Below are 288,358 nucleotides of genomic sequence, written 5' to 3'. Positions count from 1 at the left end.
GGTGAAACTGCCCTGGCTTGCCAGGGGAGACACCAGGAGCACCGAGGTGATCTTTCCAGCCCGTCTGGATCTCAAGTGAGACCTAGCCACCAGCCCCGAGGCCTGTGAGGGCCCTGAACGTGTGGCCAGGGATGACCACGCTGCCAAGAAGCGGGGACTGCTGGAGAATGGAGACGGAAATCGCAACAGACGAAGAAGGGAAATGGCGAGAGTCAAGGACCACGAGGGCCACCCGACTTGCTGAAGGAGACTGGGATGACCGAGCCGCCCAGCTTATGCTTGCAGCAGATGAAAAGGAAGCAGGGAGTGCGTCAAGAGAAATGAACGCCACCTGCACTGCTGAGGGAGCCTGGGACGACAGAGTCGGCCAGACGGTGACTGCAGGAGACAAGAAGAAGACGCGGCGAAAGCAGAGGGCCACCGACACCACCTGTGCTGCCGGAGGGGACTGGGGTAACCAGACCGACCCGCCGACAGCAGAGGGATGCGTGGAGGAGGCACGGAGATGGATGGAGAGGAATGCGGCGGAGACACGGCAGAAGGAGAGGATGGAGGAAATGGATAGGAGGGTGGGAGCTGATGGAGTGGGTGAGGGAGGCCGAGGAGAAGGTATGGCGTTCGGAAGCAGAGAGGAGGGTGCCCCCGAGTGGAGGGTGGGGAACGAAGCCAGGGAGACGCCAGCAACCCTGGGGCAGGGGGAGGCCCGGAGGGAGAACGCGACAGTGGACGCTGGACCGGTGGGAGCTGGGAGGCCCCGGGAACGAGCCGGGAAATGGAGAGGCAGGGCAGGGGTGAGTCTGACACCACCTCATGTCAAGCGATATAATTGCGTCCGGGTAGTGATGAAGGATGAAGTAGCAGAAGAAGTGACCATCGACCGTGCGTCCTTTGTACGGTCTATAATGATGGGCTTGCTACAAATAGAGCCGACAGACTTGTACTGTTTGATAACGCTGCCGGGAGGGAGGGCGTTTGATGTAAGCTTTAACTCAAGCTCCCTGCTACTAAGATTTATGACCCGCTTTGAGGAAAAAGCGGAGGAGAAGCCATTGACATCAATGAAGCTACAACTGTTATCAGAGCTAGACACGAAGGTAGTGACTATTTTCCTATACAATGAAGCCCTACATGACCACGACGTGGAGGTCTGGCTAAGACAGCACTGCTCGGTACTGTCGGGCTGTAAAAAGGTGAGGGACTCAATGGGGATATGGACAGGGGCAAGACGATGGAGGGTGCAGTTGAAAACAGAGGGAGGGGCCTTGAGACACATCCCGAGTGCCCTGAACATAGGAGGCAACCGAGGATATGTTGTGTATGCCGGACAACCTAAACTGTGTAGGAGGTGTGGGAGAAGTGGTCACCTGGCCGCAGCGTGCAAGACAAAAGTCTGCTATAGATGCAAGGCACTGGACCACGAGGTAGAAGAATGCAGTGTTCCGGCACGATGTAACCTCTGCGGTAGCCGAGAACATCTGTACAAAAATTGTCCGGAGTCGTACACCAACAAGGTTAGGGCGTACAGGGCAGGAGGAGTGGGGGATGAGGAAGGGGATGGGACCAAACTGGACCCGGATAAGGAACCGGTGAGGGAAGAACGAGGGGAGGTGGCCGAGCAGCAGCTACCAGCGACGGACGGAGGGGGAGAAGGGGAGAGGCATGCAGAAAGAGCAGAATCAACATCGAGCGAGCAGGAAGCTGGGCTGACGGGGGAGGGGAGCGACGGCATGGAAAGCATCACCAAGAAGACCGTGGAAGACTGGGCGGAGGTAGTGGAGGAGGATGAAGAAAAAGGGGAACGACAACAGGAGGAAGACGATAACGATAGCGAGAAATGGGAGGGACCAATTGGAAGAAAACGGAGGATACAGAGAGCACTAAAAAGAATCGCCCCTTCAGACAGCTTGGGACCCTCGGACTGCTCGCTGGACACGGAGGCCTCGAGGGAGGGGATGAAGGAAATGGTGGGGAGCCGGCGCAGGGGGAAACCCTTGAGAGCAAGGGGCAAAATTAAATTACGGGAACTGGTGAATGAAGACTGCTACGGAGGGCGAGCGGAGAAGGCCGTTTCGGACTGAGACGCATCCCAACATGGATCTTTCCGTGGCGTCCGTAAATGTGAGAGGCTTGAAGGGAAAGCGAAGGAGAGGAGCAATAATACAACTACTACAGGCTTCCAAGTGGGAGGTGGTCTTCCTCCAGGAATGCCACCTACCATACACCCTGGGCCGGGAGGAGCTGTTGGAGAGCTGAGATGGCTACTACTTTTGGTCCGGGAGTAATGAAAATCGATGCACGGGGGTGGTTACCCTCCTAGGCAGGTAGTCGGGTCCCAAGAGGTGATACCGGGCCGCCTCCATTATGTGGACGTGTCTTATGGAAAGGCAGACCTGAGACTAATAAATGTGAACGCCCCCACGACGTGCACAGAAAGAGTGGACCTATGGAATAATGTAGCGACCCTGCTCATGACGAGACGGCAAGTCATAATGGGGGGTGATTTTAACTGCCCGTTGTGCCTGGCAGACCTATTATCGGTGGCTGGGAGGAGGAGGCTCGACCCTTCCTCTAGGAAGTTGAAGGAGCTGATAGAGGATTTTAAAATGACTGACACCTTCAGAAAGGTACACCCGGCGAGACCGGGATACACGTGGTCGGATAAAGGCGGTAGAACACAATCACGAATAGATTTCATCTTTGTGTCTGCCAATGTGAAGGTGGATGGAGCAGACCTGGAACCCTTCCCCTTGTCAGATCACAATTTGGTGAAGGCAAGGCTCGGTATTCCAGGTGGCCTGAAGATGGGGAAGGGAACCTGGAAAATGAATGTAAGCCTGTTGGAAGACAGAAGGGTCGTGGAAGACTTTGTAAGGAAGTACGAAGACTGGATGACCCTGCAGGAATGTTTCGCCATGAGGGTGGAGTGGTGGAGCATGGTGAAGGGCCGGATAAAGGCCCTCTTCCAGACACATAGTAGAAGGAGGAGTGTAAACAGGGAACTGCAGCTGTGGAACGCTAGAATCGAGAAGAAGCACAGTTTACTTGAGCTGGGATTCCCGGTGGGTGAGGATATACGGAGATTAAAGGGAAGGTTATCCTCGGTATTGGAGAAAAGAGTCAAACAAATGGCATACAGGGCAAGGGTCAGGGCAACGGAACAGGGAGAGAAATGTACGAGCTTCTTCTTTAAGAAATGCAAGGCAGGAGACAACACACTTAGGGAATTGGTGAGTCCGGTCAGAGGCAGGCAGGCAACGACAGAGGGTATGATAGAGATAGCAGAGGAGTACTATGGGGAGTTGTATGGGAGGAAGGGAACGGATAAGGGAATAAGGGAGGCACTACTAGGGGAGCTAAGACATGAGGTTAAGGACCCAGAGGTACTGGGAGGGAGGATCCAGATGGAGGAAGTGGAGGAGGCAGTGACGAGGCAGAATAGGAATAGGACCCCAGGACTGGATGGAATTCCAGCAGAATTCTATATTACATTCTGGGATTTAATGAAAGGGGACATGCTGCAGATGAATAGGGAAATGCTGGAGGGTGGACTGGTGCCAGAAGAAATGTGCGAGGGGCTCATCACGCTGATGTATAAGAAGAAGGGGGACCGGAGAGAGTTGGGAAACTGGCGTCCAGTTACGCTCCTGAACTCGGATTACAAGATCATGGCAAAAATAGCTGCGACGCGCCTGGGGAAGGTGGTGGAGGGAGTAGTCGAACCCGACCAGACGTGTGCGGTGCCAGGAAGGAGGATTTCGGACTCCCTGATTTTATTAAGGGAGTCAATAGAGGTAGAAGGAGAGAGGGGATGTCCCCTAGGGCTTCTTAGCCTGGATCTTGAGAAGGCTTTCGACCGCCTCTCGCACGAGTACATGTTCGCAGTGTTGTAAAAAATAGGAGTGAGGGGACCCTTGGTCGATTGGGTGAGGCGTCTTTACCAAGGGCTCAAGACCAGACTACTGATAAATGGGGAGCTCTCGGGAACAATTCCAGTAGAGTCAGGGGTGAGACAGGGGTGCCCGATGTCCACGGTTCTATTTGTAATGTGTAGGGAACCCCTTGCACAGGCAATGAGAAACAATGAGGAAATTAAAGGAGTGACCATCCCCGGGAATAAGGAACAGGGGAAGGTGGCGCTATATATGGATGACGTAGTCGTGCTCTGTAGGGACGTGGCATCAGTGTGGGGGGCCATGAAGGAGACAAACCGATTCGGCCTGGCCTCCGGCTTGAAGGTGAACGCGAAAAATAGCAAATTGATGGTCTTCGGGGACCCGAGACTATTTGAGGGCCGGCCACCTAAGTTGGGGATAAAGACGGAGGAAGTCAAGGTCTTGGGAGTGTCCTTTTGCCGAGAGAGGTCGGCGGAACGAAACTGGGACGGTAGGATAAAGCAGGTAATGGGAGAGTTAGGCAAGTGGGCCGGGAGACGGCTCACGATGGAAGGGAGGATTCTGGTAGTGAGGGTGGTGGTTTTACCAACACTCAACTACCTCGCATATGTGTACCCGCCAGGTAGGAGGGAGGCAAGAATCCTGGAATCTCTGTTGTTTAGATTCATTTGGGGAGGCGGGATGGATAGAGTGAAGAGGGTGGTGATGTGTAAACGCGTCGAGAACGGGGGGAAGGGCGCCCCAAATATTGCACGTGTGCTGTCCTCAATTTTTGTGTGCAACACCTTGAGGTTATTCTTTTCCGAAGAGCCCCGGGGGAAGGCCGCTTGTTATTTAAGGTATCGCCTGACGTGGCTCCTGAGGGGGCTTGGGATGACCCAATTACCGGCGGGCATGCCCTTGGCCTGGCCACAAGGATGGCTGAATGCGGCGGTGGGTGACTACATAAAAGAGTACAATTTGAGTCAGAGAGGGGGACCGTGGAACTCCAAGGAGGTACTGGCCGAAATAAACGAAGGGGAGGCTTGCGAGGGGGTGATGGGCGCAAAGAGGACTATGTACTGCCAAGTGTGGAAGAACATCTCTTCAACGGCACTCACAAAAGAACAGAGAGATCTGTCCTGGTTGGCGGTATGGGATAGATTAGCGACGAAGGGCTTCATGTTTTCCCGCCGAATGGCACATTCGCCCAAATGCCCGAGGGGCTGCAGCACAGACGAGGACGCGGTGCACGTCATGGTGAAGTGTCCCTTCGCACAGGAGGTGTGGAGACTGAGCAGTCTGCTGTTGTCCTGGTTTTACCCGTCGCAGGTGACAAGTCGGGACATTATGTGGGGAGTCTTAAGGGAGGTGCAGGGAGATAACAGAGACCGAACGTGGGCCATAATAGGCGCGACAAAGGAAGCCTTATGGGGAGCCCGCAGAAAAGAGTTGGATGGGTCCCCTATATCACTTTTGGGGGTGTGCTACTGGGCGAGGAGGTTGCTAGAAAGAGTGATGGAAGTAGATCGGGTTAGGCTGGGATACAAAGCTGCAAGTGTGAAGTGGAAATGGCCCCTACCCGGCGTAGAGTAGCGAGGGGACCGGCAGGTATAGGGAAGGGATAGAGAAAGAGGGCTATGCACATGTTAACCGGTCTGCTAAATCATTTGGGAGAGGAATATACGTGTTCGATCCGGGGAAGGTGATGCGATGGAACAGCGCACGGGTTTATGGTGGTAATGAATGTATATAAGGGGCATGGGACGGTGTGCGTTATGGCGGCGAGCTTTTTCTGCTGAATTGTATGTTAGTGGAGCCCGCGGATGTGATGGAGACTCGAAGGGGTCGATCGAGGCGCCCGGGAAGGAGTGTTTTTCAGTACTCTTTTTGTTTTTTTTGTACCTGCTGAGAAGTTTAATAAAACTTTTAAATCGCAATTACCAGCGAAACGTCGTACTCAAATTGTAAATGTTGTGGTTTCACGCTTCAACACACCGGTGGGCTAAAGCAGTGAACTATTTGTCTTTTGTCAACGTGACACTTTTTTACTGATTGGCCGTGTCGGGTGGTGGAGGGTTACGACACATTTATAAATAACGCGATCTAAACCCAAAAACGCTGATTATGAATAATATTGGTCGCGAAAGCCTACGTGTTAAAGTGGTAGCATAGCCCAAGAAATCGCACCAGTGCTCCAAATGGGGCCGTGTAAATGCTAAACAGAATGGGACCAAGCACCGATCCTTGAGGAACCCCAGACTGCACTGAACTGACCGAGGGCTTAAAGCCGTCCATATTGACATACTGCTTTCGCTTTTGCAGGTAAGAGCGTAACCACTCCAGAGCAGAATCTGTTACCCCCATAATATTTTCCAACCGTTCAAATTAAATGTCATAGTGAATTGTATCAAAAGCTGCGCTGAGTTCTAGAAGAACCAGAGCACTTGGTGTACCGTGGTCTGCAGCAACTAACAGATCGTTAACCACCCTAACCAGAGCGGTCTCTGTGCTGTGTTATACTCATTCATTTAAAATCAGATGCTGCCAGAGCCGATTTGCTACAGCGCGCTCAAGGACCTTAGAAATAAAAGGAAGATTGGGAATAGGTCGGTAATTAATAAAGCACTCCGGATCAAGACCTGACTTTTAAGCAGAGTAGTGACAACGGCCACCGTGAATGAACAATACCTGTTTTTAGAGATCTGTTGAATAGATCCAATGCAAATGATTCCAATGGGGCAAAACTTTATTTGAGGATTTTAGAAGGAAATTGGTGTAGAGGACAATATGTCGGCCGGGAATTGGCAATCAGGGCGGAAAGCTCAGTGGGAAAAATAACTCGGAGCATAGTTAGTGGTGTACCATTGAATTGAGGCTGGAAATCCAGAGGAAGAAAATTAGCTGGAGAAGAACACAGCCGTCAGCTAATGGTAGTTAATTCTAGATTTGAAGCTTTCGTGACTGCAAGGATTCATATTCTTAGGATTTTTCGGTAAAGTCACGTAGGTAAAAATTTTAAATTTAAATTAATAAAAGTAAAATAAAAATAACAAGAAAATAAAAATAAAAATCACGACGTTTCGGAGGCAACACAAGCTTCCGTCTTCAGGTGGAACCGTCACAGCACGACAGCTGTATCAAGTAAATGAGAGATTTCAAGAGATACCACTCCGTATATATAATGGTTGAGGGGGGGGGAAGGGCCAGGAACGGCCCACTTTTTATTATTATGGTAAGGTGCGGCTTGAGACTACGGCTAGATTACATAACAAATGACTGAGCCTTTATTATGGAGAGGTGCGGTTTGTGACTACGTCTAGCCTACATAACAAAATGCTGCAAATGAGACCGAGCCTTTGCCATGTAGATGGTAAAAGTACAAAAGCAGGTCAGGAAGAAACAGCCTCTTGCTATGTTGTTTGGTGGGTAACACTTATAGCATGAAACTAGTGTGTGAAAAAAGGAAGCTAAACCTGGTAAAACAAAACTGGCTGTCTATCAGTAACCTGTACAGTAACTCAAGAATAGTTGTCTGTCAAATAAGATGGTCCAAATAAGTGTAGTTAAATCTTTTTTGCATGGTTAATCACATCTTTCCAATGATTACTCAGTTTGTAACCATCATCACGGTTGAAATTATGTCTGTGTTTGTATATTTGTATGGCTTTGTGTACAAACCTTTGATGGTAGCCAGGAGGTTTGCAGAGCACCTTGGTCTCGGAAAAGACAATTTCATGAGAGCCCACAGAGTTGTAGCAATGATCGGCAACGGCCGAAGAATCAGTTCTGCCGTGTTTCAGATCTGACTTGTGCTCGCGGGCACGATCAGAGACATGACGTTTCGTTTCTCCAATATAGCAATCACCACAACTGCAACTCAGTTTGTAGACTCCAGGATACTAGTTATTTTATTGATGACATTTTTTGACAAAGACTTACACCAGTCAGCTGAAGCCGAAAAATTGCTACAGGGAACTGGCTTTAGTAGTTGATGGATGGTTGAAAAAGAGTCCGTGTTTTACTTTTACTGGCTGCAATAACGCTGGCAATATATTTTGATTTAATCCACTCTCTTTATAAGTAAGGAGAGATTGTTAACAAAATTAGACGTTGAATGGTGAGGCTTGATTTCCTCCAAATCCGTTCAGATTGACGAGCTTTGGTTTTAAGGGGGCGTGGCTGGCTGAAATTAACTGGTACTCAAGTGGAGCCATGGAATGGAGAATGTCGGATAATGTATTGTTATACTGGAGTGCATCCTCATTAATACGGAGTAAACTTCGTTCTGATAAAACCGAGATAGATAAAGCATCAGAAAGTGCAGTTGGACTAAGGGATTTGAAATTATGAAACGAGATCCGGCTGTATGAACGAGCAGGGCGAAATAAGGACATTTCAAAGAACACTGCAGAGTGGTCAGATAGACCAATGTCTAACACAGATATATTATGCAGATGAAGAGCAGTGGAGCAAACCAAAACCAGATCCAGAGTATGTCGGAAGTTCACTGGCAGGAGGACATGAGAGAGACCCAGGTGCTATGGGTTGACTAACTGAGATGACTGGCTGATGCACCACTTGTGCCTCCTACTGTGCCAACTTGCTGTGTTTTACCCGCCCGGCGCTCCACTCAATGTTGTGAGCATCATTCCTCTGCCCTCCGCTGTTGTTGGAGGGCGACTGCCTCTCACTGCTCAGTAGCATCCTTCATCCCCCTCCACAGAGGCCGATCTTGACACTGCTGGTACGAGTTATCGGGCAAGTCTACTCAGCTCCACAATTGTTGGTCTTCCAAGTTATTGCATGTGTAATAAAAGACTTGACCACGATATCTGGCTCAGTGTCCTTTATTCGGTCCGTACTGCGTTCCCACACGGCTGTCTCTCTTATTCTCTCAGTGCTGGTTCCGATGTCACTCCAGTCACCATCAGCAGCCCCGCTGCTGTTCTTGTCGCTCTTGCAGCCCCACAGCAGCTCCGCTGCTGTACTCTCACACAGCTCCCTTGGCTGTTCCTGCTGCAGCTCTGACAGCCTCGTGCTGTCTCGCCTTCTCGACGCTCCTGCGACTCTTGGCAGCCACCCCGCTGACCCTCACACACAGCCTTACTGCCTATCTCTATCTGCAGCTTTACACCTCCCAGTAGCTCCCTACTGTTCCCGGGGTTGGCCCCCGCTTCGACGGTGCCCCCTCGGCTCGTACGCCCGCGTGGCCCCACACCTTTCCATTCACACCCCGACTGCCTTCTCTTTCCGGTTTACCCGCTTAAGGACCCCAACCTTTCACCCACGTCACCTGGCTCCGCCTCCTCGTGACGTCACATCCGGAAGGTCGCTTTCGCCCGCATTACACCACCCTCCCCCATAGAAAAAAACCCAGCCGACCTCGGCTGAACAATACCAAAGCGTAATGCGGTGAACCGACCTTCCCCCTTAAAGGACACTAAGCATGCAATATAACAACAAGAACAACAACACAAGTAACATCGACGAACGTACGAAAGCATGCGATAAATACGACGGCAAGAACAAGAACAATAACAACATACAATCAACGAAACGTAAGCGATTTGGAACGAGTGCGGGTCGCCGGCCCGTCCCGGATGGTCGGCGGCCCACTTGTAGAACGGGGACGCGATGGAACACGAGGAATGACAGGGGGTAATTCCCCTGCTGCGATTGGAAGTCCACCGACGTCTCGTGTCCCTGACGAATCAGTCTTGGTCGTATTCCGCGAATGCGCCTGCAGCGGGGTCGGAAGGGTCGCCGGGCTTGAAGGTCCCGCAGCCCTGGCAGGCGCCCTCCGAACAGGCCCACTCCTCCCCCGCGGTGTCACGGTCGGCCTGTCTGGAACAGGTACGACAGGCGCTCTAGCAAGATCAATGGGCGCAGGCGGGGAAGAGTCAGAGTCAGCAGCAACAGACCCCGGCAAGGCAACATTGGGAGATGACGCATCACGTAGGGGAGCAACATATGGCTTTAACCGCGACGTATGAACAAACCAACGGCGAGACCCAATCTGAACGCGCGCCGACTGTGGATTGGGAACCTCAATGAGGCGCACAGGACCATGCCAAGGTTTGTGCAATTTAGGAGAGGTCCCCGGCCGCACCTGCGGGCAATGGAGCCAGGCCAGGTCTCCCACTTTCCAGGGGCACTCCCCCTCAGACCGCCGAGCATACCGCTCGTTCCGGGCCTGGGCTTTGGCCGTAGCCACGCGGGCGTTTTCCCGCGCCTCCGTAACCCGGCGAACCGTGTCCTGAATGTATTCAGGGAGTGGTTTACGAGGTCCCTTCACCCCAGTACCCAATTGCACATCCACCGGAGGCACGTTTTCCCGACCATACATAAGGTAAAACGGCGAATACCCTGTAGCCGCATGGGGCGTCATCCTGTACGCCGAAAGCACTCCGGGGATGTGCAGATCCTAATCTGATTGCTGTTCACTCACAGTATGGCAAAGCATGGCAGACAATGTCCTGTTCAGCCGCTCAACCATACCATCCGTCTGCGGATGGTATGGAGATGTCCGTATTTTCTTAGTCCCAAGGCCTGCGCACACTTCAGCCAATAATTTAGAAGAGAAATTTCGGCCCTGGTCCGTGAGGAGTCTCTCAGGCGCCCCCTTGTCCATAATGTACCCAAACAAAAAGGCGTCGGTGATGGCCGCGGCCGACTGATTGGGCAACGGCCAGGCCATCGGCCAACGGGAGAGATACTCAACCCCTACCAGCAAATATTTATTTCCCCTCGCCGATGGTGGGAAGGGTCCCAATATGTCCAGTGCCACCAATTCATTGACTCGAGACACCTGAATCGACTGGAGAGGCGGCACGTAAGGATGTTTAGGCGGCTTACGCCGGGCGCATTCAGGGCACGCGCGCACGTGCCCTACGACATCTGTCGCCATGCCGTGCCAAAAATAATGACGTTGTAACGTCAACAAAGTCTTCTGAACCCCTAAATGCAATAGTGTGTCACAATGGAGAGTTCTAATCAACTCAAATCGCAAAGACGTTGGTACCACCACACGCCAGCTTTCCTGGAACCTTTCTTGGCACATAAGCAGACCATCTCGGAGAGCGGTTCGCGGCCCCACAGCCGAACTCGGACTCCCATTGTCCCTCATAGCCCGCTTCCGCATGGACAACAACGACTCGTCCATCATCTGTTCCCGAATCCAGACAGACCGCGGCAGATTCAAAACCCCATCAGTCGGTCCCGGTTCCATCGGAGTATCCGACTTCCCGACGGCCAACGTAAGCGGCTGAGGGGGGTTCAGAATCGGCGAACACCTATGCGTCCCCGACGCACATTTACAAGGGGCGCGCCCTGGTAATCTGGAAAGTGCGTCAGCGTTCGCATGGCGCACTCCCTTCCGATGTTGAATTTGGAAGGAAAATTCCTGCAGCGTGTCCAACCAACGTGCCCACTGTCCCGATGGCTGGTCCATTTTGAGTGCATATTGCAAGGCCGCATGATCCGTACGCACAATAAACGAACGACCGTAAAGGTACGGTCGAAATTGGCGTAGGAAAAAAACAACCGCCAAAAGTTCTCTACGAGTGACACAGTAGCGTGTTTCCGCAGGCGACAAGACTCGGCTACCATACGCCACGACGCGCTCTACGCCCCCTTTAGACTGTGATAATACCGCCCCAATACCTGTGTCACTCGCGTCCGTATCAAGAATGAAAGGGCGATCAAAATCGGGATAATCCAATGTCGGGGCCGTAGCCAATAGATCACGCAGACTCCGAAAGGCCGCCTCTTCCGGCTCTCCCCAAACAAATTTCCGTCCTTTACCCGTAAGGAGATGCAAGGGCCTCGCAATCGTCGCAAACCCCGGCACAAATCTTCGGTAATACGAGGCAAATCCCAAAAACCGCCGAACATCCCCCACGGAGGCCGGAGTCGGCCAATCCCGGACGCACGCCGTCTTTTCCGGATCCGTGGACACCCCCTCTGCACTCACAATGTGCCCCAAATAACGGACGGACCGTTGCAGTAGGTGGCATTTCTTTGGTTTGAATTTCAAATTGGCAGAGCGCATCCTCGTGAACACTGTCTCCAGCCGCGTTAAATGTTCCTCGAATGTGCGGCTGAACACAATAATATCGTCCAAATATATAAGACACGTCTCCCACTGCAACCCCGTCAAAACGAGCTCCATCAACCTTTGAAACGTAGCAGGGGCCGCATTCAATCCCATCGGGAGGCAGTTGAATTGAAATAACCCCTGCGGCGTACGGAATGCGGTTTTCTCCCGTGAGGACTCGTCAAGGGGAAGCTGCCAAAATCCCGAAGAGAGGTCCAGTGTGGAAAAGAACTTAGCCCCCGACAATGCGTCAAGGGAGTCGTCCATATGCGGCAGGGGGTACGCATCTGCCACCGATATCTTATTCAATTTCCGGAAATCAACACAAAATCGCAAGTTGCCATCCTTTTTATTAACCAAGACCACAGGAGCGCCCCATGGGCTGTTAGATGGCGATATAATGTCCGCAGCCAACATGTCTTCCACCGCCCCCCGAACGTGTTCTCGCTCCGCTGGACTCATCCGATGCGAATTTAACCGAATAGGGGCAGCGTCGCCCGTCTCAATGTGATGGGAAAGCAACGATGTGCGTCCCAAATCCAAATCGTCGGAGCTGAACACATCCGAATACGTCAGCAACAATTTACGCAGCGCATCACGTTGCCCCACGGACAGGGAAGAATTTTCGTCACATAAGGTAGCGATCCAACGATTATCCGAACCCCTTGGCTCGGAAACACCAGCGACCACTCCCCGGCGATGCGGACAATCGTGCGTCGCAAACGCCGTAGTGGCATGTGCCACAACCGTACCGGCCGGAACACGGATGTTTTCCACCCCCGCATTAAGCACCTGTAAAACCGGTAATTGATCCGGCCGGACGATGGTCTGTGCCCCAACTAACGCCAATCCTGTTGTTATCGTGGCGGATGGCGACAACAAGACCCCTACTGCTCCTAGCCGATTGGGCAGGGGCTTCCGATACCGCAAGGGTATAAGCATCTGTGAACCAGGTGGGATGTCCACAGATGCGACGGACAGCGCCTGCACCTGTACGGCCGAAGCAGGTCGCCCCCAGGGCGACGGCAGAAACGAGATTCGACGGCCCCCCGGCAATTCAATACAATTCTCATTGATTTTAATCAAAATGGGCATCTTAGCCAAAAAATCCGTGCCTAGTAAGCAAGGAACCGCCAAAGATCTAGATATTAACACAACGCCCGAAGCCGACACATCCCCTATAGATATCTTAGCATCCACCTGGCCCACGATACCCATACTACCCCCGTTCGCAGCGACGCAAGACCCATAAACCGGACGCACAGCCCCCGGCGGAATGCCCAACAGATGGAAAATGACATCCGATATAATAGTCGCAGACGCTCCCGAGTCGACCAAAATGCGCACGTCCACACCTTGTATAGACCCCGGTACAGTGGACGAACCCGTAGCGGCCGCGACAACTCTCCGTGCCAATTTGCGCCACTGCGTAACTGAATGACAAGGCCCCGTCGATGGCCTTTCTTTAACAACAACAATAGGATCGCGCAACAAAGGTGGTGGGTGAGGTATAAAGCCTTGCCGAGTGTCTGGTGCGTGCCGACATGCCTGTTTCGGAGGTTCCTTGGTCGGCTTGTCCGGTGTTGTGGGCTCCTGCTGCGGCGGACCCGGGAAGCGGGCCCAGCAATCCTTGGCGTAATGGCCCCTACGGCCGCAGCGGAAGCAATCGGCCTCGTTGCGCCGAAGCGCAGGTCTTGCATCCCGGCGGCCCCGTCCCGATGGCGTAGCGCGCGGCCCCGGCCTTCCGCGTCCCGACCATGGAGAGGAGGCGGCCGTCAGCTCCCGAGGACCCCGCTCATCCGGCACATAGATCGCCCTTGTGGGGTCCCACCCCATCGCGCCTCCTTCCTTGACGGGCCCACCCGTCCATGCCGCCACTTGCTTCCAGCGACGGAGATTAAACTGCGCATCCAGACACTTTGCTGCCGCCCGGGACGTGAGCTTCTCATGCCCACACACAGGCATGGGGATCCCCAGATCCCGAGACAGCTCCAGCATTTTTCCCAATATGAGAGGCTCGAGCAGATCCTGTGGCGTGTCAGGATATGCTGCCATGGCCAGCTCCAACACCGCACCCCTGAACGCCACGGGCGATTCTTCGGGTGCTCGTTGTCGTTGAGCGAATCGCCGATGCGCGTCGTCAGGTGGCTCATAGGCGTCGGCCATTTCCTCAAAAACTCCACATAAAGTCTTCTTCTTATCGGCCATTATGGAACGGAAAAATCGAACAGATTCGTCGTCCAGTAGAGTCGGCAACACTTCCAAAGCCTCCGCATCGGTCCATCTTGCTGAACGAACCGCCGCCAAAAATCGGCAGGCGAAAGCGCTCCAATCGCCCCCGATAGAGAATTCCTTAACTGTAGTAAGGTGGCGACTCCGACTCCTCTTTACGCCGTCTTCCAATGATGGTTGTTCTGGAGGCAAATTCAAAATGGCGTCGGCCCGCGGCGTGGCCAAGATGGCGGTTTGGCGCCGCGGAGCGCGCAAGATGGCGTCTTCTTGCCGCGTGGCCAATGGCGGCGGCAGGGCAGGCAACGTGGCGGCCCGTGGAGCACCTTCTCGTTCCGTCGTCGTCCTTGGCGTAACGAGGTGACATAGATGCGCCAGGACGTCCTTGAGTGTCTCCAGTTGTTCTGCCACCTGTTGCTATCTTTGCTCAGCGTCCGATGTTGTTGACGGACCCGCCATCGCGCCGACATCTTCCACGCCCGTCCCCGTGCTCGCCTCAGCAGGGCTCTCCTCCACCACCCCAGCAGAATCCGTGGTCGGAGGGAACTCGTCGTCGTCGGACGAAGAAGCCGATGCTGGCGCCGGGGGAATTTTTTTCCTTACTTGCTTAGACATGCCGTTTCACTTCTGACCCCAGTGTAATAAAAGACTTGACCACGATATCTGGCTCAGTGTCCTTTATTCGGTCCGTACTGCGTTCCCACACGGCTGTCTCTCTTATTCTCTCAGTGCTGGTTCCGATGTCACTCCAGTCACCATCAGCAGCCCCGCTGCTGTTCTTGTCGCTCTTGCAGCCCCACAGCAGCTCCGCTGCTGTACTCTCACACAGCTCCCTTGGCTGTTCCTGCTGCAGCTCTGACAGCCTCGTGCTGTCTCGCCTTCTCGACGCTCCTGCGACTCTTGGCAGCCACCCCGCTGCCCCTCACACACAGCCTTACTGCCTATCTCTATCTGCAGCTTTACACCTCCCAGTAGCTCCCTACTGTTCCCGGGGTTGGCCCCCGCTTCGACGGTGCCCCCTCGGCTCGTACGCCCGCGTGGCCCCACACCTTTCCATTCACACCCCGACTGCCTTCTCTTTCCGGTTTACCCGCTTAAGGACCCCAACCTTTCACCCACGTCACCTGGCTCCGCCTCCTCGTGACGTCACATCCGGAAGGTCGCTTTCGCCCGCATTACACATGTATTGGTTTTGAGCAGGCAGGTTTCACACTATCAGTTATCGTTTGGCATAGGATACTTGACAGCGGTTTCTCGAAATCACATATCATGAATTAACAAAATAAGAATAGATACTGTTAATGAGTCTTCCTCCGTTTGAATGTCCTTCTGTTCGTCACTCGCTTAGCAACAGTGACCATCATTGTTTCCTCCACAAACTGCATCAGCTTAGAAAAAAAGATGCAGCTGTGACTCATCATCACAGAGCCGATTTAATTCTTAATTATAGCAAAATGGGTAACGTTCACACCTTTTGAAATCTCTCGTGACACCAGGTCCATAGTGGCTAAAGCAATGCATGTCTGCATCAAATGTAGGTGGGGCTTTTAGTGTTTCCGTTTAATTGGAAGAATAAAAGTGATAAGGACATGCTAAAACGCTGATCAACCTCAAAGGAGGTTCAGTATTCTCCAGGGGAGGCGCTTTGTCACGAAATTTTGCCATGACTCTGCAGCCAGTGAGATATAAAGACACCGAACGCGATGCAATCGCACTCTAGAGCCGCAATCTAGAGGATCTGGGAGACCTAGTTCACACTTCAACGCTGCAGGTAAGTCCCTCACATATTAAACCATTAATGTGCGCAGAATACATCGTGCTAAGTTTCCATGACAAATACATGTGGCTTGATACATACACTGCTATTCTGTGATGTCTTCGGCAATTAACGTGGGTAATTTATCATTTATATGATTTATGAGTGCTCTATTACTATCGCTCTAATAATAACTAACGTAAGGGTATGAGTAATATAGTCGAGATGGTGTAATGTATAAGTGAAAATTGTTAAGTTTCATTCACGACTCTGATCCTTACCACAACTGTACCTCAAATTAACACGGTTGGCTACGTACGGTGTGAAATACGTTCAACATACACACAACTGTAGTAGTAATCATCAACCATAACACTAATATAAATTTTATCTCAATCACCAATCCTGGTGTAATCATAAACCCCTTGCACTAACCATAAAAGCGCATTACACCAACCCGTCAACCCATCCCGAGCCCCGAATCCCACCTTAAACTTGGCAACTACTCTTCAACTATCAATAGACTCTGAATATAAACCAACCCCTGCACTAATATAAACAATACATGGAAGACTATTCATAAACCCCTGAGCTAGCACTAATTACACTAATTACATTAGCTATAACCATAAACCCTTACTATTGCTTTGGCCGTAACCTCTCATACTAGCTCTAACCATAACCCCTTACACGAGCTTTAATCATAAACCCTTTAACTATAACCATAAACTCTTACTCTATAACTAACCTTAAACCTTTATACTAGCTCTCACTATAAACATTTATATTTACGTGATCTATCCCAAAAAACACTCTATTATTAATAATATTGGTCGCAAAAGCCTAAGGGTTAAACTGACTAACCTCTATTGAGAGGATACTTTTCTTCAAACCAAAAAATTGTAGAAACTCCACATCAAGCGGATGAAACTGATGTCTTCACTAGCGTTCCTAAAAAAAATCAAAGATAAAACCAAACGCAGTTAAACTAACTCATCACGTTTAATTATTGAAAGCCAATCAAATACTACATAAAGCTAGTGAAGCATTGATAAAAGAGCGAATATAGCATAATCCGAGTGAACTAATTCACATTTCTAAATCACTAATGTACTTATACTGACAAATTAGTAAGTGTCTTTACAGATTAATGGAATATAATTGACACAATAACAAAGCAATCGGCTGACAACGTATTTTAGAAAACTAACTATGCATATTAACAAATTTGCTATACTGACTGACAAAGAACTCTCAACTTAAAATAAACAATTGAAAAACAAAACGGTTATCAACAGGACTCACGTTGAATTAACCAACGATATGATATTAGTCCTATCTAAAGGTCTTAACTTTGCTGTTGCCCCACGTACAATCCCTGTTCATGACATAAATGCTTAAGTGGGATCAGCAGTTAGACATCTCCCACATAATCAAGCTGAGATGACTAGGCATTAGGTTGCCAAAAATAATTGAGAACAGTAAATTGTGAAAAATAAATATTAGTCTTAGTGAGGAAAAAGCCTCAAGAGATTTGAGAGCAAATAAAGATATCCAAGTTCTTGCTGCTGATGAGGGCTGATCATCTGTTGTGATGCCCATTGAGGATCATGATATTAAAATTAAAAATTTACTTCAAAGTAAACGAGACCCAACCAATGCCTTGGAACGCAGGATGACTGCAATTATTGCCAAGTCATTAATTCCCAAGGAAGAGCAATACCTGATCAAATAAAGGGCATCAAAACCACCAAGACTTTATGGGTTGCCAAAGATGCACAAACCTAATGTCCCATTAAGACCATACAAATTACTACAATACATAACAAATAAAGCCCTACATCGGCAGGACCAACTTTGTTCATTAGCAACTCAGAAAGTATTGTAAATATAATTATAGATATTAAGCTTAACCCTAATGATGTTCTGGTAAGATTTGATGTGACTTATCTGTTCACGACGGTTCCGGTGAACGAGTCAATAAAATCACTCGATAATTCTAGAATTGAAGCTTTCGTGACTGCAAGGATTCATACTTTTTGTTTTTTTCGGTAAAGTCACGTAGGTAAAAAATAAAATAAAATTGTATATTAGTGTATTGTGTAGTGTATTCTATAGTATATAGTGTAGTGCATTGTGGAGTGTATACCAGTGCATAGTGTAGTGTATTATAGTATAGTGGATAGGAGTTTATAGTAGTGTTTCGGATATAGTTGTGTATTGTGTAGTGTTCAGTATTGTGTAGCAAAGTTTATCATAGTGTATTGCGTAGTATATAGCAGTGTATAGTGTAGTGTTTAATAGTATAGCGTAGAATAGTGTAGTGTATAGTAGTGTATAGCAGTGTATGGTGTACTGTTTAATAGTGTAGTGTAAAGTAGTCTATAGTATCGTAGTATATAGTGTAGTGTAGAGTATAGTAATGGTGTATTGTGGAGTATATTAGTGTAATGTATATCAGTCTATAGTAGTGTAGTTTATTGTACAGTGTAGTGTAGAGTATAGTAGTGTAGTGTATTGGTAATTTAATTTAGCTGTTTCATTTCTTAATATCTTTCCTTTTTCGATTTAAGGCTTTCGTGACTGCAGGGATTCATCTTCTTGGTTCTTTCGGTAAAGTCACGTACAAGGGAAATTATAAAATAATAAAAATGAAACATAATAAAAGGCCGCAGGATTTCAGACAAAAAACGAGCCAGTCTGTAGGTGGGGGAGTTGATAGTAGAGACAATGTCTGAAATCATGCGGCCTTTCACTGGAAAAACCACCTCTGCGGTACTAAACTCTACTCACCTGGTATCGACAATCAAGGGCATTTCCCTGTCCCCAGACGACCTGCTTGTCAGTTTTGATGTGGTTTCCTTATTCACCAAAGTTCCTGTACCTGACACCATCGCAATCATTGAAGACTTGGTTCATCAAGGACTGAATACTGAGGTACCCCCCCTGGTGAGACACTGCTTAACCAATACATACTTCACCTGGAATGGAACTTTCTACAAACAAATTGAGGGCACCCCAATAGGCTCCCCCCCTATCTCCGGTTGTAGCCAACTTTTCATGGAGAAATTTGATTCTGACGCCATCCAAACTGCCACTCTACGCCCGACCTTATGGAAGAGGTACGTAGATGAGTTATGGTTAGTGCTAGAGTAATGGTTTTTGTTTCGATTTAAAGCATTCGTGACTGCAAGGATTAATCTTCTTAGTTCTTTCGGTAAAGTCACGTACAATGGAAATAATAAAATAATAAAAATAAAACATAATAAAATACAATTCTCATGACGTGTCGGCCACAACGCAAGCAGCCGTCCTCAGGTGAAGAACATGTCTGTCGGAAAGACAGCGTCTGAATGAGCACCACCAAGCTTGGCAGCGTATATTTAAGCTGGGTTAGAGGGGGAAGGGCGCCTTGACAAAGGAATTTGCATATCAAGATAAAGTTTGCATATTCATGGCAAATGCAAATATGGGATTAGTCACTACTTGTGGAATGCGTAGGAGGTGGGGGGGGTCTCAAAGTCATATTATGCCCGTGCATTATGTAGGATTAGCAGCATCAAAGGGAGGGAGTAGGGTTAGCAGTAATAAAGGGAATGAATTTTAATAGTAAGGAGCTGCAGCAGCTAAACCACCACGTAAAAAACTAAAATATAAAATATGCCTCCAGCTAAACTTTTTTCTTAAACCCAACATTAAATTATATACTGCATTACTATACACCACGCTATACCTTAGACTATACATTGTAATATTACACTATGTATTATTCTACCCACCCTACTGTATACCACACTGCTGTATATTGACTATACAATTACGATACTAATATATATATTACCTTATACATTATATAAGATAGATTCCAAGAACACAGGATGAGATGTTACTATCCTTTGTGCAAGCACTTCCAAGAGTTCATGAACAGTGAGCCTGGTGAAATTTGGGGAGCGCATCGTCAGTAGTGAACCTTTGGTTCCTAGGGTGTTTCGGCCTTTCATACTATACACCCTCCCCAAAGGCGGCCAGCGACAGGGTGATCAATCCTACGCTTGCGTCCCATTCCCAATTAGTCATAGGAGTTGCCTTGTTGTTGATAGCCATGGGACTATGCATGGCAGGGGCGTCCTCCTCCCTGAGTCAAGCATTGTTGACTGCATACCTCCTGGCCCTCTCACTTTGGGGCCCAGCTGGGGTCTTTCCTCTTCATCCAGAGCCACTGACTGCTGCCTTCTGCCGCCTCTGATACAGTTCTGATTGCCGAACGCTGGCTCTGGCCCTTAATTCCCAGGTCTCTAAGCAGTCTGGTTGTAGATGTTGCCACAAAACCTCTGCAGCCCACCTCCACTGGTCGGACATCTGTGTTCCAGCCATGATGCCGTGCTTCGGCAGCTAGATCGGCATAGCGCAGATGTTTTCGCTCATAAGCCTCATCTACTGAGTCCTGCCAGGGTACTGTGAGATCAATGATGAAGACCATCTTGAGCGAACGGGACCAGAGCACCATGTCAGGTCTTAGGGTGGTGGTTGCGATCTCCGGAGGAAACACAAGTTGCCGGCCAATGTCAGCTAGCATTTTCCAGTCGCGGGCCAAGCGCAGCTGGTCTCGCTCTAATGGTGTAGAGCCGTTCTTCGGTGGTTTAGCCCCTTCGTGGACAAAGGTCGTCCGTAAGGGGTGTGATGCTGCTGGGGGTGGTAGGGAGTTGGTGGCAGCTTGCTTGTCCTCCAGGGCGGACGCAAGGTTTTTAAGGACTTGGTTGTGACGCCAAGTGTAACGTCCTTGGGTGAGGCTTGTTTTACACCCTGTGAGAATGTGCCTGAGGTTGGCTGGCATGGAACAGAGGGCACTGTCCGGATCTTCACCATACCATTGGTGAAGATTAACTGGTGTTGGAAGGACGTCATATGTTGCTCTGATGGAAAAGCCCAACCGCCTCGCTTCCATGGCCCACAGATCCTTCCAGCTGATCTTCCTCTTCTCCACACTGTCCCATCGAGTCCACTGTCCCTGTTTGGCAAGAGAGACTGCCTTGGCCCACCTTGCAGCCTCCTCCTGATGGCGTACTTCCTGCACTACCACATTCCGCCGCTCTGGTGCAGTGGCCTTACTCCAAGCAGCACGGCTAGTTAGCCCAAGGCCTCCTCTCCCTTGCTGAACATGGCCCACAATGTCAGCATGTCTGAGGGCTGCTGTTGCCTCCTGGACTGCTTTTCCTGGCCTCCATTTGCACCCAGTTGCCAAGGTCGGCGCGTTGTTGCTCACCACTGGGTCTCGAGATTCATTCAGTGTCATCGGGAGCCTGGTTTTTGCACACTTGAATTCCTCGATTAGACTGGTGAGGGGCAGCTTGAGGACACCATCTCCATAGAGGCCTATGGTGGTAAGGCATCGTGGAACTCCGAGCCACTTCTTTAAGTAGCTCGTGACTCCTCTTTCCATCTTCTCCACTGTTGAGATTGGAACCTCATACACTGCTAGGGGCCACAACACCCGGGGTAGGAGACCAAACTGCATACACCAGGCCTTTAACTTTCCAGGTAGCTGGGTGTTGTCGATGGACTGTAGGCTACTACTGATGTCTTTGCGCAGCTGTTGCACTTGGTCTTTGTTCTTCAGGCTTGCATCATACCACCTTCCAAGGCTTTTTACCGGCTGCTCAGACACTGTTGGGATTTGGTCATCTCCGATGAAGAATTTCAGGTCACAGAGTACTCCCTTCACAATCGAGATGCTGCGTGACTTGGATGGTTTAATCTTCATACGGGCCCAGCTGATGTTCTCCTCGAGTTTTCTGAGCAGTCTCCTGGTGCATGGGACTGTGGTGGTCAATGTTGTAATGTCGTCCATGTAGGCTCTGAGTGGAGGGAGGCGAAAACCAGAGTCGACTCGCTGTCCACCAGCAACCCATTTTGAGGATCTGATGATAACCTCCATTGCCATTATGAATGCCAATGGAGAAATGGTACATCCCGCCATTATACCTACATTCAGGCATTGCCATGATGTGGTGAACTCTGAGGTGGTGAAGCAGAGCTGCAGATCCTGAAAGTACGACTTCACCAGGGTTGTGATGGTGTCCGGTATGTGGAAAAATCTGAGGGCAGACCACAGGAGTTCATGGGGCACAGAGCCAAATGCATTGGCGAGGTCGAGGAAGACTACATGGAGGTCCCTTTTCTCCACCTTGGCCATTTAGATCTGGTGCCAGATCATGCTGGAATGTTCCAAGCAGCCAGAGAACCCTGATATTCCTGCCTTCTGTACAGATGTATCGACGTACGCATTGCTTTGCAGGTACTCGGCCATCCTCTGGGCAATGACCCTAAAGAAGATTTTACCCTCGACATTCAGTAAGGAGATTGGGCGGAATTGGCTGATGTTCACTGCATCCTTCTCCTTAGGGATCAGGACCCCGCCTGCCCTACGCCACACTTTGGGTATTATCTTCTTTTGCCAAGCTGTTCTCATAAGCCTCCAGAGGAACCTCAGGACGTCTGGTGCGTTCTTATACACTTTGTACGGGACTCCATTTGGCCCCGGAGCTGATGCTGTTCTTGCCCTTCGAACTGTGTTTTCCACCTCTTTCCATGTCGGAAGGCTGGTCTCAATATGATGTTCCGGGGGTTCAATGGGTGGGATATCTGATGGGATGGCCAGATGTTCATGTCGCTTTGAGTCAAAGTTTGTTGTTCTCAGGTGCTCTTCTAGGTCTTTCTATGTTGTTTTTAGAACTCCACTTTTTTCCTTCGTGAAGAGACTTTTATGGAACTTGCGGGGATCTTTATAGAATAGAGTTCTAGTTTGTTCTTTCTTCCTTCTGCGTTTCCGTAGGTTCTCTGCTCTACGGAGGGATGCCAACCGGGTTTTGATGTCAGCCTGAAGTGCCTCTATGCCCTCCTTTTCCACTTCCGAGGCTTTCTTCCACTGTTTCTTAAGCTGTCTCCTTTCTTGAACGAGGCGCTTGATTTCTTGTTGCCTCCTGGAAACTGGTGGGGTTGGAACCTTTCTCCCGCCTTTTGCCTCTTGCACTCAAAAGCTTTCTGCCCCGTACTTATAGATGATGTCCCCCATCCTCTCCAACTTCTTCTCCACTGTGCCTCGAAGTTTCTCGAGGGTCAAGGTAAGGTCAGTATTCACTGTTTCCCACAACTTCTTGTCACTGGCGCCAGGCCACTTCACATACGGTCTGTGCCTTGGTAATCTCCTCTCGACTGCAGGTCTGGGAGGCTGGGTGAGTTCCACTCCTGTTGTTGGTTCCACCTCAGTTGTTACTTCGGTGCTTGAGTTTACGTCCTCCATGACAGTGGTACTGATGCACTGCAAACTATGGTTTGCGTCCAGTTGCTGTACTTCATTCGACTGATTTGATCGCTTTCGCAGAAAGTAATCAATGCGAGGCCTCTTACTCTCTTTACCCAAACACCCCTTCTTCCCCTGGTGGATCCTCAACCCATGGTGTGATGTAACTTTCCTCCAACCACAAACACATACCTGCATCTGTTTGTGGCCCGCTGTTGCAGCGGAACTTGTGACAGTTGCTGTGGTGTTCTCTTGTGCTGTGCTCTCATTACTCGTAGTCGTTTCCGGTCCAGTCGTTACCATGTTGTCAGCCGATGAGTCATCTTCCGCCCCCGCTCTCGCAGACTCGAGGGGTATTCTCGTATGTTGACTTTCTGTAGCTAAAGCGGGTGTTTCCAACATACTGCGAAGCATGGGAAACTACAGAAATGGGAAGCTAACCCATGACTGTCCCAGTGGGGTCTATTCCCTCCTGTCAGCCGTCTCTCCGTGCCGCCACAAGGACTTTCCCCTGTTGTCAGCTGATCTTTCTCAGCAGTCACTGGACAAGTCCAGATATTCAGATTCCAAGAACACAGGATGAGATGTTACTATCCTTTGTGCAAGCACTTCCAAGAGTTCATGAACAGTGAGCCTGGTGAAATTTGGGGAGCGCATCGTCAGTAGCATTACACTTTTATACTATTTATTATTATACAACCTGCTATACACTATACCATTGACCGTCGCATGAAAGGTACTAAGAGGAGACTTGCAGCAGAGCAAAGACTCCATTCCCTGCGGAGAATACAAAAGATATATAGTCAATGCCAGTGAGTGGACTGCGGTCTGAAAGTCACCGTAAACGTGAACACAATCAGTTAAAATCCGAAATGCTTTATGTTCAAGGATGCAGTCCGAAACATGTCGTTTGGTTTCTCCAATGTAACTGCTACCACAGAGGCAACTTAGTTTGTAGATGGCAGGGTACTGTATGTCTGGAACCACATCTTTTACAGACGGAACCAGATCACGGATTTATGTACTGTGTTGAATCGGACCTGGATTTTGTGTTTAATCAGGATTTTGGAGATCTTTTTTGTGACCCCAGCAATGTAGGGTAAGGTGATGGTTTTGAATGGCTCCTCAACAGGATCCTTCTTGATGGTTGGAGTGACGGCTTTGCGGATTGTATAGTCGGAGTAACCATTAGCCTTAAGAGCTTGGCATACGTGCTTGAGTTCACTGGCAATGTGTTCCTGGTCGGAGATGCATTGGGCTCTATGGTGTAGAGTCTTGATGAGGGAATTATTCTGGGATGGATGGTGGTGGGAATCCGGTTTTAGGTAAGCATCCGTATGGGTGGCTTTCCTGTAGACAGAGTGGCGCATTGAACCATCAGGTCTCCTTTTAATTAGGACATCCAAAATGGGTAGCTTGCCATCTTTTTCGACTTCCATGGTGAATCTGATGGCTGGGTGTATGGAATTGATGTGGTCGAGGAATTGGTCTAGAGCAGGACGGCCATGTGGCCAGATGACAAAAGTGTCATCTACATACCTCTTCCATAAGGTCGGGCGTAGAGTGGCAGTCTGGATGGCGTCAGTCTCAAATTTCTTCATGAAAACGTTGGCTACAACCAGAGATAGGGGGAGCCCATTGGGGTGCCCTCAGTTTGTTTGTAGAAAGTGCCATTCCAGGTGAAGTATGTATTGGTTAAGCAGTGTCTCACCAGCGGGGGTACCCCAGTATTCAGTCCTTGATGAACCGAGTCTTCAATGATTGCGATGGTGTCAGGTACAGGAACTTTGGTGAATAAGGAAACCACATCAAAACTGACAAGCAGGTCGTCTGGGGACAGGGAAATTCCCTTGATTGTCGATACCAGGTCAGTAGAGTTTAGTACCGCAGAGGTGGTTTTTCCAGTGAAAGGCCGCAGAATTTCAGACAAAAAACGAGCCAGTTTGTAGGTGGGGGAGTTGATAGTAGAGACAATGGGACGAAGTGGTGTATCTTCTTTATGTATCTTTGGCAAGCCATATAATCTTGGTGGCCTGGCTGCAGAAGGTTTCAACGAGAACTGTTTGGTTTGATCAATTAATGCGGTTGAATCAGAAATGATTTTGTTGGTTTTAATGACGAGGCTGTTGGTGGGGTCTCTTTTTAGTTCTTGAATTGTGTTGTTGTATTCTATTTTGGCCATGATGTCAGTGGCATTACCTTTGTCGGCTGAGAGGATGGCAATGTCATCCCTCTTTTTTAATTGAGCTAATTCAAAACGCTCACCTTTGCTGATGTTGCTAGCTGGCATCTTAGCGTTTTTGAGGGTTGCAGCGATTTCAGATCTTGCTACGTCTGCAGCGATGTGACCCATGCCCTTGACAGCCACATCTACTTGGGCAATGATATCATTAACTGGTATGTGTCTAGGTGTGACTGCAAAGTTTAGCCCTTTTAGCTTAAACGGATTTCAGACCATCAGGAATACCATAGAGCCCAATGCATCTCCGACCATGAACACATTGCCAGTAAACTCAAGCACGTACGCCAAGCTCTAAAGGCTAATGGTTACTCCGACTACACAATCCGCAAAGCCATTACTCCAACCATCAAGAAGGATCCTGTTGAGGAGCCATTCAAAACCATCACCTTACCCTACATTGCTGGGGTCACAAAAAAGATCTCCAAAATCCTGATTAAACACAATATCCAGGTCCGATTCAATACAGTACATAAAATCCGTGATCTGGTCCCGTCTGTAAAATATGTGGTTCCAGACATACAGTACCCTGGCGTCTACAAACTAAGTTGCCTCTGTGGTAGCAGTTACATTGGAGAAACCAAACGACATGTCTCGGACCGCACCCGTGAACATAAAGCATACCTGAAACACGGCAAGACAAACACCTCAGCCGTGGCAGATCACTGTTACAATTCAGTGGGCTCACATGACATTGACTTCTCCAAGACAGAGGTTCTCTGCAAGCCATCTGGCAACCATGAGAGATTCGTTCATGAGGCGATCCACATATACAAACACAGAGACAATTTCAACCGAGAAGATGGATTCTGGCTCAGCAATCAATTGAAGGACGTAATAAACCATTTCGGATCTTAACTGATTGTGTTCACATTTACGGTGACTCACTGGCATTGACTATATATCTTTAGTATTCTCCGCAGGGAATGGAGTCTTTGCTCCGCTGCAAGTCTCCAACCACCACTCTTCCATTGACATATTTCGTTGCTTCCTCTTAGTACCTTTCACGCGACGGTCAATTGTATAGTGTATAGCAGATTGTATAATAATAAATAGTATAAAGTGTCATGTTTAATATAATGTATAAGGTAATATATAGTATCGTAATTGTATAGTGAATATACAGCAGTGTGGTATACAGTAGGGTGGGTAGAATAATACATAGTGTAATATTACAATGTATAGTAATGCAGTATATAATTTAATGTTGGGTTTAAGAAAAAAGTTTAGCTGGAGGCATATTTTATATTTTAGTTTTTTACGTGGTGGTTTAGCTGCTGCAGCTCCTTACTATTAAAATTCCTTCCCTTTATTACTGCTAACCCTACTCCCTCCCTTTGATGCTGCTAATCCTACATAATGCACGGGCATAATATGACTTTGAGAACCCCCCCACCTCCTACGCATTCCACAAGTAGTGACTAATCCCATATCTGCATTTGCCATAAATATGCTAAATTCCTCTGTTGATATGCAAATCCCTTTGTCAAGGCGCCCTTCCCCCTCTAACCCAGCTTAAATATACGCTGCCAAGCTTGGTGGTGTTCATTCAGACGCTGTCTTTCCGACAGACTTGTTCTTCACCTGAGGACGGCTGCTTGCGTTGTGGCCGAAACGTCGTGAGAATTGTTTTTTATCATGTTTTATTTTTATTATTTTATTATTTCCCTTCTACGTGACTTTACCGAAAGAACTAAGAAGATTAATCCCTGCAATCACGAAAGCTTTAAATCGAAACAGAAACCATTACTCTATCACTAACCATAAATCCTTACACTAGCTATAACCACAAACCTTACACTAGCTCTAACTATAAACCCTTACTCTAGTTCGAATCATAAACCCTACCTCTGGCTCTAACCTTAAACCCTTGCTAAAGCTGTAACCATAAATCCTTACTCTCGCTCTAACAACACAGTGATACCTTTCCCAACTCTGCCGTATCGAAAGTGTGTGTTCAGCCTCACACGGTCCACGTAGTGAGTTACGTATCCGGAACACGGGGCAATATTTCATGCTCTACACGGTTTCATGCTGCAGTACAATGATGGTGTGGATGAATATCTCGCTACCATCCTTCCCTCCCCAACACTCCCATGTGTTATCACTCGACGCGTTACCAGCCACACTCCAAACACCACCTCCATCATCTTCTTCTTCTTCACCACCATCATCACCATCAGGCTGTATGTGGTTGCGTTATGCGACGCATAGGGGCCCAGTTGGCCACAAGGAGGGCCCCCGAATCAACAGATAAACAAGTAACAAGATGGGAAGAATGTATTTGAAAAAAATATGGCAAGAATTAACCATAAATGCCTAAAACATTGTTACAAATGAAAGCATTATACTTCCGAAAAATACCTGAACACCAGGATTTTTTGGTAATTGATGTGCGCATAAAAGCAAGATGCACGACAGCTTAAATGTTAGCATTATACCTTTACATATTTGTATTAATACCGTCACTGTGAGACTGTCTTCCTCTAACCCAATACACGGTGCAACTAAAATAATATATATTTATAGCCTACATATTATTGTTTACGGGTTAAAAACCATCCGTAACTATTTCAGTAAAAGTGAGTCGGGAGAAAGGAGGGAGGCCACAGTTGTATCTTGTATAGCCCCCCATTGTAATGGGAAGCTGAAATAGGTAGTTGAGCCCCTGATCACCATCATCATTCATTGTGAGTAAAATTGTAATAAAGGACTCGTTCACTGGGTCTGTCTCCGTTGTCCTTTATTTGGGTTTTTTACACTTGTCCCACACGGCCCTCGCTCAGAGCCTCCCCGCTTGGCAGCTCCACAGCTGCCTTCGCTCCCGTAGCCTTTCTCGCTCCTGCAGCTCCGCTGCAGGTCCCCTGTGCAGTCCTCCGGCTGCTCTCACTGCAGCTCCACCGCTGCTCCCCGTTCCTCCGTGCTCGGTCACCGCTGGCCAACGGTGCCGAGTCTTACTGTGTGTGTGGCGATTTCGCCACTCTCCAACCTCCGCCCTTTCTTCTCCTGCCACGCCCAAGATGGCGTCTTCGTGCCGCGTGGCCGATGGTGCCGACAGCGGAGGCAAGGCGGCGACCTGCGGACCTCCATCGGCTCTCCCCAACGCCGTCCTCGGCGTGACGAGCTCGCACAATTGCGCGAGCACGATTTTCAGTGTCTCCAGCTGCGCCGCCATCTGTCTCCATCGCAAGTCCGCGTCCTCCGGCGCAGACGGGTCCACCGACGCGGCGACGTCTTGGACTCCCGGACCCGTACTCGTTCCCGCACGGATCTCCTCCTCTATCGCAGGCAGGTCCCCCACCTGAGGAAGGTCGTCGTCGTCGGATGATGTAGCAGATGATGGCGTAGGAATATTCTTTCTTCTGAGCTGTTTTGACATGCCGTTTCACTTCTGACACCAGTGTAATAAAGGACTCATTCACTGGGTCTGTCTCCGTTGTCCTTTATTTGGGTTCTTTACACTTGTCCCACACGGCCCTCGCTCAGAGCCTCCCCGCTTGGCAGCTCCACAGCTGCCTTCGCTCCCGTAGCCTTTCTCGCTCCTGCAGCTCCGCTGCAGGTCCCCTGTGCAGTCCTCCGGCTGCTCTCACTGCAGCTCCACCGCTGCTCCCCGTTCCTCCGTGCTCGATCACCGCTGGCCAACGGTGCCGAGTCTTACTGTGTGTGTGGCGATTTCGCCACTCTCCAACCTCCGCCCTGCGTGGCCTCACTCTGTCTCTATCCCCAACACTCTCTCGTCTCTTCCGGTATCTCTCCCTTAAGACCTCACCCCTCTCTCTCACGTGACCTAACTCCTCCCCCCCATGACGTCATATCTGCCAGGCCGTTTACGCCCGCATTACACCACCCTCCCCCGTAGAGAAAATCCAGCCGACCTCGGCTGAACAATAACGACAACAAGTAATGCGAGCGAACACAACCATCACACATGCAAGGACAACGAAGCATACAATAAATATAACAATAACAATAAGAACACAACAGTAAAATTCAATGAAATGTAAGGGACTTCGACCGCGTGCGGGTCGCCGGTCCGTCCCGGACGGGCGGCGGCCCTCCTGCAGACCGGGAACGTGACGGGGTTTTAGGAGCGACAGGATGAAGTCCTCCTGTCGCTATTGGAGGCCCGTGAACGTCCCGGTCCCGTATCCCTGAAGGCCCAGCGTCGGGGGTGTCCCGCGATCGTGTCTGCGGCGGGGTCGGAAGGGCGGCGGGGCTCGGAGTCCCCGCAGCCATGGTAGGCACACCCCGAGCAGAGTCCCCTGTCTCCTGTAGTGTCACGGCCGACTTGTCTGTAAAAGGCACGACAGGCGCTCTTGCAAGGTCAATAGGCACAGGCAAGGATGAGTCGGCAGCAACAGACCCCGGCAAGGCAACATCAGGAGATGACGCATCAGTTCGAGGGGCCACATATGGTTTCAAGCGCGACGTGTGAACGAACCAACGCCGAGATCCAAACCGAACACGCGCAGACTGTGGGTTGGGAACCTCGATGAGGCGAACCGGCCCTTGCCATGGTTTATGTAATTTAGGAGAGGTACCTGGCCGCACCTGCGGGCAATGGAGCCAGGCCATGTCCCCCACCTTCCAGGGGCACTCCCCCTTGGAGCGTCCAGCACACCGCTCGTTCCGGGCCTGGGCCTTGGCCGTAGCCATACGGGCCCCTTCCCGCGCCTCAGTAACACGGCGAACGGTATCCTGAATGTAATCAGGAAGAGACTTAGCAGGTCCCCTCACTCCAGTTCCCAACTGCACATCCATCGGCGGCACGTTTTCACGACCGTACATAAGGAAAAACGGCGAATATCCTGTAGCCGCATGCGGCGTCATCCGGTATGCCGAAAGTACCCCAGGGATATGCAAATCCCAATCTGATTGTTTTTCACTCACCGTGTGACACAACATGGCGGACAAAGTCCGATTTAGCCGTTCGACCATACCATCCGTTTGTGGGTGGTAGGGAGATGTCCGTATCTTTTTAGTTCCAAGAGCCGCACACACTTCCCCCAACAATTTAGAAGAAAAATTCCGGCCTTGGTCTGTGAGGAGCCTCTCTGGCGCCCCCTTGTCCATAACGTACCCAAATAGAAAGGCGTCTGTGATAGATGCCGCTGACTGGTCAGGCAACGGCCAGGCCATCGGCCAGTGGGAGAGGTACTTCACCCCAACCAGCAAGTATTTATTACCTTTAGCGGATGGCGGGAAGGGTCCCAAAATATCCAACGCCACCAATTCATTAACTCGAGACACCTGAATAGACTGTATCGGCGGCACATATGGTTGTTTAGGTGGCTTTCGCCGGGCACAATCGGGACACTGCAACCCCGTTAACACCAGCTCCATCAACCTTTGAAATGTGGCAGGGGCAGCATTTAACCCCATCGGAAGACAATTAAATTGGAATAACCCCTGCGGCGTACGGAAAGCAGTCTTCTCCCGCGAGGGCTCGTCAAGGGGAAGCTGCCAGAATCCCGAAGAGAGATCTAGCGTTGAAAAGAACTTCGCCCCCGACAAGGCATCGAGGGAGTCGTCCATACGCGGCAGGGGGTACGCATCTGCCACAGACACTTTATTTAATTTCCGAAAATCCACACAAAATCGCAATTTGCCGTCCTTCTTTTTAACCAAAACAACAGGCGCACCCCATGGGCTGTTACATGGAGATATTATGTCCGCAGCCAACATGTCATCCACTGCCCTCGAACCTGATCTCGCTCCGCCGGACTCATCCGATGTGAGTTTAACCGAATAGGGGCAGCGTCCCCTGTGTCAATATGATGGTAAAGCAACGAGGTGCGTCCCAAGTCCAAATGGTCGGAGCTAAACACATCAGAATAACTCAATAATAATTTATGAAGCGCGCAACGTTGTTCCCCGGAAAGGGAAGGATTTTCCCCACACAATTCGGCGATCCAGCGATTATCTGCGGCCCCAGGGCCTGAAACACCACCAACCATGACCAGGCTGCCCAGATAATCCTGTGCCGTAAACGCCGTAGTGGCATGTGCCACAACCGTACCAGCCGGCACACACACATTTTCGGTACTTGCATTAAGCACCTGCAGAAACGGCTGCTGGTCCGGCCGGACAATAGTTTGCGCCCCAACGAGCGCCGATCCGCCCGTTATGGTGGCGGACGGCGACAACAAAACCCCAATTGCACCTTGACGACCAGGCACAGGCTTCCGATATCGCAAAGGGATAAGCATCTGTAAGGCAGGTGGAATATCAACAGATACCTCGGACAGCGCCTGCACCTGGGCGACTGGAGCAGGTCGCCCCCAGGGCGACGGTAGAAATGTAATTTTTCGCCCACCCGGTAATTCAATGCAGTTTTCATTAATTCTGATTAGAATGGGCATCTTGGCCAGAAAGTCAGTTCCCAACAAACAAGGAACCGCAAGGGACCTCGAAATTAACACAATTCCCGAGGCCGACACTCCCCCGATAGATATTTTAGCGTCCACCTGGCCCACAATGCCCATGCTACCCCCATTCGCAGCGACGCAGGAATCGTAAACCGGACGCACGGCCTCTGGTGGGATGCCCAACAGATGGAAGATTACTTCCGATATAATGGTCGCGGACGCTCCGGAATCCACTAAAATACGCACGTCCACCCCTTGTATAGAACCAGGTACAGTGGACGAACCCATAGCGGCCGCGACGACCCGCCGTGCCAATTTACGCCACTGCGTTACCGAGCGACGTGGCCCAGTCGATGGCCTCCCCCCGTTATTAACAACACCCGGATCGCACGACAACGGTGATGAGTGAGGTGTCAAGCCTTGCCGGGTGTCTGGTGCGCACCGACTTGCCTGTCCTGGAGGATCCTTCCGCGGCACGTCCGCTGTCGAGGCCTCCTGCTGGGGCGGACCTGGGACACGGGCCCAGCAGTCCCTGGCGTAATGGCCCTTACGGCCGCAGCGGAAGCAGTCGATGTCGTTGCGCCGCGCCGCAGGCCCCCCGTCCTGACGCTCCCGTGTCGGCAGCGCAGATCGCGGCCCCGGCCTACTGCGGGCCGACCACTGAGCAGAGGCGGCTGTCAGCTCCTGCGGGCCCCCCCCGTCAGGAACGTACACCGCCTTCTTGGGATCCCAACCCACGGCACCTCCTTCGACGATGGGCCCCCCCGTCCACACCGTGACTTGCTTCCAACGGCGCAGGTTGAAGTGGGCATCAAGACATTTAGCGGCCGCCCGGGATGTCAGCTTTTCGTGGCCACACACCGGCATAGGAATCCCCAAATCCCGGGACAGCTCGAGCATCTTACCCAAGATGAGAGGTTCGAGCAGGTCAGGCTCCGTCTCCGGGTATGCGGCCATGGCCAACTCCAATACCGCACCCCTGTATGCCACCGGCAACTCCTCGGGTGCTCGCTGGCGTTGAACAAACCGGTGATGAGCATCATCCGGTGGCTCGTATGCATCTGCCATCTCGTCGAAAACTCCTCTCAATGTTTTCTTCTTCTCGGCCTTTATAGAACGGAAGAATCTCACCGACTCGTCATCGAGAAGAGTCAGTAAAACCTCCAATGCCTCAGCGTCCGTCCACCTCGCTGAGCGTACCGCCGCCAAAAATCTGCAGGCGAAAGCACTCCAATCGCCACCGATGGAGAATTCTTTAACGGTCGTGAGATGACGACTGCGACTCCTTGTTGCGCCGTCCTCAGCCGATGACTCATCAGGCGGCATATTCAAAATGGCGTCGCATCGCAACGTGTTTAAGATGGCGGCCTCCCACCGCGGAGAGCGCAAGATGGCGGCTTCCCGCCGTTCTTCTCCTGCCACGCCCAAGATGGCGTCTTCGTGCCGCGTGGCCGATGGTGCCGACAGCGGAGGCAAGGCGGCGACCTGCGGACCTCCATCGGCTCTCCCCAACGCCGTCCTCGGCGTGACGAGCTCGCACAATTGCGCGAGCACGATTTTCAGTGTCTCCAGCTGCGCCGCCATCTGTCTCCATCGCAAGTCCGCGTCCTCCGGCGCAGACGGGTCCACCGACGCGGCGACGTCTTGGACTCCCGGACCCGTACTCGTTCCCGCACGGATCTCCTCCTCCATCGCAGGCAGGTCCCCCGCCTGAGGAAGGTCGTCGTCGTCGGATGATGTAGCAGATGATGGCGTAGGAATATTCTTCTGAGCTGTTTTGACATGCCGTTTCACTTCTGACACCAGTGTAATAAAGGACTCGTTCACTGGGTCTGTCTCCGTTGTCCTTTATTTGGGTTCTTTACACTTGTCCCACACGGCCCTCGCTCAGAGCCTCCCCGCTTGGCAGCTCCACAGCTGCCTTCGCTCCCGTAGCCTTTCTCGCTCCTGCAGCTCCGCTGCAGGTCCCCTGTGCAGTCCTCCGGCTGCTCTCACTGCAGCTCCACCGCTGCTCCCCGTTCCTCCGTGCTCGGTCACCGCTGGCCGACGGTGCCGAGTCTTACTGTGTGTGTGGCGATCTCGCCACTCTCCAACCTCCGCCCTGCGTGGCCTCACTCTGTCTCTATCCCCAACACTCTCTCGTCTCTTCCGGTATCTCTCCCTTAAGACCTCACCCCTCTCTCACGTGACCTAACTCCTCCCCCCCGTGACGTCATATCCGCCAGGCCGTTTACGCCCGCATTACAAAATTAACAATTTTCAGTTTAACTTTTTATAATAAAATGTTATGCCACTGTTTAAGTCACCATGTATGTTACACGCATGTGTTCTTGGTGTGTGATGATGGGGGAAATTGTGTAGAATTATAAGTGAAACAAAGTGGGGGGGGGGGGGGTTCATAATCATTACCATTTATTGTAATTTTTATGTATTTCAGATTTTTATTTCCCGCACATTCAATTCGCGTCATTGGCTATGTACGGTGCGAAAGAGGTTGAACATCCATACATACATTTCATTCTATGTTAAAACATTTTTTATTTCATTCTATTTACATGAATTATGTGTCTGTTCTCTTTGGTTCTTTCAAATCTCGATTATGTGTCTGTTTTTTATGTTTACGTGATACCAAGTCGGGAAAAATCATGTAGAATTTGTTCAACAAATATGGAGGGGAGTGAAAATTTTGGACCCAGGAACACAATTCCATTTTCCCATAAGGTCTGTTATTTGTCAAACGCAGTATTGCCCAAAATAGAAATTTCCAGAAACACAACCCCTGTGTTGGGCGAGGTATTGCTGTAAATAATTACTCTTACTAACCATAACCCCTTAATCTATCACTAACCGTAACCCCACAATCTATCTCTAACCATAACCCCTTATTCTAGAGCTACCCATAAACCCTTAATCAAATGTTATCCCATTTTTAAATCCTTCATATTAAGTTCACTTGCTTGCTTGCTTGCGCACTTACGACCGTGCAAATCTTTCGGTCGTTTTTTAACCCACTTCCCGTGATCCAATCGAGCTGACATTTTGCACACAGACTCGTTGTGCGTGACAATTTATTTTCGTGAAATTTTTTTTTCAAAATGTAACACTTTTTAGGAATTTTTTTTTTATATTTAATTACCATTTGCTTAATGGTGGCAGGCAATCATCTGACCCATAAGTGGCAGCCATCTCAAGCCAGAGGACGAGAGGACTCTAGCCGCCACGCATATAAAGGATTTAGAGTGAAAAACTTTGTTTTTACGGGTTAATTTTTGTAGCTGCTCACTTCGAGCTATAAATGCCCTGATAGTGCATTTTCTTTGTACTGTTCGCCTTTTGGCATTCTCTAGTCTGAGACTGGTGAGACTAGGCCCTAAGGATGGCTGCTGTCTCGGATGTAGGCCAATCAGTTTCAAAGACAATGCATATATTATCAGAGCATGTTTGTTTGCATGTTCACCCAAGTACGTGTGGTTAATGCAGACTTGATTCCTTGCAAAAGGTTTATATTTTGTGTTAGAACATCTTAACACCTGACTTAAAACTTTCGTAACTGCAGGAATTCATATTCTTGGTTCCTTCGGTAAAGTCATGTAGATAGAAAATTTAAATACAAATTAATTTTTAAAAAGCAAAAAACCACGACACAAGCAGTCTTCATCAGGCGGAGAGAAAAGAGGGGGCAAGCCTCCAAATGCAACTGCTTATGAGGGCTTTCAAAGTGAGCAAAGTTGTGCGCGTAAACAGCATGGGCGGGGCAGCCAGTGCCAATGTAGGAGCAAAGCACCACAAGTACAAGTAAAGCGAGTGCGTTAGACAATGGGGGGAGGGAGGGGACAGGGACAGAGGGAGAGGGGGGGGGTAGAGATTGAGGTGGAGCTGAAGGTGAGGGCGCAGTCCAAGTGTGTTAGACAATGAGGGGAGGAAGAGGTTAGAGATAGGGTGGAGAGAGATGGGGGGTAGAGATAGGGGGAGAGAGGGGGTAGAGATGGGGGGGGGCATTGCACCTCGCTACACGCATCCACACTGCTGACGGTAGAGGTTGACAAGAAAACACAAATCAAGTCATGACCCAAAGTGGTTGATGACATCTTTCCAATGATTGCTGAGTTTAAAACTGTCGTCTCGGTTTAAATTGTGTCTGTATCTGTATATATGTGAAGTGGTGTTATTTCACGCGGACAACTACTTCTTTTTCTCCTCTGTCACTTTATTTGTACAGAACTCCTCGCGTTCAACACCACATATCTCCGTCGCAACTCTACCGCTTTTACTGCTCGTCTGCCACGCTCCGCTCGCTCACTCTCACTCCGCTAGCCTCTCCGCTGATAGCCTGTCACAGTATACTCTGCTAGCTTTTCCACTGCTAGCCTCTTTGCAAGTCTTCCACTTGTACTGCTCGTCTGTTACGCTCCACTCGCTCTCTCGCGCTCCGCTAGCCTCTATGTTGTACTCTGCCAGCTTCTCCACTGCTATCCTCCCACTATGCACTCCGCTAGCTTCTCCACTACTAGCCTCTCACTATATCCTCTGCTAGCTTCTCTACTGCTAGCCTCTCACTATATCCTCCGCTAGCTTCTCTACTGCTAGCCTCTCACAATATACTCCATTAACTTCTCTACTGCTAGCCTTATCACACTCACACTTAGGATTCCGCTAGCCTCTCTAGTGCTAGCCTGTCTACCCTCACTCCTCCAACCTCGCCCTTGCATCCAGCGGGGGATCAGCCAACACCGCTGGAGAGGACGAGGTGTGGAGAGTGGCATCTTGGACTTCTCTTTTGTTCACTCTTGTCTTCACTCCCACCAACTCAACTCCTCTGCCTCACACGTTCCCGTTTTATCCTGCTCCTCATTAAATGCCCTAATTAAGCTGGCGTCTTCCCATCGCCTCTCGCCCATGGCTTCCACTGCTATTGCCTCAATCTCTCGCCAACCTGGCGATAGTTCCGCGCCTGCATTTTCAGCCAGCCAATCACTGCTATGCATCTTAATTGGTCGTCTCTCTCGTTGCTTTCTCTCGCAGCACCTGTTCGCCCTGATGTGACCTCACTGTCCACAGCTCACACATGCGTGCATACTGTTTGCAAACCCCCCACGCGCGCGTTACTCCACTACATATGGATGGCTTCGTGAACGAATCTTTGTTGATAGCCAGTCGGCTTGCAAAGTACCATTGTCTTAGAGAAATCAATTGCACGTGAGCCAGCCGCATTAAAATAATGATCAGCCACGGCAGAGGTGTTGGTCCTGCCGTGTTTCAGATCTGCCTTATGTTCACGAACACGGTCTGAGACATGTCGTTTGGTGTCCCCAATGTAACTGCTGCCGCAGATACAGCGTAGTTTGTAGACGCTGGGATATTGCATGTCAGGAATCTTGTCCTTCATAGATGAGATCAGGTCAAAAATTGTATGCACTGTGTTAAATCGGACCTGAATCTTGTGTTTGTTCAAGATTTTGGAAATCTTTTTGCAAGGTGATGGCTTTGATTGGATCTTCAGATAGCTCCTTGGGGTGATGGCTTTGCGGATTGTGTAGTCAGAATATCCATTTGCCTTGAGAGTTTGGTGTACGTGTTTGAGTTCACTGTTTAGGTGTTTATGGTCGGAGATACATTGAGCTCCATGGTGTAGCGTTTTGATGAGGGAATTCCTCTGGGATGGATGGTGGTGGGAATCAAGTTTTAGGTAGGCGTCAGTATGGGTTACTTTCCTGTAGACAGAATGGCTCATTGAGCCATCTGGTCTCTTTTTGATTAAGACATCCAAGAAAGGTAGCATGCCATCCTTTTCTACTTCCATGGTGAATTTGATTGCTGGGTGTATGGAATTGATGTGGTTGAGGAATTGTTTTAGAGCCGGTTGGTCATGTGGCCAGATGACAAACGTGTCATCCACGTACCTCTTCCACAAGTACGGGCATACAGTGGATGCCTAGATGGCGTCCGTCTCAAATTGTTCCGTGAAAATGTTGGCCACAACCGGAGATAAGGGAGAACCCATTGGGTGCCACCGTTTGTTTGTAGAATGTTCCACCCCAGGTGAAATATGTATTGGTGAGACAGTGTCTCGCCAGGGCTGGTACATCAGCATTCATTCTTTGTTGGACCAAATCTTCAATAATTACAATGGTTTCGGGCACAGGAACTTTGGTGAACAAAGAAACTACATCGAAACTAACGAGCAAATCACCTGGGGACAGTGAGATGTCTTTAATTGACGATACCAGTTGAGCTGACTTAAGAAAAGAAGAGGTGATCTTACCAGTGAATGGCTGCAAGGTCTCAGACAGCTATTGGGCCAGTTTGTAGGTGGGTAAGCCAATGGTGCAGACGATAGGACAAAGGGGTGTACCTTCTTCATGGATTTTTGGTAAGCCATATAATCTGGGTGATCGTAGCAGCAGACGATTTTAAGGAAACCCGTTAGGTTTGTTCAATTAATGAAGCTGAACCAGTGATGATACTGTTCGTTTTTGTAACGAGGCAATTGGTGGGATCTGTTTTAATTTTAGTGTAGCTACAATCATTAAGTAGGTCCTGAATTTTGTTATAGTACACGTTTTTATCCATGATGACCGTGGCATTGCCTTTGTAGACTGAGAGGATGATGATATCTTCCCTCATTTTTAATTGAGATAACTCAAAACGCTCCTCCTTACTGATGTTGCTGACTGGTATCTTAGCACTTTTGAGGGTTGCAACGATTTCAGAGCTTGTCACGTCTGCAGCGATATGTCCCAAACCCTTAAGAGCTGCATCGACCTGAACAATAATGTCATCCACTGGTATGTGTTTGAGGGTGACTGCGAAGTTCAATCCTATAGCCAAAACCGACTTTAAACCATCGGAAGCGGTCATGTTATCTACATGTTCCCGATCAGATGTAGAAATTTCGTCTGTCAATATCCCGGCGTCTACAAACTAAGCTGTATCTGCGGCAACAGTTACATTGGTGAAACTAAACAACATGTCTTGGACCGTATTTGTGAACATAAGGCAGATCTGAAACACGGCAGGACCAACACTTCTGCCGTGGCTGATCATTACTTTAATGCGGCTGGCTCACGTGAAATTTATTTCTCTAAGACGATGGTACTTAGCAAGCCAACTTGCTATCAACAAAGATTCGTTCACGAAGCCATCCATATATACAGACACAGACACAATTTCAAACGAGACGATGGTTTTAAACTCAGCAATCATTGTAAAGATGCCATCAACCACTTTGGGTCATGACTTGATTTGTGTTTTCTTGTCAAACTCTATCGTCAGCAGTGTGGATGGGTGTAGTGAGGTGCAATGCCCCCCCCCATCTCTACCCCCCTCCCTCCCCCTATCCCTACTCCCCCTCTCTCTCTCCCCCCTATCTTTACCCTATTCCTCCCCCCATTGTCTAACGCACTGCTTTAGTTGTACTTTGGTGCTTTGCTCCTACATTGGTGCTGGCTGCCCAGCCCATACTGTTTACATGCACAGCTTTGCTCACTTTGAAAGCCTTTATAAGCAGTTGCATTTGGAGGCTTGCCGCCTCTTTTCTCTCCACCTGATGAAGACCGCTTGTGTTGTGGTTTAAACATCGTAGTTTTTGGCTTTTACTTTTTAATTAATTTTTAATTTTAATTGTACTTTTTTTTTATCTACGTCACTTTACCGAAATAAGCAAGAATATCTTAACACCTGTTTTATTTTTTCAAACCACTATCCCCATCGCTAACCATAATCCCAATAATTACCTATAAAACCTAACTATATCATTGACCATGAACATCAGGCCAAACTCTAGTACAAACCAGAAGTCCTAACCCAAAAGTAAATCAACGTTTATGTGTGTACACGACTGCATTCATTAAAGAAAGAAAGGCTGTGTTTAATTATCTAGAGTCATGCGTTTAATAGCTGTGCTGTTTGAAATGAACTTTGGCTCATTTATTCCGAAAATTTGATAAGAATATACACAATGAAGAAGTTAAACAACAACAACATCACACAATTTACAAAAGTTCACGAAAATTCAGCATACCACTGTGCCTAGCCTTTGTGGAGTATTAAAAAATATAATACCCAATAAACAATGATGCAGCCAGCTAAGCTCTCACATTTCGAGTCCTAAATTATAAACAAAGATTTAGATATAACAAATAAAGTACCAACATTTGGGGGGGAATCAGAAAAAGTGGGACGCTTCGCCAAAGTTTTTCACAGTGACATTATAATATTTTTTTCTTCCGAAAACGGATATTGAGAAACGAAGGCGTACAAAATGTGGAGAGATCACGAACCATTTCCGATTTGCTGACAACATAATAATTTAACGTCCAATGGATATGAAGTGGAGGAAATATTAGAATAGCTTAATAGGCCTTGTACAACAAGTTCGCTCAACATTTGGATAAATCTGTCACGTGGACAAAACTGGAACACTGAGGAGAGTATATTACATACATAGCACTGCTATTAAAAGTGGACCGAATAAAATACACCTCCCTCCATAGATAAAAAATAAAAGTACATATTTTAAATCACCTACATTTTTCTTTCGGAGTAAATATTCTTCATCAGCGTTGGTTCAATGCAAGCACCAACCCTGACGCCTGCTGTATATATCTGTAGTTTGCATGTCTCTCTCCCCGTGGTGGCGTGGATTTTTTTCCCTCCACATTTAAAATCAACAACATGCGTTTACATTATTTCACTACTATGCATTTCTACATGGATAAGCCACTTCGTTTAGTTATTATTTGTGGCCAGGTCGCTTCTGAAAAATAATTTATAGCTCAGTGGGCCTTACCTGGTAAAAAAGAAAAAAGCTTAGTTTAAGAAAAGGCTGGATCGACTTTGCCATTCACTTTCTCATCAGCAGAGTCAGGTTTGCTAAACATCATCATCATCATTATCATCAACCTGGATCTACCGATTGCTGAATGAATGCCTCTGTAATCCATCGCCAAAATATTATTCTGATGCAAAAATCCATTAAAGCTGATTTCATTGCTCCATGTCCAAAGTGGAGTCCTCTCAGGGGCTATCATCCCATTGCTAGATGAGATTATTTTCTATTCTAGGTTAGGGCTTGTGTAATTAAAAAACTAACTATAAACTATTCGTTTTATATTTTACCAGGATAAGGCCAACTGAGATATCAAACTTTTTTGAGAAGCGACCTGGCCACAAATGATAGCTCAACGAAGTAGCTTATCGTCACGTGGAAATTTAAAGCAGCCATATAATCTAACCGCATGTTGATTCTAAATGTGGAGGAGAAAACCGGAGGACCCGGAGGAAAATCCACGAGATCATAGGGAGAGAGATACGCAAACTTAAAATATACAGGCGTCAGGGTCAGGATCGAACCGACAACCTCCTGTATACCCAGCGAGGTAGTTAACATCTCGCCACCGTGGTGCCTTTGTTTACACAGCAGTATGGTACACTTACAAAGTTCTCTGTTCATATGTACGTACAGGTGTCCTGGGCTGATGGAGCTGAACGTAACAGAGGCCATGCAGATGACTCCTCCAGGAATGATCTTCATGACGGGTCTCCTGCGCGAGCCGGAGAGCACGAGGCCTCTCGTGTTCACATTTATATTTGTGATGTACGCCCTCACTCTTATCGCAAACACATTGCTGGTTCTGGCCACCTTGCGAGAGGAAGAGCTACACAAGCCCATGTACATCTTCATGTGTGCACTTTTCATGAATGGAATTGTTGTGAGCACCAACACGCTGCCAAGAATCATGTATGATCTCGTGTCCACCAATATAATTTCCTTTCCCGGTTGTGTCATACAAATGAGCTTCATCCACACCACGAGTCTATTCGAATGCTTTATATTGGCTGCAATGGCAGCGGATCGGTACGTGGCTATATGTAAACCCCTCCACTATAGTTCCATCCTCACGTCTGTACTCGCTGTTAAAATATGCTTCGTATTAGTTGTGATTTCATCCTTAATGTTATCAGGAGAAATGGTATTGGCAAGCCTTATTCAGCTATGCAGCAAGCCAAGAATTGTATGGATGCCAAGTTGTGATTTTATGTCATTGACAAAAATGAGCTGTGAAGATGTAACCATTAACATCATATATGGGTACGTTATTACAGCTGTAACAGTTTTTGTCTCACTGGGGATCATTGTGTTTTCCTACGTCCGCATTCTCTACGACTGCCACAAGTCCAACCAGCGCAAAAGTCAGCGTAAAGCAGTCAGCACGTGCGTTACTCACTTCCTTGTCCTCATTACCTTCTATGTCTTCTTCCTTTTCATGGTCTTACATCATCGCATTCCGAGCTCTACAGTCATCCCCATCACGATCCGTTCAACCCTCAGCTCACTCTACTACATCTTCCCTCCCGCGCTCAATCCAATTATTTACGGCCTTCGTACGGCTGAGATTCGGCAGAGTTTAGTGAAAATGTTAAAGTATAAAGTTGAGTCCATTTAAAAAAACAAGCATCGAAATTTCGTTGGATGTGCACCAAAGTAGAAACTCGATACGATGCGCCCAAAATATCAAATACCTAATTATTCTATAAGCATAGGTTTTACCCTTTCATAAAAAAAATTCTAAATATAAATGTGAACTGACATTCAATTTCAACCGTTTGAGACATCACGAGAACTGATTTTGACACACCACCACCCCACAAGATTTTCTGACCAGGGTAGCGAATCGCGGGAAAATAAGTAATGCTTGCAAACATTTGTATCTATTTTTTTATATATCGTGCCGATTTATAATTCTCTGTTTCATTTGCTATATAGTACTAACCAAGTGCCAACCATGAGTCCACAGCCGTGCCTCCCCTGTGCTTTCCCGCTTCCCTCTCCCTCATCCGCTCTCAATTCCCTCCCTCTCACATCACCCACTCTCAGCTATCACCACCCGACCTAATTAACTTCCCTTTATCTAATAACTCTCTGTCCTCTCCCACGCGACTCACTCTCTCTCATTGGCCTATCTTGCCTAACTCAACTGTGTGTGTGCTCACTCCGATCTATAAATGTCCTGACAGTGGCATTGTCTTTATGCTGTTCGTCTTTTGGCGTCTAACACTGTTTGAGACTGGGCTCTAAAGAAAGCTGTCTCTGGTGTGAACCAATCAGTTTCAAAAACAACGCATATACTTCCAGAGTATATTTTTGTTTGCATGTTCACCACAAGTATGTGTGGTTAATGCAGACATGATTCCTTGAATAAAGTTTCTATTTGGTGTTTTAACATTTTAACACCAGTTTTATTGCTAGAAAGGGTAAAATCAATTCTTGTATTTTGAAACTGGCATGAAAGTTCCCATGATGTAATACACGTGCTATGTTCTGGTTTTGTCAGGGATTGCGATTAGTAGCTGTGAAGGATGCAATTGTGTTAATAATTTAAATAAACGAGTTATTTTTTTTCAATGCATATATTTAGGCCGAATTAGAATAGCCAGTGTCTATGAATATAAGGCTATAGTTCTGTACTTTAGTCATATGGCCATATTGCTAATCATTGTTTACTAATCACATGTCATTCGTGTGTTGTTAATTAAATATAGCATTGAAAAACACATTGTATATCAATAGCATTATATAGGTGACGGAAAGGCTATGGAACTAATCTGCGGGCGATACCTTTTATTGGGACTATTTTTGGGTAAACATTCATCCGCAACTCAGATGTGAAGGAAATGATTCGGGTTGAAATGTAATAATTATTTTAGAACGAGTCTTGATGTCGGAGCTAAATACAATGTATGAAAACACTAAAAACTAAACTCTTTTCTTTTACCAGGTAAGGCACCACTGAGCGATGTAGCTCACTTTCAGAAGCGATCTGGCCACGAATGATAGCTCAACGAAATGGCTTATCATGTGGAAATGTATAGCAGCCAAATACTCTAAATTTAACATATCGCCAATTATCGACATTATACATAACTTATGTAATACCTCCTTAATTGTCGACAACATGTGAAATAATTTGTAGGAATTAAACTATTACGTTTGTTGCACGCATTAATATAACAAATAAAATTATACATTTCATAATCGAGGACACATTCAATCAACAGGTGTTAAACATATGAAATAATACAAAATACATTTGTAAAAAGAATTCGTCGATTAAATTTAGTCGATTATCAATTGCGTATGCCTACTCAATCGACAGCGAAGAGAATACGCGGTCACATGTTACCTCCGTTCAACTCGGCTCGCAGAGGGTCTGCGATGTATTTCTCTGGTCTGGTGGTCACAGAGCCCTTCACAAATCATGAGACCATCTTCGTGAAGGCAATATCCCGTGTGTGTGTGTGGGAAACAACATGGGGGAGCGGTAGTGCCGTGGTTAGCGTGCTGCGCTACGAACCCGGCCACCCGGGTTCGATTCCCAATCACGTCCAATACCGGTGACAATTATCTCAAGCAGTCCTGTGCCTCCTCGAGGTCGACTCAGTCGCAAATGAGTACATGATACGGTGTGTAAACATCGCCAATGGAGAGACAAAGGCGGCCAGGCGTGGTAGTGGCCACCAACCCCCTCGTGTGCCGTGCCGGCCTTCATAGGTGCTCGCTAACAACACTTGCCCCAACAGTCTGGTAAGGCTACACAACGGATCTTTGTCTTTGTTTGGGAAACAACATCCTTAAATATAGACACATTCACCCGTGTTAATGGTGCAACAAATGTAAAATTAACTCTCCAGCAGTCGTGTGCGACTGTGGTTATCCAGAATAGACCATACAACATATAACGCGCAATGCCCCGATCCACACATACGAAAGAGACATCACAGCGACGATGCACTCTGCTGCTCCTGACGCGGTTGTCTGGGCTTGATCACCTGAATGTGACATTGGAGTTGTTGCTCTGTATCTACACCATCAGCCCCATACGAAATAAGAAGAATGGTGAAACATCGTTAATTTCGTGAAATAAACCAAAATCAAATGACAGCTGCTTGCTTGGGATTGCTTCCTGATTTAACGCAGCTGGTAGTAATAATGTATTTTGTATTATACTGTACAGGGTGTTTAGTTTTGTTTACCTGGGATTGGAGTGGCTTGCTCGGCTGTCTGCAATATCTTGCGCCCTCCTCTGACTCAGTGGGCGTCACGATGGCTAGGAGATGTTAACTACCTCGCCTGGTATACAGGAGGTTGTGTGTTCGATCCCGACCCTGCCACCTGCTGTATATTTGGAGTTTGCATGTCTCTCCCCGTGGTGGCATTAATTTTTCTCCGGGTCCTCCGATTTTTCCCTCCACATTTAGAAACATGCATTTAGAGTATTTGGCTGCTTTAAATGTATCACGTGATAAGCCATTTCATTGGGCTATTATTTGTGGCCACGTCGCTTCTGAAAAAGAGCAATATAGCTCAATGGGCCTTACCTTGTAAAATAAAAATAGAAGATAGAAATAGTATATTTGGAGTCTGCGTGTCTCTCTCCCCATGGTCGCGTGGAATTTTTCTCTGGGTCCTCTGGTTTGATTCTCTCCACGTTTAAAATCAACGTCACGCGTTCAAAATATTTGACTGATATAAATTCATACGTGATGATAAGCCACTTCGCTGAACTATCATTTGTGATAGCCAAGTCATATAAAAAAAAAAGCTATACAGCTCAGTGGGCCTTACCTGGTCAAATAAAAAATAGTTTAAGTTAAATAGACTCACTATCCACGTGCATAATGAGCCAGATGGGGAGGCAGGCGCCATGAAGGGTTGAGGGAAGGTGGATCTGTGGCCACCTATAGCACAGAAATGTATCTGAAGGAGAGGTTACGTCCAAAGGATGTGCGCGCTGCTGGTAATATACAACAAAACATACAGCAATATAAAAAAAACTTTACAAAAAGTGATCAATTACACTTGCCAATTTTTATCGTTGTCAAATCATAGTTGCAAGTTACAATGCGAGAAAGGCAATGCGAGAAAGGCGACGAGAGTTGTCCCTCATTGTGGCATGCGATGTGTCGCCATGCGCTTTGAGTGTTTCCTCCGTTTGTTTTGCCAAAAAAGGCGACTTCAAGGGGATTCGCGTAGTTGTTTGGGTTACAAATAAATACTTTGCTCAGGAAAGTATATTACGCAATGATATATCTCTAAAACTGTTTCAGTGGCCACGACTAAACATATCGCACCTCCGATTAGCACGGTTGACGACGTATCGTGCGAGACTTTCAACATACATGAACCTCCGATGAGCAAAATTGGCTACGTACGGTGCGAAAGAAGGTCAACATATATATATCTCCGATTAGCACGATGGACTACGTACCATCTGAAAGACGTTCAACATACATATATCTGAACTGATTTTTTTTAATGGACTTGCATTGGCAGACTGCTGTGCTGTGGACCAGCATGGGGCAGGGTCAGTAATGTAGCGCGACTGCCCCCTAATGACTGCGCGTCGCACACAGCAGGGTGCTCTGTCCGGTGCTGCACGAAAGACAACGGCTCTGCACAAATGTCGCGGCCAGGGGCGAAACTATGGTTGGGGGGTTGTGGCAGCGTTATGTGACGCATAGGGACCCAGTCGGCCACAAGGGGGCCCCTAATCAACAGATAAACAAGTAACAAAATGTAAAGAAAAATATTTTAACAAAAATATATATTTTTAATTACTATAAATGCGTAAAAACATTGTCACGAATGAAAACATTATACTTCCGAAAAAACCTCGCGTGAAATCTAGTAGCGCTACTGCTGGTGTTTGTTACTGAACACCAGGATTTTTTGCTAACTGACATGCACATCAAAGCAAGACGTACGACTACTTAATTGTGAGCATTGTACCTTGACATCTTTTAATACTGTCACTGTGAGACTGTTCCGCTGAACCCAATACACGGTGCAACTATATATAGTTATAGCCTACATATGATTGTATACGTGTTAAAATATCCGTAGCTATTTCAGTAAAAGTGAGTCGGGAGAAAGGAGAGGGGCCCACAGTCGCATCTTGCATAGCCCACCCCCCGTTGTAAGAGGTAGCTGCGCCCCTGGTAATCTGCGTGCATTGATGATGCGTTGATGACGAAGAGTTCGCAATGACGCATTTTCAGATGAGTTGCACACTCGCCCAGATGCGCTGCTGTTCAGAAGATGAATCACTGGTCTGAGGGGGAACTCGGTGGGGGGCGAGGTATGAAGTTCGGCCCAACCCTGTCATTACAGGAATAGAAGTCTCTACTGCCTTGTGCAGCGCTTTGTGGCTGTAACTTGTTGCATGGTCAAGCGCTGTGCAACTCTGGGAGCGTGCTTTGTGTTTCGTTCTGATCTAATTACAAACTGCAAGAGGTCTGTCCAGTGAAGGAGGCTGTGCTCAGTCTGCCAAGTAAAATATCCTTTGGCTGTGGACTTTCTGTTCGTTGCAGAACACGTCTAAATTGAAAGCTAATTTATTTAGAACTGCTTTTTGCACGGTTGGCGACGTACGATGCAAAAGAGGATCTACACACATGCTGTACACACTTAGAGGCCCGCAGACTCACACAGAGACCCACATACTCACACAGACACTCAAAGACTCATAGAGATCTATAGACTCATACAGATATCCATGGACTCACATAGAGACCCAAAGACTCACATTGATTGGAAATAATTTCTTTCGAACTTATTTTTGTGTTTAGTTTGTTGTCCTTCCCCCGCACCCCAGATTATCGCGATTGGCAGCATACGGTTCGAAATAAGTTCAACACACACATACATCACAGGGCCCGGGGCCAATCTGTCTCTAGGAATTTATCCAATGGGGGGATGAAGGTGGGAGCAAACACGCAAGGATAATGTGGAATGCGCGTGGAAAGTGCTACTCGTTCTCTATGTGTTGCCTGCCCATCCCTGTCCGTGAAGCACGGACATGGCTCGCGTGATGAGGTGCTGATGAGGTGGTGAGAATCTCTTTCTCGAGCGTACATGGGGCAATGGAATTTGGTGTAGCCGAAAACAAGTTTCCGTGATTTAGACTACCATGCATCCATTCCCATTGCAGTTACTGTGTCGCATGATGCTGCCACATAGCAGCGTTACGCGACGCATAATTGCGCCCCTGCTGATCCACATCACAATGTACTGCGCCTACCCATCCTGATAGTGGCCCTGTGTCACAAATATGGAGCGGCCCCCGCGTTTACGACGTAATGCGTCCTGGAAGCCCTGCCGTAAATCCGACCCTATTTTCCTCTAGACCAGTGGTCGGCAACCTGCGGCTCCGGAGCCGCGTGCTGACTCTTTTTCTGCCCCTTTGCGGCTCTTTTGCTGCCCCCTTGCGGCTATTTGGCTGCCCCCTTGCGGCTCTTTTGCTGCCCCCTTGCGGCTCTTTGGCTGACCTCTTGCGACTCTTTGGCTGACCTCTTGTGGCTCTTTGGCTGACTTCTTGCGGGCAGCCGTTTTTTTTAAAGAAAAAAACCGTTAACCTCAAACATAATTCAACACAAATATAATAAGCAAATTATTAAATATAGCAGAGAATGGTTCACTATGGAATGCCTTGGTGACAACAAAATGTACAACAGTCAAACTGTATTGTTGAAGAATAACTAAGTGAAGAATATAGCTAAATAGACGCGGTTTATTCCATCACCTATTTTGTTTATTTAAATCAGAACGTGTTTGTCATCGGCCGTTTACCTGCTGCTGTGTTTGTGTGCAGGTACCTCTGTGCGTGTGATGCGGCTTCTGGAACTATTTTGATCAAAGACAAAAACAAAAAGAACAACGGCTCTTCTTCTTATCTTACCTTTGAACATTTGCCGAACCCCTGCTATAGAGAGTAGAAACACAGAAACATCACTTGCCGAAGTGTTTGTCCTTTTATCAGCCATATTTAACAGGGGGTTTAGTAGGTGGAATTCCGCACACAAAAAACACTTGATAACAAGAGCCCCACGCCAAGTCACATCGCAAACCAGACTTGGCTCCGTTCAAACGCGTTCAGAGTCGTGTTGGAAGGTGCCTCTTAAATCAAGTCTCTGCGGTGTAAATCGATGCACGACGGCAATGCATGAACGTCGTAAAGGTGGATCGTTGTAAATCGGACCACCGTACACCAGATACCCCTTGAATAGTAAATTTTGTTGTGGGTTTACTTTCCAACACAACCGGTTAGTGCTGAAATAGTAACTTACGTGACAAACCTTACTAATTGGCTGTGTCGGGTGGTGGCGGGTTTAACGATACATTTATATTTACGCGATCTAACCCAAACATATTTTATTAAGGATACTGGATCCGAGTTATTGTAAAGGTGTCAAAGTGGGAGTGTGCTGGGAGAAGAGGGGAGAGAATGTAGAGGAGAGTGAAGAGGGGGGAAGGACTGTATCATGAATGAGGTTGTAATTCTCGTCGTTAGTGTCGCGAGTGTCGCATTCAAGGAAGGTGACCTCTGTTATGGATAATATTGGTCGCGAAAGCCTACGCGCTAAACGGATACCTCGGTAAATTTCAGTAATCAAAATATAAATATTATTTTTTTACATTTCCACACGAAGGCATTGCAAATTCCAAGAGTTTATCTGGAGGGAGTTACATGAATCTCCCCCGCGGATGACGACCGAAAGTGCAGTTCCGCCATTTAAAATAATCAGAGACACCCCCCCCACACCCAATCAAATCACGCGCGGGGAGCACGAATTGTACATGCCGCCTTTGTGTTTGGTCAGGCTCTAAGAAGCCCGTGCGTAAACACTGAACTGCGTTACATGTTAAACTTCTATCACACCGTACGTAGCCAACTGCGCTAATCGGAAGCGTGGGGAAATGACAACAAACTAAACACAAAAAGCAGTTCTAAAGAAATGAGTTTGTCAATCTCGATGATGATTTAAAAGTGCGTAGCTCCAGTGGATTCTTAATGTCGGAAGAAAGAGCGTTCCAGACGGGTACAGAAGCACATCCGACAGTGCCATGCAGTTACCGTCTCTGTTCGATGGCTAGCCAAAAGCCGCGTGATGGTTAATTTACCTTGACGAGATCAGCAAGGTGTCGTGGTTCATTTGTAGAAAGCACTTTGTTTGTAATGAGTGCGACCTTAGAATGTATTTGTTCAGCAACCAGAAGCCAATGCAGCTCAGCGAGCACCGGACGGACATGGTTAGGATGATCTTGCAGTACCCATCACGACGCGTGTCAAAGATAGTTGTACACGGCTACACGCTGCAGCTTGGTGATTAATGTTTTGGCAGACGCCCCGTAGAGTAGTGAGTTGCAATAATCGAGTCTTGTCGATACTATGCTGCAGGCCACCATAGCCATGAGAGTCTCTTCGTCTGGCTCTCCGAGCCTCTTGCATTGAAACTCACGTGTGCTATTCTGACTCGGGAATTAAGACGGATCATTCGATGACCACTCTGACATCAGTGACGATGAAGAAGTGTTCGGTGTTTGTTGAACACTCATATCTCTATGTGGTGTACCGTGTTGAGTACTCACTCATGGAACATCAAGGAAGATATTCCTGTCTCTTACTTTCTACTGGTGAAATCCAACGAATGTATCAGAAAGTTATTTTAACAATGGAAGAATGTTTTAATCAAATGGACCCAGACCAAAAAGGAACATACAGTCTGTTCCCCTTTAAGGCTGCGTGTTTTCATAACGCGAATTGGATATAACGCGATCGAGCGAACGGAACTACGTCGCAGCGCGAGCAGGAATAAGCGGTCGTACGGCTGTCTCGGCGTAGCATCACCAAACAAGGCGTTGGGATGCTGCTGGATGTTTCTAGATGCTGCTACCACGCTCAACCTCAGTCTTTGTTCACCCTGCGTACCTCACGTGTTATCGCGGACTGTGGTTTATCCCTATATTATTTATTATAACGCGATCTTCCCATAACGCAGTGTTATTCAGGAATGCAACTACTACCGCTGCGGTAGTTGCTAAGCAATACAGTTGCTGTGCACAGTGAGTGGGTGATTGTGTGAGTGAGTGGGTGAGTCAGTGACTATAGATGAGTGAGTGGGTGAGTGAGTGTGTGAGTGAGTGAGTGGGTGAATTAGTGACTAGATGAGTGAGTGGGTGAGTGTGTTGTTGTGACCTGTCGTGTGGTGAGTAAATGGGAGAGTTAGTGGGTGATTGTGTGAGTGAGTGGGTGAGTCAGTGACTATAGATGAGTGAGTGGGTGAGTGAGTGGGTTAGTGAGTGTGTGAGTGAGTGGGTGAGTGTATTCTTGCAATCTCCATTGTGGTGGTTGACCATAGTATATGCAAGACCGAGGCCTCAACATGGGCGGACAAGTCGATGGTAGTAGCGATAGAAGAGTGATTGGGAGAGACACACGAGCAAGGAAGACTTCGGCCTCAAAGAGACAACCCGGAGGAGTTGCTTTGACCGTGCACTACGGCGGTTGTGGGATAATGTAAGTAGAAAGGAAGGTTCCTTGGTTGGCAGCTTTGATAGCGTGAGGGACAGCGAGTGCTACTGCTGCCATGCTGCTGAACCTGGCTCATTAGAGAACTCCACAGATGCATCATCACCTGTTCACACCTTTGCAATTCCCACGAGTTCGCATGTCCCCCCCCCCCCCCCCAAGTGGTCAAATCAAAAGTTGTTGGACTTCTTGTGAACGTTGAGGATTCACTTTGGGAGGGATCTGCTGTGTTCCCGAGTTAATTGGACGCGAGAGAAGTGGAGCGTAGAGATTCAACTTAGAGACCCCCCCCAGGGAGATGGCTTCGGGTTGAGAGACGACGCCTGCTGATAAACTCAAAAGCGCTGTCCTCACGCCCGCCCTAATCACAACACCCGCCACTCTATCGTGGTGCTTTTATTCGCTCCCAGTAACTTAATCCGAGGTTTAGATAGATATGCGTGCATCCTTGGTTGCCTTAATATAGGCACGCACGTAGGTTTACTTGATTGTGTGATTGTATAATTGATATGACGCATTTAGTTGTTAGCGTTTCGTACTTTGTTGTAAGTTATGGCGTCTTGAGTTGCAGTGGTAGCCACGATATCAGCTGTAATTGAATTTCATTGTTGTATTGTATTCCTTAAAAGGCTATGAAGATCAGGTAGTGGGACAGGTATGAAGGTAAGATATAACATATACGTTTTTTGTACACTCATGCAAACAAAATTACAGTATTTGTAAAATTATCCACGAGTCAATGTATGTTAAACACATGCATACTAATTAGAAACGTGCGCACACTTGTTGACCCGTTCTATAATAAGGTATTGAATAATACTGTGCATTGTATTCAGACTGCTTAAGTAGTAATAATTCTATATCACGCATTGCAAAGTTTCTGCAGCTCATTTCTATCACACGACAGTTTCCTCAAATTAACACGCAGTAGTAGTCGGAGGCTTTCGCGAGCAATATTATCCATACGTTTTATTTGGATTAGATCGCGTAAATATAAATGTGTCGTTAAACCCGCCACCACCAGACACAACCAATTAGTAAGGTTTGTCACGTAAACCAAACATGCCAAATAAGTTACGAGTTCAGCACACCAGTGTGTTGGAGAGTAAACCCCCTCTCCAGCACACAATTGTAAATGTGGGTTTACTCTCAAACACACAACCGGTGTGCTAAACTAGTAACTAAATGGCACGTTTTTGTTTACGTGACAGCCCTTACTAATTGGCTGTGTCGGGTGGTGGCGGATTTAACGACACATCTATATTTACGCGATCTAACCCAAACAAACTTTTGAACAACACGAGTTTAGAACTATTCAATATTATTGCCTTGTTTGTAAACACCACATTTCCTTGATATTATACGGAGTATATATAACGTGTTCGTTAAGCAATTCAATATATCTGCGGGAAAAACACAACTGTAATACGTAAATCTATGGCGATTATTCAAGGCAGAATGGAATAAAAAATGTATCAATTCAAGAGGAGAGGATATATATATTTTTTTCATTTTACCAGGTAAGGCCCACTGAGCTATATAGCTATTTTTCTGAGGCCACCTGGTCACAAATGATAGCTCAACAAAGTGTCTCTAAACACGTGATGTTGATTTTAAATTTAAAGGAAAACCCGGAGGACCCGGAGAAAAATCCACACGACCACGGAGAACACACAAACTCCAAATATACAGCAGGCTAATCAAACTTAACAGTGAAAATCAAAGTCAACTTGTGGCAATGTAACAAGTGTTCAATTATGCGCTGTGACATATGGATCAGAAACATTGCCAAAGATAAAAAAAACTTCAAATATAGATTAAAGATAAATGGAATAAAAGCTGAAAAGTGTGCAGAGAAGCATGGCTACGTGCATCAAAATCAGAATATTTATACTGGAGGAATCCGATGAGCATGCTTGGCAATCCATTGAGACAGACCAATGATGCAAGTTAAGAGACATCACATTGACTTTCGATTTAAAGCTTTCGTGACTGCAGGGATTCATCTTCTTGGTTCTTTCGGTAAAGTCACGTAGAAGGGAAGGAATAAAATGATAAAAATAAAACATAATAAAATCATTCTCACGACGTTTCGGCCACAACGCAAGCAGCCGTCCTCAGGTGAAGACCAGGTCTGTCGGGGAGACAGCGTCTGAATGAAACACCACCACGCTTGGAGTGTATATTTAAGCTGGGTTGTAAGGGGGGAAGGGAGCCTTGACAAAATAATATCAATAGGAATTTAGCATATTTATGGAAAATGCAGGCATGTGATTAGGGTGGTGAATAGTAATAAACCACCCTATACCTATATAGGGTGGTGTATAGTAATACAGTATATAATTTAATGTTGGGTTTGTCTATGGCAGCATATAGTACGGGATAGACCCGTGTGATGTAAGGGAAAAAAGTTTAGCTGGAAGCATATTATATTTTTTGCGACATAGAATTGTAATGTATTACTTATTGTTAGTAGCTCAGCTTATTGGAGAGTATATTTAGTATACTGATGATACTATATAGTTTATACTTTAGTTTTTTACGTGGTTGTTTAGTTACTGCAGCTACATACTATTAACATTCCTTCCCTTTATTAATGCTACCCCTATCCCCTCTCTTTTGATGCTGCTAATCCTGCATAATGCACGGGCATAATATGACTTTGAAACCCCCCGCCCACCTCCTACGCATATCACAAGTAGTACTAATCACATTCCTGCATTTCCCATAAATATGCTTAATTCATATTGATATGCAAATTATTTTGTCAAGGCGCCCTTCCTCCCTTCCAACCCAGCTTAAATATACGCTCCAAGCGTGGTGGTGTTTCATTCAGACGCTGTCTCCCCGACAGACCTGGTCTTCACCTGAGGACGGCTGCTTGCGTTGTGGCCCAAACGTCGTGAGAATTATTTTATTATGTTTTATTTTTATTATTGTATTACTTCCCTTCTACGTGACTTTACCGAAAGAACCAAGAAGATCACATTGACTGTAAAGAAAAGCAAGTGGGTTGGGTACAATCTGGCAGTAGGGGTGGCAGCTGACGTGCATACTGCTGACAGAATGGCAGTCAAAGGAGGAGACGGAGAGACGATGGCATCAGTTTCGGAGGGAGGAGGGTTGTGGATCGGGGCGTCGTTGCCTGGCAGACAACGGTAGGACGCTGTGCGCGAGTCTAAATGTTTGTAGTGTATAGCGTAGTGTGTGTAGTGTATAGCGTAGTGTGTGTATTGTATAGAAGTGTATAGTATAGTATGTTTGTATTTTGAACTTCGCTCGCATCGTACGTAGCCAACCCTGCTATAATGGATGATATTGGTCGCGATAGCCTTCGTGTTAAACCCAACCCTGCTAATCGGAGGTGTGGGGGAAGAACAGTAAACTAAACACAAAAAAGCAGTTCTAAAGATTAGTTTTCAATATAGTTGAGTGGCGTAGTGTGTAGTGTATAGTCGTGTAGTATATAGTGTAGGTTATAGTCGTGTATAGTAATGTATTGTAGTATATAGCGTAGTGTGTGTAGTATAAAGGAGTGTATAGTGTAGTATGTATATCTGTATGTTGAACTTCGTTAGCACCGTACGTAGCCAACCGTGTTTCATTGGAGGTGTGGGTATATCGCAATCATCGTTTGCCACCGGTATCAGGCAGCCTTCCAGCCTTGTGGTTTCCTGCTCTAACGAGAAAGACGGTCCGAATAGCTCCATCTCGCGAGTTAACTTTTCCCAATTATGTCCTGGGTTGTGTTTTTCTTTCTCAGGTGTAAATCGCTCAAATCCACGGTTTTAGTGGCGATTCCAGCCTCCGCAGTCCCGAGTGAAAGGGGGGGGACCAACACCGCGAGTCGTGGCTGAAGGAGCTCACGTCCAGTGTCAGGCTTCAAGTTCGTTTGTTTAGCCAGGTGAGAAGCCAAGAGGCCAGCGTGAGTCTCATTCGCAAAAGTTACCAACATGCCACCACTAGCAAATCGCGTTCAAAGAAGCACAGCAATGAAGCAAATATAAATTGGAGCAAAAACAAGCACGTTCGAGAAGATAAAAAAGCAGTGCTAAAAACCATATTCATTAGATAAATACATTTCCAGCAACGCGCACGTTGGATCGGGACAAATTCATTGTGAAAACCCCGCATCGTACAACACACGTACAGGAGCATTGACGTAGATTCAGGGCGATCGTCGCACTCGTCTGTCCAAGCGACAATGGAGTGTGTCCGATGCGACTGCCAGTGAAGGAATTTCAGAGAATTGTTCAGTTTAAACACACAAACACGTGCATTGCGTGTATAAAAATACTAAAAATCCGTATGCATTATGCAAAGCGACCAAATAAAAAATAACTGCATTTGGGTGATCTTAATTCACCTTTAAAAATTTGCAAATATGACTAACCGGCAGGCCAGCGGTGAGACAGAGAGACATTTGGCCACGTTTGGTCAAGTTGTTGATGTTCATTTAAAACAAGATGACCAACATGCAGTTCCTGAGTTGAATAAAGGCAGAACGTTCCCAGTACATCAATGGTATCTGCATACATTGGGAAAGTAGTTGCTACCAACTCAGTATCCGATCATTGAGTAATGCTGTTCATTATAATATTTTTCCTGCAAGATCCCTGGAGATGGGATATCTCATTTGCAAGGCTGTCCAGGGGTGTTTATTGGCATGTACACAGCAAACACAATGACGTGTTTACACACACACACGTATACACAACAGCCGCCATTCGCCAATAAGTGGCGGTGACGTCACCACAGCACTTGTGCCAGGCTAGGTGCATTTTCAGGCCACGTGGAAGTGTCGAAGGCTCGCTGACAAGAAGTCATGGAACATACCCAGATGCCATGGTGTGATTAACGGTGATGACTGGCAGATGCACCACCTGTGCTCCCAGCTGCGCCAACTTGCTCGATTTTTCCACCCGGCGCTCCGCTTGTTGCGAGCGTCGCTCCTCGGTCCTCCGCTGTTGTTGGAGGGCGACTGCCTCCAGCTGCTCAGAAGCGTCCTTCACCATGCTCCTCCACAGAGGCCAATTTTTACACCACTGATATCAATCTTCAGCAAGTCCACTCAGCTGCATATCCTCATCTCTTATCTAGCCCGTGATGCGCCCGTTTAGCTCCCTCGATCCGGTAAAGCAGAAGCTACTTGGGCATGCAGTGGCTGGGCATGCGGGCTACATGACCCTGCCAACGTAGCCTTGGCTGCCAGAGGAGCTCAATGATGGGACTGTGTCCAGATCTTGCAAGGATATGGATCGTAGGCAGGCCAGTCTGAATGTTTCAAAGCGGCAGAGATGTTCCATTAAAGAGGGACCCACATTTCACAAGCATAGAGAAGCGAGGGCATAACTGTGGAGTGACAGGCCAGGAAGCTTCCACACAGCAGCGTTAGGCAGCTATGAAAAGATGATGCCGCTCGACTGATTCGGAGTGAGACCTCAGCTGCCAAACCAGAGCTGCTCATCAGCACACTGCCCAGGTACGGAAATCTCGCCACTCCGCAAGTCCCATCACCCATGGGGAGTTGAGGGGGCGGAGTGTTTCATGGCACAATATTCCCAGGCAGGCGTCTAATTTTTGTGGTGATGATGGTAAAGTCCCATCTCTTAGTGACACACTCCAGGTGAAGCACGGCGCCTCCATCTCAGAGTGAGCGGCAATCGCCAGATCATCAGAATACATAACATGGTTGAACGTTTCCGGGGTATCAGTTGTATCTGCGTCAGATGGAAAACTTTTCGAACTACGTGATAAAAAAATATGTTAATTAATGTAGGCGCCAGAGGACATCCCTGTCGCACCCCAATGTGAACAGTGGATGGTTCTGACTCCCGGCCCGCAGCTTTACTTGGGTCTGCTCACCATCTCGACGGTCCTTTATGATTGTGAGCAGAGTCAGGAACCCCAAAAACACGAAGAAAAACCCAGAGCCCAGGCCTATTGATGGTATCAAAGACCTTGACCAGGTCACTAAATAAGAGATGTAGGTCCCGTTAAACATCATACACCTCTGTTGTTGCAGACGGACAGAGAATATGGCATATCCGTATTATAACAAAGTCATAGACCCCCCACCCCCATACAGCCTGAACAGACTGTTGGAACAAGTGTTGCGAGTGGGCACCTATGTAGGCCGGCATGGCACACGAGGGGGTAGGTGGCCAACACCAAGCCCGGCTGCCTTTGTCTCCCCAGTGGTGATGTTTAGACACCACACCAGATACTCATTTGAGGCTGAGTCACCCTAGGGAAGGCCCAGGACCGGTTCAGATAATCGTCACTGATGTTGGTGGTCGTAAGCAGGACTCGAACTCAGGTTCAGATCGCAGCGTGCATTACCGCTCCCCACATACCCGTATACATACAGATATACACACACAGATTAATATATACACACACTAATTATACAATCATACATACACACATGCATACAGATATACTATACATACGCGTACATACCCACGATAATATACACGCACACACCCACTCACAAGGAATACATCAACAGATTCGTGGATAGCCAACTCGCACAGTCCCTCATACTCAAACGTACGAAAGGTGGTCCTGGCTGAGGCAACTCTATCGTCCATGCCAACACGAACACTGTGTCGGGCACGAACACGGATCCCACTCCCTCCTCTCTTGTCTCCCCCTTCCCTTTATAGACCCTTCTCTTTCAATTTCCTGCGGGTTTCCCCCCAATCCCATATCCCTAATTTTCCAGACTTTCTTGCCAGCACAATCCTTCCCCCATCTCATTCATGTGCGCGGTCGCCTTGTCCTTTACATCACCCCGCACGCAACCATAATGTGCCCCAATGAACTTTACACACACACATTGTATGTAGCAAAGACGTACACACTTATTCCCTCGTTATTTACGAAATTTGCCATCCGCGAATCACATCTGGAACACGACTGCTGCATCGAGAGAGAGATGAGAATGTGATGACAAAGTGATGAAAAAAAGTAATGGCATGTATTATTTATGTATTTATTTAAGGTAATTTATTTCAAATATAGGTTTTCCTAAGCCAAGATAATTACACGTGTAATATGCTATTCTCTGGAACGTATCCCTTGCGCATAACGAGGGAATACTGTACACACATTCATACACACTTACACACATTCATACACATGCACACTTACACACACATACACACACACAAAGACAAGGGAAAATACTGTATCGCCCTATCTTTGCCCTCCCCCATTGTGCAAGAGCGCAGCTGCGTGGTCACCACATCTACGCCTCTACAGTATATGAGGAACGAAACAGTAAGACTTCTCCACAAATCTGGCTGTCGCCTGATGAAGCTAGTTGTAATTACTGGCGAAACGTCGTACTCAGATTGTAAATATTTTGGCTTGGCTCTCCAACACACCGGTTAGTGCTGTACTAGTGACGAATTGGCACATTCTGTTTACGTGACGACCCTTACGAGTTGGCTGTGTCGAGTGGTGGCGGGTTTTAACGACACATTTATATCTTGATTTGAAGCTTTCGTGACTGCAGTAATCCATACTGTTTGGTTCTTTCGGTAAAGTCACGTAGGTATAAAATAAAATTTATCACGACGTTTCGGGCGCAACACAACAGTCCGTCATCAGGTGGGAAAGCATGGTCTGCTGCTGATGCAAACTGTTTTAAAAGGTTTGAAATGGGTGTAGCCCAAGGGTCATAAAGAAGTGGCTGGGAGATGAGCATGATGTTAAAGTGAGAAATTAGCATGTAACTGGGCACAGAAGTAGCTATGATAATGTGAAAGATTAGCATGATGTTAATGTAAGGAATTCGCATGTAACTGGGCACGAAAGTGGCTATGTTAATGTGAGAGATTAACATGAAATAACAGCTGATATAGGCAGGTATGATGGAACCATCACAGTCAGTTAAGACTTTACCTGGTTAATAACGTCCTTCCAATGATTGCTCAGATTGTACCCATCATCTCGGTTGAAGTTGTGTCTGTGTTTATATATCTGGATGCTTCATGAACAAATCTCTGAAGGTAGCCGCTAGGTTTGCAGAGTATCTCCGTCTTGGAAAATCAATTTCGTGTGAGTCCACAGCGTTAAAACAATGATCGGCAACGGCCGATGTATTGGTCCTACCGTGTTTCAGATCTGCCTTCTGTTCACGAACGCGGTCCGAGATACTGTATTTCGTTTCGTTTCCCCAATGTAACTGCTTCCACAACCACAACTCAGTTTGTAGACACCAGGGTACTGCATGGCAGGAATTACATCCTTTACAGATGGGATTAGATCACGGATTCTGTGTACTGTGTTGAAACGAACCTGGATCCTGTTTGTTCAAGATTTTGGAAATATTTTGGTAACGACTGGTATGTATGGCAAAGTGATAGTTTTGGTTGGCTCCTCAGAAGGTTGTCTCCCCATGGCTGGGGAGGCAGCTTTGCGGATTGTACGGTCCGAGTATCCGTTCATCCTGAGGGCTTGGTGTACGTGCTCCAACTCACTAGCTAGTTGGTGCTGGTCGGAGATGTATTTATATAGTTACGCGATGATATTGTTCGCGAAAGCCTACGTGTTAAACTGACCTCTGCTCTTTATCCCCTCTGCATTGCCCCATCCATCGCTTCCGATTGACGCCAGTCGATCTCCCCGGGCCAGGTTGCGAGTGTTCCGGATGGAGACGAATCTCACGGACGGGGCCCCGAGGGAGGGGCTGATCCTCCCTCCGGGGATGATTCTCATGACGGGTCTCCTGCGCGAGCCGGCCAACACGAGGCCCCTGGTGTTCGCGTTCATCTTGCTCACGTACGCGCTCTCCGTGCTGGGCAGCCTGTGCCTCACGCTGGCCATCGCGCGCGAGGCGCAGCTCCGCAAGCCCATGTACGTGTTCTTATGCGGGCTCGCCCTGAACGGCGTCGTCATGACCACGGCGACGCAGCCGCGGATCCTCTACGACCTCGTGTCCGTCAACGTCATCTCATTCGCCGGCTGCGTCGCGCAAATGTCCGTGCTGCACTTCGCCACCGTCGTCGAGGGCTTCATCCTGGCCGCGATGGCCGTCGATCGCTACCTGGCCATATGCAGGCCTCTCCACTATGGCTCCCTGCTGAACGGCGCGGTCGCGGCTAAGCTCTGCGTGCTGCTGATGGCGCTTGCCGCGCTGTTCGTGTCCGGGGAGGTCATCCTGGGCAGCGTCGTCACATTGTGCACGAAGCCCCGCGTCGTCTCGATGCCGAGCTGCGATTTCATGTCGCTGACGAAGATGAGCTGCGAAGACACCAGCGCCAACGTGGCGTACGGCTACTTCCTCATCGCCGTGCCAGCTGCGGGTTCACTGGGGATAATCGTTCTCTCCTACGTCGGCATTTTGTACGAATGCAAACGGTCCAGCCGTCGAGGTGGGCAGCACAAGGCGATCAGGACCTGCGTCACTCACTTCTGCGTCCTCTGCATCTCCTACGTCTTTGTCATATTCATGGTCTTGCAGCACCGCATAAGCAACTCCGATGCTATTCCCACCGCTGCTCGGTCCATCCTCAGCTCCCTGTATTACATTTTCCCTCCTGCATTGAATCCAATCATTTATGGGCTTCGTACGAGCGAAATCCGACAAAGTTTAAGCAAACTCTTGCATCACAAAGTTATTTCGACTTAGCAAACAATCTGGCACGGCTACAAGGCAGCTGTTATGAATACCTGTTGCATTCGCACTTATCTGGCAGCGCACACAAGTACTAGATTCATTGCGAGGATATTTTAATGATCACAAATTACTTGCCAAAGAGTGAAAGCCGCCTATTACTAATCCCCCCCCCCCGACATAAGTTACAACAACGTATAGTAGGGTTGACGTATTGTAAACTGCACTCATAAGTGGCTGCCACCTATTATTAAGCTCTTGAAATAGACGTAAATATAACGTTCAGGTGTTTGTTTCCGCTTAGGGGCGCCGCGGTGGCGAGATGTTAACTACCTCGCTTGGTATACAAGAGGTTGTGGGTTCGATCCAGACCCCATCGCCTGTGTATTTGGAGTTTGCGTGTCTCTCTCCATGCGGTCGTGTGGATTTTTCTCCGGGCCCTCCGGGTTTCCCCTCCACATTTAGAAACATGCGCCGAGCTGTTTGGATACTGCTATAGATTTCCATGCGTAAACCAACTTCATTGGGCTATTATATTGTGATAGCCAGATCGCTTTTGAAAAAAAGAGGCTATTATAGCTGAGTGGGCCTTACCTGATAAAATAAAAAAGCATTGTATAGTTTAAAATAGTTGAGTTTAATCATGTCATTGAATGGGGACCGCAGAGCTTGGGCAATTGGTGGTGCTGGTGCTGGCTGCCTTCAGTCTGTGGCTTTCCGCACCTCTGACATTAAGGAAACTGCGCAGTGGGCCTTACCTGGTTAAAAAAAAAACTCAAGTCACCCTCTTTGCAATGCCACAACATCTGCGTTAGCTCGGGTGATCCATTCTCTGAATCCACCAATTCCACGCAACATCGGCCACCAGCCCGTGCGCCGCATTCATCCACGCATTCCAGCTTGCTTGATCTCGCAAACACCTCCTCACGAAAAAGGACCCCGACTGACAATGGAGAAAATCCCTGCCTTCGATCTTCCACCATAAAGCTCATGTGGCCCACAACTCTGAACTGCCGTCCACTGCACAAACCATAGGCAGCAGCAGGTGGGAATACCCGATAATGCATATATGGAAAATTAAGATTCTCCAGTGTGCAGAAATTGTCAACTCAGAAGAGAACCATGTAATATTTGTATGTACTGGAGGTACAGGAGTGCGTGGTATAAAAAAAATATATAGAACATTTTTCTCCAATTTATTTACCCGCGATTCGCAACCCCTCGGTCAAAAGCCTTGCGGGGTGGTGCGTCACAAATCAGTTCTCGTGATGTCGAAGCAGTCAGAAAACAAATGTTAATGAGCGGCTGTCCACGAAACTTAAGTCTTGTTGCCGTAGAGCAGGACCCAGCCTGATGACGAATAGCCGCTCCGTGTTCCAAAGGCAGATTTGACTCCTCGTGCCCTAGACTTGGTCGGATGGTTCCTCGATTCATTTCTGGAATCATTTGGCGGGCAGTGGCATCGAAAGGTGACCACTCATGGTGGTGTCACACGCTCGAGTGGGGAAAGCAGCTGCAGAATCTGAAGCAACTTCTGATGGAGAGTCTGCAGCTCACTCAATTTAAGACTGATAAACGGATGTGCTAATAATTTGTTTTAATTTTAGTACTGTTTTATAAGGACCGGTGTGTTATTCTGCATCGGTGTACCGCCACCATGTTCATATAACGGACTCAATGCCCCATTCACAAATACCAAGGAGGAGGCATCATCACAGTGACACACAACTACTCCTGATGCAATTATCTGGCTCAAGCACATCAACGTCAAATTATAGCTACTGCTATACATCAACATTCGCAGACAACCCTGGGCCGATTTTGATGAACAAAATGTGGATTTTGTTGATGCGTTTCTCGATTGTATGTTTTTGTATGCATCGCTATCCCAAGATAAAATGTTATATTTCAATTTGTTAAAGTGTGAAAATGAAGCTCCACTTCAAAGCTCTGTCAACAGGTGGAATGTGTTGCACATCACGAAGCAAAGGCTTTTTTTATACTCGGAAGGTGCGATTGAACGATAAATGGGGGCATCAATCATACACTTTAGACTTTACACAATAGGATGGAATCAGCAGTGCAGGGGCGAGAAGGGAAATCCAGACTATGTACGTTGAACGTCTATGCGCATCGTACATAGCCAACCGTGCTAATCGGAGGTGCGGGGGAAGGACAACAAACTAAACACAAAAATCAGTTCTAAAGAAATCAGTTTTCAATCAAGATTTAAAAGTGCAAAGCTCCCAGTGGCTACCTAATATCGGAAGAGCGTTCCAGATGGCCACTGAAGCACATCCAAAATGGCTGCTATGTGGTACCCGTCTTTGTTTGACGGTTAGCCAAAAGCTGTTGCTGCTGTTGCGACAGGGATTATCGGAGTTTGCGTGATGGTAATTTATGCTCCATGACGAGATCAGTGAGGTATCGTAGTTCATTTTGGGGCAAGCATATTGTGTGTGTAATGAGTGCAAAAAACTAGGGGGCAGCAGCAGCAGAAAAGGAGCGACCCATTCACCAACAGAGCCGAGCAGGGCGTGTGGCAGAGAGCAGGGTGAGATCGTTGATTTTAGGTCAGCATTCAACTTGACTTCTTGCAACCTGTGGAATAAATCCTGCCGAAAGGCAGAATGCTGCTCAAATGTGCTGCCAGAGACAGCATCGCCCCAGGTAGACGAGGCAGAGTCCGCACCGACGTCCAGCCACCAAAACCAATTTCATTAGATGCTGGACGATCGCTCATGGTAGGGACAGTCAAAAGAGCCGTGATCTGCGTAATGCTGCATTTGTAGAGGTCGAATTCACGCCGGCCATTGAAACTGAGTAGCGAGGGCCTAACTACATGGGAGAGTGCAGCAAGGGCAGAATTTAATAAAAAGCGGCTGGCGTAGTTGAAGAAAGGTAACAGGAATTCTCTGTGATGAGCCGACGCCGTGAAATTCAAAGGCAAGATCCACACAAGGGCAGTCAAGGACGAGTAACGGGTCCAAATGCCTGGAAGTTCGAAGAATGTCGGTCCTTAGGAAAATTAAACAAGACCCAAATAGAATTAGCAATGAGATGAGAAATTATGTAGGTAGCAACAGTGATCACCGAGATGACGTGATGGTGGGAGAATGCATCCTGAGGACAGGTCACAAGAGCAGTTTGTTTGAAATATTTTTTGGTTAGATCGCATAAACATAAATGTGTTGTCAAACCCACCACGACCCGACATAGTTACCACACCAGTGTGTTGGAGAGTAAACCCACAACATTTACAATTCGAGTACGAAGTTTCTAGTCATGAATTGGCATGTTTTGTTTACGTGACAAACCTTACTAATTGGCTGTCGGGTGGTGGGGGGTTTAACGACACATTTATATTCACGCACTCGAAACCAAAAAACCTCTATTATGGAAAACTACTGTTTAGTTCCCGACTAATTTGCGAATATTGCAATGACACACGTGGTAATCCCCTCAAAAACCGTTCTAAAATCAAAACTTGAACGGACATTCGTCTTACGACCACTTCGACATCACGAGAACTGATTTTGAAGCACCACAAACCCCACAATATTTTCTGACCCAAGTTTGCGAATAGCGTGAATGTAAATAATTAATACATGCTTTTTTTTTACTACAGGCACCACCGTTGTACCTCCAATACGTTCAATTGCTGAAGCTCTCTGCGGTCCCCGATATATGAAGGTGCGAGGTGGAAACGCTCTATCCCGTACAGACGGGATAGGTAGGAGTCCACATTTTTTGCTGTACCACTGCTCCTCCACCTCGACGCCCACCGGGAAAGGTGTTTGATATCAGTGCAATGATCCACCGAACCTTGCTGCCTCCAGTGCTGTATAAAAACAGGCCACGTGCGTAACCGCCGCCACCACCACCACCCGACACCACCACCACCCGACTGAACAGTTTACATTTCCTAAAACAATTTTTATTTTATTTTACCAGGTAAGAAGGCCTACTGAGATATGTAGCTCTTTTTAAGAAGTGACCTGGCCACAAATGATAGTTCAAAGAAGAGGCTTATCACGTGGAAATTTATGACAGCCAAATACTAGAACATGTACGTTGTTGATTATGAATGAGGGAAAAGCCGGACGACCTGGAGGAAAATCCACACCACCATGTGGAGAGACAAGTAAACTCCAATTGTACAGGTGTCAAGGGTTGGGTCTTGCATTGAACCAACGGTTATATAAAAATATTAACCCCAAAAGCAAAATTGTAGGTGATGTAAAAAAGATACTTCTATTTTTTCTAAGGGAGGTTATTTATTCAGTCCACTTTGATTCGCTGTGCAAGGTATGTAATATACTCTACACACATTGATTGTAAATTTGGAGGGAAAAACCGGAGGACTCGGAGAAAAATCCACGTGACCACGGGAAGAGAGACAAGCAAATTCCAAATATAGAGCAGGGTCGGGATCGAACCCACGACCTCTTGTAAGCAGTCGAGGTAGTTAACATCTCGCCACCATGGCGCCATTTACACAATGGATAAGCACACCTAGTTTGCGCATTGTCACAAACACCACTTGGCCGATTCACATGGCTCGCTTGATACGAGTGTCCAAATCACGAGGAGAAAGGCAATGGTGAAGCACACACGCTGGCGGAAACCACCACCACACCACGGAACAATTTGACAAGCTCCACTTTAATATCAAAATGTAAAGGCAGCATTTAAGAAAAAATGCATTGTTGAACTCAAGTGATAACCGCCTCGGTTTTATGTAAAGAAATGATTTAACATCAATCTGGCTTCAACTATTGATCCTGCCATAAGACGCAGATTCATTTACCCAACAAGTGGCACGATGGTTCGAGAATCTGTGGATTGACGCCTTTCCACGCCCTGCAAAGAGATTCCGCCCCACTGAGAAGTTTCTCGAACTGCAGGCGCTGTCCGTGGCAGGGAGAGTGGAGCCTCCCACGTGAGTGGATCGGGAATCCACGGCTCAGGGCACAGGCAGCGAACCCTCGCCAACAATGGCACGTGCCAGGTTCTGCACGATCGCCATGCGGATGAGATCCTTCTTCTCCTCGTACTCCTCCTGCTCCTGCAAAACAAACCCAGCCCATTATTCTTCCCACCTACTTCCTCCTCTCGTGCATTTGCACGAGGCCTGACGCACTGCACGAGGACTGACGCATTGCACGAGGCTTGACGCATTGCAAGAGGCCTAATGCATTGCACGAGGCCTGACGCGTTGCAAGAGGCCTCACGCATTGCACAAGGCCTGACACATTGCACGAGGCCTCACGCATTGCACCAGGCCTTACGCATTGCACGAGGACTAACACATTGCACGAAGCTTGACGTACTGCACGAGGCCTGATGCATTGCAAGAGCCTTGACGCATTGCAAGAGGCCAAATGCATTGCACGAGGCCTGACGCATTGCACACGATTGATGCATTGCATTAGGTCTGATACATTGTACATGGCCTGATGAATTGCGCAAGGTCGGATGCATTGCACAAGGTCTGACGCATTGCAAAAGATCCGATGGGTTGCATAATGCATCAGGTATGTACTTGAAGACCGATCAGCAACGGGTAATGGTGATATGCATGTTAGACATGTACGTGAGATGCAGTGTCCTCACCTGATCCGTTCCTGCCCATTTTCCCACGGAGCTCCTCTCCACGGCCTCCTCCAAGCAGTCCAGCAGCTGTGAGCTCTGCTCAGCATCAAAAATCACCTGGCGAGAGTGGCGATAAGGACAACAGACAGAGGAGGCCTCAGTATAGAAAGCGCTTGTGAAACCCAAGATCGTCCGCAATCAATCCCACTGCACCAACCAATCAGCTGCCCGGAACCCAACGCCCATGCAAACACAGCCACCATGACGACTTTCTTGCAAGACGAACGCCATTGTCATCGCGCTTTACCTAGTCTGTGGCTGCAGTAAGTATATTCATGTTTTTGTAGAGGAGTATTGTGAGGAACTATGAGGGAGCCAACAGGAGGAGGTGCGAGCGGGCTGACAGCCGAGGGTGACGTCATAGTCACGGGTGCTGTAAGGGGGTAACTTTGAGAACAAAGGCGGGTCCGAGCTACGGGGAGGAGTCGCCAAAGGAGTACTTGAGGGGGACCCCGTGATAAAGATGTGGTCGTTGTGGGGAGCCAGGGCAAGGATCCGCTGCAAGAGGTCTCTCCCTTTTCGTCGCCGGGCGGTGTTGGCTGAACCCCCGTCCCGGGCAGACGAGTGGGAGAGCCAAGGGGATAGCCGAGAGTAGGGCTCCGAGTAATCAGTAAAGATCGGCTGAGAGAAAGGGTTTCTCTCTCCTCGTCGCTGGGCGGTGTTGGATGAACCCCCTCTCCGGCCAGATGAGTGAGAGCCCCAAGGGATAGCCGAGGGTCGGACAACATAGTGTTCGGGAGTCCAGGGTAAGAACCAAGAATAGAGAGCACCTACCCCTGGTGTGAGCTTAAGTGTCAAATGTAATACATTTTATTTTATTTTATACCTACATGACTTTACCAAAACAGCCAAAGAGTATAAATGTAAGTGTTAATAAACGGCAACAGCCCTCATAGTAATTTCCTTCTCCACGTGGTCTTACTTCACAACATTTTAATACTTGTATGTATAATGTTGAGAATCTTTCGCTCCGTACGTAGCCAATGGTGTTAAACGGAGGTGTGGGTGAATAACAAACTAAACGCAAAAAGCTGTTTCAAAGAAATTAATTTCAAATCGTGATTGAAAAATGCATAGCTCCAGTGGCTTCCTAATATCAGAAGGGAAAGCATTCCAGACAGCCGCAGAAGCGCATCCGGAAACCCATGATGTGGTGACTGTCTTTGTTTGACGGCTAGCCAAAAGCTGCTGCGAGGATGAGCGGAGTTTGAGCGATTGTTTATGCTCCTTGACGAAATCAGTAAGGTATTGTGGTTTATTTGTGGCAAGCACTTTGTGTCAAATGAGTGCGACCTTATAATGTATGCATTCAGCAACCAGAAGCAAATACAGCTTAGCGAGCACTGCATGGGCACGGTCGGATTTTAGAGTACCCGTCACGACACGTGCCAAATTATTTTGTACATGCTGCAGCTTGGTAATGTTTTTGCCAAAACGTCCCATGGAGTAGTGAGATGCAATAATCTAGCCTTGTTGACATTATGCTACACACCACCATGTTGGCTATGTCACAACTCAATAGTGGTCGAATATATTGTAGAGCCCTGAAATGAAAAATTGCAGGACCTGACCATATTTAGTTTGTAATGTTCATCACAAATATACAAGTTCAAAGGAGGCACATCAGTATTTAAAAATGCTCCAAACGATGAAATACTGTAGCTAACCAACCTCAAATTGAACTTCAAAAGAAGGAGTATAACCTGCTAGTGAATGCCAAAGTTTAAGCAAATCCGACTGTTAATGAAACACTGAACGGAAAAAACCAGTCCAGAATTTGCTTGTGTTGACCCAACACTTGTTAAATTCCACATTCCCTGCAGATCATGCTGCTTATGAGATGTGTAAAAACTTACTATTTACGTGGAGGGGAAAGCGATGTGATAAAAAATATATAGTGGAGGGAGGGTGATGATGGGGAGGTGGGGTGATGATGGGGAGGTGGGGTGATGAGGGAGGTGGAGGAGGTGGGGGAGGTGGGGGAGGTGGGGAGGAGGGGAGATGAGTGAGGGGGAGGGGAGATGAGGGAGGGGGAGGGCAGATGGGCAGGTGAGGGAGGTGGGGAGGTAGAGGAGTTGGGGATGTGGCTGAGTGCATGGGGGAGGAGCTGAGGGGGTGGGGGTAGTAGGGAGATGGGGTAGGTGGGGAGATGGGGTGGTGGTGAGGTGGAGGAATGGGGGAGGTGGGGTGCTGGGGAGAGGTGGGGGAGATGGGGTGGTGGGGAAGTGGAGGAGATTGGGTAGTGGGGGTGGTGGGTAAGTGGAGGAGATGGGGTCAGCACCCCACCTCCCCACTGGGAGGTAGGGTGCTGGGGGAGATGGAGTGGTGGAGGGGTGGGGGAGGCTGGGTGGTGGGGGAGGTAGAGGAACTGGGGAGGTGGAGGAGCTGGGGAGGTCAGAGATGGGTGAGTGGATGGGGGAGGTGGGGAGCTGGGGGAGGTGGAGAAATGGGGTGGGGGAGTGGTGAGGTCAGGGTGGTGGTGAGGTCGGAGTAATGGTGAGGTGGGGTGCTGGGAGGAGGTCGGGGTGGTGGGGAAGATGGGGTGGGGGAGGTAGTGCTACCTGCTGGTGAGTGAGCAGGGGCACGGCGTCGCCCAGCAGTGTGAGCCAGAAGCCGGTGGGGGCCACTCGAGCGGTCATCAGCGTGAGCAGCAAGCGCGCAGCCTCGGGGAGCCTCCGGTCTCCATAGAGCCGGTGGAACTCACGGTACTTACCTGGGGAAACGTGCACCGGATTTATATTTGGTTGTCTTTGCTCTGATTTCTATTTTAACGTATTGGCGGTACAATGGTGCACGGTATATAGTAAATAAATAATAATAAATCTCAATAATTATTTACTTTCCTTGGGATTTGCAACCCCGTTCAGAAAATCTTAGTGCTGGTGCGTGAAAATCTGTTCTCGTGATGTCAAAGCAGTCGGAAGACAAATGTTTATATGAGTGGCTGAACATGAAGCTTCACAGTCTGTTGCCATAGCGCAGCACCCAGCCTTGATGACAATTGGCTGCTGTGTTCAAAAGGCAGATTTGACTCCTCATGCCCTCGACTTGATCGGCGTTTCCTCGATTAACAGACCGCCGGGTCATTTTTAACGAATAATCTTTTTTTACAATGTTGTTACTTGTTTATCTGTAATTTAGGGCTCCCTTGTGGCCGACTGGACCCCGATGCGTCACATAATGCTGACACATACCCCCCCCCCACCCAGTTGCGCCCCTGAAGCCAGCCTTCACAGGTGCTCACTAACAGCACTTGCCCCAACCGTCTGTTAAAGGCCATATACGGTGGTGGATCTTTGTGTCTTCGGCTTGCGTGTCTGTGCACGTCGCCCACCCAGGAAGGTGAGACGGTCGCTCAGCAGGATAGAGGAGCCCAGGCTGTCTATGAGCTCCAAGTCGCAGAAAGCTCCACGGGCGGCGTAACTGTCCAGGAACCTGCAGCGGCACCAATCGACGATCAACCAACAACGATCGACAAATAACGAGCAGACTGACGGTCTCCTTCTCCCACAACCGTCGAATACTCTGGGAAAAATAATACGTGTTCAAAAACACAACCCATCGGCTGGCCAAGGCCTTCTGGGAGTGCATGATTTTTATAAGTATATTATTATTACTTTTTATTATTTACATGTGTAAAAAATATGATTGTTTTTCAATATTTTTGGGGGAAAAATCCAGTTTCCATTTTTGTTGTCCATGACTTTATTTATTATTTCATTATTACTTCTTATTTTATTTTTTTATTGAGGCAATACGCAGGCCCGTTACATCACGTAGTGTCGCATGTGTAGAGGTGTAATTGTGTATGGGCGCGGATGGCTAACAAACACAGGGGGCGTGGTTAGGGCCGTACACAGAGGAGGTGCTCACACCGACGTCCGCACCTGCATCCCCCACGGGCCCCTCCCGGGGGCCGAGTACTATAAAAGGTGGTGAGCCGGAGGGCTCGAGGTCGGGGTATCAGCTTTAACCAGCGAAGACCGAAGACCAGCTAGCATAGGCCCCGGAGCTCCCCTGGCTCGCTGTCCTTGTCAGGGCCGACCAGGGCAAGTCGGTGGCGTGGCCCCGAGAGCCCAGACTCAGGGTGCCGGGATCCCAGCTTGACCAGGGCTGGGATAGGTAGCCTCCCTTAGCTCCGTAGTGGAAGACTTGGGCTTAGGTTAGCGGGGTTAGATGTTGTGTCTCCCTGTTAGCCGAGTAAAGGGGACATTAACCCCTTAAGTACTGTGTGTACCCGCTACTGTACACAAGTTGGTGTTAATAAATAAGTGTGCCTCCGATCCCGTCGTCAAGCCTCCTGAATACTTCCCACACATGCGTGAATCGTCAACATGAGCTTAAATCCGGTTATGGAAAGCAGCGGGGGGGGGGGGGGGTTAAGAAAGATGGGCAGCAGGCCTCCTGCCCCAAACAAGGTGGTAAGAGGTCTGGGAGTGCATACATTTTCACAGCATTGATTCAGCACGAGCAAAACCCTGGTCCAGTGTCGACATACATTGTCTCATCAGCTAGCTCGAATCAATGCTGGTGAACTGCCAGAATGTGATACAGGGGCAGTTTGCTTGCACTGGAATGAATGCTGCTTGAAAGCACTCCTAGAAGATGGTGAGATCCATGCAAGAATTAATTGTAAACTACTATTTTATTATTGTAGCAGGTAAGGCCCCACTGCGCTATGTAGCTCCTTTTCAGAAGCGACCTATCACAAATGATAGCTCAAAGAAGTGGCTTATCGCATAGAAATTTACAGCAGCCAAATATTCTACACACATGTTGATTCTAAATGTAGAGGGAAAACCCAGAGGACCCGGAGACAAATCCACACGACTATGAGGAGAGATTTTGACTTAAAGCTTTCGTGACTGTAGGAATTCATATTCTATGTCATGTAGATAGAAAATTTAATTAAAACAATAATAAAACTTTTATTATTGTTTATTTTTTTATACGTGACTATACCGAAAAAATCATAGAACATGGGGAGAGACACGCAAACTCCATACATAGAGCAGGCGTCAGGGACGGGATCGAAACCACAACCTCATTTATACCAGGCAAGGTAATTAACATCTTGCCACCGTGGCACCCCACTATTTTTCATGTGGAGGAGACATTGCTGATATAATTTATTATTTATGTTCTCCACGACGAAATTGGAAGATTATTGTGAATGATTAATGATGGGCGGTGACGGGGCCCAGCTGTAGCGCGTTCTCCGCTCGGGGAAGATTCACGGTGTATGTCCAGTGGCCACCCCGGAGCGTGGAGGAGCGTCGTGGAGAGTGGTGGAGAGTGGAAAAGAGAGGTGGAGAGTGGTGGGACATGGTGGAGCATGGTGGAGCATAAAAAAGCTTAGAGGAGTGTAGAAAAGTGGAGGAGCGTGGAGGACTGTGGTGGAGCATGGGTTAGCGTGGAGGAGTATGTAGGAGTGTGGGTCAGTGTGGATGAGTGTGGGTTAGCGTGGAGGAGTGTGGGTTAGCATGGTGGAGTGTGGAGAAGTGTGGGTTAGCGTGGAGGAGTAGTGGGATACTGTGGATGATTGTGGGTTAGCGTGGAGGAGTATGGGTTAGCATGGAGTGTGAGTTAGCGTGGAGGAGTGTGGGTTAGCACGAAGGAGTGTGGGTTAGCATGGAGGAGTGTGGGTTAGCGTGGAGGAGTGTGGGTTCGCATAGAGGAGCGTGGGTTAGCACGAAGGAGTGTGGGTTAGCATGGAGGAGTGTGGGATAGCATGGAGGAGCATGGAGGAGTGTGGGTTAGCGTAGAGGAGCATGGAGGAGTGTGGTGGGGTATGGAGGAGCGTAATGGAGTGTAGATAAGCGTGGTGGAGTGCGGTTGAGCGTGGAGGAGGGGGAGTATTGTGGAGGAGTCTGGATAAGGGTGGTGGAGGAGTACGGTGGAGCACAGAGCAGCTCGGTGGAGCGTGGACGAGCATGGTTGAACATGAGAGAATGTAGTGGAGATTGGTGGAGTGCGGTGGAGTGTACCGGTCGGCCAGTGCCGTGGTGAGTGCGGGATCTTTCGCTCGGAGGCTCCAGTTGAGCGCGAGTCCGAGTCTCCCCGAGCGCACTGCCCTCACCGCCATCTCCTTGCAGATCCCGCGAGCTGGGATACCAACAAAGACAAAAATCCCCCGCAAAGCCTTTCATTTAATCTTGGGGAAAGTGCTGTTAGCGAATAGTAGCACATATGAAGGCCTACCCCCCAGGACATACTCTTGCAAAAGGTAACAGACATTCTCTCATCACAGCATGTTTGTTTGCATGTTTTGAAAAAAGTATGTGTGGTTAATACAGATTTGATGCCTTGCAACATGTATAAATTTGAAGTGTGGGTTAGCGTAGAGGAGTGTGGGTTAACGACACATTAAAATATGTATACGATCTAACCCAAAAATCTTGATTTGAAGCTTTCGTGACTGCAGGAATCCATACTCTCTGGTTCTTTTGGTAAAGTTACGTAGATATAAAAATCAAAGAAAACACGACGTTTCGGTCGCAACACAAGCGTCCGTCATCAGGTGAGAATTAATTATCTGCTGTTGTTAGACAAGACTCTCTTACAATCACATGTAGCATTAACAGACAAAATGTTCACATCTGATTGGGACCATGTAGATAACATGACTATTTTTTCAGCTGCTTCAATGTCAACCAAAAGCAGAGTTAACCTGATTGCCAAATTCAACCTCCTGTCAAAAAAGAAATCCAAACCACACTTGAAAAAGTTAGATGTTAACAAGATTGTTATAAATCACAGTAACAGCCCAATTTCTGACAGCCTAAAATCGGTACTAAGAGGTTGAATTTCGCAGTCACCCCCAAACACATCCCGGTGGATGGCACCATTGCCCAGATCGACGTAGCCCTCAAAGATCTGAGACACATCCCGGTAGACGTTGCAAGATCTGAAATCGCTATCCTCAAGAATGCTAAGAAACCCATTAGCAACATCAGCAAGGACGAGGGTTTGGAAAAAGAGAGTTGATATTGTCATCCTCTCAGCCGACAAGCGCAATGCCACTGTCATCATGGATAAAACCACATACAACAACAAAATTTAGGACCCTCTCAATGATGGCTGCTATACCAAAATTAATAGAGACCCTACCATTAGCCTGGCTACTAAAACCAACAAAATAATCACTAATTCGACTTCCCTAATCGAACCCACCAAACAGCTCTCTCTAAAACCTTCGGCTGCTAGACCACCCAGATTTTACGGCCTACCAAAAATCCATAAAGAGGGTACTCCACTCCGTCCTATCGTCTCCACCATTAACTCACCCACTTACAGACTGGCACGATTGCTGACTGAGACTCTGCTTTTCTTCACGGGCAAGATCGCCTCAGCTGTACTTAATTCGGCCCACTTGGTTTCACTAATCAAGCACATATCACTATCCCCGGAGGATTTGCTCGTCAGTTTCGATGTAGTCTCCCTCTTCACCAAGGTACCCGTACCTGATACTATTGCAACCATTGAAGACCTGGTCCAACAGGGACTGAATCCTGATGTACCTTTGTTGGTAAGGCACTGCCTTACCAACACATACTTCACCTGTGATGGTACTTTCTACAAACAGAATGAAGGTATGGACTCTCCCCTATCACCAGTGGTAGCGAATGTTTTCATGGAGAAATTTGACACAGATGCCATCCAGACATCTACCCGACGTCCTTCCTTGTGGAAGAGATACGTAGATGACACGTTCGTCATCCGGCCACATGGCCTGCCAGCACTGAACCAATTTCTCAACCACATCAATTCCATACACCCATCTATCAAATTCACCATGGAAGTGAAAAATGATGGCAAGCTACCATTCCTGGATGTTTTGATCGAGAAGAGACCTGATGGCTCATTGGGACACTGTCTATAGGTAAGCCACCCACACGGATTCCTATCTAAAGCCTGACTCCATCCACCATCCAGCCCAGAAGAATTCCCTCATCAAAACACTACACCATAGGGCTCGTTGCATCTCCGACCAACACCGCCTAGCCAGTGAGCTTGAGCACGTACGCCAGGCTCTTAGGAGGAATGGATATTCTGACCGCACAATCCGCAAAGCTGCATCTCCAACCATAGGTAGATAACCATCTGAGGACCCAATCAAAACCATCACCTTGCCATACATAGCAGGGGTCACCAAAAGGATTTCCAAAATCTTGAAGAAAAACAAGATCCAAGTTCGGTTCAATACAGTACACAAAATCCGTGATTTGATCCCACCGGTGAAGGATGCGATTCCGGACATGCAATGTCCTGGTGTCTATAAGCTGAGTTGTGTCTGCGGCAGCAGTTACATTATTAAAACGAAGCGACATTTCTCAGCCCGGGTTCGCGAACACAAAGCGGATTTGAAACACGGTAGAACCAACACCTCGGTGGCGGATCATTGTTTCAACGCTATAACATTGTTTTTTCCGAGAACAAGGTGCTCTGCAAACCCTCGGGCTACCATCAGAGATGTGTTGATGTAGCCATCCAGATATTCAAACACAGACAAAACTTTAATCGAGGAGATGGAATCAGATGGAGCAATCATTGGACGGACGTGATAAACCACATCAAGTTTTGACTGCTGTGATTTGCACTCACCCACCTGTGCTGTTTTCATCTACTAATTCATGGACATGCTAATTTCTCCAGCCCCCACCCGTCCCTGCACGCCACAAACCCTCCCCCCTCTCCCCCGTGAACTCCTGCAGCTACGACTCTACAAACCCCACCCCCCTTCCCCCCCCCTCCCGTGCCTATATAAAGCCACAACAGCAGATCAACCTCTTATGTTTAAACATCTTAACACCTCCTGTTTTATTGCCAGAAAGGGTAAAACCTATTCTTATTATTGTTTCATCATTTTGGATACTGGCAAAAAAGGTCCCACAAGGGTTCCGCATACGGAATTTCACTTTGCGGATAACCTCTCAGGACCGGTTCCGTTCCGTATATATCCAGGGTTGCCTATGCAAGGGACGCAAAGAGGTGAACCAAATTCAGAAAATAAATAAATCAATACTCATACGGGCCTGTTGGCTCGTGAGTTTAAATAGCACGCTCGACTCTCATTGGTGAGGAGCTCTCACAGGGGGAAGAGCTGCTGGACGTAGGGTGCTCAATCTGACTGGAGGGTGGAAAACCATCCAAATCGGATTAGTCATCAGGGTCATTGGAAAGAACCTTTAACGTGAAATAAAGAGGATCAGTGAAGAGTCGGGCAAAGTTCCATGTATGTTTGTATGTGTGTTGAACTTCTAACGTACCGTGCATAGCCAACGATGCTAATAAATGTATGTTGAACTTCTTTCGCACCGTACATAGTCAACCGTGCTAATGTATGTATGTTGAACTTCTTTCGCACCATACGTAGCAAACCATGCTAATGTATGCATGTAGAACTTTTCGCACCTTATGTAGTCAACCGTGTTAATGTATGAATGTAGAACTTATTTCGCAATGTATGTATCCAACCGTGCTAATGTATGTAAGTTGAACTTCTTTCGCACCGTGCGTAGCAAACCATGCTAATGTATGCATGTAGAACTTTTCGCACCTTATTTAGTCAACCGTGTTAATGTATGAATGTAGAACTTATTTTGAAATGTATGTATCCAACCGTGCTAATGTATGTATGTTGAACTTCTTTCGCACCGTACATAGCCAACCATGCTAATCAGGATTGTGAGGGTGAAGGACAATAAACTAAACACAACAACATTTCTAAAGAGATTAGTTTCAAACTAGATGATTTAACAGTGCACAGCTCCAGTTGCTTCCTAATATTGGAAGGAAAAGCGTTCCAGAAATGACCAAGGAGGGGATTGAAGGAGCCAATAGAAGGGGTTTGGAGCGCCTCCTCCAACAGAGTAATTCCCTGATGGGTGACGGACGTACTGTGCTGAAGACGGAACGAAGTCTAAATTAAAGACTTCCCTGGGCTGGAACTCCTTTACACCCTGCGTTAAACGAACTACATCCCTGCTTATTGAAGGGCCACTTGCTGCTTAAAGGCCTGTGGGCAGGCAAATACTGTGTACAGAAGAACAAAAAAAAAAGATCTTACCCTGCTCCTGCAAGTTCCTCTCCTGGCAGATCCTGAGCACCTTCTGGGCCTTGCGCTCGCTCTGCAGGGGCAGCCGCACGAGCCACAGCTTCATGACAGCGCGGCCCTCCTCACCGCACGCATCCAGGTACACCGGCGCCAGGCTCCACAAGCTGCGGCACCGCACCAACACAAACAGACCACCACCATCACCGCCGCCACTGCCATTGCCACAATCTCCGCCACCATCTCCGCAACCACCGCCACCATCACCGACATCGCCGCCAGCGCCACCACCATCACCACCACCGCCGCCATCGCCGCCATCACCACCACCACCACCACGGCCAGCGCCACCACGGCCACCACCATCACCACCACCACGGCCACCACCATCACCACCATCACCGCCGCCACTGTCACCACCACCATCACCGCCACTGTCACCACCGTCTTCACCACCACCATCATCACCGCCGCCATCACCACCACCACCGCAGGCACCACCATCACCACCATCACGGCCAGAACCGCCACCACCACCACAGTCTTAAACAATGGACTTTTGGGCAAAGAATTAAAAATAAGTAGAGGTTTTACCCTTTCTGGCAATAAAACAGGAGGAGTTAAGATGTTCAAACACCAAATAGATACCTTTTACAAGGCATCAAGTCTGCATTAACCACACATACTTGTGCCAAAATATGCAAAGAAACATGCTATCTGTGTATGTATATATGGGCAAAAATAACCCATACAGTAGAACCTCTGATCACGAACGCTTCTGACCACGACCAAATCGGGTTCCGACCAAAAAATTCACAATATTTTTTAATCTGGTCACGAACACATACTCGGGTGGCGATCAAACACGGCCGCGGCCGATTTCCCCTTCCGCGCCATTTTTTTTTGTAAGCGCCAAATTTCCTGTCGTGAATTCGGAGAGAACTCGGAGTTAAGTTTTGTTTGTTTTGTTGAATTACACAAGGCGTAACAGTTATGTATATAACTTTTGTTATATAAAATTCCTAGGAAGATATTAATTTTGTGAGTGTAGTCATACCCCTCCCCCCTCATTCAAGCCGTAATTTAGAGAGCGAAAGCGCTGAGTATGTAAATCGATAACATCATTCATACAATGATGCGGTGAAGTAAACGTTCATACGATATTACGGTGAATGCTTCCAAAAACAATACTGTACCAAAATATTACTGTTAACTTACTTTCAATAGAAACATGAATTGCTCATACGAATATTCTCACTCTCTCTCTCGCAGAATCGACCGACTGATGTAGCAGACGAAACAATCATCTTGTTGAACGATTCTAAACCTTGACGCGGCAATGTTAGTTTTCTCTGTTGTTCAAGGTTTTCTCAGTGTTATTCAATGTTTTTACATTTAGTTTACTATTACACTGTGAATTCTATGGCATAATTAACTATTTTTGTGCTTAAAAATCTAAAAAAAACTATATTTATATACAGTTCATAGGAGTTTGGAACGGATTAATCGTATTTACATACAATCCAATGGGGAAATTAGGTTCGAGTCACGACCAAATCGGGTTGCAACCAAAGTTATGGTCGTGACCAGAGGTTCTACTGTACATAGATACTTCAGACCGTCTGTGAAAGCCAGCAGTGCCTTCCTTCGTGAGAATGAAGTGAATGTTCAATGTACTCAATAATTATGTAATTAAATGTAGTTGAGCTTGTTATAAAGAAAACCCACCTGTGATGCGCCATGAGGTTCGTGGCGAATTCCAGGAGGAGGAACTCACGCAGACTGGTGCCCGACCTGCAACACAACCGCTAATTCACAATTACACATGACCCACAACACACAAAGACACAGATCCCCCGTATAGCATTTATAGACTGTTGGGGCAAGTGAAGTTAGCGAGCACCTATGAAGGCCAGCACGGCACATGAGGGGTAGGTAGCCAGCACCAGGCCCGACCGCCTTTGTCTCACCAGTGGCGATGTTTACGCACTGCACCAGGTACTCATTTGAGGCTCACTCAACCTAGGGGAGGAGGCCCAGGACTGGTTCTTGGCTGTGAGTGAGAATCGAACTCGGGTATTCAGGTTTGTAGCGCAGCGCGATAACCACTGTACGACCAAGCACACACTCACACACACTCGTGTAGTGACTGTGCTTGTCACTGTATGGTGCCAGGGCTTACGAAGCCACGGCGGGTAATGTGTTGTTATTACGGGCAGCCCGGGTTACAGGCTGTAGTACCAGCCCTAGTGGGGCTTGGGTGAGCGCTGGTTAGCGCGGAGGCACCGCGAGCAGTGTGCGGTGCGGGCTCCCGGTGAGGGAGCGAGAGGGAGCGTCAGCCAGCCAAGGTTACCTTGGGGCATGATACGCTGCTTGACCTGCTGTCACGTGACCGGACAATATTGGAGGGGGGCCACCGATGGACAAGGGCCATGGGGCGGTCACGTGGTCCAAAGGAGCTCTCGGGAACCTTCGAGAAGGAGCTCTCGGGAACCTTCGAGAAGGTGCTCGAGAGACCTGGAAGGTGGGCGGGGCGAAGGGTGGAGCCAGCCCCAGCCCGGGGGCATATAACGAGGGCCCAATGAGGAGCTCGAGGTTCTTCGTGTGCTGGTATTACGAAGATCCACGTCAGGGAGAAGCCTCTAGCCACGCGGTCTGGGACCCCGTTTGTGGTCCGGACCGGGATAGCGAACCGTGTCTAGTTCTGCTGTAGCGTGGTTATATGGGCATTCCAGACCCAAGTGCAGATCGTGTTGTGTTGCGTGTTAATGTGTAATAAATAGTGTTGCTCCCAAGATAACGTCTGCGACTCAGTTAGACTCACTACACTGGTATACGACGGCACCGATATAGATACTTATATACAACTGCCACCTTGCACCACTAAGTGGCAGCAACATCACCACAGCTCTTGTATGTATGTTAAACTTCTTTCGCACCGTACGTAGCCAACCGTGCTAATGTACGTTGAAATTATTTTTCGCATGTATGTTGAAAATATTTCGCACCGTACGTAGCGAACCGTGCTAATTCATGTTTGTTGAACTTTTTTTTTACCATTCGTAATGTATATATGAAATGTTTAACTTCTTTCGCACTGTACGTAGCCCACTAATCAAGAGTTAAAATTTAATTGGAGTGTTCAAGGCTAGGAGTATTTTAAAGTTGTCATGTGAAGTATTTAAGGCTCTTGCAGGCAGGTCATGGGACAGACCCAAGTGTTATGGGAGAGGCCAATTTTGACACGGCTGGTACCAATTTTTAGCGAGTCCACTCAGCTCGACATCCTCTCATACCTCATCAGTCCATCTCTTCACAAGCACGTGTTGTGCCCGTTTAGACCCCTCTATCCAGTCAAACATAAGTTGCTTGGGCATGCGGTGGGCTGGACATGCGGGCTACATTTCCCAGCGAACACACATTGCCTGCCGGAGGAGCTCATTGATGGGACTGTGTAAAGATTATTTTCAAAATCTGCGAGCGCCTCACGTAATGTTCTGGTTAAACCCAGGCTAGATCGTGGACAGACCAGCCTGAATGTTTACACCATTGGAACATCCTTTGCCAGTAGCAAAATATGATAATAGTTTTTTTACCCTTTTATCTGGCAACAAAACTGACACTTTTTTCTTACAAGGAGTCATGTTTGCATTGACCACAATACCTGCGGTGGGAATGCAAACAAAAAACACAACTCTGATAATGTATACAGTCCTTGAAATTGATTGGTCCACAAAAGGTTCAGTTTTGTTGCCAGATAAAAGGGTAAAAAAACAATTATCATATTTTGCTACTGACAAAAGAGGTTCCAATGGTGTAAATGCTTTCCCCGAGCTCTCATACTCTGATGGTGCATTGTCTTTGAGTTGTGCGCCTTTTGGCGTCATCTGGTCCAACACCATGTGAGACTAGTCTCTAAGAAAAGCTGTCTCGGGTGTGGACCAATCAATTTCAAGGACAGTGTATACATTATCAGAGTTGTGTTTTTTGTTTGCATTCCGACCGCAAGTATTGTGGTCAATGCAAACATGACTCCTTGTAAAAACATGGTGTCAGTTTTGTTGCCAGATAAAAGGGTAAAAAAACAATTATCAGCCTGAATGTTTCAAGCTTGTGCAGTTATTCCTTCAAAGGACTCCACGTTTTGCAAGAATGGAGAAAAGGGGGCATATAAATGTGGCCGAGAAGGCCCGGTGTTTCATACGGACCGACAGGAGCAGGTAGCACCCACACAGCATTATGCAACTGATTAAATATAATGCTGCCTAAACTGATTCAGATTAGTAAGGGTTGTCACGTAAACAACACATGCCAACTCATTACCAATTACTGAACGAGTAACTAATTGGCATGTTTTGTTTACATGACAAACCTTACTAACTGGCTGTGTCGGGTGGTGGTGGGTTTATTGATACATTTATGTTTACGCGATCTAACCCAAAAAAAACCTTTATTATGGATAATATTGGTCGAGGAAACCTTCAACTACTACGTGTTAAACTGATCCAGATTGAGACCTCTGCAGCTGGTCTTAAGCACACTGCTCATGTATGGGAACGCCTCCACTCTCTCCACAACTGCCCCAGTTAATCAAACAGGAGTTGAGGTGGCGGAGGAATTGATGGGATAAAATACCCAGGTAGGCGCTCTGATTTGGTGGCTGATGATAAGGCCCCACCTCTTAGTGGCATACTCCAGGTCCAGCAGTAGATTTCTCCAACTAATTATCAGAGTGAACAGCAATTCCCATGCAACTATATTAGAAAGAAACAAGTTAATAATCATTCCTACATTAACATTAGCCGCCCCGCCCATCTCTAAACCTTTATAAACAGCCTGCCTCAGCAGCTTTCCCCCTCTTTATTCACCTGATGACGATTGCTTGTGTTGCGATTGACACATCGTGATATTGTTATTTTTTTTTCTTTTCTATCTACGTGGCTTTAATGAAAGACTCAAAGAATATGAATTCCCACACCATTAGCATACGCAACAAAGTTGACCAGTTAGGAGCCATCCCTTGACCCCACACATACACACATACAAAATACAAAGATCCCCCACATAGCATTTAACAGACTGTTGGAGCAAGTGCTCTTAGCGAGTAGTTGAAAAGCTATATGGCGGATCTTTGTCTTTTATACGCGTAGCATGAGGCGCTGGCTCTTACTGGAGTTGCTGACAGTGATGCAGCAGGTCACTGAGATGGGCCACGAACCACCAGTTGTTAAGCGCCAAGCTGCAAAGAGATAATAAGAACATTTGGGTGAGTTGGCAATCCACAAAGGCCACCGCACTAAACGTGTCCCACACCAAGCACCCCCCCCCCTTTCAGTCTCAAAATGCAAAAACCACCGTCACCACCACGGAGAGCACATGTGACAATATGCACAACACACGCCTCCTTCCCATCTCAGAACACATGCGTATTCTGTGACTTGTATTTCTATAATGACGCAAATGATTATTAACTTGTTAATTTCTAATATAGTTGCGTCGAATAGAACAGGTTGCCTGTGAGTGCATTCCCTGTGAGTGAGTTCCCTGTCAGTGAGTGAGCTGCCTCTGAGTGATTGAGTGAGTTCCCTGTGAGTGAGTTCCCTGTGAGTGAATGAGTTCCCTGTGAGTGAGTTCCCTGTGAGTGAATGAGAACCCTGTGAGTGAGTTCCCCGTGAGTGAGTTCCCTGTGAATGAGTTCCCCGTGAGTGAGTTCCCTGTGAGTGAGTGAGTGAGTTCCCTGTGAGTGAGTTCCCTGTGAGTGAGTTCCCTGTGAGTGAGTTCCCTGTGAGTGAATGAGTTCCCTGTGAGTGAGTGAGTTCCCTGTGAGTGAGTGAGTTCCCTGTGAGTGAGTTCCCTGTGAGTGAGTGAGTTCAATGTCAATGAGTTCCCTGTGAGTAAGTTCCCTGTGAGTGAGTTCCTGTGAGTGAGTGAGTTCCCTGTGAGTGAGTTCCTGCGAGTGAGTGAGTTCCCTGTCAATGAGTTCCCTGTGAGTGAGTTCCCTGTGAGTGAATGAGTTCCCTGTGAGTGAGTGAGTTCCCTGTGAGTGAGTGAGTTCGCTGTGAGTGAGTTCCCTGTGAGTGAGTGAGTTCCCTGTGAGTGAGTTCCCTGTGAGTGAGTTCCCTGTGAGTGAGTTCCCTCTGAGTGAGTTGCATGTGAGTGAGTTCCCTGTGAGTGAGTTACCTGTGAGTGAGTTTCCTGTGAGTGAGTGAGTTCCCTGTGAGTGAGTTCCCTGTGAGCGAGTTCCCTGTGAGTGAGTTCCCTGTGAGCGAGTTCCCTGTGAGTGAGTGATTTCCCTGTCAATGAGTTCCCTGTGAGTGAGTTCCCTGTGAGTGAGTTCCCTGTGAGTGAGTTCCCTGTGAGTGAGTGAGTTTCCTGTGAGTGAGTGAGTTCCCTGTGAGTGAGTGAGTTCCCTGTGAGTGAGTTCCCTGTGAGTGAGTGAGTTCCCTGTGAGTGAGTGAGTTCCCTGTGAGTGAGTTCCCTGTGAGTGAATGAGTTCCCTGTGAGTGAGTGAGTTCCCCGTGAGTGAGTGAGTTCCCTGTGAGTGAGTGAGTTCCCTATGAATGAGTTCCCTGTGAGTGAGTTCCCTGTGAGTGAGTGAGTTCCCTGTGCGTTCCCTGTGAGTGAGTTCCCTGTCAGTGAGTGAGTTGCCTGTGAGTGAGTGAGTTCGCTGTGAGTGAGAAAGTGAGTTCCCTGTGAGTGAGTGAGTTCCCTGTGAGTGAGTGAGTGAGTTCCCTGTGAGTGAGTGAGTTCCCTGTGAGTGAGTGAGTTCCCTGTGAGTGAGTGAGTTCCCTGTGAGTGAGTGAGTTCCCTGTGAGTGAGTGAGTTCCCTGTGAGTGAGTTCCCTATGAATGAGTTCCCTGTGAGTGAGTTCCCTGTGAGTGAGTTCCCTGTGAGTGAGTTCCCTGTGAGTGAGCTCCCTGTCAATGAGTTCCCTGTGAGTGAGTTCCCTGTGAGTGAGTGAGTTCCCTGTGAGTGAGTTTCCTGTGAGTGAGTTCCCTGTGAGTGAGTTCCCTGTGAGTGAGTTCCCTGTGAGTGGATGAGTTCCCTGTGAGTGAGTTTCCTGTGAGTGAGTTCCCTGTGAGTGAGTTCCCTGTGAGTGAGTGAGTTCCCTGTGAGTGAGTGAGTTCCCTGTGAGTGAATGAGTTCCCTGTGAGTGAATGAGTTCCCTGTGAGTGAGTTCCATGTGAGTGAGTTCCCCATGAGTAAGTGAATTCCCTGTGAGTGAGTTCCCTGTGAGTGAGTTCCCCGTGAGTAAGTAAGTTCCCTGTGAGTGAGTTCCCTGTGAGCGAGTTCCCTGTGAATGAGTTCCCTGTGAGTGAGTTTCCTGTGAGTGAGTTCCCTGTGAGTGAGTGAGTTCCCTGTGAGTGAGTTCCCTGTGAGCGAGTTCCCTGTGAGTGAGTGATTTCCCTGTCAATGAGTTCCCTGTGAGTGAGTTCCCTGTGAGTGAATGAGTTCCCTGTGAGTGAGTTCCATGTGAGTGAGTTCCCTGTGAGTGAGTGATTTCCCTGTCAATGAGTTCCCTGTGAGTGAGTTCCCTGTGAGTGAATGAGTTCCCTGTGAGTGAGTTCCCTGTGAGTGAGTTCCCTGTGAGTGAGTGAGTTTCCTGTGAGTGAGTTCCATGTGAGTGAGTGAGTTCCCTGTGAGTGAGTGAGTTCCCTGTGAGTGAGTTCCCTGTGAGTGAGTGAGTTCCCTGTGAGTGAGTGAGTTCCCTGTGAGTGAGTGAGTGAGTTCCCGATGAATGAGTTCCCGTGAGTGAGTTCCCTGTGAGTGAGCGAGTTGCCTGTGAGTGAGTGAGTTCCCTGTGAGTGAGTTCCTTGTGAGTAAGTGAGTTCCCTGTGAGTGAGTGAGTTCCATGTGAGTGAGTTCCCTGTGAGTGAATGAGTTCCCTGTGAGTGAGTGAGTTCCCTGTGAATGAGTTCCCTGTGAGTGAATGAGTTCCCTGTGAGTGAGTTCCCTGTGAGTGAGTTCCCTGTGAGTGAGTTCCCTCTGAGTGAGTTGCATGTGAGTGAGTTCCCTGTGAGTGAGTTACCTGTGAGTGAGTTTCCTGTGAGTGAGTGAGTTCCCTGTGAGTGAGTTCCCTGTGAGCGAGTTCCCTGTGAGTGAGTGATTTCCCTGTCAATGAGTTCCCTGTGAGTGAGTTCCCTGTGAGTGAGTTCCCTGTGAGTGAATGAGTTCCCTGTGAGTGAATTAGTTCCCTGTGAGTGAGTTCCCTGTGAGTGAGTTCCCTGTGAGTGAGTTCCCTGTGAGTGAGTGAGTTTCCTGTGAGTGAGTGAGTTCCCTGTGAGTGAGTTCCCTGTGAGTGAGTGAGTTCCCTGTGAGTGAGTGAGTTCCCTGTGAGTGAGTTCCCTGTGAGTGAATGAGTTCCCTGTGAGTGAGTTCCCTGTGAGTGAGAGAGTTCCCTGTGAGTGAGTGAGTTCCCTGTGAGTGAGTGAGCTCCCTGTGAGCGAGTTCCCTGTGAGTGAGTGATTTCCCTGTCAATGAGGTCCCTGTGAGTGAGTTCCCTGTGAGTGAATGAGTTCCCTGTGAGTGAGTTCCCTGTGAGTGAGTTCCCTGTGAGTGAGTTCCCTGGGAGTGAGTTCCCTGTGAGTGAGTGAGTTTCCTGTGAGTGAGTGAGTTCACTGTGAGTGAGTGAGTTCCCTGTGAGTGAGTTCCCTGTGAGTGAGTGATTTCCCTGTCAATGAGTTCCCTGTGAGTGAGTGAGTTCCCTGTGAGTGAATGAGTTCCCTGTGAGTGAGTTCCCTGTGAGTGAGTTCCCTGTGAGTGAGTTCCCTGTGAGTGAGTTCCCTGTGAGTGAGTTCACTGTGAGTGAGTGAGTTAGTTCCCTGTGAGTGAGTGAGTTCCCTGTGAGTGAGTTCCCTGTGAGTGAGTGAGTTCCCTATGAATGAGTTCCCTGTGAGTGAGTGATTTCCCTGTCAATGAGGTCCCTGTGAGTGAGTTCCCTGTGAGTGAATGAGTTCCCTGTGAGTGAGTTCCCTGTGAGTGAGTGAGTTCCCTGTCAATGAGTTCCCTGTGAGTGAGTTCCCTGTGAGTGAGTTCCCTGTGAGTGAGTTCCCTGTGAGTGAATGAGTTCCCTGTGAGTGAGTTCCCTGTGAGTGAGTTCCCTGTGAGTGAGTTTCCTGTGAGTGAGTTCCCTGTGAGTGAGTGAGTTCCCTGTGAGTGAGTGAGTTCCCTGTGAGTGAGTTCCCTGTGAGTGAGTGAGTTCCCTGTGAGTGAGTGAGTTCCCTGTGAGTGAGTGAGTGAGTTCCCGATGAATGAGTTCCCGTGAGTGAGTTCCCTGTGAGTGAGCGAGTTGCCTGTGAGTGAGTGAGTTCCCTGTGAGTGAGTTCCTTGTGAGTAAGTGAGTTCCCTGTGAGTGAGTGAGTTCCATGTGAGTGAGTTCCCTGTGAGTGAATGAGTTCCCTGTGAGTGAGTGAGTTCCCTGTGAATGAGTTCCCTGTGAGTGAATGAGTTCCCTGTGAGTGAGTTCCCTGTGAGTGAGTTCCCTGTGAGTGAGTTCCCTCTGAGTGAGTTGCATGTGAGTGAGTTCCCTGTGAGTGAGTTACCTGTGAGTGAGTTTCCTGTGAGTGAGTGAGTTCCCTGTGAGTGAGTTCCCTGTGAGCGAGTTCCCTGTGAGTGAGTGATTTCCCTGTCAATGAGTTCCCTGTGAGTGAGTTCCCTGTGAGTGAGTTCCCTGTGAGTGAGTTCCCTGTGAGTGAATGAGTTCCCTGTGAGTGAATTAGTTCCCTGTGAGTGAGTTCCCTGTGAGTGAGTTCCCTGTGAGTGAGTTCCCTGTGAGTGAGTGAGTTTCCTGTGAGTGAGTGAGTTCCCTGTGAGTGAGTTCCCTGTGAGTGAGTGAGTTCCCTGTGAGTGAGTGAGTTCCCTGTGAGTGAGTTCCCTGTGAGTGAATGAGTTCCCTGTGAGTGAGTTCCCTGTGAGTGAGAGAGTTCCCTGTGAGTGAGTGAGTTCCCTGTGAGTGAGTGAGCTCCCTGTGAGCGAGTTCCCTGTGAGTGAGTGATTTCCCTGTCAATGAGGTCCCTGTGAGTGAGTTCCCTGTGAGTGAATGAGTTCCCTGTGAGTGAGTTCCCTGTGAGTGAGTTCCCTGTGAGTGAGTTCCCTGGGAGTGAGTTCCCTGTGAGTGAGTGAGTTTCCTGTGAGTGAGTTCACTGTGAGTGAGTGAGTTCCCTGTGAGTGAGTTCCCTGTGAGTGAGTGATTTCCCTGTCAATGAGTTCCCTGTGAGTGAGTGAGTTCCCTGTGAGTGAATGAGTTCCCTGTGAGTGAGTTCCCTGTGAGTGAGTTCCCTGTGAGTGAGTTCCCTGTGAGTGAGTTCCCTGTGAGTGAGTTCACTGTGAGTGAGTGAGTTAGTTCCCTGTGAGTGAGTGAGTTCCCTGTGAGTGAGTTCCCTGTGAGTGAGTGAGTTCCCTATGAATGAGTTCCCTGTGAGTGAGTGATTTCCCTGTCAATGAGGTCCCTGTGAGTGAGTTCCCTGTGAGTGAATGAGTTCCCTGTGAGTGAGTTCCCTGTGAGTGAGTGAGTTCCCTGTCAATGAGTTCCCTGTGAGTGAGTTCCCTGTGAGTGAGTTCCCTGTGAGTGAGTTCCCTGTGAGTGAATGAGTTCCCTGTGAGTGAGTTCCCTGTGAGTGAGTTCCCTGTGAGTGAGTTTCCTGTGAGTGAGTTCCCTGTGAGTGAGTTCCCTGTGAGTGAGTGAGTTCCCTGTGAGTGAGTGAGTTCCCTGTGAGTGAGTGAGTTCCCTGTCAATGAGTTCCCTGTGAGTGAGTTCCCTGTGAGTGAATGAGTTCCCTGTGAGTGAGTTCCCTGTGAGTGAGTTTCCTGTGAGTGAGTTCCCTGTGAGTGAGTTACCTGTGAGTGAGTTTCCTGTGAGTGAGTGAGTGAGTTCCCTGTGAGTGAGTTCCCTGTGAGCGAGTTCCCTGTGAGTGAGTGATTTCCCTGTCAATGAGTTCCCTGTGAGTGAGTTCCCTGTGAGTGAATGAGTTCCCTGTGAGTGAGTTCCCTGTGAGTGAGTTCCCTGTGAGTGAGTTCCCTGTGAGTGAGTTCCCTGTGAGTGAGTGAGTTTCCTGTGAGTGAGTGAGTTCCCTGTGAGTGAGTTCCCTGTGAGTGAGTTCCCTATGAGTGAGTGAGTGAGTTAGTTCCCTGTGAGTGAGTGAGTTCCCTGTGAGTGAGTTCCCTGTGAGTGAGTGAGTTCCCTGTGAGTGAGTGAGTTCCCTGTGAGTGAGTGAGTTCCCTATGAATGAGTTCCCTGTGAGTGAGTTCCCTGTGAGTGAGTTCCCTGTGAGTGAGTTCCCTGTGAGTAAGTTCCCCATGAGTAAGTGAATTCCCTGTGAGTGAGTTCCCTGTGAGTGAGTTCCCCGTGAGTAAGTAAGTTCCCTGTGAGTGAGTTCCCTGTGAGTGAGTTCCCTGTGAGCGAGTTCCCTGTGAGCGAGTTCCCTGTGAATGAGTTCCCTGTGAGTGAGTTTCCTGTGAGTGAGTTCCCTGTGAGTGAGTGAGTTCCCTGTGAGTGAGTTCCCTGTGAGCGAGTTCCCTGTGAGTGAGTGATTTCCCTGTCAATGAGTTCCCTGTGAGTGAGTTCCCTGTGAGTGAATGAGTTCCCTGTGAGTGAGTTCCATGTGAGTGAGTTCCCTGTGAGTGAGTGATTTCCCTGTCAATGAGTTCCCTGTGAGTGAGTTCCCTGTGAGTGAATGAGTTCCCTGTGAGTGAGTTCCCTGTGAGTGAGTTCCCTGTGAGTGAGTGAGTTTCCTGTGAGTGAGTTCCATGTGAGTGAGTGAGTTCCCTGTGAGTGAGTGATTTCCCTGTCAATGAGGTCCCTGTGAGTGAGTTCCCTGTGAGTGAATGAGTTCCCTGTGAGTGAGTTCCCTGTGAGTGAGTGAGTTCCCTGTCAATGAGTTCCCTGTGAGTGAGTTCCCTGTGAGTGAGTTCCCTGTGAGTGAGTTCCCTGTGAGTGAATGAGTTCCCTGTGAGTGAATGAGTTCCCTGTGAGTGAGTTCCCTGTGAGTGAGTTCCCGATGAATGAGTTCCCGTGAGTGAGTTCCCTGTGAGTGAGCGAGTTGCCTGTGAGTGAGTGAGTTCCCTGTGAGTGAGTTCCTTGTGAGTAAGTGAGTTCCCTGTGAGTGAGTGAGTTCCATGTGAGTGAGTTCCCTGTGAGTGAATGAGTTCCCTGTGAGTGAGTGAGTTCCCTGTGAATGAGTTCCCTGTGAGTGAATGAGTTCCCTGTGAGTGAGTTCCCTGTGAGTGAGTTCCCTGTGAGTGAGTTCCCTGTGAGTGAGTTCCCTCTGAGTGAGTTGCATGTGAGTGAGTTCCCTGTGAGTGAGTTACCTGTGAGTGAGTTTCCTGTGAGTGAGTGAGTTCCCTGTGAGTGAGTTGCCTGTGAGCGAGTTCCCTGTGAGTGAGTGATTTCCCTGTCAATGAGTTCCCTGTGAGTGAGTTCCCTGTGAGTGAGTTCCCTGTGAGTGAATGAGTTCCCTGTGAGTGAATTAGTTCCCTGTGAGTGAGTTCCCTGTGAGTGAGTTCCCTGTGAGTGAGTTCCCTGTGAGTGAGTGAGTTCCCTGTGAGTGAGTGAGTTCCCTGTGAGTGAGTTCCCTGTGAGTGAGTGAGTTCCCTGTGAGTGAGTGAGTTCCCTGTGAGTGAGTTCCCTGTGAGTGAATGAGTTCCCTGTGAGTGAGTTCCCTGTGAGTGAGAGAGTTCCCTGTGAGTGAGTGAGTTCCCTGTGAGTGAGTGATTTCCCTGTCAATGAGGTCCCTGTGAGTGAGTTCCCTGTGAGTGAATGAGTTCCCTGTGAGTGAGTTCCCTGTGAGTGAGTTCCCTGTGAGTGAGTTCCCTGGGAGTGAGTTCCCTGTGAGTGAGTGAGTTTCCTGTGAGTGAGTGAGTTCACTGTGAGTGAGTGAGTTCCCTGTGAGTGAGTTCCCTGTGAGTGAGTGATTTCCCTGTCAATGAGTTCCCTGTAAGTGAGTGAGTTCCCTGTGAGTGAATGAGTTCCCTGTGAGTGAGTTCCCTGTGAGTGAGTTCCCTGTGAGTGAGTTCACTGTGAGTGAGTGAGTTAGTTCCCTGTGAGTGAGTGAGTTCCCTGTGAGTGAGTTCCCTGTGAGTGAGTGAGTTCCCTGTGAGTGAGTGAGTTCCCTGTGAGTGAGTTCCCTGGGAGTGAGTTCCCTGTGAGTGAGTGAGTTTCCTGTGAGTGAGTGAGTTCACTGTGAGTGAGTGAGTTCCCTGTGAGTGAGTTCCCTGTGAGTGAGTGATTTCCCTGTCAATGAGTTCCCTGTGAGTGAGTGAGTTCCCTGTGAGTGAATGAGTTCCCTGTGAGTGAGTTCCCTGTGAGTGAGTTCCCTGTGAGTGAGTTCCCTGTGAGTGAGTTCCCTGTGAGTGAGTTCACTGTGAGTGAGTGAGTTAGTTCCCTGTGAGTGAGTGAGTTCCCTGTGAGTGAGTTCCCTGTGAGTGAGTGAGTTCCCTATGAATGAGTTCCCTGTGAGTGAGTGATTTCCCTGTCAATGAGGTCCCTGTGAGTGAGTTCCCTGTGAGTGAATGAGTTCCCTGTGAGTGAGTTCCCTGTGAGTGAGTGAGTTCCCTGTCAATGAGTTCCCTGTGAGTGAGTTCCCTGTGAGTGAGTTCCCTGTGAGTGAGTTCCCTGTGAGTGAATGAGTTCCCTGTGAGTGAGTTCCCTGTGAGTGAGTTCCCTGTGAGTGAGTTTCCTGTGAGTGAGTTCCCTGTGAGTGAGTTCCCTGTGAGTGAGTGAGTTCCCTGTGAGTGAGTGAGTTCCCTGTGAGTGAGTGAGTTCCCTGTCAATGAGTTCCCTGTGAGTGAGTTCCCTGTGAGTGAATGAGTTCCCTGTGAGTGAGTTCCCTGTGAGTGAGTTCCCTGTGAGTGAGTTTCCTGTGAGTGAGTTCCCTGTGAGTGAGTTACCTGTGAGTGAGTTTCCTGTGAGTGAGTGAGTGAGTTCCCTGTGAGTGAGTTCCCTGTGAGCGAGTTCCCTGTGAGTGAGTGATTTCCCTGTCAATGAGTTCCCTGTGAGTGAGTTCCCTGTGAGTGAATGAGTTCCCTGTGAGTGAGTTCCCTGTGAGTGAGTTCCCTGTGAGTGAGTTCCCTGTGAGTGAGTGAGTTTCCTGTGAGTGAGTGAGTTCCCTGTGAGTGAGTTCCCTGTGAGTGAGTTCCCTATGAGTGAGTGAGTGAGTTAGTTCCCTGTGAGTGAGTGAGTTCCCTGTGAGTGAGTTCCCTGTGAGTGAGTGAGTTCCCTGTGAGTGAGTGAGTTCCCTGTGAGTGAGTGAGTTCCCTATGAATGAGTTCCCTGTGAGTGAGTTCCCTGTGAGTGAGTTCCCTGTGAGTGAGTTCCCTGTGAGTAAGTTCCCCATGAGTAAGTGAATTCCCTGTGAGTGAGTTCCCTGTGAGTGAGTTCCCCGTGAGTAAGTAAGTTCCCTGTGAGTGAGTTCCCTGTGAGTGAGTTCCCTGTGAGCGAGTTCCCTGTGAGCGAGTTCCCTGTGAATGAGTTCCCTGTGAGTGAGTTTCCTGTGAGTGAGTTCCCTGTGAGTGAGTGAGTTCCCTGTGAGTGAGTTCCCTGTGAGCGAGTTCCCTGTGAGTGAGTGATTTCCCTGTCAATGAGTTCCCTGTGAGTGAGTTCCCTGTGAGTGAATGAGTTCCCTGTGAGTGAGTTCCATGTGAGTGAGTTCCCTGTGAGTGAGTGATTTCCCTGTCAATGAGTTCCCTGTGAGTGAGTTCCCTGTGAGTGAATGAGTTCCCTGTGAGTGAGTTCCCTGTGAGTGAGTTCCCTGTGAGTGAGTGAGTTTCCTGTGAGTGAGTTCCATGTGAGTGAGTGAGTTCCCTGTGAGTGAGTGATTTCCCTGTCAATGAGGTCCCTGTGAGTGAGTTCCCTGTGAGTGAATGAGTTCCCTGTGAGTGAGTTCCCTGTGAGTGAGTGAGTTCCCTGTCAATGAGTTCCCTGTGAGTGAGTTCCCTGTGAGTGAGTTCCCTGTGAGTGAGTTCCCTGTGAGTGAATGAGTTCCCTGTGAGTGAATGAGTTCCCTGTGAGTGAGTTCCCTGTGAGTGAGTTCCCGATGAATGAGTTCCCGTGAGTGAGTTCCCTGTGAGTGAGCGAGTTGCCTGTGAGTGAGTGAGTTCCCTGTGAGTGAGTTCCTTGTGAGTAAGTGAGTTCCCTGTGAGTGAGTGAGTTCCATGTGAGTGAGTTCCCTGTGAGTGAATGAGTTCCCTGTGAGTGAGTGAGTTCCCTGTGAATGAGTTCCCTGTGAGTGAATGAGTTCCCTGTGAGTGAGTTCCCTGTGAGTGAGTTCCCTGTGAGTGAGTTCCCTGTGAGTGAGTTCCCTCTGAGTGAGTTGCATGTGAGTGAGTTCCCTGTGAGTGAGTTACCTGTGAGTGAGTTTCCTGTGAGTGAGTGAGTTCCCTGTGAGTGAGTTGCCTGTGAGCGAGTTCCCTGTGAGTGAGTGATTTCCCTGTCAATGAGTTCCCTGTGAGTGAGTTCCCTGTGAGTGAGTTCCCTGTGAGTGAATGAGTTCCCTGTGAGTGAATTAGTTCCCTGTGAGTGAGTTCCCTGTGAGTGAGTTCCCTGTGAGTGAGTTCCCTGTGAGTGAGTGAGTTCCCTGTGAGTGAGTGAGTTCCCTGTGAGTGAGTTCCCTGTGAGTGAGTGAGTTCCCTGTGAGTGAGTGAGTTCCCTGTGAGTGAGTTCCCTGTGAGTGAATGAGTTCCCTGTGAGTGAGTTCCCTGTGAGTGAGAGAGTTCCCTGTGAGTGAGTGAGTTCCCTGTGAGTGAGTGATTTCCCTGTCAATGAGGTCCCTGTGAGTGAGTTCCCTGTGAGTGAATGAGTTCCCTGTGAGTGAGTTCCCTGTGAGTGAGTTCCCTGTGAGTGAGTTCCCTGGGAGTGAGTTCCCTGTGAGTGAGTGAGTTTCCTGTGAGTGAGTGAGTTCACTGTGAGTGAGTGAGTTCCCTGTGAGTGAGTTCCCTGTGAGTGAGTGATTTCCCTGTCAATGAGTTCCCTGTAAGTGAGTGAGTTCCCTGTGAGTGAATGAGTTCCCTGTGAGTGAGTTCCCTGTGAGTGAGTTCCCTGTGAGTGAGTTCACTGTGAGTGAGTGAGTTAGTTCCCTGTGAGTGAGTGAGTTCCCTGTGAGTGAGTTCCCTGTGAGTGAGTGAGTTCCCTGTGAGTGAGTGAGTTCCCTGTGAGTGAGTGAGTTCCCTATGAATGAGTTCCCTGTGAGTGAGTGATTTCCCTGTCAATGAGGTCCCTGTGAGTGAGTTCCCTGTGAGTGAATGAGTTCCCTGTGAGTGAGTTCCCTGTGAGTGAGTGAGTTCCCTGTCAATGAGTTCCCTGTGAGTGAGTTCCCTGTGAGTGAGTTCCCTGTGAGTGAGTTCCCTGTGAGTGAATGAGTTCCCTGTGAGTGAGTTCCCTGTGAGTGAGTTTCCTGTGAGTGAGTTCCCTGTGAGTGAGTTCCCTGTGAGTGAGTTCCTTGTGAGTAAGTGAGTTCCCTGTGAGTGAGTGAGTTCCATGTGAGTGAGTTCCCTGTGAGTGAGTGAGTTCCCTGTGAGTGAGTTCCCTGTGAGTGAGTGATTTCCCTGTCAATGAGGTCCCTGTGAGTGAGTTCCCTGTGAGTGAATGAGTTCCCTGTGAGTGAGTTCCCTGTGAGTGAGTTCCCTGTCAATGAGTTCCCTGTGAGTGAGTTCCCTGTGAGTGAGTTCCCTGTGAGTGAGTTCCCTGTGAGTGAATGAGTTCCCTGTGAGTGAGTTCCCTGTGAGTGAGTTCCCTGTGAGTGAGTTTCCTGTGAGTGAGTTCCCTGTGAGTGAGTTCCCTGTGAGTGAGTGAGTTCCCTGTGAGTGAGTGAGTTCCCTGTGAGTGAGTTAGTTCCCTGTCAATGAGTTCCCTGTGAGTGAGTTCCCTGTGAGTGAATGAGTTCCCTGTGAGTGAGTTCCCTGTGAGTGAGTTCCCTGTGAGTGAGTTTCCTGTGAGTGAGTTCCCTGTGAGTGAGTTACCTGTGAGTGAGTTTCCTGTGAGTGAGTGAGTGAGTTCCCTGTGAGTGAGTTCCCTGTGAGCGAGTTCCCTGTGAGTGAGTGATTTCCCTGTCAATGAGTTCCCTGTGAGTGAGTTCCCTGTGAGTGAGTTCCCTGTGAGTGAGTTCCCTGTGAGTGAGTTCCCTGTGAGTGAGTTCCCTGTGAGTGAGTGAGTTTCCTGTGAGTGAGTGAGTTCCCTGTGAGTGAGTGAGTTCCCTGTGAGTGAGTTCCCTATGAGTGAGTGAGTGAGTTAGTTCCCTGTGAGTGAGTGAGTTCCCTGTGAGTGAGTTCCCTGTGAGTGAGTGAGTTCCCTGTGAGTGAGTGAGTTCCCTGTGAGTGAGTGAGTTCCCTGTGAGTGAGTGAGTTCCCTATGAATGAGTTCCCTGTGAGTGAGTTCCCTGTGAGTGAGTTCCCTGTGAGCGAGTTCCCTGTGAGTGAGTGATTTCCCTGTCAATGAGGTCCCTGTGAGTGAGTTCCCTGTGAGTGAATGAGGTCCCTGTGAGTGAGTTCCCTGTGAGTGAATGAGTTCCCTGTGAGTGAGTTCCCTGTGAGTGAGTTCCCTGTGAGTGAGTTCCCTGGGAGTGAGTTCCCTGTGAGTGAGTGAGTTTCCTGTGAGTGAGTGAGTTCACTGTGAGTGAGTGAGTTCCCTGTGAGTGAGTTCCCTGTGAGTGAGTGATTTCCCTGTCAATGAGTTCCCTGTAAGTGAGTGAGTTCCCTGTGAGTGAATGAGTTCCCTGTGAGTGAGTTCCCTGTGAGTGAGTTCCCTGTGAGTGAGTTCACTGTGAGTGAGTGAGTTAGTTCCCTGTGAGTGAGTGAGTTCCCTGTGAGTGAGTTCCCTGTGAGTGAGTGAGTTCCCTGTGAGTGAGTGAGTTCCCTGTGAGTGAGTGAGTTCCCTATGAATGAGTTCCCTGTGAGTGAGTGATTTCCCTGTCAATGAGGTCCCTGTGAGTGAGTTCCCTGTGAGTGAATGAGTTCCCTGTGAGTGAGTTCCCTGTGAGTGAGTGAGTTCCCTGTCAATGAGTTCCCTGTGAGTGAGTTCCCTGTGAGTGAGTTCCCTGTGAGTGAGTTCCCTGTGAGTGAATGAGTTCCCTGTGAGTGAGTTCCCTGTGAGTGAGTTCCCTGTGAGTGAGTTCCCTGTGAGTGAGTGAGTTCCCTATGAATGAGTTCCCTGTGAGTGAGTGATTTCCCTGTCAATGAGGTCCCTGTGAGTGAGTTCCCTGTGAGTGAATGAGTTCCCTGTGAGTGAGTTCCCTGTGAGTGAGTGAGTTCCCTGTCAATGAGTTCCCTGTGAGTGAGTTCCCTGTGAGTGAGTTCCCTGTGAGTGAGTTCCCTGTGAGTGAATGAGTTCCCTGTGAGTGAGTTCCCTGTGAGTGAGTTTCCTGTGAGTGAGTTCCCTGTGAGTGAGTTCCCTGTGAGTGAGTTCCTTGTGAGTAAGTGAGTTCCCTGTGAGTGAGTGAGTTCCATGTGAGTGAGTTCCCTGTGAGTGAGTGAGTTCCCTGTGAGTGAGTTCCCTGTGAGTGAGTGATTTCCCTGTCAATGAGGTCCCTGTGAGTGAGTTCCCTGTGAGTGAATGAGTTCCCTGTGAGTGAGTTCCCTGTGAGTGAGTTCCCTGTCAATGAGTTCCCTGTGAGTGAGTTCCCTGTGAGTGAGTTCCCTGTGAGTGAGTTCCCTGTGAGTGAATGAGTTCCCTGTGAGTGAGTTCCCTGTGAGTGAGTTCCCTGTGAGTGAGTTTCCTGTGAGTGAGTTCCCTGTGAGTGAGTTCCCTGTGAGTGAGTGAGTTAGTTCCCTGTGAGTGAGTGAGTTCCCTGTGAGTGAGTTAGTTCCCTGTCAATGAGTTCCCTGTGAGTGAGTTCCCTGTGAGTGAATGAGTTCCCTGTGAGTGAGTTCCCTGTGAGTGAGTTCCCTGTGAGTGAGTTTCCTGTGAGTGAGTTCCCTGTGAGTGAGTTACCTGTGAGTGAGTTTCCTGTGAGTGAGTGAGTGAGTTCCCTGTGAGTGAGTTCCCTGTGAGCGAGTTCCCTGTGAGTGAGTGATTTCCCTGTCAATGAGTTCCCTGTGAGTGAGTTCCCTGTGAGTGAGTTCCCTGTGAGTGAGTTCCCTGTGAGTGAGTTCCCTGTGAGTGAGTTCCCTGTGAGTGAGTGAGTTTCCTGTGAGTGAGTGAGTTCCCTGTGAGTGAGTGAGTTCCCTGTGAGTGAGTTCCCTATGAGTGAGTGAGTGAGTTAGTTCCCTGTGAGTGAGTGAGTTCCCTGTGAGTGAGTTCCCTGTGAGTGAGTGAGTTCCCTGTGAGTGAGTGAGTTCCCTGTGAGTGAGTGAGTTCCCTGTGAGTGAGTGAGTTCCCTATGAATGAGTTCCCTGTGAGTGAGTTCCCTGTGAGTGAGTTCCCTGTGAGCGAGTTCCCTGTGAGTGAGTGATTTCCCTGTCAATGAGGTCCCTGTGAGTGAGTTCCCTGTGAGTGAATGAGGTCCCTGTGAGTGAGTTCCCTGTGAGTGAATGAGTTCCCTGTGAGTGAGTTCCCTGTGAGTGAGTTCCCTGTGAGTGAGTTCCCTGGGAGTGAGTTCCCTGTGAGTGAGTGAGTTTCCTGTGAGTGAGTGAGTTCACTGTGAGTGAGTGAGTTCCCTGTGAGTGAGTTCCCTGTGAGTGAGTGATTTCCCTGTCAATGAGTTCCCTGTAAGTGAGTGAGTTCCCTGTGAGTGAATGAGTTCCCTGTGAGTGAGTTCCCTGTGAGTGAGTTCCCTGTGAGTGAGTTCCCTGTGAGTGAGTTCACTGTGAGTGAGTGAGTTAGTTCCCTGTGAGTGAGTGAGTTCCCTGTGAGTGAGTTCCCTGTGAGTGAGTGAGTTCCCTGTGAGTGAGTGAGTTCCCTATGAATGAGTTCCCTGTGAGTGAGTGATTTCCCTGTCAATGAGGTCCCTGTGAGTGAGTTCCCTGTGAGTGAATGAGTTCCCTGTGAGTGAGTTCCCTGTGAGTGAGTGAGTTCCCTGTCAATGAGTTCCCTGTGAGTGAGTTCCCTGTGAGTGAGTTCCCTGTGAGTGAGTTCCCTGTGAGTGAATGAGTTCCCTGTGAGTGAGTTCCCTGTGAGTGAGTTCCCTGTGAGTGAGTTTCCTGTGAGTGAGTTCCCTGTGAGTGAGTTCCCTGTGAGTGAGTTCCTTGTGAGTAAGTGAGTTCCCTGTGAGTGAGTGAGTTCCATGTGAGTGAGTTCCCTGTGAGTGAGTGAGTTCCCTGTGAGTGAGTTCCCTGTGAGTGAGTGATTTCCCTGTCAATGAGGTCCCTGTGAGTGAGTTCCCTGTGAGTGAATGAGTTCCCTGTGAGTGAGTTCCCTGTGAGTGAGTGAGTTAGTTCCCTGTCAATGAGTTCCCTGTGAGTGAGTTCCCTGTGAGTGAGTTCCCTGTGAGTGAGTTCCCTGTGAGTGAATGAGTTCCCTGTGAGTGAGTTCCCTGTGAGTGAGTTCCCTGTGAGTGAGTTTCCTGTGAGTGAGTTCCCTGTGAGTGAGTTCCCTGTGAGTGAGTGAGTTCCCTGTGAGTGAGTGAGTTCCCTGTGAGTGAGTGAGTTCCCTGTCAATGAGTTCCCTGTGAGTGAGTTCCCTGTGAGTGAATGAGTTCCCTGTGAGTGAGTTCCCTGTGAGTGAGTTCCCTGTGAGTGAGTTTCCTGTGAGTGAGTTCCCTGTGAGTGAGTTACCTGTGAGTGAGTTTCCTGTGAGTGAGTGAGTGAGTTCCCTGTGAGTGAGTTCCCTGTGAGCGAGTTCCCTGTGAGTGAGTGATTTCCCTGTCAATGAGTTCCCTGTGAGTGAGTTCCCTGTGAGTGAATGAGTTCCCTGTGAGTGAGTTCCCTGTGAGTGAGTTCCCTGTGAGTGAGTTCCCTGTGAGTGAGTGAGTTTCCTGTGAGTGAGTGAGTTCCCTGTGAGTGAGTGAGTTCCCTGTGAGTGAGTTCCCTATGAGTGAGTGAGTGAGTTAGTTCCCTGTGAGTGAGTGAGTTCCCTGTGAGTGAGTTCCCTGTGAGTGAGTGAGTTCCCTGTGAGTGAGTGAGTTCCCTGTGAGTGAGTGAGTTCCCTATGAATGAGTTCCCTGTGAGTGAGTTCCCTGTGAGTGAGTTCCCTGTGAGTGAGTTCCCTGTGAGTGAGTTCCCCATGAGTAAGTGAATTCCCTGTGAGTGAGTTCCCTGTGAGTGAGTTCCCCGTGAGTAAGTAAGTTCCCTGTGAGTGAGTTCCCTGTGAGTAAGTAAGTTCCCTGTGAGTGAGTTCCCTGTGAGCGAGTTCCCTGTGAGCGAGTTCCCTGTGAATGAGTTCCCTGTGAGTGAGTTTCCTGTGAGTGAGTTCCCTGTGAGTGAGTGAGTTCCCTGTGAGTGAGTTCCCTGTGAGCGAGTTCCCTGTGAGTGAGTGATTTCCCTGTCAATGAGTTCCCTGTGAGTGAGTTCCCTGTGAGTGAATGAGTTCCCTGTGAGTGAGTTCCATGTGAGTGAGTTCCCTGTGAGTGAGTGATTTCCCTGTCAATGAGTTCCCTGTGAGTGAGTTCCCTGTGAGTGAATGAGTTCCCTGTGAGTGAGCTCCCTGTGAGTGAGTTCCCTGTGAGTGAGTGAGTTTCCTGTGAGTGAGTTCCATGTGAGTGAGTGAGTTCCCTGTGAGTGAGTGAGTTCCCTGTGAGTGAGTGAGTTCCCTGTGAGTGAGTTCCCTGTGAGTGAGTGAGTTCCCTGTGAGTGAGTGAGTTCCCTGTGAGTGAGTGAGTGAGTGAGTTCCCGATGAATGAGTTCCCGTGAGTGAGTTCCCTGTGAGTGAGCGAGTTGCCTGTGAGTGAGTGAGTTCCCTGTGAGTGAGATCCTTGTGAGTAAGTGAGTTCCCTGTGAGTGAGTGAGTTCCATGTGAGTGAGTTCCCTGTGAGTGAATGAGTTCCCTGTGAGTGAGTGAGTTCCCTGTGAATGAGTTCCCTGTGAGTGAATGAGTTCCCTGTGAGTGAGTTCCCTGTGAGTGAGTTCCCTGTGAGTGAGTTACCTGTGAGTGAGTTTCCTGTGAGTGAGTGAGTTCCCTGTGAGTGAGTTCCCTGTGAGCGAGTTCCCTGTGAGTGAGTGATTTCCCTGTCAATGAGTTCCCTGTGAGTGAGTTCCCTGTGAGTGAGTTCCCTGTGAGTGAATGAGTTCCCTGTGAGTGAATTAGTTCCCTGTGAGTGAGTTCCCTGTGAGTGAGTTCCCTGTGAGTGAGTTCCCTGTGAGTGAGTTCCCTGTGAGTGAGTGAGTTTCCTGTGAGTGAGTGAGTTCCCTGTGAGTGAGTTCCCTGTGAGTGAGTGAGTTCCCTGTGAGTGAGTGAGTTCCCTGTGAGTGAGTTCCCTGTGAGTGAATGAGTTCCCTGTGAGTGAGTTCCCTGTGAGTGAGAGAGTTCCCTGTGAGTGAGTGAGTTCCCTGTGAGTGAGTGAGCTCCCTGTGAGCGAGTTCCCTGTGAGTGAGTGATTTCCCTGTCAATGAGGTCCCTGTGAGTGAGTTCCCTGTGAGTGAATGAGTTCCCTGTGAGTGAGTTCCCTGTGAGTGAGTTCCCTGTGAGTGAGTTCCCTGGGAGTGAGTTCCCTGTGAGTGAGTGAGTTTCCTGTGAGTGAGTGAGTTCACTGTGAGTGAGTGAGTTCCCTGTGAGTGAGTTCCCTGTGAGTGAGTGATTTCCCTGTCAATGAGTTCCCTGTAAGTGAGTGAGTTCCCTGTGAGTGAATGAGTTCCCTGTGAGTGAGTTCCCTGTGAGTGAGTGAGTTCCCTGTGAGTGAGTGAGTTCCCTGTGAGTGAGTGAGTTCCCTATGAATGAGTTCCCTGTGAGTGAGTGATTTCCCTGTCAATGAGGTCCCTGTGAGTGAGTTCCCTGTGAGTGAATGAGTTCCCTGTGAGTGAGTTCCCTGTGAGTGAGTGAGTTCCCTGTCAATGAGTTCCCTGTGAGTGAGTTCCCTGTGAGTGAGTTCCCTGTGAGTGAGTTCCCTGTGAGTGAATGAGTTCCCTGTGAGTGAGTTCCCTGTGAGTGAGTTCCCTGTGAGTGAGTTTCCTGTGAGTGAGTTCCCTGTGAGTGAGTTCCCTGTGAGTGAGTTCCTTGTGAGTAAGTGAGTTCCCTGTGAGTGAGTTCCATGTGAGTGAGTTCCCTGTGAGTGAATGAGTTCCCTGTGAGTGAGTGAGTTCCCTGTGAATGAGTTCCCTGTGAGTGAATGAGTTCCCTGTGAGTGAGTTCCCTGTGAGTGAGTTCCCTGTGAGTGAGTTCCCTGTGAGTGAGTTCCCTCTGAGTGAGTTGCATGTGAGTGAGTTCCCTGTGAGTGAGTTACCTGTGAGTGAGTTTCCTGTGAGTGAGTGAGTTCCCTGTGAGTGAGTTCCCTGTGAGCGAGTTCCCTGTGAGTGAGTGATTTCCCTGTCAATGAGTTCCCTGTGAGTGAGTTCCCTGTGAGTGAGTTCCCTGTGAGTGAATGAGTTCCCTGTGAGTGAATGAGTTCCCTGTGAGTGAATTAGTTCCCTGTGAGTGAGTTCCCTGTGAGTGAGTTCCCTGTGAGTGAGTGAGTTTCCTGTGAGTGAGTGAGTTCCCTGTGAGTGAGTTCCCTGTGAGTGAGTGAGTTCCCTGTGAGTGAGTGAGTTCCCTGTGAGTGAGTTCCCTGTGAGTGAATGAGTTCCCTGTGAGTGAGTTCCCTGTGAGTGAGAGAGTTCCCTGTGAGTGAGTGAGTTCGCTGTGAGTGAGTGAGCTCCCTGTGAGCGAGTTCCCTGTGAGTGAGTGATTTCCCTGTCAATGAGGTCCCTGTGAGTGAGTTCCCTGTGAGTGAATGAGTTCCCTGTGAGTGAGTTCCCTGTGAGTGAGTTCCCTGTGAGTGAGTTCCCTGGGAGTGAGTTCCCTGTGAGTGAGTGAGTTTCCTGTGAGTGAGTGAGTTCACTGTGAGTGAGTGAGTTCCCTGTGAGTGAGTTCCCTGTGAGTGAGTGATTTCCCTGTCAATGAGTTCCCTGTGAGTGAGTGAGTTCCCTGTGAGTGAATGAGATCCCTGTGAGTGAGTTCCCTGTGAGTGAGTTCCCTGTGAGTGAGTTCACTGTGAGTGAGTGAGTTAGTTCCCTGTGAGTGAGTGAGTTCCCTGTGAGTGAGTTCCCTGTGAGTGAGTGAGTTCCCTGTGAGTGAGTGAGTTCCCTGTGAGTGAGTGAGTTCCCTATGAATGAGTTCCCTGTGAGTGAGTGATTTCCCTGTCAATGAGGTCCCTGTGAGTGAGTTCCCTGTGAGTGAATGAGTTCCCTGTGAGTGAGTTCCCTGTGAGTGAGTGAGTTCCCTGTCAATGAGTTCCCTGTGAGTGAGTTCCCTGTGAGTGAGTTCCCTGTGAGTGAGTTCCCTGTGAGTGAATGAGTTCCCTGTGAGTGAGTTCCCTGTGAGTGAGTTCCCTGTGAGTGAGTTTCCTGTGAGTGAGTTCCCTGTGAGTGAGTTCCCTGTGAGTGAGTTCCCTGTGAGTGAGTGAGTTCCCTGTGAGTGAGTGAGTTCCCTGTCAATGAGTTCCCTGTGAGTGAGTTCCCTGTGAGTGAATGAGTTCCCTGTGAGTGAGTTCCCTGTGAGTGAGTTCCCTGTGAGTGAGTTTCCTGTGAGTGAGTTCCCTGTGAGTGAGTTACCTGTGAGTGAGTTTCCTGTGAGTGAGTGAGTTCCCTGTGAGTGAGTTCCCTGTGAGCGAGTTCCCTGTGAGTGAGTGATTTCCCTGTCAATGAGTTCCCTGTGAGTGAGTTCCCTGTGAGTGAATGAGTTCCCTGTGAGTGAGTTGCCTGTGAGTGAGTTCCCTGTGAGTGAGTTCCCTGTGAGTGAGTTCCCTGTGAGTGAGTGAGTTTCCTGTGAGTGAGTAAGTTCCCTGTGAGTGAGTGAGTTCCCTGTGAGTGAGTTCCCTGTGAGTGAGTGAGTGAGTGAGTTAGTTCCCTGTGAGTGAGTGAGTTCCCTGTGAGTGAGTTCCCTGTGAGTGAGTGAGTGAGTGAGTTCCCTGTGAGTGAGTGAGTTCCCTGTGAGTGAGTGAGTTCCCTATGAATGAGTTCCCTGTGAGTGAGTTCCCTGTGAGTGAGTTCCCTGTGAGTGAGTTCCCTGTGAGTGAGTTTCCTGTGAGTGAGTTCCCTGTCAGTGAGTTACCTGTGAGTGAGTTTCCTGTGAGTGAGTGAGTTCCCTGTGAGTGAGTTCCCTGTGAGCGAGTTCCCTGTGAGTGAGTGAGTTCCCTGTGAGTGAGTTCCCTGTGAGTGAGTTCCCTGTGAGTGAGTTCCCTGTGAGTGAGTTCCCTGTGAGTGAGTGAGTTAGTTCCCTGTGAGTGAGTGAGTTAGTTCCCTGTGAGTGAGTTCCCTCTGAGTGAGTGAGTTCCCTGTGAGTGAGTGAGTTCCCTGTGAGTGAGTGAGTTCCCTATGAATGAGTTCCCTGTGAGTGAGTGATTTCCCTGTCAATGAGGTCCCTGTGAGTGAGTTCCCTGTGAGTGAATGAGTTCCCTGTGAGTGAGTTCCCTGTGAGTGAGTGAGTTCCCTGTGAGTGAGTGAGTTCCCTGTGAGTGAGTGAGCTCCCTGTGAGCGAGTTCCCTGTGAGTGAGTGATTTCCCTGTCAATGAGGTCCCTGTGATTGAGTTCCCTGTGAGTGAATGAGTTCCCTGTGAGTGAGTTCCCTGTGAGTGAGTTCCCTGTGAGTGAGTTTCCTGTGAGTGAGTTCCCTGTGAGTGAGTTACCTGTGAGTGAGTTTCCTGTGAGTGAGTGAGTTCCCTGTGAGTGAGTTCCCTGTGAGCGAGTTCCCTGTGAGTGAGTGATTTCCCTGTCAATGAGTTCCCTGTGAGTGAGTTCCCTGTGAGTGAATGAGTTCCCTGTGAGTGAGTTGCCTGTGAGTGAGTTCCCTGTGAGTGAGTTCCCTGTGAGTGAGTTCCCTGTGAGTGAGTGAGTTTCCTGTGAGTGAGTAAGTTCCCTGTGAGTGAGTGAGTTCCCTGTGAGTGAGTTCCCTGTGAGTGAGTGAGTGAGTGAGTTAGTTCCCTGTGAGTGAGTGAGTTCCCTGTGAGTGAGTTCCCTGTGAGTGAGTGAGTGAGTGAGTGAGTTCCCTGTGAGTGAGTGAGTTCCCTGTGAGTGAGTGAGTTCCCTATGAATGAGTTCCCTGTGAGTGAGTTCCCTGTGAGTGAGTTCCCTGTGAGTGAGTTCCCTGTGAGTGAGTTTCCTGTGAGTGAGTTCCCTGTCAGTGAGTTACCTGTGAGTGAGTTTCCTGTGAGTGAGTGAGTTCCCTGTGAGTGAGTTCCCTGTGAGCGAGTTCCCTGTGAGTGAGTGAGTTCCCTGTGAGTGAGTTCCCTGTGAGTGAGTTCCCTGTGAGTGAGTTCCCTGTGAGTGAGTTCCCTGTGAGTGAGTGAGTTAGTTCCCTGTGAGTGAGTGAGTTAGTTCCCTGTGAGTGAGTTCCCTCTGAGTGAGTGAGTTCCCTGTGAGTGAGTGAGTTCCCTGTGAGTGAGTGAGTTCCCTATGAATGAGTTCCCTGTGAGTGAGTGATTTCCCTGTCAATGAGGTCCCTGTGAGTGAGTTCCCTGTGAGTGAATGAGTTCCCTGTGAGTGAGTTCCCTGTGAGTGAGTGAGTTCCCTGTGAGTGAGTGAGTTCCCTGTGAGTGAGTGAGCTCCCTGTGAGCGAGTTCCCTGTGAGTGAGTGATTTCCCTGTCAATGAGGTCCCTGTGATTGAGTTCCCTGTGAGTGAATGAGTTCCCTGTGAGTGAGTTCCCTGTGAGTGAGTTCCCTGTGAGTGAGTTCCCTGGGAGTGAGTTCCCTGTGAGTGAGTGAGTTTCCTGTGAGTGAGTGAGTTCACTGTGAGTGAGTGAGTTCCCTGTGAGTGAGTTCCCTGTGAGTGAGTGATTTCCCTGTCAATGAGTTCCCTGTGAGTGAGTTCCCTGTGAGTGAATGAGTTCCCTGTGAGTGAGTTCCCTGTGAGTGAGTTCCCTGTGAGTGAGTTCCCTGTGAGTGAGTTCCCTGTGAGTGAGTGAGTGAGTTAGTTCCCTGTGAGTGAGTGAGTTCCCTGTGAGTGAATGAGTTCCCTGTGAGTGAGTGAGTTCCCTGTGAGTGAGTGAGTTCCCTATGAATGAGTTCCCTGTGAGTGAGTGATTTCCCTGTCAATGAGGTCCCTGTGAGTGAGTTCCCTGTGAGTGAATGAGTTCCCTGTGAGTGAGTTCCCTGTGAGTGAGTGAGTTGCCTGTGAGTGAGTGAGTTCCCTGTGAGTGAGTTCCCTGTGAGTGAGTGAGTTCCCTGTGAGTGAGTGAGTTCCCTGTGAGTGAGTTCCCTGTGAGTGAGTGAGTTCCCTGTGAGCGAGTTCCCTGTGAGTGAGTGATTTCCCTGTCAATGAGGTCCCTGTGAGTGAGTTCCCTGTGAGTGAATGAGTTCCCTGTGAGTGAGTTCCCTGTGAGTGAGTTCCCTGTGAGTGAGTTCCCTGGGAGTGAGTTCCCTGTGAGTGAGTGAGTTTCCTGTGAGTGAGTGAGTTCACTGTGAGTGAGTGAGTTCCCTGTGAGTGAGTGAGTTCCCTGTGAGTGAGTGAGTTCCCTGTGAGTGAGTTCCCTGTGAGTGAGTGAGTTCCCTGTGAGTGAGTGAGTTCCCTGTGAGTGAGTTCCCTGTGAGTGAGTGAGTTCCCTGTGAGTGAGTGAGCTCCCTGTGAGTGAGTTCCCTGTGAGTGAGTGAGTTCCCTGTGAGTGAGTGAGTTCCCTGTGAGTGAGTGAGTTCCCTGTGAGCGAGTTCCCTGTGAGTGAGTGATTTCCCTGTCAATGAGGTCCCTGTGAGTGAGTTCCCTGTGAGTGAGTTCCCTGTGAGTGAGTTCCCTGGGAGTGAGTTCCCTGTGAGTGAGTGAGTTTCCTGTGAGTGAGTGAGTTCACTGTGAGTAAGTGAGTTCCCTGTGAGTGAGTGAGTTCACTGTGAGTGAGTGAGTTCCCTGTGAGTGAGTGAGTTCCCTGTGAGTGAGTTCCCTGTGAGTGAGTGAGTTCCCTGTGAGTGAGTGAGTTCCCTGTGAGTGAGTGAGTTCCCTGTGAGTGAGTGAGTTCCCTGTGAGTGAGTTCCCTGTGAGTGAGTTCCCTGTGAGTGAGTGAGTTCCCTGTGAGTGAGTGAGTTCACTATGAATGAGTTCCCTGTGAGTGAGTTCCCTGTGAGTGAGTTCCCTGTGAGTGAGTTCCCCATGAGTAAGTGAGTTCCCTGTGAGTGAGTTCCCTGTGAGCGAGTTCCCTGTGAGCGAGTTCCCTGTGAATGAGTTCCATGTGAGTGAGTTCCCTGTGAGTGAGTTCCCTGTGAGTGAGTGAGTTCCCTGTGAGTGAGTGAGTTCCCTGTCAATGAGTTCCCTGTGAGTGAGTTCCCTGTCAATGAGTTCCCTGTGAGTGAGTTCCCTGTGAGTGAATGAGTTCCCTGTGAGTGAGTTCCCTGTGAGTGAGTTCCCTGTGAGTGAGTTCCCTGTGAGTGAGTTACCTGTGAGTGAGTGAATTCCCTGTGAGTGAGTGAATTCCCTGTGAGTGAGTTCCCTGTGAGCGAGTGATTTCCCTGTCAATGAGTTCCCTGTGAGTGAGTTCCCTGTGAGTGAATGAGTTCCCTGTGAGTGAGTTCCCTGTGAGTGAGTGAGTTTCCTGTGAGTGAGTGAGTTCCCTGTGAGTGAGTTCCCTGTGAGTGAGTGAGTTCCCTGTGAGTGAGTGAGTTCCCTGTGAGTGAGTTCCCTGTGAGTGAGTTCGCTGTGAGTGAGTGAGTGAGTTCCCTGTGAGTGAGTGAGTTCCCTGTGAGTGAGTTTCCTGTGAGCGAAATCACTGTGAATGAGTTCCCTGTGAGTGAATGAGTTCCCTGTGAGTGAGTTCCCTGTGAGCAAGTTCCCTGTGAGTGAATGAGTTCCCTGTGAGTGAGTTCCCTGTGAGTGAGTTCCCTGTGAGTGAGTTCCCTGTGAGTGAGTTCTCAGTAAGTGAATGAGTTCCCTGTGAGTGGATGAGTTCCCTGTGAGTGAGTTTCCTGTGAGTGAGTTCCCTGTGAGTGAGTTCCCTGTGAGTGAATGAGTTCCCTGTGAGTGAATGAGTTCCCTGTGAGTGAGTTCCCTGTGAGTGAGTTCCCCATGAGTAAGTGAGTTCCTTGTGAGTGAGTTCCCTGTGAGTGAGTTCCCTGTGAGTGAGTTTCCCGTGAGTAAGTAAGTTCCCTGTGAGTGAGTTCCCTGTGAGCGAGTTCCCTGTGAGCGAGTTCCCTGTGAATGAGTTCCCTGTGAGTGAGTTCCCTGTGAGTGAGTGAGTTCCTGTGAGTGAGTTCCCTGTGAGTGAGTGAGTTCCCCGTCAATGAGTTCCCTGTGAGTGAGTGAGTTCCCTGTGAGTGAGTTCCCTGTGAGTGAATGAGTTCCCTGTGAGTGAGTGAGTTCCCTGTGAGTGAGTGAGTTCCCTGTGAGTGAGTTCCCTGTGAGTGAATGAGTTCCCTGTGAGTGAGTGAGTTCCCTGTGAGTGAGTGAGTTCCCTGTGAGTGAGTGAGTTCCCTGTGAGTGAGTTCCCTGTGAGTGAGTGAGTTCCCCGTCAATGAGTTCCCTGTGAGTGAATGAGTTCCCTGTGAGTGAGTTCCCTGTGAGCGAGTTCCCTGTGAGTGAGTTCCCTGTCAATGAGTTCCCTGTGAGTTCCCTGTGAGTGAGTTCCCTGTGAGTGAGTGAGTTCCCTGTGAGTGAGTTCTCTGTAAGTGAATGAGTTCCCTGTGAGTGGATGAGTTCCCTGTGAGTGAGTTTCCTGTGAGTGAGTTCCCTGTGAGTGAGTTCCCTTGTGAGTGAGTGATTTCCCTGTGAGTAAGTTCCCTATGAGTGAGTTCCCTGTGAGTGAATGAGTTCCCTGTGAGTGAATGAGTTCCCTGTGAGTGAGTTCCCTGTGAGTGAGTTCCCCATGAGTAAGTGCATTCCCTGTGAGTGAGTTCCCCGTGAGTAAGTAAGTTCCCTGTGAGTGAGTTCCCCGTGAGTAAGTAAGTTCCCTGTGAGTGAGTTCCCTGTGAGCGAGTTCCCTGTGAATGAGTTCCCTGTGAGTGAGTTCCCTGTGAGTGAGTTCCCTGTGAGTGAGTTCCCTGTGAGTGAGTGAGTTCACTGTCAATGAGTTCCCTGTGAGTGAGTTCCCTGTGAGTGAGTTCCCTGTGAGTGAGTTTCCTGTGAGTGAGTTCCCTGTGAGTGAGTTACCTGTGAGTGAGTGAGTTCCCTGTGAGTGAGTTCCCTGTGAGCGAGTTCCCTGTGAGTGAGTGATTTCCCTGTCAATGAGTCCCCTGTGAGTGAGTTCCCTGTGAGTGAATGAGTTCCCTGTAAGTGAGTTCCCTGTGAGTGAGTTCCCTGTGAGTGAGTTCCCTGTGAGTGAGTTCCCTGTGAGTGAGTTCCCTGTGAGTGAATGAGTTCCCTGTGAGTGAGTTCCCTGTGAGTGAGTTCCCTGTGAGTGAGTTCCCTGTGAGTGAGTTCCCTGTGAGTGAGTTTCCTGTGAGTGAGTTCCCTGTCAGTGAGTTACCTGTGAGTGAGTTTCCTGTGAGTGAGTGAGTTCCCTGTGAGTGAGTTCCCTGTGAGCGAGTTCCCTGTGAGTGAGTGAGTTCCCTGTGAGTGAGTTCCCTGTGAGTGAGTTCCCTGTGAGTGAGTTTCCTGTGAGTGAGTTCCCTGTCAGTGAGTTACCTGTGAGTGAGTTTCCTGTGAGTGAGTGAGTTCCCTGTGAGTGAGTTCCCTGTGAGCGAGTTCCCTGTGAGTGAGTGAGTTCCCTGTGAGTGAGTTCCCTGTGAGTGAGTTCCCTGTGAGTGAGTTCCCTGTGAGTGAGTTCCCTGTGAGTGAGTGAGTTAGTTCCCTGTGAGTGAGTGAGTTAGTTCCCTGTGAGTGAGTTCCCTCTGAGTGAGTGAGTTCCCTGTGAGTGAGTGAGTTCCCTGTGAGTGAGTGAGTTCCCTATGAATGAGTTCCCTGTGAGTGAGTGATTTCCCTGTCAATGAGGTCCCTGTGAGTGAGTTCCCTGTGAGTGAATGAGTTCCCTGTGAGTGAGTTCCCTGTGAGTGAGTGAGTTCCCTGTGAGTGAGTGAGTTCCCTGTGAGTGAGTGAGCTCCCTGTGAGCGAGTTCCCTGTGAGTGAGTGATTTCCCTGTCAATGAGGTCCCTGTGAGTGAGTTCCCTGTGAGTGAATGAGTTCCCTGTGAGTGAGTTCCCTGTGAGTGAGTTCCCTGTGAGTGAGTTCCCTGGGAGTGAGTTCCCTGTGAGTGAGTGAGTTTCCTGTGAGTGAGTGAGTTCACTGTGAGTGAGTGAGTTCCCTGTGAGTGAGTTCCCTGTGAGTGAGTGATTTCCCTGTCAATGAGTTCCCTGTGAGTGAGTTCCCTGTGAGTGAATGAGTTCCCTGTGAGTGAGTTCCCTGTGAGTGAGTTCCCTGTGAGTGAGTTCCCTGTGAGTGAGTTCCCTGTGAGTGAGTGAGTGAGTTAGTTCCCTGTGAGTGAGTGAGTTCCCTGTGAGTGAATGAGTTCCCTGTGAGTGAGTGAGTTCCCTGTGAGTGAGTGAGTTCCCTATGAATGAGTTCCCTGTGAGTGAGTGATTTCCCTGTCAATGAGGTCCCTGTGAGTGAGTTCCCTGTGAGTGAATGAGTTCCCTGTGAGTGAGTTCCCTGTGAGTGAGTGAGTTGCCTGTGAGTGAGTGAGTTCCCTGTGAGTGAGTTCCCTGTGAGTGAGTGAGTTCCCTGTGAGTGAGTGAGTTCCCTGTGAGTGAGTTCCCTGTGAGTGAGTGAGTTCCCTGTGAGCGAGTTCCCTGTGAGTGAGTGATTTCCCTGTCAATGAGGTCCCTGTGAGTGAGTTCCCTGTGAGTGAATGAGTTCCCTGTGAGTGAGTTCCCTGTGAGTGAGTTCCCTGTGAGTGAGTTCCCTGGGAGTGAGTTCCCTGTGAGTGAGTGAGTTTCCTGTGAGTGAGTGAGTTCACTGTGAGTGAGTGAGTTCCCTGTGAGTGAGTGAGTTCCCTGTGAGTGAGTGAGTTCCCTGTGAGTGAGTTCCCTGTGAGTGAGTGAGTTCCCTGTGAGTGAGTGAGTTCCCTGTGAGTGAGTTCCCTGTGAGTGAGTGAGTTCCCTGTGAGTGAGTGAGCTCCCTGTGAGTGAGTTCCCTGTGAGTGAGTGAGTTCCCTGTGAGTGAGTGAGTTCCCTGTGAGTGAGTGAGTTCCCTGTGAGCGAGTTCCCTGTGAGTGAGTGATTTCCCTGTCAATGAGGTCCCTGTGAGTGAGTTCCCTGTGAGTGAGTTCCCTGTGAGTGAGTTCCCTGGGAGTGAGTTCCCTGTGAGTGAGTGAGTTTCCTGTGAGTGAGTGAGTTCACTGTGAGTAAGTGAGTTCCCTGTGAGTGAGTGAGTTCACTGTGAGTGAGTGAGTTCCCTGTGAGTGAGTGAGTTCCCTGTGAGTGAGTTCCCTGTGAGTGAGTTCCCTGTGAGTGAGTGAGTTCCCTGTGAGTGAGTGAGTTCCCTGTGAGTGAGTGAGTTCCCTGTGAGTGAGTGAGTTCCCTGTGAGTGAGTTCCCTGTGAGTGAGTTCCCTGTGAGTGAGTGAGTTCCCTGTGAGTGAGTGAGTTCACTATGAATGAGTTCCCTGTGAGTGAGTTCCCTGTGAGTGAGTTCCCTGTGAGTGAGTTCCCCATGAGTAAGTGAGTTCCCTGTGAGTGAGTTCCCTGTGAGCGAGTTCCCTGTGAGCGAGTTCCCTGTGAATGAGTTCCATGTGAGTGAGTTCCCTGTGAGTGAGTTCCCTGTGAGTGAGTGAGTTCCCTGTGAGTGAGTGAGTTCCCTGTCAATGAGTTCCCTGTGAGTGAGTTCCCTGTGAGTGAATGAGTTCCCTGTGAGTGAGTTCCCTGTGAGTGAGTTCCCTGTGAGTGAGTTCCCTGTGAGTGAGTTACCTGTGAGTGAGTGAATTCCCTGTGAGTGAGTGAATTCCCTGTGAGTGAGTTCCCTGTGAGCGAGTGATTTCCCTGTCAATGAGTTCCCTGTGAGTGAGTTCCCTGTGAGTGAATGAGTTCCCTGTGAGTGAGTTCCCTGTGAGTGAGTGAGTTTCCTGTGAGTGAGTGAGTTCCCTGTGAGTGAGTTCCCTGTGAGTGAGTGAGTTCCCTGTGAGTGAGTGAGTTCCCTGTGAGTGAGTTTCCTGTGAGCGAATTCACTGTGAATGAGTTCCCTGTGAGTGAATGAGTTCCCTGTGAGTGAGTTCCCTGTGAGCAAGTTCCCTGTGAGTGAATGAGTTCCCTGTGAGTGAGTTCCCTGTGAGTGAGTTCCCTGTGAGTGAGTGAGTTCCCTGTGAGTGAGTTCTCAGTAAGTGAATGAGTTCCCTGTGAGTGGATGAGTTCCCTGTGAGTGAGTTTCCTGTGAGTGAGTTCCCTGTGAGTGAGTTCCCTGTGAGTGAATGAGTTCCCTGTGAGTGAATGAGTTCCCTGTGAGTGAGTTCCCTGTGAGTGAGTTCCCCATGAGTAAGTGAGTTCCTTGTGAGTGAGTTCCCTGTGAGTGAGTTCCATGTGAGTGAGTTTCCCGTGAGTAAGTAAGTTCCCTGTGAGTGAGTTCCCTGTGAGCGAGTTCCCTGTGAGCGAGTTCCCTGTGAATGAGTTCCCTGTGAGTGAGTTCCCTGTGAGTGAGTGAGTTCCTGTGAGTGAGTTCCCTGTGAGTGAGTGAGTTCCCCGTCAATGAGTTCCCTGTGAGTGAGTGAGTTCCCTGTGAGTGAGTTCCCTGTGAGTGAATGAGTTCCCTGTGAGTGAGTGAGTTCCCTGTGAGTGAGTGAGTTCCCTGTGAGTGAGTTCCCTGTGAGTGAATGAGTTCCCTGTGAGTGAGTGAGTTCCCTGTGAGTGAGTGAGTTCCCTGTGAGTGAGTGAGTTCCCTGTGAGTGAGTTCCCTGTGAGTGAGTGAGTTCCCCGTCAATGAGTTCCCTGTGAGTGAATAAGTTCCCTGTGAGTGAGTTCCCTGTGAGCGAGTTCCCTGTGAGTGAGTTCCCTGTCAATGAGTTCCCTGTGAGTTCCCTGTGAGTGAGTTCCCTGTGAGTGAGTGAGTTCCCTGTGAGTGAGTTCTCTGTAAGTGAATGAGTTCCCTGTGAGTGGATGAGTTCCCTGTGAGTGAGTTTCCTGTGAGTGAGTTCCCTGTGAGTGAGTTCCCTTGTGAGTGAGTGATTTCCCTGTGAGTGAGTTCCCTATGAGTGAGTTCCCTGTGAGTGAATGAGTTCCCTGTGAGTGAATGAGTTCCCTGTGAGTGAGTTCCCTGTGAGTGAGTTCCCCATGAGTAAGTGCATTCCCTGTGAGTGAGTTCCCCGTGAGTAAGTAAGTTCCCTGTGAGTGAGTTCCCCGTGAGTAAGTAAGTTCCCTGTGAGTGAGTTCCCTGTGAGCGAGTTCCCTGTGAATGAGTTCCCTGTGAGTGAGTTCCCTGTGAGTGAGTTCCCTGTGAGTGAGTTCCCTGTGAGTGAGTGAGTTCACTGTCAATGAGTTCCCTGTGAGTGAGTTCCCTGTGAGTGAGTTCCCTGTGAGTGAGTTTCCTGTGAGTGAGTTCCCTGTGAGTGAGTTACCTGTGAGTGAGTTTCCTGTGAGTGAGTGAGTTCCCTGTGAGTGAGTTCCCTGTGAGCGAGTTCCCTGTGAGTGAGTGATTTCCCTGTCAATGAGTCCCCTGTGAGTGAGTTCCCTGTGAGTGAATGAGTTCCCTGTGAGTGAGTTCCCTGTGAGTGAGTTCCCTGTGAGTGAGTTCCCTGTGAGTGAGTTCCCTGTGAGTGAGTGAGTTTCCTGTGAGTGAGTGAGTTCCCTGTGAGTGAGTGAGTTCCCTGTGAGTGAGTTCCCTGTGAGTGAGTGAGTTAGTTCCCTGTGAGTGAGTGAGTTCCCTGTGAGTGAGTTCCCTGTGAGTGAGTGAGTTCCCTGTGAGTGAGTGAGTTCCCTATGAATGAGTTCCCTGTGAGTGAGTTCCCTGTGAGTGAGTTCCCTGTGAGTGAGTTCCCTGTGAGTGAGTTTCCTGTGAGTGAGTTCCCTGTGAGTGAGTTACCTGTCAATGAGTTCCCTGTGAGTGAGTTCCCTGTGAGTGAATGAGTTCCCTGTGAGTGAGTTCCCTGTGAGTGAGTTCCCTGTGAGTGAGTTCCCTGTGAGTGAGTTCCCTGTGAGTGAGTTCCCTGTGAGTGAGTGAGTTCCCTGTGAGTGAGTGAGTTCCCTGTGAATGAGTTCCCTGTGAGTGAGTTCCCTGTGAGTGAGTTCCCTGTGAGTGAGTTTCCTGTGAGTGAGTTCCCTGTGAGTGAGTTACCTGTGAGTGAGTTTCCTGTGAGTGAGTGAGTTCCCTGTGAGTGAGTTCCCTGTGAGCGAGTTCCCTGTGAGTGAGTGATTTCCCTGTCAATGAGTTCCCTGTGAGTGAGTTCCCTGTGAGTGAATGAGTTCCCTGTGAGTGAGTTCCCTGTGAGTGAGTTCCCTGTGAGTGAGTTCCCTGTGAGTGAGTGAGTTTCCTGTGAGTGAGTGAGTTCCCTGTGAGTGAGTGAGTTCCCTGTGAGTGAGTTCCCTGTGAGTGAGTGAGTTCCCTGTGAGTGAGTGAGTGAGTTCCCTGTGAGTGAGTTCCCTGTGAGTGAGTGAGTTCCCTGTGAGTGAGTGAGTTCCCTGTGAGTGAGTGAGTTCCCTATGAATGAGTTCCCTGTGAGTGAGTTCCCTGTGAGTGAGTGAGTTCCCTGTCAGTGAGCGAGTTGCCTGTGAGTGAGTGAGTTCCCTGTGAGTGAGTTCCTTGTGAGTAAGTGAGTTCCCTGTGAGTGAGTGAGTTCTATGTGAGTGAGTTCCCTGTGAGTGAATGAGTTCCCTGTGAGTGAGTTCCCTGTGAGTGAGTTTCCTGTGAGGGAGTTCCCTGTGAGTGAGTTCCCTGTGAGTGAGTTCCCTGTGAGTGAATGAGTTCCCTGTGAGTGAGTGAGTTCCCTGTGAGTGAGTGAGTTCCCTGTGAGTGAGTGAGTTCCCTGTGAGTGAGTTCCCTGTGAGTGAATGAGTTCCCTGTGAGTGAATGAGTTCCCTGTGAGTGAGTTCCCTGTGAGTGAGTTCCCCATGAGTGAGTTCCTTGTGAGTGAGTTCCCTGAGTGAGTTCCCTGTGAGTGAGTTTCCCGTGAGTAAGTAAGTTCCCTGTGAGTGAGTTCCCTGTGAGCGAGTTCCCTGTGAGCGAGTTCCCTGTGAATGAGTTCCCTGTGAGTGAGTTCCCTGTGATTGAGTTCCCTGTGAGTGAGTGAGTTCCCTGTGAGTGAGTTCCCTGTGAGTGAGTGAGTTCCCTGTCAATGAGTTCCCTGTGAGTGAGTTCCCTGTGAGTGAATGAGTTCCCTGTGAGTGAGTTCCCTGTGAGTGAGTTCCCTGTGAGTGAGTTCCCTGTGAGTGAGTTCCCTGTGAGTGAGTTTCCTGTGAGTGAGTTCCCTGTGAGTGAGTTCCCTGTGAGTGAGTTCCCTGTGAGTGAGTTCCCTGTGAGTGAGTGAGTTCCCTGTCAATGAGTTCCCTGTGAGTGAGTTCCCTGTGAGTGAATGAGTTCCCTGTGAGTGAGTTCCCTGTGAGTGAGTTCCCTGTGAGTGAGTTTCCTGTGAGTGAGTTCCCTGTGAGTGAGTTACCTGTGAGTGAGTTTCCTGTGAGTGAGTTCCCTGTGAGCGAGTTCCCTGTGAGTGAGTGATTTCCCTGTCAATGAGTTCCCTGTGAGTGAGTTCCCTGTGAGTGAATGAGTTCCCTGTGAGTGAGTTCCCTGTGAGTGAGTTCCCTGTGAGTGAGTTCCCTGTGAGTGAGTGAGTTTCCTGTGAGTGAGTTCCATGTGAGTGAGTGAGTTCCCTGTGAGTGAGTGAGTTCCCTGTGAGTGAGTGAGTTCCCTGTGAGTGAGTGAGTTCCCTGTGAGTGAGTGAGTTCCCTGTGAGTGAGTGAGTGAGTTCCCTATGAATGAGTTCCCTGTGAGTGAGTTCCCTGTGAGTGAGTGAGTTCCCTGTGCTTTCCCTGTGAGTGAGTTCCCTGTCAGTGAGCGAGTTGCCTGTGAGTGAGTGAGTTCCCTGTGAGTGAGTTCCTTGTGAGTAAGTGAGTCCCCTGTGAGTGAGTGAGTTCCATGTGAGTGAGTTCCCTGTGAGTGAATGAGTTCCCTGTGAGTGAGTTCCCTGTGAATGAGTTCCCTGTGAGTGAATGAGTTCCCTGTGAGTGAGTTCCCTGTGAGTGAGTTCCCTGTGAGTGAGTTCCCTGTGAGTGAGTTGCCTGTGAGTGAGTTCCCTGTGAGTGAGTTACCTGTGAGTGAGTTCCCTGTGAGTGAGTGAGTTCCCTGTGAGTGAGTTCCCTGTGAGTGAGTGATTTCCCTGTCAATGAGTTCCCTGTGAGTGAGTTCCCTGTGAGTGAGTTCCCTGTGAGTGAATGAGTTCCCTGTGAGTGAGTTCCCTGTGCGTGAGTTCCCTGTGAGTGAGTTCCCTGTGAGTGAGTTCCCTGTGAGTGAGTGAGTTTCCTGTGAGTGAGTGAGTTCCCTGTGAGTGAGTGAGTTCCCTGTGAGTGAGTTCCCTGTGAGTGAGTTCCCTGTGAGTGAGTGAGTTCCCTGTGAGTGAGTGCGTTCCCTGTGAGTGAGTTCCCTGTGAGTGAGTGAGTTCCCTGTGAGTGAGTGAGTTCCCTGTGAGTGAGTGAGTGAGTTCCCTATGAATGAGTTCCCTGTGAGTGAGTTCCCTGTGAGTGAGTGAGTTCCCTGTGCGTTCCCTGTGAGTGAGTTCCCTGTCAGTGAGTGAGTTGCCTGTGAGTGAGTGAGTTCCCTGTGAGTAAGTGAGTTCCCTGTGAGTGAGTGAGTTCCCTGTGAGTGAGTTCCCTGTGAGTGAATGAGTTCCCTGTGAGTGAGTGAGTTCCCTGTGAGTGAGTTCCCTGTGAGTGAGTTCCCTGTGAGTGAGTGAGTTCCCTGTGAGTGAGTTCCCTGTGAGTGAGTGAGTTCCGTGTGAGTGAGTGAGTTCCCTGTGAGTGAGTGAGTTCCCTATGAATGAGTTCCCTGTGAGTGAGTTCCCTGTGAGTGAGTTCCCTGTGAGTGAGTGAGTTCCCTGTGCGTTCCCTGTGAGTGAGTTCCCTGTCAGTGAGTGAGTGAGTTCCCTGTGAGTGAGTAAGTGAGTTCCCTGTGAGTGAGTGAGTTCCCTGTGAGTGAGTTCCCTGTGAGTGAATGAGTTCCCTGTGAGTGAGTGAGTGAGTTCCCTGTGAATGAGTTCCCTGTGAGTGAATGAGTTCCCTGTGAGTGAGTTCCCTGTGAGTAAATGAGTTCCCTGTAAGTGAGTGAGTTCCCTGTGAGTGAGTGAGTTCCCTGTGAATGAGTTCCCTGTGAGTGAATGAGTTCCCTATGAGTGAGTTCCCTGTGAGTGAGTTCCCTGTGAATGAGTTCCCTGTGAGTGAATGAGTTCCCTGTGAGTGAATGAGTTCCCTGTGAGTGAGTTCCCTGTGAGTGAATGAGTTCCCTCTGAGTGAGTTGCCTGTGAGTGAGTTCCGTATGAGTTCCCTGTGAGTGAGTTCCCTGTGAGTGAGTTCCCTGTGAATGAGTTCCCTGTGAGTGAATGAGTTCCCTATGAGTGAGTTCCCTGTGAGTGAGTTCCCTGTGAATGAGTTCCCTGTGAGTGAATGAGTTCCCTGTGAGTGAATGAGTTCCCTGTGAGTGAGTTCCCTGTGAGTGAATGAGTTCCCTGTGAGTGAGTTGCCTGTGAGCGAGTTCCCTGTGAGTGAGTTCCCTATGATTGAGTTCCCTGTGAGGGTGAGAGTTTCCTGTGAGTGAGTTCCTGTCAGTGAGTGAGTTCACTGCAAATGAGTGAGTTCCCTGTGAGTGAGATCCCTGTGAATGAGTTCCCTGTGAGTGAGTTGCCTGTCAGTGAATGAGTTCCCTGTGAGTGAGTTGCCTGTGAGTGAGTGAGTTCCCTGTGAGTGAATGAGTTCCCTGTGAGTGAGTTGCCTGTGAGCGAGTTCCCTGTGAGTGAGTTCCCTATGATTGAGTTCCCTGTGAGGGTGAGAGTTTCCTGTGAGTGAGTTCTTGTCAGTGAGTGAGTTCACTGCAAATGAGTGAGTTCCCTGTGAGTTTGTGAGCGAGTTCCCTGTAAGGTGAGTGAGTGAGCGAGCGAGTGAGAGTAAGGTTCCTCGCCTGCAATCCTTGAGCAGCTGGTGTAGGTTCATGTCGAACACGACCTGCAGGAGCTGGTCGAGCGGGGAGGAGGCCGCGTCGTTCCCATACACACAGCAGGCCGCCTGCGCCAGGCCGCACCGTCAAAACCCTGATCTCCCGGCGCATGCCCTCTATTCCTCAGCATCACCATTACAGCCAGAATTTTGGAGATAATCCTCCTCTATGGACACTTGTCGATTGACTAAATCAGATTCTCCCCGTAAACGAAATTTCACTACGCCACAAGTCGTGAGATCATCAAACAAGAGGCCACCCGGGAGGGCTGCGTCATCTATCCGTAACAGTGTCACGGTGTCCCTATCCAGTCCAGCAGTAATGCGTACACATCGCATCGCCAGTCACTCCAACATGCAGGAGATCTTTTGGTGAGTACCCTAAAAAGGGTAGTTATTTCTGTTATATTAAATTAATTAGTTTCCCCAATGTAACTGCTGCTGCAGATACAACTTAGTTTGTCGACGCCGGGATATTGCATGTCGGAAATCTTGTCCTTCACAGATGGGATCAGATCACAAATTTTATGTACTGTGTTAAATCGGACCTGGATCTTGTGTTTGTTCATGATTTTGGAAATCTTTTTGGTTGGGGAAACTAACTCTATGGACAGTTTTCGATTGATTAAATCGGATTCTCCCCGTAAACAAAATTTCACTACGCCACAAGTCGTGAGATCATCAAATAAGAGGCCACCCGGGAGGGCTGCGTCATCTATCCGTCTTTCATTGACATGCTAATTTGTCTGCTCCAACAGCTGCTCCAGCAGACCCACCTCTCTCTCTGTCCCCCCCTCTCTCTCTATTTAAGGCCTCGACACAGAGGCATTGTGTCTCTGTGTGTCTATGTTGTGTCTCTCTCTGTGTGTCTCTGTGTTGTCTATCTCTGCTTATGTGTCTGTCTGTGTGTCTCCGTGTCTGTGTTTTGTTTCTCTCTCAAATTTAGTTCTACCTGATGACGGTTGCTTGTGTTACAATCAAAACGTCGTATTCTAATATTAAATTTATTTTCTTTCTATGTGACTTTACCGACTGAACCAAAGAATATGAATTCCTGCAGTCACGAAAGTTTTAAGTCAAAATGTATTATGTTCTTTATTATTATTTTTGTATTGTGAGGTTAGCAGAGTTGGAATTACTGCTCGAAACAATACCTACTTTTTGTATTTAATTAATAGGAAAAGCCGTTCCGACTTAAAAAAAATCATTTAACTGTGTGTATTTTTGAAGAACACACCCCTTTCATATATCAAAGGAAACCTGTATTAGTAATGTGACAAAACCTCCCTCAATTCCACACAGGATTCGCTCGTTATTCCAAACCTGCTATGCGCTAATCGCATCTGCAACTCTGCGCGACTTCTCCATCGAGAGAGAAAGAGAGTTAAAGTAATGAGATGAAGTTTTAAGAGATAAAGTGATGAGAGATAAAGTGATGAGAAGATCAAATGATGAGATAGAGAGAGATAACTTCTCGAAGCTTTAGAAGCATCTGCAGACGTCGCGCATACGGCAATATCATTATCCATGAAATTTACTCTTCACGAGCATCTCCAGAACGTATCCCTTTGCGAATAATGAGGGAATACCCAGCAACATAGCAAAGATCGCCTCCGACTGTGAACAATTGGCAGGACTCCCTCCAAAACAAAGAGTCATCACTCAGAGAGACTCTCCTGGTTAAAAACCAAAGGCAATAATAGTCATATAATCATCATTGTCGTGAAATCATCTCTGAGTTGGACCGCCATTGGGCGAAAGGCTCGGAGCGCTGCGTGGGATGGTCAATGTGTGTGTGCGCACTTGTGTATAAATTATAAACTATACTACACACTACAATACCCACTACATCTATAATGCGCACTACAATATACGCACTCACTTTTGCCTTAAATCTGTGTGTATATCTCAGTTTGTGTCTCTGTGTCTGTGTGTTTATGTCTATGTGTGTGTATGTATCTCTGTGTGTCTGTGACTTTGTGCATCTCTGTACGTCTTTGTATCTGTGTCTATGTGTGTCTGTATTTGTGAGGGGTACTGTAGCAGTTAATGTGCCGTGCTACGAACCCGGTGACCTGAGTTCAATTCCCACTCACGGCCACCGGTGATAGCGATTATATAAACCGGTCCTGGGCCTCCCCTAGGTCGACTCAACCTCAAATGAGTACCCGGTGCAGTGTGTAGTAAACATTGCCACTGGGGAGAGAAAAGCGGCCGGGCTTGGTGCTGGCCACCCACCACCGCTAACAGCAATTGGCCCCTACAATCTGTTAAGGATACACGGTGGGGGGGGAGGGGGGAATCTTTGTCTTTGTAGGATGAACGGAGGTGCTGCAGCAAGCGCACCTGTACGTAGTGCTGCAGCTCAGAAGGCTTGGCCGTGGGGTGGCTGTAGAGCAGGCGAGCCACCATGTAGCCATACCACCGCACGAGGCCCCTGCTCTCCATCAGCGCCTCCTCCTCCCCGGCCAGGATCTGCACAACCGCACGAGGGAATCGTTCCGCCGGCACCTCGTCAGGCAACAGCCAGAACTGTGGAAAAATCCTCCTTTTTCGGTCTTAAATAGAGGGGGATAAATGTGATGTCGTCACACTTGTGACCCTATTACTCCATTGTAATTTATATGAATACATGAATGACCCCCCACCTCTGGTCTTCACACCTGATTGGCCAAAACCGGAGGAGGATTTCTTCAAAATTCTGGCTCTCGCCTGATGCTAGTTGTTGTAATTACCGGTGAAACATCATGGTATTTGAATTGTAAATGTGGGTTGACTCTCTTAACATACAAATTAGTGCTGTAATAGTACCTAATTCGCATTTATTGTTTACATGGCAAACCTTACTTATTGGCTGTGTTGGGTGGTGGAGGTTTTAGCAACACATTTATATTTCAGTGATCTAACCCAAAGAAAACCTCTTATGGATCATGTTGGTAGCGAAAGCCTCCTACTACTATGTGTTAAACTGAGGGGACATCACTATCAGTTTAAGTCATCAGTTTAACATCATCAACAAAATCGTCTACTACCACTTGTAAGTCACTCGCTACTAAGTTGCGTTTGTGTGCTGAGCGCGCTTGCTCGTGTGGCGGAGGGACTACTTTAAGCGGTGCAGAGGTACAATGCTCCTTTATTTGTTGTTGTCATTCGCCCATATTACCGCACGTATAACTCCACCGCTCGCCTCTCTCCATCTTGACTCGCTCTTGAGCCACATCGCCCCCCATGTAAACATGAGCAAATATACCCCATACAAATATTTATGTATCTGTAATGTAGTAACTCGGCGGGAGACGACTTCACGGGTAACACACTCTTTATTTTATCAAACTCGTTTACAGGTGACTAACACCTACTTTGTATCTCGGGTGACAAACACCCACTTAGCTATCTCGGGTGACAAACACCCACTTAGCTACTTGGCGACTAACGCCCACTGAGCTACTCGGATGACCAACATCCACTTAGTATCTCGGGTGACAAACACCCACTTAGCTACTCGGCGACTAACGCCCACTGAGCTACTCGGATGACCAACATCCACTTGGCTACTCGGCGACTAACGCCACTGAGCTACTCGGGACACTCCCTGCCCGGGGTATCCGTCTCGACTGTGGGTCCCCAGCCCGACCCACGGGGCGTCGGACCCCGGGTCCCACAGCCTCGCCTCCGAGCCACACAGGGCCCCGGTCCCCACAAGGACGGCGGGACTAGGGGTCTCGGGGCACTAGGTCTTCAGCTCCGTCTTCGGGTCTTCAACTGGGTAACTCTCCCCGAGTGCTCTCGCGCGTCCCCCTTTATACCCCACCTGCGGACGTCGCTGCGAGCACCCACTTATTCGACCAATCGCCGGGCGCTGGCTACGATCCTCTTTTCCCACATCTCATCGTGCCTCACCACCCACGCCGCGCCGCCCCGTCATCTGTCACTCCCGGCGCGCGCGTCCACACCACGCCCACAACGCGTGCCCAACCCCGCACCCCGCGCCGCCCCGTGATCCATCACTGTCACAGTCGGCGCACGTCAATACCACCACTACATATCTATTAAAACTATAAGTACCTATGACATATGATATTTTATTGTTTTATGTAATATATATTTTTTATATATGTTGTACTTACTTTGCTCTATGATTTAGTATTATTCTTCCTCATTGAATTATAAAATTTGTGAGTTATTAAGACTTTACATATGGACAATTGGAGTGCTGGAATGTATCTCCTGTATCTTAGTAAATTCTTAAGGGACATAGCTGATCAGTTAACATTACATCAGTTGAAGTCGTGTTCGAAACTTATCATTCCCAGAATATTCAAACTTAGTTTTGCTGGCCAGCTGGCTTGGCAGGACGTCACGTCTAGAAGGACGGACTGACTGTCACGTCCAAAGGACGTGTGAGCTGCTACTGCATAGTTTTTATGTGTATGTACGTATGTTTAACTTCTTTCACACCGTACATAGCCAAACGTCTAATCGGAGGTGAGGGGGAAGGACAACAAACTAAGCACAAAAATAAGTTAGAAAAAAATAAGTTTTCAATATTGATGATTTAAAAGTGCATAGCTCTAGCGGCTTTCGAATAGCAGAAAGAAGAGCGATCCAGACGGCCACTGAAGCGCATCTGAAAGAGGGCAATGCGGTGACCGTCTTTGTTCGATGGCAAGCCAAAAGCCACTGTTGCGAGGATGAACGGAGTTTGCGTGATGATCGTTTATGCTCCTTGACGAGATCAGCGAGGTATTGTGCGACAGGCGTGGGAGGAAAGCCAATTTTATTGTATGCTCATTTACTTGAAAGGTGCGATTGGTAGTAAGATTTTCTTCAAGTTAGTTAGAAACTAGTATATGTGCACAGTTTCCTTAGATGTCAAAGGCGCAGGATGCAAATTCAGATTCCAAAGAACACAGGATGAGATGTTACTATCCTTTGTGCAAGCACTTCCAAGAGTTCATGAACAGTGAGCCTGGTGAAATTTGGGGAGCGCATCGTCAGTAGTGACCCTTTGGTTCCTAGGGTGTTTCGGCCTTTCATACTATACACCCTCCCCAAAGGCAGCCAGCGACAGGGTGATCAATCCTACGCTTGCGTCCCATTCCCAATCAGTCATAGGAGTTGCCTTGTTGTTGATAGCCAACATCCCATGGGACTATGCATGGCAGGGGCGTCCTCCTCCCTGAGTCAAGCATTGTTGACTGCATACCTCCTGGCCCTCTCACTTTGGGGCCCAGCTGGGGTTTTCCTCTTCATCCAGAGCCACTGACTGCTGCCTTTTGCCGCCTCCGATACAGCTCTGATTGCCGAACGCTGGCTCTGGCCCTTAATTCCCAGGTCTCTAAGCAGTCTGGTTGTAGATGTTGCCACAAAACCTCTGCAGCCCACCTCCACTGGTCGGACTTCTGTGTTCCAGCCATGATGCCGTGCTTCGGCAGCTAGATCGGCATAGCGCAGATGTTTTCGCTCATAAGCCTCATCTACTGAGTCCTCCCAGGGTACTGTGAGCTCAATGATGAAGACCTTCTTGAGCGAACGGGACCAGAGCACCATGTCAGGTCTTAGGGTGGTGGTTGCGATCTCCGGAGGAAACACAAGTTGCCGGCCAATGTCAGCTAGCATTTTCCAGTCGCGGGCCAAGCGCAGCTGGTCTCGCTCTAATGGTGTAGAGCCGTTCTTCGGTGGTTTAGCCCCTTCGCGGACAAAGGACACCATCTCCATAGAGGCCTATGGTGGTAAGGCATCGTGGAACTCCGAGCCACTTCTTTAAGTAGCTCGTGGCTCCTCTTTCCATCTTCTCCACTGTTGAGATTGGAACCTCATACACTGCTAGGGGCCACAACACCTGGGGTAGGAGACCAAACTGCAGACACCAGGCCTTTAACTTTCCAGGTAGCTGGGTGTTGTCGATGGACTGTAGGCTACTACTGATGTCTTTGCGCAGCTGTTGCACCTGGTCTTTGTCCTTCAGGCTTGCATCATACCACCTTCCAAGGCTTTTTATCGGCTGCTCAGACACTGTTGGGATTTGGTCATCTCCGATGAAGAATTTCAGGTCACAGAGTACTCCCTTCACAATCGAGATGCTGCGTGACTTGGATGGTTTAATCTTCATACGGGCCCAGCTGATGTTCTCCTCGAGTTTTCTGAGCAGTCTCCTGGTGCATGGGACAGTGGTGGTCAATGTTGTAATGTCGTCCATGTAGGCTCTGAGTGGAGGGAGGCGAAAACCAGAGTCGACTCGCTGTCCACCAGCAACCCATTTTGAGGATCTGATGATAACCTCCATTGCCATTATGAATGCCAATTTCCCAATCTCTGCGGTCCTATATTGGGACGTCTGGACAAATCCCATTCAATCACCTACTTATTAAACTATTTAAAACTAAACTTTCTTTTTTTTTACCTGGTATATAGCTCTTTTTCAGAAACAGCCTGGTCACAAATGATAGCGCAAAGAGTCGCTTATCATGTGGAAACTTATAGCAGCCAAATACTCGAAACGTATGTTTCTAAATGTGGAGAAAAAAAACAGATGACCTGGCGAAAAATCCACACGACCACGGGGAAAACACGCAAACTCCAGAATATACATGCATCAGGGTCGGGATCGTACCGACGACCTCCTGTATACCAGCCGAGGTAGTTAACATTTCGCCACAGCGGCGAGGCGGGCATCGCTCAATTCCTGTTCCAATGGAAATTAATCCAGCTGCTGTATCGCCATCCCACCCAGGGGCGACGCATTGAGACGGTGACCTCGGGTGAAAACCAGCGGAGAGAATTTCCCCTCTCACCTTGCACAGGAGCTCCAGGTGCTGGTGAGAAGCAAAGGCTCCCTCCCGAAGCACACTCTGGCATTCCTCCTGCCAGTGTCTCCACCTCAAGTCGAACTCGGCCAGGGACTGCGAGGCCTGGTCACGCACCACCACACATTCCAACGCACCACCACCACACATTCCTACACACCGCCACCAACACCGCCGCTAACACATTCTATAGAAAAATTTTGGGTTAGATCGCGTAAATATCAAGGTGTCGTTAAACCCACCACCACCCAACACCGCCAATAAGTAAGGTTTGTCATGTAAACAAAACATGCCAATTCATTACGAGTTCAGCACACCGGTGTTGAAGAGTAAACCCAAAACGTATGTTGAGGCTATAAGGGGGCTCTTTGTCTTTGTCTTGTAAACTAAACATTTTTTATTTATTTTACCAGGATAAGGCCCACTGAGCTATATCGCTCTTTTTCAGAGGCAACCTGGCCACAAATGATAGCTCAACGAAGTGGCTTATCATCATGTGGTAATTTTTAACAGCCAAATATTCTTAAACGCATGTTGATTATATTAATGCGGAGGGAAAAACCGGAGGACTCAGAGAAAAATCCACACGACCAGAGGGAGAGAGAGACACGCAAACTCCAAATATATAGCGGGCATCAAGGTCAGGATCGAACCCACGACCTCTTGTATACCAGGCAAGGGAGATAAAATCATGCACACAGTGTGTACGAGTGTGTGTGTACGCACCGTATAGAAGGGCATCCGTTTGAGCAACGTGTCCATGTGCTTAATCAGACTCCGAGAGCCGGGGGGCACAGAGGAGGCTGTGTGGGATAGCAGTTGTCGCGCCTCTCCTATGCGGCCCTGAAGCACAAAGCCCAGCACCTGCACCCGGCATCAACAACAGGGTTAGACAAAGGTCCCCCACGTAGCCTTAAACAGACTATTGGGGCAAGTGCTGTTAACGAGAATCTATAAAGGTACACAGCATCCGCTGTCGCATGACTCTCTAGTTCAGCAGATATTCTTCCCAAGACCCATTGCGCATCCATGTCACGTGGATGCGCCGATGCCGGAAGAGTGTAATAGTGATTAAAAGCCCATGGGCTGCAAATAAGTCAAGCAGGCTCCTACCAGTGTTGTTGAGCTTCCAGGAGTGTGCTCACCATGTGCTAGTATTGAGCATGCTTCCAGGAGTGTACTCACCGTGTCCTAGTCCTGAGCGTGCTGCCAGGGGCTTTTTCACCGTGTGTCAGTACCGAGCGTGCTGCCAAGGGCGTGTTCACCGTGTCCTAGTAGTGAGCGTGCTGCCAAGGGCGTGCTCACCGTGTCCTCGTAGTGAGCATGCTGCCAGGAGTGTACTCACCATGTCCCAGAACTGAGCGCGCTGCCAGCAGTGTACTCACCATGTCCTAGTAGTGAGCGTGCTGCCAAGGGCGTGCTCACCGTGTCCTCGTAGTGAGCATGCTGCCAGGAGTGTACTCACCATGTCCCAGTACTGAGCGTGCTGCCAGCAGTGTACTCACCATGTCCGAGTACTGAGCATGCTGCCAGGGGTGTGTTCACCGTGTGCCAGTACTGAGCGTGCTGCCAGGGGCGTGCTCACCATGTCCCAGTACTGAGTGTGCTGCCAAGGGCGTGTTCACCGTGTCCCAGTACTGAGCATACTGCCAGGCAGTGCTCACCATGTCCCAGTACTGAGCGTGCTGCCAGGGGCGTGCTCACCATGTCCTAGTACTGAGTGTGCTTCCAAGGGCGTGTTCACCGTGTCCCAGTACTGAGCGTGCTGCCAGGGGCGTGCTCACCGTGTCCCAGTACTGAGGGTGCTGTCCTGGGCTGCTGCTGCTCAGCACGAGCTGCGCCTGTGTCTCCACGTGGCTTCCGTGCAGATGCACCCAGTCCAGCAGCAGGGGCACCAGGAGGCCAGCTACAATGCAGCACACCACAGACGCTCGTGAAACTCCAGGCCTTAACCCTCCTGCAGACATCAAAGTCCGCTGTCTCCCGGTTCGCCAGGGTACAATGACAGTACAGCAAGTGGAATCATTCCCATTTGTTCTCAAATGTTCATTTTCATCCATCTGTACGCTTGCTTGGGGTTTCTCCAGGTACTCTGGTTTTCCTCCCACATATTTAAACACCTGTTAATAGAGTTGGCCAAACATCCAAATGTAGGACAGAGCTTGGGCAATAAAGGAAACTAAACTATTTTATTTTAGCAGGTAAAGCCCAGAGCAGTTGTCCTCGCCACTTGGCTGTGGTTTCCTGCACCTCCACGCATAAAACTGCACGCAGCATTACAAATCCCGCAGCGGCGTTTTGAGACGCGATTTACAATGAATTATCAGAACATTTATTTACACTGATGTAATTCGATAAGCTATGAAGCTCTTTTTGTTCACAGATGTCCTGTAAGGGGTGAGTCAAATGTTATCACAACAAATAATATGTAATGGTTCGAAAGAGGCGCACACACTGAACTTTGGAGGCAACACTATTTATTGTTAATGTAGTGGGTTCGAATTAGGTGCACACACACACAACTTGGAGGCAACACTATTTATTAACGGTAAGTAATATAACACTGTACATGAGGTGGTGACCACCTTCCTCAACTCACTAACACTCTGGAACGTGACACAGACTGGACCAGGCAGGCAACGGCCTGCCTGGCCCAGGACGACGACTCGGGACTTGACGACCGATGATGTCTTCTCTTTGGAGCACAGTACAACAGCCTCGCTCTGCGTTCACACCACGCTTATATCTGCTTTGGCGTGGCTGGCTCCGCCCCGGCGTGGCTGGCTCTCTTCAGGCCACGCCTCCCTTCCCAGGACACGCCTCACTTCCCCCACCTCTGGGAAGGTCCGGATCCCTTCACCACGTGACCCCCCAGGCACCCCCTTGGGGCCCCCAGCCTTCGTACGGGCCGACACAGTAGTGACCGTTCTATGTCACTAAATTAACACAACTGGTAAGTCTAACATAGGGTGGTGACCACCGACCTATCCTCGCTAACACACAGTCACTTGCTAACAGTGACACTCTGATACGGATAGCGTGGCCAATCCAGGAGGGCTACTGGTTGGCCATGCTGACTTGAGGCTTGACTCTTATTCTTCACGAGGCGTCTTCATGAGGCATCTTCATCCCGGACCCAAGCAGCCTTGAACCCGGTGCGAAAGCCACTTATATGCGCCTCGGCGTGTCCGGGCTACACCCCAGCCACCCCCACCTTCGAGAACTCTCGAGAAGGTTTTTCTCCTGTCCACGTGGCCCCCAAGGTGCCCCCGGCCCCCATCTTGATCCGGTCACGTGTCCAGCCGGATTCATCCAGAGTGCTACGGCTTCACACAATCCCTGTGGTACTGACCCACGGCCTCCAGGCACCCCGAACTGGCCGTGACGTCATTCCCGCATCCAGACGTGATGACGTCATGTGTGTGTGTGTGGACCCGCGTGGTAGTGACACTCCCCCGCGTAGTGACATCACGCGTGTGTGCGTGTAGGCCCATACGGTAGTAACGCTACAAGTCACCACAAATACAAAAACATGATAATAGTGCAAAGAACAAGAAAGATAAACAAATCGCCCAAACACATACAAATAAAACTAAACCATCCCCATCCTACTTATCAGAAGGGACCTGATGGGATTACACCAGAGACAGCCTTCTTCATGGCCTTATCCCACCAGTGTTAGACCAGAGATTTCCAAAAGGAAAACAACAGTAAAAAGACAACACAAGTACCAGAACACTTATAGCTCGGGTCGAGCAGTCATATCTACGGGACATTTTTGTCAGGCCACAACAAAACAATGCATATATTATCACAGAATGTTTCTTTGCATGTTTTGCCACAAGTATGTGTGCTTAATGCAGACTTGAGCCTTGCAAAAGTTACCTATTTGGTGTTTGAACATCTTAACACCTCCTGATTTATTGCCAGAAAGGATAAAACCTATTCTTATGTTTTTCATCATTTCCAACACATCTGACACATTTTCCTGCCTGTTCACATACAGAGCACAATAATCACAACTACTGCGATATATCTGTAACTTCATTTTAGCGATAAATCGTTTTCAAGAATAGTTAGTTCACGCCAACTTTTGTTAAACGACATTTACATTGTTAATCTTGATTATGTTTGGCAACTGTTTCAATTACTTCTGTTCCGCAGTAAAGTTTACTCTGATTTCTACTTGGTTGTCTTGCTCTGATTTCTGTTTGGCTGTTTTTTTGCTCCAATTTCGAAATGCTTAATTGTTGAACTTTGCTTTGTCAATGTTATTGGAATTGTGGTGACCCAGGTCACACTTGCAAATAAAGCTATCCTGGCCTTTATAGTTCTCGCCTGGTTACACAAATCAACGTGGGGACTTCAACATTTGGATTATCAGGGACCCCAGTGTTAATAACTTTTCCATAGAGACGTGAGGGGTAAACGGTCACCCACCTTGAGCTGCTTCGACATAAAGAACCTCGCACAGATTCCAGATCAGCTCCAAGTCCAGCAGTGCCTGCACCTAGGAGAAGGAGAGACACAGGGGCATCGTCCTGATGGTTACCCCTGACATCAAACATCTTAATGTGTGAGTGTGGATATGTGCGACAGCTACGAACCCGAGTTCGATTCCCGCTCATGGCCAACACCAGTGACGACCATCTGAACCGGTCCTGGGACTCCGCTAGGTCGATTCTGCCTCAAATTAGTACCTGGCGCGAAGTGTAAACATCACCACTCAGGAGACAAACGTGGCCGTGCTTGTTGCTGGCAACACACCCTTCCGTGTGCCGTGCCAGCCTTCAAAGGATTGTGGGTTTACTCTCCAGCTCACCGGTGTGCTGAACTCGTAATAAATTGTCACGTTTTCTTCACGTGACAAACCTTACTAATTGGCCATGTCGGGTGGTGGCAGGCTTGACGGCACATTTATATTTACGCGATCTAACTCCAAGATCTCTATTATGGTGTTACACTTATCTATTACAACTAGCCGCTTGGTCTTTTGGGCCAATGGGCCCATACTGAGCAGCTCTGTAAAAAATATATATATATACAATAATACCTCGATATATGAAGTAGAGGCGTTCCTGGAGCTAATTTTGTGTATTTAAACTTTGTGTATTGATTCACTTTTTACATTAGCATTATGACGATTCGTTCCCAGACTTCATAAGTTACCATTTGACACTATACACACTTCATAGCTTGATATTATATTTACACTGCACAGTATTAAAAAATATAAACTGACATAAATAAAAAACATAGTGTAGAAGCATAATTTTAGTCATATCATGATAGGCTATCCCTCACAATCGAGGATTGTCTTCCCTAGAAAAGTTGGATTATCTGTGGGTACGAAGATGGCTAAAGAGACCGATCTGGGATTGACAGATTCCGCTGCAGCTCGAGCACATGTGGCCAGAAAGAGTGGGTGGAGCTGGATTAGTAAATCGGGCTGCAGTGTTGCTGATTCCGCCGTTCACGCTTTCCTCTTTCTGAGTCCGCCGTTGTGTTTCAAAATATTTGGATCCTTGAAACAGACTCTGTCTCCATCTGAGGTGATCCTGGGCAAGAGTCTCCCATGAGTTGGTGTCAATGGTGCACTTTTTTATGTTGGCCTTAAGGACATCCTTGAAGCACTTTCTCAGCCCTCCTCTTGAATGCACACCCTAAGCTGGGGAGTAGAAGACTTGCTTCGGGAGTATGGAGTTGGGCATACGGACATGGCCGGCCCAGCGAAGCTGATGTCGAATGATCATGGCCTCAATGCTCGAGGTGTTTGTTTGCGAGAGGATGCTGATATTAGTGTGTCGGTCTTCCCACCTGATTTTAAGGATCTTCCGCAGGCGGCGTTGATGGTACTGTATGTTATCCATGTCTAAGGTCCGTAAAGTAAGGTAGATATTATGTTTGCTTGATAAATAATGATCTTAGTTTTGGACCTGATGTCACGTTCCTCAAACACCCTTTTCCTCAGCCGACCATAAGCTGAACTTGCACATTTCAGGCGATTTTGGATTTATTTATCGACATCAGAATTCTGTGAAACAAGGCTTCGGAGGTATGGCAAATGCTCAATATTTTACAGAGTCTCACCGTGGATGTATAGTCAGAGCTGGAGACTGCTCATTGAGAACTGGTTGATGGAGGACCTTAGTCGTTGCAATATTAAGCGTCAGTCCCATTTTCTCATTCGCCTGAGTAAAAGTTTTGACGATTGCCTGAAGATCCGCTTGAATGGACACACACTACAGCATCGCACAGTATAATGGAACTCTACAACTGCTGTTGGGATGGTCTTAGTTTTACATCGAAGTCGTTTGATGTTGAACAGCTTACCTTCCATTCGGTAGTTTAGCTCCACCCCTGCTCGAAGCTTGCCAATAGTTATCTGTAGCATCATGGCAAGGAATACTGAGAAGAGTGTTAGGGCGATGACAGCCTTGTTTGATTCCAGTCTTAACTTCAAAGTGGTCTGAGATGGATCCATTACTAAAAATCACTGCTTGCATACCACCATGCAGCAGGTGAAAAATTGTGACACATTTGGTTGACATCCATACCTTGGAAGGCTACTCCACATTGCTTCTCGGTAAACAGAATCTAAGGCTTTTCCATAGGTCAAAGAAGGCCATGTAGAGTGGTTTGTGTTGTTACTGACATTTTTTCGGCAGTGAAGATCATGTCAGTTTGCCTCTGGATGGCCTGAACCCACATTGGGATTCTGGGAAGAGTTCATTAGCAAGTGGCAAAACATGGTTCTGCAGAGTTCTTGCAATGATCTTTCCTGCAGTGGACAGCAAGGTGATGCCACTGTAATTTCCACAATCGGATTTATCTAATGTATTAAAGATTTTCACAATCATGGCATCCCTGAGGTCGTTAGGGATCTCCTATTATTTCCAAATCTTAAAGATGAGCACTTGGAACCATGATGTCAGCTCCTCTCCCCTTTTTTTTTTATTTCAGCAGGGATTCCATCAGTTCCAGTTGTAATTGTTCTTCATCTGCTTGATGGCTTTCATAACTTCATCAAGGGAGGGGTAAATTCCAAGTTCGTTTCTGATTGCGTGGTGTGGCAAAAAGTGCGAAAGCTTAGATCGTGGATATTGCCATGATGTTTTGTAGTTGTATTTCTGGCAATACAGGGTGTTGGTGATGATAAATCCATGTTCTGTGCATGTCGTCAAGATGAGAATGCCATTGGAATTGACTTTTCCCACTCCTTCCTTGCCGATGGTTCCATTCCAGAAGCTTAAGTCCCTCCCGACTCTGGCATCAAAATCAGAGAAGAATAAGTTTGTCTCCCGCAGGAATGGTAGAAAGGACCTGATCAAGGTTGGCATACTTTGTTTCACCATAAGTCAAGAGTTGTGGCATATGCGCTGATGACAGTGGCATATTGGCTCCCTACCAGTTCGAGACGAAGAGTCACGAGGTGCTCTCTGATTCCGATAGGTAACTCGTCATAGCTGATTGATTAGTTTGTTCTTGATGGCAAAACCAACTCCGTGCAGCCGCCATTGATCTTCCTGGCTGCCTTTTGAGAAGAGGGAGAAGCCATCTCCTTATTCCTTGAGCTGCCCCTCCCCTGCTCACCGAGTCTCACTAAGGACAGCCACATCAATGTTGTGTCGTCAGAATTCCTTGGTAACGATTACGGTGCGGCGTTCTAGGCGTTCACTTTTAGGGTTGTCCAGGTCCAAAATTGTATTATCCGACTTTTATTTTTGTTTCAACCGCAGTAATGGTGATCCCTCTGGACGTGGTGATCTAGTCGGGAAGGAGTGAGGCTGACTATGGTTAGAGCACCGTTTCTAGCTCTTTCCCCGTGTGGGGTGAGTGGAGTGGATCCTAAAGAAGACTGCTCAGTCGCAATTACAGCTGCCGAAACACACTCCTTTCTCCTCCAAGTGTTTGACGACCTTCTTGTAGCTGCTGCCTTCGTGCCAGTTTGTGACCTCACCCTGGTGGTGCTGTCTCAGGTGAGTGGACATTTCAAGAATGATCCCCCCTCGTTTCTTAACCATATTTCTGCTATGAAGAGAGAGCGCATTGTTCATCACTTTAGAAAGAGCCAGGGTACTAATAAGTCTAGCCCTTCTTCAGAGGACGAGTTTGATCTGGCACTGTAATGGAGCCAAAAGTGCAACCATAATGCACCATGGGCAACGATCAGTGCTATTCTTATATATAGTACTGGAGATCGATTTATTATACATTTAAGGGTTTGAAGTTTTCGTGACTGCAGGAATCCATACTCTTTGGTTCTTTCGGTAAAGTCACGTAGGTAGAAAAAATAATAGATCACGACGGTTCGATTGCAACACAAGCAATAGTCATCAGGTGGGACAACCACAGCAAGAAAAAACTGCTGAAGTAGGCGAGAGATCTTCCGTGGCACGAGGTTATATAGGCCTCGGCGGTAGGGGGGGGGAGAGAGGGGGCGGGGCAGAAAGTGGACCACCGTGGCAGCACTAGAGAGATCGGCTGCAGGGGGGGAGAGAGAAGGGGGGGGGAGAGAGAAGGGGGGGGAGGCGGGGCAGAAAGTGGACCCCGTGGCAGCACCCGGGGGTAACTTCTCTCTCCCCCCCCTAGCAAGCCGATCTCTCCAGTGCTGACGCAGGATCCACTTTCTGCCCCGCCCCCTCTCTCCCCCCACCTCCTCTCCCCCCCCCTACTGCCGAGGCCTATATAACCTCATGCCACCGCAGATCTCTCGCCTACTTCAGCAGTTTTTCCTTGCTGTGGTTGTCCCACCCGATGACGATTGCTTGTGTTGCGATCGAAACGTCGTGATCTATTATTTTTTCTACCTACGTGACTTTACCGAAAGAACCAAATAGTACATTTAAGGGAATTTATTTACATTATTTTTAGCTTTCTGTTTAAAATAATTATTTAAAAAAATCAAAAGTTTGTTATCCCGAAACTTCATGTATTGACTATACACACATCGAGGCATTACTGTACATGAGACAACCACAGACAACAATTAATTTGTGATATTTCTAAAAAGGGTGTATCTCAGTTTACCTGTTCTTTGCAATAGTCCAACTTAATATGGTCCTCAGTTGACACTGCCACCACCACACAGCACAGAAACACACACGCGAACACAAGTTGAACACGGATGAATCAGACTCCGATGATTTCACACGGATTCAAGGGTTTTACTATGATGAAATTAACCGAGCCAAAGCGGCGTGAAATAATCCCGTTCATTTAACACAGCAGCTTCTCAGCAGGCAATGTACCGATTCACAATGGACTTTGAGGGAGGCCACGTAATGATCCGGCCCAATCACGAGTGACACCCTTTAAGTTAATTTGTTGATTGTACAAGCAGTTTAACACGCAGATCATTAATGCTGCAGTCAGCTCACCGGGTGAGTTGAAGAATCAATGTGATGACGATTGACTGAGTTTCAAGCGCAACACCCCATCTAATTGATACATTTTACCCATGAGAATTGGGTGGAAATGCCACATTCCTGTCGGCGGGGACTTTCTCCATACGATAACCGACGTCCACTTACCCACAATGTGGTACTTATCTATTTGACACATAGGCTTTCGCAATTAACATTATTCATAAGAGGTTTTTTTGGGTTAGATCAATTAGCTACTACTTCAGCCCACTGGTGTGTTGGAGAGTAAATCCACATTTACAATTTAAGTACGACGTTTCGCTGGTAATAACATCCAGCACCATCAGGCGATTTTGCCAGAATTGATTGGCACGTTTTGTTTACGTGACACACATTACTAATTGGCTGCGTCGGGTGGTGGCGGGTTAACGACACATTTATACTTCCACGATCTAACCCAAAAAACCTTTATTTATTAAATGGTACTTATCTATGTAACCTTTTAACCAGTATCCAAAATGAAAAAAATAACAATAGGTTTTACCCTTACTGCCAATGTTAAGATATAAAAAAACAAATAAGATACCTTTTTCAAAGCATCAAGGCTGCATTAGCCACACATACTTGTGGCAAAACATGAAGAAACAAACATGCTGTGGTAATATACACATTGTCTTTGAAAATAATTGGCCTTGTCTCACCAGTGTTAGACCAGAGACTGCCAAAAGATGAACTCCTTGAACGACTAGCCCTCGCCCTGCTAAAACCACACATCACCTCCTCCGCAAAATACTGCTGCTTCCAGTCAGGTTACCATCAAAACTATTCCACAGAAACAGCACTCACTAGAGTGCATGATGACATTTTAACGATCATTGATTCCAAAGAACACAGGATGAGATGTTACTATCCTTTGTGCAAGCACTTCCAAGAGTTCATGAACAGTGAGCCTGGTGAAATTTGGGGAGCGCATCGTCAGTAGTGACCCTTTGGTTCCTAGGGTGTTTCGGCCTTTCATACTATACACCCTCCCCAAAGGCGGCCAGCGACAGGGTGATCAATCCTACGCTTGCGTCCCATTCCCAATTAGTCATAGGAGTTGCCTTGTTGTTGGTAGCCAACATCCCATGGGACTATGCATGGCAGGGGCGTCCTCCTCCCTGAGTCAAGCATTGTTGACTGCATACCTCCTGGCCCTCTCACTTTGGGGCCCAGCTGGGGTCTTTCCTCTTCATCCAGAGCCACTGACGCCTCAACTGTTGCACTTGTAAGTCTGGACATTTCGTCAGCCTTCGACACCATCAACCACTCGCTCCTTACTTCCCTCCTGAAATCCGACTTCGGTATATGTGGCTCAGCACTCAAGTGGATAGTTTCGTACCTTTCTGACCGGCAATCTTCAGTCAGGGTGGGCATGTCCACATCGCCTGAAACAATAGCATTATGCGGGGTTCCCTAGGGCTCTGTACTAGGTCCCCTGCTCTTCACAGCCTACACTTCCCCGATCGGCCGGCTCATCGCAAGCTTCGGTGTTAAGCATCACTCATACGCGGATGACACTATTCTATTCACCGCCATCGATTCCAGCAATGCATCTGGATTCGAGAGGCTCTCGGAATGTACCACCGCCGTGCAACAATGGTTCACTGCACACAACCTAGCCCAGGGGTGGGCAAACTTTTTGACTCGCGGGCCACAATGGGTTCTAAAATTTGACAGAGGGGCCGGGCCAGGAACAGATGGATGGAGTGTTTGTGTGGACTAATATAAATGACATGTAAAAATCATTACATAAAAGGATTTGGCCTTTAACAGGTAGCAAAGCATTTATTTGTAAGGCAATTTAACAAATTGCACGAACATGAACAATACAAAAACATGTCGTAACATGATGAAACATCATGAAAACATCTGAGGCCTGCGCCAAACCAATTACATCACTTGAACTTCTTTATTATCTACATTAACAGGTTAGAGCAGCCACGCAGGCTGTGTGTCGGAGAGTTGGCTCCAACCTCGTTGCAGCAACACATAATCACTTTCAGTTTCAGTGGGAACAGTGTTGTTGATCTCCCATTTTTGCCAGTGCATCCAAGTATGGAGTTATTTTGGTTGTGGCAATTCTCAGGATAGATCTGAGGTACTGATCCGTTAACTTTGATCTGTGACGGGCTTTGTTGGCGTTCATGACACTGATTGTCTGCTCACACACATAAGTCGAGCCAAACAAAGTCAGTATCTTCTGTGCAGTCCTCCGGAGGTTTGGAAACGTGGCTCTGTTAAGTGAAGCATAAAGGTCATTCACTTTAACTTCTCCTTTAGGACGGAGTCAGACTGAAGATCTATCAGTTCCAACTGCAGCTCCTGTGGTGCTGTTTCAGGGTCTTGTGACAGGGGACAGGACACCAGCTGAAGTGACTGTTCAATGTTTTCGAAATCAGAGAACCTACGGCAGAATTCTTCATGCAGGTCCTCAAGTGATTTGCTGTATTTTTTTGCGTTTCGCGGTGCCTCTTCCTGCATGGCAAGTGTGGGGAAATGAGCGAAAGATTTCTTCGCAATTTGTCCGGAGAACAAAGTGAGCTTGGATTTGAAGGCTTTCACATGTTTGTACATGTCGTGAACGAACTGATCTTTCCCCTGCAGTTTGACATTCAGCTCATTCATGTGTGAAAATATGTCCACAGCAAACGCAAAGTCACTAAGCCAGTTCTTGTCACTTAGCTCAGGGAATTCGTCAGATTTCCCCATCAACTCCAAAAATGTGATGTCCTCTTTCAGCTCCCACACTCGTTGTAACTCTTTCCCCAAACTTAACCAGCAGACACGAGAGTGGTACATGAAGTCCTGATGATCCGCATCAGTTTCCTCCAGGAACGTAATAAACTGACGGTGCTGAAGTCCCCTTGCTCGTATAAAGTTCACAAGTTTTACGACTGGATTCACGACATGAGCTGCAATACAGACTTATACAGGGATTCCTGAAAGATGATACAGTGAAGGAAAATAAGATCCTGGACAGGGTTTTCCTCTTTCACTTTATCCTGGATTCTTTTCAGCAGCCCAACATTTTTTCCAGTTAAATTTGGCGATCCATCCGTTGTGACATTGACAAGTTTACTCCGAGGTAGCGTCATTCTTTCGATGACAGCAGATACCTGGTAATACAAGTCCTCTCCCCGTGTTGTTCCTTTCAGGGACTCCATGGTCAAAAATTCCACACGGAGAGTCACAGTCCTGCGTGATAAACTGACTTTTTCAAATTTGCTTTTGATCTCTGGACACAAGATGTCTGCTGTCTGTACAATGTATTCTTTTAAAACCTTGCCTTTGGAGAAAGTGGTAATGAGTGGTAATGTTGGTGAGAAGAAGTTTTTAAAGAAAATTTAAATCGTAGTAAAGAAGGAAATTATAAAAAAAGTTTGTATAATTAATGATTTTTCAAACTTTAATTGTTTTCTGTGCTTAAAACTCTTTAAAAAAAACTGTGGGGTCTAGAACGGACTCGTGAAATTCGGAGAGAACTTGGAGTTAAGTTTTGTTGAATTACACAAAGCGTAACAGTTATGTATATAACTTGTTATATAAAATTCCTAGTAAGATATTAATTTTGTGATGTAGTCATACCCCTCCCCCTCATTCAAGCCGTAATTTAGAGAGCGAAAGCGCCAAGTACGTAAATCGCTAACATAAGAACCCGTTAATCTCTTCTCGCATCATTCATACGATGATGCGGTGAAGTAAACGTTCATACGATATTACAGTGAATGCTTCCAAAAACAATACTGTACCCAAATATTACTGTTAACTTACTTTCAATAGAAACATGAATTGCTCATACGAATATTCTCTCTCTCTCCCGGTCAAAGTGCGCCATCTATTGGGGAAATGGGGGCATTACAGGAGGAAGGTAAAATTTTATTTAATAATATTTGGACAAGTTCGGCGGGCCGGATTAAAAAGCCCAACGGGCCGTATACGGCCCGCGGGCCGTGCTTTGCCCATGTCTGCGCTAGCCTGTCTCCGCGCTCTCAACTGGCTACCCATCGCCAGTAGGTTCACATACAAGATCGCCTGCCTCTGCCACAATGCCTTCATATCCGCCTGCCCGCCGTACCTTTCTTCATTATTGACAACTTGCAGCGCAGCACACGGCAGATGCCTGCGCAGCGCGACTCACGACCTCCTCTTGATACCAAGATCCATGATGGTCATGTCTATGCGCCGCTTCTCGGTGGCAGCCCCAACAGTCTGGAATGCTATCCTCTGCATAATCGCAGCATCACCTCAATCGCTTCTTGCAAGAGAGACTTAAAAACTCACCTCTATAATCATGCTTTCGAGCGACTCTGAGCTCAGCTCCGCGCCTCTGAGTTGCGGCCATTATGTCCGCAAATTTGCGCGCGTTATAAATTGAACTATTATTATTATCATTATTAAGATAATGCAAGTAGCAGAATACGTATAGCTTGGGTCGAGCAGTTATATCTATGGGACCTTTTTTCCAGTATCCAAATTATACAAAAGAACATGTTTTATCCTTTCTGGCAACAATAAAAACACTTTGGTTCTTTTGGTAAAGTCACGTAGGTAGAAAAATAATAGATCACGACGTTTCGATCGCAACACAAGCAATCGTCATCAGGTAGGACAACCACAGCAAGAAAAAACTGCTGAGGCAGGCGAAAGATCTGCCGTGGCACGAGGTTATATCCGGCCTCGGCAGTAGGGGGGGAGAGAGAAGGAGAGGGAGGCGGGGCAGAAAGTGGACCCCACAGCGGGGTCAAAAACAGGTACTACTACACCACGCAGCGCTCGCCTGTCTCTACCCCACACCCCCACCCCTCCCTCTCCCCCCTTGCTCCTCCCCCTTTCTTACCGATAGAACCTCTTACCATGGCAACTCTCTCTCCCACTTCAGAAAAAATTCTTGCTGTAGTTTTCCCATCTGATGATGATTGCTTGTGTTGCAATCGAAACGTCGTGATTTTATTTATTTAAATTTATACCTACCAGTCCCTCCAGAAAAACGCGATTATGCGATCGCATGATTCCACGCAAAATCGGCCAAAGTCCGCATATTTATGCGGGGGGAGCGTTTTTTCAAATACGCCGCACTTTCGCCGCATAAATTGCAGATTTCCGCGCGCAAAATATGCGGGCTTGCATGATTTCATAATCCCCGCATTTTCGTTGCAAAAAGTCACATATATCTTAGCAGAAAGTTGAAAAATGTTGCGTTTACTTCACACAAGCGCAGCCATTTCCCCTGTTGCCATGGGAACGTTATGAAGTAACGTCACTCATTACGCGACATCATTGAAAAGCTGCAAACCCCGCGATGCCAATGAAACCATGATGAAGTCCGCAAATCTTTCTCATTTGCCAACAAACATAAGTGCAAAAGACCGCGCAAAGCAGTTGTAAGATTGCACTTTTTTGTTAGTAGTATGTAAATTTACATTACTGTAAGACTGTACTGTTACTGTATTGCTTACGTTACTGTGCACTGAAAACACTTATTTAAACAGAAGATGTCTGTTTTGTATAGCTACCTCTGTAAAACAGGAAGCACACATTTTATTTTTTAATATTTTATTTATTCATTTTTACAGAAGTTGTAGCATATTCATTTTTCGATTTAAAGCTTTCGTGACTGCAGGGATTCATCTTCTTGGTTCTTTCGGTAAAGTCACGTAGAAGGGAAGTAATAAAATAATAAAAATAAAACATAATTAAACAATTCTCACGACGTTTCGGCCACAACGCAAGCAGCCGTCCTCAGGCGAAGAATGAGAACATTATCAAGCTAGGAGCTTATATAGGTGTAGCGAGGAGGAGCGCCTTAACAAAAGAATGTGCATATGAAGAGGAATTTAGCATACCAATGGACAATGCGTAGGGGGTGGGCGGAGGGGTTTCAAAGTCCCATTATGCCCATGCATTATGCAGGATCAACAGCACCACGGGGGGGCGCAAGGAACAGCGTTAATAAAGGAAAGGAATGTTAGTGATATGTAGCTGCATTTACCAAACAACCACGTAGAAAACCGAAGTGAAAACTACATAAAAAACTAAAATATAAACTGATACTTACTATACTCTACAATAAGCTGAGTTACTAACAACAAATAATAAAATTACAATTCTACGTCGTAAGAAGTATATAATATACTTCCATCTAAACTTTATTCTCTTAGCATATACAGTACTATATACTGCCATAGATAAACCCAAAATTAAATTATATACTGTATTGCTGTAAACCACCCTATACTTTATACATTTTAATATAACACTATGTATTATTCAACTCACCCTAATGTGTATCGAAATGGTTTATTACGTCCTTCCAATGATTGCTAAGCCTGAATCCATCTTCTCGGTTAAAATTGTCTCTGTGTTTGTATATGTGGATCGCCTCATGAACGAATCTCTCATGATAGCCAGATGGCTTGCAGAGAACCTCCGTCTTGGAGAAGTCAATGTCATGTGAGCCCACTGAGTTGTAACAGTGGTCTGCCACGGCTGAGGTGTTTGTCCTACCGTGTTTTAGATCAGCTTTATGTTCACGAATGCGGTCTGAGACGTGTCGTTTGGTTTCCCCAATGTAACTGCTACCACAGAGGCAACTTAGTTTGTAGACGCCAGGGTACTGTATGTCTGGAATCACATCTTTTACAGATGGTACCAGATCACGGATTTTATGTACTGTGTTGAATCGGACCTGGATCTTGTGTTTAATCAGGATTTTGGAGATCTTTTTGTGACCCCAGCAATGTAGGGTAAGGTGATGGTCTTGAAAGGCTCCTCAACAGGATCTTTCTTGATGGGCTCCCCCCTATCTCCGGTTGTAGCCAACATCTTCATGGAAAAATTTGAGACGGACGCCATCCAGACTGCCACTCTACGCCCGACCTTATGGAAGAGGTACGTAGACGACACTTTTGTCATCTGGCCACATGGCCGGCCTGCTCTAGACCAATTTCTCGACCACATCAATTCCATACACCCAGCCATCAGATTCACCATGGAAGTCGAAAATGATGGCAAGCTACCCTTTTTGGATGTCCTAATCAAAAGAAGACCTGATGGTTCAATGAGCCACTCTGTCTACAGGAAAGCCACCCACACGGATGCTTATCTAAAACCGGATTCCCACCACCATCCATCCCAGAAGAATTCCCTCATCAAGACTCTATATCATAGAGCCCAATGCATCTCCGACCATGAACACATTTCCAGTGAACTCAAACACGTACGCCAAGCTCTTAAGGCTAATGGTTACTCCGACTACACAATCCGCAAAGCCATCACTCCAACCATCAAGAAAGATCTTACGACGTAGAATTGTAATTTTATTATTTGTTGTTAGTAACTCAGCTTATTGTAGAGTATAGTAAGTATCAGTTTATATTTTAGTTTTTTATGTAGTTTTCACTTCGGTTTTCTACGTGGTTGTTTGGTAAATGCAGCTACATATCACTAACATTCCTTTCCTTTATTAACGCTGTTCCTTGCGCCCCCCCGTGGTGCTGTTGATCCTGCATAATGCATGGGCATAATGGGACTTTGAAACCCCTCCGCCCACCCCCTACGCATTGTCCATTGGTATGCTAAATTCCTCTTCATATGCACATTCTTTTGTTAAGGCGCTCCTCCTCGCTACACCTATATAAGCTCCTAGCTTGATAATGTTCTCATTCTTCGCCTGAGGACGGCTGCTTGCGTTGTGGCCGAAACGTCGTGAGAATTGTTTAATTATGTTTTATTTTTATTATTTTATTACTTCCCTTCTACGTGACTTTACCGAAAGAACCAAGAAGACATTCATTTTGTAAAGCTACTGAACTTGTTCGACTCAATGTTTTGTAAGTTTGAGCCATCTGTTTATTAAGGTCTGAAATAAAACAAGATGAGAACTTAAATATTCCCAGCACTTTCTGTGATGTAGTATGCTTGCTTATCATAGGAAGTAATAAGAAATTACTCTTTACATTAAAGTAGTAGCCTAGTGAATAGGGTGTTGGGGTAATCACTTTTTTTTCTCTTTTTCATCAAACCGCAGTTTTTGCAAGTTCCCGCAGTTTTTGCAAGTTCCCGCAATTTTTGCAAGTTCCCGCAATTTAATCGCATAAAATTGCATAAATATCCCGCATATTCCATCGCATTTTTTAAGAAAACGTGCCGCATAATCAACGATTTTTGCCCGCAACAATCACCAAAAAACTCCGCGTTTTTCTGGAGGGACTGACCTACATGACTTTACCAAAAGAACCAAAGAGTATGGATCCCTACAGTCACAAAAACTTCAAATCTAGATTAGATTTTTTTTAAGGAGTTTATTATACCTACTATAATCCCCCAGGAATGTCTGTCCTTAACGCTCGTGATGTCACTCCATGTCGACCAGCCCCCCTCATTAATAATCATGACCAGGTGACGTCCTCCAAATGGACACCCCCCCCCTCCATTAGTAATTAGCGGGTGACGTCCCTCCACATGAGGGGGCGAGGCGCCTGCCCCCTCCTCAGCGTCAACTTATAACCCTCACTACAAAGGCAGAACCCCCACGTCACGCGATCTCCGTAACACTTTTGAGACATAGAACTAAAAATGACGTCAGGATGAACAAGGGATTATAACCTTTAAATGAAATTGTCTGTGTCACCACAGCCTTACAAATTGCACACAAAGGGGTGCAATGAATACCACATCGCGGTCTGCTTTTCGCTTGCAAGTTTCAGATTTACTGCAATACACCCGTCTTTGGATGGGCAAAAGGCTAGTGGATAATATTTATCACGAATCAATATTATCCATTAGCCTACGTGTTAAAGCAGAATAATTGGCACCAATGTAAAGGGCATTGGGGTTTTGTTTTTCTCTTGGGAAAGTCGGGAATAGTGATGCAACTCTCGTCTAAAGTTTAACTTAGGTTCCATTATCTTTATGAGAAGTACCAGGACTCCCCCATGACAGACTTACTTGCCATCTTCTGTAAGCCTTCCATGGTTGCTCTCATCACTGAACGGTAGCTGCGGCTAAATTCCACCAACCTGCACAAAGAAACCACACGACATGACCACCACATGACCACTACACACACAACCACCGCAGAAACACACAACCACACCAGAAGTACATTACCACACAACCACACCAGCACCACACAACCACCCTGGCACCATACAAGGATCACAAAACCATACCACCACCACACAATGACACCAAAACCACAAAACTACACTGGTACCACACAAACCAAACCAGCACAACCACACCGGCACCAAACCACAACCACACCGGCACCACACATCATACAACCACACCAGGACCACATCCCAACCACTACACAACCACATCACTATATGATGGGAAAACCAATCACAGCAGAAAAATTAAAGATGTGATGAGTGTTGCCTACAAGCAGTGCGAGTGGTGTCCCCACAGATGACCATGCTGCACTTACGATGCCGCATGGGAATCAAAACCGGCCTAGACTTGTGTCTGTTTCACTGCTACCTGTTGGGATGGCCACATTTGAGCTGGTGATGTGAATAAAAAAATTGCCATGCATTGCAGTTCTTTTGAGCTGGTAGGCTGGACAGCGCTGTCTCCCCGACAGACCTGGTCTTCACCTGAGGACGGCTGCTTGCGCTGTGGCCAAAACGTTGTGAGAATTATTTTATTATGTTTTATTTTTATTATTTTATTACTTCCCTTCTACGCGACTTTACCAGGAAGTAGGCCAAGGCCTCCACTTGGTGCAAAGAGGCCTCCATGGTGATTGGTCGGGAGGGAAGGTTTGAAGGGATTGAAGGAGAGGTTCAAACAGAAAAAGGTGGGAAGTGGAGGTTGAGCGTTGAGGGATGGTTGAGAACCGTTGAGGGAGGACAGGGATTGGCTGAAAGGAATACAGTGAGAGAAGTTTCGCGAGAAGAGACTCGAAAGGGTTAAAAGGGGAGAGCACAAGGGGAGGGGATGTTCGGGGAGCTTCAAGAGTCAAGCCAGAAGCGGGGCCCAGTGTGTCAAATAAAGGCTCCAAGTACAACGTGTGTCGGCGTCATTACACTGGTACCAAACACAGGTGCCTCCACTAGTATGACACACACGTGGCAACTGCTAGAATCACACACACGTAGTTCTTATTGGCACCACACACACATGCCTCATATAACTATCCCACATGTGACTTCAATTGACATCACACACGTACCTCCTCCTAGTATCACACACACACGTGGCCCATACTGGTATCACACACACACGTGGCTACTACTGGTGTCACACACAGGTGCCGACTACTGGAATTACACACAGATGCCTCCTACTGGTACGCATGTGCCCGCCAGAGGCGGCTGCCGTACTGTTTCTTGTCGACAGGGCCGGCACCCTGCTGCTGTTGTAGGGAGGAAAAGATGCTGTACAGTTCGCTGTAGAGGGTGCGCATCACGGGGCAGCTCATACTGGCGTCACGCTCACACTCCACGAGCATCGCGTCGCTGTCTCCCCCTCCCGTCACACCGCCTCCTACAGACAGACACACACACAAGACAAAGATGCCCCGTATAGCCTTAACGGACTGTTGGAGGAAGTGCTGTTAGTAAGTAGCAGCGCCTATGAAGGTCGGCACAGCACACGCAGGGGGTGGTTGGCCAGCATCACGCCCGAACGCCTTTGTCTCCCCAGTGGTGATATTTACACACCGCACGAGGTACTCATTTAAGGCTGAGTCAACCTATAGGTGGCCCAGGACTGGTTCAGATATTCGTCCGTCGTGTTGGCCGTGAGCCGGAATCAAACTTGGGTCGTTGGGTTCATAGTGCAGTGCGCTAACCACTATACTACTGTTTGCGAGCCCACGCACCGTCACACATGTAGCGAGTATGTGTAGTGTGAAAACCCACTACCCGTCACGCATGTAGCGTGTGTGTGGTGCAAACCCACGCACCGTCATGAATGTAGCATGAGTGTGGTGCGAGTCCACGCACTGTCACGCGTGTAGCGTGTGTGTGTGGTGTGAGTCCACGCACCGTCACGTGTGTACTTTGTGTTATAGAGGAGCAATCCCCCAAGATGCCAGTCGAGGCCCAGCAATGCTTGCCCTGAACCCAGGCCACTCACCAGCTGAGAGATGGGGGCAAGAGGTTGCCAAGGTCAAAATCCACCCACGTCCAACATTCTCATTCATTCACACCCTCATACTCCCATCAACACTCACACTCCCATCCCCACTCCCATTCACACTCTCATTCACCCACACTCCTATCCACACTCTCACACTCCCATCAATACTCTCACACTATCATCCATACTCTCACACTCCCTTCCACTCTTACACTCCCACACGCTGGCTTTTCTCACCGTCTCCTGAACACTTTCGTCCCTTTCCTCCATGACGCCGCCGTCTCTCTCCCTCTCCGAATGCAGCTGCGGGAACACAACAGCCAAGTTAGTGGGCGGCAGCAGGAGTAACGCAGTAGTAACACAGCAGTATAATACCTGTGCCTCACTGCAAGAAGCATCTCGGTCCGAATCCAGACTTGTTCCGTGTGCAGTTTGTATGCTGCACCCTTGGTTCTGCTAGTGTGAGTTTGAGTGAGAAAATTTGCTGTATGCTGTCCCACCCTGTTGTCGAGTGTGAGTGTGTGCTTGAATGGAATTTGTATGGGCTCCCGCCCCCCCATTACTATTTTATGGCTTTCATTCGGGTTTCCTGTTTCTTCCCATGATCTTCTTGCCATTAAGCTCATAATTCACAGCCCCTGAACCGCACCCGTACTAATGATAGCAGCAGCAGATGATACACAAATGGGGAATTAAACTCCCCACTGTGCTACTGCGGTCACCTAAAAGAGACCACTGAACATTTCCACGTATTGGCGGTACACCGGAGGTGCACGGTGTACATTTAAAAAAGCATATTTTTTGCAATCATTATTTCTTTTTCCACGATTCGCAACCCCGGTCATAAAATCCTGCGGGGTGATGATGGTGCGTCAAAATTAGTTCTTGTGTCAAAGCGGTCAGAATGTTTATGAGTGGCTGACCACGAAGCTTTAGTCTATTGCCGTAGAGCAGCACCCAGGTTGATGACGATTGGCTGCTGTGTTCCAAAGGCAGATTTGGCTTGTGCCCGAAACTTCGTCGGATGGTTCCTCGATTCAACGGGACACAAATCAATGGTCAATACCGACATTTTTTAGCAAGTCTCAGGAGACTGATTAAACCTTTGAATCGTGTCAAACTTGGCGATAGGGTCAACTAAAAACTGACAAACAGATCTGCTGATTCAAATTGAAATTTTAGAGTATTTTACGAGGACCAGTGTGTTGTGGTGCACCGCCAATATGTCCAAATAACAGACTCAATGCCTCATCACACAAAAACAAAGGAGGCATCCATCACAGGGATATTCCTCAACCACTCCTAACACAATAAATCATCTGGCTCAACCACCTCAAGGTAAATTCAGAACCGTTGCTCTACATCAATGTGAGCCACATGAAGAATGCATTTGTGAACGTTGTCACAGCATTTCGATTTAAAGCTTTCGTGACTGCAGGGATTCATCTTCTTGGTTGTTTCGGTAAAGTCACGTGGAAGGGAAATAATAAAATAATCAAAATAAAACATAATAAAATAATTCTCACGACGTTTCGGCCATAACGCAAGCAGCCGTCCTCTCCTCTGTGGTAGCAGTTACATTGGAGAAATCAAACGACATGTCTCGGACCGCATCCGTGAACATAAAGCAGACCTGAAACATCGTAGGAAAAACACCTCAGCCGTGGCAAATCACTGTTACAATTCAGTGGGCTCACATGACATTGACTTCTCCAAGACAGAGGTTCTCTGCAAGCCATATGGCTACCATGAGAGATTCGTTCATGAGGTGATCCACATATACAAACACAGAGACAATTTCAACCGAGAAGATGGATTCTGGCTCAGCAATCATTGGAAGGACGTAATAAACCATTTCGGATCTTAACTGATTGTGTTCACGTTTACGGTGACTTTCAGACCGCAGTCCACTCACTGGCATTGACTATATATCTTGTATTCTCCGCAGGGAATGGATTCTTTGCTCCGCTGCAAGTTTCCTTTCACCACTCTCCCATTGACATATTTCGTTGCTTCCTCTTAGTTTCTTTCACAAGACGGTCAATGGTATAGTGTATAGCAGATTGTATGATAATAAATAGTATAACATTGTAATGTTTAATACAATGTATAAGTAATATATAGTATCGTAATTGTATAGTGAATATACAGCAGTGTGATATACAGTAGGGTGGGTAGAATAATACATAGTGTAATATTACAATGTATAGTCGAAGGTATAGGGTGGCGTATAGTAATACAGTATATAATTTAATGTTGGGTTTGTCTATGGCAGTATATAGTACGGGGTAGACCCGTGTGATGTAAGAGGAAACAAGTTTAGCTGGAAGCATATTCTTTTATTTGCGACATAGAATTGTAATGTATTACTTCCTGTTAGTTGTTCAGCTTATTGCAGAGTATATTTAGCATACTGATTATACTATGTAGTTTATGCTTTAGTTTTTTACGTGGTGGTTTAGTTACTGCAGCCACATTCTATTAACATTCCTTCCCTTTATTAATGCTACCCCTATCCCCTCCCTTTGATGCTGCTAATCCTGCATAATGCACGGGCATAATGACTTTGAAACCCCCCGCCCACTTCCTACGCATTTCACAAGTAGAACTAATCCCATATCTGCATTTCCCATAAATATGCTAAATTCCTCTTGATATGCAAATTATTTTGTCAAGGCGCTCTTCCCCCTCCAACCCAGCTTAAATATACGCTCCAAGCCTGGGGTGTTTTATTCAGACGCTGTCTTCTCGACAGACCTGTTCTTCACCTGAGGACGGCTGCTTGCGTTGTGGCCGAAACGTCGTGAGAATTATTTTATGTTTATTTTTATTATTTTATTATTTCCCTTCTATGTGACTTTACCGAAAGAACCAAGAAGAGGTTGTCACAGCAGTTAGTACGCGCTCTCACAGGCATCCACGGGGCTGTTCCACGACAACCGCCAAACTGGTAACCGCTTTCAGAACCGATTTCTGCTTTAGAGAGCAAATAACTGGCAATAAATTCCAGGTAGAATGTCAGCCACGCAAGCACCGATTGGCATTGCGCGAAAGAACGATTGGCGCGGCGGCCTAAGTCTCCACGTGGTAATTTCCCCCTGGCTCACTGGTTAAAATGAAAATTTACAGCCTCGGAATTAAAACTATAAACTACTTTTATTTTACCATGTAAAGCCCACTTAGCTATCATCATGTGGAAATGTATCGCTCCCTCACGCTAACTGCTGGTTGGAACTCCACGAAAGAGAGGGAGAGTGCTGGAGGATACTTGGTCTTCTCTTCCACGTCTTTAAAGAGGTGATAGAATACCCACATTTTTTACTCGCCACATGACTCTGCCGATTTGGACTGTGATCAAAATGTGCATTGCTCGACATTCTAGGTGGGTCTTTTGAATATAACCGCTAATGCCATGAACACATTAACCCAGATCTTACATTACATGCTAATTGCTCTCCCATTAACACAGCCACCTCCGTGCGTTCGTCATGGAGGTCGTCCTCGGATCTGACATTAACATGCTAATTTCTTGACTTTAAGCTTTCGTGACTGCAGGAATTCATATTCTTGGGTCTTTCGGTAAAGTCATGAAGATAGGTTTAAAGAAAATAAATAATAACGAAAAACTACGACGTTTTGATCGCAACCAAAGCAATCGTCATTTTTTTTCTCCTGATGACGATTGTTTGTGTTGCGATCGAAACGTGGTAGTTTTTTTGTTTTCTTTTAAACTATCTACGAGACTTTACCGAAAAACCCAAAAATATGTTAATTTCTCTCACGTTAACATAGCCACCTCCGCGCGCTCGTCATGGAGGTCGCCCTCCGATCTTAAATTAACATGCTAATTTCTCACATTAACATCATGAGCCCCGCCCACTTCGTTCATGACCCTTGGGCTAAACCCATTTCAAACCTTGAAAACAGTCTGCCTCAGCAGCTTTCCTCTCTTTTTCAATGGTTTTATTTAACTTGACTTGTGTTTGTCGTGGTCAAATCTTGTAATCAAAAGTAAGTCTACTTCCTGTTGTCCGATCAATTCCAAATTTTGCGCATGTACTCAGATCTAGTGACAATGCATGCCTGTATTAAAATCGGCATCAATTAATTGCCTCCTTTCAAGCAATTACAAATTTTTCATGGACGGCATATTAATTGTATATTTTTGTTACCTGAAAATCGCCGCGGTCCCTAAACTGTGGAATCGGCTCGCAGAAAAAGCAGGTGCCGCGTGTCTCAGGCACGCCTGCTGTGTGAACGAGTTACGGCCAGCATTACTCGACACAAAAAAAGTAGTACATTGAAGATTAATTTATAAAGTTATCAATTAATTGAAGTAAGAGTTGATGTGGGAGCAGACGCCACATCATTGACGTACTTGTCGAGGGCGAGTTAAATGAAGTTGTGGAAAAAACTCCTTAAATTTTTTTTTAAGCAACGTTTCTCTTTAAAAGTTCACTAAAAAGTTCTACATAAAAGTGATACTTCATGCATCTGTTTGTATGTCCTGGTAAAATATTGTAATCAAAATGTTGTCCAGTTCTCCTTGTCCAATCGATCCCAAATCTTGCACAAACAGTCAGATCCAGACACAATGCATGCCTGAATCAAATTCGCCATCAATTAATCAATTACTGGGCTCGTTTAAAGCTATTGATTGTTTGTATGAAAGCCTTATTTGACGAGTGCTTTACAAACAGGTTTTTGTGAAATAAATATATTATTAGCAACGTAGGAGTCGAGAGTTCAAAACTCGGCCGCAACATTGTTTTGGTACTATTTCTTGCATTTCTACTTTTCTCAGGTAAACACTCACGTAAAATCCTTTGGTGTGTTTACAAAAGTTGTGTATATTATGTCGTGCATCCAATGGGACAATGCATGAATAAGGTTAGTGACGTCATTTTTCCACTAACCCTATTCAAAGTAAACTATTACCATTTATATTTATGTTTAATCCATTTACATTTAAAATTAAGCTGCTTGTGGTCGACTAATCGGTTGAGTGTTGGCCTTTCAGTCAAAAGTTATAATCTCAGGAATGAAATTTTAATTTATTTTAAAAGAAAAATGTTGCTACTTTATATAGAGCTGTAAACTCTAGCATATTTAAGAGTGACTTGTCTGTAGTTCATAAGTTGCTTGAGCTTTCGAAATGTCACTTTTATATTCCAATATTCTACTCTCAGGTCATGAGTTCAAGGCCCGACTTATCAAACATTGCCAGCCACTCTTTGACCCAAGGTCATTTGTCCTATACTCGTGCCAACAAAATATGGAAAACTACAAATCAAACAAAAAACAAACAACTACGGTTACATCTTCTTGGTTCTTTCGGCAAAGTCACGTAGAAGGGAAGTAATAAAAATAAAACATAATAATTTATTATGTTTTATTTTATTATTTTATTACTTCCCTTCTTTGTCGTAACCGTAGTTTCGATTTAAAGCTTTCGTGACTGCAGGGATTCATCTTCTTGGTTCTTTCGGTAAAGTCACGTAGAAGGGAAGTAATAAAATAATAAAAATAAAACATAATAAATTATTATTAAAATAAAACATAATAAATTATTATGTTTTAATAAATTATGATGTTTTATTTTTATTATTTCATTACTTCCCTTCTACGTGACTTTACCGAAAGAACCAAGAAGATGAATCCCTGCAGTCACGAAAGCTTTAAATCGAAACAGCGGTTACGACAAATATTCAACAAACAATGGATCATGGCAAGAGAAATCGAAAAGAAACTGCAACGCAACGAAAGCGACGATTAGAAAAGGCTTGGAAAAAGTACGAAGAAAAGCGTGCTAGTGAAGATAAGCAGGCAAAGCACGCCAGACTTGAGAAACGACGTGATCGTTTGCATGATCAAACAACAGAAGCACGTGACGTCCGATTGCAACGAGACCATGACCATCATATACAATCAAGAATTCAAGAAAAAAACCACAAGCTGGTGATGCTCAATTGCAACGTGTGCGTGAACACGTCACAATTCAGAGTTGCACAAAGACTTGAAGCACGTGATGTGATATTACAGCAAAATCGTAAAGATGAATCGCAATGTCTTCATGCACTCAATGCTGACATGACTAAATTTGACAATCCAATCAATATATTCCGCGATCAATTCTGTGAAGTCTGGACCAAACGCTGCTATCCAAGTCAGATTTACAGAGTACGACGTAATGAAAATGCATTCCACTATCTACCAAACAAATTGTCATCAAAGCAAACATTGCAACTGTGTTCACATTGCAAGACACACATCAGCAGTAACAAAAGAGCTGCACCGCCAAAAGCCTAATGGAATTATTTGGATCCTGGTGAAATTTCAGATGTGATTCGAGTCTTAACACAGCCAGAACAACGTCTATTACCAAGAGTTATACCATTTTTGAAGATAATCAAATTCAGTGGAGTCTTCGGTCAATTTGGCTTCCGTGGACAGGCAGTTCTCTTTGCTATGGACATCTTTGAAGTTAGTGACACACTTCCACGGGCAATGGCTAATACTGGAATGGTTGTCATCACAGAAGATCTTGAGAATCTGAACATCACACGTGAATTCTCTATAAATCGTGACCAAGTTTACAATGCACTAAACTGGCTAATTCAAAACAATCCACTTTATGGGGATGTAACAATCAATGAAGAAGCTACCATCGCTGATGTACATTCAGTTGCTATTCCTGCGCAACAACCAGTGGAGCAAAATCCACCGCAAGGACCTGCAAATGCTTACACGCCAATCAATGAAAGATGTAGAATTGTTCGTGCTGCATGGCATCAAGCAAATGAGGGTGTGTTTACATGGGGAAATGCAGGTGTTCAATGTTGTGCAATGGTGTTGGCAAATATTGTAAGAGCTGCTATACCGCCACCAAGCATATGGACCACAAACACATTGAACGTGCACTTGATTGCGGGTGATGAAATGTATGAAACCATTCAATTGGCCAAACTTGAGAATGTAGGATATCCAATGACACAAATGGATATCTGGAAGTCAAACATTTTGGTGTCATGAGAAACTACTTCATTATGTTCAACAACTCATTCTCAATAGCCTATGATGAGCAAACACTTCTCGTTGGAAGTGTACAAGACTCAGTCAATGAAGGCGATTCACAAGGAATGACTTTGGGCGGGGATGCATTTAATGACTTGTTCACGAATCATCAGGCTGGCGTACAAATAACAGGATCCAAATCACTAGGAATTATGCATACGATGACAAATACTACCTCTTTGGTTCTTTCCGTAAAGTCACGTATAAAGATAAAATAATAAATTAAATAATAGCATACGACGTTTCGATTGCAACACAAGCAATCATCATCAGGTATAAATGAAATCGAAACAAAAATCTAACCAGAAAACTATAGACAGACATATAAGCAGACAGATGTCTATAGTTTTCTGGTTAGATTTTTGTTTCTATTTCATTTATACCTGATGATTGCTTGTGTTGCAATCGAAACGTCGTATGCTATTATTTAATTTATTATTTTATCTTTATACGTGACTTTACCGAAAGAACCAAAAAGTAATTCCTGCAGTCACGAAAGCTCCAAATTTAAAATACTACCTCACTGATTCACATTCATGTGGTCAGAAAGGTGCACCGGCAGGCAATGGCAGAGCATGCATAATTGAGTGTGAGACAGTTGAAGAACTTGAACGAATCTGCAGACCATCAACAGGATCAAGAAATGTTCAATTCACCATCAACGTCATATATGTTCATCCAAAAAATGTCATCGCCGATCCAGGGATGCGAGAAGAAGAAGATTCATCATCACATCTGCGACACGCAATGCAAGAAAATATGGCAGCACAAGTTGAATCGATGCCTGTACAAACATCAGTCATGGCTTCGATAGATTGTGATTAGCTAAATGTGGAGGAGGAATACGAAGTCTCTGATAATACTCACGAAATAAGGCGTAAAACAACCAACAACCTTGTCAATGAAGCACAATGCAAGTGCCCGAAACATCGTGATTTATTTTATTTTATACCTACGTGATTTTACCGAAAGAACCAAAGAGTATGGATTCCTGCAGTCACGAAAGCTTCAAATCAAGATTGCTAAGTACATTGCAAAATCTGAACCTATAGAGCAGGGGTCTCAAACTCGCGGCCCGCGAGCCAATTGCGGCCCTTGGGACGATATTTTGTGGCCCCCATCTTAATATGAAAGTTTAATGTTAGTGCGGCCCGCGAGTTTTATATTGTAGCAACCCCGCTGTTAGCTGCTGTGTGGGACAATGTTATGATGTTCTGGTTTCCTACTGTGTGCCTGTCCAGTGAATGCGGCATGCATGTGAGTGACATGGGGGGCGGGGTCGTGTGTGTGTGTGTGTACGTGTGAGAGTGAGTGAGAGAGAGAGAGCCGGGAGAGAAAAGAGTGGCTTTGGATGTGCGGAGAGCAGGAGGGTGAAATTCATAGTTTTCCGCCCTCTTTCGCGCAGGTCATGATGTATCCAGTGCTTCATTTGTAAATCACAAGGTGCCGGAATGCTAAGTACATATGACAGCGCAGGTACGACGAGCACAGGTCCCGGAACGCACATAAAACGACGCTTAAAACAGCACACACATGCCACTTACAATGCAGTGGGACTTATTTAGGCTATACTGCAGTGACGGTATCAGTCTTTATGTCAGTGATGAATAAAGTGGCATCTTGAGCAAAGGCGACTTCTGTGTCCAGCGGAGAAAACGAACGGAACACACACACACACAATTTGTTAAATTGAAGGCAAATTCAAGGGACACCACGGCTCCTTTACGCACACGCTGCGCTGTGAGGTTTTGGGAGCTTCTTTACGCAGACGGATTAGTCTAAACAGCAGCAGTTTATAACACGTCATTGAGCTAATATCTACATTTTACTGTCTGGGCTGTTTTACATTATTATTTACACCTGATATGTGTGGATGAATTTTAATGATTTAAATTCCCTCATCCTCTGGTGGTGACATTTACGCACCGAGCCACAGACTGTACATGACGATGTGCATAATTATTTTGGTTCATCTTAGAAGTCTGCATTTGTTATTATTGTATGAAATTGTGATGCTGTTGTTAAGAAAGCTTTATATATAACTTATTAGATTATCTTGTTATTGCGTGGCCACAAATTAGTAATTCATCCACCGATGTCAACAGGGGCTCCGTCATTTTCTAGTGATTACATTATATTGTTACATTTTATTTTAATAATTTCTTAAAAAACTTGTTTTAATATTCATATTTTTTTCGATACGAGAGGTTCCGGATTTGCTCAAATAAGTCCCGGAACGCAGGCAAGCCAACACGCCGGCACAAAGTAAGCACAAAAATCCATAGAAAAATGTGATGATGTGACTGAAGGCAGCGAAAGCCCCGACAGTGGCCAGCAGCATTTGAACCCCGTGGTCACACAATGACGCTGCCTCATATAGTCCTCTCCTCTCCCTCTTTCGGCTCTCCACTGTGCGCACACCGGAGCGCGTCAAAGCGCAGATCCACAGCTCATCCCGGCTCAGATCCCCGTGCTTTGAACAGAGAAGCGTGTATAGTAGCAGCCGCTACAGCTGTGTCTGCCTGTGACTGGGGTGTGGGGACGAAATCTGATGGGAACGCATTACCCCCCCCCCCCATAATCTACGCACCTGTTGTTACCGGAAAAAGCAGAAATGACGTGCATTTGCGGAAATTACGTCTCCGTGCGTCGCTGGTTGGCTAAACACTTGACTGAAACTTTATTGCGTGAGCGACAGCAAGTGGAATGAATATATATCTTGTCACACAGCCCCAATCATGTCTTTTTCAAAGCCTGCAGTGAAGAGAAAGGTTGGTGACGAGCACAGACAATTTCAGGAAAAGTGGGAGATGCAATATTTCTTTGTTGAGCACATGAGCACCCCGACGTGTCTTATTTGTACAGAAAAAGTTGCGGTGCACAAGGCATACAACCTCAAACGTCATTACTCAACTAGACATGCTGAGGAGTATGCAAAATACCGGGGAGATGAGAGAGCCAACCGGGTTGCCAATCTTAAAACATGTCTACTGAGGCAACAAAATGTCTTCAAGAAAGCAACCAAAGAGAATAATGCAGCAGTCGAAGTAAGCTACGTGGTTAGTGAGATGATTGCTAAGGCAGGAAAGCCATTCACAGAAGGCGAGTTTATCAAAAAGTGCATCTTACAGGCTGCAAGTATAGTCTGTCCGGAAAAGAAAGGTCAGTTTAGCAACATCAGCCTTTCTGCTAACACCGTGGCAGAGCGCATTTCTTACCTGTCAAGTGACATTTATGATCAACTGCGTGAGAAAGCCAAATTTTTCAATGCATACTCAGTCGCTCTTGATGAGAATTCAGACATCACTGACACTGCCCAGCTCAAAATATATGTCCGTGGTGTTGATGACAATTTTGAAGTGATGGAGGAGTTGCTCACAGTAATTCCAATGCATGGCCACACCACCGCTCAGGAGATATTTTGCCAGCTGTGTGATGCCATTGTGAATGCCGGTTTGCCATGGAAGAAGTTTGTTGGAATAACAACCGACGGAGCGCCATCAATGACAGGGAGGAAAAATGGACTGGTGGCACTTGTTCAAAGAAAACTAGAAGAGGAGGGTGTGGAGGAGGCCCTTGCTCTGCACTGCATCATCCATCAGCAGGCCCTTGGCAGCAAATGCCTGAAGTTTGACAATGTGATGTCTGTTGTTGTGAAATGCATCAACCAAATCAGATCCAGGGGCTTAAAGCACCGGATGTTCTGTACTTTTTTAGAGGAAATGGAGTCAGAATATGAGGATGTGCTCCACTTCACCGAGGTACGTTGGCTCAGCAGGGGAAACGTCTTGAAGACATGTTTTGAGTTGAGAGCAGAAGTGAAAGCCTTCATGGAGAAGGATGGGGTGGCTGTTCCTGTGCTAAGTGATCCCAAATGGCTCATGGACTTAGCTTTTCTTGTTGACATCACGCATGAGCTGAATGTACTGAACAAGAAGTTACAAGGCCAGGGGCAGCTCGTCAGTGCTGCCTATGACAACGTGAGAGCATTCTCCACAAAACTTGTGTTATGGAAAGCCCAGCTCTCTCAGACAAACCTTTGCCATTTCCCAGCATGCAAGGCACTCCTGAATGCAGGCACACCATTGAGTGGTGAGAAGTATGTTGATGCCATTTCGAGGCTATAGGAGTAATTTGATCACAGATTTGCAGACTTCAAGACGCACAGAGCCACTTTTCAAATTTTTGCGGATCCCTTCTCCTTTGATGTGCAAGATGTCCCTCCTGTGCTTCAAATGGAGCTCATTGACCTGCAGTGCAACTCTGACCTCAAAGCCAAGTTCAGGGAGGTGAGTGGAAAAGAAGACAAGCTTGGGCAATTTTTGCGAGAATTGAACCCCAGCTTCCCTGAGCTTTCCCGAATGTTCAAGCGGACCATGTGCCTTTTTCGGAGCACATATTTGTGTGAAAAGCTCTTCTCCACATTGAACTTCAATAAGTCCAAGTACAGGTCCAGACTTACTGATGATCATCTTCAAGCCATACTGAGGGTCTCAACTGCTTCCTCCCTCAAGCCAAATGTGGCTCAGCTATGTGAGAGGAAGTGCTGCCAGGTCTTTGGCAGCAAGAAGTAGGCAAGAGAAGCCATGTTCAGAAGAACCGTTCATGCTCTTCAATATTCTATTCATGTTCAAAAGAACCCATTGAAGTTAAATAACTGTTAGTAATGACATTTGAGAAGTTTGGATTTTTTTAGCAAAGTTTTTTTTGTGGAATACCTGATGCGGCCCAGCCTCACCCAGATACTGCCTCCAGCGGCCCCCAGGTAATTAGAGTTTGAGACCCCTGCTATAGAGCTTTCCCCAGGAATCAGGCAAGAAAAACAGAATATTTGACGTGAAGAAAATGATGTGTCGCGCAAACTGTTCAAGATTTGCATGAGAATAATGAAGGAGCGACAGATTTCAGCTAGTGAATGTGTATTCCGATTATGTCATCTCAACCTTCGAGTTAGTTCAAGAAAATGTCTTCCTCAATACTCGAAAACCCGAGCAGCGATACAGTGTGTTGAGATTCATTGAACAAGGTCAGGCATCTGGATATTGCGCCAGCAGCTTTGAACGATACGAAAAGCATCCTTTGCAATATCAAAATATGTGCTTGGTAGAGTTTGCAATGTTGTTTGAACCACATTACGCTAAAACAGAAGACGATCTTCAAGTTAATATCAATGAGGATGCATATGAAGAGGTACACATCTCTGCAAGAGGAAGAGAGATGATCACGCTCACTGATAGAACAAAAATGCTCAAATGAAATGTTCCAGCAGTTGTTAGTGCCACACTTTGTGCTTGCAACAGATCATGAACACTACTTTTATAGCCTTCTGGTTCAATACACACCATACAGAAGTGAACAAGAGCTATTTCAATGATTTGAGACTGCAAAGGAAGCTTTTCTGGCAAATCAACAACAGCTAAAACAGATGAGTGAGCATATGCAAGTGCATCGTGAACGGGACAGACGACTCGAGAATACATTCAATCAACTTTATGCACTCAACATTCTCGAACAAGCTTTACCTATTGAAATGGAAAATGAACAACAAGAGGTGCCAGATGTGCCAATAGATGAAGAACAATTACAATCGGCACGTAGAGCAATTAATGTAGAAGAGGAAATGTTTAGAATGGTCACAGAAATCATAAGCATGCAATTGCATGAAGACCCTGAGACTGAAGGCTCTCCTGAATGCTTAAGAGTCTTCATCACTGGTGGAGCTGGAGTGGGCAAACATTCCTACTTAAATTGTTGCAAAATCAAATCAATCAATGCTTTGCAAATAAGGCTGTAGTAGTCTTTGCGTTAACTGGAGTCTCTGCGCGCCTTATCAGTAGATAAACTATTATTTCCACATTGAAATTGCCTGTTCAAAGAGATGGTCGAAGCGCTACCATGTCACCATTAACCGGACATTACTTGAAAACCATGCGACTACAATGGAAGAACATTAAATGCATAATCATCGATGAGATATCAATGGTCTCATATCAGATGCTATGCATGATTGATATGCGTCTTCGACAGCTAAAGAATAAGTATGATACATTCTTCGGTGGTATGAATGTCCTGCTCTTTGGCGATTTGATGCAACTTCCTCCAGTTAGACCGAATAAGACCAGTCACTCCTATATATGACCAGCCAGAATATCTACAACAAGCCACTCATCTATGGAGATTATTCACACTGTGTGAGCTGAAAGAAAATAAACAGGGTGATAATACGTTCATCAATGTATTGAATGCACTGCGAGTTAGAGAAATGAGAGCTGAGCATTTTGCAGTTTTAAAAAGCAGACGTCTTCAAGAACCAATTGGAGAGTTTGCCATAGATAAAGCTCTGCGAATATATCCATCAAATAATCAAGTGAATGCTCATAATGAAGCAGTGCTTCAATACTTCAGAGCTCTTAACACCCCTATGTACACAATCACAGCACAAGATCAATTACTGGATGTCACGAGAAATGTTGAAAATATCCAAATGAACACAATCATTCCAAAGGACATCAATAAGACTGAAGGCTTGCCACATTAATGTATAATATTTATAGGAGCCAAAGTCATGATAATTGTTTTTTGACCCTTCTATCTGGAAAACAAAACTGACACCTTTTTTACAAGGAGTCATGTTTGCATAGACCACAATACCTGCAGTCATAATGCAAACAAAAAACATAACTCTGATAATGTATGCACTGTCCTTGAAGTTGATTGGTCCACACCCGAGACAACTTTCCTTAGAATCTTAATTTTGGAGCTTTCGTGACTGCAGGAATTATTCTTTGGTTCTTCCAGTAAAGTCACGTATAAAGATAAAATAATAAATTAAATAATAGCATACTACGACGTTTCGATTGCAACACAAGCAATCATCATCAGGTATAAAAGAAATAGCAACAAAAATCTAACCAGAAAACTATAGACAGACATATAAGCAGACAGACATCATAAAGATACACAGAGAGAGAACACGTATCGGCACAAAGAGAGAGGTCGTCTCTGTGACGGGGCCTTAAATATAGAGAGGGGGCGGGGGCGGAGAGTGGGAGGGGGCAGAAAAAAATGTGCATGTCAATGAGTGGACAACGACGTGGTACGGTACGCAAGCTTTAAAATTAGGAGAAAGACACACTAAAATTAAATAACCTAGTAAAATATCGAAATGTAATGTAATGCAACACAGAGAGTCAGTCAACACACAATTAACGCATAGCCCGGTTGATTACGTATTTCAAAGATTGCTAAGTTAGAATTTATGTGTGAAAATTCCAAAGAGAGGACACAGGCAGAGAGAGAAAACAAAAAACCAGAGAGAGAAAAAAGATAAGCTTCTAGATTTTTGTTGCTATTTCTTTTATACCTGATGATGATTGCTTGTGTTGCAATCGAAACGTCGTAGTATGCTATTTTTTAATTTATTATTTTATCTTTATACGTGACTTTACCGAAAGAACCAAAGAATACGCTTTCCTTAGAGCCTAGTCTCACATGGGTTGGACCAGATGACGCCAATAGGCGCACAACTCAAGGACAATGCACCATCAGAGTATGAGAGCTCGGGGAAAGCATTTACACAATTGGAACCTCATTTGCCAGTAAAAAATATAATTGTTTTTTTACCCTTCTATCTGGCAACAAAACTGACACCTTCATGTCATGTTTGCATAGACCAGTGTGAGACTAGGCTCTAAGGAAAGCTGTCTCGGGTGTGGACCAATCAACTTCAAGCACAGTGCATACATTATCAGAGTTATGTTTTTTGTTTGCATTATGACTGCAGTTATTGTGGTCTATGCAAACATGACTCCTTGTAAAAAAGGTGTCAGTTTTGTTGCCAGAAGAAGGGTAAAAAACCAATTATCATATTTTTTACAGGCAAATGAGGTTCCAATGGAGCCAAAGTTATGTTAAGATCCAACATTGATGTCTGTAAAGGACTTGTAAATGGTGCAATCGGATATATCACAAAAATCACTTGGCCTATTCCTAGTCGTGCACAATTGCACGAAAGACAAATACATTCACTAGTTGAAATCGCCTTTGGCAAGGACGGCACACACGAAATTAAGCCCAAATCAGTTAAGTCCCCTGCTAATCGTGGCTATGGTACAGCTGAACGAAGAATGCTCCCACTAATTCTATCATGGGCATCGACAGTGCACAAAATGCAAGGATGTACAGTGCGCATCATGCAGTCGTGTACTTGGGATCAAAGCTCTTCGAAGCAGGTCAGGTATATGTTGCCTTAAGTCGTGTTCGCTCGCTGGATGGACTTCAAATTGTAGATTTGGACAACCAAAGACTGACCGGAAACACACCATGCAAATAATGAAGCGTTAGCAGAAATTTATAGAATGAGAAACCATCAACCACATAAAAAAAAATTAGATTTGTGTGACATCTTATACACACAAATATGGTTGAGTACATTGCAAACAACATGAAGGGAATGTATAGAGTTAAGAACAGTGCTCTCGGATCGCACTATAAAGTGTAAGGTCGACAAAAGAAGTAGGCTTAGTCTTAGACCGGGTCTGTTTTTTTCTAAAAGTATTTTCAAAAAGTATCAAATAATATTCTTTGTAATAAATTCTTTGTTAAAATGAAGACAAAAAATTTGAAAATAAACTCCTTAAAAATGTTTTTTTAAAAGACAACGGTTTTATTTTAAAGTGCACTAAAAAGTTACAAAAATTTTCTTTCAGCCGTCACCAGCTGATCAGAATATATTTATATAAGTGATATTAAAGGAGTGCCCCACGGTTTTATGTTGTAATTCCAAATGTCCAAAAATATTCTGATCAGCTGGTGACGGCTGAAAGAAAATAATTTGTTACTTTTGAGTGCACTTGAAAATAAAACCGTTGTCTTTTATAAATACATTTTAATGAGTTGATTTCAGCCTGATGACGACCGCTTGCATTGCGATTGAAACGTCGTAGTTTTTTGTTATTTATTTTTAACCTATCTACGTGACTTATGTAGTGCTTTTTTCAGAAGCTACCTGGCCACAAATGATAGCTCAACGAAGTGGTTTATCATGTAAAAGTTGATAGCAGCCATATACTCGAATCGTAAGTTTCTAAATTTGGGGGGAAAACCCTAAGGACTCGGGAGAAAAATCCACGCGACCACGGGGAGAGAGACATGTAAACTCCAAATATACAGCAGGCATCAGGGTCGGGATCAAACACACGGCCTCCTGATTACCAGGCGAGGTAGTTCACATGTCACCACCGTGGCGCCCACGTGTGTTAACCCAGACATGTTAATCCAGGAAAGCCTCGCTGAGTCTCAACTCTTCAGGAGGGTCCTGCCAAGTTGTCGTATTCAGGGGGCGATGACTGTTGTGTGTACAGGATTCCCTCGTTTATCACAAACTTGCTGTCTGCATTTTCAGTCGCCCCGCGAATCACAACTGGAACTACACAACTGTGTTTGTAAACTACCATTTTATACTTTAATATTTCCATAATAGAGGTTTTTTTGGGTTAGATCGCGTAAATATATAAATGTGTCGTTATAACCCGCCACCACCCGACACGGCCAACTAGTAAGGGTTGTCACGTAAACATAACGTGCCAATTCGTCACTAGTACAGCACTAACCAGTGTGTTGGAGAGCCAAGCCACAACATTTACAGTACTCAGATTGTAGCGTGGTGCAGCGAAAACCATTGCTCGACCGCTCCGCTATCACCACAGACCCCCCCCCCCCCCGTATAACCTTAACAGACCGGTTTGGGCAAGTGATGAGAGCGCGAGCGCCTATGGAGACCAGCACGGTGCACGTGGGGGGGGGCAGCACTACGCCCAGTCGCCTTTATCTCCCTGGTCGCGTTTTTTTTACAAACCACACCAGGTCATCGTTTGCGGCTGAGTCGACCCAGGGGGAGGCCCATGCCGGTTCAAATAATCCGTCACCGATGTTGGTAGCAGTAAGCGGGAATCGAAATCAGATCGCCCGAGTTTGTAGCGCAGCGCGCTGACTGCTACACTACCGCTCCCTCGCAGTAGTGCCAACGATGATCTCCCCGCACTCTCTCACTCGGCGACATCGCCATACTTCACCATTTTCAGCCTCCGCTTCACTCCACCTTCTCTCCCGCCTGTTCGCGCCGAGTGCGCGCTGACGTCACCCGCGCGCTTCCGGAGTCGCGCGCTGCGTCACGTGAGCCGCGGCCATGTTTGTAAGGGCGGAGGGGGTGACGTCGTCAAAGTTACCGGGGCCTCCGCCACATTGGTAAGGGAGAATAATCTGAATACTGTATGCATTTATACTGGAGGAATCCGATGAGCTATAAAGCTATACAAACTACAAAAACACGACAGTCGTGCAAAGTACAAGAAAGGTAAGCAAATCACACAAACACATACTGTACAAGTAAAACTAAACCATCCCCATCCTACCAGGCAAAGCCCACTGAGGTATTAACTTATACTGGTAGGAACGAAGTGGACCAGACCACCAATAGATTATACTGGTAGGAACGAAGTGGACCACACCACCAATAGATTAATGTGTCCGTCCGTCCGTCCGCGTCCGTCCGTCCGTCCGCGTCCGTCCGCGTCCGTCCGCGTCCATCCGTCCGTCCGCGTCCGTCCGTCCGCGTTTGTCCGTCCGTCCGCGTTTGTCCGTCCGTCCGCGTTTGTCCGTCCGTCCGCGTTTGTCCGTCCGTCCGTCCGCGTTTGTCCGTCCGTCCGTGTATCAACATCGCCCCCTACTGCAAACACTTGGCATGACCCTGTCCGACAAGATGGCCGCCCGCTCCCCCTGCTTCCGGCGCATCACGGCAAAACTTTAAACTTCGCTTCAAAATTACTTTACTGAAACGCAGCACGTTTATTTAAAAAATTACTTTACTGAAACGCAGCACGTTTTTTTAACACAGAGACAAGAAACATTTATTAACACAGAGACGAGATACATTTAATCGCCTTATTTGTGCACGAAAAGCACGGCGCGAGGCCTAGTGCGGCAGGCTTCGCGAGGCCTAGTGCGGCAGGCTTATTAACACAGAGATGAAACGCAGCACGTTTATTTTAAAAAAATGTACTTTACTGAAACGCAGCACGTTTTTTTTAACACAGAGACAAGAAACATTTATTAACACAGAGACGAGATACATTTAATCGCCTTATTTGTGCACGAAAAGCACGGCGCGAGGCCTAGTGCGGCAGGCTTCGCGAGGCCTAGTGCGGCAGGCTTATTAACACAGAGATGAAACGCAGCACGTTTATTTAAAAAAAAAATACTTTACTGAAACGCAGCACGTTTTTTTAACACAGAGACAAGAAACATTTATTAACACAGAGACGAGATACATTTAATCGCCTTATTTGTGCACTAAAAGCACGGCGCGAGGCCTAGTGCGGCAGGCTTCGCGAGGCCTAGTGCGGGAGGCTTATTAACACAGAGATGAAACGCAGCACGTTTATTGTTGTTGTTGTGCATATTGGCAGTGGTGCCTGACTCGGCTGAATCTGCAGCCCGGCAGCGGCAGAGCAGAGGCAGCGAGAGGCCTCGTCGCTGCTGCTATGCACTCGCTTATAGTTCTACCGTGTTCACTACATCTCTGTCGTGTTCACTACATCTGCTGTGTTCACTACATCTCTGCCGTGTTCACTATCATCTCTACATCTCTGTCGTGTTCACTATCATCTCTACATCTCTGTCGTGTTCACTACATCTCTGTCGTGTTCACTATCATCTCTACATCTCTGTCGTGTTCACTATATCTCTGTCGTGTTCACTATCATCTCTACATCTCTGTCGTGTTCACTACATCTCTGCCGTGTTCACCACATCTCTGCCGTGTTCACCACATCTCTGCCGTGTTCACTACATCTCTGCCGTGTTCACTACATCTGCTGTGTTCACTACATCTCTGCCGTGTTCACTATCATCTCTACATCTCTGTCGTGTTCACTATATCTCTGTCGTGTTCACTATCATCTCTACATCTCTGTCGTGTTCACTACATCTCTGTCGTGTTCACTATCATCTCTACATCTGTCGTGTTCACTATATCTCTGTCGTGTTCACTATCATCTCTACATCTCTGTCGTGTTCACTACATCTCTGCCGTGTTCACCACCTCTCTGCCGTGTTCACCACATCTCTGCCGTGTTCACCACATCTCTGCCGTGTTCACTATCATCTCTACATCTCTGTCGTGTTCACTATATCTCTGTCGTGTTCACTATTATCTCTACATCTCTGTCGTGTTCACTACACAGTCCCTCCAGAAAAACGCGATTATGCGATCGCAAGATTTCACGCAAAATCAGCCAAAGTCCGCATATTTATGCGGGGGGCGCGTTTTTTCAAATACGCCGCACTTTCGCCGCATAAATTGCAGATTTCCGCGTGCAAAATATGCGGGCTTGCATGATTTCATAATCCCCGCATTTTCGTTGCAAAAAGTCACATATATCTTAGCAGAAAGTTGAAAAATGTTGCGTTTACTTCAAAACAGGCGCAGCCATTTCCCCTGTTGCCAGGGGAATGTTATGAAGTGACGTCACTCATTACGCGACATCATTGAAAAGCTGCAAACCCCGCGATGCCAATGATACCATGATGAAGCCCGCAAATCTTTCTCATTTGCCAACAAACATAAGCGCAAAAGACTGCGCAAAGCAGTTCCCCAGTGTGTTACATGACAGTGGGGGCAAATTATTTTGCATAGCTACCTCTGTAAAACAGGAAGCACACATTTTATTTTTTAATATTTTATTTATTCATTTTTACAGAAGTTGTAGCATATTCATTTTGTAAAGCTACAGAACTTGTTCGACTCAATGTTTTGTAAGTTTGAGCCATCTGTTTGTTAAGGTCTGAAATAAAACAAGATGAGAACTTAAATATTCCCAGCACTTTCTGTGATGTAGTATGCTTGCTTATCATAGGAAGTAATAAGAAATGACTCTTTACATTAAAGTAGTAGCCTAGTGAATAGGGTGTTGGGGGAATCACTTTTTTTTTCTCTTTTTCATCAAACCGCAGTTTTTGCAAGTTCCCGCAATTTTTGCAAGTTCCCGCAATTTAATCGCATAAAATTGCATAAATATCCCGCATATTCCATCGCATTTTTTAAGAAAACGTGCCGCATAATCAACGATTTTTGCCCGCGACAATCACCAAAAAACTCCGCGTTTTTCTGGAGGGACTGACTACATCTCTGCCGTGTTCACCACATCTCTGCCGTGTTCACCACATCTCTGCCGTGTGCTGCAATGTTTGATTATTTAGCTGCTGGCTGCATGTTTGGTGGCGATGCTACCGTTATAGCAGCACCAACTGCGGTTGGTTCTGGGTCGATGGAAACGACGCTTTTCACTGCGAGTTTGTAAAGGGTTCCAGCAGCAAATGCGGTCTCTGTTTCAGCAAGCATATTTTCAACGTGGGCGTCCAGACAACCATTGGGGTCTTCAAAGTCGTGGTTGTTTTCGGTATCCATGTCGTGCGCGCGAATAAAAACTCGAAGTGCCAAACAAACACTGCTCAATGTAGTACTGTTATATGAATATGCCAAACGCCCGTTTATTCAACTCTATGTAGACGACATAAAATGCACCAAGGTGCCGTTTATTCCCTCTATTTTATTTCACCTTTATACTAGTAAATGCATTCGAGTTTCCCCATCTAAGGTCAATTAATCTCAGATGTGATCGTTTGGAAATGAAAGGCTACGAGTCTTTAAATCTCACAGCGTTTCTTGTCAAAACAAACACTTTTAATTAACGTTACACTAGAATACAGTAATTTTTTCTTTAACTCCTCTATACCCGGTCGATATCCCTGTACCGGTACTAAGTATTATTCCTACCAGCCCACCCCGCAGGGTCCTGTTTTCTCATAAGCGACCTGGCCATCACAAATGATAGCTCAACAAAGTGGTCCATCATTTGGACATTTATAGCAGCAAAATAGCCTAAATAATCTAAATGCATGTTTATAAATGTGGAGGGAAAACCCGGAGGACTCGGAGAAAAAAAAATCCACGCGACCACTGGGAGAGACACACGAACACTCCAGATAGAGCAGGCGGTCAGAGTTGGGATGGAAGACCGGACCTCCTGCATGCCACAAAAAGGATATTGGCCTTCGCGACCAACATTATCCACAAGAAGTGTTTTTGAGATAGATCGCGTAAATATAAATGCGTCATTAAACACGCCACCAACTCAACAGTCAATTAGTAAGGTTTGTCACGTAAAACAATTCGTGACTACAATTGTGGCTTTACACTACTCTCAAACACGCAACCGGTGTTACTGAACCAGTAACGAATTGCCACCACAAGTTTACGTGACAAACCTTACTAATTTACTGTGTCGGATGGTGGCGGGTTTAACGACACATTTATACTGGTAGGAACGAAGTGAACCAGCCTACAATAGATTATATCGTCCGTCCGTCCGTCCGTGTAGCAACATCGCCCCCTACTGAAAACACTTGGCAGGACCCTACAACAACCTTTAGACTCAGTGACGCTTTCCTGGCTAAACAAGTGTAACATTCCCTTATAATTCCCTGAGATAGCTTTTAATTAAAACATTTAAATTAAAAATTATTAAAACATTTAAAATAAAAATTAACTCACAGCGGCCTAAAGCCTACAGCTAGGTCTAAAGCCTAGAACTAGGCCTCAAACTCTCCCTTCGTATCGTACCCCCGCGTGTGTGAAAGGGAGTTAATGTTTAACAATGTTACATTCCCTGATGTTTTTAAATAGAAACATTTACATTTAAAGCTTTTACATAAATAATTAAAACATTTAAATTAAAAATTAACTCACAGCGGCCTAAAGCCTACAGCTAGGCCTAAAGCCTAGAACTAGGCCTCAAACTCTCCCTTCGTATCGTCCGATTAGGTGTAGCAACATCGCCCCCTACTGCAAACACTTGGCAGGACCCTACAAAAACCTTTAGACTCAGTGGGGCTTTCCTGGCTAAACAAGTGTAATAATACATTATGTTTATATTCTTTGGTTATTCGTTCCTACCAGCCCACCCCGCAGGGTCCTGTTATTTACGCGATCTAACACAAAAAACAAACAAAACAGCGAGTTGGCACAGTAAGGGGCATAGGCGGTGCATCGGGGCAGTCATTTCAGTCAGTCCCGTGGCGCCTGCTGGCTGCCAGCCAGGTGGGCGTTCGACACTTCACGTGGCCTTTAAAAGTGCACGTAGCCTGGCACAGGCGCCGTGGTCGTGTCACACCGCCACTTGTTGTAAGGGATGAAGAATCACAATATATATGTATACTGGAGGAATCCGATGGGCTATAAAGCTCCCTCTTCACATACACATTTTAATTATACTGCATTTATACTGGTAGGAACGAAGTGAACCAGCCTACAATAGATTATATCGTCCGTCCGTCCATGTAGCAACATCGCCCCCTACTGCAAACACTTGGCAGGACCCTACAAAAACCTTTAGACTCAGTGAGGCTTTCCTGGCTAAACAAGTGTAACATTCCCTTATAATTCCCTGAGATAGTTTTTAATTAAAACATTTACATTAAAAATTATTAAAACCTTTAAATTAAAAATTAACTCACAGCGGCCTAAAGCCTACAGCTAGGCCTAAAGCCTAGAACTAGGCCTCAAACTCTCCCTTCGTATCGTACCCCCGTGTGTGTGTAATTCCCTGAGATAGTTTTTTTTATTCCCTGAGATAGTTTTTAATTAAAACATTTAAATTAAAAATTAACTCATTCCCTGAGATAGTTTTTAATTAAAACATTTAAATTAAAAATTAACTCACAGCGGCCATAAGCCTACAGCTAGGCCTAAAGCCTAGAACTAGCCCTCAAACTCTCCCTTCATATCGTATTTGTTCGTTCCTACCAGCCCACCCCGCAGGGACCTGTTACAATTAATATCACACCCAGTTAAACACGTGAATACATAATTAAATGGCTCGCACACCATTGGCTCATGTAGATGTTCAGTACAGGACGGGTCAGAACAAAAAAACACGATAGGAGTGCCAATTATAGGAATGGTAAACAAATCACGTAAAACATATACAAATACAACTAATGTTTAAAGTTGTGTCCAGCGATCAGACTAAACTAAAACTAAACTACTTTTAAACAAAGCATTTTTTTATGTTATCAGGTAAGGCCCACTTAGCTATAAAGCTTTTTTTCAGAAGCGTCCTGGCCACAAAAGATAACACAGACATAATTTCAACCGTGATGATGGGGACAAACTTAGTAATCATTGGAAAGATGTTATTAACCATGCAAAAAAGATTTAACTACACATATTTGGACCATCTTATTTGACAGGCACTATTCTTCAGTTACCGTATAGTTTCTTCTTCTTTTTTCATACACTGGTTTTCCTACTTTAAGTTTTACCACACATATTTGGCAAATCTAGAATTAATCCCAGCAACGTAGCAAAGTGCTGTTTCATCTTCATAACAAAGGCTCAGTCCCATTCACAGCAGCCGCACCTTAACAACTCTTAGAACCTCCCATTTCAACCAGTCTACACAACAAAGACTCATTCCTGGCAGCGGTTTCAGCCGCACCACCTCTACATAACAAAAGGCTCTGTCCCGTTTACACGCACCTTTACATCAGCCGCACCTTAACAACTCTTGGAACCTCCGAGTTCAACCAGTCTACACAACAAAGGCGCATTCCTAACAGCGTGCTTCAGCCGCACCGAACTTCACAATAATAATATCCAGGGCCTACCTTGGCTCCTCCCACCCTCAACCAGTATATATACAAGGACTGTTTTCACGGAATTTCTCTCACTTGATACAGCTATCGTGCTGTGACGGTTCCACCTGAAGACGGAAGCTTCTGTTGCCTCCGAAACGTCGTGATTTATTTTATTTTACTTTTATTCATTTTAATTTTTACCTACGTGACCTAAGAATATAACTGAAGTGGCTTACCCATGTGGAATGTATTCGGTAGTCGCCAAATACTCTAAACGCCGCGATGTTGATTCTAAATCTGGAGGGGAACTCCACATATCCAGCAGGGGTCAGGGTTGGTGCTTCCATTGAACCAACGCTGATGAAAAATATTATCTCCGAAAGCAAAATTGTAGGTGATTTAAGATATATACTTTTATTTTTTCTACGGAGGGATGTGTATTTTATTCGGTCCACTTTTAATAGCAGGGCTAGGTATGCAATATACTCTCCTCACAAACGATAGCTCAACGAAGGGGCTTATCGTGGAAATCCACAGCAGTAAAATCATCTAAATAGTCAAAGGCTCAGGTTTCTAAATGTATCGTGGGTGAATGTCTGAGGCGGTGGGAGCGGTGGTGCAATGGTTAGCGCGGAGGCCCGAGTTCGACTCCCGCCCACGGCCACCAAACACCCAGTGACTGTGAGCAGAGCCGGTCCTAGACCCCCCCCCCCCCTCTAAGGTCAACTCAGCCTCAAACGAGCGTGTAAACATTGTCACTAGGGGGGGAGAAAGGCGGCCGGGCGTGGTTGCTTACCATCCCGCCCACCCCTCGTGTGCAGTTCCGGCACTTCACAGATGCTCGCTAGCTGCACTTGCCCCAACATTATGTGAAGTTGGGGGAATCTTTGCCTTTGGTGACGTCACTTGCAGACGGCCCCGCGCCATCTTACGTGGGGGTAAGATGGCCGCTCAGCGTTGAGAGCGCATGGAAGTCGTGGAGGAGGGAGGAGAGGAGGAGAATGCTGCAGGGCGGACAAGGTTGAAGAGGTTTTACTTTGCGGACGAAGAGGATGATGATGACGACGCCGCGCTGCTCGTTACAATCCCAGAGGTGAGCGGCGGCAGAGCAGTACGCGTGACATCACGGTGGCGGCGTGGTGAGTGCGAACGGCGGCGCCATCTTGCATGGGGGGGGGGTGAGCGAGTTTCACTTTGGCGCTCGTTGTTTTACTGCGCGAGCGAGTCAAGTTGGTGGCCATCTCCCCCCCCTCCCCACATTACTGTGTGACGGGGAACTTGTTCATCCAGGGGCCTCTGCCACTTTTGGCATTGGTACAACTCCTTGGCGTACCAACCTCGGGAGGAATGACAAACTAAGTCGACCCACAACCAGGATGGTGGAATTGTTGGTGGGGAGCGGTGGTGCAACGGTTAGCGGCGCTTCGCCCCGAACCCGGCGACCGGAGTTCGATTCCCGCTGACGGCCCAACACCCAGTGACGATTGATCTGCACCGGTTCCGGGCCTCGCCCATGTCGACTCGGCCTCAAATTGGTACCCGATGTGCTATGTAAAACATCACCACCGGGTTATGAAAGCACACATCCTAGCAGTGCAAGTCACTTGCTCTACGCAAGAAGTACTGGATTAGAAGTAGGCCTCGGCAAGGTAAGGTAAAAGTTAAAAGGTAAAAACGAGCCTACCTTTACCCTACCTTTTACCAGAGGTGTGGACTCGAGTCATGTGACTTGGACTCGAGTCAGACTCGAGTCATGAATTTGATGACTTGCGACTCGACTTGGACTTGCATAACAATGACTTTGTCCCACCTATGAGATGTGGACTCGAGTCATGTGACTTGGACTCGAGTCAGACTCGAGTCATGAATTTGATGACTTGCGACTCGACTTGGACTTGCATAACAATGACTTTGTCCCACCTCTGCCTTTTACCTTACCACAATACAATCACTCTGCCCTTACCTTTTACCCTTTAGCAGGTAAGGTAAAAGGTAAAAAGGAACGAGGCTACCTTTTACCCTACCTTTTACCCTTACCCCATACAAATTACCCGATTACAGGGTAATTACTGGAGTACTGTACTACGACATGAAAAAGGTTTATAGCGGTAAGTGCTAGGTAGAGCGCTTTATTCATATAGAATACTCTCGATGATTTCAATTTTACACGCTTTCTTTGAACTCACTCTGTCGTCGTTATTGTTGTCGTTGTCATCGCTGTCGTATCCTCAAATCTTGTAACTCAATTTTAACCCACTTCCTAATATAGGGTAAAGGTAGCTCGGAAGAATTACCCGGTAGGGTAAAGGTAGCGCGAAGTATTACCCGGTAAATACAGTACCTTGTTTACCGCTAAAAGCTCTGTGGCGCAGTCCGTGGCCTCCATTTAATAAGTAATATTAAAACAAACTTTATTAAAAACACGCTTTTATAAAATGTACTAGTAATGGCAGAACTCCACGACTCCAGGAAGTGGCCCCGAAGCTTGCCACAACGTCAGGGACCGTGGCCAATTACAACCAACGTCAGTTGAGCGTGAACAATTAGACCCAAGCCGAAACATAACAAAAAATTATGTTTAAAAACATATATATTTTTTATGATAGAATATAGTATTGTCATCAGTATGACCTAAGTATACCAAGTTAGCAGTCGATACCACATTAGGAAGTGGGTAAAAATTGAGTTTCAAGATTTGAGGATACAACAACAATAACGACAACAACAGAGTGAGTTAAAGGAAAGCGTGTAAAATTGGAATCATCGAGAGTATTCTATATGATTAAAGCGCTCTACCCAGCATTTACCGTTATTAACCTTGTTCATGTGTAGTAGTACCCTAGTAATTACCCTGTAATCGGGTAATTTGTATGGGGTAAGGGTAAAAGGTAGGGTAAAGGTAAGCTCGTTGCTTTTTACCTTTTACCTTACCTGCTAAAGGGTAAAAGGTAGGGTAGAGTGATTGTATTGTGGTAAGGTAAAATATAGGGTAAAGGTAGGCTCGTTGTTTTCACCTCTTAACTTTTACCTTACCTTTGCCGAGGCCTAGTCCATGCTCAACTGACGTTCACTGGTAATATGTTCCTGGTCGGAGATGCATTGGGCTCTATGGTCGGAGATGCATTGGGCTCTATACCATAGAGCCCAATGCATCACATTACCAGTGAACTCAAACACGTACGCCAAGCTCATAAGGCTAATGGTTACGCCAACTACACAATCCGCAAAGCCATCACTCCAACCATCAAGAAGGATCCTGTTGAGGAGCCTTTCAAAACCATCACCTTACCCTACATTTCTGGGGTCACAAAAAAGATCTCCAAAATCCTGATTAAACACAAGATCCAGGTCCGATTCAACACAGTACATAAAATCCGTGATCTGGTCCCGTCTGTAAAAGATCTGGTTCCAGATTTGAAGCTTTCGTGACTGCAAGGATTCATATTCTTAGGTTTTTTCAGTAAAGTCACGTAGGTAAAAAATTGGTTCCAGACATACAGTACCCTGGCATCTACAAACTAAGTGGTAGCAGTTACATTGGAGAAATCAAACGACATGTCTCGGACCGCATCCGTGAACATAAAGCAGACCTGAAACACGGTAGGACAAACACCTCAGCCGTGGCAGATCACTGTTACAATTCAGTGGGCTCACATGACATTGACTTCTCCAAGACCATAGGTTCTCTGCAAGCCATCTGGCTACCATGAGAGATTCGTTCATGAGGCGATCCACATATACAAACACAGAGACAATTTCAACCGATAAGATGGATTCTGGCTCAGCAATCATTGGAAGGACGTAATAAACCATTTCGGATCTTAACTGATTGTGTTCACGTTTACGGTGACTTTCAGACTGCAGTCCACTCACTGGCATTGACTCTATATCTTGTATTCTCCACAGGGAATGGATTCTTTGCTCCGCTGCAAGTCTCCTTCCTCTTAGTATCTTTCACGCGACGGTCAATGGTATAGTGTATAGCAGATTGTATAAATTGTATAGAATTGTAATGTTTAATACAATGTATAAGGTAATATACAGTATCGTAATTGTATAGTGAATATACAGCAGTGTGGTATACAGTAGAGTGGGTAGAATAATACTTAGGGTAATATTATAGTCGAAGGTATAGAGTGGTGTATAGTAATACAGTATATAATTTAATGTTGGGTTTGTCTATGGTAGTATATAGTACAGGGTAGACCCATGTTATGTAAGAGAAAAAAGTTTAGCTGGAAGCATATTATATTTTTTGCGACATAGAATTGTAATGTATTACTTACTGTTAGTAGCTCAGCCTATTGGAGAGTATATTTAGTATACTGATGATACTATGTAGTTTATACTTTAGTTTTTTACGTGGTTGTTTAGTAACTGCAGCTACATACTATTAACATTCCTTCCCTTTGTTAATGCTACCTCCATCCCCTGCTAATCCTGCATAATGCACGGGCATAATATGACTTTGAAACCCCCCCCGCCCACCTCCTACGCATTTCCCATAAATATGCTAAATTCCTTCATAATCAACGATTTTTGGGTTTAGATCGCGTTATTTATAAATGTGTCGTAACCCTCCACCACCCGACACGGCCAATCAGTAAAAAAAAGTGTCACGTTGACAAAAGACAAATAGTTCACTACTTTAGCCCACCGGTGTGTTGAAGCGTGAACCGATGATGCTGGATGCAATTACCAGCGAAACGTCGTACTCAAATTGTAAATGTTGTGGTTCCACGCTTCAACACACCGGTGGGCTAAAGCAGTGAACTATTTGTCTTTTGTCAACGTGACACTTTTTTTACTGATTGGCCGTGTCGGGTGGTGGAGGGTTACGACACATTTATAAATAACGCGATCTAAACCCAAAAATCGTTGATTATGAACAATATTGGTCGCGAAAGCCTACGTGTTAAAATGCTAAATTCCTCTTGATATGCAAATTATTTTGTCAAGGCGCTCTTCTTCCCCCTCCAACCCAGCTTAAATATACGTTCCAAGCTTGGTGGTGTTTCATTCTTCACCTGAGGACGGCTGCTTGCGTTGTGGCCGAAATTTCGTGAGAATTATTTTATTATGTTTTATTTTTATTATTTTATTACTTCCCTTCTACGTGACTTTACCGACAGAATCAAAAAGATGAATCCCTGCAGTCACGAAAGCTTTTAATCGAAATTTAACTTCGCGCTATCTTTACCCTACCGGGTAATTCTTCCAAGCTACCGTTACCCTACCCTTTACCTTACCCCTTGGCATGTCGACACCTTTACCCTTTTACCCGGTATAAAGGGTAATTTACCTTACCTTGCCGAGGCCTAAGTAGAAGCCACGCGCACCACCAATAGGTGGCGCTGGAAGCTGCAGGTTTTAAATACCAAAATGAAAATCGTTCAGGACTTTCCTCACATTTAAATGTTTATATACTCTTGTTGACCAGGGTCGGAAACATACAGCTATTGAAATTCGAAAAATTGCTCTTATTTTGGTGGCCGGTCCATGGACTCTGGAAATCCTGCAGCTTCGGAGCCTCATGCAGCTCATGAGGGACCATCTCGTATGCACATGCACTGCGGCTCGTGAAACATGAGGTTTTTACCGAATTAAAAAAAGTCTCGTTTTGTTTTCCGACCCCTGGTCTGGATGGTTCATATCCCTGGTCGACGGGACGAGATGTTAACGACCTCGCCCGACCCAGACGCCTTGCTGCTGTATATTTCTAGTTTGCGTATCTCTCTCTCCCCGTGGTCGTGTTGATTTTTCTCCGGGTCCTCCGGGTTTTCCCTCCACATTTAGAAACGTGCGTTTAGAGTATTTGACTGCTATACATTTCCTCATGATAAGCCACTTAGTTGCGATATAATTTGTGAGCAATACAGCTCAATGGACCTTACCTAGTAAAAAAAATAGACTGTCCAATGTTCTCTTTAAGTTTCAAATGTGTCTTGCTTCTCTTTAAGATATCCTAAGGCAAGGGGACTTCCATGTGCATTGTGACCTGGATCACCATAATGACAGAAACAACAATCACGTACAGAAATGAAGCAAATGTAAAAAGCTGCATTACGTATAAAAAAGCACTCCACGAACATAAATCAATGTTAAATTAAAATATGTCCTGGAATGAAAATTGGTTTCGAAACTTAAGCTTTAAAATTTCACCTTGACACTAAGTTACAGAAACATGCAAATCGATTATTGCACTAGTGATGTGTCCTTGATGTATCGTTCTGTCGTAGCCCAGTGCGCGATGACCCCACGCGAGGATACCTAGGGATGTTATCATGGATATAAGCCTGACTTTTAAGCCCCACATAAAACTGATGTGCAAAAAAAAAAAGGAATCGCCCTGCTACAGAAACTTGCTGGAATAAGTTGATGTGCCTGATGTTCTGCCAACTGCCGCCCCTCTCACTGATCTGCTCGGTGCCAGAGTATTGCACTCCAGCCTGGTCCGGGAGCTCTGGTACATAACTGCTGGACGCACAATTAAACAACACTGCGCGTCATAACTGGGGACACTGAAATGACACCAGTCCCCTGGGTCCCTGTTCTGGGCGCACATTCTGCCACCAAATAGCCGCAGCAACATACAAACTGCAAGGGAGTATACGCATTTTATTGCCAACAACTACCTACCCATCAACCAAAGACCTCAACAGTGTACCTTCCTGCCAACTCGTGCCATTACCCCTTTAGGGATACCACTATCACCATCCTGTAATCTCACCCAGATTGGGAAGAGCACCGACCCTGAAGCCCGTATATTTGGAGTTTGCATGTTCTGCCCATGGTTGCATGGATTTTTCTCTGAGTCTCCACATTTAGAAACATGCTGTGTAGAGTATTTGGCTGCAATACATTTCCACGTAATACGCCACTTCATTCGGCTTATCAACAGTGGCCAGATCGCTTCTCAAAAATAGCTATGCAGCTCAGTTGCACTTAACTGGTAAAATAAAAAAAATAGTTTACAGTTTAACACGTAGGCTTTCGTAACCAATATGATCCGTAATACAGGTTTTTTTGGGTTACTTCACATAAACATATATAAATGTGTCGTTAAACCCACCACCCGACAGCCATTTCTGGATATTCTGCTTGGGCGCAGTCGAAATGGTAAAATAACACACAACGTTTACCGAAAGAAAACGCACACTGACGCATATCTGAATGCAGCCACACCATCACCCCGCACAGACATCCTCTCTCATCAAGATGCTCCTACATCGGGCTAAGAAAGTGTCAGATGGTGAAAGTCTGAGAAGTGAAATTAAACACGTTAAAGAAGCACTGCAGTTGAATGGTTACAATGATGCACAAATCAACAGGGCACTGAATGCCAAAACCAAATCAAATAACACGAGTGTTGAAACTGACCAAGTAATTAAAACTATTAAAATATCGTAAGGAAAGGAAATAATCCGTTCCAGAGGATACGAAGTTATATTTTATATGGCATATACATTAATGGGGTTGTATAAAATAATTTGGACACTACTTATTACTAAAATGCATACATAAATTAAAATAAATGCTTAAATAAATAAAAAATAAATTGAAATCAAAATACAATTTAACATCACTTTACCTTGCTGAGAGGAATTGATAGCCTACGAGGATGGTGGTGAGGAAAGGGAGGAGGAGATGTTATTTTTTGGAAGGAGAGTCCCCTTCCATTAAAACTTCAGGAAGCTAAAATTATGGGGTTTTTCTCTTTTCTGTCTTTTTTCTTGACTTGGACCTAGTTGAGGCTCACCAGGTTTGAGTTTTACTAAAAACCTGTCCGTTGAAGTTTGTTTTTGCCTTCTAAGAATTTTCTGAAGTGTAATATTGTCACAGAGAGCAGAGGTGTGGACTCGAGTCATGTGACTTGGACTCGAGTCAGACTCGAGTCATGAATTTGATGACTTGCGACTCGACTTGGACTTGCATAACAATGACTTTGTCCCACCTCTGACAGAGAGTTATAGCAAGTGTTGTGCACTGAACGAGATCTACTGTACAGGCAGACTGAGGAGCGGCGCTTTGTTTCTGTCGTGAATGGGGTATACGTGAGTACGCGGTGACTCATCCCGACCCATACAAGTTCTAGCAAGCGCGTCGTATACCAAGCAAGACGTCGTATCCCAAAGAATTTTTTCTCTCGTCAAAACACGACGTATACCAAATTTGACGTATTCCAAAGCGGTCGTATACCGAGGTATGACTGTTTATCTAAATTGAGAGAAATAAAAAATAATTTTAACCATTCAGATAGCTACAGATGTAGTGCTGTTTTCAAGTTAATCATGAAATAATACATTGTTTAAATGCATGCCTATACAGGTCACCATACTTCAATAGGGAGTACACACAAATGACAGGAGGTACAAGAATAATGGGATTGCATAATGTGCATGCATAATGTACGTTGATTACCATATAAATAACCCAACCAGCAATCGATACCGATTGTCATTCATATGCATTAATTAATCCCCCCCCACTTCGCTCAGGAAGTGCTCACAATTGATTCCATCATATCTACCCCTCTAAGGAACAAAACAGGATTTCTCCACAAATCTGGCTGTCGCCTGATGAAGCTAGTTATAAATAGTGGCAAAACGTCGTACTCAGATTGCAAATGTTGTGGCTTTGCTCTCCAACACACATTTTTTTACGAATTGGCATGTACGGTTTACGTGAAAAACCTTACTAATTTGGCTGTGTAGGGTGGTGGCAGGTTAAGTTACACATATATTTACACGATCTAACCACAAAAACCTGTATTATTAGTTTAGAGTGTCAAAACCGTTGCAGATCCTGCTTGTTTTTAATCAACACTGCTGAAATGATGCACTTCCAAAAAGGTTATGTGGCGCATGTATATGTAATAAAAAAAATACTTTCACTTTTCACGCGGAGCGACAGATATGAGAAGAACGGTTTTATTGTCTGCCGAGTTATACTGTGAACAGCAGCTCCAGGGAGGAGCAGGGCAGAGTAATTTTAGCCATTGGCTACTTGAGTCAAACTGCTAAGCCACATGTCGGCTGACCCGCTGCATTCACTTGGTGTGGGATAGCAGGCATAGCGCTGGCAGCTTTGGGCCCAACATTGAGCCTTACTTAGATCTGGACATATGCACGCGCACGCACACATTGCAGTCGTTACGTAATCACGCTATGAGCGCACATCGCATATGTAAATATAATATTCATATCCATAGTAAAAACCGATTAATCTGCTTGGCATCGCAATCCCAGCTGAGCTGTCATGGAATGGCTGTGTTATTAAACTGGCTTAAGGGCCCCTTGATGAAGCAATTTTTTTCCCTTCTCACTACCAAAGCGAATTTAACTTCAACAATTATTACTGCCATACAAAACACATTCGGTTGACATTGGAATGCATGTTTGTCATGTGAACCTTATGGCAGATTGGCAGCACCCCGGGGTCCCATATGCCCCCAGCTCTCGCATAAACATATTATAATGTAAACAAAAACTTTGCTCTTTTTTACCAATGGGTTTGAAGGACGGTGGCAAGTGTTGTCTTGTTAAACTATGCCTTTAAAACTGAAAACTACTTACCTGCAGTACCTCTATTTAAATACACTATCGACAAAATAATTTACACCCCTCTGTCAATCATCGTGTTGCTCAGTGTGGATTTGTGAACACACTTTGTCAACAGTACGTAAAATAGTACGCGTTTTCAATGCGCTGTTCATATTGTAACAAGCGTTTATACCAATATTACTCTACATAGTAGTGGGTCGCCGCTCTTATCCACTTTGATACGAGCGGTATGTGGGGACTTTGGCTTAACTGCTAAAAAAAACCTATCTGCACAGATGCATACGGGCAAGAGAAGTATTACACTTAATAAAAGTAAAATAAAAATAAAATAAAAATCACGACGTTTCGGAGGCAACACAAGGTTCCGTCTTCAGGTGGAACCGTCACAGCACGATAGCTGTATCAAGTGAGAGAAATTCCAAGAAAACAGTCCTTGTATATATACTGGTTGAGGGTGGGAGGAGCCAAGGTAGGCCCTGAATATTATTTTTGTGAGGTTCGGTGCGGCTGAAGCACGCTGTTAGGAATGAGCCTTTGTTGTGTAAACTTGGTGCGGATGATGTAAAGGTGCGTGTAAAAGGGACTGAGCCTTTTGTTATGTAGAGGTGATGCGGCTGAAATCGCTGCCAGGAAATGAGTCTTTGTTGTGTAGAATGGTTGACTGAGCCTATTGTTATGTAGAGGTGGTGCGGCTGAAATCGCTGCCAGGAATGCTCCAAATATGTGTGGTTAAATCTTTTTTGCATGGTTAATAACATCTTTCCAATGATTACTAACTTTGTACCCATCATCACGGTTGAAATTATGTCTGTGTTTGTGTATTTGGATGGCCTCGTGTACAAACCTTCAGCCGCATCACCTCTACATAAAAAAAGGCTCAGTCCCTTTTACACGCACCTTTACATCATCCGCACCAAGTTTACACAACAAAGGGTCATTCCTAACAGCGTGCTTCAGCCGCACCGAACCTCACAAAAATAATATTCAGGGCCTACCTTGGCTCCTCCCACCCTCAACCAGTATATATACAAGGACTGTTTTCTTGGAATTTCTCTCACTTGATACAGCTATCGTGCTGTGACGGTTCCACCTAAAGACGGAAGCTTGTGTTGCCTCCAAAACGTCGTGATTTAAATTTTATTTTTATTTTACTTTTATTAATTTTAATTTTTTACCTACGTGACTTTACCGAAAAAACCTAAGAATATGAATCCTTGCAGTCACGAAAGCTTCAAATCTAGAAGTATTACACTGGTCAACACACTTTTTCTGGCATAAGGTATTCCAACGGTTTTAAGGTAATTTTGGGGTGCTGATTCCAAATCTGGCATCCGTTTTTGTCTATCACATCATGTTTTTGAGATATCAAATATTGTATTTTCAATAAAAATAGCAAATTTATGCTCGTATACGAATAGCTAAATAGACATCCATACAATAATAAGATAAGATACAATATACAATAATAATGAAACAAACATTTAATGAGTCATAGCACAAAGTTGTGAGAATGACTGCATATCAATGTGAGTGAATGCATATTACCATGTAAGAATTGAATTGTGAAGATAAGAAAAATATGTACAAAAAGGTCATTCACAATAGTGATGTTACATCTGCATAAACGACCTCTTTGACGATCTCCGATGTACAGCTTGTGGAATGTCTCTCATCAAGGACCAGCAGTAATCTGCCATCATGTTTGAGTCCCATCGGCCTTGGTAACGTTCTTCCATAACTTTAATGTCTTGATGAAAGCGTTCACCTTGCTCTTCGCTCACGTGACCCATGTTCTCTGGAAACTGGGCCAAGTGACTATGTAAGTAGTGAACCTTGCTTGGAAACTCAAGAGCAGCTCCACCACAATCTCTCGATAGTTGTCCGCTTTCCTGTTCCCAAGGAAATTCCGCACCACATCAGAGAATGCATTCCAAGCTCTAGCCTCTGCCGCAGTCATTGTTGTAACAAAGTGTGGATCCCTGATGAGTGTTCTTATTTGAGGGCCATCAAATATTCCTGCCTTTTTCTTCTCGGCACTGAGACTTGAAAAGGTTGAACATATATAGCTGAAGCAGTCTCCAGTGTGATCAAGAGCTTTGACAAATTGCTTGATTAACCCAAGTTTTATGTGCAGTGGGGGAAATACAATTTTATTCCTATCAACCAGAGGCTCATTCTTGATGTTCTTGTCACCAGGCGTCAAACTGATTCTTGGTGGCCATTTCTCTTTAACCCAGTGTTCTAATGTAGCCCTACTGTCCCAGTAGCACAGGAAACAAGGGTATTTGGTGTGACCTCCTTGCTGACCCAGCAGAAAATTAACCATTTTAAAATCAACACAAACTAGCCATCCATGAACATGGTATTCCAATCTATCCAGAACAATCTTGATGTTGGCATACTCTTCATTCATTTTTACAGTGTCCTATTGGGATTGAACCATATATATTTCTGTTGTTAAGTAACACACATTTCAAACTCCGTTTACTACTGTCAATAAAAAGTCTCCATTCACTTGAATCATATGCAGGCAGTCCCATATTGAGAAGAAGCCATTCAACATCATTACAATAAACAAGTTTACCATCTGAATGGAAGTACTTTCGCAGTGCTGCTTCTCTGTTACGATAAAAGGAGACACTAGTGCTAGGTCTGAGTAGTCATTTCTTTTGCAGCCTGGAAGCCAACAATTCAGCAGACTGCTTTGGTAAATACAAATCTCTTACAAGATCATTCAATTCAGGCTGACTAAACAGAGAAATTTTATCACAATCTGCATCAGATGGCATATTCGATCTGAGCATCATCATCATCTGTAGAAGCAGGTAAACTGACGACCACATCAAGCGGTCGTCATCAGGAACAGGGAACACATCCTCCCTGTTTCTGATGACGACCGCTTGTGTTGCGATCGAAAAGTCGTGATATTTTTATTCACTTTATTTTTATTATTTAATTGTTAATTTTTCTATCTACGTGACTTTACCGAAAGAACCATAGAATATGAATTCCTGCAGTCACGAAAGTTTTGAGTAAAAATGTATCCCGCCATGAGGTTCATATCTGATGTGGAGCACCCAGTTTCCTACCTCGCTGCACGGGATAGAATTCACCGATATAATTCAGTCACGGTCATTGATGATCCAGCATTCACCGGATTCCCTCCAGCCACCCGCTCACCGGGGGTCAGTCGCCTCCTTACCACTCTCCTTTGGCAACTACCACCGTGGTTACTTTTCCCCATGAACTTCACGTTTGAGCACAGGCCCAAAGGCCAAAAAAAAGTCACAGCCAGCAACAAACAGCCCTCAAAGAGTTAGAAAAGGGAAAAATCAGGCAGCTTGGATGCCTCCTAAGGCGATGCGAGTAACACAGACATTCCATGATGTGTATACCATACGTAGCCAACCGTGCTAATCGGAGTTCCTGGCTTTGACATACCTCCTCAAAGACACCGGTGGAACCGCCAACTGCATTAGACCATTCAACAAGCTAATGCGCACATCTCCTTCATGAATGGAAAATTAAATACCACAGTAGTGTGTGGCCATGCAACCCAAACTATGGACCATATTTTAAACCTATAGACACATATAGAGACTAATGGAGATGCATAAAGACATATATATACACATTAAAGACAAGCTCCAGTCGTGTGGTTGTGGCCACTCAACCCAAACTATGGACCATATAGTCAACCACTGTAATTTGTGCTTTTTCAATGGGGGAGAAAAAGCAAAACTACACAAACTCTCTCCTGAAGCCCTCTCATTGTGGCTAGCACACTCCAGACACTGGCATTTTGCTCCTGAACGTACTGCTGCCATACGCAAGGTTAGACTCGTGAGTGAATGATCATCAGTCGACCTCACCACTTGGTTTAACCTGACAGTCTTCACACTGGGAACAATCGCACTGCGTGGCTGCAGGTCTGTGTCAGGGCCATGCGCTGGTTGCAGAATTTGCTGGTTGGGCTGGCGTGTGTGCTGCTCATGCAGGTTCATCATTAGACGTGAAATATATAGACAATACGAATAATAATACGCCTCATTCTTCCCATGTCTGTTGGCGCATGCACGGCCTTGGCTACCCTCGCCTGTAGTGCAGCACGGTGGAGGCATCAGGGGTTGGCGGATCGTACATATGTTGCAAAAACTCCCATGCAGTGGGCGTTGAGGAGGTGCCCCGTACCCTGACTCGCCAGAAGGCAGAACAGCAAAGTGAACGTATTCTCCATCTGTATCTATGGTACCTTTTGTGCCCGTATCAAAAATGATGAAAAAATATGAATAGGTTTGACCCTTTCTGGCAATAAAACAGGTGTTAAGATATTAAAACACCGAATATAAAACTTTTGCAATGAATTGAGTTTGCATTAACCACACATACTTTTGGTAAAACATGCAAACAAACATGTTCTGATAATATATGCAATGGCTTTGAAACCGATTGACCTACACCAGACAGCCTTCTTTCTGGCCTTTTGGCATTCTCTGGTCTAAGACAAGGCTATTTGGTGTTTGAACATCTTAACACCTGTTTTATTGTCAGAGAGGGTAAAACCTATTCTTATTTTTATTAATCGCCATCTGTTTCCATCTGTACGGGGATAGAGTGTTGCCCCCTCGCATTTGTATAATAAACACTCATATGACTCAATGTATGCTTTCTTAGATAAATAAGTACAATTATTATCGTAGTCCCTCGGTTAACAGTGACATGGGTGAATGGTTTTTCGGTTAATGTTTTGCCTCCCATACGGACCCCATGGTTTTGACTGACATTAAATTGTTGACTAACTGTATGTTGACGTTGTACACGCGGGCCGCCAATTTCAGCCAGTCTGAGTGCTGGTAAGTGGGCTGAGCATGGAATGGATTACTAATGCTTTTAACATGCAATTCCTATGTTCTATTTACAGTTATTTCGGCTAACAGTAGTTTTCATGAAACGGATTAAAACGTTCACCGATGGACGACTGTATTACGTTTTTTCCCTTTAAATAAAAAAGAAAGGTATGTTTTTACACATTAAAGTATTTTTTTTTCAACAGCATTTGTTCAAACTCAAGGGAATGTTGGACCAGTTTCGACATTCAGTGTCTCATCAGCAGAGCCAGGTCTGCTTCAACCAATAATGGTGAACTGATAGATGTTTATTGTCGGACCCTCTCTGTTCGATATGGTTCTTAGTTTGATGCAAAACTATAGAATACATAACGTAAAAATCATTAGTATTGTGTGACTGATGGGATGTGTTAACATTATTTTTATTGCCAGTATTGATTCCAGCAAAGCCTGGCATCTGCGAATGAGATACTGACTGTTCACACCGGTCCAAAGCTTGAATTGAACCAATGCTACTTAAATTAAGCACTTCCCTAATGGCTTTTGTGGCTGATTAGGATGGGAATTCTATCACTACGTGTAGGGGATGGTTCATGCGAAGGACGAGGCATGTCATCTGCTCATCTTTTGCATTGCTTACATTCTCCAGGACCACGCAAATAATGACCGTGATGTATCGTGTAGATGAGGCATTCTCAGAGCCCAGTGTTGGTGATCGTAAATCATTGAGCCAGACCTCTCGTGAATAAGTCGGGACATTTATCACCGAAGCTAGGAGCCAAAAGCACCATTAGAATCCTTCGAGTTTAATGTCCTTGGCTGGAGCTTAGTAGGTCAGACTAAGTCAGCTGAAGCGAATGAACACGGATGCTCACATCGGGATGCGCTGAAAACGCCGTCTAATTCAGGCTGGGTGGTGAGCATTACTTCTGCTGCTTACATTACGTGTCAAACTAGGAGCCATATATAAGTGAGAGGGTTCCTTTTCTGTATAAAATAAAACATCGGGCGGTTCACCAGAAATGGTTGCCTGACTGCTGATGAGACACTGAATGTCAAAGCTGGCCCAGAATTTGCTTGTATTAAACCAATGCTGGTGCAAAAAGGAACTTCCTGAAGGCCGTGTGGCTGATGGGATAAGTAATTTTTATTTTGGTATAAATTGTGGCGAGTCTATCTATAGGACAACCCTACAAAGTTGTCATGACACAACAACACAATCATAATTGTGTAAATTCTAACTACATCTCGCTACCCCCCAGATAGAGATGTCTTGCTACCCCCGAAAGATGCCTCGATACCCCCTAGAGATGTCTCGCTACCACCTAGCGATGGCTCGCTACCCCTAATGATGTCTTGCTAGTGCCTAGAGGTGTTTCGCTACCCCCGAGAGATGTCTCGCTACTCCCTAGAGATGTCTCACTCCCCCCTATCTGTACATGTTCCACTGGCTGAGAACCAATGGTCTATGAGAATAATAGTAGCAATGGCCACTTTTTATTATTTTTATTTTTTGTATGAACGCTTGTTTACCAAGGAAAGGCTCGCTGAAGTAAGTCAACACTTTTACAGGAGTAAACCGATCCTACTCCGCCAGCCTAAGGAGGGACGGAGATTGCTCAACCACATGCATCATTTTGATTTAGCGCGTGCAGAATGCATCACAAGATATCGGGTTTTTCAGTATTCTCAGGTGGCAATAGTTTGGCTGTTGACAGACGAACCAATGTTGCACATTTTGACGTGCTTTATAAGTATGTCCACCCCCCCCCCCCCCCTTGTTCTGCGTGGGGTTTTCTCCGCGTTCGCCGGTTTCACTCCCGTAGTTAACAAAACACGCTATATCGTTGGTATTGGCCGACTGAAAAATATACGCTGCGAATACTCGATTCGGGGAAATGCGCATTGCGGCATCGAACCCCCTTCTACGAGAAATGACTACGGTGAGGCTTAACTGGCTAAACACGCATGACTCGAATAGTCAAAATGGGGGAACTGTTCATTTGTGCCAATGTATAAGACTACTCTTCGGGAAACATTTCCTGAACTTAGGCGAGATTCAGGGGCCCCGACGGTTCACGTCGTGCATCACGCAGTCTCCACACTGCTACTCATTCCCACTCTCTCTCTCATCTCTAATCGATTAGCACGGTTGGCTGCTTACGGTGCGTAAGAAGTTCAACATACTCTACATATTTAACACGCAGGCATTCGCGACCAATATCATCCGTAATAGAGGTTTTTTGGATTAGATCATGTAAATATATAAATGTGTCGTTGAAACCCGCCACCACCCGACACAGCCAACTAGTAAGGGTTGTCACGTAAATAGAACATGCCAATTTCGTCACTAATACAGCACACCGATGGGTTGGAGAGCCAAGCCACAACATTTACAAACCGAGTATGACGTTTCGCCAGTAATTACAACTAGCTTCATCAGGCGACAGCCAGATTTGTCGAGAAGTCTTACTATTTCGTTCCTTTTTAGAGGCGTAGATGTGTTGACCACCCTTCTGCGCTCTTGTACAATTTATGGGGGGGGGGGGGGGGGGATTACTGAGGCAACGTACATTATGCATGTGCATTATGCATGTGTCACAATGGCGCTTGTGCCAGGCTATGTGCACTTTAAGGCCACATGAAGTGTTGAACACCCGCTGGTAGGAGGTCACGGGACAGACCGAGGTGCCATGGGATGGGGACTGACGCACCATCACCTGTGCCTCCTACTGTGCCATCTTGCTGTGTTTTAGCCTGCCCAGGGCTCCACTCGTTGTTGTGAAAGTCGCTCCTCTACCCTTCATTCTTGCTGGAGGGCGACTGCCTCTAACTGACCAGTAGCGTCCTTCACGAGCCTCCTCCATAGAGGCCATTCCTGACACCAATCTTTGGCAAGTCCGTTCAGCTCCACATCACCTCACACCACATCAGTCCATCTCTTCTGCAGCCCGTGTCATGCCCATTTTGCCCCCTCTATCTAGCCAAACAGAAACTGCTTGGGCATGCAGTGGCTGTGCATGCGGGCTACATGACCCAGCCAACGCAGCCTTGCCTGCCGGAGGAGTTCACTGATGGGAACATGTCCAGATCTTCACAACAACAACCATTCACCAATAAGTGGCGGAGATGTCACCACGGTGCTTATGCCAGGCTATGTGCACATTAAGGGCACGTGAAGTGTTGAACACCCACTAGCAGTAGGGGGACAGACCCAGGTGCCATGGGTCGACTGACTGAGATGACTGGCCGATGCCCTGAATAGACACACACATCCGTAGAATAGTCGCATAGACACAACAACAGCCGCCATTCGCCACTAAGTGGCTGTGACGGCACCACAGTGCTTGTACCAGGCTAGGTGCACTATAAGGCCATGGTAAGTGTCGACGGCTCTCTGACAGCTCATGAGACAGACCCATGTGCCATTGGTTGACTGACTTAGATGACTAGGAGATGCACCGCCTTTTGCTCTCTCCTGTGCCAACATTCTGCGGCTATCTGGAACGCTCCCCTTCCTATATTAGGAAGCCGCTGGAGCTATGCACTTTTAAATCTAGATTGGAAACTCATTTCTATGAAACAGCTTTTTGTGTTTAGTTTGTTGTCCTTACCCTGCACCTCCGATTAGCACGGATCACTACATGTGATGCGAAAGAAGTTCAACATGCATACACGCACGTAAATACAGGGCTAGGTGTTGGCTCCCCCAAGCTCAGCCCAAAACCCAACAACAACAAACAAACAACTAAATCCTTGAACCCATTAAGGGGACAGACAGCCTTGTGATCGGATGGCCGTGCCACTCGTTGGAACACTTCCACTTGCTGGTCCCTGCGGCATTGCAACATTTCCCACGGCGCATGGGTGGCATTCCCAATTACCAGGTCACATGCCTCACGTGCGTAAGCAACGTTCCTGTGCTCGACTGGAACGATAACAGGGATTGCAATCTGGCTGCTTCAACTGTGCTGCCCATAACTAACTAAACTATTTTTTTTATTTTACTATGTATGGCCCACAGAGTTGTTATCTCTTTTTTGTAGAAGCGACCTGGCCATCACAAATGATAGCTCAATGAAGTGGCTTATCACATGCACATTTATATGCTAATTTTGTTTCTAAATGTGGAGGGGTTAAACCGGAGAACCCGGTAAAAAAATTCACACGACCATAGGGAGTACATTCCAAATTCCAAATATGCTCCAGGCGTCAGGGGTCGGGAACGAACCCACAACCTCCTGCATGCCAGGCGAGGTAGTTAACATCTCCTAACCACCATGGCGCCCCTACTGTGCTACATGGCCAGTAGCACAGTTCTGGAGGTAGCAGCCCAGGGTTGGAGGATCACACGCTCGTGGAACTCCATCCCCTACCCGTTGGGCATTGGGGCTGCCATCTCCTGGCTCAACAGGGTATGGTAGCACAGAAAGTTGGCTCATTTCCAACGGTATCGTGATTGAGTGTTACCCCGCTTGCAGATCGAGCCGGTACAAAATCCACCCCCCACCCCCAATCTCTGCGTTCCTTTATATATCAAGGTGGTATTGGCCAAATAACGAGTGTTTAGCATATGGGAGGAAACCAGCAGCACCCAGAGAAAACCCCACGTCTGTGTGCGAGGGAGCAACACTCGATCCTACACAGGAGGAAATATCTGGTGAGCCAAGGTAAACGGGATCCTCCTCGATGCCCACGGGAAGGGGAGTTTCACAACTCGGTGTGTGAGGGATGATCTGCCACCCCCCCCCCCCACACAGTGCTCGATCGCAGGCCACGTGCGTAGCCACCACCGCCCTGCTAAAGGTCGAGAAGTCACCGTGGCCTAAGTTGTTGGAACTTCTCACATCCTCAACGCCAATGCTTTGCACCCTCCGTCGGACCGCACAGCTTTTGCGCAGGAGACACGTGACCTTTGCTCAACGGTCTCCCAATCATGGGGCCTTTGGTCTTCTTTTCTCCCTTGGTCACTGGACTCGTGGAGACCACTAAACTAAACTATTACTAATTTATTTTATTTTACCAGGTAAGGCCCACTGAGTTGCTATATAGTTTATTTTTCAGAAGCGACCTGTCCACAAATGATAGCTCAAACTCAATGACTTATCATGTGGAAATTTATACCAGCCAAATACTCCTAAACACACATTGATTTGAAATGTGGAGAGAAAAAGTGGAGGACTGGGAGAAAAATCCACACGACTGCTGGGAAAGAGACACGCAAACTCAAAATATATAGCAGTTGACAGAGTCGGGATTGAACCCATGGCCTCCTGTATACCAGGCGAGGTAGTTCACATCTCCTAGCCACCGGGGCACCCGCTCCTATTGGCCTTCACATACTCGGCGCATGTCCGAGCTGGCGTGAACATTTCAGCTTCATGTCGAAGTGTTCAGAAGATGAATGTCAGTTCAAATTTAGATTTTTAGAACTGGTTTATGAGGACCAATGTGTGTTATGCTACACCGGTGTACCACCAGTACATCCATTTGTTGTCCAGATCTCCGACCTACACAGCGATACAGACAGGTGCTCCTACCTCAAAATACTCATTTCGTATACGCTCATGCTTATCTCTCCTCTCCTCTTAGCCGTGACGCAGGCAAGCACAGGGACACGGTTGCATAATGTGAGAACGCGACGATGGACAGAGGCTCCCGTCACGTCCATCAATTGTGGTTTATTTTAACATAGAAACTGGGAGCGTCGCCACGTCTGTGTTTTAAACGCAGCCCAGTGCATGCATACACGCGCACGTGGCTATTCTTGCAGCGTACATGCTCGCTTGCGCTCTCTCGAACAGCGATCATGGGTACAAGCGTGCAGGTGGGTGGGTGAATCGAATACAATTTTTAATAAACGCAGACACCCCAGCCACCACAGTGTGCCATGTTCAAGGGCTCAACTACCTAGTTCAACTACCTATTTAATTTTTCTATTTCAACTACATATTTCAACTACTTACTACAACGGGGAGGGGGGCTATGCAAGATACGACTGTGGACCCCCCTTTTCTCCCGACTCACTTGTACTGAAATAGCTACTACGGATGTATTTAACCCCGTATACAATAATATGTAGGCTATAACTGTATATTATTTTAGTTGCACCGTGTATTGGGTTTAGAGGAAGACAGTCTCACAGTCACAGCATTAAAAACAATATTTAAAGGTACAATACTCACAATTAAGTTATTGTGCGTCTTGCGTTCATGCGCATGTCAGTTAGCAAAAAATCATAGTGTTTAGTAACAAACACCAGCAGGAGCACGACTAAATATTTGTTCATTTGTAACAATGATTTTTTTTCTATTTATGGTTAATTGTTGGAATATTTTTTACGTAAACTTGTTTATCTGTTCATTTTTTTTATCTTAGTCTTTTTTTGTTACACTAAAATATAGAGCTTACGTGCACCTGTATCTAAAGTTTTAGAATTATATTTGCACTCTGACTTGGCGTGTGTTTTGTTCACGACTATCAAATAGCTAATCTGTTGGTTGTGCAATATTCCTTCAGGAGCCTGCACTCAGTCTCTGTAATATTGATGTTTTGTCTTTGTTTGGTGGTTGCTCTGCTGACGCACCATGGGTCTCCCTTGCAAAATAGCCGGGTAACTGGCTTAACGGCATCATCCCTCCTGCAACACACTGAATCTGGTTTTATATTCTGTGCCAAAGCCTCTTTAACTCCGAACGATTATTACTGCTGCTGTACACAGCAAAGATTCCGGTGGATTTGGAATCCTGCTGTTAACGCTGTCATAGCCGGGGTGAAGCAACCAGTTCCTACCACACTCACTGACACACGTATCCACCCACTCAACTCACTACACCTGCAGCTTCACCTCACTGCCCTTAGGAATGTATCTTCCCATCTCTCTTTTCCGAAGCTCTAACAAACCTAAAAAATGCATCCTTGCTCAATTCAAGAAACGCATTCAACCCCTTGATCTATTACAACGTTGACACTGCTGATTGTTGCTGGCCATACTCTTTGGTTCTTTTAGGTAAAGTCACGTAGGTATAAAATAAATAAATTAAATGACACGTTTCGGGCGCAACACAAGCGTCCATCATCAGGTGCGCCCGAAACGTCGTGATTTAGTTTATTTTATTTTATACCTACGTGACTTTACCGAAAGAACCAAAGAGTATGGATCCCTGCAGTCACGAAAACTTCAAATCTAGATTGTTGCTGGCCACTTTGAGCCTGTGCTCAGCAACCGTCTTCAAAAGAATCCACGTGTAATCGGTGCGAGTGTCGCGCTCGCCCCGTCTGTGCGTTAGTTTATTTCTGTAATCCCGCTCCGTTATTGGTGTCCCAGTGACGCCCGTTCTAATTTGTTACCGAGCATTCCACGTCTCACAATCCCCTCGAATGTTCCCCCCGCCTCGAAGTGGATTATTTAAAAGCTAGCGCCACCCTGCTGTGTTGCTGTCGTAGTTTGTACCGAGATTTCCCAATGCAGCAGGGTAGTAATGTCAAAGGTTGGGGGACCAGACAATGCACACATGCAGCAAGTGTCGAGCTATATGTATGCGGAAAGACGGGTATATGAAGGTAGAGTGGTCCTTCGGTTCAAAGTTACACCAGTTAAAAGTTTTTTGGTTAACGTTTCGCCCCCAATAGGGGACCCCATTGTTTCGACTAACATTACGGTATTGACTCACTGATATGTTGACGTTTTGCACGCGGTTGCTAATTTCGGCCAATCCGAGCGCTCGTAAGTGGGGCTGAGCCATGCCCTCAGCCAATCCGCAATGCCTATTTATGACCTTTGTCTATAGTACATTTTCTGTTTTGGCAGTGGGAAAGAGCTCTCTCTTTGATTATCACTTATTTCGGTTAACAGTAGTTTTCATGGAACGGATTATAAACGTTAACCGAGGGACTACTGTATTGGCGGTACACCAGTGATGCTCGGTATATGGGAAAAAAATTCGCAATAACTTTTTTCTTTTACTGCAATTCGCGACTCCCTGGTCAGGAAATATTTCTGGATGGTGCGTCAAGATCAGTTCTCTCGTGATGTCGAAGCAGTCGGAAGACGAATGTTTATATGAGCAGATGAACACGAAGCTGCACAGTCTGTTGCTGTAGAGCAACACCCATCCTGATGACCTATGTGTCATGCTGAACTGATGTACCGCCAATATGTCCATTTGAAGGAAGTGAATTGCAGGCTTATTTTACGTGCGCTCGTTGTAATAGGTTGTTGTGCCCTTGGGTGTACCCACACTTTACCTCACCACACTCGACCTGCCTACTGATCAACAGACGGAGTGTGGTGAACCAATTTACCCTGCTGCTGGGTGGACAGATGTCCATGTGGAGGTCTTGGATTTTAGAAACTCCCTCTGCCTCCCATGGTCTCAGCTCGCCGTCTCCTGGAGATGGAATCGAAGCGGCGCCCTCATGGATTGCAAAAGTCGTTCACTCAGCGTTACAACCGCCGTAGCAGTTCCCCCTGCGTTGCACAGTTAAAACGGTGAACACGCCGCGTTTATTGAGACATGACTGCGTGCGTTGTACAGTTATATGGCGAGCGGTGGTGTCGTGGTTAGCACGCTGCGCTATGAACCCAGGGGATCCGATTTTGATTCCCGCCCACGGCCAACACCAGTAGCGATTTTCTGAACCGGTACTGAGCCTCCCCTAGGTCGACTCAGCCTCAAATGAGTACCTGGTGTAGTGTGTAAACATCGCTACCGGCGAGACAAAGGCGGCCGGGCATGGTGCTGGCCACCCACCCCCTCGTGTGCCCTCCGGCCTTCATAGGTGCTCGCTGACAGCACTTACCCCAACAGTGTTAAGGCTACACGGGGGATCTGTGTTTGTTGTGCAGTTACTGGCAATGCACAACAACTGCTGGGACAAGCCCAAAATCTAGTGTTTATTTCTCACACCTTACACATGCACAAGCAGGAATCAACATTCCACTCTCCCCTGGAATTGTAATTATTCCCGGGAGCCTGTATTTTAATGACGGGGGGTAATGGAGTTTCCACTTGTTTTTAATGCGCCTGTACCCCTGGGCTCGAATGTCACACAGGTGTCACTCACCCACTCACTCACGCATTCACTCATCCACTCATCCATTCATTCACGCACTCACCCATTCACTCAACAACCCACTCAATACCCACTCACACAATCGCTCATTCACTCACCCACCCACACATCCACTCACCGACTCACACATTCACTCACTCACCCACTCACTTAATCACCTACTCAGTCATCCAATCACTCACCTATTCACTCACACATTCACTCACCCACCCATTCACAGATTAACTTAATCACTCAGTCATCCAATCACTCACATACCCACTCACGTATTCACTCACCCACTCAATCACCCACTCACTCATCCAATTACTCACACACACAGATTCATCCACCCACACACTCTCACTCACCCACTCGTGCATTTACTCAACTACTCGCCCATTCACTCACCCACTCATCCATTCACTTAACTGTTGAACCACCACACTAGAGGTCACCTCACTTCTCTTTCTGCTTCTTCCCTCGCAATAACTCAACGTTGGAGTTTCCTCCCATCGTTATATCTCTTATCTATGGAATACGTTGATAGTGCTGTTTGTTGCTGTTCACTTGATGTGATGTTGGGCCCCTGTGAACTAAGTTCACAAAAAAACGTTAGGCGATTCGGTCGGAATGAGCCACCCTACTATAGTAAGCGTAGACACAAATAGTTCCTCCACCACACAGCACTCATCAGCCTGTCACTCACTGCCTCAAGCTTACTCACTCCCCCACTCATTCACCCACTCTCACTCACACACCCACTCTCACTCACACACCCACTCATTAGCTCACTCATCCACCTGCTCACACACTCACCCACTCATTAGCTCACCTAAGGGGCCGTCCATAAATGATGTCACGCGATTTTGGACAATTTTTGACCCCCCCCCCCCCAATCGCCACACGGCGTCACAAATGTCTGACCCCCCCCCCCCCCTAGGTGCGTGACGTAATTTATGGACGGCCCCTAACCCCCCACTCATTATCTCGCTACTTCCGAGCTCAATACACTAGTCCCTCGGTTAACAGTGAATGGTTTTTCGGTTCACGTTTTGCTTCCCATAGGGACCCCATGGTTTCGACTGACGTTAAAATGTTGATTAACGGTATGTTTATGTTATGCACGCAGGCGCCAATTTCAGCCAATCCGACCACTCGTAAGTGGGCTGAGCGAGCCTCAGCCAATCAGCGACGCCTATTTATGAGTATTTCAACCTTGACTGGCTTTGTTTACATCACGTTTTCTGTTTTGGCAGCAGAAACTGCTCTTTTTAAATCCTTTATATTAAGTTCGCTTGCTTGCTTAGGACCGTGCAAATCTTTCGGTCGTTTTTTAACCCACTTCCCGTGATCCAATCGAGCTGACATTTTCCACACAGACTCGTTGTGCGAGACAATTAATGTTCGTGAAAATTTTTTTCCAAAATTTTACACTTTTTAGGACAAAAATATTATATTTAATTACCAATTGCTTAATGGTGCAATGCAATCATCTGACCCATAGGTGGCAGCCATCTCAAGCCAGAGGACGAGAGGACTCTAGCTGCCACGCATATAAAGGATTTATAGTGAAAAACTTTGTTTTTACGGGTTATACTTATTTTAACTTATTTTTTTACTCATAAGTGAATTCGTTTAACAGTTATTCGTTTGACAGTAGTTTTCGTGGAACGGATTAAAAACGTTAACCAGGGGACACTGCGTGTTTTTAAAACTCGAATTATTTTAACGCGATTAATGTATTTGGGTCCACATTTTTTTATAATGTGGATGCGAACTGGATATAACGCGATCAAGTGAACGGAACTATGTCACAGCGCGAATAGGAATAAGTGGTCGTACGACTGCCTTAGCGTAGCACCACCACACAAGGCATTGGGATGCTGCTGGATACTTCTAGATGCTACCCACGCGCAACCTCAGTCTTTGTTCAGCCTGCATACGCATCTCACATGTTATCACATACTGTGCTTTAACAAATACAATTTGTCTCGCTTTGCATACAACTTCATGGCTGCAGTAATTCATATCACGTAGATAAGTAAAAAAAAAAATAACAAAAAACTACGGCGTTTCGATCGCAACACAAGCGGTCGTCATCAGCAAAAGGCGGGTTAGCTTCTAAAGATAACTGCTTATAAAGGTTTGAAATGGGCATAGCCCAAATGTCAGCAGCCAATGCCAATGCAAGTGGTGGGCAGCGACCGCGGTGGTGGTGGGCTTTCCACCAATCAAAGGGCTGCCAGGCAAAATATTAGCATGTCAATGCAAGATCGCCGAGCATCCTTCACGGCGAGTGTGCCAAGGTCGCTATGTTAATGTGAGAGATTAGCATGTTAATGGAAGATCGCCAAGCATCCTCCACGGCGAGCGTGCCACGGTGGCTATGTTAATGTGAAATATTAGCATGTTAATGGAGGATCGTGAATCAGCAGCAGCCTCGAGGATGGCGTGCGAGGTAGCTGTGTTATCTTCTTGGTTCTTTCGGTAAAGTCACGTAGAAGGGAAGTAATAAAATAATAAAAATAAAATAAATCGAAATGTAGCTGTGTTAGTGAGTAATGTAATCTGTTAATGTAAAAAATCGGATAGCCGAAAATAACAACTAACAACGGAAAGTGGTAGGATGGGAATATCACAGCCAGTTATGACTTAAACTGGTTAATAATGTCCTTCCAATTATTGCTCAGTTTGTACCAATCTTCTCGGTTGAAATTGTGTCTGTCTATATATTTGGATGGCTTCATGAACGAATCTTTGTTGATAGCCAGTGGGTTTGCAAAGTACCTTCGTCTTCGAGAAATACATTTCGTGTGAGCCCACCGCATTAAAACAATGATCAGCCACGGCCGAGGTATTGGTCCTACCGTGTTTTAGATCGTCCCTATTTTCACGAACACGGTCTGAGACATGTCGCTAAGTTTCCCCAATGTAACTACTGCCACAGACAGAGCTTAGTTTGTAGACGCCGGGGTATTGCATGTCAGGGATCACATCCTTCACAGATGGGATCAGATCACGAATTTTATGTACTGTGTTAAATCGAACCTGGATCTTGTGTTTATTCATGATTTTGGAAATCTTTTTGGTGACCCCTGCTATGTATGGCAAGGTGATGGTTTTGATTGAGTCCTCAGATGGCTCTTTCCCACTGGATGGGGTGATATTTTTACGGATGGTGTAGTCTGAATATCCATTCATCTTGAGAGCTTGGTGTATGTGTTCCAGTTCACTGGCTAGGTGATGATGGTCAGAAATACATCGAGCTCTATGGTGTCGAGTTTTGATGAGGGAATTCTTCTGGAATGGATGGTGGAGGGAGTCAGGTTTTAGGTAGGCATTCATATAGGTGACTTTCCTGTAGACAGATTGTCCCATTGAGCCATCTGGTCTCTTTTCGATTAAAACATCCAAGAATGGTAACTTGCCATCCTTTTCTGCCTCCATGGTGAATTTGATGGCTGGGTCTATGGAATTCATGTGGTTGAGGAATTGTTTTAGAGCTGATCGGCCATGTGGCCAGATGACGAACCTCTTCCACAAGGACGGACGTAGAGTGTAAACATTTAAATGTAAAAATCTACATTATAACGAATTATTGTGCAAAATGTCAGTCATGTTGAAGTTTTACAAACCTACTCCCCTCTGACCCCTTAATTCCCATTGAGTCAATGGTTGTTACAACGCCATTTTTTCAAACCATGGTGTTCTTCAGGAACGCAACTCCCATGTTATAGTATACACCGTTTATTCCTCCAAGGGAATTTTGTTCCTCAGGATCCAATTGTGTTGGATCTGTTCAACAGGTCACTGAGATCCATAAGAGGTTTTTTGGGTTAGATCGTGTAAATATCAGCATGTCGTTAAACCCACCACCACCCGACAGCCAATTAGTAAGATTTGGCACGGAAACAAAACATGCCAATTCGTTACGTGTTCAGCACACCAGCGTGTTGAAGAGTAAACCCACAATATTTACCGTTTGACAACACACCGGTATGCTGAACTAGTAATGAATTTGCATGTTTTATTTACGTGACAAACCTTACTAATTGGCGGCAGGTTTAACGAGAAATTTATATTCATGCGATCTAACCAAAGAAACCTCTTATGGATAATATTGGTTGTGACAGCCTGCTACGTGTTGAACAGGTAACTCAGAATAGGTATTGTTCTTTCCACCTTTAAGGTAGCAGCTATAACTCCCCTTCTTGAGAGGCTGGTCCTTGATCCAGAGTCCTTTGGTAGCTGGTATCCTAACTTTAATCTTAATTTTCTGTTCCAGGTCTCTGGAACATGCTGTGGCTAAGCAGCTCCAGCAATATCTCTAGCCTTGAAGAGTTAGGTCACAGCAGAGGTCTGGAGACCGCTTTGCTTCGGGTATTCAATGACCCTTTGAACTTTGCAGTTCATGGGTTTTAACAAGCACTCCAGTCCTCGATATATTCGTGCTGCATTTTATCTGATTGATCATGCCGTTCTTCTGGAGTGGCTAGAACATCTAAAGGGTGGTGTGAGCTCACCGGTGATTAATCACACACATAAATTGTGCGCTTTGCTAATAGCTATAGGTAGCTAGGTGCGTTTGTATTAATATTATTTAAGCGAATGCAATGGTGATCAGGGATTGGACCCAGAACCCCCACGTGCACAGTAGAGTATGAGGCACGCCCCCAATTTATATTTGGGCTGACTCCTTACTCGTGAGCTGCATATTACATAGGCTCCAATAATATAGAACTGTTAAATTGATATTACTTGAATGTCAATCGACTGACAGGAACTTGGTTATGCTAATTGACTGTAGATTGAGTTATTGGTGGTAATGAAGATATATACAAATAAGACTTTGATTTTAAAGTTGTTTCAGTATATAAAATACTTATAATATTTGGGTCTAGAATATTTACGCTGGCGCTCAATCCCATGGAACAGAGGAATTGAGCTGCGGTGTTGTGACGTGGATTGTGTTTATAATCACTATCGCAGATACGCCACTGCCCTTCAGAAGAGCGCTTTGAATTAAAGTTTTGCCGCATCACACCCCCCCAACTCCCCGCCCAGTGCTCGGCTGTTATGGAGTCGCCCACTTCTCCGGAGGGCAGAACACAACACAGAGTTACCGACTTATCGTCTACCGAACTTTATTGTTTTTATTTTCTATTTAGCCAATCTGTCCCTCTCGCAAGGATTCACGTCGGGAGGAGAGGGGGACAGGGCAGACCGGCGACACTTGCAGTGGTTTCAGTCTTACCTTAACAACCGTGGGCAGCACGTCACCTCGGGCAGCTTCAGGTCTTCTGCCAGCCCAGGGTAATTTGAGGTTCCTCAAGCATTGCTGCGTGGACCCATTTTTGGTCAGTGTGTGTACACAGCCCCACTTGGAGCTCTGCTTCCATTTCTGGGTTTGTGCTACCACTGCTATGCACACGACACCAAAATATATTTTCAGTTGAGACCTGACTCTGCGTCTGCGACATCTGGGCTTTCATCATCACCGTCATGGACGCCAAGATGGATAGGGAATGTTAACTACCTTGCCTGGTAATCAGGAGGTCATGGGTTTGATTCCAACCCGGACAACTGTATATTTGGAGTTTGCATGTTTTTGTCTTCCCGTGGTTGCGTGGATTTTTCTCTGGGTCCTCTGGTTTTTCCCTCCACATTTAGAAACGCGCCCTTTAGAGTATTTGGCTGTTATAAATTTCCACGTCGTAAGCCACTTGGATGATCTATTATTTCTGGCCAAGTTGCATCTGAAGAAGAGCTACATAAGATAATAGGGTTTCCCCTTTTTTCTGGCAACAAAACAGGTGTTAAGATGTTAAAACACCAAACTGAAACCTTTTACAAGCAATCATGTCTGCATTAACAACAATACTTGTGGTCAGAATGCAAACAAAAAACATACTCCGATAATATATGCATTGTCTTTGTAACTGTCTCTGGTGTGGACCAATCAGTTTCAAAGACAATGCATATTTTTTCGGAATGTTTTTTGTTTGCATTCTGACCACAAGTATTGTGGTTAATGCAGACATGATTCCTTGTAAAAGGTTTCAGTTTGGTGTTTTAATATCTTAACACCTGTTTTCTTGCCAGAAAAAAGGGGAAAACCTATTCTCATATTTTGGTACTGGCAAAGGAGGTCCCATGATGAAAGAGCTACATAACTCAATGGCCCTACCTGGTAAAATAAATACAGTAGTTTTTTTTTTATTTAAATTTTATATGCAGAAGAATCTCCTTCGGCCGAGTGACGACATGACCAAAAGTCCTTCTTGTTGTCTCTTCCTACCAGTCCACCAAGATTGGATTACTCTCCCTGGTGAATTGACGGCTAGAACATCTGCCCGATGCAGTAAAAGCCGGGAAGGGCTTTCTTTTGGTTTTGCAGACACCATCTATTTAGTGACACCGTGTAAACAAGTAAAGCCCGCTACCCTCACCCCATGTGCTGCTTCCTTGCACAACTCAATCGATGTTATGTTAAGCTCGTTAGCCGTGTGGTGTGTGCTTGTGTGCATATTCGTCTGGAAAACAAAGGGGAGCTGCCACAGTGCTGTAAATGGTTAGTGCGCCAGAAATGTTCATTCAAGTTATTTAGATTATTTTTGGTGCTCTAAATTTTTACGTGCTAAGCCACTTTAATGAGCTGTCATGTGTGATGCCAGGTTGCTCCTGAAAAATAAGTTAATGCCTCAGTGGGCTTTGCCTGGTAGGATGGGGATGTGGGGATATTTTATTTTATTTTATGTTTTTTGGGTGATTTGTTTTCCTTTCCTGTACTTTGCACAACTATTGTGATTTTGTATATGACAGGTATTGCTATTTTTTTTCACCAAAAAACGACATGATGTACATACATAATGTACATACATATTGCGCATGCATAATATGCATGCATAATATGCATGTGTGATGCACATACATTATATTATGTATGTTGATTAACTGTAAATAACCCAACCAATAATAGATATCCATTGTAATTTCTCTGAATACATTTACCCCCCCCCCGGTCCTCGCACGTGATTGGCTCACAGGTGATGACATCACATTTACTCCCTCTATGTCAGACTGAAACAGGAGGATTTCTCCACAACTCTGGCAGTCGCCTGATGAGGCTGGTTGTAATTACTGGCAAAAAGTCACGGTACCCAAATGGTTAAGTAAATGTTGTGGGTTTATTCTCCAACACACCAGTGTGCTAAACGAGTAACTAATTCTAGATTTGAAGCTTTCGTGACTGCAAGGATTCATAAGTGAGGCTCACTTGATGCAGCTAATCCGGCTGTGACGGTCCCACCTGATGACGGAGACTTGTGTTGCCTCCGAAACGTCGTGATTTTAGTTTTATTTTATTTTTTATTAATTTTGATGTTTTACCTACGTGACTTTACCGAAAAAACCTAAGAATATGAATCCTTGCAGTCACGAAAGCTTCAAATCTAGAATTAGAAAGTGAGCCTCACTTGATGCAGCTAATCCGGCTGTGACGGTCCCACCTCATGACGGAGAATTGTGTTGCCTCCGAAACGTCGTGATTTTAGTTTTATTTTATTTTTATTAATTTTGATGTTTTACCTACGTGACTTTACCGAAAAAACCTAAGAATGAGTAACTATCTTCTTGGTTCTTTCGGTAAAGTCACGTAGAAGGGAAGTAATAAAATAATAAAAATAAAACATAATAAAATGAAATAATTCTCACGACGTTTCGGCTACAACGCAAGCAGCCGTCTTCAGGTGAAGAATGAGACACTACCAAGCTAGGAGCTTATATATAAACTGGGTTGGAGGTGGAAGAGCGCCTTAACAAAAAAGAATGTGCATATGAAGAGGAATTTAGCATATTCATGGGAAATGCGTAGGAGGTGGGCGGGGGGGGTTTCAAAGGCATATTATGCCCATGCATTATGCAGGATCAACAGCACCAAGGGGGGGTGCAGGGAGTAGCATTAACAAAGGAAAGGAATGTTATTGATATGTAGCTGCAGTTACTAAACAACCACGTAGAAAACTAAAGTATAAACTACATAAAAAACTAAAGTATAAACTGCATAGCACCATCAGTATACCTACTATACTCTACAATAAGCTGAGTTACTAACAGCAAGTAATACATTACAATTCTACGTCGTAAAAATTATATAATGTGCTTCCATCTAAACTTTATTCTCTTACATCACACGAGCATATACCGTACTATATACTGCCATAGATAAACCCAACATTAAATTATATACTGTATTACTATAAACCACCCTATCTATACCTTATACATTTCAACATAACACTATGTATTATTCTACCCACCCTAATGTGTATCGAAATGGTTTATTACGTCCTTCCAATGATTGCTAAGCCAGAATCCATCTTCTCGGTTAAAATCGTCTCTGTGTTTGTATATGTGGATCGCCTCATGAATCTGGCTATCATGAATCTCTCATGATAGCCAGATGGCTTGCAGAGAACCTCTGTCTTGGAGAAGTCAATGTCATGTGAGCCCACTGAGTTGTAACAGTGATCTGCCACGGCTGAGGTTTTTGTCCTACCGTGTTTCAGGTCAGCTTTATGTTCACGGATGCGGTCCGAGACATGTCGTTTGGTTTCCTCAATGTAACTGCTACCACAGAGGCAACTTAGTTTGTAGACACCAGGGTACTGTATGTCTGGAACCACATCTTTTACAGACGGTACCAGATCACGGATTTTATGTACTGTATTGAATGGGACCTGGATCTTGTGTTTAATCAGGATTTTGGAGATCTTTTTTGTGACCCCAGCAATGTAGGGTAAGGTGATGGTCTTGAAAGGCTCCTCAACAGGATCCTTCTTGATGGTTGGAGTGATGGCTTTGCGGATTGTGTAGTCGGAGTAACCATTAGCCTTAAGAGCTTGGCGTACGTGTTTGAGTTCACTGGAAATGTGTTCATGGTCGGAGATGCATTGGGCTCTATGATATAGAGTCTTGATGAGAGAATTCTTCTGGGATGGATGGTGGTGGGAATCCGGTTTTAGATAAGCATCCGTATGGGTGGTTTTCCTGTAGACAGAGTGGCTCATTGAACCATCAGGTCTCCTTTTGATTAGGACATCCAAAAAGGGTAGCTTGCCATCATTTTCGACTTCCATGGTGAATCTGATGGCTGGGTGTATGGAATTGATGTGGTCGAGAAATTGGTCTAGAGCAGGCCGGCCATGTGGCCAGATGACAAAAGTGTCGTCTACGTACCTCTTCCATAAGGTCGGACGTAGAGTGGCAGTCTGGATGGCGTCCGTCTCAAATTTCTCCATGAAGATGTTGGCTACAACCGGAGATAGGGGGGAGCCCATTGGGGTGCCCTCAATTTGCTTGTAGAAAGTTTCATTCTAAGTGAAGTATGTATTGGTTAAGCAGTGTCTCACCAGGGGGGGTACCCCAGCATTCAGTCCTTGATGAACCAAGTCTTCAATGATTGCGATGGTGTCAGGTACAGGAACCTTGGTGAATAAGGAAACCACATCAAAACTGACAAGCAGGTCGTCTGGGGACAGGGCAATCCCCTTGATTGTCGATACCAGGTCAGTAGAGTTTAGTACTGCAGAGGTGGTTTTTCCAGTGAAAGGCCGTAGAATTTCAGACAAAAAACGAGCCAATTTATAGGTGGGGGAGTTGATAGTAGAAACAATGGGACGAAGAGGTGTATCTTCTTTATGTATCTTTGGCAAGCCGTATAATCTTGGTGGCCTGGCTGCAGAAGGTTTCAACGAGAACTGTTTGGTCTGATCAAATAATGCGGTTGAATCAGAAATGATTTTGTTGGTTTTAGTGACGAGGCTGTTGGTGGGGTCTCTTTTTATTTTTGTATAGCTGCCATCGTTGAGTAGTTCTTGAATTTTGTTGTTGTATTCTATTTTGTCACTGCTTAACCAATACATACTTCACTTGGAATGAAACTTTCTACAAGCAAATTGAGGGCACCCCAATGGGCTCCCCCCTATCTCCAGTCGTAGCCAACATCTTCATGGAGAAATTTGAGATGGACGCCATCCAGACTGCCACTCTACGTCCGACCTTATGGAAGAGGTACGTAGACGACACTTTTGTCATCTGGCCACATGGCCGGCCTGCTCTAGACCAATTTCTCGACCACATCAATTCCATACACCCAGCCATCAGATTCACCATGGAAGTCGAAAATGATGGCAAGCTACCCTTTTTGGATGTCCTAATCAAAAGGAGACCTGATGGTTCAATGAGCCACTCTGTCTACAGGAAAACCACCCATACGGATGCTTATCTAAAACCGGATTCCCACCACCATCCATCCCAGAAGAATTCTCTCATCAAGACTCTATATCATAGAGCCCAATGCATCTCCGACCATGAACACATTTCCAGTGAACTCAAACACGTACGCCAAGCTCTTAAGGCTAATGGTTACTCCGACTACACAATCCGCAAAGCCATCACTCCAACCATCAAGAAGGATCCTGTTGAGGAGCCTTTCAAGACCATCACCTTACCCTACATTGCTGGGGTCACAAAAAAGATCTCCAAAATCCTGATTAAACACAAGATCCAGGTCCGATTCAATACAGTACATAAAATCCGTGATCTGGTACCGTCTGTAAAAGATGTGGTTCCAGACATACAGTACCCTGGTGTCTACAAACTAAGTTGCCTCTGTGGTAGCAGTTACATTGGGGAAACCAAACGACATGTCTCGGACCGCATCCGTGAACATAAAGCTGACCTGAAACACGGTAGGACAAACACCTCAGCCGTGGCAGATCACTGTTACAACTCAGTGGGCTCACATGACATTGACTTCTCCAAGACAGAGGTTCTCTGCAAGCCATCTGGCTATCATGAGAGATTCGTTCATGAGGCGATCCACATATACAAACACAGAGACAATTTTAACCGAGAAGATGGATTCTGGCTTAGCAATCATTGGAAGGACGTAATAAACCATTTCGATACACATTAGGGTGGGTAGAATAATACATAGTGTTATGTTGAAATGTATAAGGTATAGGGTGGTTTATAGTAATACAGTATATAATTTAATGTTGGGTTTATCTATGGCAGTATATAGTACGGTATATGCTCGTGTGATGTAAGAGAATAAAGTTTAGATGGAAGCATATTATATAATTTTTACGACGTAGAATTGTAATGTATTACTTGCTGTTAGTAACTCAGCTTATTGTAGAGTATAGTAAGTATACTGATGGTGCTATGCAGTTTATACTTTAGTTTTTTATGTAGTTTATACCTTAGTTTTCTACGTGGTTGTTTAGTAACTGCAGCTACATATCAATAACATTCCTTTCCTTTGTTAATGCTACTCCCTGCACCCCCCCTTGGTGCTATTGATCCTGCATAATGCATGGGCATAATATGCCTTTGAAACCCCCCCCCCCCGCCCACCTCCTACGCATTTTCCATGAATATGCTAAATTCCTCTTCATATGCACATTCTTTTTTGTTAAGGCGCTCTTCCACCTCCAACCCAGTTTATATATAAGCTCCTAGCTTGGTAGTGTCTCATTCTTCACCTGAAGACGGCTGCTTGCGTTGTAGCCGAAACGTCGTGAGAATTATTTCATTTTATTATGTTTTATTTTTATTATTTTATTACTTCCCTTCTACGTGACCGAAAGAACCAAGAAGATGAATCCCTGCAGTCACGAAAGCTTTAAATCGAAATTTATGAGTAACTAATTAACACGTTTTGTTTACATTACAAAGCTTACCAATTGTCTGTGTCGGGTGGTGGTGTGTTTAATGACACATTTATATTTACACGATCTAACCCAATAAAAAACCTCTTATGGATAATATTGGTTGCGAAAGCCTACGTGTTAAACCATATTGTTTTTGTTGTAAAATTTTACCCCGTGCCCTTCGACGAGAAATGTGAAAAAGAGCTTCATAGCTCATCAGGTTCCTCCAGTATATATACATATTCTGATTGTGATTTTGCACTAGACTTGTAATCCAGAGGTTACCGGTTTTATTCCATCTCCCAAGTGTGCCAGTTTTCCTTTTTGAACATGTTCATTGAGCACAGGGCCCAAAAGGCCAAACGTTTCAAGTGGTCCTGCAACAAACAGCACTTTGAAAATGTTGTAACAGTTAAGAGATACCACGTGTATTGAAGTGGGCAAGGGTTATTGTGGGGCTTATGGAAAGTGACATTGGGAGGGAATTCCACAGTGGGATATTGCAAAGGGGACATAGCAGAAAGAGAAGTGAGGTGACCTACAGTGTGGTGAGTGGGTGGGTGTGTGAGCTAGTGAGTGTGTTGTTGTGACCTGCAATGTGGTAGTTGAACAGAGTGCGGATGACACTAAACTAAAATAAACTTTTTGTATTTTACCAGGTAAGGCCCCACTGAGCTATATCACTTTTTTTCAGAAGCGACCTGGCCACAAATGATAGCTCAACGAAGTGGTTTATCATGTGGAAAGTTGTAGCAGCCAAATACTCCAAACGTACATTTCTAAATGTGGAGGGCAAAACCGAAGGACCCGGACAAAATCCACGTGACTACAGGGAGAGAGGCACGCAAACTCCAAATATACAGCAGGGGTCAGGGTCGGGATCGAACCCACGACATCCCTTATACCAGGCGAGGTAGTTAACATCTCCTAGCCACCATTGCGCCCCATGAGAGAGTGAGTAGGGTAGACCGAGTCCTTTACATGAGTGGAGGAATCAACGATCGAAGAACAAAAATAATAACCTCATGAGGAGGCGGCTGACTGCTTGTGAGCGAGTGAGTGGCATAAATCGTTGAGTGCTGGGTCATCCATCAACATGACTGCTTTCACTAAGAATTCTGTCCAGTGCAGTGAAATGGGAACTGGATGCTCCACTGCAGACATCGCAGTATTTGCAGAATGTAAAAAAAAGGAAGCTGTCGTGGTGAAATTGTTACTGCACTGTTACTTTCCATCCAGAGCACGCTGGTCCGATTCCATCTCCTTCCCTGGCAGATGAGATAATAGGTGCGAGTATTTATTTTATTTTACTAGATACAGTGAGGGAAAAAAGTATTTGACCCCCTTCTGATTTTGTATGTTTGCCCACTGACAAATAAATGTTCAGTCTATAATTTTAATGGTAGGTTTATTTGAACAGTGAGAGACAGAATAACAACAAAATCCAGAAAAACGCATGTCAAAAATGTTATAAATTGATTTGCATTTTAATGAGGGAAATGAGTATTTGACCCCCTCTCAATCAGAAAGATTTCTGGCTCCCAGGTGTCTTTTATACAGGTAACGAGCTGAGATTAGGAGCACACTCTTAAAGGGAGTGCTCCTAATCTCAGCTTGTTACCTGTATAAAAGACACCTGTTCACAGAAGCAATAAATCAATCAGATTCCAAACTCTCCACCATGGCCAAGACCAAAGAGCTCTCCAAGGATGTCAGGGACAAGATTGTAGACCTACACAAGGCTGGAATGGGCTACATCGCCAAGCAGCTTGGTGAGAAGGTGACAACAGTTGGTGCGATTATTCGCAAATGGAAGAAACACAAGAACTGTCAATCTCCCTCGGCCTGGGGCTCCATGCAAGATCTCACCTCGTGGAGTTGCAATGATCATGAGAACGGTGAGGAATCAGCCCAGAACTACATGGGAGGATCTTGTCAATGATCTCAAGGCAGCTGGGACCATAGTCACCAAGAAAACAGTTGGTAACACACTACGCCGTGAAGGACTGAAATCCTGCAGCGCCCGCAAGGTCCCCCTGCTCAAGAAAGCACATATACATGGCCGTCTGAAGTTTGCCAATGAACATCTGAATGATTGAGGACAACAGTGTTGTGGTCAGATGAGACCAAAATGGAGCTCTTTGGCATCAACTCAAATCGCCGTGTTTGGAGGAGGAGGAATGCTGCCTATGACCCCAAGAACACCATCCCCACCGTCAAACATGGAGGTTGAAACATTATGCTTTGGGGGTGTTTTTCTGCTAAGGGGACAGGACAACTTCACCGCATCAAAGGGACGATAGACGGGGCCATGTACCGTCAAATCTTGGGTGAGAACCTCTTTCCCTCAGCCAGGGCATTGAAAATGGGTCGTGGATGGGTATTCCAGCATGACAATGACCCAAAACACACGGCCAAGGTAAAAAAGGAGTGGCTCAAGAAGAAGCACATTAAATGCCTGTTATGGCCTAGCCAGTCTCCAGACCTTTATCCCATAGAAAATCTGTGGAGGGAGCTGAAGGTTCGAGTTGCCAAACGTCAGCCTCGAAACCTTAATGACTTGGAGAAGATCTGCAAAGAGGAGTGGGACAAAATCCCTCCTGAGATGTGTGCAAACCTGGTGGCCAACTACAAGAAACGTCTGACCTCTGTGATTTCCAACAAGGGTTTTGCCACCCAAGTGCTAAGTCATGTTTTGCAGAGGGGTCAAATACTTATTTCCCTCATTAAAATGCAAATCAATTTATAACATTTTTGACATGCGTTTTTCTGGATTTTGTTGTTGTTATTCTGTCTCTCACTGTTCAAATAAACCTACCATTAAAATTATAGACTGATCATTTCTTTGTCAGTGGGCAAACGTACAAAATCAGCAGGGGATCAAATACTTTTTTCCCTCACTGTAAGGCCCACTGAGCTGTATAGCTTTTTTTCAGAAATGACCTGGGCACAAGTGACAGCTCAACAAAGTGGCTTATCACATGGAATTTTTATAGCAGCCAAATACTCTCAGCACAATTTTTTTTTAATGTGGAGGGAAAGAACACCAGAGGATCCGGGGAGAACATTCAAACTCCAAATAGACAGTAGGCATCAGGGTCGGGATTGAACCCACAACCTCCTGCATACCAGGCGAGGGAGTTAACATCTCCTAGCCACTGTGGCGCCCCATAGAAACCTGGTCACAGCAAAACAAATTTAAACAATAAAAAAAAACTGTACACGGTCAAGTTTCGAATTGCCAAAAGACATGCGTCAACCAGGGCACAACCAGCACAAAGAGTACATCAGGGCTAGGAGGATGCATCATATACAATAACAAAAGTTAATAGCTTAAAGTCTGCAGAGCAAGAGTAATGAACTGCGCACGTGCAATTGTTTTTTCAGAACATTTTTCAAAGATTGTGCAAACAATGGTCGACTCATCTTCCAATGACATCACGGGATCTTCAGTGTCCACCGCGTGTGTATGTTGAGCTTATTTCACGCCATACGTAGCCAACCGTGCTAATCAGAGTATATCGTAGTGTATAGTAATGTAGTGTAGAGTATATTCTCGTGTGTAGTGCAGTGCATAGTATTGAAGTGTCTAGTAGTGTATAGTATAGTGTGTTGTATCGTATAGTGTCGTGTATAGTTTAGTGTATAGTAGTACATATGTATGTTGAACGTCTTTCACACCGTACATAGCCAACTGTGCAAATCAAAGTGTATAATAATGTAGCGTATAGTAGTGTACAATATCGTGTATAGTAGTGTAGTAGTTTATAGTGTGGTGTATAATGTAGTGTATAGTAGTGTAGTATATAGTACAAGGCCGTAATTATAATATACTAGCTTATATACTCTGCATTGCCCGGGCCAAAAAAATATTTCAAAATTACTCTTAAAAATCTAACAGCAGTGCGTACTGACTGTGGTGGTACCTGCTATGATTACAGCAGTGCATACTGTGGTAGTATCTGCTTTCACTGCAGCAGTGCATACTGTGGTTGTACCTGCTATGATTACAGCAGTACATACCAACAGGTGGTACCTGCTATGATTACAGCAGTGCATACTGACTGTGGTGGTACCTGCTATCACTACAGTAGTACATGCTGACTCTATAGCAGTATTTATCGACTCTATAGCACAAAGTACTCACCTGACAGAGTGGCGTGGTGAGGCCTAGTCCCGTGCAGAGCATCCGGCCTCGTCTAGATTGTCTAGCTGGCCGAGGTGGCACCTTGGCAGGCTGGGGCTGAGCTGCTACACCTGACCCCCCAGCCACGATCTCCCCGGCCGCTCTGCAGTAATATCTACGGCCTATAGTGGTAGCATCTAGCGACTGTATATAGTAGTAACTGCACGCATCGTGGTGGGGGGGGGACATCACACAGTGAAGATTTAAGCTCAGCGTTTAGTGTATTTTCATAGCATTTTTAATGCGAAAGAAAATGTCCCCCTCACTCCCACCGAAGGCGTGCGACTTGGCATGGGCCGTCCCCCCCAGCAAAGGCGCGTGAGTTGGTATGGTCGTGCATGCGTAATAAATAAATAAATAACAAGAGAGCACACCAAAATCGCACTAAATCGCTAATTAAACTAATTTAAAGTTGACGGATGTGAAAAAGGAATAGCGCTTGCTCACAGCGGGGCTTACGGCGTGGTACCTGGCTATTTTTATTTAACGTAAACCCCACCGTTGGAGAGCCAAATCCTTAGCAAGCGCGCGAACACACACAAAGCCACACACAAACCCACAAACAGACAATTTTTTACTTTTATATATATAGATATTGGGGGGGGGACATCTCCCCCAATATTAAAATATGCTCAAAATGTCCCCCCCAATATATTGATATAAAAAAAAAATAATTGCCATGCTACGACTGGCAACCACGCACTGCCATTCGAAATAATCATTAGCAAATGTAATCATAATCATAACTAAACTTAACAAATTGCCATTATTATTACTATCGATTCTTGTATTAGGGTGTACTGTAGTTCTGCGTGTGGTTTGTCCAAGTGGTGTTGCCGTACCCCAGCAGAAGCCGTTGCTCGACTGCTGTGGGGTAGGTACAATCAATGTCAAACACTGTACTGTCTCTCCATTTCATTACTTTCAAATAAAAAAAAGTGGAAAACTAGAATGCAATGGGAGTATTACGTAGGCTATATCACTGTCAAGTGGAAACAAACGTTTTTGGTGAAAATGAGCCGATTTGCGGTTGCTAATCAATCAACCATCACTAATGTTAGCTATCATAGCTAAGTAAGTTACTTGGAAAGCTAATTAGCCACACATTGACCCAGCGACCAAAAATGGCGCTCACGGGTGTATTCAACTAACGTTAATGTCTTCTTATTTTCTTTGAACCTATCTACGTGACTTTACCGAAAGACCCAAAGAATATTAATTCCTGCAGTCACGAATGCTTTAAGTCTTCTATATAAAAGGAATTTTTTGTCTGTGGACACACACTTGCAAAGGATTTGGCTCGCAAACCAGCCAGGTATCACGCAGTAAGCCCCGTGCTGAGCCAGCGCTATTCCGATTTCGCGTCCGTCACCTTTAAAGTTACTCTTTGGTTCTTGCGGTAAAGTCACGTAGAAATAAAATAAATAATAGAATATGACGTTTTGATTGCAACACAAGCAACCGTCATCAGGTGTGAATGAATGCAAGCTTGGAGAGAGACACATATACAGTGATACCTCGGTTCACAAACTTAATTCGTGAACTGACTCTGGTCGCGAACCGAATTGGTCGTGAACCGAGGCACATTTTCCCATAGGGTTCAATGTAAATCCGGTTAATCCGTTCTGACCTTTATTTTGGTTTTTGAAGCACAAAAATATGAAACAAATTACAATACACATTAGTACTGTACAGTATAGTAATGTATAAGGAGAGAACACTAACCTTGCTTGAAATGACTTCAGTAAGCACTCAAACGGGTGAACTGTACAATACAGTAAGTACAGTATTGTACAGTACAGTAGTACAGTACAGTACTGTATGTGCTAAAAAGCACACCAAAAAGCAAAAAGTCACTGAAAGTGTCTTCACAGTACTCACAGTACTTCTTTCTGTGTCTCTTCTTCTCTCCACGATCTTCCTACAGGAAGTCACGACCATGTGACAGCCTGGAAATAGAATTAAAATGGCCGCGGCTCCTGTTCGTGAACTGAAGCGGAGTTCGTGAACCGGAGCATATTTTTATGAACTTTTCTGTTCGTGAACCGAGTTGTTCGTGAACAGAAGCGTTCGTGAACCGAGGTATCACTGTACAGAGAGAGAGACAAACACAGACACGGAGAAAGAGACACAGAGAGAGACACACATGGGGGGGAGACAGAGAGAGACACATAGAGAGAGACAGACACACAGTGTGTGTGTCTGTGTGTGTGTCTCTGATGACGGTTGCTTGTGTTGCAATCGAAACATTGTATTCTATTATTTATTTTATTTTATTTCTACGTGACTTTTCTGAAAGAACCAAAGAGTAATTGCTGCAGTCACACAAGCTTCAAATCACCTTTAAAGCTGTTTAATTAGCGATGTATTTATTTATTAAATCGCCGCGCTTGACCATACCAACTCGCACGCGTTCGGTGGGGGTGAGTGCCCATACCAAGTCACACGCATTCGGTGGGGGTGAGGGGTAAATTTTCTTTCGCGTTAAAAATGTGATGTCCCCCCCCCACCCCGATGCGTGCAGTTACTGCTATAGAGTCGGTAGATCCTACTACTCTTGGCCGTATATATTACTGCACAGCGGGCGGGGAGATTGTGGGTGGGAGGGGGGTAGCGGCCCAACCCCCAGCCTGCCAAGGTGCCACCTTGGCCGGCTGGGCAATCTAGGCGAGGCCGGGGGCTCTGCACGGTACTAGGCCTCATCATGACAATGTTAAGTAAGTGATATTTTCTTGCTTCTTTCACTAAACTCACATAGATATAAAAGTAATATTTAAAGAACAATTTGGGAAATATCAAAATAATAATGTTTGTGTGTAGAAAGCTAATATTTAAAAATTAAGTTGCTAAATATTAAAATATTAACGTGTATGTCTTTGTCCTTGTGTGCATGTGAGTCGATGTGCGTGACTGCCAGGATGTGTGTATGTGTACATCCGTGTATGGGTCCAGCAAAACAACCCCCTACCTCCTTGTGGTGCCGGACGGGCAACGCTGTCGTGGGCAGTGCCGTGGGGGGAGGGCCAATTCTGATTTGCCTTTCCCCTCATGGCATTTGTAACCACCACAGTGGCTAAATGGGGGCTCTGGATGGGTGGGAGGGGCTGGTAACCCCTCCACCTTCAATTAATTAACACTAAACCACGACCACAAAATTTAATAAATAAGCTTGTGCCGGAGGCCCCGGGGGACAGGCGTCTATGACGTCTCCTGGCCAAACCCTATATGGCGGAGCCAAGAGACTGAATCCTTACCCTCGGGGCTCCTCCAGAAACAACAACAAAAACAATATGTGTGGCCATGTGTTCAAACGCTCACTGTGGAGGAGAGGCTGCCACTCCTCTGTCGGGAGCTGGACCGGTACCGCCTGGATCTCTGTGGCATTCAGGAGGTCCGGTGGACTGGCTCTGTCTCCTGCCACCATGAGGGGTGGACAGTCCTCTACTCGGGGCAGGAGACTGCCAAACAACAGGGTGTGGCTCTTCTTCTAAATAAAAGAATGAAGGGGGCGTGGGAGCGTGGCGGTGAGGTGTGGGAAGCTGTAAGCCCCAGGCTACTTTGGGCTCACCTTCCCATCAACCAGAGGTAAGGAGTGGTGGTCGTGGTTACTTAGGCCCCCACTGAAGACGAACATCCGTGGAGGGATGCAGGCAAGGCCGATGAGTCCGATGCCTTCTATGACCTCCTGTCACAGGTGCTAGCTAAAGTAGCCCCTCGGGATAGTCATCTTGTTGGGTGACTTCAATGCCCGAGTTGGTCATGATGCTGGCACCTGGTCTGGAGTGATTGGAAGGCATGGGCCAGATCAGCTCAATAACAATGGCAGGAGGCTGCTAGATTTTTGTGCAGCCCATGGGCTTGTAATTACCAACATGCTGTTCCAGCATCAGCGCATCCACACCACATCATGGATACATGCCAGGTCCAAGCAAGAACATCTGCTGGACTACATAGTGACGGAACAGCGGATGCGGGCCCATGTCTTTAACACCAGGACCTACCGTGGAGCTGATCTGCCCACTTACCATCGACTTGTCATCTGTAAGATGCGCCTGCAATTCTTCCACTCCATTGGTGGGTGTACACCCAGGACCCCATTCAAACCCTTAGTGGCATGGTCTTGGCTAGCTGATGAAAGTTGCAAACGAGAATTTCATCATCACTCACTTGCAGCTGGGGTTGGCATCATCCCCCACTCCTGATGTTGAGGGGAAATGGGCAAGGTTTAGGACTGTGGCTCATGCAGCTACAATGGCTGCTTTGGGTCTACGGTCCAGACCTCCCCAGAGACCGTGGCTGACAGAGAAGATGTTCAAGCTGGCTGAGAAAAAGCGACAGGCCCACTCTCATCGGCTACAGCATCCCACGTCGGAGAATGAGAAGGCTTATCCGCAGTCTTCACTCGGAGGTTCGGAGAGCCGTGAGGCGCTGCAAGGATGGGTGATGGTCACGGGTTGCTGAGGTAGATGGAGTCTGCCTCAGTAGCCCACGATCACAAATCGCTCTTTAATTCCATAAAATAAGGAACCTGAAGCGCCACACCTATTACCATCATTAGGGGAAAAAACGGTAATCCAATCTCCGACCCCCAGGAACAGGTTTGCAGATTTGCTGAGCATTTCTGTGAGGTCCTGGGGGAGGGGAAATCCCTCAGCCTGGAAAACATCATGGGACAAAGTGGGGATGACCCTGCTGAGGCTGCGGTGCCTCAAATATTGGAGGAGGAAGTTACCCCCTGTGAGTGGCTGGCTGAGGTGCCATCTGTTGAGGAAGTACTGAAGGCGATCCAGAGTCTGAGAACAGGAAAGGCACCGGGCAGAGATGATCTCGAAATGCTGAGGGAGGGTGGCGTTTGTGCGCAGACTGCCCTACATGACATCATAACAATAGTCTGGACCACTGGATGGATTCCGCAGGATTGGAAGGATGCCCTGGTGGTCCCCCTCTTTAAGAAGGGGGACTGCACAGACTGTAACAACTACAGGGGCATCTCTCTCCTCAGTGTGCCGGGAAAGGTCCTGGCAAAGATTATTCAATATCGCCTTGCTAGGCACACTGAGGAGAGGCTTGCGGAGCCCCAATGCGGTTTCAGGAAAGGGCGGTCCTGCACAGATGCCATATTTTCTGTCCGTCTGCTCCAGCAGAGGTGTAGGGAATTACAACAAGACCTACGTCTCTGCTTTATTGACCTGGTTAAGGTTTATGATCCATCAGTAGGTCTGGGTTCTGGGTTGTTCTTCATGCTTTCGGAGTCCCTGACCCTCTGCTCATGCTCATTAAGGACCTTCATGATGGTGAGCGGGCCCGGGTAAAACTACGTGGCCAGGAGTCAGAGCCATTCCCTGTACACCTTGGGGTGCGACAGGAATGTCTTCTGGCTCCCACATTATTTAACATCTATTTTGACCACGTGGTTCGTGAAGCCTTCAATAGCTGTACCGGAGGAATTTCCATTTGGTACAGATACAATGGGAGGCTGATCGATGCCCGGGAGCGGTCAAGGGATGGCTCCCTATTGGTCAACCACGTTATGTATGCTGATGATCTGGTAATTGCCGCTCACTCAGAGGAGCAGTTGGAGGTGCTGCTGCTGAAACTGGAGCTTACCACCAAGAGGTGAGGCCTTACCATCAGACCCACCAAAACTGAGCGCCTGCCGGGGTATTTTGTACCATCGGACACTCCACCTCCACAACTCCCAATCGTTGATGGGGCAGTTGTGGAGAGAGTGGAGAGTTTCCCATACCTGGGCAGTGTGCTCATGACCGGCTCCAGTTTGACAGCAGATGTCTCACTCAGAATCAGTCGAGCCCCATTATCTTTTCATCGGTTGCGTAACGCTGTGTGGAAGCAACCTGGTCTGTCGCTCCGCACAAAACTTTAAGTCTTCTCAGCCACGGTCATTCCCTCCCTTCTCTACGCTTGCGAAACGTGGATCCTTCTAATGGAACATCTTCGCCGATTGGAAACATTTAGGCTGGCCTGCCTACGATTTATCCTGGGGTTAACCAGGCTGGATTGTGTGAGGAGCTCACAAATCTTTGAAAGATCTGGGCAACGTCCCATCGGTGAGCTCCTCCGGCAAGCAAGGCTGCGTTGGCTGGGTCATGTAGCCTGCACATGCCCAGTCACCGCATGCCTAAAGAGCTTTTGTTTGGCTGGATAGAGGGGGTTAAACGGGCATGGCACAGGCTAGAGAAGAGATGGAGTGATGTGTTACAGGAGGATGTGGAGTTGAGTGGACTTGCCAATGACTGGTACCAGCAGTGTCAAAATCGGCCTCTGTGGAGGAGACTCGTGAAAGACGCTGCTGGGCAGTTGGAGGCAGTTGCCCTCCAACAACAACAGAGGTTCGGAGGAGCGACGCTCACAACAATGAGCGGAGCGCCAGGTGGCTAAAGCACAGCAAGTTGGCACAGTAGGGGGCACAGGTGGTGCATCAGCCAGTCATCTCAGTCAGTCGACCCGTGGCACCTGGGTCTGCCCCGTGACCTGCCAGCGGGCGTTCGACACTTTACGTGGCCTCAAGGTGCACATGGCCTGGCACAAGCGTCGTGGTGACGTCACCGCCACTTCGTGGCGAATGGCGGTTGTTGTTGTAAGTCAATGTGTGTGTGTGTGAGTCGCTGTGTGTGTGTGGCTCTATGTGCATGTATGAGTCTTTTTCGCCCGAGCAACACCGGGTACTTCCCGCTAGTTACATTATATTTGTCAGAAAGCCCACGTGAAATTTGAGTAAAGTATCAATCATTTATGTTGCGCTGCATGTGTAATATTTGTCGACAGTTGTAGCTTTCATTTATTGTATATTCGTATCGTGTAGTGTATATCTGTACTTGCTTATGATAAATAGCATAATTAATGTTTCTTTGATTTAAGTGCAAGCAGTTTTATTCCAGTCAGCTTTCATTCCGATCTAGCTGCCGAAGCACGGCATCATGGCTGGAACACAGAAGTCCGACCAGTGGAGGTGGGCTGCAGAGGTTTTGTGGCAACATCTACAACCAGACTGCTTAGAGACCTGGGAATTAAGGGCCAGAGCCAGCGTTCGGCAATCAGAGCTGTATCAGAGGCGGCAGAAGGCAGCAGTCAGTGGCTCTGGATGAAGAGGAAAGACCCCAGCTGGGCCCCAAAGTGAGAGGGCCAGGAGGTATGCAGTCAACAATGCTTGACTCAGGGAGGAGGACACGCCTGCCATGCATAGTCCCATGGGATGTTGGCTATCAACAACAAGGCAACTCCTATGACTAATTGGGAATGGGACGCAAGCGTAGGATTGATCACCCTGTCGCTGGCCGCCTTTGGGGAGGGTGTATAGTATGAAAGGCCGAAACACCCTAGGAACCAAAGGTTCACTACTGACGATGCGCTCCCCAAATTTCACCAGGCTCACTGTTCATGAACTCTTGGAAGTGCTTGCACAAAGGATAGTAACATCTCATCCTGTGTTCTTTGGAATCAATCATTTATGTTGCGCTGCATGTGTAATATTTGTCGACAGTTGTAGCTTTCATTTATTGCATATTCGTATCGTATCGTGTAGTGTATATCTGTACTTGCTTATGATAAATAGCATAATTAGTGTTTCTTTGATTTAAGTGCAAGCAGTTTTATTCCAGTCAGCTTTCATTCACAGTGAGTGTCATCATGGGCAAGAGGAAGGGTGGCAGTAACATTCGTCAGTTTTTTGGGCAGCCTCAGAAAAGAAGGAAAGTAAGTTGAGAGCAGTGAGCAAATGAGTACCAGTCAGATGATGGAAGTATACAGTATTGCAATAGATGAGTCGGTGTTTCACGATATAATAATTGCCATTAAGATGAGAAATGGTTATTAATTCATTCCTGAACATCATGGCAAGAAACACCACTTGTTTACTGATAATATTTATTTCATGTTCACTCTGGTGCATTCAGAGTAAAGAGAGAGAGGGAAAGAGAGAGCATGAGGATGCCGACAGAGCAGGGAGAGCAGGTGACATGGAGGTGAGTGAGAAAAGGAGCAAATATTGATGGTTAAGACTGAATAATGACATCACAACAGTCTAATCCTAATGTTAATTGAAGCTGAGATATTCCTCTAAGTATGACTTCTCATGTGTATTTCAGATAATACAATCAAGCAGGGAGAGTGAGTTTGAGACAATAATAGAGAGAGAGCAGACAGGCAAGTGAAGATGAAGGTGCAGGAGAGGGAGGGGACAAGCTTGGACCTCGCCCAAATCAGCCAAATGTTAATGTCATACCTAGACAGAGCCTATCAAATAGGACACTCTTCTTTCAGGAGAAATGGTTTAAAGATTATACTTGGCTCCCTTTCATCCCCTCCTTAAAAGAGGTCCTCTGTTTCTATTGTGCTAAATACTTTGCAACACAAGTCTAAGCTTGCATCAAAAGCAGATTCAGCTTTTGTCAAGACTGGCTTTAAAAATTGCAAGAAGGCACTGGCGAAATTTAGTGCGCATGAAGACAACAAGTGTCACAAATTAGCTGTGAAAACTCTGATTCGGGTGCCAAAACCTGTTAATGTGCAACTTTCATGTAAGCTTGAAAGACAGCAGCAACAAGCGAGGATAAATCTTATGAAGATTGTTGGGGGTGTGAAGTACTTAGCACGGCAAGGTCTGGCTTTTCGAGACGTTGATAAGGAGAGTGGGAATTTCAGCCAGCTTCTAAAGTACAAGGCAGATTGTGATGCAGAGTTGACCATCGAGCTGAAAGGTCACTTTGATTTCACCAGTCCCCAATGCAAATCGAAATTTTGAAGCTGGTGGGCAATACAATCGTCAAATAAATTGTGTCAGAAATAACATCAATGCCAGTGGTCCAGTTCGCACTTATCATTGATGGCACCCAGGATATATCAGGAGTTGAGCAGGAGTCAATATGTTTGCACTTTGTAGATGTAGATCTACAACCAAAGGAATAATTTCTGGGACTCTACGAATTGTCATCAACGACAGGGCAAAATATAGCCAAGATCACTGGCGGTGCCAGTGGAGGGGGTGGGGTGGCACGTGCCCCCCCAATGATCCGATCAAAATCCCTAATTTTGATCGAATAATTGGGGTTTATTAGTAATAAATCGGCATTTTGCTACCCCCACTGCCACTGTAGCATATTATTACGTGCCACGGACTCTATGAGATGATAGGACAGTAGTATCTAAGAATGGTAGTTTGCCATCTTTCTCCACTTGATGGCAAACTACCATTCTTAGATATTCTGTTTGAGAGGAGACCTGACAGATCCTTGGGACATTCTGTTTACAGGAAAGCCACCCACACAGATTCCTACTTGAAACCGGATTCTCACCACCACCCATCTCAAAAGAATTCTCTCATCAAAACGCTATACCACAGAGCTCATGGCATTTCTGATCAACACCATCTGGCCAGTGAATTGAGACATGTACATCGGGCCCTCAGGATGAACAGATACTCTGAACGCTCCATCCGCCAAGCTGTTTCTCCCACCATACAAAAACAGCCACTTGAAACTCCGATCAAAACTGTCACGTTGCCATACAGAGCAGGCGTGACCAAAAAGATCTCCAAAATTCTAAACAAACATAAGATCCAAGTCCGATTCAGTACAGTACATAAAATCCGTGATCTAATTCCATCTGTGAAGGATGTCTTCCCTGACTTGCAATACCCTGGAGTCTATAAACTGAGTTGCAGCTGTGGTGACTGTTACATTGGGGAAACGAAACGTCATGTCTCTGATCGTGTCCGCGAGCACAAGTCAAAACTGACGAGGATATCGTCAGGAGATAGTGTCATGTCCTTGACCATAGAGACCAATTGGGTTGAATTAAGTACTGCTGAAGAGGTCTTGCCAGTGAAGGGAAGCAGAGTATCTGATAGAAAACGGGCTAGTTTGTAGATAGGAGAGTTGATCGTGGACACTATGGGCCGTAGTGTGGTGCCTTCTTTATGAATCTTGGGAAAACCATAGAATCTGGGAGGTCTAGTTGCACGGTTGGCTACGTATGGTGCAAAATAAGTTATCCACGTCCTCTACGGATTTACCATATGGTCCATAATTTGGGTTGCATGGCCACAATTGCTGTGCCGTGGCTTGTGTCTTTAATGCTCCGTTCATGGAGGAGATGCACGGCATCGGCCTGTTGATGTTCTGATGCGGTTGATGGGTTTCACAACCGGTGTCTTCGAGGAGGTGGAACTTGAGAGCCAGGAGGCGGTGTAACGATGTAATGGGAGTGTACATGTATCACTTTCACTGCACCAGCCCACACACGACCCATGCGTTATACGCAGGGGCGCAACTATCGTTGGGGGTATGTAGCAGCGTTATACAATGCATAGGGGCCCAGTCGGTCACAAGTGGGCCCCGAATGAACAGATAAACAAGTAACAAAATGTAAAAAAAATGTATTACGAAACAAAGTATTCATTAAATATAACATGCGGTCTACCTTGGACCAAGCCCGACTAACGGATCTGGCTATCGTATCAATAGAGCAGCAAAAAGTTGCGCGATCCACTCCCTTTGAGGTAACTCAAGAGCGATGGGGCCGGCATGAAAGCAAGACGCACGATAACTTCATTGTGAGTATTGTTCCTTGAAATATTTGTAATACTGTCACTGTGAGACTGTCTTCCTCTAAACCCAATACACAGTGCAACTAAAAGAATATATATAGTTATAGCCTACATATTATTGTATACAGGTTAAAAACATTCGTAGCATTTCAGTTAAAAGTGAGTTGGGAAAAATTAGGGGGCCCACAGTCGGATCTTGCATAGTCCCCCCCCCCCCCCCCCCCGTTGAAATAGGTAGCTGTGCTGTAATACGCTTTTATTGTACCACAGCGCCCCTGGTTATGCTTTGCCGCCACCGCCAGTGGCTGCAGTCAACTTTAGCCGAGATCACGGGGCCATCACAGCGGCCGTGCACGCACACACACACATGGCTGCCTAATTAAATCACGCAACGCAACAGTTTTCCCTGACATCACGGCTACCGTCACATGCGTCAGTTGATGCCATCGATCACGGACGCAACGAGACCCCTCTCCTGCTGGGTTGCAGCCACCCCCCCTTGTTTTGAACGCCGGCATAGAAAAGGGGGGGGGGGGGCAGGAATTCAACGTCGGCCGTAAGCCCAAAGCGCGCCCGGCGAGCTAGCGCTGGCCTCTGAGAAGCCAACGGGGACAGAAACCATAATGTATTTTGTTGACTCGGATGTAACAAAAAAGGCTTTTCATATCCTGAGCGTGAGCCTAGAACAGGGGTGCGGTATCGTATTCCAATCCCCTTTAAATAGGTCGCCATATATATCGGGTGTTAGTCATAAATATGGACTGGTCATTACTGGGTATTGTCAGTCATAAAACTATATACTGTATAACTAATTGTCCCGATTTATTTACTTTATTTAATGGCGCTGTCATGAAATTGTTATCTAACGACAAAAGGTGGTTCTGCTTGTGAATTCTATATGCGTTTTGCCATGCGCTTGGGATAAATGAACTTTATGGCGGGACCCCGGGTCCCATAAGCCCACGGCTCTCACATAAATATTATATTATAATGAAAACAAAAAACTTTGCTCTTTTTCACCAATGGGTTTGAAGGAGGGTGGCAAGTGTTGTCTTGTTAAACTATGCCTTTAAATATACTATCGAAAAATCATTTACACCCCTCTGTCAATCATTGTGTTTCTCAGTGTGGATTTGTGAACACACTTTGGTGTCTACAAACTGAGTTGTGGTTACGGCAGCAGTTACATTGAGGAAACCAAACGATACGTCTCGGACCGCGTTCGAGAACACAAGGCAGTCTGAAACACGGTAGGACCAATACCTCGGCCGTTGCCGATCATTGTTTTAATGCTGTGGGCTCACATGAAATTGATTTTTCCAAGATGGAGGTACTCTGCAAACCTACCGGCTATCTTCAGAGATTTGTTCATGAAGCCATCCAGATATATAAACAGAGACACAACTTCAACCGAGAGGATGGGTACAAACTGAGCATTCATTGGAAGGACGTTATTAACCAGGTAAAGTCTTAACTGACTGTGATGTTTCCATCCTACCTGCCTATGTCACCTGTTATTTCGGACTCTGTGTCTCTCTCTTAGATATCTTATGCTCTCATGCCTTTGGATTGCACTCTCATACTCACATGCCCTTTGGATTGCACCCGTTGGGTTGCACTCCCTCGTCGAGGAGGCCACTCTCCTCCTATCTTACAGTTACATGCTAATTTCTCACATTAACATCATGCTAATCTCTCACATTAACATAACCACTTCCGTGCCCTCGTCGAGGAGGCCGCTTTCCTATCTTACAGTTATATGATAATTTATCACATTAATATTACTAGCCCCTGCCACTTCTTTATAACCCTTGGGCTACACCCGTTTCAAACCCTTTAAAACAGTCAGCCTCAGCAGCAGACCATGCTTTCCCACCTGATGACGGACGCTTGTGTTGCGCCATAAACGTGATTTATTTTATTTTATACCTACGTGACTTTACCGAAAGAACCAAAGAGTATGGATTCCTGCAGTCACAAAAGCTTAAAATCAGTACATAAAATAGTACGCGTTTTCAATGCGCTGTTCATATTGTAACAAGCGTTTATACCAATGTTACTCTACAGAGTAGTGGGTCGCCGCTCCTCTTATCCGCATTGATACGAGCGGTATATGGGGACTATGGCTTAACCGCAAAAAAAACCTATCTGCACAGATGCATATGGACAAGAGAAGTATTATCAAACAGGAGGAATTAACGGTGCAACGCATCTCATCTGTTAAATATCTGCAGGTCATAGGATTGTCATCGATTGATCCTGGCTGCAGACATTGGAAGGTCACAAATAATAATGAAGATAAGAGAGGACTTAAGTCTTGTAGGCAGTTTGAGCAGCTTTGGATAAGACTTATGATCCTGCCCATACTCGAGCATGGAGTGCATTCGCTTGTTCAGCTCTTCTGTTCATTCGTCCTCGCTGCGCTTGGACGACATGACAACAGAATGATCCGCGCCAGGTGGGTCACGGCGTTTATGTGTGCGATTGGACGGAGTCTCCAAAAATAAATTGGTTAATTACGATTTTTACTTCAGTTTGTTCGGGACCCCGGGGTCTCGTACCGAACCACAGCTGCCAGCTAAACCACCAAGTTGGCGAGATGGTATCTCTCTCGCCCCGGTATACAGGAAGTTGTGGGTTCTGTCACAACTCTGACTCCTGCTGTATATTTTGAGTTTGCGTGTCTCTCTCTCCGTAGTCACGTGGATTTGTCTCCAGGTCCTCTGGTTTGTCCCTCCACATTTAGAATCAACATCACGCATTTAGAGTATTTGTCTGTTATAAAGTTCCATGTGATCAGCCACTTTGTTGGGCTATCATTTGTGGCTAGGTAGCTTCTGAACAAGTATAACCCGTAAAAACAAAGTTTTTCACTATAAATCCTTTATATGCGTGGTGGCTAGAGTCCTCTCGTCCTCTGGCTTGAGATGGCTGCCACCTATGGGTCAGATGATTGCCTGCCACCATTAAGCAATTGGTAATTAAATTAATTTATTTTTTCCTATAAAGTGTAACATTTTTGAAAAAAATTTTCACGAAAATACATTGTCACGCACAATGAGTCTGTGTGGAAAATGTCGGCTCGATTGGATCACGGGAAGTGGGTTAAAAAACGACCGAAAGATTTGCACGGTCGTAAGCAAGCAAGCGAACTTAATATAAAGGATTTAAAAAGAAATGCATAGCTCAGTGGGGCTTACTTGGTAAAATGAAAAAATAGTAAAACAATTATAGTCTCATGGACTTTCAAATTCCCTTTACTCCAGCCAATCTACTCTGCTCCGCAGTCCCAAATACACAAACACGAAAATCCCCCGTGTAGCCTTAACAGACTGTTAGGGAAAGTGCTATTAGCGAGCACCAATGAAGGCCGGCACGGCACACGAGGTGGTGGGCCGACGTCCGCCCCACCGCCCTCGCCGGGCAGGTGGGGCGCAACGTTTGCCCCCTCCACTCCCTCCTCCACCGCGTTGATCGGCCCCCGCCGGGCCCCCGCCGACCGGGTGATTGCCCCCCCCGCCCCCCCCGTGTTAGCGCCCACTCTGAGGGACATCGCTAAATCGCTGGCTCACCGCAGCATGGGGTTATTCCACACATGCACACACGCTAACGCTAATGCTACGACGGCTGCGAGCACGCGCGCGCCCCTGACGGCTGGTTAAACCCTAATTTGCTTGCACATACAGGCTAGCGCATTAAGACGCGCTCTAAAGCGGCAGCGCGATAGCGCGCGCACCTACAGGCGATTCATTTAACGCTCACGCGTGGTTTTAACTCGCCCCGCCCCCGGCACGGCTGCACGGACGCGCAAGCGTCAACGGCCGTGTATGTTTTTAATACACGCGCGCCTCACACACACACTCAAATTACCAACACCGCATCGAGGTTCCGGTTGGCCCAGGGAACCTTTTCTTTCTGCGCCCATACAATTTTAAACCAATTTTAGGGGCATCGCAATGTAACCTGTCCTGCGAGGGTCGGCCAACGTAGGGTTTGAGTCGCGACGAATGGACATACCACCGATGTTTTCCGTATTGGATGCGAACACTCTGCGGGTTCCGAATGTCCACCAACGTCACAGGCCCCCGCCAAGGCCTGTGCAGTTTAGGGGATGTGCCCGCTGGCACTTGAGGGCAGTGGAGCCATGCCAGATTGCCCACCGACCAGGGCATGTGAGTACGCGATCGACGCGCACACCTCTCGTTCCTTGCCTGCGTACGGGCCGTCGTACATCTGGCGGCCTCTCGCGCCTCTGTAACCCGTGCAAGCGAGTCCCGTACGTGATCAGGCAAGGAAAGGGACGGTTGTTTATTCAGCGTACCCAGTTGCACATCAATGGGGGGTGGATTCTCACGACCATACATAAGCATGCGGTAGGCCGCTAGGACGCCCGGTATGTGCAAGTCCCAATCGGTCTGTTTTTCACTCACCGTGTGACAAAGCATAGCCGAAAGGGTGCGGTTAAATCGTTCCACCATGCCATCCGTTTGCGGATGGTAAGGGGAAGTGCGGATTTTTTTGGTGCCCAGCGCATCGCAAACCTCCTTGAGCAATTTGGAGGAGAAGTTACGTCCCTGATCTGTGAGCAGCCACTCGGGTGCTCCTTTATCCATGACATAACCATTCAAGAAAGCATCAGTGATGGACGCGGCCGTTTGGTCAGGCAGAGGCCAGGCCATAGGCCATCGAGAAAAATATTCTACCCCGACCAGAAGGTATTTGTTGACCCTAGCCGATGGAGGGAACGGCCCCAGGATGTCCAGAGCGACTAATTCATTGATACGGGATACCTCAATGGAACGTAGTGGCGGCACATAATGTTTCCGAGGCGGTTTCCTCTTCGCACAATCATGGCATGACCGGACAAAGTCGTTAACGTCTGCCGTCATGCCGGGCCAAAATAAATCTTTCTGCATTGCGGCCAAAGTCTTCTGCACGCCGAGGTGCATTAATTTGTCAGCGTGCAGAGAGCGGAGCAGGTCATGGCGAAGGGATGTAGGCACGACCAGGCGTGATCGGTCAGACAATCCATCAGTACACATCAATAGTCCCACCCGGCCCAGGAACATCTGCCATTTCCATCCCGCCAAATGAGCTGATGATACCCTGCGGCAGCCGCAGGGTATCATCAGTGCCCACTGGTACCTCCTGGCTGTCCTCGTTCGACATCGCTCCCGTAACCGGACAGGGCGAGGTAGGCGGCGCTGCACAGCGGTGCATACCCGTCAGACAAGCGCACGGGGGAATGGGTGGTAACTTGGAGAGCGCGTCCGCGTTGGCGTGGCGAGCACCCTTGCGGTGCGTGATTAGTGCGAATGAGGAATTTCCTCCCATACAGGTAGGGCCGGTACAGCCGGACAAAATGTACGATCGCCAAAAGTTCCCACCTCATCACGCAATATCGTGTTTCTGCAGGGGACAGTACCCTGCTGCCGTATGCAACCACTCGCTCAACTCCGTCTTTACGTTGCGATAAAACGGCCCCGATGCCGATATCGCTAGCATCCGTGTCAAGGATGAACGGTTGGGAAAAGTCTGGGTAGTCGAGCGTAGGCGCCGTGGCGAGGTGATCCCGAAGCGAGTGAAAAGAGCGTTCCTCCTCCGGACCCCATTTAAACCTCTGATTTTTGCCCGTCAGAACATGCAGTGGTTTAGCCAGTGTGGCAAAGTTCTTAACAAACCGGCGATAGTAGGATGCAAATCCAATGAAACGCCGAACGTCGCCCACCGAAGTGAGTGTGGGCCACTCTCGGACACATTGCGTTTTCTGAGGGTCAGTGGACACGCCGTCCGAACTGACGATATGACCCAAGTAACGGATGGAGTGTTGCAAAAGGTGGCATTTCTTCGGTTTAAACTTTAGGTCAGCCGAACGCATTCTCTGAAAAACAGTCTCCAGTCGTTGGAGGTGTTCCTCGAACATGTGGCTGAAAACGATGATATTGTCTAAATATATGAGGCATGTCTCCCACTGTAGTCCCGCCAGTACCAGTTCCATCAGGCGTTGAAACGTCGCCGGAGCCGCATTCAAGCCCATCGGTAACCGGTGAAACTCAGAGGCCTTGCGGCGTGCGGAATGTCGTCTTGGGTTTCGACGCGTCATCGAGGGGAAGCTGCCAAAAGCCCGAGGACTGATCGAGGGTGGAAAATAACTTTGCCCCTGATAAAGCGTCCAATGAGTCGTCCATCCGCGGTAAAGGATATGCGTCCGCCACGGATATCTTTTTCAACCGGCGGAAATCTACACAAAATCTCGTTCCACCATCCTTCTTCTTAACCAGTACCACCGGCGCGCCCCAAGGACTGTTGGACGGCGAAATAATATCTGCCGCCAACATCTCGTCTATCGCGCCGCGCACGTGTTCCCTTTCAGCAGGGCTCATGCGATGCGGGTGCATACAAATCGGAGGCGTAGCACCGGTGTCAATATGGTGCGACAAAAGAGAAGTATGGCCGAGATCCAAATCATTTTTACTGAAAACATCCGCATACCGTAATAACAATGAATGCAAAGAAGTCCTTTGCGTGTTTGATAAAGATGAATTTTCCCCGCACAAGTCCGCGATCCACCGTTCCTGTGAACGGTCGCGCGGCGATCCATCGGTGGGTGTTTCAATATGTGGCTTTCCGTCAAAACTGGTGAAATCGGTCGTGGCATGAGCCAATACCGATCCAGCCGGAACAACGACCCGGTCCGGGCCACCATTCAACACCTGTATGAACGGTGCCTGACCCGGCCGTACGATTGTTTGAGCCGCCACCAGGGAAAAAGATTTAGACATCGAATTCGACGGGGATAATAGCACGCCCCTCACACCGTCCTTAACCTGAAAGGGTTTACGGTAACGCAGCGGGATAAGCATTTGTGAGCCTAATGGAACCTCTACCGTGGCAGCGACCATGGCGTTAACTGCGTTACCCGGGGCCGAACGGGCCAGCAGGGAAGGCAGGAACGACATCCTACGACCCCCCGGCATTTCCAAACAATCCTGGTCGACCAGTATCTTAAGTGGCATGTGGCGCAAGAAATCCGTGCCTTATAGACATGGGACGGCCAGTGAGCGAGAGATCAACACCGATCCTTTGGCGGTAATATTACCGATAGCAATACGCACATCGACTTGCCCGAAAATACCCATGCTACCCCCATTTGCGGCTACACACGCGTCATTAACCGGACGGATTCGTGACGTGGGAATAGAGAAAAGATGAAAAATGACATCGGAAATGATGGTGGCAGATGCGCCAGTGTCCACCAAAATACGGATGTCGATGCCCTCGATGGTACCCCGAACCGTCGATGAGCCCGACGCCGCAGCTACAACCCTACGAGCCAATTTTTTCCATTGTGTAGTAGAGCGAGGTAATGACACAGAAGAACCACAGTTATCACTTGAAGTGCAACTATGTGTGCGAGTGGATGAATGATGTGACAAGACCCGCCGGGTGTCCGATTTGTGCCGACTCGCCCGAGGGTGTCGCGGCTCAGCGCCCGGTGGAGGAGATGGAGGTCCACTCGGCGGAAGCGGCAAAGGCGAAGGTCGGCAGCGGCAGTCGCGGGCAAAATGGCCCCATCGGCCACACTTGAAACACGTGGCCGTCGTCGGCCGGTGGTCGGTTGACCCGGCCCCCGCACGTGGTCGGCCCGCGTAGTCACCACGCTGGTCGCGCAGCCGTCGTCTCGGAATCCAGTGCGGAACAGCAGCCACCACCTCGTCGTCGCCGGAGTCATCGGAGCAGTGTACGACCCGTCGTGGAGACCACCCCAAAGGTGGGCCGTCAATTTCCGGTTTTCCCGTCCACGCCGCCATCTGATCCCAGCGCTTGAGGTTAAATTTAGCGTCCAAACAGCGCGCCACCCATCGCAATGTAAGCGGTTCGTGGCCGCATACCGGCAGCGAGATGTTGAGTTCCTGGGACAGCTCCAGCATACGGGAAAGAATGAGAGGATCGAGGTGATCAGCCATCGCGTCGGGGTAAGCGGCCATGGCTAACGCCACCAGCGCCCCCCAGTAAGCCAAAGGCGACTCCTCTGATCCTCGACGACGTGACATAAATTTTCTCGTGGCTGCCGTCGGCGGGTCGTAAAACTCCGCCATTTCTGCGAAAGCATCACGAAGCGTCTTCTTCTTGGACGCCGGGATGGATCGGAAGACCGCCAGGGAAACATCATCCAGCAGCGTGGGCAACGCTTCCAGCGCCTCCACCTCCGTCCAACGCACGGATCTAAAAGCTGACTCGAAGCGCCACGTAAAAGCACTCCAAATCGCCCCCGGCGATAAATTCTTTGATCTGTGGAAGACTATGTCCGCGGTTGCAGGCAGACGCCTCGAGCGTCTCATACTCCGCTTCCCGCGTTCCGCACGTCTCCGTCAAAATGGCGTCCGGTGGCCGCGTGGTGTCAGCCTCGTGCAAGATGGCGTCCAACGGCTCCGTCGCCGCCGCCCCGCCCAAGATGGAGGACACCCCCCGCGTGGCAGGAGCAATGGCGGACGTCGTTTCCCGCTGAAGATCTTCGTCCTCGGCATTAAGCTGAACCGCTGGCGGCCGACCCAGGGCCGTAGAGGACGCGACTGCTGTCACGAAATTGAGCAAAATCGCGCGGAGCGACTCGATCTGCTCCGCCTTCAGCCGCCATCCTTCGTCCGCCCTCGAGGTGGTCATTTCTTCCTCCCGTCGGCGATGAGCGGCATCGAGGCGAGCAGCAGCCGGAGGCAGAGGAGCCGTAGCTCCCAGCACATCGTCCTCGTCCGTCTCCACAACCTCCTCCGATGGAGGGTCGGGTGGGTTCTTCTTTCTGAGGTGCTTGGACATCTTGAAGATCGTCCAAACGGTCCCAGAAGAACTTCTGACACCAATGTAATAACACTCTGGAGACGGCTTGTGGGATCGGTCCTTTTATTTACTTTCCTCAGTTCACAAGCACTCCCCGTTGCTGGCAGGCAACGGGAAGTGGGCAGACAGATTGCAAGAGACGCACCGCCACGTGGCACTCGGAGCCCTGCTCGCGCGTGGCCCCTCTCTCTCTCTTCGTTCCTTGTCTGACCACGTGTCCCTCGGCTCTTCCCTTATTTAATGCCTGGGTCACGTGGTACGCTCCAGCCAATCCTTAATAGCCTGCGCTGAATGTTCCAGATTCCTCCATCAACTCCCGGGACCACGCCCCTGACTTGTCTTCTCATTGGCTGAGGCCAAGAGTAGCATAACCAATCATCCTAGCTGACATCCCTCGATCACGCCAGGGCCATGCTCTAAGGCTCTCCCCCCATTGGCTGTAGAGCAGGACCGGCAGAGCCAATCACCACGTGAGCCGGACATAGGCTCTCATTACATATATATACGTGTCAGTACGTGTGTTGCTGTGTATGTGTATACGTGTCAGTAGGTGTTTGCTGTGTGTGTATACGTGTCAGTAGGTGTTTGCTGTCTATGTGTATACGTGTCAGTAAGTGTTTGCTGTGTATGTGTATACGTGTCAGTAGGTGTTTGCGGTGTGTGTATACGTGTCAGTAAGTGTTTGCTGTGTACGTATATACGTGTCAGTAAGTGTTTGCTGTGTATGTGTATAAGTGTCAGTAGGTGTTTGCTGTCTGTGTGTATACGTGTCAGTGTTTGCTGCGTACGTGTCAAATGACACCCCTGGCACCCCTTGCAAACGACATGTTCCGTTTCAAGGGATTTCCCGGTGGGATATTTTAATAAATAAAATAAAGACATAAAACACTCAACCTCAAGGCATTCTTGTTTTCTTCATAGGTCACCCAAATGCTGGACTCTATGCTGCGTATCACCATTCAAACTCATTACCATTCACACTCATAACAATTGAAACTCATAACTATTCACACTCATAACCATTCACACTTGTAACAATTCAAACTCAACTATTCACACTCGTAACTATTCACACTCATAACAATTCAAACTCATAACCATTCACACTCGTAACTATTCACACTCATAACAATTCAAACTCATAACTATTCAAACTCATAACTATTCATACTCATAACCTTTCCTAGCAATTGCAGGGCTGCACGTTTGCCTTTTAAGGGAGGGGCAATAACACGGCCCAACTATAATACATTCACCCCTTTTTGCAGATGGTTGTTTTCATTGGTCGAATCCGATAGGCTGCCCTGGTGAATGCTGCAGTTGCATTTAACCATAAACACTGCACGCCATCTGCTTCACCCACAGTGGACGTTAAACGACGATCCCGTGGTTGCCGTGCAGGAATGAGAGAGAACAGATATTGGAAGGAGGCAAATTGTGTTCGTTGTGTGCAAGGAGAGCCCCGGGGCAGCTAAAACACCAGCGAGGTGGCACAGTGGGGAGTGCAGGCGGTGCATCTGCCAGACGGTTACCATCGCGCTATTCACCCATAGCACCTGGGCCTGCCCTGTGACCTCCTGCCAGCAAGTGCCTTCCGCACTTCAAGCGATACCCTCAGAGTGCTGGACCCTCCTGAAAGATACTCCTGAGACTCGGTTTAAGCTTCCCTGGCTAAACAAAAGCCACTTCCTGCTCAAAATGAGCAACTGAGGCTTTCGCGACCAATATTATTCATAATCAACGTTTTTGGGTTAATTCTAGATTTGAAGCTTTCGTGACTGCAAGGATTCATACTCTTAGTTTTTTCGGTAAAGTCACGTAGGTAAAAAATGAAATTAAAATTAATAAAAGTAATAATAGAAATTAAATAATAAAAAATCACGACGTTTCGGAGGCAACACAAGTCTCCGTCATCAGGTGGGACCGTCACAGCTAGATTTGCTGTATCAAGTGATGGGTTAGATCGCGTTATTTATAAATGTGTCGCAACCCTCCACCACCCGACACGGCCAATCAGCAAAAAAGTGTCACGTTGACAAAAGACAAATAGTTCACTACTTTAGCCCACCGATGTGTTGAAGCGTGAAACCACAGCATTTACAATCATTCTGGCGAATTGCCCGATGATGCTGGATACAATTACCAGCGAAACATCGTACTAAAAAATTGTAAATGTTGTGGTTTCACGCTTCAACACACCGGTGGGATAAAGTAGTGAACCATTTGTCTTTTGTCAACGTGACACTTATTTGCTGATTGGCCGTGTCGGGTGGTGGAGGGTTATGACACATATATAACGCGATCTAACCCAAAAACATTGATTATGAATGTGCAACTGAATCTACTGGTGCTCGCGTTCTGCTTACAGCTCTGAGCTAGTGATTGAAATCCCACCTTCCTATGGTGGGGACGATGCTATCCAAAGAACAACCACAATTTAAACTCCATTAAGCAGGTTATTTGATGTTAATCAATTTAACACATAGGCTTTCGCGAACAATATCCATAATAGAGTTTTTTTGGGTTAGATCGCGTAAATATATGAATGTGTCGTTAAACTCGCCACCACCCGACGCAGCCAACTATTAAGGGTTGTCACGTAAACAGAACATGCCAATTCGTCACTAATACAGCACACCGGTGTGTTGGAGAGCCAAGCCACATTTACAATATGAGTATGACGTTTCACCAGTAATTACAACTAGCTTTATTAAATCTGTATATCGCCTGATGAAGCTAGTTGTAATTACTGGCGACCGAGTCTCGGACCGTTTTCTCAGTCATCGCTCGGTCTGTTATCAAAACTGTGCAGTACAGCACAGTACCGGGACCAGATCTCAGTACAAAACGCTGCCACCCGAACACAGATTCAGTTAATTAGGTTTGGATTATTTGGCACAGGTTTAAAACACCCATTGGTCAATACTTTATCATTTATATGCGACGGGTCCTGGTTACACCACAAGTGAATCCTGGTTAGGCCATGCATCAACGCGGTACAACGGGCACAGAGAAGGCCAGTAGCATGCAATCACGCACACACACAAAGCGTTGGGTGCAAAACGGCACTGATTTTAAACAGGGGGAAAGAAAAAAATACGTTAAATTTGAAAGTCTGCAGAGCTTTATAGCAATTACATAAAATTGTAATCGCACTTATATGATGGTGATAAGAAAATCTGAAGTCCAAAAGTTTATTTAAAGTAGGATAAGGTCGGTTTAAGGTTTTATTCCCAAAACGTTTCCGATCAGTTAGGGTGCCAAGGCAGGTGGTAACCCGAGTGCCAAGCCAAATTAAAGTTTATTTTATCCCACTCACGACTTCCGGTCAAGTGAGAGTGCATGTTCACAAATGGCTAGAGGTTCGTCTCGCACGCTCTAACGCCGTAAATCAGAGGCCCTAAGCGGAGGAATGAGGACTGGATCCTTCCCCGCTGTGTGCGCCCGCGTGTACATTTCAATCCCGAGTTGTAAATTGTGTAGCCTTGGAGTGGAGTGGGGTTTCTTGTCTTGCGCTGTCACTTTTTTAACATAAGAGGTTATATGTTTTGGTTAGATCACATAAATATAAATGCGTCGTTAAACCCGCCACCACCCGACACGGCCAATTAGTAAGGTTTGTGACGTAAACGAAACGTGCCAATTCATTACTAATTCAGCACACCGGTGTGTTAGAGAGTAAACCCACTGCAACATTTCCAATTGGAGTACTGTGACGTTTCGCCAATAATTACAACCAGCCTCATCAGGTGACAGCCAGAGTTGTGTGTACTTTCTAACACACTGGTGTGCTAAACTAGTAACTAGTTGGCACATTTTGGTTATGTGACAAACCTTACTAATTGACTGTCAGGTGGTGGCGGGTTTAACAGCACATTAATATTTGCGTACTAAAAAAACCCTCTATTTTGGATAGTATTGGTCGCAGAAGCCTACTACAACTACGTGTTGAACTCACTCTTTTTTAATGAGCACAGGGCACCAAAGGTGCAAAAAAAAAATCAAATGACCAGCAACAAACAGTAGGATCGGAAATTGTAACGGATAATAGCGCAACACGTTTTTTTTTCTTGCAATTGAGCAAAAGGTTTATCTTTTATAACTTTGGGAGGAAGAGAGGCGGTGAGGGGAGGTGGATTCCCAAGTGGAGCAGAGTGCGAGGGAAATAGCAGACGGATAAATGAGGAGGTCTGCAGTGTGCCACGTGAGTGGTTGAGTGGATTAGTGGGTGTGGGTGCAGTGTTGTGTGCGGAGCAGTGAGTTGTGTGGGGAGCAGTGAGGCATCGGTTAGCGCGCTGCGCTCCGAACCGGCGACCTGAGTTCGGTTCCCGCTCATGGCAAACACCAGTGACGATTATCTGAACCGGTCCTGGGCCTTCCCTAGGTTGACTCGGCCTCAAATGAGTACCTGTGCGGTGTGTAAACATCACCACTGGGGAGACAAAAGCGGCCGGGCGTGGTGTTGGCCCCCATCCCCTTGTGTGCCATGCCGGCCTTAATGGGTGCTCACAAACAGCACTTGCCCCAACAGTCTGTTCAGAATATACCGGGGGATCTTTGTATTTGTAGTACGTTGTTGTGACCTGCAGTGTAGTGGTTGAACACTGTGATGGATGAGAGACGAAACAGTCTGGTAGATTGAGTAAGGATCACGGGAACAGTAACAGTGGCAGTCGTAGCGATAGAAGACCGATAGGGAGGCAACTGACTCCTGGTGAGCGAGCAACTGGAGCAAAAACCTGCGTGCTGAATCATCAATCATCCCGACTGCTGCGCCACTCTGAATTATATCCATTGCAGTGTTGTAGGAACTGGTTGCTTCATCCCGGCTATGACAGCAGCAGCAGCAGGATTCGAACTCCACCTGAATTTGTGATGTGTGCAACAGCAGCGGTAATGATTGTTAAAGAGGCTTTGGCACGGAATAGAAAACCAAGCTTCATTGATACCCCTTATCTAGATCAGTTACACAGCCATTCCATGACAGGTCACGTGAGATCATTAAGCAGATTATAAGTTGTACTATGGATGAGAGCATCATCGTTATAAATGATGGGAGGAACTGAATTGCCAGTCTGATGCAAAATTAACAGTAAATGCAAAAATTGTTAATGAAACGGAGGGAAATGTGAATGACCAATCAAAAGTAACCTGAGAACATTTTAAATGACGGGGAAATAGCCAATTGGTTCTGGCTGCAGTAAGTTATTGAACGTAGGGGCTTGCCAAATTGTGAAGCAGCTGCATACTATAATTATAGCGGGTTCGGTTATATAACAGGTCTTATAGGACGGGTACACTGCTGCGGCTGTCATTATAGTCATATATAATATGCAAGCTTCTGCAACCAATCTAACGATCCATGATTGACTTTTTGGTTCAAATGGCAAGAGTAAAATGCTGAAAAATAATAATTAGGTTTTACCCTTTCTGGCAATAAAACAGGAGGTGTTAAGATGTTTAAACAACAAATAGAAACATTTTTCAAGGCATCAAGTCTGCATTAACCACACATAGTTGGCAAAACATGCAAACAAACATGCTGTGATAATATATGTGTAATAAAGGACTCCTTCACACGATGGGCCAGGCCCCAATGGCGGACGGCTCAGCCCCACTCGAAGGCTCACCGCTTTCAGGCCCGCCGCGTGGCCGATCCGGCCTCATTGCCGGCGCCACCAGGGTGACAAAATCCAGCAGAACGGCCCGCAGCGATTCAAGTTGGACCGCCACGTGGTCGCTGGAGGACGTGCGCCGGCGGCCGTTTCTTCGTCGTCGGAAGACGTAACAAGTGGGTTACGCTTTTTCAAGTTCTCGGCCCTCTTCCTCGATGTTATTTAGCCTTGAAAAAGTCCACTTCTGACTCCAATGTAATATAGGACTCCTTCACGATGTTGCTCTCCGTTGGTCCTTTATTTATATTCTTCTACTCCGCACCCTGCTGGCTTCCTCCTCGGACCAGCGTCGTCTCTCACGCGCCCCGCACACTCTGCAGCCACCCCGCTGCTCCGTGTGCCCCCGCACACTCTGCAGCCACTCTGCTGCCCGTGCACTCTGCACGCTCCGCTAGCCACTCCGCTAGCCCCGTGCAACCTCGCACGGCTCCGCTAGCCACTCTGCTAGCCCCGTGCACCCCGCACGGCTCCGCTAGCCACTCTGCTAGCCCCGTGCAACCCGCACGGCTCCGCTAGCCACTCTGCTATCCCCGTGCACCCCGCACGGCTCCGCTAGCCACTCTGCTAGTCCTGTGCGCCCCGCACACTCCGCTCTCTCCCCGCACACCGCTAGCTGGCGGTGTGCCAGCCCTATCAGCCACGTGGCTGATGGCACGGCGGCCACCCAACGTGGTCTCGCCTCTTCACTCCATCGACTGGCCTGATCTCTTCCGGGCTCCCTCCTATAACCTCTCTCCCACGTGACCCTGACTCTTCCCTCTCGGATCGTCACATCCGGCCTTCCCATTTACGCTCGCATTACATATGCATTGTCTTTGAAACTGATTGGCCAACACCAGACAGCATTCTTCATGACCTTGTCTCACTAGTGTTAGACCAGAGAACGCCAAAAGGCGAACAGTACAAATACAAACTTGATTTGGAGCTTTCGTGACTGCAGGAATTACTCTTTGGCTATTTCGGTAGTCACATAGAAAGAAAAAATAAATTAAATAATAGCATACGACGTTTCGATTGTAACACAAGCAATCACCATCAGGTACAAATGAAAGAGAAAAGAAACCTAGTAAACTTAGAAATAGAATGCAATGCAACACAGAGAGTCGGCTAACATAACAGTCAATACCCTACCTGGTTGATTACGTTCTTCCAAAGATTGCTAAATATGAGAGAGAGACAAAACACAGACACGGAGACACATAGACAGACACATAGACAGACACATAGACAGACACACAAGCAGAGAGAAATAACAGAGACACAGACAGAGAGAGAAAGCAAACTTAAAACCTCCCTGTCGAGGTGGTTCAAACTTGATTTGGAGCTTTCGTGACTGCAGGAATTACTTTTTGGTTCTTTCGGTAAAGTCACGTAGAAAGAAAAAATAAATTAAATAATAGCATACCACGTTTTGATTTGTTTTTTCTTTCATTTGTACCTGATGATGATTGCATGTGTTGCCAGTATCCAAAAATGATCCCATAGATAAGAGTAATATGTGTGTTGAGGACCCTCCTCCACCCGACACGGTAAATTAATAAAGTTTGCACGTGCTGAACAAACGTGCTAAATTATCACTGCTTTAACAGCACCGGTCTTGTTGAAGAGAGGAACACACTTCTGGCAACTGTCTGATTATCCTGGCTGTAATTACCAGCCAAATTTCCATACCCAATGTTTTAAATGTGCAGATTGCTTCCCAGTAACAAAGTGGCACGTTTTTTTGTTTGTTAACGTGACAATGCAATATAGTTGGCCATGACGGGTGAATGGGGGGGGTGTGTACATCGCACGTTTCACTCGCGTGATCTCAAGTGAAACGTCAATTGTGAATCGCGGTGTTGCAACTCTCGTGTAGGTTCGCTTGCTGCTGTTGTAGGAACTGTGTGCAATCATTTGTGTGCTTGCATTGATTGGTTCAAGCGAACCTGGCTCTGCTGATGAGACACTGAATATTTAAATCAGTCCAGAGTTTGCTTGTGTTGAACACATTCTGCAGAAATTGTGTCCTCTCAAGTGGCTATGTGGCTGATGAGATGTCAAAAAATACTCTTTATGTTTTACGTGGAAGGACAGACATATGGAGGCAAATTGTCTGATTATTTATTTTGCTAGCTATATTCTCCGTTTTATATCATGCACAGTGTTGTATTTTTCACCTTTAAGGGCATGATGGTATTCAGTCTCTTTTCTGTTTTTAAAAAGGAAAAAAAATCCATGCCTGGTTTCAAGGAAAGGCTTTGGTCGAGGTGGGTATGTACATGAGCAACCTTTGAATATAAATAGGCAAACGCATTTTCTCTGAACATGTTTAGTGTGGTGTACGGAGGCACACACTGGCGTTGGAGGCAACACGTTTATTTAACAGCTTCCCAACAGCTTAACTCTAAACGTAACTGGTTCAACATCTAAGTGATAACTATACGGTTCACTACGTGAGTAGCGGATTTACTACATGAACGGGTCAGTCAGCTTACATGCTGCCTGACCCACGATGCCGAGCGAAGACCGAAGATCCGGAGACGATGAGAAGCAGGACCCCAGGATGATTCCACAGACGAGCCAAGAACGCTCTCGGCACTGCCCATTTATGATCCTGAGCATGACCTTTCCCCTTCAAGGCCTTTCCTGAAGGATCTCGACCAAGCGTCACGTGTCCCTCAAGCCCCCCTCGGGCCCCCCTCACTACCCCATCACGGTTACATGCCCTCTCGGGTTCACCAACACTATCATGTCCTGACTAGCCCTCTCTCAGGCCGCCACCAGGACTACCAGGACTATGCCCCCTAGGGCCCGTTCGCATACCATACTCATTCTGGCCCCAGAGAGGTTCCAGACGCACAGTAGCACTCTTATGACAGTGGCTGGTGCTAACACCATAGCGACACCCTTATCGTCACTACACATGTGTCAATCAACATCACTGAACGTCCTTGCAGAGCAAGACATTTCCAACTCACAGGATTTTGCACGTGAGATATTTGATTTTAAATAGTAAACGTTAACAAAAAAAATGCCAATTAGCGCGAGTTCCAGGACAGGTGGTGCAGCAATCGAGGAGCCAGCTTCTCGCAATCGCATAGGCAGTGAGTTCAGATCCCAGCTAGAGGTTGACTCAGCCCATCTTTATCACTCCCTCTGGGGTTGCTAAAATTATTACGCCCATTCTGGGAAAGTTAATAGTTGTAAAACTGTTTTTAAAAAACTATTAAACTATTTATTATTTTACCAGGTAAAGCCCACTGAGCTATGTAGGTTTTTCAAAAGTGACCTGGCTATCACAAATGATAGCTCAACAAAGTGGCTTATCATGTGGACATTTATAGCAGCCAAATACTCTAAAAGCACGTTTTTAAATGTGGAGGGAAAACCCGGAGGACCCGGAGAAAAATCCACGCGACCACAGGGAGACATGCAAACTCCAAATATAGTCGTCAGGGTCAGAATCAAACCCACGATCGCCTGCATACCAGGCGAGGTAGTTAACGTCTCGTATGGATAGATTTGGCCCTGCCAATTGGAATGCAGAAATTAACTAACTGCCTCTGCAGCATTGTAAACAAAGATTAGCACCAAGGGCTCGATGCTCACTCACGCAGAAGTCACTTTGACTTTGATCTTGCGTGTGCGAGGAGGTCTCAGTTACACACACCACTCTGAGAAGGTCAAAGGAGCACGTGGCAGGAGGGGCACTGCGGGCCTAATAAGGCAGTAGTGGCTGTCTGTTGGATGGAACAGATGTCTGAGTAGGGCATTTGGAATGGCAGCTAGGAGTTGGTAAACACTTTAGCCCAGATGCTGATGGGAAGACACCTTGGGCAAGGTGGTTATTGTATTGTGGAAGCAGTGGTTCGTCGCTGCGTTGTTTAAAATCAACAGTGTTGACATTAATACACTAATATGGCTCATTCCCAATATCTGTCTTTCCACGTAAAAAAAGCGTTTTTTTACATCCCATCAGCCACACGAAATTCTGAAAGTGGATGATTTCCGCAGCATTGATTGAATGCCAGGCTTGGTGTCTCATGAGCAGAGTAAGGCCTGCTGGTGAACTCCCAGATGTTGATATATATATATGGGCCAAATGTTATTTATAGGTTATGGGTCCTACCCTTTGGGTCTTTCGGTAAAGTCACGTAGATAGAAAAATAAATTAAAATCACGACGTTTCGATTGCAACACAAGCAATCGTCCTCAGGTAAAAAATATAGCAAGAGAGCTGCTGAAGCAGGGTGTTATATAGACCTGAGATGGGTGCAGCCCAAGGGTAAGTGGACAGGGTTAGAGAAGGAAGATTGAGGGCACTCCAAAGCTGTTGGGCTGGCCATTGTATTGTGAGAGATTAGCATGTCAATGTAGCCACCGCCACATCCAGGAATGCAACTCAGAGAGTCGGAAATAACTGCTAACATCGGCAGGTAGGATGGAAACATCACAGCCAGTTATGACTTAAATTGGTTAATAACGTCCTGCTCAGTTTGTACCCATCTTCTCGGATAAAATTGTCTGTGTTTATACATCTGGATGGCTTCATGAACTAATCTTTGTTGATAGCTAATAGGTTTGCAGAGTACCTTCGTCTTGGAGAAATCAATTTCATGTGTGCTCACAGCATTAAAACAATGATCATCCACGGCCGAGGTATTGGTCCTACCGTGTTTCAGATCTGCCTTATGTTCACGAACATGGTCCGAAACAAATCGCTTAGTTTCCCTAATGTAACTACTGCCGCAGCCACAGCTTAGTTTTTTATGGGTCCTAGTTTGACGCAAAATAAAAAAATACGTAGCAGAAAATAATCACAAGCAATGTGTACAATATAAGTAACAAAATACATTTTGGGAAAACTAGGAACATGTTAGACATAATCCTGTAAATCAGAACTCAAATGTTCCATCTAAGCATATATATCTGTTGTTAACCAGGTAAGAACGCAAGAGATCAGGATGGTCTCATTTGGAAGTTTTCCATACCTCCGATTAGCAAAGTTGACTTACGTGCAGTGCAAAATAGTTCAGCATGCATGTGGGTCACCTGAATAACCGAAATTATGAAAGAAAAAACGTAGAAATATGTTCAACAATGAAGAAAATATAAAGCAAAGACAATCAAATGGAAATCAAATCAACAACAACAAAATAGATATCAGAGTGAATAAGACCACGTTAAATGAACTGGTCAGTTTTGCAGCAGAGGTAACACTCTTAATTAGTCGAGCAGTAATATGATTTCATCAGCTACGTGAGGCTATGCGGAAAGTCACTCCATACATAGTTTCAGGTCTTCTCAGTCAAAGTCATGCCCGAACTGGACCCCTCTGAAGGAACATCTGTGCAAGTTTGAAACATTCCGGCTGGCCTGCCTATGATCCATCCTCGATTTAACCAGACTGGATTGTGTGAGGAGCTTGCAGATCCTTGAAAGATCTGAACTTCGTCCCATCAGTGATCTACTCTGGCAGGAAATTATGTATAGTTTTGTTCATGTAGCCAACATCCCCAGTCACCGCATGCCCAAGCAGAGTCTGTTTCGTCAGATTAAGGGGGCTAAACAGGTGTGACACAGGCTAGAGATAATATAGGCACATGTGGTATGGGAGGATGTGGAGCCGTGTGAACTTGCGAATAACTCATATCAGTGGTATCAATATCGACTTCTATGAAGCAGGCTCGTGAAGGATGTTACTGGGCAGTCACTCCAAAAACAATGGAGGTCAGAGGAGCGACACTCGCAACGGCGAGCGGAGTGCGGGGTGAATAAAACGCAGCAAGTTGGCACAGTAGGGAGCACAGTTGGTGGATCTGCCAAGTCACCTCAGTCAGTCGACCCATGGCACCTAGATCTGTTCCGTGACGTGCCAGCGAGCCTTCGGACACTTTAAATGGCCTCAAAATGCACCTAGCCGGCCACGAGTGCCGTGATGACATCATCGCCACTTTATTGGCGGCGAACAGCTGTTGTTGTTGTCATCATCGTCGTGTCTGTGTGCAGGTTCTGGACCCACACTACGGGATGTACGTGTGGCCCTGTTCCGTCGTGCTTGCGCAGTTCGTGTGGCACAACAGGGCACTTGTCAGAGACCAGCTCGTGCTCGAGGTGAGAACGGTGCCTGGCACACAGCTCACGTCCCACCTGGGCTGCCGTAGGATTAAAATTAGACCAAAACCATGACAAATCGCGCGGGGGGGGGGGGGGTTACGTTCTTTGAAAATGATCGCGCAATCGGCAAAGCTGCGATCCCAAAGCTCACAAAAGTCGAATAGGAAAAAATCGAGTTTTGGTTCATGGTTCGTAATACAACCCCTTTTCTTGTTTATGTTATCCTGTATGACCCAAACATGAAACGGGAACTATTTGAATGCAAAATATGATTCATATTTTCTACAGTATTACATATGACTTGTATAGTAAATGTATTGAATTTAAAAAGTTACGTAATGTACAATACTGTACTGTATACATTCAAGTACACCTGAAAATAAAGATGAGGTTCATGACGTGTACAAAAGACATTTACTCCCTATTAATGATGGTGCGTCTATTCTTCTGCAGCAACATCGCAAACAGTACAGTTAGCGCACTGTACTTCTTTCAGATGCGTACTGTACAAGAATCTCTCAGTCAACCCGTAAATGGCCGAGCCACATGGGGGCACGGTCGGCGAACCGTACCTCGATAAATTGGCGCGAATGCTCACATCCGCAATGGGAAAACCCACGATGAGCAAAGTTTGAATGTATTGGACATTTAGCTATGCAACACTCAGATACCTCCATAATAGAGTTTGTTTTGGGTTAGATTTCATAAATATAAATGTGTTGTTAAACCCGCCATGTTGTTGTGGGTTTACCCACGATGAGCAAAGTTTGAATGTATTGGACATTTAGCTATGCAACACTCAGATACCTCCATAATAGAGTTTGTTTTGGGTTAGATTTCATAAATATAAATGTGTTGTTAAACCCGCCATGTTGTTGTGGGTTTACCCACGATGAGCAAAGTTTGAATGTATTGGACATTTAGCTATGCAACACTCAGATACCTCCATAATAGAGTTTGTTTTGGGTTAGATTGCATAAATATAAATGTGTTGTTAAACCCGCCATGTTGTTGTGGGTTTACCCACGATGAGCAAAGTTTGAATGTATTGGACATTTAGCTATGCAACACTCAGATACCTCCATAATAGAGTTTGTTTTGGGTTAGATTGCATAAATATAAATGTGTTGTTAAACCCGCCATGTTGTTGTGGGTTTACTCTCCAACACACCGGTGTGCTGAACTAGTAACGAATTGGCACGTTTTGTTAAGTGACAAACCTTCCTAATTGGCTGTGTCGGGTGGTGGCAGGTTTCACAACACATTTATATTTACTCGATCTAACCCCAAAAAACCTCTGGTTAATATTGGTCGTGAAAGCCTACATGTTACTCTGATACTTCAATACAGCTCTTTATTGGAGTGATATTAATATAGCCACGATCAACAAAAGTAAACCCAATGATCATATCATATAAGGCTGGAAATACTGCAGTTCCTATACTCTTTTATTCTTTCGGTAAAGTCACGTAGGTATAAAATAAAATAAATCACGACGTTTCGGGTGCAACACAAGTGTCCGTCATCAGGTGGGAAAGCATGGTCTGCTGCTGAGGAACACTGTTTTAAAAGGTTTGAAATGGGTGTAACCCAAAGGTCATAAAGAAGTGGCCGGGGCTAGTGATGTTAATGTGAGAAATTAGCATGTAACTAAGAAAGAAGGTGAGCGGCCTCCTAGACGAGGGCACGGAAGTGGCTATGTCAATGTGAGAGATTAGCATGATGTTAATGGGGGATATAAGTATGTAATTGTAAGATAGGAGGAGAGCGGCCTCGACGAGGGAGTGCAACCCAACATATGAGCATGAGAGATCTAAGAGAGGCATAGAGAGAGACACAGAGAGTCAGAAATAACAGCTGACATAGGCAGGTCGGATGGAAACATCACAGTCAGTTAAGACTTTACCTGGTTAATAACGTCCTTCCAATGATTGCTCAGTTTGTACCCATCCTCTCGGTTGAAGTTGTGTCTGTGTTTATATATCTGGATGGCTTCATGAACAAATTTCTGAAGGTAGCCGGTAGGTTTGCAGAGTACCTCCGTCTTGGAAAAATCAATTTCGTGTGAGCCCCCAGCGTTAAAGCAATGATCAGCAATGGCAGAGGTATTAGTCCTACCGTGTTTCAGATCTGCCTTGTGTTCACGAACGCGGTCCGAGACGTGTCGATTCGTTTGCCCAAGGTAACTGCTGTCTCAACCACAACTCGATTTGTAGACACCAGGGTATTGCATGTCAGGAATCACTTCCTTTACAGATGGGATTAAATCACGGATTTTGTGTACTGTGTTGAAACGAACCTGGATCTTGTGTTTGTTTAAGATTTTGGAAGAAAAAAATGGTAACCCCTGCTATGTACGGTAAAATTATGGTTATGGTTGGATCCTCAGAAGGTTATCTCCGCATGGCTGGGGAGACAGCTTTGCGGATTGTATGGTCCGAGTATCCGTTCATCCTGAGGGCTTGGTGTACGTGCTCCAATTCACTCCTTGACTCAGTCTACCAGACACAGACTGTTTCGTCTCATTCAGAATCATAATATTTATTTATACTGGAGGAATCCAATGAGCTATGAAGCTCTTTATTCACAGATGTCCAGTAGGGGCGGGTAAGAACGTTACAACAAACAATACAAAACACAATGTGTTGAATCACCACACTGTAAGGTCACAACTAGAGACTCACTCACTCACCCACTTATTTACCACGCTGCAGATAACACTTTTATTTCTGCTCTTCCCTCGCACTGATCCACTTTGAAATCCGCCCCCTCTCCAATCACTCAAAGACTCACAACTGCAAATGATTACTAACAAACAGCACTTCTCAGAGTTATAATAGATAAGAGTTAGCACGTGTCTTGAATTGAGCAAGGTTATTATTGTATGAGCTTGGGAAAATAGATGATGGGAGGGAAATCCAAACTAAGGCAGTGTGAGGGATAAGCAGAAAGAGAAGTGTTGTGAGCTGCAGACGTGGTAAGTGGGTGGGTGAGTGGGAGAGTACGTGAGTCGGTGAGTAGGTAGGTGAGAGATCAGGTGTTGGGTAGCGGTTAGCGCACTGCACTACGAGCCCGGTGACCCGGGTTCGATACCCGCTCATGGCCAATACCAGTGACAATTTACCTGAACCGGTCCTGGGCCTCCCCTAGATCGACTCAGACTCAAACGAGTACCTGGTGCGGTGTATAAACATCACCACTGGGGAGACAAAGGCAGTGAGGTGTGGTGCTGGCTACCCACCCCCTTCGTGTGCCGTGCCGGCCTTAATAGGTGCTCGCCAATAGCACTTGCCCCAACAGCCTGTTAAAGGCTATACGGGGGGGGGGGAGGAGGAGTGGTCTTTGTATTTGGGTGAGCGGGTGAGCAGGTGAATGGGTCAATGAGCAAGTGAGTGGGTGACTGAAACGGTTTGTTCCCTTTCTCGTGTGCTAGCTCGGGGCTGGCACGGCATTACCGGGCATCGTGGCTGCCAGGTGTGGTGCCACTGTCACTCTGTCCGACCTGCCCCGGTGCCTTCCTAGTTGCGCTCACAGCTGTCGGGTCAATGGCCTCGATGGCTCCGTGCCAGTCTTGGGTCTGCGCTGGGGCCTAGTGACCCCCTCGCTCGTCACAATGCCGCCCCTGGACATTATCCTCGGTTCCGATATCCTCTACGAGCCACGTGGTGAGTGACACAACACCCTGCTGCTGCCCCTCTCCATGGTAGCCTGTGTATTAACCTCTGTGCGTATAATTAAATGTTCCACGGTGACCGGTCCCCGTACAATGCACTGCCGATGTGATGGTTGCAATGTCGTGGGGGTTTGCTCTGTTTTAACGTTCTCCTTCTTTCGTATTAATTAATAGCAGCAGCAGATTAAATATGTAATTTTATATTTGTTTAACACAATATTGGTCGCGAAAGCTCGCGACCAATATTAACCATTATAATATTATTGTCACCTGATTGAGGCTGGTTGTAGTTACTGGAAAAATATTGTACTACGAATTGTAAATGTTGTGGGTTTAACTCTCCAACACACCGGTGTGCTGAACTAGTAACCAATTGGCACATTTTGTTTATGTGACAAACCTTACTAATTGGCTGTGTCGGGTGGTAGCAGATTTAACAACACATTTATATTTACGTGATCTAAACCAACAAAACCTCATGAATTTCAGATGTTGTTATCCACTCAGTTGTCTGTTCAGAAGCAGAGTAGATGTCGTCCATTCCTCCTTTAGAGGAGTGAAGACCGCAGCAGTGGCAGAGTGTTCACGATGGTGGTCGATGGTTTGGGATTCATGGCCACACTCGCAGGCCACCTAATCTTTGATGCGCTATTTGTGCATCAGGTGGCCGCATCGGCCACACGCCCCCCAGTCCCGTTTCAGAATCAGAATATCAAATTTATACTGGAGGAGGAATCCGATGAGCTATAAAGCTCCTTTTCACAGATATCCAGTAGGGGCACGGGATAATAACGTTACAACAACAAACAATACAAAAACACGATCGTAGTGCAAAGTACAAGAAAGGTAAACAAATAACTCAAATACATGCAAATGAAAGTAAACCACCCCCATCCTACCAGGCAAAGTTCACTGAGATATTAACTTTTATTTCAGAAGCAACCTGGCCACAAATGATAGCTCAACATAGTGGCTGATCATTTGGACATTTATACCAGCAAAATAATCCAAATAATCTCATTCGATGGTCGGACCATTGGCAGCATGCAAGGTTGAAACCTGGGAGGTTCGACCGCTAGGGCCCCCTGTTAGAGAGACGTTCATTTTTAATGTTTGATCAACAGTGTTCACCAACTGCTGGACTCTCATTACCAACTTCGGCAATACTTCTGCAGGGCCCCTCCATAGGAGACTCATGTCAAATTGTAACGCCGCCGCCGCACAGTATCTGCTCACTCGATCACGTAGAGAGAGAGAGGACAACTCGAGAGGTGCAAGGAAGAATAGCAGATGAGCGGGAAGTCGGCGCATGCAATAAGCTCACGTGCGAACAATTGCCCAAGGTCTGCTGTCCTCCATATGCAGGTGTTATCTGCCAATTAACACGGTTGGCTATGTACAATGCGAAAGAAGTTGAATGTGCACACATACCACAGATAAAACGAAACGTGCAAAGTGGAAACACTCAATCCCACAGACGGAACAGGTGGAGCCCACATTTTTGCTGTGCCGCCTTCTCCTGGCAGAGCCAGAGGGTATGGTTCATTCTCGACACCCACCCACGGGGAATGGAGATGAAACAGATGTAGATTAAATCTTGACTTAAAGCTTTCGTGACTGCAGGAATTCATATTCTTGGGACTTTCGGTAAAGTCACGTCGATAGGTTCCTATCTAAACGTAGATCGGTTCCTATCTGAACCAATCTATGTGACTTTACCAAAAGACCCAAGAATATAGATGGAGATTAGTCCTCACATTGCTGTACCCCCTTTTCCTGGCGAGCAAGAAGGTACGGCTCATCCTCAACGCCCACAGGAAGGGAGTTTCGTAACATCTGTGGGGTGATCCACCAACCCTCACTTCTCCCTGTACAGCACTGGATTACCAGGCACATGCATAGCCATGGGTGGGGGAAGCGTTAAGTATTAGATTTGTGAAGTTGGCATATGTCATCTCAGTCGACCAACCCATGGCACTTGTCTGTTCCATGACCTCTTTGTCAGCGAGGCCTTCAACACTTCATGTGGCCTCAAAAAATGCACCTAGCCTGGCACAAGCGGCGTGATGACGTCACCACCACTTAGTGTTGAATGGCTATTGTTGTTATCTGTTTTTAAGTTTTCAGTTGTATTTTTACTCTTTGAGCAGTGCGGCTATTAATACACTGTTCAAAGATATGTTATCTCCTTCGCCTGGAATACAGGAGTTCATGGGTTCGATCTCGACCCTTGACGCCTGTATATTTAGTTTGCATGTTGATCCCTGTGGTTGTGTGGATTTTTTTCCAGGTCCTCCGGTTTTTCCCTCTACATGTAGAAACGTGCGTTTAGAGTATTTGGCTGCTATAAATTTCCACGTGATAAGCCACTTCGTTGAGCTATTATTTGTGACAGCCAGGTCGCTTCTGAAAAAGAGCTATATACCTCAGTGGGCCTTACCTGGTAAAATAAAAAAAAGTTTTTGTTCTTTTAGTTTTCATTACAACAGAGGATTCTGAGGTCTAGAGCAGCTTGAGGAGTCTTTTAATTTCCTCGCTGTGACCCATACCTTGTTTCCATGCGTGGAAGGGGGTTGCTTAATTCAGAACTGAACCCTGGGTTTATTCTCATTCCTTACTCGACGTATCTTCAAGGAGGGAAATACACATTGAGCATTTTAAAAAAAGACCAACGGTTGTATAGATTTTATCAATCCGTTTTTTAAGCCAATTGTTTAGTGAAAGATCTTATTTGTGTTGTGAGAGAGGTGGTTCTGCTGGAGCAGCTGCTGGAGCAGAGAAATTAGCATGTCAATGAAAGACCCAACAAGACTGGTACATTTTAGAGAGAGTTGTGTGGAAATCCACCCCGAAGTGACCGAGGGAGAGAAAAAGCGAATGGACCTATGAGAGCCTGGTAAATTTTAGAGAGAGAAATAGGCATTACTCTTTGGTTCTTTCAGTAAAGTCACGTAGTAAGAAAATTAATTAAATAATAGAATACGTCGTTTCGATTACAACACAAGCAACCATCATCAGGTAGAACTAAATTTGAGAGAGAGACAAAACACAGACACAGAGACACAGACAGACACACAAGCAGAGAGAGACAACACAGAGACGCAGAGAGAGACACACAACATAGACACACAGAGACCCAATGCCTCTGTGTCGAGGCCTTAAATAGAGAGAGAGGGGGGGTCAGAGAGAGAGGTGGGTCTGTTGGGGCTGCTGCTGGAGCAGAGTAATTAGCATGTCAATGAATCCACCCCGAAGCGACCGAGGGAGATAAAGATCGAATGGCCCTATGAGAGGCTGGTAAATTTTAGAGAGAGAAAAAGGCCGTTTGAGAAAACAAACTTAGTAAACTAGGAAATATAATGCAATACAACACAGAGAGTTGGCTAACATAACAGTCAACACCCTACCTGGTTGATTACGTTCTTTCAAAGAGTGCTAAATTTGAGAGAGAGACAAAACACAGACACACAGACACACAGACACACAAGCAGAGAGAGAAAACACAGAGACACACAGAGAGAGACACTACAACACGACTTTACCGAAATAACCAAAGAGTAATTCCTGCAGTCACGAAAGCTTCAAATCAAGTTTGTGTTGTGATTATTTGTGGATTTTTGGATTTTGATGGACCTCCTAAGCAGTAGATCTCTTAGGTTGTTTCCTAAGATTCCTACAGCAGTGAATTGTTCCTGGAAAGTTTCAACAATGTTGGGTCTGTTCAAGCATAATGTTTTAGATTTAGGCATACGGGCTCAGAGATCAATTGAAGCAAAATAGCGATATTAACATGCCTGGGGTATAGTTTATTAGCCAATTTAGACTCGATTTAAAGCTTTCGTGACTGCAAGGATTCATCTCTTGGTTCTTTTGGTAAAGTCACGTAGAAGGGAAATAATAAAAATAAAACATAATAAAATAATTCTCACGACGTTTCGGCCACAACGCAAGCAGCCGTCCTCAGGTGAAGAACAGGTCTGTCGGAAAGACGCTGTCTTTCCTAAGCAGTAGATCTCTGAGGTCTTTCCGACAGACCTGTTCTTCACCTGAGGACGGCTGCTTGCGTTGTGGCCGAAACGTCGTGAGAATTATTTTATTATGGTTTATTTTTTATTATTTTATTATTTCCCTTCTACGTGACTTTACCGAAAGAACCAAGAACATCAATTTAGACTCGTTATATTTAAATGCAATATGCTAATTCCTTGCCCACCAGGACACTGATTATCATCACAGAATTGGAGCTCAAATGTGTGTTTTGACCTCCAATTTGGTGAGTAGTGGTTGAGTGGGTGGGTGAGTAAGGATTTTGTTGTGACCTATAGTATGGTGGTTGAACAAAGTATGTATGACATAAAACAGTCAGTGTTTTGTAGACCGAGTCCTCAACATCAGTGAAGGACTCAATGAGTGAATGTGATGATAATTCCCAGATTTTGAAGCTGTGCTGGTGACCGTGTCTTACCTTCTCAACAAGAACCCCCACGGACAGTTCTGGACCACCTACCAGGAGCGCAGGTATGCAGCGCCAACCAGGGGCGCAACTACGGGGGGTATGTAGCAGCATTACGCGTCGCATGGGGGCCAGTTGGCCACAAGGGGCCCCGAATCAACAGATCAACAAGGAGCAAAATGTTAAGAAAAATTATTAAAATTTAAATGTATTCATTCAAAATAACCTGCAGTGTACCATGGACCAAGCCCGACTAACGCAGCTGACTATCGTATCAACAGAGCAGCAGACAGTTGTGCGATCCACCCCTTTGAGGAAATCGGAGACCAATGTGGTCAGCATGAAAGCAAGATGCACGATAACTTAATAATGAGTATTGTACCTTTAAATATGTTTATTAATACTACCACTGTCCTCTTAACCCAATACATGGTGCAACTAAAATAATATATATAGTGATAGCCTACATATTATTGTATGGGTTAAAAACCATCCGCAGCTATTTCAGTTAAAAGTGAGAAACCAGGGGGGCCCACAGTCGTATTTTGCGTAAGCCCCCCCCATTGAAATAGGTCGTTGTGCCCCTGGTGCCAACGCACATGGACACAGCCACTCGATTAAACTATAAAACATTTTTTTTATTTTACCATGTAACACCGACTGAGCTATACAGCTCTTTTTCAGAAGCGACCTGGCCACAAATGATAGCCGGAGGACTCAGAGAAAAATCTATTTAACCACGAGGAGAGAGACACGAAAACTTCAAATATACAGTAGGCGTCAGGATCGGGATCGGAACCCATGACCTCCTGTATACCAGACGAGGTAGTTAACATCTGCTAGCGACCGTGGCACCCCTTTCCACCAAAGCGGCCAACATGCTCTTATTGCGTCTCAATAACTGCTGAATATTTTTCTGACTCTCAGCAATTGTTACTGCTGCCAGTACAAAGCAACACAATCGACTGCAGGTGAAAGTGCTGCTCCCAGTTCTTACCTCACAGCACCGGATAGAATTCAGCAATCAGGGTGATTTGATGATCCAGCACTCACTCATCCACTCCGGTCGTCAGTTACCTATGCGTCACTCTGCTATTGCTACTACTAAGGGCACTGCAGTAGCGAGATGTTAACTCCCTCACCTGATATACAGGAGGTCGTGAAGGTGATTTGTTTACTTTTCTTGTACAATGCACTACTATCATATTTCTGTATTTGTTGTTGTAACGATCTTACCCGGCCCCGACTGGACAGCTGTGAAAAGGAGCTTTATTGTTCATCGAATTCCTCCAGTATAAATAAATATTCTGATTCTGATTTTGAAAAAAAGCTATGTAGTTTACATTTTTATATTCAACATTTTATTAGCAAAGGCCCACAAGGCCCCAACACGTCAAGGAACCAGCAACTAGCAGCACTGTCAGAGCTGTAACATGAGAGTTAACATGTTACTCTTATTAAGGAAGATTTTTGTTGAAGATCTTGGGGAAAAAAGAGGTGATGGGAGGGAATTCCAAATTAGAGCAGTTATATCTTTTGATAACTTGTTTGTTATTTGTACATTCTGTTTTGGCACAATGTATTTGTTCATTAATTTTGGTTGGTAGTAGCTGTCTGTAGGATTTGATCCTCGTATAATTAATATCCAGCGTTATGGGATGCAATTAGCATGAATGTATTATCATAAGGGAGGAAGCTGAAAGAAAAATTAGGTGGCCTGCAGTGTGGGTAATGGGTGAGTGGGTGAGAGGGTGGATGAGTGAGTGTGTGGGTTGATGCATGTGTTGCTGTGAGTACCTCCGATTAGCATGGTTGTTCAACATACGCACATACAGTGTTAGTAGTGGTCGAATACAGTCTGGTGGATGAGACGAGACAGTCGGTGTCTGGTAGAGACTGAGCGTTCAACATGGGTGGAGCAATCAACGAGTGAAGTTCACGGGAACAGTGACCATGGTAGTCATAGTGATAGATGAGTGATAGGGAGGCGACTGACGGCCGGTGAAGCGAGTGACCTGAGCAAATCGGTGAGTGCCGAATCGTCAATCACCCTGACCGCTTCACAGAAAATTTCATTTCCACACGGCGAGTTATTGCACTTGTATTTAAACAGACAATGGTCTGTGTCAAAACCCATCGAGGGCGAAGTTATCATGCGCAATTGAAAGTTCGCGAATGATGTGCGAGTGCGTGTCAGCCGCCAGCTGTTTTAAATCCCTCCACGTGCGTCTGGGTATTGCCGCGAGCACACATTTCTGTGCCTGACTGAAAGCTCCTCTGGCTTTACGGAGGCTATGAATACCCAAGGTGCCCCGGTGCTAAACGAGAACCCTCCCTGAGCCACGGCAAGGACGGGCTCTTGTTATATTGCAGCATTCCTTCTCACTGACTGTTCCGTCTCATCCACACGAAGATCAACCACAGTTCTACTGCAGGTCACGACAACACCACATTCACCCGCACAGTTCTCCACTCGCTCGCCTTGCTGCGAGGAAAGAATCGGAAAGAGAAGAAGTGTAGAAAGTGTTGCAACCTGATTGACTGTGGAAATGCTCACTGCTGGTTGTTGCTTTGACAACCCAAGTGCCTATGTTAGGCCTCACACCCTAAGCAAGTGGTTCAACATAGAAGATCCCTGGGGTTTGATCTTTCACGGAGCTCGTGGTCCACCCTCAATCGCATCCATTGCACAAACCATGGCCACAGTAGATGTGGATACGTGATGCACAAATGAAAATTTAAAACTTTCCATTGTATGACTGAGGTTATCCAGAACAAACCGGACAGCGTATAACGACGCAATGCCCTGACCCACAAATAGGAAGGAGAGATCACAGCAATAATATACTCCGCCAGTCCTGACGCAGTTATCTGGCTTGACCACCTGAATGTGAAATTGTAGTTGTTGCTCTGCATCTACATCAGCCATATGAAAAAGAAGAATCTGCAGTGGTTGAAACTTAAATTGAACTGATGGTCTTAGCAGTGCTGGCTCCACCTCTGATCTGACTGTTTCTCTTAATTTTATTGATTAAAATATTTAACCTGGAAAATCCCTGGAGATGGAACATCTCATTCGCAAGGGCTTGCAGCATGTCAATTGACACAGACATGGCAAGAATTTGTGTCATTTTATAATTATTTTTATGAAATTTTTATCAAAATAATCGACTAAACTATATTTATTTTAGCAGTTAAGGCCCACTGAGCTATATAGCTATTTTTGAGAAGTGACTTTGCTACAAATGCTAGCTCAACAAAGTGACTTATCATTTGGAAATTTATATCAGAAGCCAAATACTCTCAAGGCACGTTGATTCTAAATGTGGAGGGGAAAACCAGAGGACCCTGAGAAAAATCCACGCAACCAGAGGGAGAGAGACACGCAAACTCCAAATATACAGCAGGCGCCAGGGTCGGGATAAAACCCACGACCTCCTACATACCAGGCAATGGAGTTAACATCTCGACAACATGGCGGTTTAGCTGGTAGCTATTGTCAGGTACATTATTATATCACGCCATTTATGCCAAGCACATCGCAAAACACGCAGAGAATTCACAAGCAGAACCGCTTTTTGTCGTGCGTAAATACAGTGAGGGAAAGAAGTATTTGATCCCCTGCTGATTTTGTACGTTTGCCCACTGACAAAGAAATGATCAGTCTATAATTTTAATGGCAGGTTTATTTGAACCGTGAGAGACAGAATAACAACAACAAAATCCAGAAAAACGCATGTGAAAAATGCTATAAATTGATTTGCATTTTAATGAGGGAAAGAAGTATATGACCCCCTCTCAATCAGAAAGATTTCTGGCTCCCAGGTGTCTTTTATACAGGTAACGAGATGAGATTAGGAGCACACTCTTAAAGGGAGTGCTCCTAATCTCAGCTTGTTACCTGTGTAGGGGTGTTACGGGAGGGCAAACAAACACACAAGGGGTGTTTGCGCCCGCACGCGTAAGGGTGCCTACATCCACGTCCGCAACGGTTAGCCCTGGGGGGCTGTGGCGGCCCTGTGATCCCCCACGGCTCCACCCCTCGGGGGGGAGTTGCTATATAAGGCGGGGAGCCGGTGGGCTCTGGGTCGGGTATTACAGCTTAAACCAGCGAAGAGTGAAGACCAGCAGGATAGGCCCTGGGACTCCCCTGGCTTGCTGTCCTTCTAAGGACCGACCAGGGCAAGCCAGCGGCGCGGCCCTGAGAGCCCAGAGCCGATGCTCTTGTAAGAGCCGGTCTCGTTGGCTAAGGGTGCCGAGATCCTAGCTTGGCCAGAGTTGGATCAGCTAGCCTCCCCTAGCTCTCTAGTGGAGGACATGGGAGCAGACTAGCCGGGCTAGCGCTAAGGGTGTCTCCCTGTTAGACGGGTGAAGGGGCCGTTACCCCTTCAAGTATTGTGTTCTGCCCTTTGGTTGAATAAATAAGTGTGCCTCCAACTACGTCGTCTACGTCTCCTTGAACTCACTACAACTGGAGTCAGAAGTGGTCTTCTAAAAGTTACCAATGGATACAAGACGGACGACTCATACCGGGGGACCTGGAGAGGAAGACACCTCGGCTGACTCGGAGCCTGAACTCGCTGAGGGCGAGCCCGTGCAACTGCTGCCGAGTCCACCGCTACCACAGCTGACGGGCTGCGGGTGGCTCACTCCCGCCTGGCAGAGCTACTATACGCAGCAGCCGCCACGCTAGAGGAAATTACTCGCCTGCGGGTTGGAGGAGCAGCACGGTGCGACGACGGGCGACACTCAACGCCAGTTCCCGCCATATCGACGGGGCTGGAAGTTGAATTTGCCGCCATCAGTACAGTGGGTGCTGAGGGCGGGGCCCCGGCACATCAGGTGGCCGATGGTCACCAACCAGTGGCCGCCACGTCATCAACGAGGGCCTATCACTGCTGCCTCCGTTCAGCGGCCGCCGCGTCATCAAAAACGGCCAACTGTGGCAAGCGCCAATCAACGGCCAGCGCGTCACCAGCAATGCGACCGCCGATGGCGTCCGCCATTCCCTCAAATACTGTACAGGATGGCGGGAACGGCGGCTGGCGATCTTCGGTGGCGGAGTCCACGTTCCAGCCGCGGTTGCCGGTCCTGAAGGAGTTTGTGGCGGACGGCGGCGACTGGGGAGCGTTCGAAAGACGGTTCCTCGCCCACCAAGAAATGTCACGATGGACGGACGACGAGGCGCTACGCGCGCTCCCGGCGACGCTGGACAGCGACGCTCTCGCCACCCTCACTACAGTGCTTCAACTCCTGTCTGCAGTCTACGGACCACCTTCCGACTGCAGACAACTATTTTACGACCGACAACGGGGCGCGAAGTAATCACCCCTGGCGTACCGCACGGCTCTCCTGGCCCTGGCGAAGAGGGCCTTCCCGCGTATGGATGAAGAGAGAGTGGACACTATGGTGGCGGAGAAAATCTTGTTGCTGGCTGACGATTTGAAAATCGTCGTCTTGGCGCAGGACGACAAGGAGATGTGTTCCCTGCGGGCCGCACGGCACATCCACACTAACCTGCTGTCCCAACGTCGTAAAGTTAGCAAGGCGGCGGCCGGGCACACCGTGGCTGCAACCACCCTCTCATCGGAAGAGGTCTGCGCTGTGGGTCGCCCGACGGAGTGGAGATCCGATGACCGACCAGCTCGGGATGGGCTGAGCCACCAGGATCAGCCCAAGCCGACTGGGGCGCTCACACAGTGCTACAACTGTGGCCTCCGGGGCCATGTGGCTTCTGGATGCCGGGCTCCTCGGCAGCGCGGTGCAACACCTCGGCCGGACGACACTCCTCTTCCCAAGGCTCCGCAGTGAACTCCGGCAAGTCGTGGCACGCCACATGTTTGGCCTACGCACACACCTGTTACTCACTCACGCGCTGCAACGAACGGGTTTCGAAAATCGGCTGTCATTGTGTCGAACTGTGCCGCGATGGGGAGGGCATTCCACCCGGGCCAGTGGTCTGAGTTGGCCCACCGCATTGTTGCCGCGTCGGCGGGGTCGTCGGTCGTTGTGGGACATATCAATGGGGTGGAGGTACGGGTCTTGGTTGATACGGGAGCATCGGCAACAATTGTGTCCGATTTAATTTACAACATTCTTCCCGTTCAAAGCCGCCCTCTGCTCCCGGTCGATGTTCCGTGTTATGCTGCCAACGGGGGCTCGTTGGGCATTATTGGCCAGATCCGCGCACAAATTTGTATTGGGGACATCAAATTATCCGGCCCGGTGTTAGTCTCCTCCTCTCTGGCAGTCCCGTGCCTGTTGGGGACGGACTTTTTGGCCAAAATGCCAATTAGAATACTGATCGACCAGGGATGCATCGAACTCCCTTTGGGCCAACATATGATGTTCCTGTCCTCCCCCGCTACTGTGCGTACGGCATTTGCGACGGTATAGGCGCTCGTTACGCGAACGGTACGCGTACCGCCGGGAGCTCAAATGCTCGTGCCTCTTCGGCTGCGTCGACTCTTCGCTAAGGGGATTGGGGATCAGGGTGTTTTGTTGGGACCCTCTAGGGCTGGGGTCAATGGACCCGATTTGATAGTGGCCCAGACGATTGTTAAAGGGAACGAGGACCCCTTCATCGCAGTCCTCAATGTTGGGTTGCGAACGGCTGTGGTTCCTCAAGGGACCGTGCTTGCACACGCAACGCCGGTACCTTGTGAGGAACCAGTCATTGGGCAGGTGAGCACCGCTCCGCCGTCGCAGCCGCATTTGGACCGTGATAAGGGGTGGCTGGATGCGCTTTGTGCGGGATCATCGGACCTGTCCGACTCACAGCGTGCCAAATTACGAACCCTTTTGCGCGATTTTTCCGATGTTTTTAGTCAACACAAATATGATATTGGCTGTACTAAACTGCTGCGACACCATATTGACACTGGTGACAACGCGCCAATCCGCCAAAATCCTTTTTGGTTGAGTCCCGCCGAAAAGGATCACGTCAAATCGGCTGTAGATGACATGCTAGCTGCAGACATTATATCCCCTTCTACCAGCCCTTGGGGTGCACCCATCGTGTTAGTTAAAAAACACGATGGCTCTTTGCGATTCTGTGTCGATTTTTGTCGCCTAAACAAAATCTCGGTGGCCGATGCATACCCGCTCCCTCGGATGGATGAATCTCTTGACGCCCTGGCTGGGGCACGGTTCTTCTCCATGTTGGATTTGCTGTCAGGGTTCTGGCAGCTCCCTCTGGATGATGAATCTAAACCGAAAACGGCTTTCCGAACGCCGCACGGCCTATTCTAATTTAACCGCTTGCCGATGGGGCTCCACTCAGCTCCAGCAACTTTCCAGCGCTTAATGGAATTGATTCTTGCTGGCTTGCAATGGGATACTTGTCTGATTTACCTAGACGATATCATCGTCTGTAGTAAAACATTCGAGGAACACCTCTAGAGGTTGCGGGCCGTTTTTCTCAAGATGCGTGCTGCTAATTTGAAATTCAAGCCGCAAAAATGTCACTTGCTCCGAGAATCGGTGCGGTATTTGGGTCACATTGTCGGATGGTCAGGTATTTCCATAGATCCCGCCAAAACACAATGTGTCAGCTCCTGGCCGACTCCCACCTCAGTGGGGGAGGTCAAGAGTTTCATTGGATTCGCGTCGTATTACCGGCGGTTTGTCGCCGATTTCGCGACGATCGCTAAGCCCTTACATGCCTTAACATCGAAGGGGGTCAAGTTTCACTGGGGCCAGGAGGAGGAGGCTGATTTTCACTCCCTCCGGGACGCCCTAGTGGGGGCCCCGCCATTAAGTTATCCCGATTTTTCGCAACCCTTCTTGCTCGATACGGACGCAAGCAACACGGGCATTGGTGGTGTGCTTTCCCAGGTTGTTGGGGGCGTAGAGCATGTTGTGGCATATGGCAGTAGAGTTTTGTCTCCGGCGGAGCAAAGGTACTGTGTCACCCGTCGGGAACTATTGGCAATCGTTTTCTTCATTCAACAATAATGCCCATATCTGTACGGTCGCCACTTCACCGTCCGCACAGATCATGTGGCATTACAGTACGCCTTGCGGGTTCAACAGCCTTCGGGACAATTGTCTTGATGGTTGGAGATTCTTCAAGATTTCGATTTCGAGACTACATATCGGAAGGGTGTTCGCCACACGAACGCAGATGCTCTGTCGCGTTTGCCGCCCACTTCCGATTGCGCTTGCCTCCTGGGTTCGGGGCGTTGCAGACCTCCGAATGAGAACCCTAATTTGGTCCTCGCTGCCGCCGCTGATGCACCTTCAATTGCGGGTCCTATTGAGCAGGAGGGGAGGGATTCCTTGCTGGGGTTGTCCGTTGCGGAGTCGGCGCGCTGACAAATGGAGGACACTTCCCTCCTCGCGTTACGCCGTCGCATAGGGGGATCTGTTCTGGGTGCGGCGAATATCGACTCATGGGGGTTGTACCAGGGTCTCCTGATGCATTGGGATGGGAGATCCCGCCGCCACAGGCTGGTGGTGCCTTCCACACTGAAGGGTAGGGTGGTGTGGGCTGCTCACGAGCGGCTCCTGCACCTGGGGACTCACAAAACCCTTGCCATGCTCCAGCTGGATTTTTTTTGGCCGGGCATGGCAAGGGACGTGGATGATCTCCTAGCATCCTCTACTCAGTGCGCGCAACGGAAGCCACCAGCAAAGGGGTCCAACCCACCGCTGCAGTCTATTAAGGTTACCCGGGTTAACGAACTCGTCGCACTTGATATTTTGGGTCCATTCCTATTGGTTGGCGTTGAATATTTTACGCGATGGCCTATGGCCTGGCCCCTCGTCAACCAGTCGGCAGCAGCCATCGCTGAGGCCTTTGTCCAAGGCTACGTCCTCGACAAGGGCACTCCGGAGCGGCTGCTGACCGACCAAGGGAAAAATTTATCTGGTAAACTTCTCCACGAGGTGTGCGAGCTTCTGGGTACGAAAAAGGTTCGTACCTCCCCATATCACCGGCAAACTGATGGGATGGTGGAGCGTCTACATCGGACTATCACGTCCATGCTGTCTCACCAGGTGTCTGAATCCCAGACCGATTGGGACCTTCATATCCCGGGGGTTTTGGCAGCCTACAGGATGGTTCCTCATGCGGCGACCGGATTTTCGCCCTTCTTCTTAATGTATGGTCGTGAGGCTGAACCGCCTGTCACGACCAGCTGCGGGTCTCCACGCCCAATGCTAAATCCAAATTGGCCGACCATGTCAAGTTCAACATCTTTAAATTGGCAGAGGCGCGGGAGGCGGCCATCCAAAATTCAGACCTCCGCCAAAAGGCGAATAAAAGGCTCAAGTTGGGCCGGGTATATGTGCACCGGTGGAAACCGGGCGACAAAGCGTGGTTGCACTGTCCCCAAGTTCCGCTGGCAACCTCGACGAAACTGTTGCGGCCGTGGAGGGGGCACGTGGAAGTGGTGCAGGCCTTGCGGCCACAATGTGTCCGTATTCAGTGGGGGAAGCATCGTTGGTTCGTGCACCCCTCGTGGTTGAAACCGTTCGTTGCGCCCCATGTTCCTACTCCACACACACATGGCCGAACATGTGAGGTGTCCACTGACTCCCGGAGTCCGACTTCGCTGCATGCGCCTGATTTACCACTGGTGCACCGGGACTGACGCGCTCGCAACCGCCAACCCCTCCCGGAGGGGTCGGGGGTCGCTCGTCCACGAAGCCAGACGCTCTCGCACCCGAACTGTTGACACCCACCGCTGGGCCGACCAGGGTTGCCCCTTGTGACGGTCCCGCTGCAAGAACGCGCACCCAAACGCGCCGACTTTTGTGAGGCCGGCCTCTTGTGCGGCCCTTGCTGCGGTCACGGGGGAAATCCGTTCGGGGTGGGAAGACTTGTATTGTCTATATGTTGGTTTCTTTATGGGATGGGGTATTTATTGGGGCTACGTTGTTTTTTTTCCGGTGTTGTTGTTGCTGTTGTTGCTGTTGTTATTGTCATTGTTGTTGCTGTTATTAATGCGAGGCACACACGGTTTTGGAGGGTTTCATCTTTTATTGTTGAATTTTGTTGCAGGCGGGATGGCTGCGGGCTGTACAGGGGGGGGTCATGTAGGGGTGTTACGGGAGGGCAAACAAACACACAAGGGGTGTTTGCGCCCGCACGCGTAAGGGTGCCTACATCCACTTCCGCAACGGTTAGCCCGTGGGGGCTGTGACGGCGCTGTGATCCCCCACGGCCCCACCCCTCGGGGGGGAGTTGCTATATAAGGTGGGGAGCTGGTAGGCTCGGGGGGAGTATTACAGCTTAAACCAGCGAAGAGTGAAGACCAGCAGGATAGGCCCTGGGACTCCCCTGGCTCGCTGTCCTTCTGTAATAAAGGACTCTTTCACTGTGTCTGTCTCCGTTGTTCTTTATTTGGGTTCGTACAACTTCTCCCGCACGGCGCCTCGCTCGGAGCTTTCTCCACCTCCCGCTTGGCAGCCCTTCTGCTGCCGTCGCTCCTGTAGCCTTTCCGCTGGCTCCCGATGCAGCTCCGCTGCTGGCTTTCTCTCAGCCTCTCCGCCCCGATCTGCAGCCACTCGGCTGCTCTCTCTGCGGCCCCACCGCTGCTCTCCATCTCCCCCGTGCCCGGACACCGCTGGCCAACGGAGCCGAGTCCCGTCCTGTGGCGATCACGCCACTTCCCACCTCCTGCCCTGCGTGGCCTTCTCCCGTCTTTATTCTTACACTCTCCTCCCGTCTCTTCCGGTTCCCGCCCTTAAGAGCTCTCCCTTCTCCCCACGTGACCCAACTCCTCCCCCCTGTTACGTCATATCCGCGAGGCCGTTTACGCCCGCATTACACTTCTATTGACCGACCAGGGCAAGCCAGCGGCGCGGCCCTGAGAGCCCAGAGCCGATGCTCTTGTAAGAGCCAGTCTGGTTGGCTAAGGGTGCCGAGATCCTAGCTTGGCCAGAGCTGGATCAGCTAGCCTCCCCTAGCTCTCTAGTGGAGGACCTGGGAGCAGACTAGCTGGGCTAGCGCTAAGGGTGTCTCCCTGTTAGACGGGTGAAGGGGCCGTTACCCCTTCAAGTATTGTGTTCTGCCCTTTGGTTGAATAAATAAGTGTGCCTCCGACTACGTCGTCTACGTCTCCTTGAACTCACTACACCTGTATAAAAGACACCTGTTCACAGAAGCAATCAATCAATCAGATTCCAACCTCTCCACCATGGCCAAGACCAAAGAGCTCTCCAAGTATGTCAGGGACAAGATTGTAGACCTACACAAGGCTGGAATGGGCTACAAGACCATCGCCAAGCAGCTTGGTGAGAAGGTGACAACAGTTGGTGCGATTATACGCAAATGGAACAAACACAAAGGAACTGTCAATCTCCCTCGGCCTGGGGCTCCATGCAAGATCTCACCTCGTGGAGTTGCAATGATCATGAGAACGGTGAGGAATCAGCCCAGAACTACACGGGAGGATTTTGTCAATGATCTCAAGGCAGCTGGGACCATAGTCACCAAGAAAACAGTTGTTAACACACTACGCCATGAAGGACTGAAATCCTGCAGCGCCCGCAAGGTCCCCCTGCTCAAGAAAGCACATACATGCCCGTTTTAAGTTTGCCAATGAACATCTGAATGATTCAGAGGACAACTGGGTGAAAGTGTTGTGGTTAGATGAGACCAAAATGGAGCTCTTTGGCATCAACTCAACTCGCCGTGTTTGGAGGAGGAGGAATGCTGCCTATGACCCCAAGAACACCATCCCCACCGTCAAACATGGAGGTGGAAACATTATGCTTTGGGGGTGTTTTTCTGCTAAGGGGACAGGACAACTTCACCGCATCACAGGGATGATGGACGGGGCCATGTACCGTCAAATCTTGGGTGAGAACCTCCTTCCCTCAGCCAGGGCATTGAAAATGGGTCGTGGATGGGTATTCCAGCATGACAATGACCCAAAACACACAGCCAAGGCAACAAAGGAGTGGCTCAAGAAGAAGCACATTAAGGTCCTGGAGTGGCCTAGCCAGTCTCCAGACCTTAATCCCATAGAAAATATGTGGAGGGAGCTGAAGGTTCGAGTTGCCAAACGTCAGCCTCGAAACCTTAATTACTTGGAGAAGATCTGCAAAGAGGAGTGGGACAAGATCCCTCCTGAGATGTGTGCAAACATGGTGGCCAACTACAAGAAACGTCTGACCTCTGTGATTGCCAGCAAGGGTTTTGCCACCAAGTACTAAGTCATGTTTTGCAGAGAGGTCAAATACTTATTTCCCTCATTAAAATGCAAATTAATTTATAACATTTTTGACATGCGGTTTTCTGGATTTTTTTGTTATTATGTCTCTCACTGTTCAAATAAACATACCATTAAAATTATAGACTGATCATTTCTTTGTCAGTGGGCAAACGTACAAAATCAGCAGGGGATCAAATACTTTTTTCCCTCACTGTAAGCAGGAGAGATATGCATGCTGGGAATCACAATGAGACTACTGGGACAGAGCAACACGTGGATTATCGGACACATGCAGGTTCATGAATACATCATCCAAACTGTTAAGACAAGTGGATTTGGGCAGGGCGCGTCAGAGGCCAGCAGAGGTGATAGGCGATGGTGAAGAGCAACAATGGAGCGGCAGCCAGGGAATGGAATGCGACGGGGAGCGATGAGATCAGTGTCATGCTGTTGGAAGATCGTTGCGTTGCAGTCTCAAGAAGCAGCAGTGGTTAGTGGAGGCCTTCATCTAGCAATGAATTGATCACGGCTGATGAGAATATTGATCTTGTTCATTATAAAGTCTGTTCTATTACGTGGCGGTAGTTGCGTTCCTGAAGAACACCGCGTTGTCGAAAAATAGCGTTATATAAATAATATAGGATAAAGCATTGTCCGCGATAATACATGAGATGCGTATGCAGGCTGAACAAAGACTGACGTGCGTGGGTAGCATCGAGAAGCATCCAGCAGCATCCCAATGCCTTGTGTGGTGATGCTACGCCGAGTCAGCCATATAACTGCTTATTCCTACTCGCGCTTCGACGAAGTTTTGTTCACTCAATCGAGTTATATCGATTTCGCGTTATAAAAAAATGTCTTCTCAAATAAATTCATCACGTGATATCCAATTTGCGTTATGAAAACACGCAGCGTTATAGGAGAACAGACTGTATCAGATTAATAGAACTGGTGAATTACGTGAAATCATTGCACTGCACGTCACCTTAACCAGTCATTCATAAGATCACGGTTTTGATATAATGGACGTGAACACGCATAAACCGTCGCTGTGGAGAATATTTGCATCAAAATAACTTAAGAGATGTTTCGCCTCTTTCACTTATCTGTCCCTCCACATGAGACACTGAATGCTGAAACCGCTCCAGTGGATCTATGTGCTTAAACTAAACTAAAACAAATTTTTTTTTTATTTTACCAGTTCAAGTCCACTGAGCTATATAGTTATTTTTCGGAAGCAACCTGGCCACAAATGATAGCCCAACAAAGTGGCTTATCACGTGGAAATTTATAGCAGCCAAATACTCTTAAATGCATATTTCTGAATGTGGAGGGAAAAACCGGACGATCCGGAGAAAAATCCACGCAACCATGGGGCGAAAGACATGCAAACAAATATATACAGCAGGCATCAGGGTCGGAATCGAACACACGACCTCCCGTATACCAGGCGGGGTCGTTAACATGTCGCCACCGCTGAAATCGTGCACTCCCCAGAAGGGCCATGTGGCTGATGGGATAATGTGTTTACACCGATATGATAAGCCCACGTTTGGCATGGAGGGAGACGGGTGCGTGAAGGAGGCGCGCTGGCTGCTTGTGTGTGGAGAGCCCCTCGCGTTGGGCTCCCCCTGTGCCAGTGTTCGTTTTCCCGTGGCCTCTTTTTCGCCCCAACTCAGATGATGTGTGTGTGTGAGCCGCGATGCTGCCCGCAGTCTCTTAGCAACGGTTATACGATCCATCGGTGGCATACCGCATGCAATCTATATCAGTCAAACTAATGAGAGGGGCCAATGGAGTGTGATGGTCGTTTTGGCAGCCGAGCTGCGTCGCGTGGAGAGATATCATTTCTTAACGGGGCCACATTAGTCATTAAAGCCACCTTATATAGAGAGAGAGGGGTGCGCTTTGCGGGTGCATGAGTCTGCAATTGAAAGATCGTTACAGGCTCAGCAGTTCAACAAGCAACCACTTTGATTAGCACGGTTGTCTACTTATGGTGCAAAATAAGTTCAACATACATACGTACATGTCCCTAAATCAACACCAATAGCATCTGGATTTGAATTAATGACGACCATTTCGCCTGGATGGACAGCCTGAGGTTGTGTTCAAGCCGACACGTAGAACGTGTCGGCTTGAACACAATGACGAGGCTACCGCCTTCCATCTATACGGACCATTTGAACGTCCCGTGGTTAACGTTTTTAATCCATTCCACGAAAACTACTGTTAACCAAAGGTAACTGTTAATTGAATATAGGAATTACATGTGTAGTGTGGTAAAATACGCGGTGCGCACTGCTGCCCGAGGGCAGGCAGGTGCGCGTGTAAGGTTGCACGTGCAAACCCCCACCTCTTTAACGGGAGTTTTGGTTGCAGACGGGGTCGGCCCGGGGTCGTACGCTGCCACCGGAGGTGTCACCTTGGAGACGTGTGATGAGGAGTGATTGATGGCCTGACAGGCACCGGCCTGTCGGGCCCTAAAGAGACACAAGAGAGGAGCTGGATAATTAGGAGGAGGATATAAGGGGGCATGTGAGAGCGGAGCGGGAGTTCGGGTTCTGAGACCAAGGTGAAGATATTTCGCCGCTGTCGCTCAAGCCAGGGACGGACTTCAACCCTCACGAGTCGGCGGGCGGGTGATGGTTGATCCCCCCCGCCCGGATCGGACGAGTGAGTGGGTCTGAAGGAATGTAGGCGAGGGCAGCGGTGCAGAAGGAGAGCAACTGTGCAAGCTCTGTGTGAGCGAAGCCTTTGTGTGAGCGAAGCCTATGTGTGAGTGCTGCTGTGTGCAAGCTCTGTGTGAGCTGCTGTCTGTGTGCAGAGCTGTGAGTGCGGAGCTGTGAGTGCGGAGCTGCTTTGAGGAAGAGCTGCCGCAGGCAGGTCAGCAAGGTGTAAAGTAGATAGGGGAAGTTGGTTAACAAGGTGACCGTATAGACAGAGATGGGAGTGCCTACAGCTGGTGCATAAGTAGAGTAATAAAGTGTAAGCAGGTGACTTGGAACAACGTGTCCGACTGAGTGATTCTACACAACACTACACATGTTAAAAGCATTCATACGTAATGTAAACAAAGACAGTCGAGGTCTAAACGCTCATAAATGGGCTCAACCCCATTTACTAGCGCTCGAATTGACCGAAATTGGTGCCTGCGTGCACAACGTAAAAAGTCTACATTTTTACGTCAGTGGAAACTGTGGGGTCCATATGGGCGACGAAACGTTAACCGAAAAACAGTGAACCGATGTCACTGTCAACCGAGGGACTACTGTATTAGCAATACACCGGTGGTGTGTGGTATGTAAAAAAAAAATTGGGCAATAATAATTTATTTTCCGACGATCCGCAACCCCGGTCAGAAAATCTTGTGGGGGGGGGGGTGCGTCAAAATCAGTTCTCGTGATGTCGAAGCGGTCAGAAGACTAACTTTATTTGAGCAGCTGAACACGAAGCTTCACAGTCTGTTACCTTATCGCCGCACCCAGCCTGATTACGGTTGGCTGTTCCGTGTTTTAAAGGCAGATTTGACTCCTCGTGCCCTAGACCTGGTCGGACGGTTACTCGATTCAACAGACCCCAAATCAACGGTCAATACTGACCTGTTTTAGCAAGCCTCAATATACTGAATAAACCTTTGAATTGCATCAAACTTGGCGACAGGAGTCAATTCATTACCGATAAACAGATTTTCTGATAAAAATATATATTTTAGACTATTTTATGAGGATCCAGTGTGTTATGCCGCACCGGTGTACAGCCAATATGGCTGTTTATTAAATCACCGTAGTGTGCACTCCCTTCGACGACCTCTGTCCTGAAGCCCTCTCGTGGCAGTGAGCAGCAGACCTCGATTATCAGTGTTAAGCCCCTGGGCATACTGCCGCCATCGTGCGCAAGGTCAGAGCACAATGAACAATCGCACGGTATGCCTCCTTCCCATATGTCTAAACGTAAAATAACGTGAGGTGTTAAACTAAATAAATGTTTTTTATTTTACCAGATAAGAAGGCCCACTAAGTATATCAGTATTTTTCAGGAGCGAACTGGCCACAAATTATGGCTCAACGAAGTGGCGTATTACGTGGAAATGTATTATAGCAGCCAAATACTCTAAATACATGTTTTTAAATGTGGAGGGACAAACCGGAGGACCCGGAGGTAAATGCACATGACCACTGGGAGAGAGACACGCAAACCCCTAACATACAGGCGTCAGGGTCGGGATCGAACCCACGGTCTCCCGCATACCCGCCACTCTACCAATTAGTCAAATGTCCAAATGTGATTACCTGTTTTTCTCAGCTTATGCCTAGATGAATTAAAAAAATGCCTTCAGTTTGGATTTGAATAATACTGTGATGGAGCCAATTTGTCGGATGTGGAGTGGGAGGTTATTCTATCGGCTGCTGTACATGAGAGAGCTCGTCCAGCAATGGCTTTTTCAGTTTTATCGTTGCCTCTGTCTGTCTCTCTCTGACCCCCTGCACAGCGCGGAGTGGAGTCTGGAACCCCTGCTCCTCAAATGGGGCCTCTGGTGCCGCTTGGTTGAGCCGGCCGCCTTCCGCGGCGACTCGCCCACCCTGGCCGGGTCGTCGCTGCCTGGAGACCACACGGTGCACATGTGCATCATCACGCGTGTCATCACGCACGATACCACCCAGCGGGACTTAGCGTGGAGTTCCAACCGGCGGTAATTAAATCGTGGGGTTTGTTTCCCTATCACAGTCCGTTATGCTATAAACGCGTAGTTTTCATAACGTGAATTGGATATACTGTATATATAAAGCACAATGTATTGGGTAACGCATTTTTTTATAACACGGACGTGAATTGGATATAACGCGACTGAGTGAACGGAACTACGTCACACGGGTAGGAATAAGCGGTTGTACGGGTACATGAGGCATTGGGATGCTGCTGGATGCTACACACGTGCACCCTCAGTCTTTGTTCAGCCTGCGTACGCATCTCACGTGTTATCCCGGACTGAGCTTTACCATGATCGTCTCAAGGAGCCATTTTATCTTCTTGTGGTAAGTGTTAAAACAAGTTCATAAGTTTGTTTACAGCTCATAATTGTTTCTAATGGTAAAAAAAAAAGATTGTATCATTAAAAACTACTAAGCAAGCCGTTTCACGCCCTTCTTAATTTTCTCTCTTCACCCTCCTCCATGGCTACGTTTTTATTACTAAGTGACTAACACCGTAGCGTGCATTTTTCACTAATTTTCATGTTTTTATTCAATTAACGAATAATATCAAACTAAAACACAGCAATTATAAAAGAACACGTACAAAATAACAACATTGACTAATTATTGTGAAAAGTCAGTCATGTTGGTGGTTTAGAAACCTGCTACCCCCTAACCCAGGGGTCGGCAACCAAAATAACAAGAAGAGCCATTTCTTTCCAATTCGGTACAAAATTCAGTATTTCAAGAGCCGCAATGCATCTGAGTACATACTGTACATACGTACATATCGTCAAGAAGCAGCCCGTAAAGAGCCGCATGCGGCTCCGGAGCCGTAGGTTGCCGACCCCTGCCCTAACCCCTTAATTCCCATTGACTCAATGGTTGTTATGTGATTTTTCCAAACCGCGGTGTTCTTGAGGAACGCAACTACTAGGCCTCGGCAAGGTAAGGTAAAAGTTAAAATGTTAAAAAACAAGCCTAACTTTACCTTACCACAATACAATCACTCTACCCTACCTTTTACCCTTTAGCAGGTAAGGTAAAAGGTAAAAGATAGAAAGCAACGAGCCTACCTTTACCCTACATTTTACCCTTACCCCATACAAATTACCCGATTACAGGGTAATTACTGGAGTACTACTACACATGCAAAAGGTTTTTAATGGTAAATGCTAGGCAGAGCACTTTATTCATATAGAATACTCTCCATGATTCCAATTTTACACGCTTTCTTTTAACTCACTTTGTTGTTGTTGTCGTGTCCTCAAATCTTGTAACTAAATTTTAACCCACTTCCCAATGTGGTATCGACTTCAAACTTGGTATACTTATGTCATACTGATGACAACACTATATTCTATCATAAAAATATATATTTTTAAACATTATTTTGTATATGTTATGTTTCGGCTTGGGTCTAATTGTCCACGCTCAACTGACGTTGGCTGTAATTGGCCACGGTCCCTTACGTTATGGCAAGCTTCGGGGCCATTCCTGGATTCGTGGAGTTCTGCCATTACTAGTACATTTCATTAAAGCGTGTTTTTAAAACAGTGTTTTTTTATATACTTGTTAAATGGAGGCCACGGACTGCCCCACGGAGCTTTTAGCGGTAAACAAGGTACCATATTTACCGAGTAATACTTCGCGCTACCTTTACCCTACCGGGTAATTCTTCCGAGCTACCTTTACCCTACCCTTTACCTTACCCCTTGGCATGTCGACACCTTTACCCTTTGCCTTTACACTTTTACCCGGTAAAAAGGGTAAATTACCTTACCTTGCCGAGGCCTAGTTTTCATAGTGACACAGTAGGTAGACTACACAGTGACGCAGCGTGTAGACTACACAATTGCATTGTGTAGACCATATACATTACACATGTTATACATAATATTCTATTGCATTTATTATTTAATTTAATTACACATCCATCACAGATATATCTTTTTTAAACCAGCCAACCTGTAGAAGACACAGTGACACAGTGGGTAGACGACACAGTGATACTGTGAAACCAAATACCCTCCAGAGCAGCGGTAGGACACACCGGACCATCCCTGGAGCCCCTCGTCGTGATGACCCTGGTCTCAGTGTGCCTCCAGGGCAATGCATGGGGTCATGATGAGTGCACAACAACCGCCATTCGCCACTAAGTGGCGGTGACGTCACCACGGCGCTTGTGCCAGGCTATGTGCATGTTGAGGCCACGTAAAGTGTCGAACGCCCGTTGGCAGGAGGTCATGGGGCAGACCCAGGTGCCACGGGTTGACTGACTGAGATGACTGCCCAATGCGCCACCTGTGCCCTACTGTGCCAACTTGCTGTTCTTTATCCACCCGGCACTCAGCTCGTTGTGAACGTCACTCCTCTGTCCTCCGTTGTTGTTGGAGGGCGACTGCCTCCAACTGTCCAATAGCATCCTTCACAAGCCTCCTCCACAGAGGCCGATCTTGACACTGCTGGTACCAATCATCGCAAAGTCCACTCAGCTCCACATCCTCCTGTACCACATCACTCCATCTGTTCTCCAGCCCGTGCTATGCCCATTTAGCCCCCTCTATCCGGCCGAACAAAAGCTGTTTAGGCATGCGGTGGCTGGGCATGTGGGCTACATGACCCAGCCAACGCTGCCTTCCCTGGCAGATGAGCTTACCGATGGGACTTTGTCGAGATCTTTCAAGGATTTGTGAGCTCCTCACACAATCCAGCCTGGTTAAACCCAGGATAGATAATAGGCAGGCTCGCCTAAATGTTTCTAACCGGCGAAGATATTCCATTAGGGGGGTCCACGTTTCGCAAGCGTAGAGAAGGGAGGGCATGACTGTGGCCGAGAAGACCTGAAGCTTTGTGTGGAGATACAGACCAGGTAGCTTCCACACAGCATTACGCAACCAATGAAAAGATAATGCCGCTCGACTGATTCGGAGTGAGACCTCTGCTGTCACACCAGAGCCGCTCATGAGCACACTGCCCAGGTATGGGGATGGAGTGTCGATGGTGCAAAATACCCAGGCAGGTGCTTAGTTTTGGTGGGGTTGATGGTAAGGCCTCACCTTTTAGTGGCACGCTTCAGGTTCAGCAGAAGCGCCTCCAATTCCTCCTCTGAGTGAGCAGCAATTACTAGATCATCTGTATACATAACATGGTTGACCAATAGGGAGCCATCCCTTGACCACACCCGGGCATCGATCAGCCTCCCATTGTATCTGTACCATATGGAAATTCTTCCGGTACAGCAATCGAAGGCTTTACGAACTACGTGGGCAAAATAGATGTTCAGTAATGTGGGAGCCAGAGGACATCCCTTTCGCACCCCACGGTGAATGGCCCACTCACCATTATGAAGGTCCTTAATGATCGTGAGCAGAGATTCAGGGACTCCGAAAGCATGAAGAACAACCCAGAGCCCAGGCCTACTGATGGTATCATAGGTCTTAAGCAGGTCAATAAAGCAGAGATGTAGGTCTTGTTGGAATTCCCTACACCCCTGCTCTAGCAGATGGACAGAAATATAGCATCTGTGCAGGACCGCCCTTTCCTGAAACCACAAGAAAGGGCGAGCACCTGTGGTGCCACGACCGTGGAGCAACTCCGCAAGTGCCGCGATTTTCCACTACCCCCCACCCTGAGCACACGCAGCACATGCACCCATGTAGTGTCCTGGCGGGGGATTGCCTGGCACATCGGGTTTTAATCTGAAGGGCCCCTAGAGGGAAAGTCCCACGGTTTCCCAGGGCCAGGAGGTTACATTGTGATGCCCCTAAAATTGGTTTAAAATTGTATGGGCACAGAAAGAAAAGGTTCACTGGGCCAACCGCAATGAGTTACTCACAACATTGGGGGGAGGATGGAGGGCGGAATATTAAGCAAGAAAAGCGCAAGCGCCCTTCCAGACAATGGGCAACGAGGGACAATGGATGGACTAGAGGAAGGACGCGGTAACAGGGGGACGGTAACCACAGATAAGCGCACGATGGGCCGCGCGGTACAATGGCACCCCGGGCCTTTAAAGTTAAGGGAATAAAAAGAGTAGCCCGGGACAATTTTGGCTCTCTCTTTGGCTCGTCCTTCTCCCTCCGACTCTCACAGCGTCCGTGCGACGCTGTGAGTACAGCTTCGAGGTACGTGATAGGACGTGTGAGTGACTAGGTACGTAGGCAGAGTTAGGATAGGCTCTTCTCGCAAAGTAGTGTGTAATTTCGCCGTGAATAAACGTTAGCACAGATTATCGGTGCAGTGTGATTTGTGTGTGTGTGTGGAGCAGCTGCGTGGGCGGACGAGCAGCGAGGGCAGAGCCACAGCACGCGCGCTCGTACGTGCGTGTTCACGCCGCTGCTGTAGCATTAGTCATTGTGTGGACGCGGTGTGGGATACAACCGCCCACCGACGCGCGTGTGTTCGTGCAGCCGCTTTAGCGGTAGTTTTTGTGCGTGAGCGGATTAGGGTTTAACCACCGGGAGGCGTGCACATATTTGTGCAGCCGCTTTAGCGGCAGCCTTTGTGTGCAAGCGTATGAGCCTATAACTACCTGCAGACGTTCGCGCAGCCGTTCAGTGTCAGGCTTAGTGCGGTGCGCTGCATTATTGTAAGTAGCGGGGGCACGCGTGCGGAGAGGAGAGCGCTGCAGGCGGGGGTGCGGTCGTATCACGGCGCGCTGCATCGGCGTGAGTGATGGTGTGCGCGGGAGAGTGATCGTAGAGCCGCAGCACAAGCGCTCGTTAAAATAACCACCCGCAGAAGCGCGCGCGTTCGCGCCGCCGCTATAGCGCTAGTTGTGGTACGTGCGCATATTAAAATATAAGCGCCAGCAGGGGCAAGTGCGTCCGTGCAGCCGCCTTCGCATTAGTGATAGTGTACGGGGGCGTGTATGGAGTAACCCCGTGTGGTTGTGAGCCAGCGCTGTAGCCATGTCCCTCAGAGCGCCAGCGCTGGGAGGCCGATCACCTGGTCGGCGGGGGCCCGGCGGGAGCCCGGCGGGAGCCAATCGACGCAGTGGAAGAGGGAGTGGAAGGGGCGGACGTCACGCCCCATCTGCCCAGCGAGGGTGTCAGAGGTGGTATGACTCCCCACACCTCCAAGGGAGAGAGGCGCCCCACCCCAAGCGAAAATAAGGTAAGTGTTCACCGGGCAGGGAATACCGTCATGGAAATCGTTTGGATGGGCGGGCAGCCAACTTTGTGGAAGCGCTACCCACAAGCACGCAAGCGCATTGGGGAGAGTTAATGCACCGCCCTCGGCCAACGCTTCGGTGCGTGCTACCAGGAAGAGGCAAAGGCAGCATTAAATGCGTGAGAAAGTTCAGCAGTATCTGATTAGCACGATGTGGTGGCAGCCAGATGCGAACTGCCCGTATCCCCTATTTAACACCCTTGTCGAGAGCGCGCACGTGTGGGAGAGATTTGCTCGTGAGCGCGCGCATGTCTGAGGGCTGGGATGGGAGCACACCATCGCAAGCCGTCTTCCAGAGGAAGAGGAGGAGGAGGAGCTTCCCAGGACGGTGAGGAGGGGGCCAAGAGAGCCCCTGAGACCCAGTAAGTCTACCCCGGGATGGGTGGTAGGCTTACAAACTGGCCTAGGAGATATAGCCGAGCAGGTGACTCAAGTACACGGAAATATCGACAAGCTGCAGTCCACAGTGGAAGTGGTCCAGTCTGAGGTGGGAGGACTACGCTCCACGGTAGGGGGGATAACCGGGTGGATGTCTCAATTAGAGGCAGAGCTCGAACAAATGCGCACTGGGAAGGGGAAGGGGGAGTGAGCAAGGGGCCTCCTATGGAGCCACCACCCTTCCCCGGGCGTGCTATATATGCGACCAACGGGGGCATCTCGTGAGAGACTGTCCCCAGATCGCCCGCGCTAGAAAAGCACCAGGGTTAAAACACCAAGGCCTCCCTAGAGAGGGGATCACCGAGGTGTACAATTAACATGGTCCCAACACAAATAAACTGTAATGTTAATGGCGAGCGAGTGACCCCCACGCAGATGCCGGCAACAACACCCAAGAACGCGGTGACTTTGGGCGACTCGCTATGGGAGCTGGTGGCAGGAATCACGGGGGCCACGTCACTGGTGGAAGGGCAGGTGAACAGGCAGCGTATCCGGATTCTGCTGGACATGGGGGCGGTAGCCTCACTCGTGAGCACAACACACTGCAGCATGGTCGGGCTTGACGTGGGCCACCTACAGGCCCCGGATCGCGCGCTGCACACTGCAAGTGGAGCTGGGATGGGACTGCTGGGGAGGGTCACTCGTGAGGCCCGTCTCGGACACCAGGTGTGTGCCCAGGAGTTCTATGTGTCGAGCGTGTTATGCCACGAGTGCATTGCAGGTACCGACCTCCTGGAAAAGTTGAGACTCAACGTACACACCCGCAAGCGATGCGCCACCGTGGAGGGCAGCGGGGAGCAGATTCTGTTCTTTGGACAGGAGCTGGGTCGCCCCCACTTCCAGCCCGTGACCTCTATCCTGGCGTCGGCCGTCACCGTTGGCCACCTCGTGGAGATGCTGTTGCCGATAGTAACGCCCCCCACCGGCCCCTCTTACTGACGATCGGGAGAGGTAATCTTGACTCCTCACCTGGAGTTGGCGACACGGTACGGGGTTGTAGGGTCAGCCACGTTGGTAAACACTGATGGGGGCCGGCTATTTCTGCGAGTTTTTAACCTCCACAGTACCCCAGCAATGCTGCGACGGTGCACCACGGTAGCCACAGTGTACCCCCTGCACGCTCGCCACTAGCTATGGGACAGACCCCATTCCTAATGGTCGTGAGTCTCGCCTACCAGCAGACCTGTTGTTCGGCGTTCCTCCGCCACAACCGGAGGAAGGGGAGCCAGCGTGTGGTACACCTGATGGGGACCTTGCAAGGGGCCCATGGCCGGGCCTACCAACAGGGGGAGGCCGCCCATCAGCGGCAAGAGCAGGGCGCCCGCCCCCGTATGGAGCCCCCCTTCTACTCGGCGGGCTCTAAAGTATGGCTGCACACCCCACGTTTTGGGGCTGGACAGACGTTCGCTCGCTTTTGTGCAGCCGTTCAGCGTCAGGCTTAGTGCGGTGCGTTGCATTAGTGTGAGTAGTGGGGGCGCGCGTGCAGAGAATAGAGCACTGCAGGCAGGGGTGTGGTCGTATCGCGGCGCGCCGCATCAGCGTGAGTGATGGTGTGCGCGGGAGAGTGATCGTAGAGCCGCAGCACGAGCGCTCGTTAAAATAACTGCCCGCAGAAGCACACGCGTTCACGCCGCCGCTATAGCGGGAGTCATGGTATGTGCGCATATTAAAATATAAGCTCCAGCAGGGGTGCGTGCGTTCGCGCAGCCACCTTCGCATTAGTGGTGGTGTACGTGGGCGTTTGCGGAGTAACCCCGTGTGGCAGTGAGCCAGCGCTGTAGCCATATCCCTCAGAGAGCGCCAACGTGGGGGGGGGGGGGGCGATCACCCGGTCGGCGGGGGCCCGGCGAGAGCCGATCGACGCGGTGGAGGAGGGAGTGGAGGGGGCGGACGTCACGCCCCACCTGCCCAGCGAGGGCGGTGGGGTGGACATCAGGCCTTACACACCATGTCACGTTTAACACATAGTAGTAGGGTTTTCACGACCAATATCCACAATATAAGTTTTTTTTTGGGTTAGATCATGCATATATAAATCTTGTCATTAAACCCGCCACCACCACCCGACACAGCCAATCATCAATGGTTTGTCACATAAACCAGACATGTCAATTTGTTTCTAGATCGGCACTAACCGGTGTGTTGGAGAGTAAACCTACAGTATTTTCTAAAATATAACACTTTTTTTAGTTTACCAGGTAAGGCCCACCAAGCTATATAGCTCTTTATCAGAAGTGATTTTGCCACAAACGATAACTCAACGAAGTGGCTTATGTGAACATTTCTATCAGCCAAATACTTTAAACGCATGTTTCTAAATGTGGAGGGAAACACCAGAGGACCCAGAGAAAAATCTACGCGGCCACTGGGAGAGAGAGGCATGCAAACTCCAAATATACAGCAGGCGTCAGGGTGGGGATCGAAGTGACGACTTCCTGCATACCAGGCGACGTAGTTAACATCTCCTTGTCACCATGACGCCAACGGGTAGGTAGTTGCGCAGATGTCCCACGCGGTGACTTACGCCTACCGCCGTGCCATCTTGTACGTTCACACGAGGCGATCGGAGCATTCGTTTTGCTGACACTACACCGGTTCCGGACTTTCGTAACTAATGACCGGTTTTCAAATCGGTTACCGGTTTGATGGTTGTCGTTTAACAAACCATGTTTAAAAATCGCAGCTGACCTTTCCTTCATTAAAACCCAGACCAGGTTGGCTGGTTTAAAAAAATTCTATCTGTGATGGATGTGTAATTAAATTAAATAATAAATGCAAGACTATTATGTGTAACATGTGTAATGTATATAGTCTACACAATGTAATTGTGTAGTCTACATGCTGTATCATTGTGTAGTCTACACAATGTCACTGTGTAGTCTACATGCTGTGTCACTGTGTAGTCTACACGATGTGTTAGTGTGTAGTGTACACGCTGTGTCACTGTAGTCTACACGATGTGTCTGTGTAGTCTACACGATGTCACTATGTAGTTTACACAATGTCACTGTATAGTCTTCACGCTGTCATTGTGTAGTCAACATGCTGTCACTGTATCGTCTATACGCTGTGACTGTAGTCTGTACGGTGTGTAGCTGTGGCGTGCGCGCTCTGTCACCGTGTCTGCAGTTAATACGCATTGCTAAAATCATACTCATTCTCATTGTATGCGGTAATTACCCATGTTATAAAGCATAGGCCTGAGCCACCATTTCGCACCATTTAGAATGTTTTTCTGCGTTAATTAAGCTGTGGGTTTGGTACAGGTTGGGTGGTCAGGGAAATGTTGAATTTGAAAACGCATCACATTACTTAATATTAACACAATAATTACACTGGTCAACACACTTTTTCTGGCATAAGGTATTCCAACGGTTTTAAGGTAATTTTGGGGTGCTGATTCCATATCTGGTTTTTGAGATATCAAATATTGCATTTTCAATAAAAACTGCAGAAGAAAAATATTAAATAAATGTGGATATCTACATAAAATGATATTATAAACACACTATCCTAAAAATACAGTACCATATTTTAACACTAAAGCAGTCACTGACTCGCAACAATTTGCAATCATAAGTGACAGAGTTCATTTTGGTTAAAATCAATGAAAATGGGGTATGCCGATAGCATAAAAATGAGATGTGATAGAGCAAATCTGAGATCAGATTTGGAATCAGCACCCTGAAATTAGTCTAAAACAGCTGCAAAAGTCCAGGCCAGAAAAAAATGTTTTTTTGTTGTTGACCAGTGTTATTAGGTAGTGGTTATTTTGTGTTATCCATTACAGTATTATGGTCGCTTTGGGTGGTGGATTTGTGCCAGAAGGGCGCCACGTGTTAAACAAAAATAAATCGACTTGGCTTGACTGCCTGATTTGACCTATATCTATCGAACAAGAAAGGCTCTTTTTCTTATAAACATCTGGCAGATGGAGGAACAGACATGGGAGCGAGGTGTATTGTCTGGTGAACTGTTTTGTCAATTCGCATAGGACGCCCGTCATAAATTTGAGCAGTTAATCACTTCAACTATTTTTTAATGAAATCAACAAACTGGGTTCAGCCTGGATGGCACATTTTGACACGGGCGGAACCGTGGTTTAATAACAGAGACATAATCTTAACATTGGTGGAGAAATGTTCGGAAATATTTATCATCAAATGTACAGGAGGTCGTTCCAGCCCCCTCTGTCCTTTTGTGTCAAAGCGTGGGACTGTTAAACACGAGCTGAAATCAAAGGACGGCAAAATGTAGTGGCGCCTGCTGATTGACAGCTCCAATCTCTTATATATAAATAACATTAGTGACGCTCGAGTCAAAGAGGACTGACGTCAAAAGTGAAACAGCGAATGTCGGGGGCGAGAGAGTGTTGGGTGAAGCTGTCTGTCGTGCGACCTTAATAATGAGTTACTTTGTGGCCAGGATTTTTTTTGTGTGGAATTGCTTTCCCGATACACACAGACTACCCGAGAAAATAAATTAAGCAGACCGTATGCTTCATTCATGTCTCTGTCCCTTCACGTAAAAAAAAAAAAATATCAGTATTAGTTGACACATCCCATCAGCCACACGGGCCCTCCGGGAGTGCATCTTTTCAGCAGCATCGGTTCAACGCAAACTCGAGACCAGGTTCGTCATTCAATGCCTCATCTGCAATTCGGCTTGCTTGAACCAATGCTGGTGGAACTACCAGCTTTTTCTTTATAGCAAGGACCCTCTCTCTGCTAGCTAAAGTGACTCGTTCAGTGCAAACCTATATGATGCATAATGCTTCTAGAACGCGTGTGTTTTTCTGCTCACAACCGTGACCTTCATGCAGCCCTGTGCATTACACGTAACATTGATAGGAGAGCACACAAAGTGCTTGCCACAAATGAGCCACAATACCTTGTGCTGATCTCTTCAAGGAACGTAAACCATCACGTGAACTCCGGTCATTCGTGCAGCAGCAGCTTTTGGCTAGCCGTCGAACAAAGATGGTCACTGTATCGCATGCGTTCAGATTCTGTGGTCGTCTGGAATGTTCTTCCTTCCGAAATTAGAAAGCCACTGGAGCTATGCACTTTTAAATCATCTAGATTGAACTTTTTTCTTTAGAACTGATTTCTGTGTTTAGTTTATTGTCCTTCCCCCACATCTGTTTAGCAAGGTTCGCTATGTACAGTGCAAAAGAAGTTCAACATAGGTACGTACAGTTAGTCAATCGGCAGATCGCGTGCGATGGGGTAAAGTGTGAGTATGCCCAATACTTCCAAAACGTGTCATCGGCGTGGAAGAGTAGACGAAATACTCGCTCGGGCTCCCTCAGCTTCCCTATTTGTCCCGCGGATAAATCGCCGCATTCAGAGCACAGTCCATCTATCCCGCCCTCATCCACGTCCCAAGGTCCGTGAGCCCGAATGCCGACCCCGACATTTCCCACGACATCCTTCTCCGGACACGCCGGAGACGCATGCGGAATCACGGAACCCTCCTGAATGACCGTTGTGTCCGACCCAGCATTAAGGACTTGTATGAAAGGTTCCTGGTCCCGGGACACCAGCGTCTGAGCCGCTACGAGTGACATCCCCCGACTAAGCTTATTTGAGGGACCCAACACAATACCATCCCCCTCAGCACGCACATCAAGCAGTTTATGAAATCGAATGGGCACCAACATATGTGCGCCGGGCGGAATCCGCACCATTCAGCATGCAAGCGCTTGCACCGTGACAGCAGAGCACATGCGGGTCGGAGACGGGAGAAATGCCATACGCCGTCCCGACGGCAATTCCAAATAGCCCTGGTCGATACAAATCTTCAGGGGCATTTTGCCGAGGAAATCAGTCCCAAGTAAGCACGAAGCCGACTCACCATTCCTTTTGCGTTATATGGCGAACTTCTGGCGGGTGTTCAGCGGAGGCTCTAAAACAGCGGCCATCTGGCCAAACGCCAGCGTGAGGGTGGACCTCTCAGGCGGCGGGATGGCGAGGAACGCCGCCAAGGCGTCATCGTCGAGGGCAGCGGGCAGCGCTTTCAGCGCGTCCGCCTCCGTCCATCCCGCCAAGTCGGCATTGATGAGAAATTGCCGCTTAAACGCCACCCAGTCGCCGCTGGCGGCAACACATTATTTAATGAAGGGCAGTCGACGGAGGAGCGACTGGACGTCAATCGACGAGGACGTCCCCGCTTCAAGCTTGGCGGGCTCAGCGCTCCGCACCAGCGGCAAAATGGCGGCCGCGAGCGCAGGCATCGTCGATGGCGTTTCCGCCTTCAGTGAAATGGCGGCCTAGTCGCCCCGTCCGGACAACTCTGCCACTCCCTCCTTTGCCATTGAGGACAGGGAATGCATCTCGGCGAGAATCGAGGACGCTGCTTGAAGGAGGTCAGCAAGACGACTGTGCGCGTCCCTGACGAGCGCCTCCACCAAAGGCGAGGCGCCGCACGCCCCAACTACGCTCTGCTCTGCTGGCAGTGCCTCTGCTCCTTCCTCAACGGCTGTGGGCGGAATCAGCTCCTCGTCATCTTCGTCGTCCGACGCCCGTACACGAACTCTGCGACATGTAGACATGACGCTAGCTACAGCTTAGCAATTTGGCCACTTCTCACACCAGTTGTAGTGAGTTCAACGAGTCCTAGACGTTGTCTTGGGAGCAACACTATTTATTACATCAACTCATCACAACATAACGTAACCTACATTCGGGTATTGAACGCCCATCTAACCATGCTACGGCAGAACTAGACATGGCCCCGCTATCCTGGTCTGGACCACGAGCTGGGTCCCGGACCGCGTGGCTCAAGGCTTCTTCAACCCGACATGGATCTTCCCTCACCAACAGTCAAGAACCCCGAGCCCCACACGGGGCTCCCGTTATATCAGCCTGGGCTGTAGCTGGCTCCGCCTCTCGCCCCGCCCATCTTTTCGATCTCTCTGGCCCTTTCCGATGTCGTACGTGACTTATTGCGGCTAGCCCGGTGAACCTTTGTGCGCCCATACAATTTTAAGCCAATTTAGGGGCGCCGCAATGTGATTTGTCCTGGGAGGGTCGGCCAATCTCCTGGCAACCGCGGGACTTTCCGCCTAGGGGCCCTTCGGATGAAAACCCATTGTGCCAGGCGATCCCCCGCTGGGACACTACGTGTGTGTGCTACGTATGTTTAGGGTGGGAGGCAGTGGGAGGCAGGGGGGAGTCGCGGCGCTTGCGGAGTTGCTCTGCGGCCGTGGCACTACATATGTACACGAGACATGCATGCATTTTTGAAAGACAGAAACCCAGTGTACGGGAGATGGCTGAGCGATACCTAAATTCAGGGGAACCAATTTAAAGTAAACCCTGTTACCAAACCGGACATAGATACTGAAATGCCAGAGCTATAATTGTGAAGTCAGACATGGCAAAAGAGTGTTAGCTGAACAAAAAAAAATAGTTGATAAAGGTACAATAGAGAGTGGTAGCCAAGGGAGGATGTTACAACAGACGGGCAAGGGTGGAAACTCAAGAGTGAGACTCATACAACGTGTGGGTGCCAAAGGTGTGAATCAGTGGGTAGAATTGAAAAATAAAGATAACTGTTCTGCACCACCTGTTCTGGCAAATTTGGGCGGCCGTTGATGATAGCCTGGTCCCAACAGCGTTATTTCTACGTTTGAGCAATATGTGAAGGCTTCATTGGGGTATCGGTAATAGAGCGAACAATCCAAATGGTAAATACTATTTGACAAAAATATATAATTTATTACATTAATTATTATGTACTGTAGTCACGAGTGCATTATACTGAACTCATCGTACCAGGCAGCGGTGGGAGACGACATTGGAGGAGCTGCTACAGCGCTCACCAATCCGCGTCATTCTCAGAGAAGAGCTGCAGGGCCTCCGTAATCTTAGTGATACCCTGAGTCTAGATTTCTGTGGTGAAGTTTATTTTAGCTGGAGCCTGAGACTCCATCCTGATCTCGTGAGTTCTCACCTGGCTCAAGAAATATATATTGTTTTATGTAATTATGACCACAAACCGTGTTAATTGAAACACGGGGCGGGATCTGGTTGGCTGAGAGTGCGTCGCTCTCATTGGCTGAGCAAATGATGGGGGCGTGTTCTCTGCTGCGTGTTCTCACTCAAAAGTTTCGTATTTTTATTTGTTTTAAGTAAACATTTTCTCCAGGGCAATGAGTGCTATAACTACAGGGTCGTACTAAGCAAGGTCTGCCTGTATATGCATACTAATGGCTGGAAACAGTGTGATATCCGATTGCTAAATTTGAGTTTGAAACGCCGTACTTTACAGGGGTCGCACAAGCCATGTATCTTATCTTCACGCAATTTATATAGCGTCTTGACCAAGGCACTTTATACAGAATTAAGAATGTTACATATTAATGTAATGGGTGAGATGAGGTGAATAAAATGGATGAGAAGAAGTAATGGGCAAATCTTTGATGCATTAATTAGGTAAAATATAAATTGATCAAGCAAATGATGATGCATGGATTTAATGAATGGGGAATGAGTGGTAGCTATGTAATGAGATTATGAAGAGGGAGCAGGAACGGTAATGGTTATTAGGGGGAGATTAAGGGGTCGTGGGGTGAGCTATGGAAAAAAGTGAGTAGGGGGGATGTTTGTTCCAGTGAAGGGGGTGACAAGAGAGAAACAGCGGAAGTTTGGATTAAGCACAAGGAGGAGGATGCACAGAGAGAGACAGCAAATATTCATAACGTATAGGGCGAGAAGGGACATAGATGCAAGAGTGGCTAAATATGGTGAGGCAAGACCATGAAAGGATTTGAACAGGCCATGGTAGTAAACAGGGAGCCAATGCAGTTAAGCGAGAATGTCGGTATGAGAATAGTAGGGAAGGTTGAATATGATACGTGCAGAGGTGTTTTGGATTTAAGAATGAGGAGGATGCGGTGGTTGCTTCATTTAATTGCCCTTTGAGCATGCCCAAAGATCTGGGGTTGACCCTCACCAACTGGCAGGGAATGCAGAATGAGGATACGTCCCGAGGACCACTACGTGACTCGATCAACCTGGGAAGTCATGGGTTAGCACCACAATGTCTCGACTATGTGCAGTGGAAGAGTCTCCCCATGCCCTGGGATGCGCCCCCCCCCCCCCCCCCCCCAGTGTTATTGACTAGTAGTTCTGACACCGCTGCTGGTCATGGACATCCATGCATTCCAGGTCGGAAGACCCTGTCCACCCTCCAGGCTTGATATTTTTGGCCTGGCATGACATCCGATGTAGATTGGTGGGTCATATTACCGCCAGGAGTGCACACGCAGGAAGCCACCACTTCACACACCCCAGGCGCCATTGCAGTCCATCATGGTATCTAGGGTCAACAAATTGAAAGTGCTGGACATTGTAAGGCCATTCCTCAAAACGCTTAGGGGAAATACATTTTTACTTGTTGTGGTTGAATACTGGACCTACTGGCCGATGACATTGCTATATACTAGATAAGGGTCCTCCAGAGCATTTATTAATGGACCAAGCTCGAAATTTATCGTTAAAACTGCATGAAGTGAGCTGGCCCCAGATCGCTCCATTTTTTTACATAACAATGCGAGCCCGGTACAATATACTGATCGCAAATGGAGGGTAACAGAAACTCTGCAAACAGCAACCCGATTCTGGCATGGCAGGGCCTTAAGGGGGAAATTTGACTTGCTGCCCCACTCAAGTGGGGACCAGCCCTACAAAAAAACATAATATACACGTGGCATATGAGCTTAAGCACTAACCTCCCACCAAGCAATGCTCTGCTCCCACCCATTGACGGCTGAGGGTCGCAATACCCCCCCCCCCCTCTGGCCCCCCTTACACCCATCCCCATCTCCTCACCCACGTACCTCATTTTAAACTCTGGTCTCAAACTTAGTCCCTCCCTTTAAAATTGTGACTTAAGTTCTCAATCCCTGCTTGGGCTGGAAGAGTATTGTGCCACTGTTTCCAGGTGGGGCAGTTTATGATCTTTACAATTGGACAATATGACTTTCATGGCCGTAATTAAGACTGGACCATACCCAGGGAGAATCTGGCATAATTTAGGGAGACCTTCATGAATTTTGCTCTTCTCTCATTGGCCATGTAGGTGCCGTGCATTAATTTAAACTGAATTAGCTTCAGTAGCAACGATCTTGGGCCAGATTGAGGGGCCCGCCAGAATTGTCCATTTCTGCAGGGGGACCTCGTAGGACAAACACCTGTTCTAAAGTGTCCAAGTGACCAGTCTGGTGCAGACACCTTCACCGTCTAGCAGGCGATATGCCTCTGCTCGTCTATATTTGGCCTTTGGTATGACGAACCATTCTATTATTGGGTAGAATAATTCACTCAGGTTCTTACCAGGGGCTTTCACAATGCCACCTCTGATTTGTAAGTATGTAAAGCAATGGGAGCAGGGGATATTATTCTAAGCCTGCACCTGACTAAAGGACAGCACCCCGACTTCCTTAGACAGAAGATCCCCCAAAATTTCCAGGCCAGACTCTCTCCAGCTGGCATGCATTATCTCCCCCCACCCCACTTTCAAAGTCGGATTACCTCAGAGCAACGAGCTTCTGTGGAGAGGGGCCGGAAAGGGGGTACGACTTTTCCTGCAAATCCCCAGCGTTGAGGAGACCGTCCATGCTGGTTATCCCTCGGGGTCTATCTCTGGCTGAGGCCAGGGCAAACCAAATAAGGGAGCACGGCTTTGCTGACTCTCCTTCCCAGCATTTAGCAATCCCAACTTTCGTAGGATCTAACCAACATTTCATGTTCTGCAAGCTTACCGCCCTAAGGTATTTCAATAGATTTGGGAGAGCTCAGCCAACCTCCCCTGACCAGTAGAGTAAGATAGGGGAAGTCAATGCGCGTGAGTTTATGATTCCAAATGAACTAAAACATTTGGGAGTGGAGTACCTTGAAGAAGGGCCCCGGGATACGGAAAGGGACCATCCTAAAATTATTTAGCACTTTGGGGAGAATCAGTATCTTGATCAGGTGTGCCCTGTTGTAGAGGGAGATGGGGACATCTGCCCATGCCGTGGAGGAGACCCCGATCTCCTGAAGTAGGCGGGTCAGGGGGACATCTTTCCTGAAAAGCGATGCCAGTGAGGAAGGGATCATAACACCGTGATATTTTATATGTGGTGGAGACCACTTAAAGGACAACAAGCTCTCTGCAGGTTTGGGGGAGACGGGTGATAGGGGCATTAACTCTGACTTAGCTACATTTAATTTATAACCCGAAGCTCCCCCATATTCCCTCACCAGGGCCAAAATATCTGGGATTGAGACTTCCGGTTTTGTGAACGTGATAAAGGACATCGGCATGAAGATTAATTTAGTTTTATACCATGCCACAACATACTCCCGAGATATGTTGGCTTCTTCTAATGCTCTCAGCAAATATATCCATGGCTAGGGTAACAAGCATAGGTAAGAGAGGGCAACCCTGCCTTCTACCTCTGCTTAGCGCAAACTTGGGGGATACCAAGCTGTTTGTAACGACTGAGGCCGTAGAGTCAGCATACATGTCGATGAATGGGAGGAGAAATCCTAATTTGTCAATCAACCTTGTAAAACGCCTTTTCCCCATTCAGGGTGAGGGCCTAAGCAGCAAGGTTGTCCCTCGTGGCTATCTCGACCACATTGACCAAAGTCCTGACATTTTCTGCGGAATCTCTGTTTTTGACAAACCCCGTCTGGGCTTCACATTTAGGGAAATTACGTTGGGTTTAACAACCGCCGAACGGCTTGTCACAGCTGTCAGAGGTTGGGAAGCTGGGGATCAGGTCTATAACAGTAGGCATTACCACAAGGAGCGGACCCGGGCCAAGGGAAGTATCCGTGCTCTACCGAATGGGATTCAGAAGACGCCAAGTAAGGGGAAAACAGAGGAAAGGCATCCCACTAAACACAATTAGGGGGGAACAAAGCAAAAAAGAGACCACCAGGCCCAAACCTGAGCCCAAACAGAGTCAATAATGGACTTGCCATGAGACCATAGTGTGGCCGGACCATATTTATTAATTATCAACCGCAACAAGAACAAAAAACTACAACATATTAGTTTAACAGTCCAAAATAACTACCCGCAATCCCCTTTTAACAATCCGAGGAGAAAAGAAAAGAGAAGGGAAAAGGGAGAGAGGTAAGAGGGCATGGGGGAAAGGGAGGGAATGAGGGGGAGGAGACGACAAATGAGAGACAAGGGCGGGGACACATAACCGCGCTCAACTTCGAGTTCGGATCCGACGACGGCAGGGGACAGGACTTGCGTCCCATTTAGCAAGCGGACCTATCCTTCCACGGACAAGTGTGATGGGTTAAGGGGAGAGAGAAGGAATAAGAGTCTATATATTTGGCACGCTCTGCCAAGAAGCCAAGGTGGCGTTAAGGGGAGCATATTAGGAGGGACTGGGCATTCTGGGACATGGTGGGGAGGTATGAGGCTCCCATTAAGGGGGGGGGGGGGAGGGGGGAAGCGACCTCCGCCACCCCTCAGCTCCGCCAGGCAATCAGCCATTGGAATGCATTTCCTAACCTTCCCCTTGCACACACGGATCGTTCTGTTGTCAAAAAGTGTCACCGTCTCACGGGCTGAGAAGGGGGCCCCCTGCGACAGAGGCACCATTGGCCACCTCCGGGTAGGGGGGCCGGTGGGTCCTCCAGGGGATGAAGGACCGGCGCCATCGCCCCACGGATCATCTCCATTCCACCTTCCCAGGGCGGCGCACCGTGTTCCTCGCGGGGGGAATCGCACTGCAGTGGAGGAGGAGGATTCGCCAGAGAAGACCGTGGTGGTGGAGCGCAGGGGAGGGGCAAGAAGTCAGTGGTTGTTGGGAACAGGGGAACGGGCACTGCCATGCGGGGGGGGGGGGGGTGAAGTTGGGGGGGAGAGAGATGGAGATGGGTGAGAGAAGGGAGGGATGGGAAAATAAGGAAAAGACAGAGTACATCTCCAGGGTTAACGAGAAGTGAAAAAACAAGTTGCTAAGATGCGAGTGAAGTGAGGGTCGCAAAAAATATGAGAGTAAAAAGTGGGGGAAGGAGAGGGAGGGACCCACTGTCATGATCGCGGTTTCTGGTTCAATAAAAACAAAGTATATTTTAAAAAACTACATAAAGATGTCTGCGATATTATGCGGACTAAGAAAGTCCGAAATCCCCCATTCCACCCTCAGACGTTGAGATGGCGGAGCGTCTTGATTCGAACCATTGCGAACATGTGCCATCTGGTGAATGCGAAAAATACTGAGTTGGACCTCCACATCGCTGCTGTTATGTTGACCTAGAGGCTTGTACTACATGCTTCCACAGGATATTCCCCATCTGACCTCATGCGCGGTTGTGACCCGAGACCACCCATTGATCGGCCAGTGTTGTGCGGGTGGAGTTTTGTGGTGGCCGACGTCCGGCTCCCCGCTCCCCGTGAGCGGGCGGGGCGCGAGGTCTACTCCCTCCACTCCCCCCTCCTCCTCGTCGGCCGCATCTCGTCGGGCCCCCGCCGATCGGGTGATTGGCCCCCCCGCGCCAGCGCCCTCTCTGAGGGACATAGCTAACTGGCTGGCTCACCACCGCCCCGGATTATCTCGCACATGCCCACAACAACCGCCATTCGCCACTAAGTGGCGGTGACGTCACCACGACGCTTATGCCAGGCTATGTGCACCTTGAGGCCACGTGAAGTGTCGAACGCCCGCTGGCAGATCACAGGGCAGACCTAGGTGCCACGGGTCGACTGACTGAGATGACTGGCTGATGCACCACCTGTGCCCCCTACTGTGCCAACTTGCTGCGCTTTAGCCACCCGGCACTCTGCTCGTTGTTGTGAGCGTCGCTCCTCTGCCCTCCGTTGTTGTTGGAGGGCGACTGCCTCTAACTGCCCAGCAGCGTCTTTCACGAGCCTCCTCCAGAGGCCGATCTTGACACCGCTGGTACCAGTCATCGGCAAGCCAACTCAGCTCCACATCCTCCTGTACCACGTCACTCCAACTCTCTTCTCTAGACCGTGCCGCGCCCATTTAGCCCCCTCTATCCGGCCGAGCAAAAGCTGTTTAGGCATGCGGTGACTGGGCATGTGGGCTACATGACCCAGCCAACGCAGCCTTCTTGCCTGCCGGAGGAGCTCACCGATGGGACTTTGCCCAGATCTTTCAAGGATTTGTGAGCTCCTCACACAATCCAGCCTGGTTAAACCCAGGATGGATCGTAGGCAGGCCAGCCTAAATGTTTCCAATCAGTGAAGATGCTCCATTAGGGAGGTCCACGTTTCGCAAGCATAGAGAAGGTATGGATTGACCGTGGCCGAGAAAACTTGAAGCTTCGTGTGGAGCGACAGACCAGGTAGCTTCCACACACCATTATGCAACCGATAAAAAGATAATTCCGCTCAACTGATTCTGAGCGAGACCTCTGCTGTCAAACCGGAGCCGGTCATGAGCACACTGCCCAGGTATGGGAAACTCCCCACTCTCTCCACAACTGCCCCATCACCGATTGGGAGTTGTGGGGGTGGGTTGCCCGATGGTACAAAATAACCAGGCAGGTGCTTAGTTTTGGTGGGGTTGATGGTAAGGCACCACCTCTTAGTGGCACACATACACCACCACACAAACGAACGCGGTGGCGTGCACGCACGCGCCCCTGCAGGCGCATGTTTTACACAAAGGCTGGCGCTAATCAAAAGAAACGGCGGCAGTATGAATATGCACGCGTACCCCTTGGGTGGTTAAGCTCTAATCCGTGACACACCAAGACTAGCGTTAAAGGGCCTCGCTATTGTTGCCGTGTAAACACGCTGTGTAAACGCGTGCGGGCGCGGGTTTATCGCACCCCGCCAAAATTACTCACACAGCACGCTGCAGGCGCGCGTTTTTTCACACACACGCGCGTAAGCACATGCGAGCGTCAACGGCCGTGTATGTTTTAATACACGCACGGCTCACCCACATGATTAAATTACCACCACCACACCGAGGCTGCAGCCCTGCGCTCACTCTCGCGCACGCTGTCTCCCCGCGCAGTCGCAACACACAAATCACAGACATCACGCCAAGGTTCTACCCACACACACAGAAATCACACTGCACCAAGCCTCTAAACTAAAGTTTATTAATGGCGCAAATACACACTACCTGGAGGGAATATTTCGCAAGAAGGGCTTAGCCTGACTCTGCCTATGAACCCAGTCACTCAAGCGTTCTACCACGTTCCTCGAAGTTGGACTCACGGCGTCGCACGGACGCTGTGAGAGTCGGAGGGAGAAGGACGAGCAAAAACTTCACCTATCACTGCATCGTAGCAGCACTCGCTGGCATCACACGGATACTGCGAGCGGCTCGAGGAGGCAGGACGGCAGGGAGTGGGTCTTGTCGGCCCGGAAGTTGGAGACAACTGACCCAAAATCGTCCGGGGCCCCCCTTTTTATTCTCTAAACTTCAAAGGCCCAGGGTGATGTCATACCGCGCAGCCAATCGTGTGCTTACCTGCGCCCTCGTGCTCTTGTTTCCTCCTTTCTACCGTGGCCTAATCCCCTCACTTCAAAGGATCCAGGGTGGCATTGTACCGCACAGCCAATCACGCGCTTACCTGCACGTCTACATGGAGTGCCACAGTGTGCTGCGGCTCTGCTCACCCATTGTTCTCCTGTGCTCATTAATTATAACCTACTGGTCTCCCCTTCTTGCCTAATATTTCACCCTCCGCCTCTCCCAATGTCGTGAGTAACTTATTGCGGTTGGCCCAGTGAACCTTTTCCTTCTACGCCCATACAACTTTAAGCCAATTTAGGGGCACCACAATGTAACCTGTCCTGTGAGGGTCGGCCAATCTCCTGGTACCGGGAAACTGTGGGACTCTCCCTCTAGGGGCCCTTCGTATTAAACCCCGATGTGCCAGGCAACCCCCGTCAGGACACGACGTGGGTGTGCTGCGTGCGGGTGTGTGTTTAGTGTGGGGGCCGGGAGGGGATCGCGAAGTTTGCGGAGTTGCTCCGCGGTCATGGCACCACAGTTTAGTGCGTGTTGTGGAGTGTTTTAGTGCAGTGATGTTCTAATGTGTTGTGTGGTGTGTGTTACCGTGGCCTGGAGTGTGTTGTGTAATCGTGTGGTGTTGTGTGTAGTATTGTGTGTAGTACTGTGCGTAGTGTCGTGTTTTTGGGTAGTGTGTTGTGTGGCAGATAGTGTAATGTGTAGTATCGTGTGTAGTGTGTTATGTAGTGGTGTGTTGTGTAACAGGTTGTGTGTGTAGTGTACTGTGTTGTATAGTATTGTATGTGTAGTGCACTGTGTTGTATAGTAGTGTGTGTGAAGTTTACCGTTGTATAGAATTGTGTGTGTAGTGTGCTGTGTTGTATAGTATTGTGTGTGTAGTGTGCTGTGTTGTATAATATTGTGTGTAGTGTACTGTGTTGTATAGTATTGTGTGTAGTGTACTGTGTTGTATGGTATTGTGAGCATAGTGTACTGTATTGTATAGTATTGTGTGTGTAGTGTACTGTGTTGTATAGTATTATGATTGTAGTGTACTGTCTTCTATAATATTGTGTGTGTAGTGTACTGTGTTGTATAGTATGCTGTGTGTAGTGTGCTGTATAGTATTGTGTGTGTAGTGCACTGTGTTGTATAGTATTGTGTGTAGTGTACTGTGTTGTATAGTATTGTGAGTAGTATACTGTATTGTATAGTATTGTGTGTGTAGTCAGCTGTGCTGTATAGTATTGTGTGTGTAGTGTGCTGTGTTGTATAGTATTGTGTGTCGTGTACTGTATTGTATAGTATTGTGTGTGTAGTTTACTATGTTGTTTAGTATTGTGTGTAGTGTACTGTGTTGTATAGTATTGTGAGTGTAGTGTACTGTCTTGTATAGTATTGTGTGTGTAGTGTACTGTGTTGTATAGTATTGTTTGTAGTGTGCTGTCTTGTATAGTATTGTGTGTAGTGTACTGTATTGTATAGTATTGTGTGTGTAGTGTGCTGTGTTGTATAGTATTGTGTGTGTAGTGTACTGTGTTGTATAGTATTGTGTGTGTAGTCTGCTGTGCTGTATAGTATTGTGTAGTGTACTGTGTCGTATAGTATTGTGAGTGTACTGTACTGTTGTATATTATTGTGTGTAGTTTGCTGTGTTGTAGAGTATTGTGCGTAGTGTACTGTGTTGCATAGTATTGTGTGTGTGTGTACTGTGTTGCATAGTATTGTGTGTGTGTGCTGTGTTGTTATAGTATTGTGTGTGTAGTCTGCTGTGTTGTATAGTATTGTGTATGTAGTGTACTGTGTTGTATAGTATTGTGTATGTAGTGTACTGTGTGGTATAGTATTGTGTGTGTAGTGTACTATGTTGTATATTATTGTGTGTGTAGTGTGCTGTGTGGTATAGTATTGTGTGTGTAGTGGACTATGTTGTATAGTATTGTGTGTGTAGTGTGCTGTATAGTATTGTGTGTGTAGTGTGCTGTATAGTATTGTGTGTGTAGTCTGCTGTGCTGTATAGTATTGTGTGTGTAGTGTGCTGTGTTGTATAGTATTGTGTGTGTAGTCTGCTAAGTTGTATAGTATTGTGTGTGTAGTGTACTGTTGTATATTATTGCGTGTGTAGTGTGCTGTGTTGTATAGTATTTTGTATGTAGTGTATTGTGCTGTATAGTATTATGTGTGTAGTGCACTGTGTTGTATAGTATTTTGTGTGTAGTGTGCTGTGTTGTATAGTATTGTGTGTGTAGTGTGCTGTATAATATTGTGTGTGTAGTGTATTGTGCTGTATAGTATTTTGTGTGTAGTGTACTGTGCTGTATAGTATTGTGTGTGTAGTGTACTGTGCTGTATAGTATTGTGTGTGTAGTCTGCTGTGCTGTATAGTATTGTGTGTGTAGTGTACTGTGCTGTATAGTATTGTGTGTGTAGTGTACTGTGCTGTATAGTATTGTGTGTATAGTGTACTGTGCTGTATAGTATTGTGTGTGTAGTCTGCTGTGCTGTATAGTATTGTGTGTAGTGTACTGTGCTGTATAGTATTGTGTGTGTAGTGTACTGTGCTGTATAGTATTGTGTGTGTAGTGTACTATGTTGTATAGTCTTTGTGTGTGTAGTCTGCTGTTGTATAGTATTGTGTGTGTAGTGCACTATGTTGTATAGTATTGTGTGTAGTGTACTGTGTTGTATAGTATTGTGAGTGTAGTGTACTGTAGTGTATAGTATTGTGTGTGTAGTCTGCTGTGCTGTATAGTATTGTGTGTCGTGTACTGTATTGTATAGTATTGTGTGTGTAGTGTGCTGTATAGTATTGGGTGTGTAGTGTATTGTGTTGTATAGAATTTTGTGTGTATTGTGCTGTGTTGTATAGTATTGTGTGTAGTGTACTGTATTGTATAGTATTGTGTGTAGTGTGCTGTGTTGTATAGTATTGTGTGTAGTGTGCTGTTGTATAGTATTGTGTGTAGTGTACTGTATTGTTTAGTATTGTGTGTGTAGTGTGCTGTGTTGTATAGTATTGTGTGTAGTGTGCTGTGTTGTATAGTATTTTGTGTGTAGTGTGCTGTTGTATAGTATTGTGTGTGTAGTGTACTGTATTGTTTAGTATTGTGTGTGTAGTGTGATGTGTTGTATAGTATTTGTGTGTGTAGTGTGCTGTGCTGTATAGTATTGTGTATCTAGTGTACTGTGTCGTATAGTAGTGTGTGTGTAGTCTGCTGTGCTGTATAGTATTGTGTGTAGTGTACTGTGTTGTATAGTATTGTGAGTGTAGTGTACCGTCTTTTATAGTATTGTGAGTGTAATGTACCGTCTTGTATAGTATTGTGTGTAGTGTACTGTGTTGTATAGTATTGTGTGTAGTGTACTGTGTTGTATAGTATTGTGTGTAGTGCACTGTGTTGTATAGTATTGTGAGTGTAGTGTGCTGTGTTGTATGTATTGTGTGTAGTGTGCTGTGTTGTATAGTATTGTGTATGTAGTGTGCTGTGTTGTATAGTATTGTGTGTAGTGCACTGTGTTGTATAGTATTGTGAGTGTAGTGTGCTGTGTTGTATGTATTGTGTATAGTGTGCTGTGTTGTATAGTATTGTGTGTAGTGCACTGTGTTGTATAGTATTGTGAGTGTAGTGTACTGTGTTGTATAGTATTGTGTGCGTAGTGTACTGTGTTGTATAGTATTGTGTGCGTAGTGTACTGTGTTGTATAGTATTGTGTGTAGTGCACTGTGTTGTATAGTATTGTGAGTGTAGTGTGCTGTGTTGTATGTATTGTGTGTAGTGTGCTGTGTTGTATAGTATTGTGTATGTAGTGTGCTGTGTTGTATAGTATTGTGTGTAGTGTACTGTATTGTATAGTATTGTGTGTGTAGTGGACTGTGTTGTATAGTTTTGTGTGCATAGTGTACTGTGTTGTATAGTATTGTGTGTGTAGGTTGTTGTGTTGTATAGTAGTGTGTGTAGTGTATTGTGTTGTATATTAGTGTGTGTGTAGTGTACTGTGTTGTATAGTATTGTGTGCATAGTGTACTGTGTTGTATAGTATTGTGTGTAGTGTACTGTGTTGTATAGTATTGTGTGCGTAGTGTACTGTGCTGTATAGTATTGTGTGTAATGTACAGTCTTGTATAGTATTTTGTGTGTAGTGTGCTGTGTTGTATAGTATTGTGTGTGTAGTGTGCTTTATAGTATTGTGTGTGTAGTGTATTGTGTTGTATAGTATTTTGTGTGTAGTGTGCTGTGTTGTATGGTATTGTGTGTGTAGTGTACTGTATTGTATAGTATTGTGTGTGTAGTGTGATCTGTTGTATAGTATTGTGTGTGTGTAGTGTACTGTGTTGTATAGTATTTGTGTGTGTAGTGTGCTGTGCTGTATAGTATTGTGTGCGTAGTGTGCTGTATAGTATTGTGTATCTAGTGTACTGTGTCGTATAGTAGTGTGTGTGTAGTCTGCTGTGCTGTTTAGTATTGGGTGTAGTGTACTGTGTTGTATAGTATTGTGAGTGTAGTGTACCGTCTTTTATAGTATTGTGAGTGTAGTGTACCGTCTTTTATAGTATTGTGAGTGTAATGTACCGTCTTGTATAGTATTGTGTGTGTAGTGTACTGTGTTGTATAGTATTGTGTGTGTCATCTGCTGTGTTGTATAGTATTGTGTGTAGTGCACTGTGTTGTATAGTATTGTGTATGTAGTGTTCTGTGTTGTATGTATTGTGTGTAGTGTGCTGTGTTGTATAGTATTCTGTATGTAGTGTGCTGTGTTGTATAGTGTAATACCGTTGAGGACTCTTGGACACCCGGGGTTGAGGCACACGTATTTATTCCGCAACAGTTGTCACAACCGCGGATATACAATACTGGAGGGGTTATCGGCCCCCTCACCCGGCTAGCTGGGAATACACTGCTAGCTATCTCTGACCTACCTCCTAGTCCTCCACTAACGGGCTAGGGGAGGCTGTCTGGCCCGACACTGGTAAGTCGGGCTACGGTACCCGGAGTCCCAGAGCACTAGCTCTGGTTCTCGGGACCACGCCGCTGGCTCGGTCCTGCGCGGCCCTGACAAGGGCGGCGTCCCAGGGGAGTCCAGGGCTCTAGCTAGACGATCTTCGGTCTTCACTGGTTTAGCTTTAACATTCTGCCCCGAGCCCTCTGACACATCCCCCTTTATACTCAACCCCCGCT

General features: G+C 47.2%; 4 protein-coding genes and 1 non-coding gene across 12 annotated transcripts; 3 read left to right on the top strand and 2 right to left on the bottom strand.

Moving 5' to 3' along the window:
• The first annotated feature begins 41,156 nt into the window (after window positions 1-41,156).
• LOC144735948 (olfactory receptor 52D1-like) lies at window positions 41,157-42,513 on the top strand. Its single transcript, XM_078618543.1, has one exon. The coding sequence runs from the start codon at window positions 41,285-41,287 to the stop codon at window positions 42,305-42,307; it is 1,023 nt and encodes a 340-aa protein (XP_078474669.1). The 5' UTR covers window positions 41,157-41,284; the 3' UTR covers window positions 42,308-42,513.
• Window positions 42,514-58,541: 16,028 nt separating this feature from the next.
• LOC144735981 (olfactory receptor 52D1-like) lies at window positions 58,542-61,004 on the top strand. Of its 2 annotated transcripts, none has more exons than XM_078618587.1 (2): window positions 58,542-58,622; window positions 59,855-61,004. In XM_078618587.1, exon 2 carries the CDS (start codon window positions 59,889-59,891, stop codon window positions 60,867-60,869), a length of 981 nt encoding a protein of 326 aa, XP_078474713.1. In that variant the 5' UTR covers window positions 58,542-58,622; window positions 59,855-59,888; the 3' UTR covers window positions 60,870-61,004. The 2 variants fall into 2 exon arrangements, with proteins under 2 accessions (XP_078474713.1, XP_078474712.1); XM_078618586.1 differs by lacking the exon at window positions 58,542-58,622 and adding an exon at window positions 58,757-58,846.
• Window positions 61,005-65,500: 4,496 nt separating this feature from the next.
• On the bottom strand, window positions 65,501-160,071 carry NUP85 (nucleoporin 85). Of its 4 annotated transcripts, XM_078618583.1 has the most exons (21): window positions 159,966-160,034; window positions 158,099-158,197; window positions 143,056-143,121; window positions 142,725-142,818; window positions 142,059-142,221; window positions 140,677-140,747; window positions 131,354-131,397; window positions 126,764-126,833; window positions 124,108-124,229; window positions 123,050-123,187; window positions 122,312-122,428; window positions 117,864-117,992; window positions 115,483-115,586; window positions 81,734-81,802; window positions 78,292-78,357; window positions 76,579-76,730; window positions 72,497-72,614; window positions 69,844-69,944; window positions 69,071-69,222; window positions 66,471-66,566; window positions 65,501-65,922 (listed from the first exon to the last, which is right to left on the bottom strand). In XM_078618583.1, exons 3-21 carry the CDS (start codon window positions 143,086-143,088, stop codon window positions 65,821-65,823), a joined length of 1,941 nt encoding a protein of 646 aa, XP_078474709.1. In that variant the 5' UTR covers window positions 143,089-143,121; window positions 158,099-158,197; window positions 159,966-160,034; the 3' UTR covers window positions 65,501-65,820. The 4 variants fall into 4 exon arrangements, with proteins under 4 accessions (XP_078474709.1, XP_078474708.1, XP_078474711.1 ...); XM_078618582.1 differs by lacking the exon at window positions 158,099-158,197 and having other exon boundaries at window positions 159,966-160,071; XM_078618585.1 differs by lacking the exon at window positions 158,099-158,197 and having other exon boundaries at window positions 159,754-160,020.
• LOC144736035 (small nucleolar RNA SNORA35) lies at window positions 130,371-130,501 on the bottom strand. The gene has a single exon (XR_013588719.1). It is a non-coding gene; the product is annotated as a small nucleolar RNA SNORA35 (small nucleolar RNA).
• Window positions 160,072-167,412: 7,341 nt separating the features above from the next.
• On the top strand, window positions 167,413-262,551 carry METTL23 (methyltransferase 23, arginine). 4 transcript variants are annotated; one of them, XM_078618554.1, is made up of 6 exons: window positions 167,499-167,680; window positions 217,648-217,771; window positions 237,023-237,127; window positions 240,564-240,795; window positions 245,237-245,321; window positions 261,913-262,551. In XM_078618554.1, the coding sequence occupies exons 3-6, from the start codon at window positions 237,044-237,046 to the stop codon at window positions 262,115-262,117; spliced, it is 606 nt and encodes a 201-aa protein (XP_078474680.1). In that variant the 5' UTR covers window positions 167,499-167,680; window positions 217,648-217,771; window positions 237,023-237,043; the 3' UTR covers window positions 262,118-262,551. The 4 variants fall into 4 exon arrangements, with proteins under 4 accessions (XP_078474679.1, XP_078474680.1, XP_078474682.1 ...); XM_078618553.1 differs by lacking the exon at window positions 217,648-217,771 and having other exon boundaries at window positions 167,413-167,680; XM_078618556.1 differs by lacking the exons at window positions 167,499-167,680; window positions 217,648-217,771 and adding an exon at window positions 167,854-168,122.
• The last annotated feature ends 25,807 nt before the right edge of the window (window positions 262,552-288,358 follow it).

This window comes from Lampetra planeri, chromosome 58 (genome assembly GCF_965212315.1).
Source record: "Lampetra planeri chromosome 58, kcLamPlan1.2.h2, whole genome shotgun sequence".
In the NCBI taxonomy this organism is placed as follows: Eukaryota; Metazoa; Chordata; class Hyperoartia; order Petromyzontiformes; family Petromyzontidae; genus Lampetra; species Lampetra planeri.
Note: the sequence above shows the minus strand (reverse complement) of the source record. Positions and strands in the feature narration are given on the sequence as shown.

Coding starts and splice junctions, on each gene's coding strand:
- LOC144735948 (XM_078618543.1), top strand. CDS start 41,285: ATGGTACACTTACAAAGTTCTCTGTTCATATGTACGTACAGGTGTCCT.
- LOC144735981 (XM_078618587.1), top strand. CDS start 59,889: ATGGAGACGAATCTCACGGACGGGGCCCCGAGGGAGGGGCTGATCCTC.
- NUP85 (XM_078618582.1), bottom strand. Junction 142,222..142,724: donor CACAAAGTACACACGTGACG/GTGCGTGGACTC, acceptor GTCTGTCTGTAG/GAGGCGGTGTGACGGGAGGG. Junction 69,945..72,496: donor ACCACGGCACTGGCCGACCG/GTACACTCCACC, acceptor GTGCCGCTGCAG/GTTCCTGGACAGTTACGCCG.
- METTL23 (XM_078618553.1), top strand. CDS start 167,555: ATGGAAGTCGTGGAGGAGGGAGGAGAGGAGGAGAATGCTGCAGGGCGG. Junction 237,128..240,563: donor GAGACCAGCTCGTGCTCGAG/GTGAGAACGGTG, acceptor CTCGTGTGCTAG/CTCGGGGCTGGCACGGCATT. Junction 245,322..261,912: donor ACCACCTACCAGGAGCGCAG/GTATGCAGCGCC, acceptor CCCCCTGCACAG/CGCGGAGTGGAGTCTGGAAC.